This window comes from Schistocerca americana, chromosome X (assembly GCF_021461395.2).
Source record: "Schistocerca americana isolate TAMUIC-IGC-003095 chromosome X, iqSchAmer2.1, whole genome shotgun sequence".
Classification (NCBI taxonomy): domain Eukaryota; kingdom Metazoa; phylum Arthropoda; class Insecta; order Orthoptera; family Acrididae; genus Schistocerca; species Schistocerca americana.
This window is the reverse complement of record NC_060130.1, coordinates 933,107,728-933,336,040: the sequence shown is the minus strand read 5'-3', so window position 1 is coordinate 933,336,040 and position 228,313 is coordinate 933,107,728. Positions and strand designations below refer to the sequence as shown.

General features: G+C 41.2%; 2 protein-coding genes across 4 annotated transcripts; one reads left to right on the top strand and one right to left on the bottom strand.

Annotated features, from left to right (window-relative positions):
• Positions 1-70,454: 70,454 nt before the first annotated feature.
• On the bottom strand, positions 70,455-199,303 carry LOC124554906 (UBX domain-containing protein 4-like). Of its 2 annotated transcripts, none has more exons than XM_047128595.1 (10): positions 130,833-130,899; positions 126,189-126,317; positions 114,493-114,630; positions 110,835-110,902; positions 110,716-110,753; positions 106,916-107,098; positions 106,705-106,824; positions 103,421-103,529; positions 82,032-82,198; positions 70,455-71,170 (listed from the first exon to the last, which is right to left on the bottom strand). In XM_047128595.1, exons 1-10 carry the CDS (start codon positions 130,882-130,884, stop codon positions 71,044-71,046), a joined length of 1,131 nt encoding a protein of 376 aa, XP_046984551.1. In that variant the 5' UTR covers positions 130,885-130,899; the 3' UTR covers positions 70,455-71,043. The 2 variants fall into 2 exon arrangements, with proteins under 2 accessions (XP_046984551.1, XP_046984552.1); XM_047128596.1 differs by lacking the exon at positions 130,833-130,899 and adding an exon at positions 198,967-199,303 and having other exon boundaries at positions 70,457-71,170.
• A 5,740-nt stretch (positions 199,304-205,043) lies between these two features.
• On the top strand, positions 205,044-225,548 carry LOC124555589 (thioredoxin domain-containing protein 9 homolog). Of its 2 annotated transcripts, none has more exons than XM_047129553.1 (4): positions 205,044-205,134; positions 217,936-218,113; positions 222,350-222,551; positions 225,149-225,548. In XM_047129553.1, exons 2-4 carry the CDS (start codon positions 217,943-217,945, stop codon positions 225,412-225,414), a joined length of 639 nt encoding a protein of 212 aa, XP_046985509.1. In that variant the 5' UTR covers positions 205,044-205,134; positions 217,936-217,942; the 3' UTR covers positions 225,415-225,548. The 2 variants fall into 2 exon arrangements, with proteins under 2 accessions (XP_046985509.1, XP_046985508.1); XM_047129552.1 differs by lacking the exon at positions 205,044-205,134 and adding an exon at positions 211,229-211,391.
• Positions 225,549-228,313: the final 2,765 nt, after the last annotated feature.

Genomic DNA, 228,313 nt, shown 5'->3' with positions numbered 1-228,313 from the left:
GGATCCTGTAGCGCAGCTTCTCAGTATGCTGGAGCAGGATAGTGAGGTGTTAATGTCAGTGCTGGAAGCTATGCTTGATGGAGCTTCACAGTACTGGGCTCCTTCTTACGCACTATCCATTGATCATCGCCCAAGAGACTTGCCGCCATCAGTGCAAGAACAGCAGGCTAACCGTGCTGGTGGGGATGTCGTCGATGAGAAGATACCAACCACCAGTGCACCTCAACCTTTACTATTCACCTCGAGCTGTGTGTTAACAATTAGTGCTTCAAAGCATCTTCATGTAGGACTTGAAGTTCCACAATACAATAGCTTGTCACCTGTTTTAGCGCTGGAAAATGTGCTCAAAAATATTAAAGTGAAATTTTCTGACTACGAGTGGCATGAACTGTGTCATGTAAAAACACAGATCAAGAAACATATGACTACCGAATATTATCCATCCCAATCCTACCAGGGCATGTACTGCGGCACTCTAACTGTGAGTATTCTATCAGTGTATGATGATGCTACACTAAGAATTAAAAGTGCTGACGGTTATAGTATTTTCATGCTGCACTTGACTGTTAATAACTTGTTCAATGTAGACATGGGTGTAACTAGTACGGTAGAGAGACTAAATAGATGGTGTCCATATGTTTAAGCAGTATACAGTGATATCATTAACTGGTTTCACACATGCAGCAACCTCATAGAAGATATAGAATAAGGATGTACCACTCCTTCCTGACAGCATACGAGCGATAATTGTAGGCCCTTCCAATTGTGGTAAGACAAATGTCCTCATGGCTCTATTAACGCACGTAGACGGAGTCAACTTCGAGCACCTTTTCATCTTCTCCAAAACACTCTTTCAGCCCAAGTACCAGTTACTGAAGAAAATATTAGATGGAGTAGATGGTGTAACGTACAGAGCATTCAGTGAAAGCGATGACATCCCCCCACCTGAAGAGGCAAAGCCTAACACTGTCTTCATATTTGACGATGTCGCTGTTGAAAAGCAAGATCAAATCCGTAAATATTTCTGCTTTGACCGTCATATGGGTGTTGATGTATTTTATCTGACTCAGACGTATTCCAGGACCCCAAAACAGTTGATGAGGGATAACACCAACCTCATTATAGCATTCAAACAAGACACTCAATTTAAAGCACATTTACCATGCTCACAAAGGACCGACATGTCATAGAATGAATTTGTAAAGATATTTGCTGATTGTTGGAACCACTCACAATACGGGTTTCTCGTTATTGATAAAACTCGCAAACTGAATGATGGTAGGTATAGCCGGAACTTCCAAGACTTTCTCCATATATAAATGTGCAAAATAGCTTAGTGCGTCAGTTGACACTAAAGCATGGACAAATTTGCACACATGGTGCATGCTCAGTCTGTGAGGTTAGGTGTGCAGAGACAGAATGCTCGTATGTACGCTGATATCAAATTTAACAATCTTGAGGCGAGACTCATTAAGGTTGTAAGGGGATTAAAGGACACTCAGAAACTTCTTGCGATTAACCAAAACCGCATAGAGAACAGAATTAGCGCAACTGAGTGACAGATAGAAGCCGAGGCTGTTGTTATTGAAGAAGGTAGTGTGGGAAACAAGAAAAAGAACAACAACAAAGCATACATAAAACCTCGTGATATTCAGAGCTCTGATTATTATCCTTCGAGATGTCGACAAAGCATAAAGTCATTCAGGCGCGCAAAGCAGTTCGACATAAATTACGTTTGCTTAAGTTGGGACATATCAATCGTGAGCAAACACCAAAAGAAACTTTTAAACCTGCTACCGAATCTATCACCAAGATGGCTTCACATGATAATGATCCAATAGCAGAATTCACCAACCAGTATCCACCCGTTAAGATAGATAGAACATTTGGTGTCAGCAGGGAGAGACCGTACATGCTAAGCTCTCAAATTATAAGTTTATCCAATAGCACAATACGCATCGGGATACAGAGTTTAAAAGAGTGCCTGGCTTAATGAACCTAATCTTTCTAAGGCTATCAAAAAACTTAAAATACTCTGCCAATGATCGCAAAGTCTATCCTGAAATACTTCACTTGACTGATACGTATAAAAATCCTGACGGAACACTGAGAAAGCCGGAAAACTCAAAATACACGACCATTATACAACCTTTACTGAATGACCAACCTAAAAGCATCGGTGAGGGTGTAGACTTCCAGCATAAAGGAGTGAGCAATCAAGTCCCGCAGTATATATATTACCATGACCCAGATGAACTAACAGACAGACTTCGACTGTTGATGACTTCGGCTGCTGGGGTAATACAGCTCATTCGAATGAGGTTGTTTCGATAATCTCTGAGCTTTGAAAAAGAGGTATCATCAAATAAGTATGAAGACAGTAGTTTGAGAACTGCACAAGCCAGCATGCGAAACATACCCTCACAGGCATGTTATGTTATTAAAGGGCTGGATGACTTGTGACAAGCTGATCTTGTAGATATGAGTCAATATTCGCATGATAATAATTGATTCAAATACATTTTAATTGTTATTGATACATACTCTAAATTCGCATGGGCATTACCTGCAAAAACTAAAGCTGGTAGAGATGTTGCTTCGGTGTTTGAGCGTTTGCTGCAGACAGGAACGAATCGATGCCCAGACAATCTTCAAACTGATCACCGTGGTGTGTTTTGCAATGAACATTTGAAGACTGCTATGGGGCGGTACAGGATACATCACTACTCTACGTTTACCCACCTGATAGCTAGCATCGTGGAGCATTTGAACAGAACTGTCAAAGCTCAAATGCGGATGCGTTTTAATCTTCTGGGTTCGTATAAGTGGCTAGATATCCTCCCACAGATGATTGCACGGTATAATCGAACCAAACATAGTACAATATAAATGAGACTGATCAATTTTCGCAATAATTCATTCATGGACACAGTATTTAAAATGTTGGACCCTCGCAAACAGAGGTTCAATGTAGGCAACTTAGTACATGTTTCAAAACAGAAGACAGCGTTCGAGAAATTGTACTTACCAAACTGGTCCGCAGAGATATTCACAGTATCCAAAGTGCACAGAATGAACCCTAGGACATATATCTTAAAGGACGGCAAGGGTGAAGAAATTGCAGGATGCTTTTACACGGAGCAATTGCAAAAGAGTTCTGAACCAGATGTATTTCTCATCGAACGTGTGATAAGACATCGTGGGAATAGAGCGCTAGTTAAATGGTTAGGGTTTCCATCATCAGAAACAGTTGGATTGACACCGACAAGTTGGTATATAACAGGGAGCCTAGACCTCTATCTCCTCAGTAGTGTACCATGCACGATAGGAGGCACATCATAATAAGAGGTGGAGGTGGTGTTCTTGACAAATTGCCTCTTGAGTTACACATCCCTGGATATAACCTCTGTGGGCCTGGAATGAAGCTTCAGAAACGCCTGACACATGGTGATAAAGGTATTAACCTACCAGACAAAGCCTGCCTTGAGCACAACCTCGCATACATTGCAGATAAGGATCTCTCAGCATTCCACATCGCCGACCGAATATTGGCACATAAAGCCAAGCAAATAAAGCGAAGAAAAGATCTTGGAATAGGCCAACGCGTTGCTGCATTCATAGTTGATAAAACAATTCATGGAAAAATTAAGTTGGGCTTGGGGGGTGATGGATTTCAAACGAATTGTGAAAGCAGTGCGAACAGCTTTGAGGGCGAAGAACAATAAGACCAAGCCCGCTTGTTTGAAAAACTGTATTCTCACTTTGATGTGTGCGGCTAAACATGTGTTGAACGGTGGGACCAAGAAGAAGAACAAGACTTCAATTAAACCGCCTGGGGTCCTACCACTACCAAAGACTTCAGGTGGAATTATCTCGTTCCTCGTTTTAGCCCTTGCAGCCCTGTCCACTGTAGGTTCACTTACAGGCAGGGCCACAGCTGTCGCCAAAACAGTGAAAAATGTGCATAATGCACAGGCCCAACTAGTGGAAGCCAAAAGACATAATCGCACTGTGGAGGCAGTGGCTATCGGAAAAGGTCTCTACTTGAAACCATACAGGAAAGGACAAGATCTTTTCATAAATTAAAAAAAAGTCCGTTAGTTATCCTACCTGACCGAGCACTCACAAATAAAGATCTACTTAAAATTGTTAAAAAAAAAAACTTCACATTCCCGCATTCTGAGGGGTCTTTATGCGCGATACATTACCGAAGACCATGTGATGGAGTAATGAGTGCGGAATTGTAAAGTTAGATGTTGCTTGTGGTCCAGGGACCCACTGGGTGGCGTATGTTAAGAAAAGTGCAAATACAGTGCAGTATTTTGATTCATTCAGGGATTTACAGCCAACTGAAGAATTACAACGCTATTTCACCAGCAAAAGACCCATCTTCTACAATTTCCAGCGATATCAGGACTTTAACACATACCTGTGTGGGCATCTCTGCATCATGTTCCTCATCACAGCGACGGCAAACCCCCGGAATGCTCACTGTATTTAGACCGAGAAGTCCCAAATGTGCACTTTCTCCTATCCTCATCAGAGCAGGTGTGCAACATATAAAAGGGCTGTCATTGAACGGATGACCATCATTTGATGTTTAGATGCAATGTCATACACTCTGACTTTAAAAAAGCAAGGCTCAGTATTACGTGCAAATTACTTTCCACTGATTGATTGAAGTGCAGGGGTGTGGAGTATTGTGCTAATTGGTCTAGAGATGTGTAACAGCATTCCAGATATCACAAAGAGCAACAATAAACTTCATCTTGAAACTGACAGCCGGAAGGAGATTCTACAAATATAACCTGGTGCCTACGATATTGATGATTTAAACAAAGTCTTAAAACAGTCAGGAAAAGGTATTGAACTATGGGCAAACATTAATACCCTTAAACCTGAAATACAGACAGAGACTGCTGCGATTGTCTTTACACAGACAGGTTCAATAGGTCCACTGCTAGGTTTTGCATAGGGTTGTGTTTTGGTGAAGGATGTCAGTAAATTTTACCCATTGGATCAAGCTGTAGATATACTTCCAGTGAGCACAATCCACGTTGAGTGTAATATCGCCACAAACTCATACCTGAACGATAAGTTGATTCACTCAATGTACAGATTCTTTCCTACCGTCGGTACAGGGTATAAAATAGTTCAAGCCCCCCACAAACACTATATATCTCCCGGTGACAGTTCAGACATTGGATGACCTAGAACTGCATATTGTGGGCCAGAATAATCAGCTTGTTAACTTTAGAGGAGAAGAGATCATTGTATGCTTGCATCGAAGGCGAGATGGGAATAAGGTATAAAGCTAGCACACCGAGCTCACAACCCATCAGTGCATCACGGAAGGGCAAGGTGATAACACACCTTAATTATGAATTCCTCATTTCAGCAGGTTTAAAACCGCAGAATGACGTCGCTCAACATAACTCAGTCAGTAGAGTATGATGACCAAATTATACATCATGAATACAATTCACACACACCCTATGCTTCAAGCACATTTAACAAAAATGATGAAATTAGGATTGTTATCCAGCATCAGGAAGCAGCAACACTGCCTTGCAAGAGCTGCTTGTATCTGGACTGCACATTTAAGAAAGCTGACGGGGCTGCGGTAGTGCTCTCGAAGCTCACTCGAAATGCTGTATCATTTCTGTTTCAAGAAATATGTTATGAACTCAACGGAATTGAAATCAACCGCACACTCACTGTTGGTATTACGTCAACCCTTAAGATGTACGTTTCAGCCTCACACTCTGATTCGAACAACATGGAAAATGCTGGGTGGTTCATAGATGCACCAGATGGTGAGGGGGGACACAGCTGATTTACCGCACGCATGCCACTAAAAATGCTTATGGGTTATTTTGAGGATATGCAGCGAATAATTATCAATACTAAACAGGAACTTATTTTGGTGCAGAGTGCAAGTGATGTGAATTTATTCTGTCAAACAGCTGCAGAGAATGTTAAAATCAAGATTAATAGCATTGCATGGTAAATGCCTCACATCACCGTTGCTGACGAAGAGCGTTTGAAGCTCTTAAAAGTTCTGAATGCCGGCACTTACCTGTCACTAACCTCCCAATCATGGGAGCTTTTTGAATACCCAGTCCTACCTGCAGCATCCATACATACTTGGGCTATTAAAACATCAGTGCAGTTGGAAGCACCTCGATTCATCATACTCACATTTCAAACTCAAAGGTGTGGTAATGTATCGAAGGACTCAACTGAATTTGACCACTGCAAGTTAACTAATGCCAGAGTCTACTTGAATTCAGAATACTACCCATACGAGAATCTACATCTACAGTGGGACGGCAATGTATACAGTCTGGCATTTGACATGTATGCGAGATTCCGAGCATCTTACTACAAAGGTGTTGAAAATGAAGGATGCCTATTCAGTCCACAGAGTTTCAAGAAGCTAGCACCAATAATCGTGATTGACTGTTCAAAACAGAATGAGATAATTAAATCAGGGCCTGTAGATGTATGGATTGAATTTGAATCTTCAGCAAACTTCCCTGTTCAGACTTTGGCATATGCTCTCGTTCTGCATGATTGTCTTGCTAACTACTGCCCGCTCACGGGTGTAGTGCAGTGAGTTGTATAAATTAATAGACAGTCTGCTAACTCTAAGGCAGATCACGACGTTACCTCAAGGTGTGAGGATCGTAGCTGACATTCAAGGATTTTACTACAATGATCACAGGCGATTCATAATTAAAGACTGTTCATTAATAGCATTCCCACAAAGTGACGGAATAATAGGAACATTTGCATCAAGAGTTGAATCGCCGAAACCATTCAATGATGTCAAGTGCAATAAGACAGCAAGAAGCACGATGAGGTTAACAAGATTCTATCATGGAATTCACTGGGATGGCCCTGGCATCTCTTATAAAGATTTGGTGCAAGTGCTGTGAGTATTTGTTCACAAGGAGACAGTAATCTACACTAAAGGTGATGAGAAGATTATCTGGCTGCGTCCAGTCTTCAAGTATGCGGCTATTTGGAACCTGGAATACTACGATTGTCCACCTCTCCATCAACTTAAACAGCGAACATGTGAAGAAAAAGAAGAAAACAATGTTGTGTCTGCATGTGAAAATGTAAAATTACTTTTAAATTGGCTCATCAATAAATAAATAAATTTATTTGTGCATAAGAATTCATGCTGTTTTCTTTCTGTGATACCTACATCTGTAGAAGTAAGTTTATTGGTGGTACTGTGTGAGAAGCACATTCCACTGGAGCTGTCTGAGCCAGTTTACCTGCTTCCACCTCGCCTGCTCGGTGATGCATCTGCCGTTGAAAACGAGAGTTGTGGGGGCTGCTGTCTCAGATGTCTGTTGTTTAAAGTTATGGCCAGTGTGCATTGAGGGGCTGAAAGAGAGTGGCGGTGTCTGTTCGTGACCGGCAGACTAGGTCCAGCACAAGTCATTCAGAATTCATGTGTATCTTCAAAGCAGTGCACTGTGGTTGTATCCACGTTTTTTGCATACATTTATCATATCTTTTTTTAATAAAAAAAAAGAATGATCATGATTGAGCGTGAAATAATAAGAACATTGGATATAATTTTTCACAATAAAATAAGTGAATTTATTATCAAATTCAGAATTTTTTACAGTGTTTGTGAAATATCAGTACAATGATTCACTTTTTCACATTATACAATCTTACAGATATATTATTTCTTTTCACGTAAAAAATATGAAATTTCTGCAGATAGGTGTTTTTACATTATTTATAAGCATTGTGTCGAGATATGTATATATCACAGCTAAAGCAGAGGTATCATAAGCTAATTACGCTATCTTACAGCATACATAATAACGCTAGTGAAGTTCCAATGGAAAGACTTTTTTAACTATAGGCAGACGAATTTTTACTTCAAGTTAGTGGCTCTAAAACATTTTCCACTTCCACGACCAATTGAAAATACATTTCATTCAAGTAAGTTGGTCTAAACATTATTTTTCCACTACAACAATGAGGTGAACATACATTTGTCATTATAAACATTTTTTCCAATAGACATCTTCAACTTTTGTAGTCCTGTCTTCCTCAGTTGCAATAGACTGAACATATTATTAATAAATTTAATTGGTGGAACTCACATACTTAAAACTAGTTCTGACTGAATGGCTAGCAGCAGGTGAAACTTGCAAACTAAAATCCATAACAACTACTCAGATCGAAGCAGATATGAATTTTCCAAAATTGTATTTTCGTTACAAAAAGATACGGCCAAACTTTCAGGAAATATTCCACACACACAAAGAAAAAAAATATGTTATGTGGACATGTGTCTGGAAACGCTAACTTTCCATGTTAGAGCTCATTTTATTACTTCTCTTCCAATCACATTAATCATGGAATGGAAACACACAGCAACAGAGCGTACCAGCGTGACTTCAAACACTTTGTTACAGGAAATGTTCAAAATGTCCTCCGTTAGCGAGGATACATGCATCCACCCTCCGCCGCATGGAATCCCTGATGCACTGATGCAGCCCTGGAGAATGGCGTATTGTATCACAGCCGTCCACAATACGAGCACGAAGAGTCTCTACATTTGGTACCGGGGTTGCGTAGACAAGAGCTTTCAAATGCCCCCATAAATGAAAGTCAAGAGGGTTGAGGTCAGGAGAGCGTGAAGGCCATGGAATTGGTCCACCTCTACCAATCCATCGGTCACCAAATCTGTTGTTGAGAAGCGTACGAACACTTCGACTGAAATGTGCGGGAGCTCCATCGTGCATGAACCACATGTTGTGTTGTACTTGTAAAGGCACATGTTCTAGCAGCACAGGTAGAGTATCCCGTATAAAATCATGATAACGTGCTCCATTGAGCGTAGGTGGACGAAACTAAAATGAGCTCTAACCTGGAAAGTAAGCATTTCTGGACACATGTCCACATAACATCTTTTCTTTATTTTTGTGTGAGGAATGTTTCCTGAAAGTTTGGCCGTACCTTTTTGTAACACCCTGTATACATTAACTAGTAATACTCATTGAAAAATATATATAAAGACTTTTTTAATAGTTGTATTTTAGTTTTTTGTTTTTTTCTGTTTTTTTATTATTTTTTCTTTGGTAGAATAAATAATATTTATATTTACACACAGACACACTTAACTCAGGCTCGCACACATTTACACACTCATACACAGAAGCATGCACGCTGATACACACTACAAAACAGTCTTACCCAATATGAACACTATGATAAAAGGGTCATACTACTACTCCGCAGACTCTCTCTCTCTCTCTCTCTCTCTCTCTCTCTCTCTCTGAGTCCTCCACCTCTTCTTTTGCCACAAGTGAGTAGTGTGAGTATGGGCGAGTTTCAATGCCGCCATCACAGATGACTCATTTATCGTCAGGCAACAGACCGATTTTAAACTGCAGTACAGTGTAGACCTCATGCACTATTGAACGAATACTTGTTTGCCATACCACATGCGGTGGCTGCAGCTCAGCACTGCGAACACCACCATGTAGGCACTGCAAATAGTCTTAGATAGATAGGGCTCTCGAGGCCATTCACCATACTCCCTTAGCCTGTCTCTGAGTGGGACTTTCCAATGTGTGATATACATACTTTTTGACCGAAGACCTACAAACTCCACAATCGGAAATCCATTCACCTCATCTTTCATGAGACCATTAACCTTTTTGTTTTGTGGAACAATACCATAAGGATTATCGTCCACATAAGAAGACGTGTCGAATTCATTGCCATGGCACCTAATTATGTCATATGGATCGCAGTTCTTCACCCAGTAGATGAAGCTATCTGTATCCATATAAAGTAATTTAGGATCTGCGAAATGAGTTTTTGTGAACTGACAATGAAAGTGGTACATGTGGAATTTGGATAGGTCTAGTATCCACATCCCCACATAGATAGGTTTAGTAAACTTTACTGCAGTTTTCGCCATCTCCACAGCAACAAAGTTCTTATTGAAAATGGTGAACCTTTTAAAATTTGGCCTGGCACTGCATTTTATTACGCAATAACGCCCATCCTGTTGCTTTCTAATAAAAATTTCACGTTGTTCCCTGAAATTCTCCATAGTGTTACCGAAAATTGAATTACTCATTAATTTATAAAAATCTTTCTCAAAGTCACACGACACAGAAGTTCTCTGTCTCGTATTCAAATCAATATACTCCTCCAACCAGGGGGACTGCTTGAAGGAGATGGCCCGGGTGATTTTAACCAGCTCCATACCCAAGCTGAGGCATTGCTGGAGGTTATGATAATGAATAATGTACCTTTGCTTATCCCCCAGCATTGTCATCAGTACTGAGCGAGGTGGTGCAGTGGTTAGACACTGGACTCGCATTCGGGAGGACAACGGTTCAATCCTGCGTCCGGCCATCCTGATTTAGGTTTTCCGTGATTTCCCTAAATCACTCCAGGCAAATGCCGGGATGGTTCCTCTGAAAGGGCACGGCCGACTTCCTTCCCCATCCTTCCCTAATCCAATGAGACCGATGACCACGCTGTCTGGTCTCCTTCCCCAAGCAGCCAACCAATCAACCATTGTCATCAGTTTAGGTGTGGAGCCTCCTTGTGGAACTAATTGCTCTGGACACAGTGGCAAATCGGTATGCGCTTCATGCAAACTAATAGTGTATGGTAGTTCTGCCTCCACAACATACCCTACATTAGAATTGGCGGCCATACGCCCCCCCCCCCCCCCCCCCCCCCGCCGGTTTTTCCACCTAATCCCTTGCTTTCATCTTCGAACAGCCACCGAAACTCACCAATCGGCAGTGATTGCTGCATGGTGTGCCCGTATAATTTATTGATGTCTACATACATTATGTAACTTGAATCAAGGGATGCGTTGAACCTGTCACCCATCCAGGGATTATTTGCTTTCGCGTGTCTATGAATACATTGGCAAAGCCCCCATGGATCCCCCGCTCAAAGAAAAGAAACATGTCAGGATCGGTCAATAATTCGATAGTGCAGTTCGTTTTCTTGAGCATCGCGTCCCAAGACAACCCAGGTGCCGTGTAATAAAAGGCGGGGTCCAGATAATATGTGGTCATACACAGACCCCGGAACTTCTCAAAAACGTCCGCAAGCAAGTGCACGTTGTGTCCATGTAAAGCCGTGCGTACTCTCCTAAATTAGAAATACTGAATTCCCGCCAGACATTCACATCATGCTCATACTCTGCATTCACTATAGCGTCGCCTGTGAGGTTGCTGGAGAATGCAGTTATGTCGAGTAGCCTGGTTTCGTTGAGTTTGGCCATACTATCCACATACTCATATGGGAAAACCCCCTTCCTAGTCACAAGTTGTAACTTTTCCTTGTCGGAAAATGGAGCTTGAGTGATATGCATTTCCCCACGAGGTAGAGTCTCAACAAGTTTTTGTAGTGGTGCCTGCATAAAGCGTAGTGTATCGAGGAAGCGCAGCATAATTCTTGGCATCATTCATTTGGAGAATGAAATATACTTCTCGACGCTCTCAGGTAGGACACTCACCTGATCTTTCTCCAAACAGAAATCGGCCGAGTGCTCAACTAGAAAGTGAGCGTCATACCCACTTAAATTATGGAAGAAAACAGGTATGTATCTAGGTAACTGGTATGTCAAATTGCAAGCGTTGTGAGCTGCACCGCGGAATTTCCTCGTAAGATGGCAGTGATCCCTACGAGGAGTTTCCACTTTACTGTCTAATGGGAGCCCACAAATATGGCAATCAGTCGCTTTATTATACAAATCTTCATTCTCTTTCGATTTGGCCATGGGAACGTTGGCGCTGTACAGCATATCAACTTCTCCTGAAAGTTTTGCAAGCTCAGAGAGCAACCAAACTGAAGGATTAACCCCGACATAAGATGTGTATTGGTTAAGGTTGGAGTCATATGACGATACAGTTTGGTACACTGCCCCATATGGTACATGTTTCTCTATAAAGGTAATGTGTGAGGTCATTGGATCGCCTTCACAGCAGGTCACAGGAGCGAGGAGGCATTCAAAGTCAGTGTACACTACAAATAGACACCGCTCCTGGTGGTGAGCATTCCTAAACTGTATGATTTTGTTTTCCTCGGTATGCATGATAACACGTAGCGCATCCTTGGACATGCACCTCCACTAAATGCATAGCTAATAACTGTTCAGAGGAGAAATAATTGAGGCACCTTAAACAAATATGTTTTACATGACAATCAGTTGATAGTTGGGAGGAGAGGAGTCGGGACATGTCCTTGATCAAAACATAGTGATAATTATCACTTTCAGAAAAGAGAAGCATATTTACATGTAGCTCTCGCTCACCGGAAAATTTTGAGAAATGGAGGGGACTGACGACAGTATGCTTGTCTGGCTGATCTGACTTGCTTTTTTTCTTCTTCTCCAGGCCATAAACATGTACCGATATTCCGGTATTCTGTGCCTCAAATTTAGGTATGTCCTGGATTTTGACGGGGAATTCAATACCATCAAAGTTATGATATGTGCTAATATCACTGGCTTTGTAGCTGGTCGGACGATAACGGCAATCTCTTCTATCGCACTTTCTCTTGCAAGCCGGGATTGACCTTGCAAAACAAGCCTGATCTTTTCTATTTTGGACATTAATGCATGCCTGCTTATTAGCTATATCTTGAGGGACCTCAAAATAGCTAGACCCTCCATTTAACGGATCGTGGACATGTATATGGATGTCCAGGTGTAGAATTCGGCTGAGTGCCTTAGCTGAGCTGTTGACTTCCATCTCAGAAAACCAGCCCAATATGACACTCAAGGCGCATTTACAAAACCACTCGGTGATTGATGTGCTCTGCGTTATCACGCCATTATCTCCCCAAAGATAATGGATGCTGGTCTCTCCATCACCAGACTCAACTTTGGGGGGATGTGATAACTCAATGCATAGAACTGAACTGCATTTAATGGCGGGATAATGTGGGTTATTGACTACCTTGAGGAGCTGCATTTCCAGGACAGGGAGGCATGCATTTAGGAATCCAACAGGATCGCGGTACCCCCCTGCCAGGTTTTGGATCCTAGTGATCCAGATTTGCTTCTCAAAGGCGTCCGCAATCACCGAGCACTGCAACTGAGGTATGGTGTCACCGACCTGCTCTACTTGACTAAAAGGGTGGGTGAGAGAACTGCCACTAGCCACAGGATCATCATCACTAATACTACTGTTATAACTAGCTGAGGCGTGCTGTACCTCGCACGATGGAGGTGACGCACGCGGTGGCTGCTGTGAGGGGCTAACGGACGTGCCTCAGTGCAAGCAGCTGGGGACGGGCTCCATGACCTCGGCAGCGGCAGCTTCATGCGTGGCGACCAGTGGCACCATTACCGGGGAAGCGTGTCTCTGTGGGCTCTGCTGTCCGGATGGTTTAGCCACACCAGGTATACGCGCCACGCCGTGATGAGAGTCGACTGCTGTAGAGATAAAGTAAATATGTACATTGCCTACTGTGGTGAATTCTAACGATTACACACATGGTTATAAGGAGAGTGAGTAATTACCTTTTTGGCTCTGACTCCACGGCATGAACAATTCATCAGGGCAGTCTATGGCACCGTTGAGAAAATCATCAAAGCCATCATCCAATAAGTGTTTATAATGGACTAGAACAAGCAAAATATTTTATAAATGGAATTGCTAGAGAAAAAGACATAAGTATATTAATATTATTAAAGATAGGTAATTTTTTTAAAAACTTACAAGTAGGCTGTTGTTGTTCTAATTGTCACTGGATGGCTTCGATCTGTCTGTCGACAGCCATAAGGTCATCAATGGTGTTTCCTGTAACAGAATGAAATATAATTTTAGTTATTTTGAAAAGGATAGCTAGAGTGAAAGATGATTTATTTTTCGGTATACTCACGTCAGTGGCGGTGTTCTGGGGCATATGGAGCTGGGGGCTGAATCCAATTATGTAGGGGGCTACGTGGGGCAGCCCCCAGCTCTGCTTGCAACTCGAACTGCATTTGCCTTAAGTGATCTAGAAACAAAGAAAAAAAAAAAGTGATACGAAATAAGAAAACAAATTTTTAAATGGTTAATATAAATGAGGAGAAGATTAAAATTATACTCACAAGGCAATGCCGGCTGTGACTGGAGCACAGGAGCTTGTTGCACTCACAGCTCAATATACTCACAAGGCAATTCCGGCTGTGACTGGAGCACAGGAGCTTGTTGCACCCCAGGGCACTCCTCGCATTCCACGATCAAGACCGCGAGGTCCACTATAACAATGAGATACATATAATTAATAAGCAGAATATATATAAGATATACAGGAAAATGGATAATGAAAAATAGAAATTATTTACTTACTGGGTAATGGCGTATCGTGGACTTGAGGTCTCTTGGGTGTTGAGGGCATACTGCTGCTGCTGGAGCTAACACTCTTCATATTCGCAAATAACCACGAAAAAGCAACTGAAAACAAATAAACGATGCGGTGGAAAACGTACGAGTGAGAAAGATGACGAGGGGTAGTATCACGTGATCTTAGGATGAACGAATGGCTGTTGAGAATTTTGTGGGAGTGGTAATTGAGTTCACTAGTACCCCTAGTAGCTGAAAGGTGAACTAGTCAGTTGCTTCCAGGACATGGTTGAGAGCTGAACATTTTACAATTTATAAAATTATGGACAAATAAATGATATTTGGAATAGGGACTGGATGATTGTGAATTCAGGATTTGATATCATAATGTGTGTCTGTATATTAGGAGGTATTGTGTTAGGATGAATGATTTATTATTACAAAAAGTAATGTAAGTGTAATTGGAGGTTGATGGTATTAAGAATGGCGTTAGTAAGCGCTGTAGGACATGATTAAGAAAGTCCGGATATGAATATTGTTGTTTTTTTTTCCTTGGTAAAGAGAGAATTTTGTATGAATAATGAGAAGATTAAGTATTTTCAGGGATAATACAGAATTTGGGTGAGTTCTTATTTTCTGTAGATAGGGATTTGAGTTGGGAACTTTGCATTAGATTGACTTGTAGGTAGGAGGGCACTATATTGAGTGAGTTCTTTTTTATTTCTTTTGTAAATAGAGATTTGAGTTGAGAACTTTGTGTTGGATTAAATTGATGAGAGTGATGGCTCACGTATACAGGGTGTGTGTTTTTCAGGGCGATTTTGGATTAGGTGGTGGGCTCATGTGGATTGAATGATGAGAGTCGGGTGATTATTTAACTTAGCGAGGGGCCATGTGGTGAGCAAACTTGCTGTTGTACGGTCATGGAAGTTTCCAGTCTCAAGGAAACAACTTCGGTGCCAAAAGTGTGGCAGTGCATTATTTGTCCCACAAAGACACATGGTGGATCACGAACAGACCGACGGTTGTGTGACGTAGGGGGAGATTCCACTCTGGAGCAAACAAATTTCGGCATCAAACGTGTGGCAGTGCAGTCTTTGTCCAGTAGAGACATGTGGTTGATTGCGAACAGACAGGCGGTTGTGTGACGTCGGCATCGGCAGGTTCCAGTGTGTCCAGTGGGAGCGATCGCTGGTGCAGCGGCTAGCACGGGCTGGCCCCAGCTGACTGGCCGCTGGAGCACGCACTGCCAGTCCAGGGAGTGAGCAGCCGCCTCATGTGACAGCCGTCAGCAGCGGTCTGTGCGCTGGCCGGTGGCGACGATTTGAACTAATTCAGTTGGGGCCTAGACCTTGTGTATGCTGCTGTGATCTAAAAGATGTGCACTGAGTCTGTTGGTGAACAAGTGATGGCCATACTGATTGAAATAAAGACTTCAGTCCTTTTTCCCTGCAAAATCAAAGGATGTGAATTACGTTAATACAAATGCAATTGATTATTTGACGCAATTTTGATATGTTAGCAGTGAAAAAAACATAAGTGAGAGTCAAACTTCATAGGATGTGGAGTATTTAGTATGTGTGATAGATTATGGTGTTGGAATTTGAACTTGTAACAAATTTTTGTTACGGATGTAACGCAAATGGCTTTCTCACTGCGAAAATCGAACATCTTGAATAAATAATAAACAATAATAAATCATAATAAATAGAAGTACACGAATGAGAAGGTTTGGAAGGTAGAAGACGAGATACTGGCAGAAGTAAAGCTGTGAGGACCGGGCATGAGTCGTGCTTCGGTAGCTCAGATGGTAGAGCACTTGCCCGCGAAAGGCAAAGGTCCCGAGTTCGAGTCTCGGTCGGGCACACAGTTTTAATCTGCCAGGAAGTTTCAAATAGAAGTACAGTTTTTGAGACATTATCGTGTTGGAATTTGAACTTGGCGCAATTTTCTAGTGGTGGTAGACCGATAATAATAATAATAAATAATAAATAACATTAAATGAATAATAATAAAGTTCATTGTTTATCTGTGTTCTAGAAAAAATTGTAAGGATCTGGAATTCGGAGTTAAAAAATCACAAAATTGAACCAATAACTCTGGGAAGGAAAACAAATGGAATTCAAGTAAACTGCTTGGCTTTTGCGGATGATTTCGCAATACTTTCAGAAAACCTGACAGAAGCAGTTACTCAAATAAACATTCTGGAAAAATTAGCAAACAGAACTGGTCTCAAAATTTCAGCTGAAAAAACAAAATTCATGACAAATATAAAAAAATGCACCAAAATACATAGAAACACAAATAGGTAAAATAGAGCGAGCAAATAAATTTAAATATCTTGGAGAAACTATGCAACAGAATGGACTAGAAAAATCTGCAATAGATGTAAGAATTAACAAAATGGAAAGAGCATATGGTTTGACCAAAAATATTTACAACATGAAATGTATATCTAGAAAAACAAAACTAAAACACTACACCGCAGTGGTATGACCAGAACGTTTATATGGATCTGAATGCCTAAAGATGAACTATAAGATGCACAAACTAGAGATACCGGAAAGAAGGATTATTAGAAAAATAATGGCTGCAATGAAAACTGCAGATGGTTGGAAAATAAGAAGTAATGAGGAGATCTACAAAAATATATCTGAAGTAATGGCCAAACAAAGATTAACCTTTTTTGGACATCTCTACCGAATGGATGGAAATAGACTAACAAAACAAATACTCCTATATTTCTGGAAGAAGAAATCGGCAATAGCATGGATTACAGAAGTAACAAAAGATGTTGAAAGAAACAACATTAAAGAATCAGAAATAGCAGAAAGAAACCGATTTAAAAATAAAATACTAAATTTGGAAGGCTTTCAAAGTAGAAGAAATAAAAAATTGGGAACAACATGGACAGAAGAAAGGAAGAGACTTCATGGGGAGAAAATGAGAATACTGGAAAAAAAGGAAACAACAACAAAGGAAGGAGAGGAACTGAAGTTGTTAACATGATCCTAGTTGGTCAATACATTTGTGTAAAAAAAAAATTACAAATACGGTTTTGCATACATTATCATGTTGGAGAATGAAGTTTTCACTCTACAGCGGAGTGTGCACTGATATGAAACTTCCTGGCAGATTAAAACTGTGTGCTGGACCGAGACTCGAACTTGGGACCTTTGCCTTTCCCGGGCAAGTGCTCTACCAACTGAGCTACCCAAGCACGACTCATGCCCCGTCCTCACAGCTTTAATTCCACCAGTACCTCTTCTCTTACCTTCCAAACTTCACAGAAGCCCTCCTGCAAACCTTGCAGAACTAGCACTCCCGGAAGAAAAGATATTGCGGAGACATGGCTTAACCTGGGGGATGTTTCTAGAATGAAATTTTCACTATAAAGTGGAGTGTGCGCTGATATGAAATTTCCTGGCGGTTCGAGTCTCGGTCCAGCACACAGTTTTAATCCGCCAGGAAGTTTCATATCAGCGCACACTCCACTGTAGAGTGAAAATTTCGTTCTAGAAACATCCCCCAGGCTGTGGCTAAGCCATGTCTATACAATATCCTTTCTTCCAGGAGTGCTAGTTCTGCAAGGTTCGCAGGAGAGATTCTGTGAAGTTTGGAAGGTAGGAGAAGAGGTACTGACGGAATTAAAGCTGTGAGGATGGGGCGCGAGTCGTGCTTGGGTAGCTCAGTTGGTAGAGCACTTGCCCGTGAATGGCAAAGGTCCTGAGTTCGAGTCTTGGTCTGGCACACAGTTTTAATCTCCCAGGAAGTTTCATTATCATGTTGGAATTTGAATTTAGTGCCAATTTTTTCTGGAGGGTTAAGTTAGTGGGCATAGCCCAGTTGACCTATTTTCCCGCCAAAATTCAAATTTCCCACCATTTTTATGGGGGTTGGGTTAGTGGACATAGCCCAACTGACCTATTTTCCCGCCAAAATCCGCTATCTTGAATGATTTCATGCGCTGTTGCCAAGTCTACACGCCGCCATTTTGGATGACATCATCGCTGCCATCTTGAATAAATTTGGCAACAATGCAGTGCGCCCATACATAGCTTGTCCAACTACTCACATAATCATAACGCGCCTGTGCGTAGCATGAGAAATCTTGCGCCATAATTTAAGGATGAATTTAAAAATTAAAGTTGCTTTTCCAAATTTCGTCAACATATGCTTCAGTATATTAATGTTTAAATTGTTAAATCTCGAGAGTGTTTCCCTAAATACATGGTTTTAAATAAAAGAACAAGTAGCACTAAATAATAAAGCTACACTATTGGCCATTAAAATTGCTACACCATGAAGATGACGTGCTACAGACGTGAAATTTAACCTACAGGAAGAAGATACTGCAATATGCAAATGATTAGCTTTTCAGAGCATTCACACAAGTTTGGCGCTGGTGGCAACACCTACAACTTGCTGACACGAGGAAAGTTTGCAGCCGATTTCTAATACACAAACAGCAGTTGACCGGCGTTGCCTGGTGAAATGTTGTTGTGATGCCTCGTGTACGGAGGAGAAATGTGTACCATCACGTTTCCGACTTTGATAAAGGTTGAATTGTAGCCTATCGCGATTGCGGTTTATTGTATCGCAACATTGCTGCTCACGTTGGTCGAGATCCAATGACTGTTAGCAGGATATGGAATCGGTGGGTTCAGGACGGTAATACGGAATGCCGTGCTACATCCCAATGGCCCCGTATCACTAGCAGTCCAGATGATAGGCATCTTATCCCCATGGCTGTAATGGATCATGTGGCCACGTCTCGATCCCTGTGTCAACAGATGGGGACGTTTGCATGACAACCACCATCTGCGCGAACAGTTCGACGACGTTTGCAGCAGCATGGACTATCAGCTCGGAGACCACGGCTGCGGTTACCCTTGACACTGCATCACAGACAGGAGCACCTGTGATGGTGTACTCAACGACGAACCTGGGTGCACAAATGCCAAAACGTCATTTTTTCAGATGATTCCAGGTTCTGTTTACAGCATCATGATGGTCGCATCCGTGTTTAGCGACATCGCGGTGAACGCACATTGGAAGGGTGTATTCGTCATCGCCATACTGGCGTATCACTGGGCGTGATGGCATGGGGTGCCATTGGTTACACGTCTCAGTCACCTCTTGTTCGCATTGACGGGTCACCTCTTGTTCGCATTGACGGCACTTTGAACAGTGGACATTACATTTCAGATGTTTTACGACCTGTGGCTCTACCCTTTATTCGATCCCTGCGAAACCCTACGTTTCAGCAGGATAATGCATGACCGCACGTTGCAGGTCCTGTACGGGCATTTCTGGATACAGAAAATGTTCGACTGCTGCCCTGGCCAGCACATTCTCCAGATCTCCCACCAATTGAACACGTTTGGTCAATGGTGGCCGAGCAACTGGCTCGTCACAATACACCAGTCACTACTCTTGATGAACTGTGGTATCGTGTTGAAGCTGCATGGGCAGCTGTACCTGTACACACCATCCAAGCTCTGTTTGACTCAATGCCCAGGCGTATCAAGGCAATTATTACGGCCAGAGGTGGTTGTTCTGGGTACTGATTTCTCAGGATCTATGCACCCAAATTGGATGAAAATGTAATCACATGTCAGTTCTAGTATAATATATTTGTCCAATGAATACCCGTTTGTCATCTGCATTTCTTCTTGGTGTAGCAATTTTAATGGCCTGTAGTGTATAAACCCAAAAATCGGTCAGAAAGTGCAAATGTCTGTCAAAATTAACTATTAAAAATTTCAATTTGACCGGAACAAAATTTTGGTCAGAATCCACATTTTCAAGAAAAATTGAAGGCGCTAAATATTAGACTTAGACAGATGAAAATTGGTATGAAGCATCAGTTTGATATGAAAACCTTAACAACGGGACCTTATTAAGCTACCTCTAATAATTTTCAAGTAATTTACTGAAAACTAAATTTGGAACAAAAGCGTCCTTATTTGTAGTAAATTAACTATCAGTTATATTAATGATAGACAGTTCTGACTACAGCATTTGATTACATCTATTAAATAATGAAGATATAACAAGTTTCAAGACTTTGATGCAAATACCAGTCAATACAAGATCTCCTAAAGGTGTAGTTCAGAAGTCATGCTCTAAAAATTCTAGATGGCAAAGTTTAAATGCAGGGGAGCTAAAACTTTTCCTGTGATTAAACCCAGTTTAACTCCATTCATACAAAAATAACAAAGATTCTAAATTGATTCATGACAGAGTTATTAAATAATACATGTCCAAGAAAGCAGCCATTAGATGCTGCTACTTGGGCATAGAGCGGATGACGGTAGGTGTTCCCTCCGACCATCTGATGTGCCCATCTATAAATATGACCTGAGAGGCAGTGACTTCACTTCACACCCAGCTACCATACGGTCTGTGTCAGTCAAACACTAGCTTACATGCTGCCTTGGATGACATCACAGCCAGACTGCAACTAAACACATGTTTTCGGTGCAAACAGAAAATGAACTCGCAAGGACTGTACACCATTCTGGATCGCTTAGATTTCTTGGAAGTAACTGTTTGTGTGCCACTCGTAATGTTAACAAAAGCGCGTGGCAAATGGTGGCATTATTTTCAACTTTTGTGGCGAGCAATTAACCATATCGGAAGTCAGACTATTTAATGGGAATTTACCGCAGAGGTCACCTCTGAGCTGCTCATATTTCCGTTTGATAGAAACATTATTACTATCATCATCATCAGGCATATTATTATGTTGTGCATGTGAAAGTTTATCAAATATTAATATCAATTAGAATGCACAACTTTAATTTCTAATCATAGTTCCTATTCCTGTTGAAGTAAATAGAGTGTAGAAACATTTCTTTCAGTGAACAAAAGAAGAATGTGGACTTGCAGACTGGGAACTATGGTCAATATGTTCCCCATCATTTTCTGGTTGACCACAGAAATAGTTTTCAGGCTCTCGTAAACAGACGGCGCCGCCACCCCACAGCTAGCTACATCATTTCAGCCTAGCTCTTGTCATAACACCCCCAGCTGGAATGAGTATATATGCTCCCAGCTCATGCAGTCATCTAGCATAGTCTCTGCACCAGTCATCAGTTGGATTTGCAGCCAGACAGCTTCATCGAGCAGCACCAACTACTATGCAAAGAATGTCAACTAGCCGTGATGATTCCAGGTTTTGAACTGATGCCATTGAGATGAGGCATTTCACTGGGGGCCATCACCTCATACTGTAGCCAGCCTTCGAGGGACATGGGTTTACCACACCCCTGCCAGCTGTCTTAAGTCATGTGCAGCGTATAGCAGTCCAGCCACCAGCTCGTTATACTATGGAGCTGTCAGTCAATTTGCGTCAGCAACACCATCATCGCTGTCACCCACTGTTATGCTGTCCTGGCATTCCACTGCAAGCTACCCACCATCAGCCCTTGGACAACAGTCATCAACTTCCTGTAAAGAATCATCAGCTAATAAAGAATATTGATTCTTGACTCCGACCTTACCACGGTACCATATATCCAGTCACACATTTCCCTGCACACGCTACTTTGGAGTCAAGGTGGGCATTGACTAATAAAGAATATTGATTTTGAGCAAGCATTCTTGACACAGCTCCCCAAAAATGCCAACTGGAATTTTAATTCCCATCTTGTTTTGTCATTTGCCTCCTTAAATTCATTTTTTGGACTAATTAAGATTAACATACATGAGTACAATCTGCATTTTCATAAAAGAGAAAGGTTGGCCCTCAGTTTTAAAAGAATATAACAAAAGATCTAATTTTGTGCTTAGTTTTATGTATGTAACTGATTTTCTAATTTATTTCGACTACTCCTAGTTAATACTTTCATTTTAGGGAGGAATCAGTCGTTGTTTCGTAACTTAAATTCTATTTTTGATATATAAACAAATATAAATTTTGTAATAATTGTAAACATTTGGAAGATGAAATGCTAGTAATCTTAAAGCATTTATTTGGCTCTCTTTGAAAGCATGTTAGCAAAGCCAGCCCTTAATTAATTCCAAAGTAATTAACAGTTTTGTCCAAAGTAACTTTTGACATATTTAGTTAATTTAATGCGTTAAGTTTCAATAGTAATTTCTGTAAATTTAACTTTGAACAATGTGTAGTTTAAGTACCAATTATTGTGATGATATATAAGGGACCAATTTTTGCTGGTGAGACAGTCAGTCCACGTCTGAGTTTCAAACAAGTAACCTGTGCTGGTTAGAACAACAACAATGCTTCAAATTAACTGTGGAATAAGTGTTAAACAATTAGGCCAAGTGTAAAAACAGTGTCAGTATCTGCTCCATACGTATCTGATTATTCTTCAAGAACTGTGAACTTTGTGGTTAGATTTTACTGCTTGTAGATGTTCAACAGGAAACTATTGTAGCAGTATATGGATGTTCACCTGCAAACTATTAGTGAGGCTTATGGAAAGTTAAACAGTAGTTCACTGGCCATATAAATGTGTGTGTGTGTGTGTGGGGGGGGTTCTGAAAAGTGAAAGTAAAAGACAGTGAAATGCAACTGTGTATGTGTCGGCTACATTATTTACAGTAGTCAGTGTCGAAATAACCACCTCATTTTTCAGCCAGTACGTCAACACCGAGGACAACAAACAAAGAAATAAAAGCACGCAGAACCACTACAAAGTGGAGCTCAAAGTAACTGTGTATAGAAAGCATGGAAACTTTTTTTTCCCAGGGCACTTACAATTTGGAAATTTTCTGGAAGTGTGAGACAGAACAAAGTTTGCATATTGAGGGTAACAATGCAGGACTTTAAATAAATCAAATGTTTTCTTGTACTACTTGGAAACTTTTGATTCAAAATGTGTAATGACAGAGATGCGTCATCTACATAAAACTTTTTTTTTTGTTTTTTTTTAAGGCACATCAGATGACTTAAAATTAATGGAAACAGCAGCACACCACTTCACCACTTGAATGTGTCTGCCACATGATGCTTCAGTGTGCCACATGATACTTCAGTGTGCCACTTCAGTTGTGGCACAGACCATGAATAACATGTCTCCACCATGCCACTTATGTGTGAACTGCTTCATTTGTTTAACAAGAGTTTGCATGAAACAGCACCATGTCCCCACCATATGTCAGTGCCCTGCCATTGCTGTGTGAATTGGGCCCAAGTACTGTTAACTGCAGCAACACAGTGGCTTGGAACCTGAACTCCCATTTTCAGACTAAGTGTCTGTTATAAATATGCTTGCAAATGGCTGCACAGTGAGTTTTAGCAACATTCTGCCTTTTTATAAATGCGTATATTATTGGTGAAATACTATGTTCTTACATTTGGAATATTACCACAAAAGATAGAAAAGTTAAAAGGGCAAAGATACCATAATCAGAAACTTAAGTTTGTTTCACTGATAGCTGTATAGTTAACAAATGGAAAAATTATTGGTACAATTTTTCTTGAAAGTGAAATCTTCTGATTTGAGTAATTAAAAATGTAATATGTTATGTCAGTTACTGTATATATACAGTGTGGCTACAAAACTATGCCACTGAATATTGAAAAGAATTAAATTTTAAGACTGGAACATGAAAATTTTAAATATGAATAATGGAAATACAAAGTTCTTGAAAAAGTAAAATGTTTGTTCTAAAGTGGAAAATGAAGGCTTTTATATAAGCTAGGTCAGTCTTAAACAGTTTTTAACACCATTGAATTTTAAACATTCATGTGGTTTGCAGGCATAGTACATGGTGAATTTTTCTTCAAATAAAATACACTCCTGGAAATTGAAATAAGAACACCGTGAATTCATTGTCCCAGGAAGGGGAAACTTTATTGACACATTCCTGGGGTCAGATACATCACATGATCACACTGACAGAACCACAGGCACATAGACACAGGCAACAGAGCATGCACAATGTCGGCACTAGTACAGTGTATATCCACCTTTCGCAGCAATGCAGGCTGCTATTCTCCCATGGAGACGATCGTAGAGATGCTGGATGTAGTCCTGTGGAACGGCTTGCCACGCCATTTCCACCTGGCGCCTCAGTTGGACCAGCGTTCGTGCTGGACATGCAGACCGCGTGAGACGACGCTTCATCCAGTCCCAAACATGCTCAATGGGGGACAGATCCGGAGATCTTGCTGGCCAGGGTAGTTGACTTACACCTTCTAGAGCACGTTGGGTGGCACGGGATACATGCGGACGTGCATTGTCCTGTTGGAACAGCAAGTTCCCTTGCCGGTCTAGGAATGGTAGAACGATGGGTTCGATGACGGTTTGGATGTACCGTGCACTATTCAGTGTCCCCTCGACGATCACCAGTGGTGTACGGCCAGTGTAGGAGATCGCTCCCCACACCATGATGCCGGGTGTTGGCCCTGTGTGCCTCGGTCGTATGCAGTCCTGATTGTGGCGCTCACCTGCACGGCGCCAAACACGCATACGACCATCATTGGCACCAAGGCAGAAGCGATTCTCATCGCTGAAGACGACACGTCTCCATTCGTCCCTCCATTCACGCCTGTCGCGACACCACTGGAGGCGGGCTGCACGATATTGGGGCGTGAACGGAAGACGGCCTAACGGTGTGCGGGACCATAGCCCAGATTCATGGAGACGGTTGCGGATGGTCCTCGCCGATACCCCAGAAGCAACAGTGTCCCTAATTTGCTGGGAAGTGGCGGTGCGGTCCCCTACGGCACTGCGTAGGATCCTACGGTCTTGGCGTGCATCCGTGCGTCGCTGCGGTCCGGTCCCAGGTCGACAGGCACGTGCACCTTCCGCCGACCACTGGCGACAACATCGATGTACTGTGGAGACCTCATGCCCCACGTGTTGAGCAATTCGGCGGTACGTCCACCCGGCCTCCCGCATGCCCAATATACGCCCTCGCTCAAAGTCCGTCAACTGTACATACGGTTCACGTCCACGCTGTCGCGGCATGCTGCCAGTGTTAAAGACTGCGATGGAGCTCCGTATGCCACGGCAAACTGGCTGACACTGACGGCGGCGGTGCACAAATGCTGCGCAGCTAGCGCCATTCGACGGCCAACACCGCGGTTCCTGGTGTGTCCGCTGTGCCGTGCGTGTGATCATTGCTTGTACAGCCCTCTCGCAGTGTCCGGAGCAAGTATGGTGGGTCTGACACACCGGTGTCAATGTGTTCTTTTTTCCATTTCCAGGAGTGTATTTCCAGCAAGAACTAAATATACCACTGCCATCAGCAATAAGTAAATTGTGCAGTGGATAATGAAGTTTAATGATAAATTGCACACATAAGAATTTAGTTGTTCGTGTAAGCATGTTATATGCATTAGTAATGAACAAATATCAGAAAAAAATAATATTGGCATCAGGAGTGGTATATGAAGGAGTAGGATAATCCAACATTGCTCTGTTACGAGGTGTTCAGCATTTTCTATCTTGCTTCAGATGTTTCTGCAGAAGTTCAGATACATGAGTTTTTAATCTCTTCTACATGATTTCATTTAGTTTGCAAGTTAAACATCCGCCTGCCTATACATGCTAATGTGGGGTTTGCTCTTAGTGTTTTGCATTATCTTAACGAGAAACACTAATGGCAAATATGTAATGTCAGTGTTCACCAATATATTATGAGAGGTTTCTTCTATCATGTTGCACCATTGCCTTTCAAATTGGCATCCATAACCAGCTGCCAAGTGAGCAGAAAGCTGTCACTGCATTTCTCGACCAGAAGCTGAAAGGTGCCAAGCTGATATGACAGAAGTCTCCACCATGGCACTAAAGTGAGTGTCACATGATTAGCCTTGCTGCCTGCAGCCAGAGCTGAAAACTGTTGTTGAAGTATTATATGAAGTCCACACACTGTCCAAGCTTGACACTGCAATGCTTACACAGTTTAAACAGTCAAAAATTGTATTTTAACACAACAGGCCTAGTTGAATATCCACAAATACCTCCTGCTCCAGCTATAAAGTATCTGTCATTTCCACAGCTAGTGCTGACAAGTACTCCATGCCAGTCATCAGCCTGATGAGGTTCATCCTGCTTAACTACTGCTAGACATTGCCTCTCATAGCTGTGGGTCTATGGGCTGTGCCTTATTCTGATTATGTTGCCAGCAGACCTGGTTCATTCCAGCTGGAAGCCATTTGGTAGTTGATTTCAGGACACCTACATTGGGGTTCCTTGGTGTGCAGCCACACTCGAGTGCCTCCTGCTCTGGGCTCACCAACAAGCTGTTCACTAGTCGCACATTTGTGCCAACTGGCATGATCAGCTTACGTCAGAGTTTGTCCCAGATCTGACACAGGTCTGCACTCACAGGGGTGCTTACTTTGCACAAGTGCCGCTCGCTGCCTCCTGAGCTAAGCAACTTCTGTCACCCATTATTGACATGTGCTATGGGGACACTGACTGCAGTGAGACAATACCTTTGGCTGCTATACTGATTACAACCAACAAATTGTTGTTGTTCTGTCACTGCCTCTATGACCCCATGATCATGCTACAAGGTCAATAAATAAAACTTCCTGGCAGATCAAAACTATGTACTGGACCGAGACTAGAGCTTGGAACCTTAACCTTTCAAGGGCAAGTGCTCTACCACTGAGCTACCCAAGTACAACTCACAACCCATCTTCACACCTCACTTCTGCCAGTATCTTGCCTCCTGCCTTACAAACTTCACAGAAGCTCTCCTTTTTTCCAGGACTGCTTGCTCTGCAAGGTTCGCAGGAAAGGAGGAGAGGTACTAGCAGAACTGAAGCTGTGAAGATGAGATTTGAGTAGTGCTTGGGTAACTTGGTGGTAGAGCACTTGCATGTGAAAGGAAAAGATCTGAAGTTTGAGTCTTGGTCCAAAACAGTTTTAATCTGGCAGGAAGTTTCATATCAGTGCACACTCTGCTGCAAAGTGAAAATTTCATTCTGTAAGGTCAATAAACACTCAGCCCATCCTGTCCTCTAACATCATCAGCACAACAGGGCGAGTTAAGGAACTACCTTCCCCACTTGAGGTTCCCTCAAGTGTGATTGCTGGCAGATGAACTTAAAAGTGTAGTTTGTTATAACTGATGAGGAAATAGACGTGATTCAGATCAAGGTAGATGTACATACATGAGAGATAGGTGTTGAGTGCATAGTTCCTTTCAGTATTGATAAATTTGGGACCGAAGGTGTCAGTTTGTCTAAGGGATTATGGGTTGCGAATTTAGATGTTCTACACAAAAACAATCTAGACAAGTCAATTTTGGACCCTAGCCATGAGCAAGCCACCAGCAAAACAGCATTACATGAGAAAGTGAAGCATTTAGAAATAACAGAGAAAATAGCAATGAAGGAGTTACTATTAGAATTCAAGAACCTGCTCGATGCCCATGGTCTGTTAGCCCCAGTGATGCAACACACAGTCCAACTGGAATGAATGACCTGTATACCATAAGCGTATAGGGTGCCCCATGACCTACAACCAGTTATGGAGGAACTCATTAACCAACATTTATGTGACGGTATTGATAAAATTCTCTTTGGCTTCCAGCCACATCAAGTCATTTAAAATCCATGAGCTATGACTGAGTACTCCTTGGCCATTTTCAACTGGTGACTGATGTGTTGTTGCTGCTGCCATCCTTATATGGTGGCACTACCAAATATGATGTAACTGGTGTCTAGTCAAGAACCATATGAGGTGGTGATTTGTGTATATAGACCGAAGGGGTGTGTGAAAATCTGTACCGAGGCTTGGGAATCAAACCCGGGTCTCCTGCTAACTAGGCGGGTGCATTAGCCACTAAGCCATCTAGGCACAGAGGTTGACACACTGCACAGGTTACCCTCTCATGCCTCCTTCCTCAATCCAAATTCTCACTGCCGCTGCCAGGTAAGCGGTAATCAGTGGAGTTGTCTCAACCACTGTGCCAAGGTGCCTCAGTGGCTAACATACATGTCTAGTAAGCAGGAGTCTCGGGTTCGATCCCTGGCCTCAGTACAAATTTTCACTCACCGGTCCAGTATACATACATAAAATCATAACTGTATGAGACCAGTAAAGTCTCCGAAATTGTGTAATTTCATTTATACAAGGTAATGTTTTGCCCGCATGACTGCTGCATCCATTTCAACCTTTTGATGGCCAGAAGCTGTCCTTAATTGCAGACAACTACATTATTGAGGGTGTTTCCAGAAATTTTAATCTTGATCACTTCTTTTGATGATGCTATACCACAAACTATTTTTACTTTTAATAATAGATGTTTTGGTGAATGCAATTCGGTGTCCATTTCTCAGAGTACGATCTGCTACAGCCAATTTCTTGGTTTACTGTAGGCAAAAAATACCTCTCATGTTCATACGGTGCTGTTCAATAGTACACACAGCTGCCCAACAAAACTGTCCACATCAACATGGTATTCTGTAAATTCCTGGCATTCTGAGGCCTACATCATCTTTCACAGGTGTTGTGAGTTGTTGAATTTTTGCTGGATGCATGAAGATTGAATAGAATTCGTGCTTCTTTAGGAGCCAGCTAATCTTTCCTTTTACTGAGCTCCAAAACGGCATAAATGCAAGCTTCCTCTTGTCATCCATGGGGACCTTCTGCATTACATGTCTTCAGTGAAATGGCTTGCACAACTTGTTAGTTGTTGTAGCCCTGTAAAAACTCTTCATAAGTGGCTCAGTTCTTTCAGCAGGTTTTCTGAATCTGAAACATCCTCTGCTTGATACACAAAGGTCCTCAAAACAGAATTTTTCTGTGCTGGCTGATGGTAGCTGGTAATACACAGATACCAGTCCATGTGGATGATCTAATAGTAAACATTCAGTGAGACACCAATTTGTTTTTTGATAGACAAGGCTAATGCACCTGTCTAGTAAGCAGGAGTCTTGGGTTCGATCCCTAGCGTCAGTACAAATTTTCACTCACCAGTCCAGTATATACACATAAAATCATAACTGTACGAGACCAGTAAAGTCTCCAAAATTGTGTATTTTCATTTATACAAGGTAATGTTTTGACTGCATGACCTCTGCACCCATTTCAACCTTCCGATGGCCAGAAGCTGTCCTTAACTGCAGACCACTATCTTTATTGAGGATGTTTTCGTAAATTTTAATCTCAATCACTTCTTTCAATGATGCTATACCAGAAACTATAATGGCAAGGCAAATTTTCAAATTTTTAGAAAGGGGGTCCACACTAGATATATTCCATATATGATCCAACAGGGATTATTGTGAACCTGCAACAAGTAGGGGTGATCTGAGATGTAGAATGGTTTGAGCTGTGAGGTAAATGGTACAGTTTGTTATATTTCAGTATCAACATTCCATCTTCCAGCCACCAAGACAGGAGCTAAAACTTTACACACAACATATCATGTACTATACTGGCCAGCCAAACTTTAAGATATACTACATGCCCAAAACTTGACCTTCGTAAACAGTATCTTAGAACTCAATCTCCTTAACTCTCTGTCCAAGCTAATAGCAATGCAGAAGGGATGTATTATCACAGAGCAAATTCTTCAGCATGTGCAACACTATCACAGTGATTACCATCACCACCTCACACTAAAACAATTCTTGTTACCACACGAATAGCCCGAGGTTGTCACAATGGTGAGCTGGATTACACAATGTCTGAGCCTGGCAATACACCATTCCCATGTCTATCCAAGCAAAAATGATGTCCTGTTACAACAGAGTAGGTGGGACAGTCTGCTGGACCAACTGTTCTCTTGTTACAAGTGGGAAACACAAGTGGCTTATCACTAATGTAACATCATTTATCAAAGTCCCTGCTAGCAAACCCACACATGTGAAATGTTTTAAAAACAATAACATCACTCTCATTGGAACTCTCTAGAACAGCCAAAGCAGCTGAAATACACCTCACCAGAGCAACAGAAATCCAAGTACCATCAATTGGAAAAGACATCCTGCAACCCATAAAAATGCAAGGACCAGAAAGCAAAGTGGTCTGGGCAGTTCCTCTGACAGTTTTATTGTTTATTCTTGGGAACCAGATGTTGTTTCCAGACTATTGATTAATTAGTACACTACTCCTTTGATGGCATCTCAGTGAGCCCATTCAATGCTGTTGCCTGTGCTGCATCTTTGAGCTGACTGATAAGCTCCCAAAAAATGGGCCCCCTTATATAGCCTCATGCCACATCAGTGTGGAGTCACAGCTGGATGATGATTATTGTTGCCAGGCATCTTACAGCAGCAGATGTCCTGTAAAACTAGGGAGGTCTGCTGGAGGCCATTGGAATCATAAGCCATGGGGACTCAGCTGCTGAAGCTCACATTGCTCTCAGTTGCAAGCAATCAAGAAGATGCAACTCTGAGCTGCTACACAATCAAATCTGTGTGAGCTCACTGAGCTGACAGATCGGTGTTTTTAATTAAATCTTGGGAGAAGGTATGTGTGTCAGTTTTTGTTAATAGAGATAATATAACACAACAACACCAATTAACTTAAACTCTTTCCTTTCATCCAAACAAGTATACCTTCTGCTGGAACCTGGTGAGGTGTATTTTAGCAGCTTTGACTGGACTAGTGTTTCTATGAGAGAGAGGTTATTGTTTCAGTAAATCATGTTACACTAGCTATATACCAATTGTGTTGTCTACATGTAACAAGAGAGGAGTTGGTCCAGCAGAAGGTGTACATTTTTGTATGAAAGGACATAGCATAACAGACTATTTTAAATTAACTGGTGATATTGTGTTGTATTATCACTATTATAAACATTGATTCACCAACCTTCCCCCATGATTTAATTACAGTGAGCTTGCCCAAGTTTGCTTGCATAGTGGCTCAGAGCTGCATCTGCTCGATTACTTGCAACTCAGAGCAGCGTGATGCTTCAGCTAAGCATCGTCATTGCCCACAGACAGCACTCACATTTACTTCGTACCAGTTGTCGACCCGATGAGGGTCATCCTGCCAAATACTGCTAGAAGCTGCATCTGCTAGCTGCAGGTCTATGGGCTGTGCCTAGCCCTAATACTGCTGAGAGCTGAACTGGTGCCTTCTATATGGGGGCCATCTGCTAACTGACTTAGGCCTAATTGATGCCTAAGTCAGAGGGTCCTCGGTTTGCAGCTGCACTTGGCTGCCTCCTGCACAAGGCTCACCACCAAGAAGTAGGTTGGCCATGCATTTGCTCCAATCGGTGTGAGTAGGTTGGTTTAGAGATTGCTACCACGGTGTGCCTGCCACCTGCCCATGTCCAATGCAGCTGTACTGCCACTGGGATGCTGACATCACTTCAGTGCCACCGGCTGAGCTGAGCAACCACTGCCGACTGCCATCCTAGCCGACGTGTACCACCTTGGTGGTGAATGCAGTGAGACATCACTTTTGACTGCTGTATTGAGTATAATAAATAAATTGCTGCCTCTGTAACTCCACAATGGCTGACCACACGGTTCTATGTACCTGCTGTCCTGTCAACCATCCTGAAATATCATTGCGACCTGCTACAAGATCAGTGGACACCTTATTCACTCAGGTTCATTTCCGTTCACTCTAGTGTAAACCAGAATTTAGAACACAGAACTGAAATTGTATGGTTCCTGTGCATGATATTTACATGTAAAATCAATGAGCAAATGCTTGTGGTTCTTTATTGGTTCTTAGTCATAACTGATGAATTCACTCCCCTGAATTCAAAATACAATTCTATAAACTTTATTCAGCTTCCACAGAAAATATGAACATTTTTAGATCAGGACTTGTCCATCTCCTACCACAGACGCTTGGCATGGTGACTTCATTTACTAGCGATGCTCTCTCAGATCCAACTGAGCCTGACAATGGAAAGTCACTTGAGGTTGCTTGCAGTTGGGCAAATCTGCCTCAGAATTCACTGAATGAAATGTCATCTTGTGGTTGTTGATAGAAGTAAGGGTGTGATGCTGTCAGCACCTGGCGAGTCTGATTCTTACATGATCTGGGGTAGTATTTCAGCTTTTTTCCTTACTTTGAAATGAAAACTTCAGCAACAAGTACATCAAAATCATTCAACTTACATTCATTTTCTGATACACTTGCACCACTGTATACAGTAAGAAGATTCATACATATTTTATTTTCTGTTTTCTTTTTAATTTCAAAATAAGAATAATTTTATATCCAAAGTAACTGATTCCTTTAACATGCAAAATAGAAGCAAAGAAAAATTAGCAAGTTTCTTACTAAAGGTCATTTGTTGATTTCTCATGAGTGCTACATTTTTCAAGGAATTATTGTGTATCCAGTACTGACTTTACTAGCTGACTGCTGAATTACATCACACGTAACTGACATTTTATAATCAACGACTTACCAGATTTCTAAGACTATTTGAAAAGTGACACATTTTATCCACTTTTTTGCTACACTATGCTATATTGCTATATTGTGCCGAGTGTGCTTTTACAACAAGTTGATGCAATTTGTACTTAAATGTGGCACCTGTACTGGAAACAGACAACTTTCCAAAAAATTTAATGTAAGTGAATCAGGTAAAATCCAGTCATCTGTTCTATTTACGATACTCAGTTGCCCTACCCTCTCTCCATCTCTCCACCTTGTCCCTGTAGCTCCCACAAGTAGCACTGTTTCACTGTTCACTGTCCCCTTTGTGTGTGTGTGTGTGTGTGTGTGTGTGTGTGTGTGTGTGTGTATTTTCAGCCAAAGCCTTGTTGACTGAAACCTCACTTTCTGACACTCTTTTTTTTTTTTTTTTTTTCAAACTTCTTTTAAATAATTGAGACTTGGTTCATCAAACACTCTGACAGTACAAAATACTTATCAGCGTACATCATTATAGATCAAATATTTTCCACAATTAAGTATTTTCGCTGTATCTATTATTCTGACATGTTTTTCCCTCCAAAACTATTAGTTGTAATTAACATTTTTCTCATAACTATCAGATCCACAGTAATTGCATTACAAATTTTCAACATATTTCTTGATACAATTGATTCTTTGACATTAAAGAACATGACACACTTGAATTCAGAATAAAGTTCCCTAACATTGGCCACCTTACCCTACATCATCATCAACAAACTCTACACCTGTCATCGTCAAAAGCACCATCATAATCATATTATCTGCCATATCAACATTACCTCAATATCTCATGTAGACCCTACATCAACATAACAACAGTTCTTAACTTATCATCTCCATATTGCAAAAATTCTCTGAACATAGCTCAGCAACAATAATGACAGTTTCACAAAATACAGTCTTGCTAGGATGGATGATAGGAATACAGCCAATATATACTTGGTGATTCAGCAGGAATGTCACATAATTTGTGAGGTGATTATACGTGTGAAAATACACAAAAAGGCCTATGAACATGTTTCTATTTCTCGTTAGTTACAGAACTGGAGTGGGTTGAAGACTACACACATCCATGAATGAATGATTATGAAGACAAGGGTGACTATTACTCACCAAAATGCTGTGTAGGCACTGTGGAATACAAGAAGTGTTGAAGAAGCCCCCCCCACCCAACTCAATGCACTTGTCAGTGCGTAGGAGGGTGTGTTTCGTTGCACATCGATCATCATCCCTGCGGGCTTTAATGTGGGTAATAGCATTGGTGACACGAGGGACGAGTCCTTCATATATATCCAATTTCGTAGCATACACATTCCCCTTTAACCAGACCCATAAATAGAATTCTAATGGTGTTAGGTTGGGTGATCTGGTAAGCCAGTTAATGGGTTTGCCGTGGCTAATCCACCACTGAGGAAATGTGGTCATTCTGATATTGGGATACTTGACTGGTACAGTGAATCAGTAATCCATCATGTTGCATGTACATTTGCAATCACTGCTCTAGTGTCACATCTACCAAACGTGCAGATAGGTCTCCTATCAGGAAATGTGCATATTCTGTGGCTGTCACATAATTTGGCAGGAATGCAAGGCCTGTCACCAGGTCATCTATCAGATCCCACCAGACTTTCACTGAGAACCAAAGTTGGAAGAGTGTTTCCCTAATGTCAAGTGAGTTCTTCATTGCTTGTGGATGAGAATTGCAGGTGTTCATGATACCTTTGCATGTAAATGTAGCCTCATCTGTATATCTACATCTACATCTAGATTTATACTCTGCAAGCCACCCAACGGTGTGTGGCGGAGGGCACTTTATGTGCCACTGTCATTACCTCCCTTTTCTGTTCCAGTCGCGTATGGTTCGTGGGAAGAACGACTGCCAGAAAGCCTCCGTGCGTGCTCGAATCTCTCTAATTTTACATTCGGGGTCTCCTTGGCAGGTATAAGTAGGGGGAAGCAATATATTCGATACCTCATCCAGAAACGCATCCTCTCGAAACGTGGACAGCAAGCTACACCGTGATGCAGAGCGCCTCTCTTGCAGAGTCTGCCACTTGAGTTTGCTAAACATCTCCGTAACGCTATCACACTTACCAAATAACCCTGTGATGAAACGCACCGCTCTTCTTTGGATCTTCTCTATCTCCTCTGTCAACCCAATCTGGTACAGATCCCACACTGATGAGCAATACTCAAGTATAGGTCGAACGAGTGTTTTGTAAGTCACCTCCTTTGTTGACGGACTACATTTTCTAAGGACTCTCCCAATGAATCTCAACCTGGTACCCGCCTTACCAACAATTAATTTTATATGATCATTCCACTTCAAATCATTCTGCACGCATACTCCCAGATATTTTACAGAAGTAACTGCTACCAGTGTTTGTTCCGCTATCATATAATCATACAATAAAGGATCCTTCTTTCTATGTATTGGCAATACATTACATTTGTCTATGTTAAGGGTCAGTTACCACTCCCTGCACCAAGTGCCTATCCGCTGCAGATCTTCCTGCATTTCGCTACAATTTTCTAATGCTGCAACTTCTCTGTATACTACAGCATCATCCGCGAAAAGCCGCATGGAACTTCCGACACTATCTACTAGGTCATTTATATATATTGTGAAAAGCAATGGTCCCATAACACTCCCCTGTGGCACGCCAGAGGTTACTTTAACATCTGTAGACGTCTCTCCATTGAGAACAACATGCTGTGTTCTGTTTGCTAAAAACTCTTCAATCCAGCCACACAGCTGGTCTGATATTCCGTAGGCTCTTACTTCTTTATCAGGCGACAGTGGGGAACTGTATCGAACGCCTTCTGGAAGTCAAGGAAAATAGCATCTACCTGGGAGCCTGTATCGAATATTTTCTAGGTCTCATGAACAAATAAAGTGAGTTGGGTCTCACACGATTGCTGTTTCCAGAATCCATGTTGATTCCTACAGAGTAGATTCTGGGTTTCCAGGATTGACATGATACGCGAGCAGATAACATGTTCTAAAATTCTACTACAGATCGATGTCAGAGATATAGGTCTATAGTTTTGTGCATCTGCTCGACGACCCTTCTTGAAGACTGGGACTACCTGTGCTCTTTTCCAATCATTTGGAACCTTCTCTTCCTCTAGAGACTTGCGGTACACGGCTGTTAGAAGGGGGGCAAATTCTTTCGCGTACTCTGTGTAGAATCGAATTGGTATCCCGTCAGGTCCAGTGGACTTTCCTCTATTGAGTGATTCCAGTTGCTTTTCTATTCCTTGGACACTTATTTCGATGTCAGCCATTTTTTCGTTTGTGCGAGGATTTAGAGAAGGAACTGCAGTGCGGTCTTCCTCTGTGAAACAGCTTTGGAAAAAGGTGTTTAGTATTTCAGCTTTACGCGTGTCATCCTCTGTTTCAATGCCATCATCGTCCCGGAGTGTCTAGATATGCTGTTTCGAGCCATTTACTGATTTAACGTAAGACCAGAACTTCCTAGGATTTTCTGTCAAGTCGGTACATAGAATTTTACTTTCGAATTCACTGAACATTTCACACATAGCCCTCCTTATGCTAACATTGACATCATTTAGCTTCTATTTGTCTGAGAGGTTTTGGCTGCATTTAAACTTGCAGTGGAGCTCTCTTTGCTTTCACAGTAGTTTCCTAACTTTGTTGTTGAACCCCGGTGGGTTTTTCCCGTCCCTCACAGTTTTACTCAGAACGTACCTGTCTAAAACGCATTTTACGATTGCCTTGAACTTTTTCCATAAACACTCAACATTGTCAGTGTCGAACCAGAAATTTTCATTTTGATCTGTTAGGTAGTCTGAAATCTGCCTTCTATTACTCTTGCTAAACAGATAAACCTTCCTCCCTTTTTTTATATTCCTATTTACATCCATATTCAGGGATGCTGCAATGGCCTTATGATCACTGATTCCCTGATCTGCGCTTACAGAGTCGAAAAGTTCAGGTCTGTTTGTTATCAGTAGGTCCAAGATGTTATCTCCACGAGGCGGTTGTCTGTTCAATTGCTCGAGGTAATTTTCGGATAGTGTACTCAGTATAATGTCACTTGATGCTCTGTCCCTACCACCCGTCCTAAACATCTGAGTGTCCCAGTCTATATCTGGTAAATTGAAATCTCCACCTAAGACTATAACATGCTGAGAAAATTTATGTGAAATGTATTCCAGATTTTCTCTCAGTTGTTCGGCCACTAATGCTCTGAGTCGGGAGGTCGGTAAAAGGAGCCAATTATTAAGTTAGCTCGGTTGTTGAGTGTAACCTTCACCCATAATAATTTACAGGAACTATCCACTTCTATTTCACTACAGGATAAACTACTACTAATAGCGACAAACACTCCACCACCGGTTGCATGCAATCTATCCTTTCTAAACACCGTCTGTGCCTTTGTAAAAATTTCGGCAGAATTTATCTCTGGCATCAGCCAGCTTTCCATACCTATAACGATTTCAGCTTTGGTGCTTTCTATCAGTGCTTGAAGTTCTGGTACTTTACCACTACAGCTTCGACAGTTTACAATTACAATACTGATTGCTGCTTGGTCCCCGCATGTCCTAACTTTGCCCTGCACCCTTTGAGGCTGTTGCCCTTTCTGTACTTGCCCGAGGCCATCTAACCTAAAAAGCCGCACAGTCCACACCACACAACCCCTGCTACCCGTGTAGCCGCCTGCTGCATGTAGTGGACTCCTGACCTATCCAGTGGAATCCGAAACCCCACCACCCTATGGCGCAAGTCGAGGAATCTGCAGCCCACGTGGTCGCAGAACCATCTCAGCCTCTGATTCAGACCCTCCACTCTGCTCTGTACCAAAGGTCTGCAGTCAGTCCTGTTGACGATGCTGCAGATGGTGAGCTCTGCTTTCATCCCACTAGTGAGACTGGCAGTCTTCACCAAATCAGATAGCCGCCGGAAGCCAGAGAGGATTTCCTTCAATCCATAGTGACACACATTATTGGTGCCGACATGAGCGACCACCTGCAGGTGGGTGCACCCTGTACCCTTCATGGCATTCGGAAGGACCCTTTCCACATCTGGAATGACTCCCCCTGGTATGCGCACGGAATGCACATTGGTTTTCTTCCCCTCTCTTGCTACCATATCCCTAAGGGGCCCCATTACGCGCCTGACGTTGGAGCTCCCAACTACCATTAAGCCCAACTACCAGTGAGCCCACCCTCTGTGACCGCCCGGATCTTGCAGCCTGAGGGGAAACCTCTGGAACAGGACAAGCAGCCATGTCCAGCCAAAGATCAGTATCAGCCGGAGACAGAGCCTGAAACCAGTTTGTCAGACAAACTGGAGAGGCCTTCCGTTGAGCCCTCCAGAATGACATTCGCCCCCTGCCACACCTCGAGACGATCTCCCACTCTACCACGGGTGAGGGGTCAGCCTCAATGTGGTTTTCATGATGTCTCTGTTACAGTCAACCACTCACAAAATTTTTGTCTGCCTACAAAGTCACCTGGATGCAGATGTTGCACAGGCTGTACACGGAATGGGTACAAACCTTCGGAATGTAACATATGCCACACTTGTATTTGTGGAATATCGAGCTAATGGGTAATGCACCATGAACTGGTGGTAGGACTCCATTGTATCACTGCAACAATGTCTCTCCTTTCCTCAACTACTGGACAGCCTCACATTCTGATGTTACATGTGCACTGGGTAGTGTTCTGGATTCACATAATATTTTAAAAACACTCAGAAATACCCTGGCATAATGTTGGTGTATTCTGCAAGGGTTAAAGTATGTGGCATGTTGGTATGAACAGAAACAATGGACTTGCTCAGTTGAGCAACGCTCGAGAACAGCACGCGCGCGCGCGCACACACACACACACACACACACACACACACACACACACACACACACACACACACACACACACACACACACACAGCCTCATCACTGCTCTCTGATCCAACCCGTGATTGTCACAGTGCTACTGTCTGTTAGAGGACCCCCACACCTGTTGTAGGATGGATTAGTCAGCTGTGCCATCAGTATTCTGTCCACCACAGCACCTACACAGCATTTCTGTAAGTAATATTCACAGTTGTCTTCATATTCATTCATAGGTGTGTGTAGTCTTGAACCTGCTCTTTTTCTGTAATGATAAAAAATCCCACACGTTCATATGATTTTTTCGGTTTATTTTCACATGTAGAATTACCTCAGAAATTATGTGACATTCCTCTTGAATCACCTTCTATACCCTCGTGTGGGTATGGGGGTTAGAATAGGCCCGAGGTATTCCAGCCTGTCATAAGAGGCGACTAAAATGAGTCTCACACATTTCGGCCTTTGTGATGGTCCCCTGAAGGGTTTGACCTCCATATTTCAAAATTTGCCCAAAGAGCAGGCCAACTGGGGAAGGACGCCCTTACGTGGTGCGTCGCGTCCGTCACGCGCTGAGACCAATTGCATCCTTTGTTGATGTGGATCTGCACTTCTGCTCATTCCCCAAGTGTTGGGTGAGGTCACCCTCCTGCGTGCATATTTTTCCATCGACAGTTCAGTATCGTTTTCTACACTGACAATGATAATGGACTTATTTGCTTGGTTCCACCTGATATCCAGCATGGTAGCCAGTCCGTTGTGGTGGAGCCACCATGTACCCTGTTGGTTGTAGCCATCTGACCACAAAGTGATCACTCTGCTGATGTCTGCGACATTAATTCCTTGTGTATGCTGAGGGGTAGATGCCCATCCCCTTGTGGCATCGAGACCTCCGGCAATGGCCATCCTGCGAGGTGGCCTTTCTGGCAGCTGGGTGGCACCTGTGGAAAGGGCCCCTGGTTGGAGTGGGTAGCATCAGGGTGGATGACCCATAATGAAGTGTAGTACATCATCTCTTGCTGGTGTTCAAACACCAGTAGTCTCTAAGCATTCACAGGCTCAATTCAGTGCACAGAAGTATGACCCCAAATTGTTCCCCTCCCTAGCCACACTGTGGGAGGAACATCAGGCTAAGGATGGTGGCAGCTCTTATTCGCCCCGGTACCTTGTATGTTCGAGAGCTGATGGGGAACCTTTCATGACAATGAAGCCTCAGTTTTTTTGTTGAGCATTTAGAGGACAAGTTTGGAGAGGTGGAGGGCTTGTCCAAAATGAGATCTTGGTCAGTCTTGATCAAAACTGCATTCTCTGCCCAGTCACGGGCGTTACTCACTTGTGACAAGCTGGGGGATGTTGCTGTAACCATCACGCCCCATAAGAGCTTAAATATGGTCCAGGGTATCATATTTCACAGGAACCTTCTTTTGCAGTTGGACAATGAGCTGCGTGCCAATTTAGAGCAGCAAGGTGTACATTTCATTCAGTGTATCCACTGGAGTCCGAGGGCTAATCAGGCTGCCACCGGTGTCTTCGTCTTGGCCTTTGAGGGTGATACATTAACTGAGAAGGTCAAGGAGATCATCTACCACTGTGATGTAAAACCCTATGCCCCTCCCCCAACGTGGTGCTTTAAATGTTGGAAGTTTGGTCATATGTCTTCCCGCTGTACTTCCAGCATCACATGTCGAGATTGCGGACGTCTATCACATCGCAATACTCCATGTGCCCTGCCTCCCATCTGTGTCAACTGTGGAGAGCACCATTCACCTTGCTACTAGACTACAGAAATCTCCAGAAAGAAAGGTAAATCGTAGAATACAAGACCATGAACCAACTAACCTACACTGAGACTAAGAGGAAATTTGAACACCTACATCCTGTGTGTGTGACATCGTCTTACGCCGCCACTACAACAATTCTAGCCCCATCGGCTGCGCCAACCCCAGTCGCCTCTCAGAGCCAGAAGACTACACCTGCCCCCTTGATGGTGGAGGGCACTTCCCTCCCTGTTGCTCCTGCACCACCTACTTCAGGAGAAACACTCCCCCCCAACCATTGGGGACGTCTGTCCCCGGTCACAGGGCTTCACGCTCATCCTCAGTCCCAGAGACTGAATCAGTGAAGTCCTCCCAGCCTGGGAAACCCAAGGAACAGTGAGAGAAATCCCAAAAGAAGGTCTGCATCTGCGGATGAGGTGGAGAATCTGGCGTCCACTGAGGACCTAGATCTCGCCAGACCTTCAGACAAAATGGATATAGACTGCTCAGGCAAAAAGTTGGTGGCAGCAGGTGACCCTGAGGCGTAAACTGCCTCATTGAATGTTCCTTGCCTTCCCAGTCTCACGATGACATCATCCTCCAGTGGAATTGCAGCTGTTTTTTTTTCACCGCCTGGTTGAGCTATGGCAACTGTTAAGCTTTACACCTGCATTCTGCGTTGCCCTCCAGGAATCCTGGTTCTTAGCAATGTGGACCCCTGCCCTCCGCGGCTATAAGGGATACTACAGGAACCATAGTGACTGTAATCGAGTGTCAGATGGAGTTTGTGTTTATGTCCTAAACTCAGTCTGTAGTGAACCTGTTCCCCTTCAAACACCTCTTGAAACTGTGGCTGTCAGAATAAGGATGATGAAGGAAATAACTGTCTGCAATGTATATCTTCCTCCAGATGATGTAGCATCCCTGAATGTATTTACTGCACTGACTGATCAGCTCCCTAAACCTTTCCTACTTTTGGGAGATTTTAATGCCCATAACCCCTTGTGACAGCAAAGGACTTGGAAGAGCAGTTGAACGGAATGGATAGTGTCTTGAAAGGAGGATATAAGATGAACATCAACAAAAGCAAAATGAGGATAATGGAATGTAGTCAAATTAAGTTGGGTGATGATGAGGGAATTAGATTAGGAAATGAGGCACTTAAAGTAGTAAAGGAGTTTTGCTATTTGGGGAGCAAAATAACTGATGATGGTCGAAGTAGAGAGGATATAAAATGTAGACTGGCAATGGCAAGGAAAGCGTTTCAGAAGAAGAGAAATTTGTTAACATCGAGTATAGATTTAAGTGTCAGGAAGTCGTTTCTGAAAGTATTTGTATGGAAGTGAAACATGGACGATAAATAGTTTGCACAAGAAGAGAATAGAAGCTTTTGAAATGTGGTGCTCCAGAAGAATGCTGAAGATTAAATGGGTAGATCACATAACTAATGAGAAGGTATTGAATAGGATTGGGGAGAAGAGAAATTTGTGGCACAACTTGACTAGAAGAAGGGATAGGTTGGTAGGACATGTTCTGAGGCATCAAGGGATCACCAATTTAGTATTGGAGGGCAGTGTGGAGGGTAAAAATCGTACAGGGAGACCAAGAGATGAATACACTAAACAGATTCAGAAGGATGTAGGTTGCAGTAAGTACTGGGAGATGAAGAAGCTTGCACAGGATAGAGTAGCAGGGAGAACTGCATCAAACCAGTCTCAGGACTGAAGACCACAACAACAACAAACCCCTTGTGGTGTGGCACCATGCTTACTGGCAGAGGTGTCGAAACTTTACTGTCTCAGTTCAACCTCTGCCTCTTAAATTCTGGGGCCAGAGTTATCAATTTGTAGCCCAGGACTTCTCCCATCTATACACTGGAGAGTACATGACAACCTGTGCGGTAGTGACTACTTCCCCATCTTCCTGTCTCTGCCACGGTGTCAAGCCCACTCACATCTGCCTAGATGGGCTTTAAACAAGGCGGACTGGGAAACTTTCACCTCTGTGGTCACCGTTGAATCTGCCCCACATGGGAAAACTGATGTGATTGTTGAGCAGGTGGCTACAACAATTGTTTCTGTGGCAGAAAACACAATCTCTCACTCTTTAGGGTTCCCCCAGCGAAAACAACCCTTGGTGGTCGCCGGAAGTTGCTGAAGCAATTAAGGAACATCGGCGAACTCTACAGCGGCATAGGCGGCACCCTTCCCTGGAGCACCTCACAGCCTTTAAATGGCTCTGTGCCCGCATTCACCAACTTATCAAACGACGGAAGCAGGAGTTTTGGGAGAGATATGTCTCGACCACTGGGTGCTATACATCACCTTCCCAAGACCGGGCAAAGATCAAACGTGTCTTCGGGTACCAGAACCCATCATGTGTTCCTGGGGTTAACATAAATGGTGTGTTGTCTACCGATGCAAATGTGGTTGCTGAGCACTATGCTTGAGCCTCTTCATCGGAGAATTACCCCCCAGCCTTTGGCACTCTCAAACGGCAGCTGGAAGGGAAAGTCCTCTCCTTTACTACACGCAGTGAGTCCTATAACGCCACATTTACAGAGTGGGAGCTCCTCAGTGACCTTGCACACTGCCCCGACACAACTCCTCGACCTGATCTGATCCACAGTCAGATAATTAAACATCTCTCATCTGACTAAAAGTGACGTATTCTCATGATCTTCAACTGAATCTGGTGCTACGGCGTCTTTCCGCCGCAATGGCAGGAGAGTACCAGAGATCAAACCCGGTAAAAACCCACTTGATGTGGATAGCTATTGGCCCATCAGCCACACCAACATTCTTTGTAAGCTGCTGGAACATATGGTGTGTCGGCAGTTGAGTTGGGTCCTGGAGTAACATGGCCTACTGGCTCCATGTCACGGCAGCTTCTGCCAGGGTCACACTAAACTGATAATCTTGTGTCCCCCTAGTCTGCCATCCGAACAGCCTTTTCCAGATGCCAACACCTGGTTGCCATCTTCTTTGATTTCTGAAAAGCGTATGACACCACCTAGCGACATCATACCCTTGCCACATTATACGAGTGGGGTCTCTGAGGCCCACTCCTGATTTTTATCCAAAATTTCCTGTCGCTTCATACTTTCTGTGTCCAAGTTGATGCCTCCTATAGTTTCGCCCCACATATAGGAGAATGGGGTCCTGCAGGGATCTGTATTGAATGTCTCTCTATTTTTAGTGGCCATTAATGGTCTATCAGCAGCTGTAAGGCCGTCTGTCTCACCTTCTCTGTATGCAGACGACTTCTGTATTTCATACTGAAGTACTGGTGTTGCTGAGCAGCGCCTACAGGGAGCCACCCACAAGGCACAGTCATGGGCTCTAGCCCACAGTTTCCAGTTTTCAGTTGCAAAGTCGTGTGTCAGCACGGCATTGTACCATTCATCCAGAACCAGAACTTTACCTTTATGACAATCCACTCACTGTAGTGGAGACATATCGACTCTTACGACTGGTTTTCGATGCCCGACTGATTTGGCTTCCTCACCTTTGTCACCTTAAGCTGAAGTGCTGGCAGCATGTTAATACTGTCCACTGCCTGAGCAACACCAACTGGGGTGCAGATCGCTCTACGCTATTGCAGCTCTACAGAGCCCTTGTTAAATCCCGCCTCGATTATGGGAGTCTGGTTTATGGTTTGGTGGCGCCGTCAGCATTGCGTTTACTTGACCCAGTGCACCACTGTGGCGTTCCTCTAGTGACAGGAGCTTTTAGGACGAGTTCGGTGACCAGCATCCTTGTAGAAGCTGCAGTGCCTCCATTGCACATTAGGCGTGCACAACTGCTGGCCAGTTACATAGCAGACGTTCATAGTTCTCCTGCGCATCCGAATCACTGTCTCCTTTTCCCATCCATGGCAGTTCATCTCTCACATTGGCAGCCCAGGTCAGTGCTTCCAATTGCAGTTCAGGTCCCATCCCTTATTTCTGAACTGGAGTCCTTGCCTTTACCACCTATACGTGAGGTCCATTCACGTACACCTCCATGTTGCGCACCTGGACCTTTCACATGGCCCTAAGGACTCAGTTAACACTGCGGCTCTCTACTGAAGCTTCCTCTCTATTCTTAACAAGTACTGAGGCCACGAAGTGGTTTACACCAACGGTTTGATGGCTAATGCTCATGTCGGCTTCTCATATGTACATGGAGGACATATTGAACAGCATTCCTTGCCCGATCACTGAAGTGTTTTCACTGCCGAGCTGGTGGATGTATCTCATGCTCTTGAGCACACCCACTCATGCCCTGGAGAGGCGTGTCTTCTGTGTACTGACTCCTTGAGCAGCCTACAAGCTCTTGACCAGTGCTACCCTTATCATTCTTTGATAGTGACTATCCAGGAGTCCATCTATGCCCTGGAACGGTCCAGTCATTCAGTGGTGTTTGTCTGGACCCCAGGTTATATTGGAATCCCAGGCAACAAACTTACCAACAGGCTGGCCAAACAGGCTACGCGGAAACTGCTTATGGAGATCGGCTTCTCTGTAACTGACCACAAGCTTTTGCGGCTTTGGGAGACAAAATGGCATAACCTCAGCACACACAACAAACTGTGTGACATTAAGGAGACTACGAATGTGTGACAGTCCTCCCTGCAGGCCTATCGCAGGGACTCTGTGGTTCTCTGACGGCTCTGCATTGGCCACACTTGGGTGACACATGGCTAACTCCCGCACTCTGATGACCCACCTCAGTGTCGGTGCAGTGCCCGGCTGACAGTGGCCCTTATCTTGATGAGCTGTCCTTCTTTGGCTGCCCTGCGATGGACTCTTCAGTTACCTGATTTGTTGCCATTAATTTTAGCTGACAACACCTCATCGGCTAATTTAGTTTTACGTTTTATACGTGACGGTGGGTTTTACCATTCTATATAAGTTTTAGTGCATGTCCTTTGTCCCTTTGTGTTCTCCATTCTAATGTTTTCAGGGTGGATGTTTTAATGTGTCACAGAGTGGCTGGCTTTTCCTTTTTATTCTCATGGTCGGCCAGCCACGGTCATCTGCTCTCTTGTTTTTACCCTTTCTACCTGTTTCTTGCTTCTCTCTATGGCTTTATTTTCCTGTTTTGTCCATAGTAGTGTTGGTTGTCCTTCTGTCATTCTTATGGTTCTTCCTTTCTCTTGTGATTGTGCTGTATGTCTCCTTTCTTTTCTTCTTTCCCTTGTGTAATTATTTTACTGGGAACAAGGGACCGATGACCTCACAGTTTGGTCACTTCCCCCCCTTTTTTAAACCAACCAATCACCCTTTATATAATCAGCAATAAATAAACCAACAGCTGTATTTTTGTTTCTGATTAATCCAGAGACAACTGGTTCCAGCCACCTATGTTAACATAATGGCTGAGCGTCTATTACCAGACAAAATATCATGCAAAGGTTGAATCAATATTCACACCAACATATGTACCATCGCTATACTCTGATAAACACTATGTGAGTCACAACTATCCTTTTCATAACATTGTCTTATTCCATCCTGGATTTTCCATTGCTTGATTGAGCACAATTCAGATGATTTATGAGTGTATAACAGTTTTACATACACTGGTGCCAATACTGGTTTGCTTTTGCATGATATTTTGTCTGTCAATATATGCACAGTTTGACTCTGGAATAAATCAGAGATGAAAATACAGATGTTAGTATACCTATTGCTGGTTACACAAACAACAATAAGTCCAGTTAAAGTTTATCGCTTAACTTCTTCCCCAAAATATTATCAGTATTAATCAAGTTTACTCACAAGATTACTCCTGGCTTTCACTTACTGCAGTTTTCAAAACTTGCCTTCTCTATGTGGTCTGAAAAACAGTCTCCTTTCTTAAATGACACTCACTGGATAACGTAGCTGAGACAATACAAAAAAGTTGTTAATGTGCATTAAATATCACCTTAAAAGCATTTACTCATAACAAGATTCACAAGAAAGTTACAGTTTTCCCATAATAAGTATATATACAAATGCTGGCTGTAAATCTGCAATGTTTCCAAGTCTGACATAGATTCCACTAACCTTTTTTCCAGACAGGCAGGAACATTATCCCACAAATATAGTACAGCAGTTCCCCAAATGTGTCCATCATGTACAATCATTTCCATTTAACCAGACAGCACAGAAACTTGAAATACAAGAGACAACACTTTCCCAAAATATTTTCTTCAATGTTTCTCAAATATACTCAATTTTATCAAATAGACAGAATATTGACTCAAATAAAATTAAAGTTTTATCAATGTATTTTTCTATCAAACTAAAACAGGACAATGTGAAGTACATCATATGCAAACTCTTTAAGTAATATTTCCAGCCAAAAACCATAAACTGTGTATTCCATTTCCAATCAGCAAAGTATTTTTCAAACAGCAACAAAATTCGCTCACAGAGATATCTGAAGACCCAAACAGAATAGAAACGTACAGCACAGTAGAGCTTATTTCAAGCAAAAATATTTTTTGTCAAAAGCCCTAGAATATGTGTGTTCCCCTTTCAAACAAGAAAATTTTTATCATTGAAACATTAACATAAACAAGTTTTTCTATTACAGAAAAATAAATTGCTTAAGATTTTATATCATTGCAAAACTTTTTTTCAAATAGACCCAAAATTTCAAGTCAAAATTTTTCTATATTTCTAACTCTAAGACAAAGCAGTGATTAAACGTTTCATTCACAGACTGTGAGAGTACACTTAAGTTTTCATTAAATTATCTCAACATTTCCTACCATGTCATTTTGCGGCGCCATCAAAGTCATTAACAATAAGCACCAATAGGCAAAAGCATCCAGCAATCACAGTTCAGCATTAATCCTAGCATAATGTAAGCTGACATATTAAATAATTATTAAATGTTCAAACTGTGTAAGTTTATCATTAACAAATTTCAACATAAGAAGACAAGAAAATATTCATTACAAAAATACAATGAAAGTCTTTTGCATACCCTGTAAGAGACAAAATTTAGTTACATCATCGTTGTTTTTCTGAAACACATTATATGACTGGTGGTTTTTTCACTCTTTACAGTAATATATTCTGTGGCACCTTTTCCATTTCAATGTTCTACTTAAACACAATCCTACTGTGACATTTTCCATGCTGTTTCATCTTACATTTAATTTTTCTTTTAAGCCTACCAGCAAACCAAAACTGTATACTTTTTGAGCAACAACAAAAATAACTTTACTTTCGCAGGCTGCAATTATTCTTCCCTGCAATGCAACTGACAAATCATTTGTTAAACCAAAATTACTAAAGCTTTCATGAGAATCATACATTTTACATGAGTCAACATTATTTCCTGTAGTAACACAGTGTTATTTTGATTGTTTTTGAATGTTTCACAAAATTCTTTCTGTTTCTTCTCCCATCAATCACTGTGCATTTCATTACAAAATTTGTACAACTTAACCAACACAATATCATTTTCGCACAATATAGATGCTAAGCAGCTTTCCGTACTGGCAAGAGGACCACATGGCAATCAGATTTTTATATTTTTTATACTTATAGTATGCAAAGTTCAGAACTCAAATATCAGTCAGAAGAAGCAGTTCGATGTAACTTTCAAAAAATCTCAAGAAAATTAATTCGCTAAAGCAAGACCAGTTTTTCTCAACAGGCCATGCGGCTGTTTGGTAGAATGCTCACTTATGTGGCCCGGGTTCTATTCCTAGTCCTGGCAAAATTATAAAAACAGAGGTTTATGTTTCATGAACAGTCTCATGAAATGTAAAGTGCACAAGGAAGAAAAAGATTTCAATTTGTATTTTATTTTAAATTTAAAATTCTTTTATAAAAGATTATTAATTAAAAATTTATATTTGTAATGAAAACTTGATTTTTCTGAGTGATATGCATTAAAAATAAGAAGACATGCATTTTCATAGAATAGCAATTGGATGTCCTTTAACTGGCATATGTTGATGAATTGTATATTCAGATGATGCAATTATTCAAACTGGAAAAGAAAGAAAGAACTAACAAAATGTGATTCGAACCAATGATTATCACTTTTGACCACTACTGATTTGTTTCCATCTATATGTGTTTTAGGCTTCACAGAAATGTTGAAATGCTAATACAAAATTTATCTCTGTTTAAAAATTTACATCAGCCTAGAATCGAGCCCAAAACCCCTACATGGCAAGAAACATTCTACCACACAACTACATGTCCTGAAAAAAAAAAAAAAAAAAAAAAAAAAAAAAAAAAAAAAAAAAAAAAAAAAAAAAAAAAAAAGTTTTAAGCAGTGTAGTATTTGCTATTTGCGTTCTCAGCTTCGTGTACCATAAATATAAAAAATTACAAAAATGAATACTAATTTGTTACTGACAATTCTGATACCTCTGCTCTACTTTCTTCAATCACAAAATTGCCTTTCAAAATCAGAATATGAGTACCTTCTCCATCAACATTGACCACATCATGAAAAACTTGAACACTAGAACAGTGAAGTCTCTGACGCTCCTAAAATGGCAGAAAGGAGTCATTTTGAACCTGCATCAAATATTTTCATATTTGACTCAAACAAGTAATTTATATCAGAGTGTATTAATCCCTTTGTGTTTGTGAGTTACAAAATTTTTTATTTAGAACGATAATTAATACATTATATACCTATGTCAACAAAAAATGTTACTAATGTCCGTGGTAACAAGTTTCTGAAAGTGTAGACTTTCATATATTAACTATTTTTTAAATCCTCTTGACACATTTAGTATTTGTGGTTCACATTATACATGGATATATTCTATATATGGCTTTGATGTACATTTTGCTCAGGTCACTGGAATCTGCTAGATGCATTTTGCACAGGTGATTTCTGTTCTATGTGCAATTTTTCCACACACATCTTTGTGGTACTTTATACAGTTGACCCTCTTTTTGTTGCTTTTGCAGAGGCTGGTTTAACACTTCCACTTTCTACAGGATTTTCATCCTGTACCCTACTCTCTTGTCTGTTCTTCTTCCCTCATTTGATTCCTTCATTCACCAGCTGAAGTATAGCTCCTTTCTTTATATTTTCTTGCTTGTTACTCCAAGTCCAGGATGATTAGAAGACACATCGGCCATCTTACACAAATTTTGCAGTATATTTATGAGTCATTTGATCAATCATGTCCCCCCCCCCTCCACCCATACTTTGTTGTATTGTAGAATGTTATAGTTTCAGGTTTATTTTTTTCCTTATTGCTATTTCAGTGATTACTCTGAGTGGTTGTTTCTTTGCATGCATGTCCTCTTTTTCTGACATATGGGAAAGCACGATCTTTGTCACTATATCAGCAGCAATCCAAAACTTGAGACCATACTTTTTGGTTCACTGGGCCTGAACTGAGTGAAGCTGAATTCTTGTTTTGTGTTGTAATTGTTGCTCATTTATGGTTACTGTATTTTATGGACTATAAGACACACTTTTTTCTTGAAAAAATTGCCTCCAAAATTCAGGTGTGTCTTATACTTCAACTTAATATAAAAATGTCCTGTCTTTGATTTAAAAACGGCCATAAATTCGATTCTGTGAGAAATCTATCTCTATGTGGCAGCATTGGATTCAACAGGCAGCAGCAGTGCACCAATGCGACAAACATGAGTTGCACGGTTCACAAGCTTGCCAACACAGTTTCCCACCTGCCACGCCACCACGAACCCAAAACACTGTCTAGCCTATGATGCATCATTGCAGTCTATAGTGTCAGTGAATTAGAATTGAAAGTGATCATTTGCCGGCCGGAGTGGCTGTGCGGTTCTAGGTGCTACAGTCTGGAGCCGAGCGACCGCTGCGGTCGCAGGTTCGAATCCTGCCTCGGGCATGGATGTGTGTGATGTCCTTAGGTTAGTTAGGTTTAAGTAGTTTTAAGTTCTAGGGGACTGATGACCACAGAAGTTAAGTCCCATAGTGCTCAGAACCATTTGAACCATTTTTTTTGAAAGTGATCTTTGTTATCGGTAACAGTGTGATATTTTTGTTAGTAGTTAGTTTAGTAATGGAAAAAATTAAAAGGTATTCATATGACCTGGGCTATAAATGAAAAGTAATACCATATGCAGAAGAACATGGAAACAGAGCAGCTAAGCTGCATTTCACCCCTCCACCAACAGAAAGAACCATTCACAATTGGTGGGCTAGTAAAGAATTGAAAAAATGTGGAAGACTAAATATGCAAATAGAGGATGGAATGCAGAATGGCCAAAACTAGAAGATGGTACTAAAATGGATTCAAGGACACTATCAAAATTGCATTGGAATTAATATCAAAATGATTCCAATACATGCTTGTCAGCTAGTGCTACACTGGAACTTAACAGACTTTAAGTGTGGAGTTGGTTGGTACTACAGGTTTATGAAGCGTCATGGACCTAATTCAGAAAATGTCACAAGAGTATGAAGAGAGAATGTTATCTCTCCATCACTTTATTATTCAACATCGAAATAAAACAAGTGTGGAGTTACGCCAAATAGCGAACCTGGATGAAATTCGTCTGGAATTGGATGTGCCGAGTAACAGAACAGTTGCCATGAAATGTGCTAAAACTGTAACTATAAACACCAATGGACATGAAAACATGCACTACACTGTTGTCCTTTCATGTTGTGGTGATGGTACTAAACTTAATCCAATGATCGTTTCCAAGTGCAAAGCAATGTCAAAAGCTTCTGAAACACTGTCAGGTGGTGCTCATGTACATGACAAAGGTTGGATGGATGAGGCTGGTATGAAATTATGGATTAGCAGAGTGTGGGAGAGAAGGAAAGGTGCTTTATTGAAGATGAGTTCGCCAGTGCTAGATTAGTTTAGTAGTCATTTGAAACATTCAGTAAAAGAGAAATTGAGAAAGGGAAATTCAGAGATTGCTGTTATTTCAGGATGACTTACTTCACAATTAAAACCTCTTGATGTCCCCATAAATAAACCATTTAAAGTGTATATGAGAGAGGAATGGAACAAATAGATGATGGATGAAACCCAACATGGATTCACTCTGAAGGCAGCTTTAAAAGACCTACAGTCGAACAAGTGTGTGTCAGTGGATAAAACAGTTTCGATCTAGAGTGAGAGAAGAAATTATTGCTAAATCTCTCAAGAAGTATGGTATAAGTAACACTCTCAATGACAGTGAAGATCATCGTATATATGATGAGGACAATAATGATGATGATGATGATGATGATGAAGAGGAAAAAGAAGAAGAAGAAGAAGAAGAAGAAGAAAGCAGTTCAGATGATGATTTTCAGGGATTTTGAAGGTCAGTTGAGTTTTATAAACCAAGATTTTTTGCTGACTGGCTTTGCAATCTAATAACAAAAATTGTAAAAAATTTATTTAAAAAACCACTTAAAAATTAAGGTGCATCTTATAGTCCATAAGTAGAGGTCGGATAAGAAAAGTGCAATCTGCATCCGCAAGGTCCTAATCCGCAACCGCATCCGCAGCAATTAATCCGCATCCGCAAGTTCCTTATCCGCATATATTTAAGTTTTGAATGAGTAATTAATAGTAATAGACAGTAGTACTTAGAATTATGGTATGTAATGACATAGTTATTGTTAAGGCGCCATTTCTGCGACAACTTAACTACTTTTGACTTCTTAAATCACAGGAAATGCCCTATACCTACTCTAAAGCAGACCATTCCAAACAGGAAAGCATTGGCGCTCCGGAGCACACACAGTAGCGGCTTGGATGTCGTGAGATTGGAAACGCTATTTAAAAAAATAAAATTCAATGTAATAGTATTAAATGATGAAAATACGTGTATAGAAACAATGATATTTCGCTGCTCTTGTGCCAAGGCAGCTGAAAATGACGATGGTTTTAAACTGTTACTAGCCCCTTGCATCATTTACAGACAGTTTTTATGTACTCACTGCTTGGATGTGTCAAATTTTGAAGCCATTCATGTCAGCTGATGATTATATTATAGCTTACGCTTTCAGTCCTCGTTATTTCCAGGTGAAAATATTTACAGTATTAGGCCTACACTGCAAAACGCTGGCGCACCTGTGAAAAAGTTAAACAGCCAGCAATAATTGACGTTGTCTGGAAGAAATAACTCGTCTTCCGAAGAGTGACAACAAAATTAGTGGTTATAGAAATTAGGAGTCCATTTAGCTTTAGGTAAAAATACGATTGAAATCTTGAACCTCACCTTTTGGCTGATTTATCGAATTAGACCTAGCGATAAATGAAATGTCTGTTTCATTCTCAACCAAACAAAGTTTTTCATACTTTAAAACATCCTCAACATTGGTCTAAATTACTAAGACAAAATTTGCAGTAGATTTCGCAGTTAATACTTTCAATGTTAAACAATATTTTTTTTTTCAGTGTTTAATGGAACTGCAAACGATTTCAAGATGTCTATATAAAAACCACTGTCCCATAACTTCAAATGTTAGGCACTGTTCCCTGTTAAGCAATCCCGAGTTACAGTTAAAATGTTCAATTTTGTTACGAATTTCAGCCCTTATCTTTACTAATTGGCTGGAAAATTAAAAGACATTTTATTATTTTGGATGATTTGAATATTTTGTAAGTTTTCAATGTGATCAGAATAATCTTTCATGGGCTATCGCAGTCACAGCTTGTTGTTGGTCGTGAGCCGTAGTTTGAAGTCCCACTTGTAATTAATTACAAGAGCCGGCGTGCCACCGCTCCGGCAGGGCTGTTTCATTGTTCACAAAGAGCGACAATGCTCGGCGGCTGCAAATGTTACTGTAGTGCACGCTAAAATTTAGGTAGGCACTTATGAGATCATCATTACCTAGTTTAATAATATTGACGTGTTAACTGTTGAATGTTCTTGTTGCGAAGAGTAAAAACTTAAAATTGAGCTCTTTAATATGAAAATTACAACAAAACAAATTACTTGTTAAATATTTCCTTCTTTTACCTAATGCTACTTAAATGTTCTTGTTGGGAATAGTAAAAATACTAACAATATGCCGAGAAAATTCTTTACTATAAATATTAATATAAAAACTCACAGGCTTCAGATTAAATATTTTCATCTTCTGCTTGCTTCTGATTCAAATTCTGTAAAAGAAAGAATCAGATGAAAAAAAATTGTAACTAATTCAGATAAGCCCAAAAAATACAGTGAAGTAAGAGAAGCTGTACAAGTACCTTTTTACTTTGGAAGATTACTATGCAGGAACATGATGTCATCAATCGTCTGTGGCTTCAAAGACGTGCGTCGGTCCTGCATTATTTGTCCCGCAGTAGGGAAGCTTCTATTAGATGGCGCGCTGAACGCTGGAATGCAGTGCACGAAGTATGCGAGTTTGGAAAGACGCGGATAGACGTTTTCACGTCCATGCCACCAAGTTATCAGGTCGATGCCTTCCGAAAATTGGACTTTATCATTCGTATATCTGAGAATTTCATCTTACGCAAAGTCAAGATCTCTCGTCCATTCGTCTTCTGAGCAATCTTCAAATTCATTAAAAAGTACGTCAGACTTCTGTTTTTTTTTTTTTTTTTTTTTTTTTTTTTTTTTTTTTTTTTTTTTTTTTTTTCAGGAATTCCAGATGTTGTTTCCTCCTTATCTTTTAACTGTGGACAATTTCTCACAACATAATTTTTCGCTTCCTTTACAACTTCATCTTTTTCGGCACTGAAAAGAAATTTTAGGTTTTTATATTTTGGATTCAAGAACGTTGCATGTTTATGGGTTACTGTTATGTCCCATTTGCTGATTAAAATAGATCTGAGTGTACTCTTTAAATCTATCAGAAATGGGCTGTCACCATCATTTTTTTTTTTTCAAGGAAGGAGAGAAGTTTTAACTTCCACAACACACATAAATAAAGCGTAGGGGTTTTGGAGGCTTCGACATCACAAGAAGCTATTTTAAATGGTGTCAGAAAGGTTATTATATCTTCCAACATACTTTTGTCTATAGAATCAATCAAATTATCATGATTTTTCTCTGTCAAAATTGATAGAACTTCAAACCATTGTGAACTAATAGACTCAAACATATCCAATTTACTGTTCCATCGTGTGTCTGTATCTCCTTTCAATGACTTCTGAAGGCGATGCTGAAGACCAGATCTTTTAAAGAAAGTTGTGATAGCTCGACAGGAATTTATTAGTCGCTGCACGTCACTCTTCTCATCATTCGCGTCTCCTCGAGTTGTGTGCTCCAGCACAGTATTAAGAATGTGTGCTGAGCACGAGAGCCTCTTGTATTGCCGAAGTGCTGCCACAATATTTGGACCTCTATCCGTAATGAACACGATGTTATTCACAGCACTGAATAAATCTTACGACTGTAGTATCTTAATTAATTCAAGTTTAATGTTTTCTCCTGTTTTTTTAATCTCACTCTCAAAATTTCTGGTGCACAACACTCGATCCTCAAGTTTCACTTCTTCATAATTAACATAACGTGCAGTCACTCCCATATAGTTTATTTTACGGTACGAATCGACAGTTAGTGCTCCACCTATATCTCTGCATATATTCTTCACTTCTGCAGAGACAGTTTCACGCAGACGATCGGCCGTTTCCTTCAAATTTCTGGATATGGTGGTTGGATGAGGTAGCAGTTCCTTAGCACTCACTGCACCGTACTTGGCCCCCACATCAATAAGAAACTGTGCCGCCTCGAGAAACCCAGATCCACACGCAACTTCGAATGGTAAAATGTCTTTGGTGACAAGATTGATAAGTTTTTCTGTCGTGGCTGTCTTCTAATTTGGCGGAACTTCAGGAACTTTCACGTCTCTCTTGGTATTTAAATAAGTAATTATGCTACTTTGTCCATCCTCACACGAATGTTTTAGCAAGTTTGAAGTTCCACTTTTGTGTCCAGTGTAGGAATATACTTTTTTACATGCAAAACAAGCCACTATATCTTTTATCTTTTTGTTGCCATCAAATACGTATTCGAATTTTTTCCAAATTGGCGATTTCAATTTGTTTTCCTTCACTAACATTAAATCGCCTTTTTTCACCTTACACGAAATTGTATCCATCGATATGGTGTGCATTTGGAGAAAGAACTCTCACTGATATTTGCTACGATGCACGTTGTCACTCGGTCACTACAAAGCACTAACTGAAGGCAGCGGAAAATTGCAACGGGCACCTGTCTGGTGGAAAGTGGGCAGGTTTGCCACCCAGAGAGCACTTCACAGGCCACACAAAAGACACGGTTGTGGAAACAGATTAGGCGCAGGTCTCTTGGGTACGTCGGTTGCAGCCCAGGGGCCAAGGACAACAGACATCCGCTCTACCCGGGCCCTGCAAGATTCCGAGAATGTCAACGGACTTGAAGTTTCAACTAACATTGCAACATACGTACTGGGCAGATGCCTTGCTCATTATCCGCAGATGGCCCACGGATATCCGCGCCGGTCGCGATTTTATCCACCATGTAACAAATACCGCAGATATCCGCATCCGCGCAGACCTCTATCCATAGAGTATAGTATATTTTCTCTAAGGCAATAAGAACAAATACTATTTTCCATTAAATTTTCTGGTATATCAGATATGAGAGTGAATTTGTTGGTTGGCACACCTTCAGTTCAGGCTGATTTTTCATTGAATTAGGGAAATCTGAGAAGCACTTTAAATCTGTCCCTTGGCATAATGTATGTGATTAATATAGGCCCCCAAGAATGCAGCCAAAGGTCATCCACAAGCATACTTTTTGAACAAATGATTTCTTCACATATACACTGAAGCGCCAAAGATACTGGTACAGGCTTGTGTATTCAAATACAGAGATATGTAAACAGGCAGAATATGGTGCTGCGGTCAGCAATGCCTGTATAAGACAACAAGTATTTGGCTCAGTTGTTAGATTGGTTACTGCTTCTGCAATGGCAGGTTATCAAGATTTAAGTGAGTTAGAATGTGGTGTTATAGACAGCGCATGAGCAATGGGACACAGCATCTCCGAGGTAGTGATGAAGTGCGGATTTTCCCACACAACCATCTCACAAGTGTACCGTGAATATCCGCAATATGGTAAAACATCAAATCTCCAACATCGCTGTGGCCAGAAAAAGATCCTGCATGAACGGGACCAACAATGACCGAAGAGGATCATTCAATGTGACAGATGTGCAATGCTTCTGCAAATTGCTGTAGATTTCAATGCTGGGCCATCAACAAGCATCAGCGTGTTAACTATTCAATGAAACTTCATCGATATGGGCTTCAGGAGCTGAAGGCCCACTCGTGTACCCTTCATGACTGTACAACACAAAGCTTTACGCCCCACCTGGCCTGTCAACACCGACATTGGACTGCTGATGATTGCAAACATGTTGCTTGGCTGTACAAGTCTCATTTCAAGTTGTATCAAATGAATGGATGTGTACAGGTATGGAGAGAACATCATGAATCCATGGACCCCACATGTCAGCAAGGGACTGTTCAAGCTGATGGAGGCTCAGTAATGGTGTGGAGCGTATGCAGTTCGAGTGATATGGGACCCCTGATATATGACTCTGACAGGTGACACGTATGTAAGCATCTTGTCTGATCACCTGCATCCATTCGTGCCCATTGTGCAATCTGATGCACTTGGGCAATTCCAGCAGGACAATGCGACACACCACACATGCAGAATTGCTACAGAGTGGCTCCAGGAACACACTTCTGAGTTTAAACACTTCTGCTGGCCACCAAACTCCCCAGACACGAACATTATTGAGCATATCTGGGATGTCTCGCAATGTGCTGTTCAGAAGAGATATCCAACCCCTTGTACTTTTATGGTTATATTGACAGCCCTGCAGGAGTCATTGTGTGAGTTCCTTCCAGCACTGCTTCAGACATTAGTTGAGTCCACGCCACATCATGTTGTGGCACTTCTGCACGCTCACAGGTGCCCTGCACAATATTAAGCAGGTGTATTAATTTCTCTGGCTCTTCAGTGTCAGCTTCGGCTGTCAATTTCCCCAGTTCCTCAAGTGACACAGCCCAACAATTGTATTTTGGTATTTTTGGCCATTTTTTTCTGTGTATTTCTTCATGAGAAATAGCACTGCTTCATTAAAGATTGGACAGAAAGCTCTGATAACAGAGTTTTCTGCTCATTGGAAAGTGAAAGTAGTTGGACCTCCTCTCCCCTAGAATGTTTGCAGCCAACTTTCTTTCAGAAGATGAATAGTTGGCAATGTCCCACTCATTTCCATCCATAGCACCCATCTTGTTAGAGGCATTCAAATAGGCCTGCTGTGATGGGTGAGGTGAGAATTGACGTTGATCAGCATGTGAAAACTTCTCCACTAATTCCTCCTTATTCATAATGTATTTGTCTTAATCTTCATTTGTCTCTTGTACAAAATCATCTTCAACAGTGAATTCAGTTTCCAATTCAACATCAGAATTCTCTAAGAGACATAACATTTCTTTATAATTAAGCGCACACTGACAAGACATATTTTAAAAGGCCCTTAAAGGACAAAGAATATTTCCTGAATGACACAAAAAACAATTCTGAAAGATGGGAATGTGCACAAGCCAAGATGCACCGATGAGCAATAACAACTCTGCATGATTGCTGATTGTTGCCACTTCATTGTTGGATTATTTACCTATATGCGGAAGAGAAACTACAGCAGTGTCAGGGTGACCCGATCACAATCAAATGTATAACAAAGTAGGACTGATAAAATAGTACGTCACTTCTTCAACACATCTCCATTAACATGTAACTGATGTTAGACAAAGGTGATCAACGGTATGTACCTTGCAATACAAAGATATTAAAAGATATTGATGAATACATTCATAGAAAGTTATAATTTACTTTACAAATGTTTTCAAATTATCATAAAAAGTCACAGAAACAACAACAATAATAATAATTTCAAAAGGCTTTTCAAAATTTGGACAAATCTGTTTATCAGTTACACGTTACATCTTTTGTAATATTTATGTACAAGCAAAATAATACTCTACAGTTTAATAGCAATAAAACCACAGCTTTTTTATGATTTCTGAAGAATGTATGTGTACTGAGTAATCTATTTCTTTGAGTGTATCACAAAGTACAATATGTACTGAAAATAGGCCATTGTCAGTTTCATTACAAGGTTAATAATGTGCGCACTTCAATGAAAGTATGCACATCCAGGCAGAACACCTACATTAAATGTAAACTGGCAGGTAATGCTCACATTTTACAAAGCTGCTGTCATTTCAATATAACCCACACTTGATGCAGATGCATGTAAGAGTCTGATAATGGACTTAGAATAATTTCAGCAGGTATGCCAGAGGTTGAGTCTGAGTGACCCCAGACATACGCTGAAGTAAGTATAGTACCGAGTACCCTTATCAACAGCCAAGATCGACAGGCCACAACAGCTTATGCAATCACTAGTTTACAGAGAAATGCAGAGAACAGGTTAAAGAGGTGATGGGCCAGGAGGGTACAAAAGAAAGAAAGAAGCTGCTTTTCAGCTTTTTGACAAGATCCAGGTATAGTTTCTTTAATAAATTGTTACATTTAACCCTCCTGTGAAAGCCCTGAACAGTGAGTGTAGTAGGTGGCCTGGAGATAGCACAATAACAAGTGTTTTGTCTCGATACTCATTCCTCACGTCAAAGTTTCCTTTTGCACATAGTGCAGATCTACAATAAACTTTCTTGAAACTAAAAAACAGAATTAAATTGGATTCTAATATGTGCAGTAGTCTGGACCATGTGAGTCGAGTGTGTGAACAGGTTTTACATCAGGGCTGGAACAACGCATTATTGCAGGGAAGGGGGTCTGCGAGGCTTGCCTTGGCTGACCGCAGCTGCCCCTCATTCTGTCATCCAGAGTTGCACCTCCACTTCTTTAACACTTCTAGCATCACTCATTTCAAACCAATGCACAGATGCAACATGATGTATTGACCTTGAGTCACTGGCATTGTCTGTATTAAGGTCTGGTTTGTGGTGATAAGATAGAACAACTAAGAAGGAAACTGCCATAGAGGATTCTGTGAGCAAAATTAATAAGCCTTTAGAAAACGTAATTACAAGTAGTGAGAAAGATGCTGTAGAGGGTTGCATTAGAAGCAGCGAGCCATTAGGCGTCAGTGTGGGGGCCATTAGGTGTCAGTGTGGTCACATCGGGTCACAATAACAGACATGCAAGCAAACTGCAAGACAAGGATAGCTGAGCACAGCAGTAAACTGCACTTCATAGCGGTAACTGTGTAGGAAGTCACTCCAGCAGGGAAAGTCTTTTGTTATGGGCGACATGATTAGGTACTGGGTTTTAGTGAAACAACTGTGTACCAGCAGCATATTGTGAATTTTGAGGCAGGGGCATTTCTCACCACCGGCTACCAGCAGATTCACCACAACACCAGAGCTATGCCGGACAGTCAGATGACTGGGCACTGTCAGCAGCAGCCACGGGTTCGAGACTGGGCTGCACCTGCTGCCAGCACTAAGCCCTTAACGGGGCTTGATGCCACAGCTCCACCGCCCTGCCATTCGTGCCAGCTGCTGCCAATGCTGAGTTCCTAATGGGGCCTGGTGCCTCAGGGCCAGCTGCTCTCTGACTTGTGCCAGATGGCAGCAAGTCGAACTGCGCACACAGCTGTCTCCACGCACCACTGTGGGAACGTGTGTGGAGAGAGGGGTCGCCAGGGCTCCATGCAGCCGAGGGAAGTTGTGCACCGCTGATGTCAGTGGTTGCATCTGCCTTCCTGCCGTCGGCCTGCCGTCAGCATCGCAGGGCACCTGCTCGGCATCTAGGGCAGAAGCCACTACCCGTACTTCAGAACTGGCAGGGACAACAGAAGGAGAGGTGCGTCTGCCTCGCTGAGCAGTGACACATCGTGTACTAGAGTTAAATAAAGTCATTATTTACTGTCAACAGTGTTTCCATTGGGTTCTCCAGCCCACCACTCACCCCTCTGACTCTTCATCTGTAAATTTTTGTTGTTGTTTGTTGTTACTTTAGGGTGCAAAACAGCTAAGGTCAAAAGTGCCCACATCATAACTTAAAATGGTCAATTACCAAATGAATTTGAAGTTGGTAATACTCAGAGCCTAATCAAATGGAGTAGAGGGACCGCTAAAAATGATCACTTACCCTTTGAGGAGGTTGCTCGAATGGTTGAAAACTAAATTTCCTTTGCCATATTGCTAAGGCAAATAAAAAGTAAAATGTGACGTACAGCTCACACTGTATCCACTAAAATATCTGATAATTCAGGTGACAAACATACATTAAAACATAAATGATTATAAAATCGCCAATGGGTCAGAAAATGTTGCTCTGTCAATGGTTGCTTGCAGTAAGCACAGAGTGGTGCACAGTATTCACTTACCAAATGAGGGTGACTGAAATGACTGTGCCTAATACATAGCCTAGCTAAAAGTCCCTCCTTGCCATGAAAGGGGTGATAGGAATTTGTCCAAGCTGTTGGGAGATGTTTGGTTCAAATGGCTCTGAGCATTATAGGACTTAACATCTGAGGTCATCAGTCCCCTAGAACTTACAACTACTTAAACCTAACTAACCTAAAGACATCACACACTTCCATGCCCAAGGCAGGATTCGAACATGTGACTGCAGCGGTCGCGCAGTTCCAGACTGAAGTGCCTAGAACCGCTCAGCCACACCGACCGGCTGGGAGATGTTTAATTTCTTGGAGTTTGTTCCCACATAGAGAAGAACAGTGTTCATGTCAGAGTGCCACAATGTTCCTACCTGCAGCAACATAGAGGTCATCTGAAGGGACAGAATAGCTAAGAGACCTAGGTAGTCAGACTGCAGCCTTGGCATTTACATGAGTACTCTGCAAATCACACTTAAAGTGTCTGGCAGAGGGTTCATCGAACCACTTTCACAATAATTCTCTATTATTCCAATCTCGAACAGCATTCAGAAAAAATAAACACTTATATCTTTCTGTGTGAGCTCTGATTTTCCTTATTTTATTATGATGATCATTTCTCCTTAACCAGGTTGGCATCAACAAAGTATTTTCACATTCGGAGGAGAAACTTGGTGATTGGAATTTCGTGAGAAGATTCTGCTGTAAGGAAAAATGCTTTTGTTTTTATGATGTCCACCCCAAATCCTGTATCATGTCAGTGACACTATCTCACTTATGTCTTGATAATACAAAATGTGCTGCTCTTCTTTGAACATTCTTGATGCACTCTATTAATCCATTTCAGTAAGGATCCCACCCTCCACAGCAGGACTCCAAAAGAGGGCAGACAAGTGTAGTGTAGATAGTCTCTTTAGTAGATCTGTTGCATCTTCTAAGTGTTCTGCCAATAAACATAGTCTTTAGTTGTACTTTCCCACAACATTTTGTGTGTGTTCTTTCCAATTTAAGTTGTTTGTAATTGTATTTCCTAGGTATTTAGTTCAATCTATGGCCTTTAGGTACCCGAAGTTTAATGGATTCCTTTCAGCACTCATCTGGATGACTTCACACTTTTCATTATATAGGGCCAGTTGCCAATTTTGCATATACAGACATCTTTTCTAAATTGTTTTGCAATTTGTTTTGATCTTCTGATGACTTTAATAAACGGCAGCATCATCTGCAAACAACCCAAGATGGGCTGCTCAGATTGTCTTCTAAATCATTTATATACGGTGTTACAAAAATGTACTTTCAGGAAACATTTCTCACACACAAATAAAGAAAAGATGGTATGTGGACATGTGTCCGGAAATGCTTAATTTCCATGTTAGAGCTCATTTTAGTTTCGTCAGTATGTACTGTTGTACTTCATCGATTCACAACCAGTTGGCTCAATTGAAGGAAGGTAATGTTGACTTCGGTGCTTGTGTTGACATGAGCGCCGGCCGAAGTGGCCGTGCGGTTAAAGGCGCTGCAGTCTGGAACCGCAAGACCATTACGGTCGCAGGTTCGAATCCTGCCTCGGGCATGGATGTTTGTGATGTCCTTAGGTTAGTTAGGTTTAACTAGTTCTAAGTTCTAGGGGACTAATGACCTCAGAAGTTGAGTCCCATAGTGCTCAGAGCCATTTGAACCATTGTTGACATGTGACTCATTGCTCTACAGTACTAGCATCAATCACATCAGTACGTTGTACCAACAGGTTAGTGTTCATCACGAATGTGGTTTTGCAGTCAGTGCAGTGTTTAAAAATGCAGAGTTGGCAGATGCCCATTTGATGTATGGATTAGCACGGGGCAACAGCCGTGGCGCGGTACGTTTGTATCCAGACAGGTGTCCAGAACGAAGGTGTCCCGACAGGAAGACATTCGAAGCAATTGATCGGCGTCTTAGGGAGCATGGAACATTCCAGCCTATGACTCGCGACTGGGGAAGACCTAGATCGACGAGGACACCTGAAATGGACGAGGCAATTCTTCGTGCAGTTGACGATAACCCTAATGTCAGCGTCAGAGAAGTTGCTGCTGTACAAGGTAATGTTGACCACGTAACTGTATGGAGAGTGCTACGGGAGAACCAGTTGTTTCCGTACCATGTACAGCGTGTGCAGGCACTATCAGCAGCTGATTGGCCTCCACGGGTACACTTTTGCGAATGGTTCATCCAACAATGCGTCAATCTCCATTTCAGTGCAAATGTTCTCTTTACGGATGAGGCTTCGTACCAACGTGACCAAATTGTAAATTTTCACAATCAACATGTGTGGGCTGACGAGAATCCGCACGCAATTGTGCAATCACGTCATCAACACAGATTTTCTGTGAACGTTTGTGCAGGCATTATTGATGATGTCTCGATTGGGCCTCATGTTCTTCCACCTATGCTCAATGGAGTACGTTATCATGATTTCATACGGGATACTCTACCTGTGCTGCTAGAACATGTGCCTTTACAAGTACAACACATGTGGTTCATGCACGATGGAGCTCCTGCACATTTCAGTCGAAGTGTTCGTACGCTTTTCAACAACAGATTCGGTGACCGATGGATTGGTAGAGGCCGACCAATTCCATGGCCTCCACGCTCTCCTGACCTCAACCCTCTTGACTTTCATTTATGGGGGCATTTGAAAGCTCTTGTCTATGCAATCCCGGTACCAAATGTAGAGACTCTTCGTGCTCGTATTGTGGACGGCTGTGATACAATACGCCATTCTCCAGGGCTGCATCAGCGCATCAGGGATTCCATGCGATGGAGGGTGGATGCATGTATCCTCCCTAACGGAGGACATTTTGAACATTTCCTGTAACAAAGTGTTTGAAGTCACGCTGGTACGTTCTGTCGCTGTGTGTTTCCATTCCATGATTAATGTGATTTGAAGAGAAGTAATAAAATGAGCTCTAACATGGAAAGTAAGCGTTTCCGGACACATGTCCACATAACATATTTTCTTTCTTTGTGTGTGAGGAATGTTTCCTGAAAGTTTGGCCGTACCTTTTTGTAACACCCTGTATAGATATGAAAGAGCAGAGGACCTATAACACTACCCTGAGGAATGTCAGAAATCACTTCTGTTTTACTCGATGACTTTCCATCAATTACTATGAACTGTGACACCTCTGTCAGGAAATCATGAATCTAGTCACATAACTGAGACAATATTCCATATGCACACTATCTGACTGCAAACTGCTTGTGAGGTACAGTGTCAAAGGCCTTCTGGAAATCTAGAAATATGTACTCAACTTTAAATGTCTTCTCAATAGCACTCAACACTTACTGTGAGTAAAGAGCTAGTTGTGTTTCACAAGTATGATGTTTTCTAAATCTATGTTGATTGTGTGTAAATAGACCATTTTCGTCAAGGTAATTCATAATGTTAGAACACAATGCATGTTCCAAAATCCTGCTGCCTATCAACGTTAATGGTATGGGCCTGTAATTTAGTGCATTACTCCTACTGCCTTCCTTGAATGTTGGTGTGGCCTGTGCAGCTTTCTAGCCTTTCGCTACGGATCTTTCTTTTAGTGAGCAGTTGTATATCATTGATAAGTATGGAGCTATTGCATCAGCATACTCCGAAAGGAATCTAATTGGTATACAGTCTGGACTGGAAGACTTGCATTTATTAACTGATTTAAGCTGCTTCACTACTCAGAGGATATATACTTCTAAGTTACTCATGTTGGCAGCTGTCCTTGATTCAAATTTTGGAGTATTTACTTCATCTTATTTGGAGAACGAATTTCGGATGGCTGTGTTTAGTAATTTTGCTTTAGTACCACTGTCATCGATAGTATTTCCATAGCTATCGCACAAAAAAGGCATTGTTTGTGTCTTGCCACTAACATACTTTACATACAACAATAACCTCTTTGGAGTTTCTGCCAGGTTTAGAGACAAAGTTTCATTGTGGAAACAATTATAAGCATCTCACATTGAAACCCACACTAATTTCCGAGCTTCTGTAAAAGATCGCCAATCTCGGAGATTTTGCATTTGTTTGAATTTGGCATTCTTGTTTAATTGTTTCTGCAACAATGTTCTGAACTGTTTTGTGTACCATGGGGGATCAGCTGGCACCTCCATTCCCCATCACATTGATGTGACTGGGGACCCACACGAACATCATATCATTTCCATCATAAATGAGTGAGTGGTCTTAGAGACATCAGTGTTGACGAAGGTGCTGTCTCAATTTGTGTGCAAAGTTTGAGATACTTACAGTGACACGTCAAATTTAGAACAGTGTCCATGGGAAGGGAACCAAACCCCACATTAATGCAGACTCTTGCGTGAGACCAAGGCAGTGAAGGACTCTCACCCACTGGGAACGTGGCAGGTGACGTAAGTATACGGAAGCGAAATCCGGGAGGCAACAAATAAGTTGCACTTACCCCACGTAGGCAGTCAAGGGAGACATCAGAAAAGGACGTGTAGGATGGATGATTGGGCATAGAGGATGGACAGAAAATTTATCTGCCAAGGAGAAAATCACGCCGGTACAACAGTGGTAGTTTGGCAGCGTCTGCATAGAGGCTCATAACAGGGCTAGTGCAGAAACCTCCAGTGGGCAAGTGTAGTATACCTCGATGGTGGATTGTGTTGAGACGGCATAAAATAGATGGTCATGCAGATGAGTAAACAAGACACCCATACTCTATTTTTGATTGGACAATAAATTGGTATAAGTAGAGGAGGATTTTCCAATCCACTCTACATGAAGTACCATTTAAAACATGTAGGATATTTAGAGATCGGGTACAGTGTGCTGGCAGATATGATATGTGCGATGATGAACAGAATTTCCTGTCGAGCATGTACCCTAAGAATTTCATGATATCGACCAATGGAAGAGCAACAGGGCCGAGATGTAACGACGGTGCAAGAAACTCCTTATGCCGCCAGAAGTTCAGACAGATATTCTTCATTTGTCAAGACATAGTACTATTGACGGATTTGTTCGGAAAGTTCATGAGTGCACTTTCCAAATGTTAGACTATTTGTACATGAAAAAATCTGGAAAAGGAAACACTGAAAGAACATTTCAATGAATTTGTAACTGTGCTGAAAGCTCTGAGAAAACAATAGATTTACAGACTTAAATCACTTTGAATTTAATTTTAATAGCTTCTGGAGTGAATGCTGCTGTTGAAATTCTATTGAAACTCACTGATGTTTGGTGTAACCGCACAGTAATGAGGGTTTCACACAACAAGACATTTGAAAATCTTGTACAAGAGTTTTCCTTTTCAACAATCCCTGCAGTTGTTTAAAATAGCTGGCCAAGTCTGCAGTATCTTCGGAATGTGTGTGTGTGTGTGTGTTTTTTTTCCTTAAAGAAATTAATGAAAGCAAAGCTTAGGATTTAGTCTCATTGATGTTCACCTGAGTGGAGAAACACGTTTGATGACCAGTAGCTTCACTCCAAACGTAGAGAAGTTAACAAAAAGACATTACAAATTGTTGAATGATGTACGAAAATGTTTTTCTTTTTATCGAGTTGCAGACCTGGCCCAAACTTGGTGTTTCTGTGTAAGATCAAATGAAATATATAACAGAAGTTCTTTGCACAGTACTTTATGCATGTATTTATTAGTGACCATTAAATTAATGATGTACTACATTTCAAAACTGAGTGGACTACAACTATAGGCTACTGTCCACCTCCGATGAGTCAGAACAGCTGTTTCCCCATAGATGAGCTGTATCCACATTGCATGGTGACTGTCCTGTCCATGAGCTCTCATGCCCAGCCTGTTTTACACGACTAATGGCTGCAAGAGAGTTAATCAGTTCCCAGCGAGTGGTAATCATTTTCGAGCTCTTCAGTTTTACAATATATGGACATGGGTTGTAAACAGGTATTTTTTTGGACTGTAGAAAATGGACAGAATTTGGAATTTCAGCTTTTACTTTAGCATCTTTAATTTAATTGACAGAATAATCATAAAATTAAAACCATCTCTTCACTAGACCGAACACTGTTAGTCTCTCTGGAAATCTGCACAGCGTTTCACACTACAATGGTGAAGAAACAGTATCGCATAACTGACAGATTATCGATTTTTCATTTTGCAGTCAGTTTATATTCTTCACTCTCAGCACATCTACTCTTACTGCCAGAATGTCGATTTTTAAATTACCTACATATAAAATGAACTAAAACAATACTGCGTATATGAGAAAGCGAAAAAAAATAGATGGAAATACCATGTAAGTGCAAAAGAATTAAATACTGTGTAACTAGATTGTTTTGGATTTTGTAAACAATACAGTGTGAATTCAAAAGCATGTGCAACCACAGTACATTGTTATTGCTTAGTATGTATCTTCCAGTGTTCAAAAGTGGTTCCTTGGTTCTACCTACAGTTGATGAAAATGGACAGCATTTTAAAGATGATCTCTTTACTGAGGAAGAAATTGTTTCTCAGTTGAACTTAATGTATGAAAGCGGAGAATCCTTCTTGAGAGTGATTGACAGTGGTAAGAAAATTGTTTTGTTATTTACCTCATATTAACAGTAGTCTACTAAAACTCTAAAATTTAGTAGAGCTACAGCTGCTTTATTGTAATGCCACACTTTACTTATTGTGCACATTTAGTCCTTTCTGCTAAAGATGTTTTGAAAACCTATTTGATTATAGGTTCTCATGCAAATTCAGAACTAAAAACAGGCAAGAACAGTAGTAACAGTGAAGTTACATGCACAGAAGAATAATTAACTTTGTACATGTGGTTCACACTCACTTTTTCTGGGCCATCTAATGACACAGGTAGTTTTTATTGTGACCATTAGTGTTATTAACAATATTGTAATCATCATTATTATAAAGACATGAATTTGAAATTCAACTTTGGTCTTCTTAAGTTAATTTTTCAAATATTTGTTGTCTAGAAGCTTCACTGGCTGTATCTAAGAATGCTCAAAATGATAATTCAGGTAACTTATCAGAAGTTGACAGAAGCAAGGATGTTGAAAGTGGAGGCCAAGAATTTCGTGATGACTTAAGCAGTTACAGGAAAAGGAAATCTAAAGCCTGCCCTGAAGATGAAGAAAAATGCCAACAAAAAAACTCTGAGAATATGCGGACAAGTGTATATTGGATACAAAAGAAGCCGAAGTGGCAAAATTGCTCATAATAGTCCAAGAGAGCTACAAAAATTAGGTCTGATGTGTACTTTAAAGATGTTAGAAATCTGTTTGAAGGAAGTGTCATCAAATTTCTGCTGGTGGCAGGCAGGCAATTTTTAACACTTTCTGGGAAACAATGCCATGGGATCAGAGGAAGATTTACATAATCAATCTTGTGGACATAATTCCAACCAAACGTCCAGGGAAGATCGCTGGTGAATCCAGGAGAAAAGTCATGCTGGTTTATTATCTGAGAAATGATACAAAAAACATCAAGTATGCAAAAAAGTATTTCTCAATGCATTAAAGAATGGACAGTGAGATATTGGCTGGATAATTCCCCACATGGGATGAGACCTGATGCACAACTGTCTTGTTTCTGAATAAAACAAATGAAGAAGAAAGATGAGAAAAACTTAATAAAAGAATTCCTGGACTGTCTTCTGAAACTGCCATAAAATTACTGCTGGAAGTCGTCCTCCAAGCTGTATCTAGAGCCTACTGTACAAAGCAAATGACAGCTCCATGGATTCTACACCAAAAAGTGCAATAAGCAACAGGTTTCACCATTAAGTAGGGCCACCTTTAACTTGTTTTTTGAAGAGGGTAACCTTCGCTTATTTTCCCCCAAGAAAGGACAGTGTGACTAGAGTTGTAGTTACAGGCTTGAAAACTTTAGTGAAGACATCTGCAAGCAGTTCATAAAATGGAAAGAGCAGGTAAGGTTGCAGAAAGACCTAGATAAGACAGATGCACAGCACAAGCTCTGCACAGTCTACACCATGGGCTTACAGGTCGTGAAAGTAGCACCACTTTTACAGGCAAGTGCAGTTTGTTATAAAACAATATTGGTTGTCCACAACTTTATAATGAATAATTTAGGAAGTCATTACTGGTTCGATGAAATGCAAGGTGAACTGTTTACATCAGGTTTTGCCTTGTGTATTGTGGACACACAATCCAAAACAAATCCTGTCCCATTCATTTTGTTTTCTAACAGCTGCACATATCAGAACAGAAACATGAAATAATCAAACACACTCTTAAGATGATCCATTGATTCAGGAGTATTGACTACACCAAAGTTTTTGGAGAAAGGTCTTACTCAGATGGAATGTGACTCACTTCGCAGTTCCATAGAGTGCATGCTCAAAGGATGTGATGTTACACTTCCTAGCCAGGATGCCTTGATATCTAAAGACGTGAGGAGAAGAAAGCCATTACCTACATTACTCCTTTTTCACTAACTATACATGGAAAAGTTTGTGGCTGTATGACTCAATTAGGCCTGGAAGAGCTGCAAACAATGAGGCAAAAGTTATTTATCTGAGGGCAATACAGTTCAACGAAGTGTAGCATGAAATACCAAGATGTCCATGAAAAATTTCTGGAAAAGTTTGCTTCCTGAAACTATACAAAGAAACACTGAAAATCGGGAAAGCCAAATGGGATCATTTAACAATTTCAAGCCATTGTTCCTAAGGATTGTCATTGCTGTTATGACAATGTTCCTTACGAATGATCATCATCTTGGACGTTACTGTTCCAGGAGTGACAGTGAAGTGTAGTTCTTTGTTCAGCAGGTTTTTCTTGAAGAAATCTACAAACATTATCAGACCTATGTGAACTGTGTGTATATTTGAAGTTTTTCCACGAAGTCTTTCAATGAAGTCTTTACAAAACAGTGTCGTTACTGCGATTTCAGCACCAAAAACAACATAAAAGCAGTACGTTGTACAGTACACTGACAAATCAATACCTTGTAAGTAACATTCCTCTTCCATAAATAATGAGGGAATTACACATATCTGCTGTAATTAAGCTTTATAAAGAACATTTTGTTTCGCTTTTTGTTATGATCCATAATATCATTGTAGTGCAACAATGCAAATTTCATGTCCTTATGAAACATATTACATATTCTAGACAGTTCTTTGTCTCTTGTGAAAATTCATGGTTTATTACTCAAACAATATTGTTTCTTCACTGACGACTACGGTAACATTGCACAAGTTGCCAAACACATCTCTCGGCCACTTTCATCATGTGGTTGAAACTGCAATCACCAGTGTTACTGATAACATATTTTTGTTGTATTTACTGTATAGAACAACTTGAATTATAAGTGGCAAAAGTTTGGTTGCACATTTATTTTGAGAAAACAGGCACGGTGCGTGTGCATCTTCCCAGTTGACTATTCCCATAACGCTCAAAAAATTAAGGTGGTCAGAAATTTAAGTACCAGTTTAAAGAAGTCTGAATGAACATTACCAAACATCAAATTGAACATAGAGAAGCTGCTTCTGTAGAATAAATACATATGTCTGACATTTGAAAACATCAGATCACTCCTAAAGTAGTAGTTTTGGGAAAGGAAGAAATTGTTCACTGTTACAATCTAAACTTATCCATTGTAGACTCCATTGTATAATGTTTGATTTTAGTGCTCCAATGTGGGTGTAAAATTAAATAAATACTGTGTAGAAGGTGATTTAATTAGAGATAAGAAATTGCGTTCTGTGTAATGAAAAATATACTATGTACTGTATCGAGCTGTTATCAAACTTCACTAGTAAATGGCAAACGGCAAGATATTAAAGACATTATTTATTCAACAAATCAAAATAATATAACACACAAACATTTAATCTTCAAATGAGGCCTGTAAACCGCAGCCAATTTATAATTTTTATCACCATTCAACACTAAACAAATTTTAATATAACACATAATTATGAACATTTTTTGACATTCACTCTTTTAAAAAGCAAACAATAAGTGCACTGTATTAAAAAAACAACAACCTGATCATGAATATTTCATTTTCACAAGTAAAACATACAATCATTCTTAAATCCAAGATTGCTAAATGTTAACAGTAAAAACTTCAATAGATGCTTAACCAGCTCCAAGACAATACATTGATGTATTAAAAGTTCAATAAAACTTTAACAAAGTAACATTATGCCACAGCCAGTACAAATGGGAGCCATTTTTAAATGACTTATTGGTGTTCCCCAAAAGAGATCAAGTCTTAACTCTTCAAACAACAGTCCTGTGTTGGGACTATTTTTCAAATAGATTTGAAATGGCAGAAATATACTCTCAATCCACATTTAAATATCTTGAGATACTAACTGAAACTGCTTAAACTTTGCTTCATTCAGTCGTGTCACATACAACACACCAATAAATAGTGCAAAGCCATTTTTGTAATGGCAATGTTTCTTTATAGCTGTTGTGTGGAATTTCCATTGTATGTGGTTCTCCTTTTATCATCATCTTTTTCTTTGTCCCTCAAAGTGTGAACGTTGCTACGGTGCCGTGATCCAGAGGGTCCAGGTTGTGCATTTGCTCTGGAAAAGAACAATACAGGGACAATTAATTAGCAATCCGACTTTGAAATAACACAAAATGTGTGTGCATATATCTGGATCTTACATGAAGTCTCCTAATACACATTTTCATGTTTCAGAACTAGTCTCCAACATTAGACAGGGCATTAAGTTTATTTTCTCTTTTTTTCCTTTCATCTTTGCAATAATTACCTCAAATTTAAAATCATATTCTTTTCTGGTTCAGAATAATGTCAGGCACCACCAGCACTATTAGCATCAGTTTCTTGTAAATCAGACTTAAATAGCTTAATTTGGGAAGGAGAGGGGTGAGGCACTAGCAACTGTAGTAAACTGCTTTTACATACAAACAAATAAGTTGAAAATTTCACTATTAACTTATACAGGAATCCAAAACAGTGTTAGAGAAAGTCAAGCTACTGCCTTGAGCTGCCAATAAAATTTTTTTACTTACACAACCAGTTTCGGTCAATTGACCATCATCAGGTTCCTGTGCACCAATTAAAATAATACATAAGTAACATTACAGGCTTAAACTTTTATGAATCTGTTAACAGATGTAAATGTTCATGGCAACACATACGTAACAAAATGCCAAAAACATAAAAGCATTCATTCACAGTATTGTGTTGGTAAAATATGGGATCATTAATATCAGATGGTAAAACCATGAATTAGACACTGATAATAAAAGTATGCCTAAGACAGTGGTGTCACTGTACCAGCAATCATAATATAAATTACATCGTCAATCTATAAAAACTGTGCTACATAGTGCACCGATTCACATTATACACCATATAAAGCAAACAGCACAGCTGATCACTGTTTACTGGTACACCAAAAATGATCATCGATGTCTTACTACATCAATAGTGACTAGTATCTTATGATTACCAAGCTGTGTCGTCTGCTACAATAAGTACATGTAACAGTCATAACAGGTGTTCTGTATGTCACATCTAGCAGCAAATTCCACATATTACAATCGCAGTTGTGGTGACAGAAAACAATATACATAGAAGTAATGGCTTAGATGCACTCGTAGGCACAAGCATGAAACAAGCTACAGCCACATTTATATGTGAGCTGCTTCCATCATACAGTAGCTTTCGTGTGACAGGCCATACTGGTACATAAAATGGAAGCCTATCTGAATTGTCTAAATATATTACAGTATAACGGATTTAATATGCTGAGTTTCAGAGAAAAAATGGTTATATCAACATCTCAAATAACAAACTAAAGTGACAGTTGCATGTAATGCATGACTGAATGAAGATTTTTCCACATAGATATATATGCTGACATATTGTACGAAGTATACAGATAACAAAAGTTTACTAATTATTTATGTTAGAACAAATATCATTTAAACTCTTAAGTAGACAGGCTTAGTGCTAGAATGACCATGTCAACACAACGTCAGACACAGTAAGCATCTAAGCCTAAATTTGACTTGCATACAGTGAAGTAACACAGTGATACAAATACAGCAGCTATGTTTACAGACAATTAGAAAAAGAATAACAATACTGCAGAAATTTGACGAACACCAGAAACTATTTACAGATGTTCTAACATAAATAAAAACAAAGACATGGTATGCTTAATATAAATCACTGAACATACAATGTGGAAAAATAGTTGGATAATGTGATACTAAAGTAAAATTAAGACCAGATGTATTGATATCTTTATTAGATGCATTTTCAGGTAAGTTTCTTCATTTAAAACAGTACAGGTGTCTCTCTCTCTCTCTCTCACTCTGTCTGGAAATTTCCAGTTGTTCTAGAATATCCATATGGCGATCTTTGTAAATTCCATGTAATAATTGTAAACTGTCGTCTATATTAGAAACAGAATGGTTTTCATTTCTCAGGTGTAGAGAGAATGTGGACTGACAGTTCTCACTTTGGCAAATATGTTCCTTGTATCTGACACTTACTTTCTGTCCAGTCTGTCCTACATAAACTTTACCACAATCGATTCATCAATTCTATATACACCAGAGTGGTTTGTCTTACCGACACTGTTAACTATGTAACTCTTCAGGCTTTCCCAACGATCTAATGACATCTGGGATTGTCGGGTGTTCTGTCAGATATCAGTATCGTTCTTGCATGATACTTCAGTAACGTAGCTCTTAACTTTCATCAGGTGCGACCTGAGACTCTCAGGTTGCACCTGATGAAGATTACGAGCTACATTACCAAAATATCATGCAAGAATGATGATGTTATCCGGCAAAACACCCAACAACCCAAGGTGTAAACTATATTATTTCTGATAGTGTCATTGGTATACGAAGCTCCTGCGGCATTGGTATTATGAAAATTTTATTGGATACCTTCCCTATATGTGGAAATGTGAATTTTTTTTTTCACTTTTTCCTTTTCTTTTTCTCTCTACATTTATTATCATAGTTTCTTTTCATTTTAGGTTTATGTTAGGTTTCAGTTTCTTGTTAAATGATCTGTCTATTATGTCAGTAGTGTAACCATTACTTGTTGCCATATATTGTAATGTATCTAACTTATTTAGCCTCTTTTCCTCTGAAAAAGCTAGCCTAATTAATTGTTTAATCACTGCAGTGAAAAAGCTATGATGCCATCTGTGGTTGCTCCTTTGCAGAATATACTGAATTCATGTTTAACATTAAAATATGTCATTCTCACATGTAAAAAATTAATTCCATTGTTTTTCTCAAAAATTTTCCATCATAAATTTTAAGTTGTTATGCATGTTATTGAAATGTTAAGGAAATCATCAATTTATTTCATAATCCATTTGTGAGAATTATATTATCTTCTGCAGTATACTATCTTCTTTGCAACTTGTTATTGTACTTCATTTTCTAAATTATCTATAAATATATTGGCTAGTGCGTCTGCTTAGGCAACAACCCATCAATAAACCTTTATTTTGTTTACAAAGGTTGTTATCAAAAGAGAAATGATTATACAACAGTATAAGTTTCGGCAGTTTAATAAGTTCTACAATGTCAGCTTGACCTAGTTTTTTTATGTTTTAACAGAACTATGTTTACTGAGGTCTATTGTCTGATTTACATATACACTTATATAAAGGTTAATTACATCTAATGACATAAATGTTGCATTTCTTGGTGTGCTAATATTTCTAGTCGAAGTCGCCAATTCATTTTAATTTTTTATAGAAGAAATATTAGTGAAGGTCTAATGCTTATTAATAATGTTATTTAGCTTTTTACTAAGTGAATATCCAGGACTTCCTACATATTTAACAGCTGGATGAATCGGGTGGCCATCTTTATGTCCATTACACACTGTGTGTGTTTGTGTTGTGTGTTTTTGTGTGTGTGTGTGTGTGTGTGTGTGTGTGTGTGTGTGTGTGTGTGTGTGTGTGTGTGTGTTCAAATGGCTCTGAGCACTATAGAACTTAACATCTGAGGTCATCAGTCCCCTGGAACTTAGAACTACTTAAACCTAACTAACCTAAGGACATCACACACATGCATGCAGGATTCGAACCTGTGACCATAGCGTGTGTATATATCTATCTCTGCCATCACATATTATTCGTGCTGTACATTGGTGCAGTAGATAGAGTTTTGGGTTAGCATGCAGGAGGTCGAGGTTTCAATCCTGGGTTGGGGCGCATTTTTTTAATTTGCTAATTTCATTCTGACATTTCATACTGTAACACACACCATTTATTAGGTCACATGTATCCTAAAGTTATAACATTTTGTAATGCTGAACATAACAAATAAGTGGTTACACAAATAAGAAACAGACAGTTGAAACAAATGACCTTTTATAGGACAGAGTAACTACAAAGTAAATATCGATTTCGAGATGCTAAAGATGATAGCACAGTATAGTAACACAACGTCTACTTGTCGTTTATGCTGCATCTAATACGAGTGCTCAGATGTCGCACATTAGCAACCACTGGCAATAATAATGTCCATACGACCTCCACAACAGAATACGTTGTCCTCAGAACAACAGATGCTCAAAGCGGCCTATTTGCACGTCCAAACATTGCACAACCCGCTGGATCATACTGCAATGGACCCTTTGCAGCAAAGCTGTGTCCTCAATAACAAGAGCAGCATGAACACGCGCTACCAATTCTTCCACGTTCCTCGCTGGAGTAGAGTACACGTACTCAAAGGTGTCCCCACAAGAAGAAATACAGGGGATTTAGGTCAGGTAAATGTGGTGGCCACACAACTGGACCTCCACGTCCGAGCAATTTCCCTCTAAATGTGCTGTCCAAATACTGTCGCAGATTTAATTCCAGAGTATAGAGGTGCATCAAGTTGGAGCCATATCCTCTGCTGAACATGTTAACATCTTCCAGCACATCATGCAGATCGTTTGAGAGGTACGCATGATGGTTTTGTGCCGTCATCTGATCTGGTAGACCTTGCATACAGTATAAACACGCCATCAGTCGTGCACAGTCGTCCACCTAATGTCATGACACAGGAAGGTACCATACATGTGGTTGCAAAGTGTTGCAGGTGGGTGAGGTCTGGAGATTGGGACAGTGTTGGTACATGTGATTGGCTTTGCAATAGGGGCAAGTAGGGGGATTTTTCAGTCAGCAGTTAAATGATCATTGTAGTTGAGGCATTTGTGGCAATGGTAGGTTAGGGCTTGGTATCTGGAAGGCTCAATTTTGCGTTTGCAGTGATATATGAAGGCTCTATTCTGAACGAGGTATCTACGGCTGAGAGGTCTTTAGGAAAGACATGAATGAAGAATGTAGGACCAAGAATGTTGATGATCCGAAGGGCTTTTTGGATTTGGGAGTAAGGATTGGCATTCAGCTCCTGCTCATCTTTCCTCACTGTGATCTCAGGGTCCACCCCCTTGGTCACAACAGTACGAGTCGGTGGGCACTGTGGGAGTAGTAGTAGTAGTAGTAGTTGTTGTTGTTGTTTGGGTCATGGTGGGCTGAGTGGGAGCAGAGAGACATGTGGACAAGAGGTAATGGAATGGACTCGTTGAGTAGGTGGGTTTGCAAATCGGGATAAGAGTATTTGATGATTATGGAGTCTTTGCGGGATGTGAATTATGAAATGTTGTGGTTTGGAAGGTACTCTTTTATTTCGAGGGAAAATGTTTTAGGACTGAGGAATCTGACATCAGGAAATGATAGGATGAAGGAATATGCCAGAGGAGATGTGTGGGTGAGAGAGAGTTATAGGTTCTGGTGAGTGGGGCAGGTTGGGCGGCAACTGGGTATCACAGAGAAGGTGGGTATCTTTACTAGGTGGGTTGCAAGCATCATTGAAAAAAGGAGTGTTGGAGGATATTATGGGACAGGATTTTGTAAATTTTCTTATTTTCTTACATGGAGCTGTTGGGCTTGAAGCTGATGCAGATGTGGATGATGTGGCCACAGCTGCGGCATATGCTGTTGGTGCCGGTGCAGCTGTAGTAGGTGTGACTAATGCCTCTGCTTCTGGATCCAGATGTAATGACGATAGCAATGGAGCAGCAGTAGGCATTGATGACGCTGCAGCTGGTGCAGTTCTGCTATTGGTGACGAATGTGGCGATAGTGCCTCTGGTGGCAGCAGCGATGTTGGCAATGGCACCTTAGTACATGCTGCAGTGATGACATCTTCAAATTAGCTGTTAATTAAGTCTGTGGATGCAATGTGTAAGAGCGGGAAGGCAGATGGGGTCGTCCGAGTACTGGGGGAGAAGGATAAGAGCAGGAGGGGACAGTGAATAGAGGTCGTTTATGAGTATACAATTGTTTGATGAACTACTTTGCATTTTTATGTTTTGAACATTTTCCAGATTCAATTAGGTCACCCATTATTCTCAAAACCTTAAGAACTATAGTTATGTTCTGCAATGGAAGTTTTAGTGCAATCTAGTGCTACTTTTGTGTGTGCTATTAATGTTTCTGTGCTGGTTGCATTTAACTCTGACAATATTTTGTTTAGCCCCTTTTTCTAATAGTTCTGTTTCATGCTGCAGACCATGTAATTATTCCAGTACAGATATCAATATATCTTGTCTTAATTTTAATTAGTACCACATTACACATTTTTCTACACTATATGTTCAGTGATGATTTTTAAGTATTCATATGTCTTGTTTTTATTTACAACATCAGTAATTAGCAGCTGATGTCTGTTAAATAGTTGCAGAATTGTTTTTATTCTTTTTCTAAACATCTGTGCGTGTGAATTCCTAAGGGACCAAACTGATGAGGTCATTGGTTCCTAGACTTACACACTACTCCCCCATGCCCTAGGAAGGACTTAAACCTCCGGCAGGAGGGCCGCGCAATCTGTGACTTAGTGCCTCAAACCACGAAGCTACTCTGTGCGGCTAAACATCTGTAAAAATAGCTTCTGTATCTGCATATCTATATTGTCTCATTGTATACATTTACATCGACATCAATACTTTGCAAATCACATTTAAGTGCCTGGCAGAGCGTTCATTGAACCACCTTCACAATTCTCTATTATTCGAATTTTGCACAGCGCGCAGAAAAAATGAACACCTACATCTTTCTGAGCGAACTCTGATTTCCCTTATTTTATTATGGTGATCATTTCTCTCTATGTAGGTTGATGTCAACAAATTTTTGCATTCAGAGGAGAAAGTTGGTGACTGAAAGTTTGCAAGAACATTCTGTCACAACAAAAATTGCCTTTGTTTTAATTATGTCCACCCCAAACAACATATCATTTCAGTGACACCCTCACCCCTATTTCGCAATAATACAAAATGTACTACCTTTCTTTGAACCTTTTTGATGTCCTCCATCAGTCCTGTCTGCTAAGGATATCACACCACACAACTGTTTTCTAAAAGGGGACGGGAAAGCATAGTGTAGGCAGTCTTCTTAGTAGATCTGTTACATTTTCTAAGTGTCCAGCCAATAAAACACAGTCTTTGGTTAGCCTTCACCACAACATTTTCTATACGTTCCTTCCAATTTAAATTGTTTGTAATTGTAATTCCTAGGTATGTAGGTGAATTTATGGCCTTTAGATTTGACTGATTTATCGTGTAGGATGACCTCACACTTTTCGTTATTTAGGGTCAACTCTTAATTTTCACACCATACAGATGGCATTTCTAAACTGTTTTGCAATTTGTTTTGATCTTCTGATAACTTTACTAGTCGGTAAACGAGAGTGTCATCGGCAAACAACCTAAGACAGCTACTCAGATTGTCTCCAAAATCAGTTATACAGATACAGAAGAGCAAAGGGCCTATAACACTACACTGGGGAATGACAGAAATCACTTCTGTTTTTCTTGATGACTTTCCATCAGTTATCATGAACTGTGACCTCTCTGGCTGGAAATCATGAATCCAGTCACATAACAGAGTATATTCCATTAGCATGCAATTTCACTACAAACCGCTTGTATGGTACAGTGTCAAAAGCCTTCTAGAAATCCAGAAATATGGAATCAATTTGAAATCCCTTGTCAATAGTTCTCAACACTTCATGCTAATAAAGAGCTAGTTGTGTTTCACAAGAATTATGTTTTCTAAATCCGTGTTGACCGTGTGTCAATAGACCATTTTCTTCAAGGTAATTCATAATGTTTGAACACAATATATGTTCCAAAATCCTGCTGCATATTGACATTAATGACATGGGCTTTTAACTTAGTGGATTACTCTTACTACCCTTGTTGACTATTGGTGTGACCTATGCAACTTTCCAGTCTTTGGGTATGGATCAAGTCGAGCGAGTGGTTGTATACGATTATCAAGTATGGAGCTATTGTATCAGCATACTCTGAAAGGAATCTAAATGGTATACAATCTAGACTGGAAGATTTGCTTTGGTTAAGTAATTTAAGTTGTTTCACTACTACGAGGATATCTACTTCTACGTTACTCATGTTGGCAGCTGTTCTTGATTCAAATTCTAGAATATTTACTTCATCTTCTTTGGTGAAGGAATTTCAGAAGGCTGTGTTCAGTAACTCTGCTTCAGCAGCACTGTCTTCAATAGTATCTCCATTGCTAATGCGCAGAGAAAGCATTTATTGTGCCTTGCCTCTAGCATACTTCACGTACGACCTGAATCTCTTTGGATTTTCTGCCAGGTTTCAAGACAAAGTTTCATTGTGGGAACTATTATAAGCATCTTGCATTGAAGTCCATGCTAAATTTTGAGCTTCTGTAAAAGATTGCCAGTCTTGGAGATTTTGCATCCATTAAAATTTGGCATGCTTTTTCGTTGTTTCTGCACCGGTGTTCTGAACCATTTTGTGTACCAAGGAAGATCAGCTCCATTGTTTAACTTATGTAGTATAAATCTCTCAATTGCTGCCAATTTCAAGCCACATCTGGTCTACACTCAAATTGTTACTTTGGAAGAAGTGGAGATAGTGTCTAAGGAAGGCATCAAGTGAATTTTTATCTGCTTTTTTGAGTAGGTAAATTTTTCATTTATTTTTGGAGGATTTGGAAGTTACAATATTCATTTTCGCTACAACCACCCTGTGTTCACTAATTCCTTGTACCCATTTTGATGCTCGTTATTAGCTCAGGATTATTTGTCGCTATGAGGTCAAGCATGTTTTCACACCTGTTTACACTATTTTTGTGGGCTCATGAACTAACTGCTCAAAATAATTTTCAGATAATGCATTTAGCACAATTTCGGATGATGTTTTATGCGTACCTCCGGATTAAACATGTATTTTCGACAACATATCGGCGGTAAATTAAAGTCGCCACCAATTATAATTGTATGAGTTGGGTACATGTTTGAAATCAAACTCAAGTCTTCTTTCAACCTTTCAGCAACTGTATCACCTGAATTGGGAGGTCGGTAAAAAGGATCCAATTATTATTTTATCCCAGTTGCCACCAATGACCTCAGTCCATACTAACTCACAGGAACTATTTACTTCAATTTTGCGACAAGGTAAACTACTTCCAACAGCAACAAACACGCCACCACCAGCTGTGTTTAGCCTATCCTTTCAGAACACCATTAGGTTCTTTGCAAAAATTTTGGTTGAACTTATCTCCAGCTTTCAGTGCCTATAATGATTTGAGCATCAGTTCTATTAGCACTGGTACTTTCCAAACACAGCTACAACAATTTACAACTGTTATATTGTTGGCTCCTTTATCTACGTTCTCCCTGTGTTCAGACCACACCCTTTGTGACTGAAGCCCATTTAGTATTTTCCTGAGACCCTCTAACCTAAAAAACCACCCAGTCCACGCCACACAGCCCCTGCTACAAGTGTAGCCACCTCCTGCGTGTAGTGGCCTCCTGACCTATTCAGCAGAACCCGAAACCCAACCCCCCCCCCCCCCCCCCCCAAGGTGCAAGTCGTGGAATCTGCGCCCTACACGGTCACAGAACCGTCTGACCCTCTGATTCAGACCCACCAGTCGGCTCTCTACCCGAGATCTGCAATTGGTCAGCCCTGCTTTCAGCTGACAGCCTTTACCACTTCTGTTAGCTGCTCAAAACCAGAGAGAATCTCTTGCGATCCAAAGTGACACACATCATTGAGGGAAGGGGGAGACAGGAAAATACACTTGATGAGCAGTGCACACTAGGAAACACATTTCCTAGATATACGCCACCCCATTATTGATAGTTTCCTTTAAAGGCACTCCATAATTTTGTAGTTGTGTTCAGATATTAGTAACCATGTTCTTATCTTACAAGTAGCCCACACTGTGTCCATGACGTGCTACGGTATCTTTAGTTCTCTGTGTTCTAACTTCCACCTGCTCATGCTAGAGGACACAACTTTTGTTTGACCTGAACACACAGTCCACAGTAATTGTGTTTGAAATGCATTACACCTAAACAATTATTTTTAGATTTTCTTTGGAAAATCATGCAATTTAAAATTTTTAACATGTCCAAATATGATTCCTTTTAACGCCATGGCATGTCAATACATTTTAATGTATCAAAACGCAGAGTTTATATAATCATGACACATCTTTTTTTCTTATGATATTATTGGGTATACCACTTTTAAATTTACCCGACTTTTACTTTTGTAATCATTTGACTTTGCTTCACCACAGCTCAGCACAATGTAACCCACACTTTTCTTTTTTCTGAGTCTATACTGTACATGTGTAAACTTATATTTTTTCATATTCGAAATTCTTACATGCCTGTTATATAAAGTATTTAAATATTCATTATGAACATTACTTGGTTGTATTTACAATGTCAGTTTTAGATTCCACAAGGAAACATAAAAGCATATTCCAGTCTAAGACTAAAGTAAAGAACTTTTTAGCAGCTGGAGATGTTATTCATTAATTCTGGACAGAGCTGTGGAGCTCTCCAAACATGGAGAAACTAATCAAAGGGTATCATCATTTCCTGAATGTGTGTTATTTGATTCAGATTGTTTGGAGGGAAGTAGAACCTATTTATGTACATATTGATAGATAATAATGTATGACAATTCTAAGAACTGAAAAAAGCAGAGAGAAAAAGCAACAACCAAACAATCAAAAATAGAACACCATTGGCTTGATTGCCATTCTGACAGAAAAACAATCTATCCCATGAGAGACAAGTATGAGAAATAGTATTTCAGGCAGATAAAATCTGCAATAGGAGTATCCAGTTTCTCCCCTTTCTTTTTATGCATAATTACCTTCAATGCTTGTGTTTTCAGTATAAAAACATTTTTCCCTACTTTGAATTAAAATACTGCTGTAACAGAACAGACCAAAGTTCTATATATTACTTTAATAATATACATTAATTTTTATTTTCTTATATTACACTCAACCACACACCATTTTATAGTACTTAATTGTCTTTTGCATATTTTGTATCATTATAAATAATACACATAAAAATACACTAAACTTACAATCTGTCACTGGTATTTGTTTCAGGTTGTGAATTACCACCTGCAGTAAATGGAAAAAATCTGCTGATTCTGTTCCACATATACATTATCAGTGAGTAAGCCCAGCTACTGAAGTGTGCTGTATAACTCCGCAGTGACATGTTGTTACTCTCCTGTCGAGGATCTGCCTGCAACAGATATTTTTGTGCATATGTTTTAAAACTCTGACCAATTTCAATAACTAAAGTTAAATAATTCACTCAATTTGTAATTACACCAGTTTACGTATGGAGATGAGAAACATCATCACTGATTGAACTTAAAGGCAACGATATGTTTAATAAGTCAATACATATAACAATGCAGAATCTTTGAATAACTGGTACTGTCAACAAAAATGAACATTACTGAGCATCTGAATTATGAAATAGAATCCGTACAGGATAGACAATGAGTGCTCTTTTCACCATGGCAAATGGAATAATAGTGTGCGTCACGTGACTATACACTGGCTTTCTGCAAACTGTCAATGGACAAGATGTACAATACAGGTGCATTTGGTAGCAGTTACACAATGCAAAATATATTACTTCTCAGAAGTCACACACGCACTGGGATTTCATGTGGCACTGTGTCAATGATGTATCATGAGTATCTTGATAGAGAGAAAACTGCTAGTAGCACAATCAGCTACAATGGACAACAATGGGTGGATGAGCATCACTGTCAACTATTGCACAATGTAACAGCTGATAAATGGGCTTGTCAATTTAATGTTGAACAAAAATAATCAGTGAGAAGCCATACCATCCATAGCCACAACCTCACAACTGGGTATGGAGACCAGCAGACCACATCTGTATCTTTGCATACTACATTTCACACAGCACATAAAATTAGAACATAAAAAGTCAATTGATATAATGGACCATGGGACAAGTCACTATCTGCTGATGGCACGGTATGTGATGTAAGTATTCCCCCAGAGAAAGTGGATGGTATGCTTACATCAGACACAACTGGGGGCACTGAATATGTCTGCCATTGTCTCAGACTTATGGGTAATACAAGAATGTACTATTTGATTAGGTGCATCCATCTGTTTGCCCACAGCAGTCCCCAAATAATGCACGACCCCTCAATGTTCGAACTAATTCAGAGTGGTTTGATGACACTCTGTAATAATGGGTGATCAAGTGACCCAGTAGGTCGACCAATCTTACTCTTATCACGTATACTGATGAGGTCATCCAGCAAAGTGAGTGCACCTCGAAACTGTCTCCAACTAATCACCATGTGTTATTGGTAGCTGTGCAGTTGTGGATCAGGAGAACTTCCAACAGTGGGTGTGTCATGCAGACCATGAGTAAAGCTGTCATTAGAATAAAAGTAGGGACTACACATTGTTAGGTAGATGCATGTCAGTCAATTATACCTTATCCTATTGAGCAAATGGGGCTAGTAAGAGAAGTACACTATGTGACCAAAAGTATCCGGACACCTGGCTGAAAATGATTTACAAGTTCGTAGCGCCCTCCATCGGTGATGCTGGAATTCAATATGGTGTTGGCCCACCTTTAGCCTCCGCTCTCGCAGGCATTCGTTCAATCAGGTGCTGGAAGGTTTCTTGGGGAATGGCAGCCCATTCTTCACGGAGTGCTGCACTGAGGAGAGGTATCAGAGTTGGTGAGCGAGTGCTGACATGAAGTCGGCGTTCCAAAACATCCCAAAGGTGTTCTATAGGATTTAGGTCAGGACACTGTGCAGGCCAGTCCATTACAGGAATGTTATCATCATGTAACCACTCTGCCACAGGCCGTACATTATGAATAGGTGCATTATGAATAGGTGATCATGTTGAAAGATTTAATCGCCATCCCCTAATTGCTCTTCAATAGTGGGAAGCAAAATGGTGCTTAAAACATCAATGTAGGCCTGTGCTGTGATAGTGACATGCAAAACAACAAGGTGTGCAAGCTGCCTCCATGAGAAACACGACCACATCATAACACCGCAGCCTCCGAATTTTACTGTTGGCACTACACATGCTGGCAGATGACGTTCACTGGGCATTCGCCATACCCACACCCTGCCATCAGATCGCCACATTGTGTACCGTGATTCATGACTCCACACAACATTTTTCCACTGTCCAATCGTCTAATGTTTACGCTCCTTAGACCAGCGAGGCTTCATTTGGCATTTACCGGCGTGTTGTGTGGCTTATGAGCAGCTGCTCGATCATGAAATCCAAGTTTTCTCATCTCCCGCCTAACTGTCATAGTACTTGCAGTGTATCCTGATGCAGTTTGGAATTCCTGTGTGATGGTCTGGATAAATGTCTGCCTATTATACACGTTACGACCCTCTTCAACTGTCGGCGGTCTCTGTCAGTCAACAGACTAGGTCGGCCTGTATGCTTTTGTGCTGTACATGTCCCTTCATGTTTCCACTTCACTACCATATCGGAAACAGTAGACCTAGGGATGTTTAAGAGCGTGGAAATCTCACGTACAGATGTACGACAAGTGATACCCAATCACCTGACCACGTTCGAAGTCCGCAAGTTCCGCAGAGTGCCCCATTCTGCTCTCTCACAATGTCTAATGAATACTGAGGTCACTAATATGGAGTACCTGGCAGTAGGTCGCAGCACAATGCACCGAATATGAAAAACTTATGTTTTTGGGGATGACTGGATACTTTTGATCACATAGTGTAGGTAGGAACAACCAAACATTGGCACATGCACCAGTTAATGAGACTATACTCATTTAGTTGTCATTAGAAGATAACTGGCGTTGTGTATCCACTGAAAAGGGGCTGCAGTGGACAGTTGACTTATTTATTATGCATGAAAAAAAAAATATTTCAAAAAAGATGAGTATGCCAACATTTTATTATTGTAGAAATAAACTGAATGTCTGTCACTAAAGCTAGGGAGACACTACAGACAACGAAGGACTCTCACCCACCTGAACAGGAACAGATCTACTGTAGGGTGCGAAAGACGGCTACCACCTCTGCAGTGAAAACACTGCAGCCATCCAGCAATGAGCATTGTTCAGATCGATCCCCAAGAGTAAAAGCATAACCAACTCGACCAGCAACCATCGAACTGTCAGTATAGTCTATGTCATAGCTGTGAAATGCGGCAAGGATGGAAAGGAAGCATTGGGGGAGGGCCTCAGGAGGGACTGAGTCTTTCGGGCCTTGTGCCAAATCCAGCTGAAGGCATGGGCAAGGCACACACCATGGGGGTATACATAAATGGGCCCAGAAAAGAGGTGGGAGAGGAAAAAACTCAAGCCCAGAGAGAAGAGACCGGATGCGAACTGCAATCGTACACCCTGACCAGGGCCGCCGGTCTGGAAGATGGACGACTGAGTTGGGGAACAGGAGATGGTAATTTGGATGCCCGGACAAGCTACAAACATGTGCAGCATAAGCATCCGGCAGTCTTTGGTGCCGGATCCGCAACAGACCAAAGTTTGTCAATTAGTTACAGGTTAACATTCCTGTCATCTATGACACCACTAGAAACGGAGGACAAGTTGGGACTGAGGAAGGATGGTGAAGGAAATCTGCCATGCCCTTTTAAACAAACTATCCCAGCATTTGCCTTAAGTGATTTAGGGAAATCACAGGAAACTTAAATCTGAATATTTGTATGGGGACTCTGACTGCTGTCCTCCAAAATGTGAGTCCAATGTCTTGCCACTACACTAACTAGCTCAGTTACTTTCATTGGAACCCACTGAAGCAAAAAAATGCAAAAAAGGTAACACAGAATGCAACTAAAAATATAGTACATCAAAATAATGTAGATGTAACATTAACAACAAGGAAATCATATGGAGAAATACATTAAACCAACATTGCTTGTAAGCGGAGTGTATTTTCAGCATCAATGAGACAAGGTGCTCTTTTGCTTCATGACAAGTAGTAACCAGTAAATTGGTATCACACTGCCAAAATTTCTGTAGGAAAGGTTCTTCAAGCAAGTGTTTCCCAATACATTTTCCTTTACAATTCATTCAAGTACAACTAGTCAACAGCTGTATTACAACAACAATGCTGTTTAAAGTAAGTTCAACAGGTGACATGATGTTACAAGACTGCATAGTTATTTCCCAGAAATAGTATGTGACTAAACTTTGGTAGATATGGTAGTCTTACAATTAAGTGAACTAACTCTGGAAATTATTCTACTTCCTAATATAAGCAAATAATATCACATGAGCATATAACAAGAGCTTTTCCTGATTTTTAGTGTTTTAGAAGAATGAATGCCAAACGCATTTGGTAAAACGGAAATCCATCCCCCCCCCCCCCTTTTGTGGTTAAGGGACTAAACAGAGGGGGTCATCAGTCCCTCCGTCAAGGTGTAGTTCACCTGGAGTTAGTGACATCCATCAGAAATTTGATTGGATTAAGAAAGTATGAAGGCATTGGAACCAATAATGATGATTGCTGAGAAACAATTTAATGAGAAGTAAAAGTAGTACAGAGTTCACATATGAATGTAGGTGAGAGCACATGAGGGGTGTCACAGGGAACATCTGTAGTGAGAGAAAACCTGCCCACACATGGCCCTCCAGCAACTTGATTAAGTGTGAAAACAATTGTAGAGTAAAAAAATGCCTTCTGGGTAGGAGATTTGTAACAGTAAAAGTGAGATGGTATGCACATCAGGTGGACCAACAATGATAAAACAAGATGAGAGGAATATTGTCAGTAGGTCGGTGGTGCCAGGTGAGTGCCCTGTGACATAGCAAGATGGAACTATTCCATGTGTTATGACTTCAACTCCTGTTAATAACTACTTTACTTTATCTTTGCTAATTTATTAATTTTTGTAGGTTTTGTAAGTAGTGAACACGTGGTAGGTATTTAATAATTCAAATTGTCAACTAAACTATTTTCCACTTAGATTCATCATTCAAAGTAATGTTTTTGATGTACTGATTCAAATGTCGCACTTAGTTTTACTGTGGAATTAGTTGATTGGAAGATATATGTAACTGAAAAGCCTAGCACATGACACAGTAAGAATAACATATTGAGTTAATGTATACTTCTGGGTACAGTGACACCACCAGTTATAAAGACTGGTAGTTCAACTTCTACATAATGCATTTCAAATTTGTGAAAATAATTACTAAATACTTTATGAGATAATTATATTCCAATTTCAGAAATAGCTAGATTTCCATTGCATATTTTGCCTTTATGTTTGTTAGATTCTGAACTCTGACACTATACTTTTTTTACTGGCACAACTTTTATGAAAAAAATGACATACTTCACTAATTGATTGAGTCATTAATTAAGATTTTTGCTTCATTTACAATAATTTTCAACATGACACTTGTACTCATAAGAAAAGTATTCCCAATGTGGAGGAATTAAGTGGTTCCATAATTTTTTCTAAATTCCTTTATTACAACATTTTTCATAAACCAACTCTTTATCAATACTGAGAGTCCATTTTGAGTAGCAAAACTTAACCTAGCCTTTTTTCAAATAATTATGCAGTTTCCAAAATAACAGTCTGCCCATACAACAGTTCTTAAACAGTTGGACATCACTCCAGCTCGGCAGTCTGCACCCAGACCATATCGAACTAACAAGCATGTAACATCAATGTCAAATACGTTCCCAACATTTGCTGACGCAGTAGCTAAGCACAAGATGTTCACAAAAATTAGTGCTTCAGTATCTGTGAAAACTGAATAATGCTGATGTTTAAAAACTTGAAGCTATTTCTGTAACTGAAGTTGACGAATATCTTGAATGAAATTTTTGTGGTTTGTATGAGGCTTAGACTGCCATTGTCATTCAGTGGATTATTACAAAACAGAATGTGAACTGTAATGTTTGGTGTAGAAATGAACTGTGTTCTGTTCTGAACTTAAATATTTTGTTTAGTGACTTGTTAGATCTAGCACTAATTACTGGACAGTGTTTTATTAATTTCTGTTTCAATAATTTTCCACTTTATCTGAGTAGTTCTTCCACTGCACTCTAGGTTGTTTGTAAGTGCAGACCTGATTTTAGGCACTAATAAGTCCACAAATTAGAAAAACTGGTCACTGTCACAACAGTATAAATTTGAGGCTAATAATGTGTAAAAATAGTGCAACCTAAATTTTTGTGATAGGTACATTTTTTGAGCAAACACCATCAAATACTGAATATGATTTTCACTTAAAGACAACAGACTGATGTGCTACCTAGGAGGTGACAGAGACTACAGAACATCAGGTTGGTGGATTACACCCCGAGGCTCTGCATGCAACGTAGGCCATCCCTCCCGCAGCTGTCCCATTCTTGATCATTGTAGTTGAGCTATTCAGAGTGCTACCCCTAAATCGGGAAATATGGTACAGCAGAAAAAAGGCAGCTAACCACACCTAAAATAAATTAAAAGTGAAGAAAAGAGGGATGACCAAAGCAGCTGGAAAAGGAGGCTGCGTTATGAGACCGCCAGACCTAGCACGCAGCAGGAAACACCCCAACTCCAATCACCCAAACCCGCCCCAATTGTAGTTAAAAACGTTGTATCTGAGAACAGAAACCAGCTAAACGGTCCAGGAGTCATTCGCCAATAACAGAGACAAAGAATCCAGAAAACCTTGCTTAGCATGGAGAGCCAAGAGTGGGCACTCCACCAGACTGCGAGCTACTGGCAGTAAAACTCCACAGCCTAAACTTGGCAGTGTCTTATTACATCAAATGAAACCACAGGTTAATTTGGTATGATGGATGCAAAGGCAATGTTGGATGGTTGATTCCTTCTAGGAGGACGAACAGTACTTAGCAGTAATCTCTTAGACAGTGCACAGTTTATTACAGATGATGTTCTTTCTCTGAGTGACGAGAGGTCCTACTTGTGCCACAAACATACAACTCGGATTGTCAAAGTGAATGTTGGGCAAGTAATCACTTCTCTAGCCAAATATTCCTCAGCAGCAAATATTGTTCCTGATTGGCAAGAGACGTAGAAGCATATCCCGTCCTATCCATGGTTTTACAGCCGACTGTGTAAATGACTGTAGCACCCTCCTACTTCTGAAGAACTAAGAGGAGCAGATGCTGAAAGGTCACATGGGCAACTGAAACTTTAGGTCCTCAAATTGATCGGTCGTGGGGTCTGGTTATAACAAAGGGAAAAAGAGTGGAGGGTGTACAGGAAATCATGGTAAGCAAGTTCTAGGGAGGTTATGCAGAGGTCCCAGCAGATGATCTCGAAGTGTATTTCAACTGGTAATCCCATCTGAGTGCTGGTGTCATAGTGTTGAAGCCCCTTAGATGCAAAAAGAATTTGATAAATTGGATGATTAGGAAACAGTTGGCTGGTGAATTCATAAGTGAGCAAGTGCTGATACCATCAGAACTGAAGAGACAAGATCTGTAAACAGCCTCCTTGGTGAAATGAAGGACTAGTCCAGAAGATGTCAATGGCCAGTCTTACTTCACAATGATGGACTGGGTTCAACAGTTTCAAAGATGAAGGTGTCATTGAGCCATAAACTTGGCAACCACAGTCCAATCAGTACAAGACCAGGGTCTGGTATAATTGGAAGAGAGAAATGCAATCAGCAGCGAAGATGTGTGGGAAAGGAAGCAAAAAGCATTAAGCTTTCACATGCGGTTGATATTCAGTTGACAATTATGATGTTGCCAGGTCAAGTTTTTAACCAAAGATGAGTCCCAAAACTCAATACTGTCCAAGAACATCCAAGTACTGTGTACCCAAGGAGAGTTCAGGGTCAGGATGGACCATGGTACAACAGCAGAAATGCGCAACTCAATGTTTTCACAGGAGAGAACTGGAAGCCATGGGAAAGGGTACAAGCTGATGCTCTTTTCGATGGTACCTTGTAGCAGGCATTCAGCCAAGGCTACAGATTGGGAACTATAACAAATGTCAAAGACATCAATATACGGTGTGGGGATGGCCAGTGTCTGATGGGTGTCACTAGCCCACTGATGGTAATGAGAAATGGTGTAACACTCAGCATGAAGCCCTGAGGCAGTCCATTCTCTTGGAGCTGTGCGGGCTTGAGTGATGTACCAACACTAACCCCGAATAATTAGTGGGATAAAAACTGCCAAATAAAAATTGGTATAGAGCTTCATAAACCCCAATCATGGAGGGTAGTAAAATTTGGTGCTAAAATCTACTGTATGCCTTATAGAAGTAAAAAATAGGGTGGCAGCCTTTGATGGACATTGGTTTTCTGCAGGTTTTAAGAATCGTGACAATGATACTACACAAATAAAAAAAAAGTTTTGCATCACCTCGGTTCCAAGAGTTCCACAACCTGTACAGAAAATTGGAATAAAAATCAACATAACCATCATTTCTGCCCTTTTTATTGCTCATGAAAATCCCACATTGCATGCTGTACCACCATATAGCAAGACCTTCAGAGGTGGTGCTCCAGATTGCTGAACACACTGGTACTCCTAATACCCAGTAGCACGTCCTCTTGCATTGATGCATGCCTGTATTCGTCTTGGCCTACTATCCACAAGTTCATCAACGCACTGTTGGTCCAGACTGTCCCACTCCTCAATGGCGATTTGGCACAGATCCCTCAGAGTGGTTGGTGGGTCAAGTTGTCGATAAACAGCCCTTTTCAATCTATCCCAGGCACGTTTGATAGAGTTCATGTCTGGAGAACATGCTGGCCACTCTATTCGAGCGATGTCGTTATCCTGAAGGAAGTCATTCACAAGATGTGCACGATGGGGGCGCCAATTGTCATCCATGAAGATGAATGCCTTGCCCATATGCTACCGATATGGCTGCACTATTGGTCGGAGGATGCACTCGCTGGATAGAGGGTCTAAGGCATTCAGCCTGACCAGGTGGCCTCCAAACATATCTCCGACCATTGTCTGGTTGAAGGCATATGCCACACTCATCGGTAAAGAGAATGTGATGCCAATCCTGAGCAGTCCAATTGGGATGTTGTTGAGCCCTTGTGTACCATGCTGCACGGTGTCATGGTTGCAAAGACGGACCTCGCCATGGATGTCGGGAGTGAAGTTGCACATCATGCAGTCTATTGCGCACAGTTTGAGTCATAACATGACATCCTGTGGCTGTACGAAAAGCATTATTCAATATGGCAGCATAGCTGTCACGGTTCCTCTGAATCATAATCCGTAGGTAGTGGTCATCCACCGCAGTAGTAACCTTTTGGCGACCTGAGCAAGGCATGTCTTTGACAGTTCCTGTCTCTATCTCCTCCATGTGTGAACAACATCGCTTTGGTTCACTTTGACATGCCTGAGCACATCCCTCGTTGAGAGCCCTTCCTGGCACAAAGTAACAATGCAGACACGATTTAACTGCAGCATTGACTGTCTAGGCAGTGTTGAACTACAGACAACACGAGCCATGTACCTCCTTCCTGGTGGAATGACTGGAACTGATCGGCTGTGGGACCCCCTCCGTCTAATAGGCGCTGCTCTGCATGGTTGTTTACATCTTCGGGCGGGTTTAGTGACATCTCTGAACAGTCAAAGGGACTGTGTCTATGATACAATATCCATAGTCAACATTTATTTTCAGGAGTTCTGGGAACTGGGGTGATGCAAAACTTTTTTTGATGTGTGTATTTCACCATTACGAAGGGAAAGCACAGTTTAACCAAACCCTGTTGAAGACTCCGAATCTGGAGTCTTTGATTAATGCCCAGATGTTGTATCATCTGATTATGAATCTAATCAGAGCCTGGAGCCATTAACAGGTGACAAGAGACTAGCCTGAAGCAGTTCTTAGTCAGTGAAAGGTTTATTATATAACTTGGCACGGCCTGGGTGTGAGGGTGAAGGATAGGGAGATGTGTCTTCAGTTTGTTGTTCATGCATCCGAAAGGAGCTGGATAAGAAGAGGACACTGATGCTGTCGCAAACTGGGTCGTAAGGTGTTCAGCAACAACTGAAGCATCAGTACAAATACCACCATAAGGAAGAAGCCCTGAACAGTTGTTGATCTTTGGTAGCCAAGAAGTGTAAGGGGCCTGGCTCACACCTGGGATGAAGAAGCATACATTCCCAAGGAGGAGACGCTGTCTTCCCAGCATTCCCTCTTACTGCATTTAATTAGGTAGGAAGCCTCAGCATGAAGCTGCTGAAAAATGAGGGATGTCACCTGAGGTTTTGCAGGGCCCTTCAGCAATCCTGAATAGCTGCTGCAATGTCTTCGATCCACCATAGCACTGTATGGAGGTGGAGGGACCCTACAGAAATGGGAAAACAGTACCTCCCAAAACCTCATCGATGCAATCTAACAGAGAGTTGGTGAAAGTGACAGCAAAGGTATACAACTGCCAGTTGGTTCTTTGAAGAGTCCAACACAGTAACTGGTCTACCTGATGGTTACAATTAAGTGACAGGCTCACCACTGTCTCAAATATCATTATGTAGTGATCACTGTAGTAAACCCACAGGATTTGGGGGGGGGGGGGGGGAGATTATGGCCAATAGCTGAAAAGGTGACATGGGCAGCACTGAAGTGGCTAGGAGTACTCTCATTGAGGAAACACATATCAAGATCGAAAAGAAGCTCATCAATCAGAGGACTTCTACCAGACACGGTAATCCCCACAGGGTGTGGTGTGCACTGACATCCCCAAGTATGAGAAAAAGGGGGGGAGTTGTCGCATGAAGGTGATCATTTTACGGTAAGTAAATGCCCTGCATTGAGGTAAATAAATGTTTCACATGTTGACAGCTGGGGTTGTTTGCACTGCTTCCAACACAGTACAGACGGAAATCCACTTGCTGACAACACATATGTGAACCAATGTACAGACCCTTCCAGATGTTCTGATGGGTCAGTAGGGTTCCAAGAGAATGCATGGTATTCACAACTTTTGGCACTTGAGATTCTTATGAGGGCTTAATCAGTGGTGTAGGGACAGAAGAAGAGCAGGCCAGCCTGGGCACCTACACCCTGTGGCTCCTTCAGCCACTGGCTGGCATCAAGCCTGTGATCTGCCTACCGTCCCAACACTCGCTCTCTCTCTCTCTCTCTCTCTCTCTCTCTCTCTCTCTCTCTCTCTCTCTCTCATTAACTAAAGAATGTCACTGTCAAGGGAGTAACTACATCAAGTACTGCTGACGAGCTGGACACAGAAGTGACAAGCGACGATATCACTGAGAATATTTCTGCTTGACAACCAGTATGTTGTGTTCCACTGACATCCACACATCAGTGGCACCTTTTGTGATGATGCCAACAAGACAGGTACTGGACCAATGAGGAATGGGTTCTTTTTGGGTATAACCTCATATGGTTTGGAGCACCTAATATATCCAGGAACATTGTTGAACATGATTATTTTGGTAGTCCAGGTGTTACGGCACGGGGCAGCATAAGATACTATGGGTGCACTGACCTCCAAATCTTTGAACACGGTACAAACCCCGAACAACATTATTGTGAAAACTTTCCCACATGCATCTTTTCAGGGGTACATTCCTGACTGCATCGAACAGAGTGCACGTGGAGTAGTTCTTGAAACAAAAGGATATTCAATGAATAGACTCACCTGCTTGTTCCCTTGATTTAAATCCCATTGAGCACATGTGGGATTGGGTGGAGAGATGTACTGAAGGAAATCCACATGCAGCAACAACCACCCTGCAGTTGTCAACTGTGCTGTTAGGAAGATTGGAATGCCCTACCACTAGAACTCATTACCAAACTTAAGGCAGCACAAGAGCAGAATACGCATTGTCATCCACGGTGATCACACGCTCTATTAAAAATCTTGTTCCAGCTTTTGTAATGTCCGGGGAACTATTGTAAATCACTATGATTTCTGAGTAGTGATTGTCTTTGAATAAAAGTGTCATTTCTGTTCATCCCATTGTGTATTTAACTTACTTTCTGTACTATACTGCAGCAGCTCTTTCTGTGTATGGTAGCAGTTTTATTGATCTTTATTTCTTGACAGTGACAAATCTTGTGAAGGTTAAGAAATGTCCTGGCACATTAAAACTGTGTGCTGGACTGAGACTCAAACCCAGGACCTTTGCTTTTTGCGGGCAAGTGCTCTACCATCTGAGCTACCCAAGCATGACTCACGACCAGTCCTCACAGCTTCAATTCTGCCAGTACCTCGTCTCCTACCTTCCAAACTTCACAGAAGCTCTTCTGCGAACTATGCACAACTAGCACTCCTGGAAGAAAGGATATTGCGGAGACATGGCTTAGCCACAGCCTGGGGGACGTTTCCAGAATGAGATTTTAACTCTGCAGCAGAGTGTGCGCTGATATGAAACTTGTGAAGGTTACTTTCGTTCTTAAGTTTTGCACAACATTGTACAAAGAAGCAGTAATCTAATAAGAATAGTTATGGTTTTACTAAAAAGTATTTCATCATTCTCATATTTGTCTCATGTGAAAGACCACTGTAAATTTGTATCGTACTATCTGCAATCAAAGTTCTGAAAGTTGATGTCCTTACAGACTGGACATGGAACTTTTCTTTTTGCCTTGTATTATGTTCATGGATATCGAAGTTCTTATTTAAACACTGGAAAGCCGGGATAGCACACAAACACAAAAGGCCTGACTGTGACTATGTTTGAGGTGAGCAGCAATCTGTGGTTGTGGAGTACAGAAGAGGTGCGGGGTGGGGTGGGGTGGAGTGGGGTGCGGTGGTGGTGGTGGTGGTGGTGGTGGTGGCAGCGGAGCAGGGGGGGGGGGGGGGGGGGGGAGGAACAGCAAAGCAAGCTTGGGCAATGATGCTAGTGATGCCTGTGAGACATGCAAGGACAGCATAATCGGCTACTGCAGGGGGACAGCAAATTGGCGTGGAGAAGGAAACAGGACTATAAAAGTGAGCTGGCAGGATAGAAGGCACATGTAGGTATGGACTGGGAGAATCTGTGAAGCTGTTGTTGAAGTCAAGTGTATCATGTTAGGTGACATGCTCGGCAGCTAGGTGCTCCAGCTGTCTCATAGCTACAGTTTGGTGGTGGCCTTTCATTCAGAGAGACAGCTTGTTAGTGATCACATTCACATAGAATGCAGCGCAGTGGTTGGAGCTAAGTTGATGCACTACATAGCTGTTTCCACAGTTGGCACTGCCTTTGATGGGATAAGAGATGCCTGAGACAAGACCTGAACAGGTGGTAACAAGAGGATGTATGGGACAGGCCTTGCATCTAGGTCTATTGCAGGGATATAAGCCATGGGGCATGGGGTTGGGAACAGGGGTGGAGGAAGGATGTTGTGTAGGTTGGATGAATGGCAGAATACCATTGCGGGAGAGGTGGGGAGGATATGCCTCATTTCAGGACATGACGAGTAGTAGTCTAAACCCTTGTGGACAATGTGGCTCAGTTGCTACAGTTCTGGGTGGTACTAAGCCATGAAGGGGTGGTCCTCTGTGGCAGGTCAGCGGGTATGTGGGGGACCACAGGCCCTATTCCAGAAATCCAGTAGTATCTATGGTCCCTCCTCATATATTTAGGTCTGTATCATAATCCTCCCCTTAGTCTATCTTCCTCCTCACCCCCACTACTACTCACACTCCTATCTTCTAGATGCTTCCTAAAGAACACAAAACCCAATCACCCAGGATGTCACATTGTGGCTGGTTACTGTGCCCCCACAGAGAGAATCTCTGCCTTCATGGACCAACACTTGCAGAATATTACCAGTAACCTATCGATGTATATAAAAGACACTAATCATTTCCTCTATTGACTCTCCAAAGTTCCTGTTCCTTTAAGACCCAGTGTCCTGCTAGTTGCTGTTGATGCCACCTCCCTCTACATATCACCACCAATGCCCATGGGCTTGCTACTATTGAATACTACCTTTCCCAATGCCTGTCTGACCCCAAATCTAAAACCTACTTTCTAGTCACCATAAACAACTATATCCTCATACTTCTCCTTTGAAGGCATCGCCTACAAACAAATCTGTGATATAGCAAGGGGCACTTGCATGGCACCATCCTGTGCCAACCTATTCAGGGGCCATCTACAGGAATCCTTCATAACTATCCAGAATGCCACATCCCTCACCTGGTTCACATTCACTGATGACATCATGATCTAGAATGAGGGTGAGAGTGAGGACACACTGAATCACATTTCTCCAGAACCTATGCATCATTCATTTCACCTGGTCCTTCCCAGTTCAAGAAACTGCCATCCTTGACTTGGACGATGGGTTCAGAGCCTGTGTCATCTGGATTCTCCCCACCAACTTCAGTTTTTCTGAAGTGGAACGCTGGGAACTCCCCTTGCAACACACACTTCACTCCCATAGTCCTCGTGGCCTCAATCTTTGCTAGTCCCTGTCCTCCACCTGCCTCTATCCCCTTTCCTGATCCCACACCAGTACTAAATATGCCTTATACACTCCTGGAAATTGAAATAAGAACACCGTGAATTCATTGTCCCAGGAAGGGGAAACTTTATTGACACATTCCTGGGGTCAGATACATCACATGATCACACTGACAGAACCACAGGCACATAGACACAGGCAACAGAGCATGCACAATGTCGGCACTAGTACAGTGTATAGCCACCTTTCGCAGCAATGCAGGCTGCTATTCTCCCATGGAGACGATCGTAGAGATGCTGGATGTAGTCCTGTGGAACGGCTTGCCATGCCATTTCCACCTGCCGCCTCAGTTGGACCAGCGTTCGTGCTGGACGTGCAGACCGCGTGAGACGACGCTTCATCCAGTCCCAAACATGCTCAATGGGGGACAGATCCGGAGATCTTGCTGGCCAGGGTAGTTGACTTACACCTTCTAGAGCACGTTGGGTGGCACGGGATACATGCGGACGTGCATTGTCCTGTTGGAACAGCAAGTTCCCATGCCGGTCTAGGAATGGTAGAACGATGGGTTCGATGACGGTTTGGATGTACCGTGCACTATTCAGTGTCCCCTCGACGATCACCAGTGGTGTACGGCCAGTGTAGGAGATCGCTCCCCACACCATGATGCCGGGTGTTGGCCTGTGTGCCTCGGTCGTATGCAGTCCTGATTGTGGCGCTCACCTGCACGGCGCCAAACACGCATACGACCATCATTGGCACCAAGGCAGAAGCGACTCTCATCGCTGAAGACGACACGTCTCCATTCGTCCCTCCATTCACGCCTGTCGCGACACCACTGGAGGCGGGCTGCACGATGTTGGGGCGTGAGCGGAAGACGGCCTAACGGTGTGCGGGACCGTAGCCCAGCTTCATGGAGACGGTTGCGAATGGTCCTCGCCGATACCCCAGGAGCAACAGTGTCCCTAATTTGCTGGGAAGTGGCGGTGCGGTCCCCTACGGCACTGCGTAGGATCCTACGGTCTTGGCGTGCATCCGTGCGTCGCTGCGGTCCGGTCCCAGGTCGACGGGCACGTGCACCTTCCGCCGACCACTGGCGACAACATCGATGTACTGTGGAGACCTCACGCCCCACGTGTTGAGCAATTCGGCGGTACGTCCACCCGGCCTCCCGCATGCCCACTATACGCCCTCGCTCAAAGTCCGTCAACTGCACATACGGTTCACGTCCACGCTGTCGCGGCATGCTACCAGTGTTAAAGACTGCGATGGAGCTCCGTATGCCACGGCAAACTGGCTGACACTGACGGCGGCGGTGCACAAATGCTGCGCAGCTAGCGCCATTCGACGGCCAACACCGCGGTTCCTGGTGTGTCCGCTGTGCCGTGCGTGTGATCATTGCTTGTACAGCCCTCTCGCAGTGTCCGGAGCAAGTACGGTGGGTCTGACACACCGGTGTCAATGTGTTCTTTTTTCCATTTCCAGGAGTGTATTTGGCCAGCACACCTTCACCTTCCCTACATTTCTCCCATTTGCCACCTGCCCCCTCCCCACAGCACAACTGCACAATGCTGCACCTGGCAGCCCAATATCCCATCCCTGCATGCTATCACAGACAGCACTAGCATCTTCCTCCACGCCTACCCTACTATTCCTCCACCTCCCCACCCCACATCACTTCTGTAACCCCACTACCCACCCCACTGAGATTGCTGCTCACTTCAGATGCAGTCACAATCAGGACTTAGCACGATGAAAAAATGAAGATTAGGGTTTAATATCCCATCAACATTAAGGTCATTATAGATGGAGCAGAAGTTGGGATGTATCAATGAAGGGATAGGAAATTGTCTGTGCCCTCTCAAAGGAACCATCCCAGCATTTGCCAGGAGCGATTTAGGGAACTCACAGAAAACCTAAGTCTGGATGGTCTGACACTGATTTGAACCGTCGTCCTCCCAAATGCAAGTCTAGTGTGCTAACCGCTGTGCCACCTCACTTCGTTTAGCACCAGGATACAACAATGTGTGTGAAGAATGCATGTGACAGAGTTGTGTGTGTGTGTGTGTGTGTGTGTGTGTGTGTGTGTACACATTTGATGTAAGAATTAGTCTGATAGCTAAGTACTATTTAGCAGTCTTTAGTCAATGTGCCTGTCTGCCACTCAACACCTGTTCTATATCGTGAGGAGCAATCTATCTGTTTCATGTTGTTGAAGTTATTATTTATGTGCACTACAGACATAACAACATTAGCTAGCTTAAGGAAAAGGGAGGAAACATCTATTTTAATAAAGCTAATACAGCAATTTTACTTGTGCCCATTTTCATAAACAAACTGTGTGATTTGTGAGCCAATATAACTAACAACTGTTGCTGGAGAATGCTGTGGTCGCAAATCACAATGAGGGGCACATTTCACGTGATGCACCATCTCTTTTCTATGCATGCACCAACCACGTCAGAAACCACACCTGGCATACTTCACACTGAGAAATACGTCATATATATGACAATGGCTTTTGGGGAAATATTCATATAACTGTATTAGTTCTGAACCAATGGCATGTATTAAAGCACATCTACAACGGCTACGAACACAGAAACATACCATTCGTGTGTATCAATGAACTCATATTTACACTGGAGGAAATCAAAAAGAAAACAACAGAAAGAGCATTGAAACAGCAAACTCTATGATTACTGTTTTCTCCCACTAAAATAAATAACACATACATCCAGTTTAATATAATGTCAGTTATAATCACAGTGCCAAACAGTGATATTCAGATAGGAGTATTTGGTATGGCAAGCATGCTGTTGGTTATGAAGGAGGTAAAGAAAAGAGAAAAGAAAGAGTAAGAAAGGGGCAAGAACACAAAAATGTGGATGTCTGAATTTTTATGTAAGCATAAAATGCATGCAAGTAGCGCACTTACCACTGAATTGCAGCTTCAGCCTTGTTCCAAAAAATTTAAACACACAGCAATAGAAAACGTCCACTGCCTGAGCATAACAATTGAGGGGAACATTGCAAAGCAGACTAATAACTACCAAACAGCAATACCAGTTGAAGAAAGCTAGCACATATGCCCCAATTGTTATCAACAGGTGATAATTACACTAGTCTTAAGTACATGTTCGCATTTCACCCATTCCACATGCAACTGGAATAGAGGAGATGTATCTTCATGGGTTTGTCTCAGCACTTCAGTTGGTGTGGTGTGAATGGACTTTCAAATTTGCTGATATTGTGCTTTGAACAGGGTCACGCAACTTCTTATGCTAAGCTGCTTTGTCTTTATTTATAATTCTGAAGGAACATGGTTTCCTTCATTACTCTAACATGTGGGAGGTGTGGTAAAAATCCTTTCACTTGCTGGCCTGCAAGAAAACTAGTGCAACAGAGACTGAATATGAAACTCTGCCATTAGAAAAACTCTGATGATGCTCGACAGCTAAGGACACAAACCTGGAGAAGAAATGAAATCTTGTGGCGATGGTTAAAAGTGCGTGGCTCCTGGAAAGCAAGGAGGTCAGAGAGATATAGGTGATGGATGTGGGTGTTGGGTGCTGGAGAAAAGTGGTGGTACACTAGCTGATAGGAGCTTCTCTGGCTGCCAACATTTGATGAGTGCAGTTCATGATCTAGTTGCCGCCAGTGAAGGGAAACGAGGGGAACCACCACAGTTCCATCATGCAGCTGGAGATTCACAAATTTGCAAAGGAAAAATGGCCACACTCCCAGAAGTATTGGCCTGTTGTAATATCTTAGTCCTGTCATACTTTATGACATGTCCTGTGGTTAGGCCACACTGTGTGACAGCTGACACTGTCTGCTGTTACATACAGCCACACCTGGCCACCAACAGCCATGAATTGACAGCAAGTCATGGATATGTTCAATCATCTGTATTACCCATGGTTGGCAATAAGTTATTTTGCCAAAATATTGCACCATTTTGAATAGCTGAGAGCAGCTCAAAATGTGTTTTCCATCACTGTTGAACACTACAGAGGCTAATCTTAGTTCCACTGTTAGAGAATGTCAATGACATATGCTTGTGGATGATTATTTCTGACATATGATATCATTTCTCTTTTCTGATCCATTCCTCTAGAGCAGAGCTGAAGTCTGAGAGGTTCTTGAAGTCAAAAAAGGCAATAAACAGATAACAGTATGCACTAGATCTCTAACTTACTTCATTACTACCAAGACTAGCTGTTTAAAATATAAAAATTCCTGGCGGAAAACATGATTTTGAAGCACAGAGCACTAAATTTAATGATTTATTATTCTGTAAGAAAATTGGTACTAGAGAGAATTTCACATTGCAGCATTGCCCACAGAGCATGTAAACATATAATGGATATTGGCTGATATGTAATGTTTACTAATGTTAAACAGAGACTGATATGACCCTGTCTGCTGCAATATCTACAAACAGCAAAAAGTTGTAGATTTCAATTCAATCTTCCTGATCCACAGTCATGAGACTGAAACAAAACTGAATACTATCTTCCACATCAGACTAATGGCACTCAGAACAGATTACATCAAATATCTCACCACCAGAACTGAAGAACCACAATAATTGAACCACACACACATTGGACACCTAGGACTAACAGCACTGTACTACTAAGCATCAACATGTACAGTAAATTGCAGCTCATGTGGATTCTCTCATCATCAGAGCACCTGCATTAATGCAGCTTCCTGGCACATTAAAATTGAACCCTGAACAAACTCTGACTCTTTCTTTTTGCAAGCAATTCTTATAACAATTGAGCTGATTAGGCACAAATCATATAATTAATTTTTAAGTGTCTCAATACACATTATGCCAGATGTTGTTCTTGTTACTGTTGTTCACAGAGCAGTTTATGCAGCTCTCTACAGTACTCTATCCTGTGAAAGCCTCTTCCTTTCTACCCAACTCCTGCAATCTACATCAATTAGAACGGTCTTAGTGCAGTCAAATGTTTATCTCCCTCTACAATTTTTATCTTCTTCCCTTCCCCCTCCCCTCCCCACACAAATTTCCCTCCATCAACAAACTGACACTTTCTTGATGCCTCAGCATTTATACCATCAGCTGCTCCATTCTTTCAATTAAGTTGTTCTGTTAATTTCTTCTCCCCCAACCCTCCCAATTTGATTCAGTACCTACTGATTAGTTATCCAATCATCATATGGGTGTCTACGACCTTCTGGATCTTAAGGAATGATAAGAGGGAACTGAGTTTCACAATATATTTGTCTGCAGAATCCACGTTGCTTTGCATAAAGATCTTCATTCTTGAAAACTGCAATGACTGGCATCTTTTTCCAATCACTTGGAACTCTTCATTGCTTCAGAGAGCTAAAATAAACTACCACCAGAAAGCAAGCAAATACTTTTGCATAATTGTATGGAATCATATAGGTATCTCATCTGGTCCAGATGCCTTTCCTCTGTTGAGTGGCATTCTATTCTCAGTCACTTATCTTGGCAGCTGTGCAATGGTTGAGGAGAAATTGTTTAATTATCTTCCACAGTGAAACAAATATGGAAGACCAAGTTCAGTATTTCGGCCTTCTGCTGAACATCTTCCACTTTGTGGAATTATGATCACTGACCAATTGAATATGCGATTATGATTTGTTTATTTGCTGTATAAAAATCAAACATTCGTTATGATTTCTCCATCAGATTGGTACAGAAAATTATAATTTCTCATTATTGAACACATTTCCCATTGATCTCCTTATGCTGATTTTTATTTATCTACCTAAGCTTTTGCAAATCAACATGGCTTTGAATCTGCTTTAATGTATGATGAAGCTCCTTCTACTTTTGAAGCAATTTTCCAACACACATAGTGAACCACTCTGGGGGAAGTGGAGCTGTTTTTCCACCCCTCTAAACCTCGACTGGTACATACATTTAAGAAGTGTATCGCAAAGTTCTCCTGAATTTTATGCATTGGTGAACCACACCTTTGTTTCCAGAGAGGAACGTTTAATGTTGACTTCTCAGATAATATACGATCTGTTTCTTACCACATTTGCTAATCAAAAATACTTCCCCATATTTACTTACATTTTTACTCATATTTTCTAACATCTGCAGTCATCTCTAGTCCCTTAGAATTACTGAGATCCTTGGGAGAGCCAGCCATGACAAAACAATTCAATCTGATGTTACAGATATACGAGACTGGCAAAACACTCTTACGACTACAAGAAGGAAGTAATAATTTCAATTTGAAACCAGTAGAATCTGGCGTTGTGGCAGATCAGCTTAGGTTCTGGATAAATATTGGTATGACTTATCTTAAAAAGATAGGTTGAAGAAAAGCAAATGAGTTAGTTCCCCAATTAAATGCTCAAATTAAATTTTCAGAAAAGATACTCAGAACACCTTGTTACAAATCTCTGTCTCTGTCATCAGTTTCAGTCATGTGACACACTTATTCTATAGCCGGCAAGTTGAAACTTCCCTCTATTACACTAAAATTGTTAAAAAATTTACATTCTCAATGAATCCTTTTACAGTTCCTGAGGCAGGCAGTCCATAAAAGAATTCACTTCCGTACAAGAATCCACTACTGTTTCAGCTAGTAATCTGTTTCTACAACTATGTGGGCATTATAACCCTTTATAAGAGATACGGGGAAGGACATTACACATGGTCTCTCCTACAGTTAACTAATATCACATCAACAACTGTTCTCTTGAGTATGTTTGATAAACACGTCTGATTATCACTTTCTGTATGTCATTAATTGTCAGCCTCAGAAGGGGTTCCTCTAATGTAAAAAAAGACCCATAGGGATGTCACACATGATTTGCTACCTGAGTAGCTTCTTATTGTTTATAGTATATGTGTGAGCTATTGATGTGATTCCTGCTTCTCCAACTGACAATAGAAATCACAGAATTGTCTGCAGTTCTCCAGTTTGGAGCCAAGAGGAAGGCTTAAACCAGATGCTCAATCAGTTTTTAGTACTTCCATATGGAGGCTGCTCAATAACAGTTGACAAAAGTAACATAAGGTGGACTCATCTGATACATTGTAATAACTTATACTTACAGGTACTATCAACAAGACTGCATTAGGCCAAAGATCCAGTTCACCAAGATTTCTACTATAGTCTTCACTGACATAATGATGGCGTGGAAATGATGTTGCTAAGCCAAAACTGTCAAAGAAAGAAATAATGAGTATAGCTAAAGGTTTCAATTACTTTACAAATTAAAACTAGCAAATTACACACACACACACACACACACACACACACACACACACACACACACACACAGTGATACAAGCAAATATTGATGATTCATACTAAAATAAATGTATGACTAGTACAAAATATTAAGCATTTTTCTGGAAATTGCAGTTCACAGCTTTTTTCTTTTTTCTTTTTCTTTTTTTTTTTTCTTTCTTTAAGTTTCCATTTTTTTCTGTGCTATTAGTTTCAAGATTGTAGCCCCATTCTCAAAAAATACTTTTATCGGCCAACTCCAACAATAATGGAGATGATAATGAAAAAGCTTTATGGTGCAATGGGAATGCCAGTATGTCTTGGCACTAAATAAAATGAGATGAGGACAAGTTGTGGAGGTACTACATCTACATGTACATATACAGGGTGTTACAAAAAGGTACGGCCAAACTTTCAGGAAACATTCCTCACACACAAATAAAGAAAAGATGTTATGTGGACATGTGTCCGGAAACACTTATAATATCCATGTCAGAGCTCATTTTAGTTTCGTCAGTATGTACTGTACTTCCTCGATTCACCGCCAGTTGGCCCAATTGCAGGAAGGTAATGTTGACTTCGGTGCTTGTGTTGACATGCGACTCATTGCTCTACAGTACTAGCATCAAGCACATCAGTACGTAGCATCAACAGGTTAGTGTTCATCACGAACGTGGTTTTGCAGTCAGTGCAATGTTTACTAATGCGGAGTTGGCAGATGCCCATTTGATGTATGGATTAGCACGGGGCAATAGCCGTGGCACGGTACGTTTGTATCGAGACAGATTTCCAGAATGAAGGTGTCCCGACAGGAAGACGTTCGAAGCAATTGATCGGCGTCTTAGGGAGCATGGAACATTCCAGCCTATGACTCGTGACTGGGGAAGACCTAGAACGACGAGAACACCTGCAATGGACGAGGCAATTCTTCGTGCAGTTGACAATAACCCTAACGTCAGCGTCAGAGAAGTTGCTGCTGTACAAGGTAACGTTGACCACGTCACTGTATGAAGAGTGCTACGGGAGAACCAGTTGTTTCCGTACCATGTACAGCGTGTGCAGGCACTATCAGCAGCTGATTGGCCTCCACGGGTACACTTCTGCGAATGGTTCATCCAACTATGTGTTAATCCTCATTTCACTGCAAATGTTCTCTTTACGGATGAGGCTTCATTCCAACGTGATCAAATTGTAAATTTTCACAATCAACATGTGTGGGCTGACGAGAATCCGCACGCAATTGTGCAATCACGTCATCAACACAGATTTTCTGTGAACGTTTGGGCAGGCATTGTTGATGATGTCTCGATTGGGCCCCATGTTCTTCCACCTATGCTCAATGGAGGACGTTATCATGATTTCATACGGGATACTCTACCTGTGCTGCTAGAACATGTGCCTTTACAAGTACGACACATGTGGTTCATGCACGATGGAGCTCCTGCACATTTCAGTCAAAGTGTTCGTACACTTCTCAACAACAGATTCGATGACCGATGGATTGGTAGAGGTAGACCAAGTCCATGGCCTCCACGCTCTCCTGACCTCAATCCTCTTGACTTTCATTTATGTGGGCATTTAAAAGCTCTTGTCTACGCAACCCCGGTACCAAATGTAGAGACTCTTCGTGCTCGTATTGTGGACGGCTGTGATACAATACGCCATTCTCCAAGGCTGCATCAGCGCATCAGGGATTCCATGCGACGGAGTGTGGATGCACGTATCCTCTCTAATGGAGGACATTTCGAACATTTCCTGTAACAAAGTGTTTGAAGTCACGCTGGTACGTTCTATTGCTGTGTGTTTCCATTCCATGATTAATGTGATTTGAAGAGAAGTAATAAAATGAGCTCTAACATGGAAAGTAAGCGTTTCCAGACACATGTCCACATAACATATTTTCTTTCTTTGTGTGTGAGGAATGTTTCCTGAAAGTTTGGCCGTACCTTTTTGTAACACCCTGTATACTATTCCACACATGATTGCTCCCATCGTAACAGTGGAGGGCAATAAAGATAAGCTTAATTTTATGCTAAATTAAGCATTTTGCTATTGGTGTTACTACACTAGCTTCTCTCTGTTTTCACTTTCGTGTACAAGCACAAAACACAATACCATCAGTGTGGTGTAGATGTTAGCGTCACTGGCTGGCATGCTGCGAGTCGCCAGTTCAAACCCAACCAACAACAACTATTTGTTATTTCGTATTTATCATTTCTGGAAGGTTTTGAAATATTGTATGTTTCTAATGTTTGTAAATTCTGGAATATTCAATGCTTGTATAAATAACTGCACTCTCTGTGGAGAGCAGTTCCATTCTGGCTGTACTTTATTTTTCTTAATAAAATTGCTTTCAGTGGTACGTATTGTATTTCACTGATGACCCAGCTTTCATATTTGGACTCTAGTGTGATTATGATGTGACAGTAATAAGTCTTAATGGCTATTTATCCACAATTATATTATTTACAATGAGGGCTAACTGACAGTTCTTACACCAAGCACCACTCCTCTGCAAGTCTTCCTGCAATTCACTGAAGTTTTTTGGCATTGCAAATTTCCTATATACGCACAACAGCATCAGCCATGAACAGCTTCACAGAGCTTCCTATGCTAACCATTAGATCATACCATATACAGAAATTTTTTTATTGAGAGTATGTGCTACTGTATTTAGGAATGCATTCATAGTCTGCTATTTCTTGTGTGTATCAGTGGTTTCTTATGTTTTGTTTTTCAGTTATGTGCATGCATTTATGTTTCTCCGTTTGCTTAGTATACACTAGAATGTTTGTATTATTTGTGTGCTATGTTCTACGGGGCTGTGTGTGTGTGTGTGTGTGTGTGTGTGTGTGTGTGTGTGTGTGTGTGTGTGTGTGTGAGAGAGAGAGAGAGAGAGAGAGAGAGAGAGAGAGAGAGAGAGAGACTGACTTTAGTGATCTTAATTGATAGAAATTACTTACTTGAATTACACCCTACATGTAACTTATATTCCAATGATTGAAGAATACATGCTTTTTGAAAATAGTGAGCAACGTGTGAAAATTACTACCTGCCTAATGATTATTTTCCTATAGTTAAAATAAGCAGCTATATGAAATCTTACCCTTCAGATGAAAAATGTGCTGCTATGACTTCCCTCACTTCTGATAACAAACTGGAAGTTTTAAAAGTTTTAGTCACTGAGGAACCATCTGGGCAGCGGATCTGAAGTACTGTCAACTCCCTAATAATACAAAAAGAGGAGAAAATTCTCATTCACAAATGTAAATATTTATTTTAAAAAATAAATATAAATAAAAATAATACAAACGCACTTGGGCTGCCCTGGGATATTTTTCTTCCCAGACAATTCACTGGCCTGCATTTCCTTCTCCACACTGGCCTGCATTTCCTTCTCCACACTGGCCTGCATTTCCTTCTCCACACTGGCCTGCATTTCCTTCTCCACACTCGGCTGCCTTTCTTTATTCGTGCTGGGCTGTATTTGTTTCTCCAAGCTGGAAATTTTTGGTAACATAAAAAAACACAAAGAATAAAATATTAGCAAAAAACAAACAATGCACAAGCATTCTATAACTAAGCATTACAGACAGCTCAACAATTCATAGAAATTTCGCCAACATATACCAAATTAAAAACAGTACAATATCTCCAATTAGATACTAAAGACACACAAAATTAAGGTGTCACAGGGCAACTGAGTACTTAAGTAGGTAAATGGGAATTTTTGTGGTAATGCTCTCACTTTGTCAACATATATGGCCCACAGGAGGTACACTAAGCCACGAGCTCCTCAGAGGCCAACAACTGCTCAACATGTGGCTCTTTGCTCCCGACATGGCGACACCCTGCACCAGCTGCAGAGGTTCACTCCTGGTTAGTCTAGTAACACACCACTTGACACAGCACTGTCATCACTGCTGAGTTTATGAAACTAACTGTCTGTGCTGTTTCAACCCCTACCACCACCAGCACCTCCAACGACAATGGGTGGCTATACCAGCAGCCGATCCTGCCTCCACAAATTACTCTTTGTTCACAGTTCTGATACGACTCGTGACAGTACTCATACTTTAAGGATTGCCAGGACTCCTTGGTGGACCCTGCTCTCGGATTACAGCTATTTTGTTGCTTTGCATATCACTGGTGCAAGTCTTATGCTTTGACAATAAAAATAAGTGTTAACTGTTGCATGCTCTTCCTTAATTGTGTAGCAATCACTACACAGTTGGTGATAATTAGGTCGACCTCAGTACATGTACTATAAATCTCCATTCTACTAACAGTGCTATGGACAGTGAACTCATGTTCTATGAACAAGTACCATTAACAGTGTTTACTGTCATTCTACACTGAAGCGCCACAGAAACTGGTATAGGCATGTGTATTCAAATACAGAGATAAGTAAACAGGCAGAATATGGCACTGCATTTGGCAACATCTATATAAGACAACAAGTATCTGGCACAGTTGTTAGATTGGTTACTGCTGCTACAATGGCAGGTTATCAACATTTAAGTGAGTCTGAAGTGGTGTTATAGTTTGTGCACAAGCGATGGGGAACAGCATCTCTGAGGTAGCGATGAAGTGGGGATTTTCCCATACGACCATGTCATGAGTGTACTGTGAATATCAGGAAACCAGTAAAACATCAAAGCTCCAACATCGCTGCAGGTGGAAAAAGATCCTGCAAGAACGGGACCAATAACAATTGAAGAGAATCATTCATTGTGACAGAAGTGTAACCCTTCCACAAATTGCTGCAGATTTCAATGCTGGGCCATCAACAAGTGTCAGCTTGCGAACCATTTAATGAAACATCATCAATATGGGCTTTCAGAGTTGAAGGCCCACTCGTGTACCCTTGATTACTGCATGACACAAAGCTTTATGCCTTGCCTGGGCCTGTAAACACTGCCATTGGACTGTTGATGACTGGGAACATGTTGCCTGGTCGGACTAGTCTCATTTCAAATTCTATCAAGCAGATGGACGTGTACAGGTGTGGAGGCAACCTCATGAATCCAAGGACCCTGCATTTCAGCAGGGGAGTGTTCAAGATGGTGGAGGTTCTGTAATGGTGTGGGGCGTGTGCAGTTGGAGTGATACGGGACCCCTGATACGTATAGGTACAACTCTGACAGGTGACACACACGTATGCATCCTCTCTGATCACCTGCATCCATTCATGTCCATTGTGCATTCCAGCGGACTTGGGCAATTCCAGCAGGACAATGCAACATCCCCATCCATCCAGAATTGCTACAGATTGGCTCCAGAAACACTCTTCTGAGTTTGGACACTTCCGCTGGCCACCAAACTCCACAGGCATTAACATTATTGAGCATATCTGGACTGCCTTGCAATGTGCTGCTCAAAAGATATCTATACCTGTTCGTACTCTTACAGATTTGTAGACAGCCCTGCTGGATTCATGGGGTCCATTTCCTCCAGCACTACTTCAGACATCAGTCGAGTCCGTGACACATCATGTTGCAACACTCGTGCGTGCTCCTGGGGACCCTACACGATATTAGGCAGGTGCACCAGTTTTTTTGGCTCTTCAATTTAACAATAGTGTCTTTCATGCTATGATCATGGAAAAAATGGCCACTTCCTTGGAAGTCTGGGCACATCTCAGCAGTGTGTAAATCTTCTACATTTCGTTCATAGCAACAAAGTGAACAACCAATGGACATTAATATGACGCACTCTGCAATCGATGGAGAGCCAGTGACATTTCAAGTGGACACCAGTGCTGGCACATCTTTATTGAATATTAAAACTTACGTGCCACTAGGTTCCCTGCAACTTTCATTGACAAAAAAATCTTTTGGTAAATTACAGTAAGCAGATGATCCTCATTAACAGACAATTCACTGCAGAAGCTAAATATAAAAATGTGGTACAGCAGCTAACCTTCCTTGTGGTGGACAGGAGAAGAGCAGAAAATCTCTTTGGTTTGGATGCATTCAATGCTTTTGTGTTCAGTCACCAATGCAGTAAATTTAGTATCAAAACAAGTATCTTTTCAGGACCTGGACTCATTGTGCAATGAATTTAAGGACATTTTTTCACTGGGTCTCAGCAAAGCAAAAAACATCAGAGCATACATCAAACTAAAGCCTTCAGTGCGCCCTCAGGATGACACACAATCACTTTGTGCTAACAAATAAAAAATTATGTTAAGAATGACATGAACTACTCTGTTTCTTGGCTATAGTACATGTGAGAACTGGTTTCTGTAGCCAGAAAGCACATTGTAGCGTTTCCACATGGTGCTTCATACTACAAATCTTTTCTGATCCCGTCATATAATGGCATGCACTTAAAAAACTATCCATTGCATCTCACTTTATTTACCAAAGAAAAATTCAATAGAAATTTAAGGTACCTCTTTAGTTTTTCTCCCCTTTTTCTAGTGTCATGAATTCTGAAAATATTCAGATGTGTGGTTACACGAGAGAAATATTGCGGAAGACTTGTCTAAATTTGACCCTTGGAAACCATAATTTTGGAAAAGCTTTATATTTCATACACTTTTCACTAACAGAGAAACTAATTTTCTGTAACACAATTAACAAAGAAGAAATTAGGTCATAGTTTTAGCTAAAAAGAAATTCCAAATGCTACTTGATCTCCCTAGGGGAATTAGCGCACACAGACAACAAAAAAGGCAAGTAATGCATGATAGGAAAACATACAGTTATAAACATTCAAAAAACTTATTCGCCAGAAATAGGCATTCATTGCTAAATGACATCCACAACAATACTCCATTGCTTATTATAGTCATAATTTAAACAAGAATATTAAAGGCAGAAGAGAGTTACAGGAGCTAGGATGCAAAACTTGCAATCCTATATCACAAAAACAGAGAAAATGATAGAGAAATGAAGATTTTGCTACTGAGGGGCTCAAGGTTACTATGACTTCATAATATCGATTTCATAAATTAGTAGTGACATCGCCTTGCAGGAACAACACGCAAAGGTTAACATCTTCAAGATGAAAGTGGAGTAAAGAAAAATATGCAACAGTTAACTGTGGTTGTGAACTATAGGAATTTCAAACAATAACATAATTAAAGGATTTTGTATGACAAAGTCCTCACCTCTCAAGCGGACTTGCAGACCCACTTGCCACTGGTACCTAAAAAGAAAGGATTTTAAAATCGTTCGAAAGTGTTTAAATAAATTATAATGAGACAGTTACTATGTTAAGTGTTCATACCTCTTCACTGTCTGAATTACCTAGCATGAGGTATCTCACGAACTCTTCTGAAGGGTAACCAAACTCACCTGCAATGCAGGAAGTCCAAAAAGTTGTAAGCAGATAGTTATGAACACAAGCATTTGAAACATTCTGCATATTTTTTTTTTTCATTTTCAAATCTTACAAATAAGCAAAAAATATTCCACATTTACACAATTAAATCATCCAAACAGAATTACTATAATTAAAGATGGGAAGCAAAACACACACAAGTGTGTATACAAATTGAAAACATACAAAATATTGCTGTGATGTGAATAGTGTAAGTGGTGCAAAATGGAGTAGTAAAAGGTATGATTTTTACCAGTAAGTTATCCTTCAATTCAAGAAACAATGGAAACAGTAGAATAACATGTTAGGCTGCAAAAATTCAACGAAAAATATGGACTATGGTATAAGGGGTTGCAAATTGGCATAATTCAATGTGGAAACTAAAGCAATCAGGCATTTTCACAGATAAAACATAGCCAGAGAAAGAAGTTATCAAAAATCCTGGGGAAAGTTGGGGTTCTCTCTCATATTTCAGTAAATATCCTCATCATGCCGGTCAACTGAACTACAATGATATATGTAACAAGAAGAGAAGGTGACAATACCCACCTGACATAATAGTCAGACAAGCATTCCATATCAGTACAGATATTGTTGCAAACACCTATCACACTACAATTATCCATTTCTTACAGATGAAAGACATCGTGGATCAATCATCACAGAAGTGAGTGACCTGACTTTGTGATGGTCAACAGAATACTTCAACATTATCTGCCACTGATACAAGGTTTATTTATGAAGTAATGTCACTGAGGCCATAAAAACTAATTTATTGATCAGAACAGTAAAATGAATCAAAATTCTTCAAATTAGGGGTCCCTCCTGCACCTGTGCATTGTTCTGCAGCGAAATTTCCACATATTGTAGGCATCCTGGAAAGCCTGGATTGCAATGTCCTTTATGACACATGTAGCAGCAACTTTCACATTGACAATGGTCTTTAAACAGCATCCTTTCAAGGGTGTCTTGAGCCAGGAAAACAAAACAGATTTTGCTGGAGTTAGGTCAGGTCTGTGCAGAGCACTGGGGCAATGTTGCCATATAATCTCTGAACACACAATCTGTCACCAAGAAGGCAGCATGGCTTGGTGTATTCTCTTGATAGAGTGTCTGGGAACTGCCAACACTCATTCTACTGTCTGTGTTCAAAACTTCACGCACACAAGCTATACGGTCTTCACCTTTTGACGCTGAAGAGTGTTCAGAGCGAATTTTGTTACTGACATCATCTCAGCATTCAAAAAAATGTGCTCACAAAACACCTGCATTTTGACAAGTATTCATTTCCAACTGTCTGCTCAATTATTGGACACTTTTCAGCAGCTGCCTTCCCAAGTTTCATGCAGAATTTGATCTTGTATCGTTGTTCCAGTGAACAGCGCACTGTGCCCGGAATCAGACTGCATAGGGGCACATCTGGACGCTCCAGGTGCTTGCAGGAAACAGGGGCGCGTTGTGTTAGGAAGCCAACAACCCACAGCATACCTCAAACAAATAGGATAATTAAAATATAATTGGTGACATTATCTTCAACAAAAACACTGTATGTGCTCCACCTTTTTTTTTTTTTTAAAAAATAATCAGTGTTTCATCTTTTTGTTTTTGTCCTTGTACACAACATGTGGATCAACATGTGCCAATTTTCAAGGACGCATTTTCACTGTGATTTCTGATGGGACAAGGCTCTAACAGTGTGTTAGTGCACATGCACACCTACTTGTACAATCTCAAATGAATTATTTCATTGAAAATGAAGCTATAACACCTTTAAAACAGCATGCAAATAAATATATTTGGTAGCAGCATGACAATTTTTTTTTCTTTTATACAACAAAGATCATAGCTATGGGTCCAGTGCATTCACCCCTAATGTGGCAAACAGCTCAAATTAAAAGAGTGTGCAGTGGATAATTCAGTAACAATTCATAAATGATTGTCATGTGTGATATAAAACAAATAAGAAAATATGATAAAGCTAAAGCAGTCTGACCAAATATCGGAATTCGGTACTGAAGGTACTGGCGAGGGATACCAGCTCAGTTACTATAAGCAGATAACAGCCATAACATAAACAACTGTAATGTGACTATGGTTTCAGAAAGTTACACCAAAAAAGGGTCTATCCTTACCAGAGATTTTTCCCACATTACATCACAATTCAGTCTCCCTCTGCAGCATATTGTCATCATTCTTACGACCAACCTCCTCCCTTTCCCCTTGGTTTCCATAAATCATTACATCACATCTATCACAGGCACAAATACAGTGAAACCCCACTTTTACACTTTTCAAGGGACTTAAAAAAAAAAAAAAAAAAAAAAAAAATTATGTAAAATGCGAGAAAATGTAAAATGTGGGAAATAACATTTTAAACTGTAGAAAGTTAGATATAGGATTCCCCCTTGCATTTTCGCACATTATGTATGATATACGTACATAACAGGCTCAAAAGATGTGTCAGGGACTTTTTTATTATCTAATAAAAGTTTATTGTCTAATAAAAACCACTGATGTAACTGGAACTGATAACTGTCTGGGAAGTGGAAACGCTTGACTTAATTTCAAATATCATAATCTATGTTTTTGGCAAGCGTGCAGCTGTCAGTCATTACTTAAATAATGAAATACAGCAGTAGTTACGTATTTTTCCATGCTTAATGATGTGTTTCGAGAATTCTTTCTCATTGTCAAGTGCAAATATGTACACAAGTACTTTGTGTGGTGTTCGAATGTGTTATTCTGCCTCTCATTCACCATAGTCGTCTTTTTGAAGTTATCAGGTACTGCGCCTCCTCAATTATGTAGAAAACCACACAAATCCAAACTATCACTCACACTGTTCGTGTAACATCACAAAAAATAATACGATAATACTGCACTTGACAATGAGAATAAATTCACGAAACACGTTTTGTTCAGCATGAAAAAATACGTGACCAGCATTGTGTTTAAACTAAAAACATTTGAGCAACACACAGTGAATGATGGTGTCAACTAGCGCTACAAGAGGACAAATACCGAAACACGCTAAATATGATTCGACAAAAGTGTCACGATGATCACAACAATCACGAAATTGCATTTGCATAATAGAGAGTTTGGAAATGATTGTGAACGGTCATGATATCTTTATTCGAACAAACTTAGTTACTCCCATCAGCCATCGCGCCAAGTAGTGCTTGGCAGCAGGGGGAGATACGGCACAAATTGTTCCAACTTTTACACATTTACCAGCTCAAATCCACTGAGTAGAGTGCCAAGTTGTCAAGAAACTTAACCATGTAATATTTGCAAGCACCAGTCGTCAGCCAACATGACAGCATAATATTTTTTTTTTTTCTCTCAACGAATATTGTTTCGTAATGCGTAAATCATGGGAAATTTATAAATATGTTGACACAAATTCAGGGGCAAACTAACATTGTGGACATAGCAAATTTAACAGGAGCAATAAAAACAAACACACACACACACACACACACACACACACACACACAGAGAGAGAGAGAGAGAGAGAGAGAGAGAATTCAGTTCCTCTTAGCACAAGTGTGCAGCGACTTACGAAGTTCTGCATCTGGAACACTGTTGATTCCTAATATTTCCTCAACAACCTCTTCAATATTCCCATGGCCTTTCCAGCGAATAACAGCAGCGCCTCTTCTCGAAACAAATGTCACCGTATTCAGTGGTGTTGGTCCATCTTGCAAATAGTTAAAGTGATTTATAAATTACAGATGTAGCTTTATAATTCTAGTAAATTTCTATGAAACCGTGTAAAATTCTGTTTGATGATGAAACTATTAGTAGATTCTGATCATTATTCAAGCTCCTTAACAAAAATGCAACATGCAATCATTTTTAGATAGCTGTCTGAACTATATGTTTTCTAGAAATAAATAGAGAGACAAATATCATGTAGTGATATAATATTTTTAAGTGGACTTTGGTCCAGATATAAATTGATTTGAGGTACGTGAATGAACTCTGTACAGAAGTAAATTTCCTGAATGAGTCTGCAGCTGTGGATATTTTGTGAATGATGCCATCGACATCACTTGATATATTTCTATTTTTATAACACCGTTTTGGCTTCTGTCATCAGATTGAAACTTAGAACTTGGAAAGCAATGCTTAGTGTCAGTATTAGTAGGCAGGGGTTTTACTAATACTGACACTGAACATTGTTTTATAAGTTCCGAGTTTTGATCTGATGACAGCAGCAGCCAAGCTGACGTATATAAATAAATATATATACACTGATGGGAAAAAATCGCAACACCAGAAAATAATTAATGTAGAGGAATGAAATTTCTGGAATATATTAGTCTAGGTAACATATGTAAGTGATTAATATTGCAACTTCACAGGTTAATGTAAGCATAAGATAAGCCATATCAAATGTGAAACGCCAGTACATTAATAACTGGTGTAGCTGCTAGAATGTTGAATGCAAGCATGCAAACATGCACGCATTTTTTTGTACGGTTGCCAGATGTCAGTCTGTGGGCTGGAGTTCCACGAATATGGCACTTGGTCAGTCAATACAAGGACGGTTAATATCGCTTGTGGACAGCACTGGAGTTGTCATCCAACGATGTCCCACACGTGCTCGACTGGAGACAGATCGGTGATCGAGCACGCCAAGGTAAAACGTTGACACTCGGTACAGCATGCTCGGTACATCAGCAGTATTCCAGAATGAGATTTTTGGAAGGTAGGAGATGAGATACTGGCAGAAGTAAAGCTGTGAGGACCGGGCGCGAGTCGTGCTTCTGTAGCTCAGACGGTAGAGCACTGGCCCGCGAAAGGCAAAGGTCCTGAGTTCGAGTCTCGGTCGGGCACACAGTTTTAATCTGCCAGGAAGTTTCACATCAGCAGTAAGTGGATCTGCATTATCTTGTTGGAAAACACCCCCTGGAACGCAGTTCATTACCAGTCAGGGTGCATGGGATAACTACGAGAGTGCTCCTGCTGTCATACGATATTGCACCCCGGACTGTAACTCCAGGTATAGGTCCAGTGTGTCTATATGCAGACAGATTGGTTGCAGGCCCTCAACTGGCCTCCTCCTAACCAACATATGCCTGTCACTGGCACCGAGGCAGACCCCACTTTCATCAGAAGAACACGACAGACCTCCACCCTGCCATCCAATGAGCTCTTACTTGACATCACTGAAGTCGCAAATGGTGGTGGTTTGGGGTCAATGGAATGTACACTATAGGATGTTTGGCTTGGAGTTGTCCTTGAAGTAACCAATTTGCAACAGTTCATTGTGTCACTGTGGTTCCAGCTGGTGCTCAAATGGCTGCTACAGACACAGTATGATGTGCAAGAACTATACACCGAACATGATAGTCTTCCCTCTATGTAGCGCCATATAGCCATCCAGAGCCCGGTCTTCTTGCCACCATACATTCTCCCGACCACCACTGCGAGCAATCGTGTACTGTGGCTACATTCCTGCAAAGTCTTTCTACAATATCGAAGAAGGAACTCCAGCTTTTCATAGCCCTACTACACAACCTCATTTAAACTCAGTGACATGTCGGTAATGGCATCTTTGTTGCCTTAAAGGCATTCTCGACTAGTATCGACACACCGTGTCCAATTTCAGAGGTAACTAATGCTCACAACAGTTAAGCGTGTATTTAAAGCAAACCTGACTGGCATCCTCACAGTGGTGCTACTAGTACAACTCTGATGTGATCGGGACGAAATTTGAATAGACATCGTCTATCAGATGTAGAAATGTGCCCAACAAGTTTCATTTATGTCGCACAACTCCTTCTCGGTACTGCGACCTTTTCCCCCCGCCAGATCTAGATGACTTTTTGCACAAAAAGAACCATGTGCAACACACACAATCATTTATTGTAGGATGAACAGAGTTGACATGTTCCAGACACCAAGCTGAGTAACAAAGGAACAAATCATTATTATATTGCATCCTGTAAATGATTAAGTTATTAAAGGTGGAGCACACATTCATATGGGACCAGGATGAAGGCAGGAGCTCTGATGCAGAATTTTCTGTCCCAATTGCAGAGCCACGACATTTGTCTCGAGTGTCTGAGGGGTGCTTGAAAACCTGTATCCAGATGGTCAGAGAGAAATTTGAGCCACACTCTCTTAAATAAGACATGCTATTCAACTGAGGTATAACAATATACAAGATTCAAGGTATCATAAAGGAAAATCCTTCTACACGTATATTCTACAGCCATTGTAGAGTGGTCATCAACGGGTATATGTCCTATCAATAAGATCAGTTTTTTTGTCTCACTATTAAAAAAAAAAAAAAAAAAAAAAGGATTAAGTCTATATGTCAAGGAACACAGCCTAATTTCATTTATCTTAGTCTGAAGACCTCCCATACAAGATGTATGATGGAGGATCCAGAATTTGCACACAGTCTTTCTTGACTACATGTTATCTAAATTTGAATGTTACTTTAGTTTCTGCTGAACATTTGCTATCCAATATAACCTACTGGGTTCTATTAGTCAAAAATTAATCTAGCCAATTATATATTCCTGAAGAAACTCTATACAATAATATTTCAGGTACCACTCAGCACTGTGGTGCAAAGTCCAATGCCTTCTCAAATCTAAAATGAAGGATGGTTGGTTGGTTGGTTGGTTGGTGGAGGGACCAAACTACACAGTCATCAGTCCCTCCGACCTGAGATTAACTAAAACCGATAAAATCCCACAGTTAAAGAGGGAACTACAACATCCATAAAATGATAAACTATTGACAGGGAAGGAAGGAAAAGGACAGAAGATGAGGTGAGGGGAAGAAAATGACTAATGACAGGGGCATGAACGAAGAAGCACAGGAGACAAGAGAGATGCTCAGGACATAACAGACCCCATGAGGAAAGGAGTGGGATGGCAGAGGGCTGGAGTGAACCACCAAGCCCAGTTGAAGCCAATCCAGTCAGGGTGAAGGCGGGAGCATGAAAGCCTGCCATCCCCTCCACTCACCGATAAGTTGGAAGGGCCCCTCCCTTAAACAAAGCAATAAAAAAAACCCATTACGAATAAAATGCAAAACGAGATCCGCCACTCAGGCATCGTCAGCCGACACCAGGAGTAGCAATTCTGGAAAGCTAAATGTCCGTCGTAGGGGGGCTAAGTTGGGGCAGTCCAATAAGATGTGAGCCACAGTCAACATCGATCCACAACGACAGAGAGGGGGGTTCCTCACGACAGAGGAGATAACCACGAGTCAAAAAAGTATGGCCGATGTGGAGCTGGCAGAGGTAGACAGAGGCCTTATGAGAGGCCCATAAGGAGGACCACCATGGAGTTGTAGAATCCTTAATTGCCCTGAGCTTGTTTGGTGAAGAAAGAGTGCTCCATTCTGCATCCCAATGCCGAGCAAAGGTCTATTTCTGGAATGCCAATAGCGAGAGATGGCCTGGTAGTAGCTAATTTAACCAGTTGATCGGAAAGTTCATTGCCAGGAATCCCAACATGGCCTGGGGTCCAAATGGAAACCACCGAGCATCCACGTTGAGCGAGGAGAGAAAGGGAGTCCTGGATAGCAATGACCAATGGGTGGCGAAGGAAGCATTGGCTGATAGCATGCAAAACACTCCACGAGTCACTACAGATAGTGAAGGATAGTCCTGAGCAGGAGCGGATACGGTCCAGTGTGCGCAAGATGGCTACCAATTCTGCAGTAAAAACACTACAGCCATCTGGCAAGGAGCGAAGTTCCGTGCATCGCGCATATGTGTAAGCAAAACCAGTGCGGCCAGCAACCATGGAGCCATCAGTACAGATCACTTCTGAACCCTGAAAGGAACTGAGGAGACAGGAGAACTGGTGGTGAAGAGTCATTGGAGGGACAGAATCCTTTGAATCGATTGGGAGATCAAGACAGAGTTGCTGCCGAGAGACGCACCATGGAGGGGTACGTGCGTGAGCGGAGAAGAGACGTGGTAAAGGCAATTGCTGGAGCTCAGTAAAGAGCTACTGAATGCGGACAGCCATGGTAAGCCCACATTGTGGCCGCTGCTGTGGCAGGGTGATCTCCATGTCTGGATAAAGGAGACCATAATTAGGGTGCTTTGGGGTGCAGCAAATGCGGAGCGCATAGGATATCAGCTGTTGCCGGCACAAAACTCGCAGTGGTGGAATCCCCGCCTCTGCGAGAAGGCTAAGTACGGGGCTAGTCCGGAAGGCACCAGTCGCAAGTCGGACCCCACAGCGGTGGATGGGGTCTAGTATCTGCATTGTCGAAGGTGACGCAAAACCATAGACAGGACTTCCATAGTCTAAACGAGACTGTACCAACGCTTGATGCAATCACAGGACAACAGAGTGGTCTGCACTCCAGGTGGTATTGCACAGACACCTAAGAACATTGAGATGGGACCAGCATGTCCTCTTCAGCTGGCGAAGGTGAGGGAGCCACGTCAATCAGGCATTGAAGACCAGACCCAAGAAGCGATGGGTGTCCACCACCTCGAAGGGCTGGCCGACAGATTGCCCCCTGTAGACGGCGTTCTGCAGCGTCCATTACGGAGGAGGCGAGGTCGACACAAAAATCGTCAGCATACAAAGAGGGGGACACTGTCGGCCCAAAAGCTGTCACTAGACCATTAATGGCTATGAGAAAAAGAGGGATGCTCAGCACGGAACCCTGTGGAACCCCATTTTCTTGCCAATGGGGAGAGCTGTATGAGGAGCCAACCTGGACCCAAAAAGATCGATAAGAAAGAAAATTACAGTTAAAAATGTGCAGAGCACCATGAAGGCCCCATTCGTGAAGGGTGGTGAGGATGTGGTGGCACCAGCTGGTGTCATAGGCTTTATGCAGATCAAAGAAGACTACAAGGAGGTATTACCGATGGGCAAAAGCCGACCGGATAGCAGACTCTAGGTGCACCAAGTTATCCATCATAGAGCGGCCACAGCGAAAACCGCTTTGAGTTGATGACAAAAGGTCACGGGATTCAAGGATCCAAAACAGCCGCCAACTCACCATGCATTCAAGGAGCTTGTAGAGGGCATTAGTAAGGCTAATTGGACGGTAGCTATCCAACTGAAGAGGCGGCTTCCCTGGCTTCAACACCGGAACAACAATGCTTTCCTGCCACTGGGTAGGAAATACTCCCTCACCCCACAGACAGTTGAAGAGGGTCAATATACAATGGTGGCCAGTCACCAGAAGTGTTGGAGCATTTGGTTATGTATCCGATCTGGTCCAGGAGCCGTATCAGGACAAAGGGCGAGGGCACTGGCAAATTCCCACTCGCTAAATGGGGCATTATATGGTTCTGAGTAGCGAGAAACAAAAGACAAAGGCAGTCGTTCTGAATGCTCTTTTAGGAGAAGGAACGTGGGCGGATACTGAGCCGATGCCCAAGCTTGAGCAAAGTGTTGAGCAAAATTTTCTGCCACAAAGTCCGGATTGGTAATGACAATACCATGTACAGAAATTCCCACAACCCCAGTGGGAGGATGGTGGCCAAAAATTCGCCGGAGTTTCATCCAGACTTGTGAAGAGGGGATGTGGGGTCCTATGGCAGCTACATATCGTTCCCAGCAAATCCGTTTCTGAAATTTGATTAGGTAGCGGGCCCGGGCACGGAGTCGTTTAAAGACCAGAAGAAGAGCAGCAGAAGGGTGCCGCTTGAAGTGTTGAAGAGCACGGCAGTGGTCGTTTATGGCTGCAGCAATTTCCGGAGTCCACCAAGGAACCATCTTCCCGTAGGGGGAACCTGAAGAAGGGATTACTGAAACAGCTGCTGAAAGGATGGAGGCAGTCAATGACTGAGTAGATTCATCAACACTGTCGTGTGGCAATACAGGGGGGTGGGAGCAGAGGAGAAGGCACCCCAATCAGCCTTAGATAGGGCCCACCTCAGAAGGTGACAGAGCGAGAGACACTGAAGAATGGTCAAAACAATCGGGTAATGGACGTTGTCACGTAAGTCATCGTGGACGCCCCACTCAATGGCGGGAAGAATGCTGGGACTGCAGATGGAGAGGTCAATGGTTGAGAAAGTGCCGTGTACCACACTAGAGGTCAAGCCCTGCCAGAACAGCTTCAACTGTCCTGCCCAGGGCAGTAGTCGCATGACTACTCCAAAGAGGGTTGTGGGCATTAAAGTCCCCTAATAACCGGAAGGGAGAAGGGAGTTGTTGAAGAAGGGTGGTGAGGGCATGCGATGTGGGCGACCTGTTAGGTGGAAGGTAAAGATTACAGATTGTGATTGGAGTGGCCAGATGGACCCCGACAGCAATGGCTTCCAGAATAGTATGGTGGGGAACCCATTTACTAACAATGTCCTTGTGGACCAAGGCGCAAACACCACCAGAAGCCCACGAAGGGGCCAATTCGGTTCTGAATGAAAGCATGGAACCCACGAAGGGTCGGTGAGTAAGAATTGACAAAATGGGTCTCCTGGAGCGCAATACAAGTGGCAGAGCAGAAGGAAAGAAGGGGCTGCAACTCTGGAAGGTGACACAAATATCCATTACAATTCCACTGGAAGATTCTCAAGCCGGAGTCCAAAGTGGAAGTGATTGGACCGGAGGCGGTCACGCCACCGAGTCGGTATCCATCATCGATAAGGATGGGGTAATATCCATATAGGTGGGGTCAGACTCTGTTGGTTCATTGGCTGTAGGAGGGGAAGGCAGCACCTCAGGGGGTACCAGAGGGGCCTTACCCTTGTTCCTGCGTTTCTGGTACTTCTCTTGGGAAGGAAGAGAAGGGCAGTCTTCAGCGAGGGCAGGCACGGAATTACACCGGGCAATCTTGGTGCCCACCGTCTGCGATTCACGCTGCGAATGTGGAGCAGTAGATCGCCTTTCAGGGGGGTGTCAGGAAGAGGTGTCCTGGGAGGGAGCTCCAGTACCAGCGGCCGCCAAAGGAGGGCAACACTTCTCCGGCAGGGGAGGCGGAGCAGCACCCGAAGGGGTGGGTATGGGTACTGAAGGTGAGGGGGAGTGGGAGGGGGGGGGAGGAGGAGGAGGAAGAGGAGTTAGTTCAAGGCATGGGGCAAATGGGGTGGGGCTGGGAAGAGGAGGGGGTAGGAGGGTGAAATGGACATAATTGAAGGAAAAGTAGAGGCCATAGACGGGCTGGAGCCGGTCATATTTTTGACAAGCCTCAGTGTAGATGAGCCGATCTAAGGTTTTGTACTCTTGAATCCTTCTTTCTTTCAGAAACACCAGGCATGTAGGCAAGCGTGGAGAATGATGTCCATTACAATTTACACACATTAGCGGAGGAGCACAGGCACTCCCCTCATGGAGGGGGCACCTGCAGTCACCACAGAGGGGATCAGTGGTGCAGCGGGAAGACATGTGTCCAGACCTTAAGCACTCAAAACATCTCATCAGTGGTGGAATATAAGGTTTTACATCACACTGATACACTATTACCTTGACCTTCTCTGGGAGGACATCCCCCTCAAAGACCATGGTAAAGGCGCCCATAGCGATGCGATTGTTTGGAGGGCCTCGCTGCACATGGCGGATAAAATGAACCCCTTGCTGCTGGAGGTTAGCACAGAGGTCCTCAGGGAAAATAATGCCATGTACTGAGTTCAAAGATTGGTGGGGCGTGACGGAGACTGGGACGTCACAGAGATGGTCACAAGCACACAGGGTGTGAGATTGGGCAGCAGAAGATGTCTTGATGAGCAAAGCACCGGACCACATTTTACTCATCAATTCAACTTCACCATACTTATCTTCAATCGTCTCCACGAAAAGCAAAGGCTTTGTCGTGGCAAAACTACTGCCATCCGTCCTGTTACAAACCAGGTACTGACGGAAAGGTTTCAACCCAAGCTGGCGAGCTTGCCCACTCCTCCCACGGGGTGGCCAGGGAGGGGAAGGCCGAAGGATCAGAAGAAAGAGTGTCACGTTTGCTACCACTCTTAGAGACGGCCACAGAATGGCCAGGATGGTGAAGCTTTTGTCACTTCATGCGCAAGGTGCCCGCCCTAGTACCACCCACTCTGATCAGGGGCTCACCCCGTGGGTGCCACCCAGCCGCAGCAAGGGCCGTCTGGCACAGGGGCCATTGCCGGGAGTTCTGGTACCCCAAAACAATGAGCATCGACTCCTGGGCATACACGAGGCGTTAACAGCTCAGGTACTAGCAGTGTGATCCCCGTGGTTTCAGAGGGCTCAGCTAAGTGGGTACTTAACAGGCCCGCCACATGGACTGGCTACCGTGCTGGTGACCTAGCAGGAGTGGGGCTAGGGTGCCAAGGGAAAGGGGAGGGGAGGGGGAGAGGATCCTGCACCATGAAAGCTTGTTAGGGAGTTCATCCCCAAATGGCTCACATTGAACGGAAAATTTTTGGAAATGGAGGTCAAACCCCAAGGGGACCAAAAATGCTGAAAAGGAAGATGAAAACAGCAAACTAAACAATAGCTCAGACCAAAACAAAGCCAGGACGATAACCAGGTCGACATAAAGAAGTCCACTAAGAGGGAAAAGAGGGGGCAGGGTCAAAGGAGCAAGGAGAGGGAGGAAGAGGAACAGGGATGGTAATGCAGTCTTCAAAGGAAAGGAAAGGAGGCTGCAATAGCTCGGGGCCCCGTGCGCGCCACACATGTACCCACAAAAGGACTGTGGGCCCCCTGGGGGGCTAAAATGAAGGACACAAACAGTTTTATCAAATACCACCACTGTCCTAGTTCTACCCAAATAACATCATTCTGCCTCACTGGCTGCTGCTGGATACATTAGATATCTAATTTTTTTCCCCACATTTTCTGCTATGAAGACTTCTCAAATATTAGTATAGTATAATCTATTAAAATGAATGAATATACTTTGATTCGAGTCCTAGCACTTATCAAACAATATAATCATCAAAATAAGGGATTGGTCAGACTTCACAGTTTGCCAACTTGTCATGTCTGTAATTGCAAAGTTCACTCAACAATGTTTTTACGACTGTGCAATTGGAAGAGTGCTTGGAACTAACCCAAGTATGCCTACTTCAATAGATTATATTGGCTTTACAGATGAAACTGCACAGCAATGAAAATAAAGAAACATTTTAATCCATCCAGTGGCAGCCAATGTGGTACAATGCTAACATTTCGGCAATTTGTAGTGGCTGTGTATCCTTCTGGAACCTAAATTTCTTAGCATTTCTGGTCAACTTTTTGCCTCTCCCATCTCTGCTGTAACACTGTTGCAGTTGTTAATCCCCTCCTCTCAGATAACAGTCTTTATGTAGCCAGAAGGTATGAAATATTTCCCTTGCAAGTGGGCTGTTGGACTAACTGCTTAAAGTAGTGAAAAATAATGTGTTAAATATTACTTTGAATGACTGTATGTTCTCACCACTGTTAAGATAGACATAATTTTTCCAGCTGGCACAAGGCAAAATAAAGTGGCCCGTAATACTACACATTAAGATTTGTGAGAGTGTTGGCATGGTAGACATCTCATTTGATAAGTGCACATCACCTGGAAGTAAGTACTGCTTATAAATATGATTAGTGTACAGAGGGAGCTAAATTTTTTAATACCAGAACAAAAACATTTAAGAGCGGTCATTTCAAAACCAAATGTGGAAAAACTGAGACCTAATACAAAGGTTTTTGCCATTATTATGATGTGACTACACAAAATGTACTGACACAAGAACCACCCAGGAACAAAACTGATTAGCAGCAGAAATGACAGAAATTAGCATGCAAATATTTGTTCTTGCACTGGAATATGCCTCCTTGTACCATAGTCCCTAGATCAAGAGCCATGTAATTTAATATGTCTCATACACTGACAAGCCAGAACATTATGATCACTGACCTACTATTAATATAAACCCATCCAGGCGATAGCAGCATCATCTAGTGGGCAATGACTGCTACCCAGACACATATACAGTGCATGTAGTATCAGTGAGGGTGCTGTCTGAGCGTAGAATGAGGAAGGTGCGGGACCTATCCGAGTTTGACGAAGAGCCAATTGTGATGGCCTGGAGGCTCGGCATGAGCATTTCAGAAACTGCATGACTTTTCGGGTGTTCGAGGAGAGCTGTGGTGAGTGTCTTTAACATGTGGTGAAACCAAACCCAGACAGTGTAGGGGTTGGGCGTCCACCCCTCATTACAGATGTCGGACGTTGTAGGCTGGGTAGACTGGTAAAACAGGACAGGTAGTGAACTGTGGCAGAATTAACATCAGACTTTAATGATGGGCAGAGTACAAGTGTATCTGAACACACAGTGCACTGGAAACACTTAAAAATGGGCCTACACAGCCAATGACCCCATTCATGTGCCAATGTTAACGCCGCAGCATCAGCAACTACGACAGAAATGGGAACATGACCATTGGCACTGGATGTTGGTACAGTGGCAGAGCACTGCAAGATCTGGTGACTCCTGATACCTTCATCATCATGCCGATAGGAAGGTGCCAATCCATCATCTTCCAGGGTAACAGCTTCCTGACTCCTGAAATGTGAGATGGACACAAGCTGCTGGCACCTCCATTATACTCTGGGGAACATTCACATGGGAATCCATAGGTTTGGTGGAGCTTGTGCAAGGTACCATGACAGCCAAGGAGTATCATACATTGGCTGCAAATCACATACACCCCTTCATGACCATTGTGTTTCCCAACAACAGTGGCAATTTTCAACAAGATAATGCACCACATCACAAGGCTAGGAGTGTGATGGAGTGGTCTGATGAACACAGTGGCAAGTTCTAATTGATATGCTGGGTCCCCAACTTGCCAGATCTGAACCTGACTGAACAAATTTGGGATGTGATTGAATGTGGAATCAGAGCCAATCACTCCCCTCCCTGGAATTTAGAGGAATTAGGTGACTTATGTGGAGATGCAGTGCCAACTCCCTCCGGCAACCTACCAAGATCTCGTTGCTTCCATGCTGTGACATGTTGCCACTATTAGTCATGCCAAAGCTGGACATACTGGCTATTAGATAGGTGGTCATTATGTTCTGGCTGATCAGTGTATATAATTGTAAAATGGTTTGGATAGAAGCAATAAAAATATTGAATTTTGCTGGACCAAATGCAATCAGGTTGAGACTATATTGTGATATCATCATCATCATCATCATCCAACAACAACAACACAAATTCTTATTTCATTCTTCATCAGTATTAAACTGCATCCCATGTATACAGAAAATTAAACCATATAACAAGAGGTGGGTGTGCAATGTCATATAAGAACACTATAAACTTAAAAATACTATAAAATTTAAGTAAAATGTAAAGGATACAGACATCTTCAAACTGTAAATGTAATTCACTGTGATACAGTGTTGACATTACTACTATATTTTTATCTCTCAAAGTGCTTGACCAAGATTCCAGGACTGCAGCTATTTTTCTTCCGGCTCCATCACCACCTGAAATTAGACAGATTAGTGGTTAACAAGTGACAATAGAGCCATGCAATACAGTTAGTTTGAAACATATAACTTGCAATGCAATAATGGGTGTAGCAGAACTGATGGTCAATAATTCACACATGGGAAGTACAGGTTAAAAGTAGCTAAAAAAACTCCAAGAAATATGGGTCTACAAATCAACTGCTGTTGAGATACAACACATTTTCTATTCCAGAATGAGATTTTCACTCTGCAGCGGAGTGTGCGCTGATATGAAACTTCCTGGCAGATTAAAACTGTGTGCCCGACCGAGACTCAAACTCGGGACCTTTGCCTTTCGCGGGCAAGTTTGGAAGGTAGGAGACGAGATACTGGCAGAAGTAAAGCTGTGAGTACCGGGCGTGAGTCGTGCTTCGGTAGCTCAGATGGTAGAGCACTTGCCCGCGAAAGGCAAAGGTCCCGAGTTCAAGTCTCGGTCGGGCACACAGTTTTAATCTGCCAGGAAGTTTCACATTTTCTATCGCAGTTCATCAGTGTCTAGGAAAACATGGCATCTCTAAATGTTCAAGTAGGCATTCGGTATGTTGTCCATGTGTCTGAATGCAACATTGAACTCATCTCTGAAATGAGTTGCGAACTCTCTCAGGCGGTCCTGGGAAATTCTGTAAATGCTGGATGGCTGCTTCAATCCACAAACGCAATTCCTCAAGAGAGTTGATCTTGGTAGCATAGACCTGGCTTTTGACATGACCCTACACACATAAATCCATGGGATTTAAATTTGGAGACCTTGGACACCATGGCACAGGCTCTCCTCTACCTATCCAATGTTGACCATACATCCGAGTACTCATAAGTGAGAATGTGCTGGAGCACTGTCATGCATGAACCACATGTTCAGGCATTGGTTCAGTGGGACATCATCATGTACATCAGGTGTCATGATACATGTGTTGCATTAGGACTGAAATGCCCCAAATGTGGCCATTATGATAGTTAAAAATACCGTCACATATAAATCCAGCCTCATCTGTGAACAGATTACTGCTTACAAACAGGGGATTCAGGGTACACTGTTGTTGCACCCATTGGCAGAAATTCTCTCTAGGAGGTAAGTCTGCAATGTTGGGGCTTGCTCTCACTGGAGATGATCTAGATAGAGTACTCGCTGATGTAAAATCTGCCACATACTGCTATGGCTCAGGACACGCTCTGGGGTAGCAATCCTCTGGTTGAAGTATTCCGATGTTCGTGTACAATGCGCAACACCCTTTCCTCAACATTGGGCATTATGGATCTGGGTCGACCTTCCTGTACATGGTATGCAAAATTCCCCGTTTCTCTAAGATTGTGATGTAACCAGCTAAATATACACCTGCAGAGAGGAAAAGCTCCTTCATACATTTGTGCAGCCTCAAGGACACTGCCATTCACTTTGCCATACATGAAGTGGATGTCAGTGTACTCTTCATTGGTGCCTTCATGTTCGTAAGTCACTATGATGCCAGTATGGCACAATGCACAGAGGGGGAAAGGGAAGTGGTGGTGTGTGTAAACAAAAAGATAGTATATCCCAAACCTTGAGATACCAACATAAATACCACGTTATCCAGAGGCATTAAAGTTGTTTCCAAATCAAATTAATGGGATATCTTGGCAATGGTTGGTTTGCGGACCATGTTTATTGGAGATTTTTAGCTACTTTTGGCTTGTACTTTCCAAGTGTGAACTATTGACCATCACTTCTGAAGTTTCCTGTATAACCAGATCATTCAAACTGGCAGGGAGAAAGTATGTTAGGAAGCACAAAGGTCGACTGCCAACCACAGTTATTAAAATTTTTATCAATAGAATGAAGTATTGAAACTGTGTTCAATTAACATGCCCATCATTATCTATATTTGAACTTCAGCACTCTATGACTATGAAGGATAAATTAATTACCACAGAGAAATTATACCCGAGGACCTAAAGAGAAAGAAAATGATACCAAAAGCCCATGACATCGACAGACTACGACCAGTGAAAACTGGCAGAATAATCTGGTGAGAATGGTGACAAACTGCAAAGAATAGTGAGTGACAGCAAGACTTGTGACACACACTTTAATCAAAGCTCCACCTTTCATGGGTCTGTATGGTGGGGTGTGAAGGTTCTATAGACAAGGATTATTTGTGTGCATAACATAACAGGAACGTAAGTCAGCAATTTTGTCAAACTCAGAATTCACTGACGGAACAGAATAAGCTAAATGTGTTGCCTGCATGCAAGCTCAATGATCTACCTAGAGAAGCTGAGAAGGTATGAACAGTTACATACAGTTGTATGGGCAGTTGATATGATCATCTTGCAAAACTCGTACAGATGCATAACCAGGATGTAGAGGAACTGGAGGAAAAAAATGGATGAAAAGAGCTAAGGAAAGTACAAGCTGCAATATGGTAACAAACATTAAAAATGAAGACATCCCATGTCAGATAATAAGAATACAGAAGTGTAGCATAATAAAGGAGACAACTAATACCACAATTAAACACTCAAAACTGTACATATGAAGGCTGAATTAATCCATATGAAAATATGCCTAATACAATACAGAGATGAAGTCCACAGCTCTAATAGGTACAATAATGCAACACATCAGCAGTTCAGAACAATGAATAAACATTGTGCAGCAGTACAACCATTTCAGCAATCCATGCCACCATGGCCCTGTCATATGTCTCCCTTCCCACTCTGCCAGAAAACCACCTCAGAAACTCTGTTAATATACATTCACATTAGGGTGGCTCTTATCTATCATTTTTTTAAAGTGTTTGATCAGTTTTCTTAAGCTACCACCACAACTGATTCTATTCCACATAAAAATAAACTGTGTGAAATTTAGGCTCAGTAAGATAGTAAAAATAGGCACCTCTGCACTTTCACTTTGAAAATCCATAAAAAAAAAGAAAATCAAATTTTTTGACAACAAATTCGTTCATTACTAAACGTAGGCAGCTCATTTACTTTAGTCTCTCTAACTAAAAGGCCAGTGACCTTGAGCCTGGTGGAGACTGAACAGAGTGAACTGAGCTGTTCCTTAAGAACTATGGTCCTTTTCGAGAGGAGGCAGCAGCTGCAGAAAGTATTATATCTTCATCTCATTTACAGGAGAAAATGTAGTTGCTCAAGCAATTACTTGTATGAAATAACTGGAAGCTTACTGCCATCTGCATTAATTATTTTCATTTGAAATTTGGAAGTGTGTGAATTAACTGTGTCAAAATATTTCTCCGAGTATCTTTCCATGTTGCAGGAGCTACACATCATGCAAAGTTGATGACAAACGCTGTTAATTGCTCATTACCTCCCATGATGAATTTAAAGTGTCACAGGTTCTGTGGCTCCTTTGCAACCAAAGCACCATGTTTGAATTTCAGCAGTCCTTCAAAACTTTATTAATGTCGGTCAACTGTGAAATCTCTCACATTGCTTTACAAAAACTGAAATACCATCAATGGTATCTGTCTCCTCAGTCTACTGCCTTGGTATTCCTTACCTAATTTCATAAATGAAAATAGCCAATACAGTGAATTGTGAGATCAAACTAACAGATGGAAGTATTAGAAAATGTTCACACAAGAATCAATCAAATCACAGAAATTATCAATAATAGGACTGAACAGTTACTTCCTATTGAAGACGATTATTTTTTTACTTTTTTGACTCATCTGATGGGTTTTTTAAGACAGTTGCTTCACAATGGTACATAAATGAAGTTTTCATCACTGGCTGACACCTAGTTAATAAACTGAAAGTTGGAAATGTTCTGTCAGAGAGGCATCAAGCTCATGCAGGACTAAAATAAAAAAAACAAGAAACACGTTTCAGATTGTAGCCGAGTATTGCCTTAAATTTTCAGGACACAAAAGAGACTATATAAAAAAATGAATTTTTAAAAGAAAATATGGTTTCCTCACATCATTTCCCTAAGAAATGTTGTACACAGTACTGTCTATAGTTTGTACTGCAAAATTTTATACCATGATATTAATATTACATTTGAACATAATAAAGTTATAAAAATCAAATACTTCTATACAGTATTTTTGGATAAAAAATAAACAACAAGATTTTTTTAGCGAATTTAGGGGCTAAGTGGTACCCCTTTTCCTACTGTGCCCAAATTGCAAACAACATTTTTTTTTTTTTTTTTTTTGTAATAGAACCAAAATAAGAGTAGCACAGATAAAATTTCAGGTCTGGAAAATAAGGGCCACCGTAATCCACACTGTTATTCTGTTCTAATATCCCCATTCTACTATGTATCACACACTATTTACACTGCCTGCAAAAGAGGGAGGATGCTGGTGCCAGATTCCTACCCCATTCCCTTGCTGTCTGCCTCTCCCCCTTTCTACCACACTTAGACCACTTCACTCTATAGAAAGATGAATCTGTCATCTGCACACAACGATATCTTCAACATAAAAGTTTAGGCTGGAATCATGACAAGCTAGATTTTAATTTAAAATATGTGTGGATACTTGCCTAACCAGTTACATTGGAGAACAAATACTGCAACATAATCAGTTTCCTGCATTTGTTTATGTGAATTCCACTCTCCACGTGATGTCACCATCAACAGAAGTTGGAATTCCAAGAGATGTCACCCAACCACTGACAAGCTTGAACACCATCATAAAAGAAGACAGTCATCTCCTCATGGTGTTAATCTTTGAAAGCTTGAGTTTAACTATCATTTGATGTGGTCTGAACACCAAGAAAATTTTATACAAGGATACCATCACAAAATACTTCAGCATCATATACTGCCTCAGACTGCATTACACATTAGCCAGAGTGATACACACACACACACACACACACACACACACACACTCACTCACTACAAGGATATGGACACCATCAAACACACTCCACAGGTACCTTGGGGAGGATCCAAAAAGTAATAAGATGAATGTCTGAGCATAAGCACCATAAGATTATGGCTTCTTTTTGAGAGGCTTGGAGTGATGTTACCACTCCTTAGTATTCTTTGAATGCTTGCAGTTTGATGGGGTTTGTGGTAGTTTGTCATCTCTCTTGCCATGACTTCATAACACGGTGTTGCAAATGTGCCCTTAAGTCAGTGCCCAAAGTTCCCAGATATAACCATTGTTTTGGCTCCTTAGCCAGCCTGTCATTGAGTCCACTGCCTGGTGGGCCCATGTCACTGAGTGTCTAAAGGAAAGTTGTAGAGGTTCCAGCACTGTGTGTGTCTTAAGAGTCGATTATGGATATTAAGAAATCAGTATCTTTGGTGAGTAATATAGTTGTATTGCCTGCAGTCCACTCAGGGACTGCATGTGAGAAAGTCCTGGGTTGGAAGAGTTCTGATGTGTTTTAGATCTCTAGATACATAGCAGTGAGATCTGTCATGTATATGCTGCATGTATTTGGTAGTGAGTGTTGCTCATGGCTGCCCATGTTCATCTAGGCATAGCCAACATGACTGTTGACCTGTCTTTGTGCACAATTTCAAATTCCAACACATGAATAATCATGAAGGATGATGTAGAATATGCATGGGTTGTTGGTGGCATTATGGTTTCCCTTGAAACCATACGAAATTCATACTACTGGCCAGAGGACATACCACACAGGAGATCATGATGTGGTTTGGTTACACGGCATGCTGATAAATTTGATGAATGAAACAATAAGTTAACTGGTACCAATCAAGAGGTCATCAAAGCTGCATGTCAGCAGGTCTGCCTGTTCAGAGATGATTCACAAGTTGTTGCACACTTCGAGGTTGGAAAAGAATAGGATAACAAGGTTGTTCAGACCTCTGGTTTATCGTGATTGCATAACTGACAGTAGTTGCCAGCAGTTGTTAGATGACCACTTCTACATGGAGACTGTCAACTGCATTTGCACAAGAGGCTCCAATTGCTAGTCTTACTCCATCACTATTGTGTACAGGGTCAAATAACTGATGTATATATGGTGATGCTAACCCGTAAGACATGCATCCAAAGTCCATTCCATTCCCCTGGAGGTGTTGCTGAGGCAATAGAGCATTAGGTTTCCTCATCAAGTTCGTCTTTAGTTGGCATGGTAACTTGTCAGTGTGTTGTCAGATCTAAATAGTGGAATTCTTCAACTATTTGTAGCAGATGATCTCCTAAGTTAGGCACAGGGTGGGGCTGTACAAACCTGAGTCTACAGAAATGTATTACACATGATTTTGCTTATGAGGAATGATACACATGATCATTAGCCCAGTCATGCAACTTCTGTATGGCATTCCATAGTGTGCAATGATGTAGAGCTGCAATATAAGCAGTAATAATCAACGCAATATCTGAGAGACTTTCAGTTACATCACAAAGAGGGTAGCACACAGTAGTTAAAACATTCCAGAGAACGGGGTCCCACAGTCATCAGTATTAAGGGTTGTACCCAGTTGGATCCAAAACAGTCTACGAGATAAAAAGTTTTCACTGGAAAAAATTGGCAGGCAGCCCCAGAAACCACACTTACGAAGTGTGGATAAAATGCTGAAGAACCACGTTGTGTCATACACATTTCGTAGGTCAAAGAATACAGTGATCAGTTGTCAGGCTGTGTTAAGGCACCATGGATCACAAATTCTTGGGACAGATGGTCAGTAGTGGACAGGGTTTTTTGGAAACAATAATGGAATTGAGAAAGCAGCTCATCAGATTTCAAACACCAACAGTCATTTACTAAACACTCTTCCCAATAATTAACCTGAGCTGACTGTCAGAAAAATTGGTCTGTAATTATCTACGTTTGCTGCTTCTTTTCGTGGTTTCAAGATGGAGACCAATGAGAAGCAATTATCCTCCTCCTATATTCAATTAAAAATCTCTAGCATACTTTTATTACTGCTATTACTGATGTACTGCAGTTCTTGATTACGTATTTTGTCAGGCCATAAGAGAGTATCCCAACATAAAACAAATGTGCTATCCCTTTCATTTACAGAGACGTTAGAAGTTGGTAGGTATCGAGAGAGGAAGAATAAATTGCTGCGCTCTGCCAGGTGTTAGTGATTTGCAAAGGCAGTACAGTAACTGCTACGCACAGACACTCCAGCAGTGTGCTGCTTGAGGTTTTGCTATATGTGAGGCCATGGGGTTGGTACTAAAGTCTCTATTAACAGATATGCTAGAGATTCTTGTTGGCAAAGAACAACCACAAATGTGGCAGAATTTAGCCTATATTAAAGAGAATAGGGTATGAACCCTCATAGAAGACACACATTGTTTCCAACATTTATTTTAACATTTTTTAAATTACAAACTGTGATCTCAACTGGACTCATTTAAATAAAATGAAGTCATCCACTGACAGATGGTGTTTATGATGTTGAATATTTCCTCTATGTTCTGTAATGCCTTAAGCTACTTCTTCAGAGCACCATGGTAAAGGTCTCCATTGGGGAGGGCCCAAAGATAAGTGGATTGTTGCATCCGCAGTGCGCACCATAGTAGCAGTAGCATCTCATACCACATCATCGATTGCTTCCTCCTGCTCAATGTCAGTCAGCACCTTAAAGGTGTAGACCTGTCAGTCAGTGGTTCTAAGAAACTAGCACAGTACAAATTAATTATTTCTTTGGTCTGGTAGGGATACTATAATTGGGAGACTGTCACTCTCACAGAGGTATTCGTGAACATCTTACTGGGTTGCAGTGGTAAGTATTTGACTGCAAACTGGGATATCTACTGTTGAGCAAGTACCATGGGCAATGGTAAAATATGTTGCAGGTCGTATGTTTAGCAAGCAGAGTTCATACAGAGAGTAGTCTTTCTTGCAGTTGCCCTCTACTGTTCGTAGTGGTGCTACCCCATTAATGTTTCTGAACACTAAAATCCCATAACAACATAACAGGTGGGGGTAATTGTTGTTCCACAAGCTTACCTTCTCTTGGTAAGAGATTTGAGAGCTGGGGGATCTTGGTACTGTTACTGTCATAAGTTACAGAGGTCTGCTAGGTGCCAATACTGACTATTCCATTTCCACTGAAGTAATGTTAAAAAAAGGGAGTTGAAGACAATGAGGAAGAAAAGGCATGTAGGTCATTTTACTGGTTGTTTCTATACTTCCTGTGAGGATTGTGTAAAACATATGGGCTTATCTGCTTTCAAGGAGGGTTTGGATCTGATGTAGTGCCAGATCAGACTCTTGTTTTTCTTTTCTTTTTCTTTCTTTTTCAGTTTCTAATTCTGAAGATGATGACAACTGGGCCATTCTGTGACCAACACCTGAAGCTTTTTCTATTACTGTCAGCTAGCATTGGGCCACAGACCTGCTCTCTTTTGGAAGGGTACCTCAGTTGGTGCCCCCTATGTACTGACGTCAGAGGACGTTGAGATTTCTCCAGCTGCACCTGTGAGGAGGCATCTGTTGTTGCCATGCATTTGGAAGTTGAAGTAGTTGGTATCTTCAACTGGGGATGAGTAGTCTGACTTATTATACGGCTACGGCCACTAAGAGAAGATATAGGTAAACACTGGCCACTTTTTCGGATGGGAGATTAGATATGGTGTTTGCAAACTTAATTGTTATGTTGAACGGATGGAGCTGTTCACATTTAATTCTCATCATGAAGAAGGATAGTCACTGAATGTTTTATACTCATATTTTCCTTCCTTCCTTGAGTACAGAGCAAGTTGGTGAACAGGAGAATGCTGTCCTGCACAATTAACACTCTTGGGTATATCTTTGTGCAGTGCTCTTCCACAATTGCCACAAGCAGATTCAGCAGTGGATCAGGAGGACATGTGTCCAAAATGCAAGCACTGAAAACATTTCATAGTCGGAGGAACCTAAGGTTAAATATCATATCTGCATAGTGTTACCTTAACCTTTTGGAGTAGGATGGTTCCTTCAAAAGTAGGTATAAAAGCACCCATATCTATCTGATTGTCCTTTGGAGCTCTCTGGATACAATACACAAAATCGACAACTACTCATTTTACGTTGGCACATTATTTGTCATCACTCTGAATCTCTATGGAATATGATGTCTTAAATCATACTGAGGCTTTTATGTGGACTGATAGTGACTGGGCCCCAGTTTATCATTACTTCTGCAAACCTATCCTTCATGTTTTCCGCAAAGTATAACTGGCCGCTGTGCCATAATTACTTCTGAATTATAGCTGCTAGCTCCATCTGCTAAGACGGCAGGGTCAGTAGGGTCATTTGTTTCCACAAGTTTGATATATTTCATTTGGGGGCCATCTACCGTATTTACTCGAATCTAAGCCGCACCTAAAAATGAGACTCTAAATCAAGAGAAAAAAAAAAATTCCGGAATCTAAGCCGCACCTGAAATTTGAGACTCTAAATTCATGGGGAGAGAAAAGTTTTAGGACGCACCTCCAAATCGAAAGAAAGTTGGTCCGTTGTAATATGAGACAATTTAGGTCGAATGAATGACGATACAGCTACAGTAGTTTGGTTCGAGTCGTAAGCTTACCAGGTAGCCATTGCTATGCGGGTGTTTCATATGTATTTATACGGGTACCCTTCCTTTTTCACGTGCTTCGTCTGGTTTGTATTGACTGCTTATTTTTCTTTGATCTGATAAGTGCCGTTCTCTTTGTTATAGGTGTTTACGTCACTCTAAGCCGAAAATGCATTATTGTACTGTGTCATGCATTGTTTGTCGCATTTTCGCATTTTGATAATGAGTGTTTATGACCTGTCGCCGCTCGCGGCATGTCTTGCTTTTGTACGCGCTACCTCCGCCTTAAAAAAAAAAAGAGGAGGAATCGTCTCATTAGCGAAACAATGGCAAGAGACTTATTTGTTGTTACTTACACTACTGCTTTCTTTGATAATAATCAACAAGAACCAAATAATAGACTGCGTGTGATAGAAGATGATGTGAAGGAGAGTTTAGCAAAATTTTTCTTCGTTTGAAAATCTTTGCAGACGCCTCTTTAGTACATCACATTCTGCACAGAAATTAGAGTCATCTTAGATTTAAAAATCTAGTCAGTTGTCGTGCTTCATTTCTGACTGTATCACTATTCGGCGTAAGAATAATATGAATATAAACATGGCATGATATGTATATTTTTCCGCGTTTGCTGTTGTCTCACTCTAGTTTCGTAGTTTATTAGGCAGACAGGATTTAAATGAGATACCAGCAAACATGAAAGAATACATGGCGAAATGTTTATATTCGTATTATTCTGATGGTGAAGAGAATACTGCATGTGATTCACAATTCATAAAAGTTCCTCTTAGCAACCATCTCTTGTCACAAGTAGGAAAAAATTCAGAACGTAGAGTTGGCCATATTGACAAACATCCCAAACAGTCTTGCCAGTCGTATTTTCGTAGTACATTGAAAGGCTGCTACATTCAAAGATGAACAATACGGCATTTGTATTTACTTCGTTGGATAATGTATGAAAATGCAGAGGTCGAAACTCGGGGCGGAGAAAAAAAATCTTGTCTTCCACCTTAATTTATTTACTGACGCAGAGGTTTTGGCGCCAGTATTTATCTTTGTGCCTGCAAAGCATGCCTCTGTAGCGCTACATATATTTGACGGCAGAAGTTAATTGTGGCAGCACATACCAACATTTTACAGAACTTCCGGTTACTTTGCACTCGATTCTAAGCCGCAGGCGGTTTTTTGGATTACCAAAACTGGAAAAAAGTGCGGCTTAGATTTGAGTAAATACGGTACTCTGATGGCACTCTCTCTGACAAGAGGCTCTCCTCATGCATGCAAACCACTTTCAGCAATGGTCACCTGGCACAATGGTCATGGCCTGGAGTCCTGGGGGCCCAGGAAAGAGAGGCAGCACCTGTTCCAAAGCTTCCACAGGTAGTTTACTGATCAGACATCAGTAGTACACACTCTGCACTGCCAAGGGCGCATAACAACCTCCATGTCAGGCTGGCAACCTTGTTGGATTTATGGTGCATATTTTAGTTCACATGGTTAAGGTGTGCAAAATACCTTCATCCAATATGGACAGCGTGTCTTTCTCAGGTGGCCTATACTGCTGTACAATTTAGAAAAAAAGGGAAGGGTAAAATCCTGAAGAGCCGAAAAACCGTATATTATACGAGCAATACCTTATGGTAGTTATGACAGAATTAAATTAAAAGAAAGTGCTAATCACAGTTATGTTGTCAACATGAGAGCCTGCCTGAAGGGAATACCACCTTAGTTGCATCTTACGACATGTAGGAGTTACCACGAGCCTATTCTAACCTAGGCCTCGCAAGGGAGTGTTTACAGGACAGTCATAGTTTAGGCAGATGCCAGACAGATTCATTGGTAGAATCCTCAGGATCCTCCATCAACACTGTAGCAAGCAGCTTACAAAACACACATTCAACCAATACTTAAATACTGCTCATCAGTCTGGATTCTGTACCAGGTAGAGGAAATAGAGAAGAGCCAATAAATATCTGCATGTTTTGTTACAGGTTCATTTAGTAAGTACAAAAGCCTCATGGACATCTTCAGCCAACAATAGTGGCAGACCTTGCAAGAGAGGTGTTCTGAAACAGGGTATAGTCTACTGTTAAAGTTCTGAAAATTTATGTTTCTTGAAGAGTCAAACAGTGTATTACTTCCTTCGGTGTATACCTCACCAAAAGAGCATGAAGATAAAATCAGAGGGATTGAAGCCCATGCAGAGGCTTACCAGCAACCATTCTCTGTCGAACCATATATGACTGGAACAGGAAAAGGGGGAAATGACACTTATACACAAGGTACTCTTCGCCACACACTGTAATAAGGCGGCTGGCATAATAAGGTGGCTGGCAGAGTATAGATGTAGGTGTAGACTTGCCATACAGAAATGGAACTAGTTGGGGGGGGGGGGGGGGGAGTGTGTTTGTGGGGTAAGGGACTAATCAGTGAGGACAAATGCAACAGTTAGCATAGATCCTTGTAGAATGCCATTCTCTTGGATCCATTTATGCACCAATTATAACAGAAAACTGACAAAACAAATCAGTAATGATCTTCAAAAGCCTCTGTCATAGAGGGTGAGCAAAATGTGACAGCATCAAGCAGCGTTGTACTCCTTACATAGGTCAAAAAAGACTGCAATGACATGTCGAAGTTCAGAAAAAGCATATCTGATTGCCGTTTCTAAACTAACTAGATAGTCAGTTGTTGATCATACCTCCCGGGAGACACACTGATAGGGGGCCAAAAAGCTCCATGACTCAAGAACCCAGCATAATCATCAGGCTAGCATTATTTCAAGCAATTTTCACAGTACATTGGTAAGGCTCTAATCGGTTGGTAGCTGTTCATGAATATTAGGTTCTTGTCCGACTTAAAGATTGGGATGATGATGATACAATCTCATCACTGGGAAACGAAAACACCTGAGCAAATACTATTGAAGACCCTGAGTAGGTGGACCCTTTGAGTAACATTTATATGTTGGATCACCTGGCGATGAATTTCACCAGGGCCTGAGACTGTATCATGTGATGATTCCAGAGCCTGAAGCAGGTTTATTGATAGGTTCATTATGAAGTTCCGTATGATTCGGGAGGGGGGGGGGGGGAGGAGGGATAGGAAGATTTCTTCAACTTATCATTTATGAAAGAAGAGAAAAGGTACTGCTGGCAGCTTGGAATACTAAGGAGCTTGGCCAACGCCTGCAACGAAGTGGCACACGTTCCCAAGGCAATGTACTGCTCCCAGCATTCCATCTTACCAGATTTAATTTGGCAGTGAGTCTCAGTGCAAAGCAGCTTAAAAGTGAGGAGGATGATGTGTGAAGAATGTTGCTAGAGACATTTTAGGACCCTTCAGCAATCCTGAACCACTGTTGCAAATGTCTTTACTCTGCCATGGCACTGGTCACCGGTGCAGGGGCACAGTAGAAAGGGGAACAGCAGCTCCAGCACAGCAGCACATGTAATCTCGTCTACGATGTCTCCCGTAACCTCGACCAAATCTGACGGGGAAGGGGGGGGGGGGGGGGGCGCAAATGTGACTGTGACAGCAGAGGTGTACAACCTGCCAGGTGGCTCTTTGAAGAGCCCAAAATGGTAACTGATCCATCAGGTGCACACAGGGGAGTGAGAAGATGACCAAAATGTAGCCTCTGTCACAAAGATTGTTGTGTTGCGAGGACTGGAGTGGTGCAACAAAACTGGGGAATTAGATCTTAACATTGACAGCTGAAAACGTGACATGGTGGCACTGAAGTGGGTAGGAATACTGTAATTAAGGAGACATTGCTCAGGATCAGAAAGCAGCTGGTCAATCAGAAGGCCACTACCAGACAAAGTGGTATTTACCCTCAGGGGATGGTGCACAATGAAATCCTCAAGTAGGTGAAAAGGGAAGGTGGAGGGAGTTTGTGAATTAAGGTGGTCACTTCAAGATAAGTATATCCCCTGCCAGGAGGTAAATAAATGCTACATATGGAGATTGCTGGGGAAGTTTTGCACTCGTACAGCTATTGCTTCCAACATGGTACAGAGGGGTATCCACTCACTGATGATATCTGGACGAAACAATGCACAGCAAACTTGAAGAGTTGGGGAACAGTCATCAGTGAACTGAGTGTGTTTGAGAGCTATACAAATCACAGATCAAGATGACATTAGCTGTAGTTCTGGCAGGTGACATTAATATCCACTGCAATTCCACTGGAGGTTGGGACTGTCCAGGTTAGACACAAAGCAGAAAGGGAGAACAGGTCATGCCCCGGGATCACTGTCACCAGTGGTGGTGGAAAACACCAAATAACATCAGTTCAGAGTTCGAAAGCATCGGGGGATCTGGTGCGCCTGGGGTCACTGGAGTAGCCTTACCCTGAGATTTCTTCTTCTTCTTCTTCTCTTTCATAACTTTTGTCGGTAGTGATCCCTCTAAGGGCTTGTCTGCTGTGGGTGTAGGAACAGAAGAAGAGCAGGTAGCCCTGGGACCCACAGCTTAACGCTGCTTCAGTCCTGGCTGGTAATGGGCCTTTTATCCGAGGTGTTTGGAGAGGGAGCTCTTTCACCGATGGACACTGGAGGATGAAGCTGCTTCTCCATTTGGGTGTGAGTATGAGCCTTCCACTGATGGTATGACAGCAACCATCAGATGGGAGGCCTATCACCCCTGGTCAGGTTTATTTGTGTTGAAGGAGTAAATATGCCAGATACTACTGATTACCTGGCCACAGTGGTGGCAAAAGTCAGTATCATTGAGGCTGGATACCAATGATGATATTTTTTCTGAGCTTCAAAATGTGAGAGACAATCTGTGATCTTCAGTTCCTACATTCTGCATTTGTTGAGGTAGTCAGCACACTTTGGGGATTGGGCAGGGTGGCATCCCCACATCTGACACAGGTAAGTGGCGATGCAGTGAAGCATGAAATGGCTGGCCATAGTCTCCACAAATCAGATCGTATGTACACTAGACAGAGGTTGCCCAGAGCACTGGCATGTAAAGCATCACATTGGGGAGTGGTGGGTGGGTGTATGGGGGGGGGGGGGGGTGTAGGAAGTACAGCTCCCAGCTCCACATAAGAGCAGTAACACAATTTTGACCTCTCCTGGAAGCAAATCATCCCTAAAATGAATGAATGAATGATAAATGTGTCAGTGTCTAATTTATTGTTTTGTTCATAACAATTAGCACTAAACTGCTATCTATTGTAAGATACTGCTGGGACAAACAGGACACTGTTTCACGATGGCAAATGCTATGATGCCACTTACTCCAAGCAAGAGCTTTCACAACAGGCACCATCTGGCCACAGCAAAGGCCACCTGGCAGAATGGCTGTGTCTGGCATCTTGGTCCCCTAAAATGGATAGGCATCTACTCTTCAGCATGAACAGTTGGAACTGTTGGTTGTGAAACAGAGTAAAGTAACTTGGACGGGCGGGCATCTGATACAGTGATCACATAGTTTGCATAGAGCTATTTGTGTCTGATCCTCAGTGGGGGGATACCATCTTCCACCAGGATATTGTCTGTGAGGGCTGTAAGGGAGACTTGAGTTGCCAACCATCACTGTGGTGGACAGATCTAACAAGTACTGTACTGATGGTGCTGCTGACCCATAGGCAACACATCCATAGTCCAGGTGGGATAAAATCAAAGCTTTGTAGAACTGCAGAAATGTGTAGTCTGCTCTACGGAAGGTGTTGCAGAGAAATCTGAGTGTATTAAGTTTCCTCATGCAATGTGCCTTTAGCTGGCATACATCTGGTAACCTTATTAACTTATCAAACAAAAGATCAAAAATTTGAAATTTTGAACAACTTCAAGTAACTGGTTACCAAGGCAAAGTTTTGGGTGAGGAAGCACAGCACTGAGTTGACAAAAGTGAATGACACAAGTTTTCATGGAAGAAAATTGATACCCATGATTCAGGGCGCAGTTTTGCACTTTCTGTGTGGCTCCCCAAAGTTAGCACTCTGTGGGGGCATATTGACAGAGTTGTGATTCAAGAAAAGAGTGTCCACACACAAGACAGGGAGACTGGGTCCCATGGCAGTTGCTATGACACTGATTACAAAGTAACAGCGAGTTATGCTTCTCTAGTAGGAAGAAGGATGGGGGCAGCTTTTCCTTTACATATTGGTCAGTGAGACTTGAACTTATGCCAACCTGGAACAGTGGGAGGGATAGGAAATTCTGTATAACGATGGGTAAGCAAACTCAGAAACCCAACTCGTGCAGTGTGGACAGGATGTGATAATATCAGATGATATTGTATGCCTTCTGCAGATCCAAGAACATGGCGACCAGTTATCGGTTATGTGGAAACACATTGCACACTTCAGGTTTCAGGCACATCCGTTGGTCTGGACTGATCACCTGAGAGCTGCATTCAAATTTCCATAATTATTTTTTTTATTTTTTATTTCTTTCCCCCCTGGCTTCCAGGCATCAACACAGCCATCAGTTTAAATTTGTGTCTTATTTCCTGATTTCAGGATAGAAATAATTCTCTCCCACCTATGAGAGGGAGATTTACCTTCTTTTCAAATATGATTAAAAACCCTGAGGGTGTGTTTTATGTTGTCGTTGATAAAGTATTCAAGCATTTCATTGTTGATTTTGTTAGGTTCATGGGCTGTGTCTTGACACTCTGCTACGACACTGTGGAGCTTCCATTCACTAAATTGAACATTGTATGATTAGAGGCCTTGCACAAGGAAGGCTAAGGAGTTTCACTCCACCAGCTTTTATGGTTCATGAACAGTGACATTTATCAGTAACCAAGGGATCAGTACAGACGTCAACGTTGAAGGAGATGCAAGGAACTACTGTGGACGGCTGTAGGCTGCAAATGGAGTGGAGTTTAGTTCATACTTGCAATGAGAGGGTGTGCCTCACACAGATGATATATACTGTTCCCAACACCCCCACTTTCTCCTTTTTAATAAAAACTATGCTTTCACTGACATCCCTTGAATCTTTTTCAATGTCCCATAGAAGGATGGTGCTTGTGTTACTGCAGTGGCCTCCTACACTCTCTGATAGTCACATTTATTTCTTATGACCACCATGGCATTGATTTCCAGTGGGGAGGGCCTGAGGACTAGGATATCGCTGCTTCCACAGCATGTATAATTGTGTCAATAGGATCTTGTAGAACTCCTTTGATATCCTTCTTTTCATTGGCTTCAAAAGTTGCTTTCAAAGTGAAAGCTTCACAGTTGGCTTTCCAAAGCAGCCAGTGTAGTGCATATGCCATTGTCACTGGTTTGAGAAAGAAGAGAGTGATAGGAAAATGGTCACTGTTACGGAAGTCCCCATGGATGTTCAGTTGCATCAAGGGTGAGATGCTCAGATTGCAGATTGTAATGTCTGTGGCCTATTATGTCTTGTAGGCTGAACTGAAATGTGTTGTAACTTCACTGTTAAGTAGGCATACTTCTTTTTCTGCTGCACAGAGAAAGTCAACACTGAAGTTCTCTAGTAGGAAGAAGGATGGGGGCAGCTGTTCCGCTAGGTCCACCAGCCCGTTATATGGCATGCATCTGTGTGGAAGGCAGGTAGATATTACGGACTGTTTCTCTGATATGTGAAATGGACTGGCCAGCTTCCAATATAGTGATGGTTGGTTGGTTTAAAGGGGGGGGGGGGGAGAAGGGACCATACTATGAGGTCACTGGTCCCTAGTTCCTAATAAAACAATACCATAAGTGTGATAATGAAAGAGATGAGATGTATAAAACAAAACGGAAAGAAAGGAAAAACCACAAGAATGAAGGAAAGGCAACGAACACTAAAAGGAACAAAGGAGGACAAGAAAACAACAGAGACGCTGGAAACAGAAGAGAGTAAAACATGAAAGCTGATTACAGTGGTTGACTGACCACGAGAATAAAAAGGAGAAGCCAGCCACTGTGCACTGTACACAGAGGGACAAAAGACATGCACTAAAATTTAGATCAAATGATAAAACCAACCCTCACGAATAAAACGAAGAACTAAATCAGCCAATGAGGCATTGTCAGATAAAATGAGCGGCAATGAGTCTGGTAAACCAAGATTTTGTCGCTGGGCAGTCAAAGTGGGACAGTGCACCAGAATATGGGCCACTGTCAACCGGGCTCCGCACCGAGACTGGGGCCGGTCTTCACAGCGCAAGAGGTAACCATGGGTCGCCCAAGTGTGGCCAATGTGGAACCCCCAGAGGACACTTGATTCCCTGCAAGAGGCCCACATGGAAGACTTCCACACATTCATAGTGTCCTTAGTGACACACAGTTTGTGGTGTGTACTGTTATGCCATTCCATCTCCTAAAGCCAAAAAACCCTACGGAGTAGGTCAGAATGCAGGTCAGGTTCGGAGATGCCCATCTTCAGAAGTGGTTTCCGTGTAGCCTGTTTGGCCAGCCTGTCGGCAAGTTTGTTGCCTGGGATGCCGACGTGTCCTCGGGTCCATACGAACACCACTGAACGACGGGATGGACGCTACCAAACGATGGCGTGGGTAGCATTGGTTGACAGCTTGTAGGCTGCTCAAGGAGTCAGTGTGCAGAAGAAACGATTCCTTGGGGCATGAATGGATATACTGAAGAGTATGAGATATGGCCACCAGCTCTGCTGTGAATACACTGCAGCCATTGCGCAAGGAATGCTGTTCAATATGTCCTCCATGGACATATGCAAAGCCAACGTGAGCATCAGCCATCAAGCCATCGGTGTAAACCACTTCATAGCCTTGGTACTTGTCAAGAACCGAGAGGAGGTGGCAGCAGAGAGCCACAGGTCTAACTGAGTACTTAGAGTCATGTGAAAGGTCCACCATGGAGGTGTACGTGAATGGACCTCAAGTACAGGTGGTAAAGGCAAGGACTCCACTTAGAAAGAAAGGATCGGACACAAACTGCAACTGGAAGCCCTGAACTGGGCCGGCAATGTGGAAGATGAACCACCGTGGGTGGAAAAAGGAGACAGTGACTCTGATGCGCAGGAGAACTATGAACATGTACTATATAACTGGCCAGCAGTTGTGCACACCTAACCTGCAATGGAGACACTCCAGCTTCCACAAGAACGCTGATCGCCGGACTCATCCTAATAGCTCCTGTCAATAGGCGAACACCACAGTGGTGCACTGGGTCGATTAAACGCAACGCTGAGGGTGCCGCCGAACCATAAACCAGACACCTATCATCAAGGCAGGATTGAACAAGGGCTCTGCAAAGCTGCAGCAGTGTAGAGCGATCTGCACCCCAGTTGGTGTTTCTCAGGCAGCAGAGGGTATTGAGATGCTGCCAGCACTTTCGCTTAAACTGACGAAGGTCACGAAGCCAAGTCAGTCGGGCGTTGAAAACCAGTCCTAAGAATCAATATGTCTCCAATAGAGTGAGTGGATCATCATTAAGGTAAAGTTCTGATTCTGGATGAATGGTACGACGCCGACAGAAGTGCATAACACATGAAATTGCGGCTGAAAACTGGAACCATGGGATAGAGCCCATGACTGCACCCTGTGGATGGCTGCTCAGCAAACACCAGTACTGGTGGAGCAGTATGAAATGCAGAAGCCATCTGTATACAGAGAAGGTGAGATGGACGGCCCTACAGCTGTTGCTAGACCACTAATGGCCACTAAAAATAGAGAGATACTCAATACGGAGACCTGCGCGACCTCATTCTCTGGATATGGGGGGACTATGGGAAGCACCAACTTGAACATGGAAAGTACGAAGCGACAGGAAATCCTGGATAAAAGTAAAGAGTGGGCCTCAGTGGTCCCACTCGTATACTGTGGCAAGGATATGACATCACCAGGTTGTGTCATACGCTTTTCGTACATCAAAAAAGACGGCAAAAGGGTGTTGGCGTCTGGAAAATGCTGCTCCGATGGTAGACTCTAGGGACACAAGATTAATAGTGGTAGAGCGACCCTGGAGGAAGCTGCCCCGACATGGAGCCAGTAGGCCACATGACTCCAGGACCCGACCCAACCCAACTGTTGACTCGCCATACGTTCCAGCAGCTTACAAAAAATGTTGGTGAGGGTGATGGGCTTATAACTATCCACATCAAACGGGTTTTTACCGGGTTTGAGCACCAGAATAATGGTACCCTCCCACCACTGCGATGGAAAGATGCCATCACACCAGATCCGGTTGAAAATGACAAGGATATGTCGCTTGTAGTCAGATGAGAGATGTTTAATCATCTGGCTATGGATCCGATCAGGCCCAGGAGCTGTGTCAGGGCGATGCGCATGGGCACTGAGGAGCTCCCATTCAGTAAATTGGGCATTATAAGATTCATTGTGGCGTGTAATAAACGAGGGGACTTTCCCTTCCAGCTGCCGTTTGAGAGTGCGAAAGGCTGGGATGTAATTCTCCAACGCAGAGACTCCAGCATAGTGTTCAGCAATCGCGGTCGTGTTGGTGGATAACAGGCCATTTATGTTAACACCAGGTACCCGAAAACACGTTTGATCTTTGCCCAGACTTGGGAAGGTGACGTATGGCACACAATGGTCGAGACATCTCTCTCCCAACACTCCTGCTTCCGTCATTTGGTAAGTTGGTGAACGTGAGCACGGATTCATTTAAAGGCTATGAGATGCTTCAGGCAAGGCTGCCCCTTATGCCGCTGTAGAGTTTTTCGACGCTCCTTTAATTGCCTCAGCGACTTTCGGCAACCACCGAGCCGAGGGATGTCTTTCGCTGAGGGCACCCAAAAGAGTGAGGGATCGTGTTTTCTGCCACAGAAACGATTGTTGTAATCACCTGCTCAACCATCAAATCAATGTTCCCGTGTGGGGGAGATTCAACAGTGACAGCAGAGGTGAAAGTTTCTCAGTCTGCCTTGTTTAAAGCCCATCTGGGGAGGCGTCTGTGGACTTGATGCCAAGGCACTGACAGGAAGATGGGGAAGTGGTCACTGCCACACAGGTCATCATGTACTCTCCAGTGGATACATGGGAGAAGTCCTTGGCTGCAAATTGTTAAATCAATGGCCAAGTAAATACCATGAGCCACACTGAAATGTGTGGTGGCCCCAGCATTTAAGAGGCAGAGGTCAAACTGCGACAGTAAAGTTTCAGCATCTCTGCCTCAGCCACTAAGCACGGTGCCACCCCGCAAGGGGTTATGGGCATTAAAATCCCACAAAAGCAGGAAAGGTTTAGGGAGTTCATCAATCAGTGCAGATAATACATTCAGGGATACTACACCATCTGGAGCAAGATATACATTGCAGACAGTTATTTCCTGTGTCACACTTATTCTGACAGCCACAGTTTCATGAGGGGTTTGAAGGGGCACAGGTTCACTACATACTGTGTTTAGTACATAAAAGTAAACTCCACCTGACACACATTACAGTCGCTACAGTTCCTGTAGTATCCCTTATAGCCACGGAGGGCAGTGGTCCGCATTGCTGGGAACTAGGTTTCCTGGAGGGCAATGCAGAAAGCAGGTGTAAAGCTTAACAGTTGCCATAGCTCAACCAGGTAGTGGAAAAAACCGCTGAAATTCCACTGGAGGATGACATCATCGTGAGACTGGGAAGGCACTGAACATTCAATGAGGCAGTTTACACCTCAGGGTCACCTGCTGCCACCAACTTCTTGCCTGAGCAGTCAATATCCATTGTCTGAGGGTTCGACGAGATCTAAGTTCTCTGTGAACGCCAGAATCTCCACCTCATCCACAGACGCAGAGCTTGGAGGTAGCGATGGTGTGGGTGCCACCGCAATTCCCTTGGTCTTGGTAACCTTCTTTTTGGCTTTCTCTTACTGTTCCTTGGGTTTCCCTGGCTGGGAGGACTTCATTGATTCAGTCTCCGCGACTGAGGATGAGCATGAAGCCCTGCGACCAGCTCCTTTTGGGCTCTTCTGCCACTGGCTGGCGTCGTCTTTCCCACTAGCAGAAACCTGGGAATCGAGTGACCCAAGGGACCCCTTCATAGCAAGAGCAGCCGAAGAAGTTTTACACTTCTCCAGCTTAGAAGTGGGGACGGATGTCCCCGATGTTGAGGGGTGTTGCTCCTGAAGTAGGCGGTGCAGGAGCAACAGGGAGGGAAGTGCCCCCCCACCATCAAGGGAACAGGTGTAGTCTTCTGGCTCTGAGAGGTCACTGGGGTTGGCAGAGATGATGGTGCTAGAACTGTTGTAGTGGCAGTGTAGGACGATGTCAGGCATTCAAATTTCCTCTTAGCCTCAGTGTAGGTCGGTCGGTCCAGGGTCTTGTACTCCATGATTTTCCTTTCTTTCAGGAGAATCCTGCAGTCTGGCGAGCAGGGTGAATGGTGATCTCCACAGATGACACAGATAGGAGGTGGGGCACATGGAGTATTGCGCATCCGCTATCTCGACATGTGACGCTGGAAGTACAGCGTGAAGACATATGACCAAAATTCTAACATTTAAAGAAACGCATTGGGAGATGGATATAGGGTTTTACATCACAGTGGTAAACCATCATCTTGACCTTCTCGAAGGCCAAGATGAAGGCACTGGTGGCGACTTGATTATCCCTCGAACCCCAGAGGACACGCCTAACGAAATGTACACCTCACTGTTCCAAACTGGTGCACAGCTCATCTTCGGATTGCAAAAGAAGGTCCCTGTCAAATATGATACCCTGGATCATATTTAAGCTCTTATGAGGCGTGATGGTTATAGAAACATCCTCCAGCTTGTCACAAGCGAGTAACGCCCATGACTGGACAGAGGATGGAGTTTTGATCGAGACTGACCAACATCTCATTTTGGACAAGCCCTCCACCTCCCCAAACTTGTCTTCTAAATACTCAACAAAAACACTGAGGCTTCATTGTCATGAAAGATTCCCCATCATCTCTCTAACATACTAGGTACCAGGGCTAATAAGAGCCACTGCCATCCTTAGCCTGACGTTCCTCCCACGGTGTGGCCTGGGAGGGGAACGATTTGGGATCGTACTTCTGTGCATTGAATTGACCCTGTGAACACTTACAGACTGCTGGTGTTCGACCACCAGCAAGAGATGATGTACTATGCTTCATCATGGGTCATCCACCCTGATGCCACCCACTCCGACCAGGGGCCCTCCCCACAGGTGCCACCCAGCCACAGCAATGGCCAGCTGGCAGGATGGCCATTGCTGGGAGTCCTGATGCCCCAGGGGAATGGGCATCTACCCCTTGGAATACGTGGGGAGTTAACGGCACAGGCATCATCAGAGCGATCCCTGTGTGGTCAGGGGGCTACAACCAACAGGGTACATGGCAGTCCCACCACAGCGGACTGGCTACCATGCTGGATATCAGGTGCAACCAAGCAAACAAGTCCATTATCATCGGCAGTGTAGGAAATGATACTGCACAGTTGATGGAAAAATATGCCCCCAGGGGGGTGACCTCGACCAACAGTTGGAGAATGAGCAGAGGTGCAGATCCACGTTGACGAAGGATGCGATAGGTCTCTGTGCACGATGGACACAATGCACCATGTGCGGCGCCCTTCCCCAATTGGCTTGCTCTTCGGGTAAATTTTGAAAAATGGAGGTCAAACCCTACAGGGAACCATCAAATTCCACCTGCTCACTTAAAGTGTCTCACTGTATGAGAGTGTAAGTTCCTCCAGATGCCCTACTAGTATTAATGTGATTTTTACTGTAACAATTGCACATTTTTAATTTTTAACGTTAGGGTGTTGAGTTTCTGAGAACTATGCTTCCTGAATTGACAAACTGACTGCAAAGTAGCCATCAGTTGACGGAGTACAGCCAGGTAGTGATGGCAGCTATTACAATTTCATTCCAAGACATCAGATTGGGATCTGAGAAAGCTGTGAAGGGGAAACCGCACTATGAATTATTTTGCTGTTGATTCATGCTCCACTGAGGTGGGGAGAACAGGTAAACCAGAACAGGTAAAGCAGAATCTGGTTTCACATTCAATTTCCTTTTTGTCCCTGTGAGGTTTCACTTTATGCGAGGATTTTCCTGTCTTGACGTCTGCGATAGAAGATGACCACTCTTTTTTATAACCCGCAGCCTGTGGCTCTTTCAGCCATTGGTTGGTGTTAAGACTGCTGGTTTGTTTCACTCTGGAAGGGGGCCACCTTGGCAGGTGTCCTCTCCCCTGCTGATGATGGAGGAGACCGAGGTGTCTCCTGTTGCATTGGTGGGGTGGTTACCACTGGTGCTGTGGGTTTGAGGGTCAAGAGAGCTCATATCATCTCTCTTGACTAAAAACAAGCTTTGAAATGTGGCTAGTGACAGTTGGTTTTTGAGACCTCACTGTCATAGTGTTAGGTGAGGATTTTACCACAATGTTTGCAAAATTTGATGTCATGTCAATTGGGTGGAGTAGTTTGAGTTTTTTGATGATGATTATTATGATGATTTGAGGTGATGGGCGCGCAACATCGACGTCATCAGTGCCCTGGCGAAAACTCAGCATGCCACTCTCATGGGTGGGGATGGAGGCTGTCCCCACATGCAGGGCACTTGATAAATCATTAAAGTCTGCCACCCTTTCCCACCAAATTAGGGATGAGCCCTGACACTTCACAAAATTTCACCACTCTTGTAACACAGAAATCAGTATTGGCAAGGATGGTCGGTCGATCTCTGTTGTGACTGAGGGCTGCCCTGATATCAGTACATAGGACACACATTGCAAAAATATGCTGAGAACTGAAAATGGCACACCACAAACTGCACAGAGTGGTGGATCCTCCCACCAGAGGAGGAAGCCATGTGTTAAAAGGACTATGTCTAATGTGCAGCCTGGTAAGCAAAACCTCCTTCCAGCAGTGAGGCTGACATTAAGTCCGCCATGCCTGTGTGGACAATTTGAGTGGCTGCACTCTGTTTTCTGTCACCTGCAACCATTCAGTCTCCCACTGATGCATAATGTGTCTGTCAGAACATGAGATGATGGCATGCAATGGGATGGGACACTGACAGACATCATCATCCCAACATGCTTCCTTGGCTACTTTATCGGCCATGTCATTTCCCTGTAACCCGATGGGGCAACATACCCAGCAAAATACCACCTCCTTGCCATGGTGTTGGAGCCGCTGTAAGTAGTCATGGATGAGCTCAGTCAACTGGTCTACTGGATACATTTGGTGAAATGCTTGTAGTGCACTAAGTGAGTCAGAACAGACAAGAAACCTTGTACGCTGATGTTTGTGAATCCTCTCCAGTGCCACTGTAAAGCCATACAACTCCAAATCATAGTTTGTAAATTATTCCGGAAGACGCACTTTGAAAACCCTATTCAAGGAAAACAGAGGAACAACCAAGTAAACTCTCTTGCTGGGGACCATCTATACAAACAACGATAAAAGTGTGGTATATATTTAAAATGGAAGAAAATGAAGTTGTAAAAACGTCATCTGGAGTAAAAGTTTTCTTGTACCGTGTCACGCTTTAAGATCACTTTGGGCCTCTCAAGACACCAAGGCAGCAACACATTCCATCCCTGGCTGTGTATTTGGAGGTCTGATAGATCCAGATCCTCGAAATAGTCAGTAGGATATATCCCAAATGGCTTGGTTGCATAGGGCCGATTCCTGAGCAGCCGTTCAAACTTGGGTTGGACCACTGCACTAAATGCCAATGCCCGAGGAGACACTGCAATTTTCAGTGCCTGTTGAGCCAAAATGATATGTCACTGAATCCAGAGTGGAGGTTGGCCAGCCTCTGCACATAGACTCTGAACTGGGCTGATTCGAAAGGCTCCAGTCGATATCAGAATGCCCTCATGATGAACAATGTTTAACATTTGAGGTAGGAAATATGGACTGATCCATAGACCACAGTGCCATAATCTAAATGTGATTGAATAAATAACCTATAAAACTGCAGGAGGCAGGACCTATCAGCTCCCCATGCTTTTCCACTAAGGCACTTCAAAAAATTCAATGACTGGAAGCCCTTTGTCCATAGCATATTCGGAAGTGGGAGCCAATTTAATTTTGAGTCAAATAATAAACCCAAAAGTGAACAGTTTTCTGGAAACGTAAAATACTGTTTTCCATTGTGAGCAATGGTTGGTTAGACCTTCGATGACCACTGTTAAAATTGACACATGTAGTCTTCTCTGGCGAGAACTGAAAACCAGTTGTACTGGCCCAGGTTTCTGGCCTCCTAATGGTCAGCTGTATCTGCCTCGTCGTCATTGTAAGATCCGAGGAAGAGTAGAAGACCCGCGAAGTCACCCACAAACAAAGAGCATTTGACAGGGCTCCCAACTGTGGAGGAAATGCCACTGATACCAATGGCAATCAATGTGACACTGAGTATACTGCCTTGGGGGACCCCATTCTCTTGAACATAGCGTGCAGACAAGGCATCACCAATGCAATATCAGAAACGCCAGTCCTCGAGAAAGGATTGGATAAGAAGTGGCAGACGTCCACGTAGTCGCCATTCATGGAGTTGGCAAAGGATGTTGTATCTCCAAGTAGTGTCATATGCTTTTTTGAGGCCCAAAAAACTCACAAACCAAATGGTTTTGGCGCAAGAAGGAATCCTGTATTGCCGCCTCCAGTAGAATTAAGTTGTCAAGGGTGTAATGGTAGCACCTGAAACCACACTGGGACCGGCTCAGATGACCTCAGGATTCGAGCAGCCAGACGAGGTGGTGGTTGACCATGCATTCAAGAGTCTTATCCACACAACTGGTCAGCAATACATTCCGGTAGTAATTGTTAGGGGTGCTATGGTCCTCGTCTGGTTTCCACAATGGAATTAATATTGCCTCCTTCAAAGTCGTGTGGTACTGACCATCAAACTAGATCTGATTGAAACAAGAGAGGAGCTGTTCTTTCAATTCAGGACACAGATGGTGAAGCATGACATAATGAATCTCATCACGTCCTAGAGCAGTGTGTCTGGCCACAGACGGAGCTGATTCCAGTTCCCACATGGAGAATGGAAGGTTGTAGATTTCTTCATTATGTGAGAAGAAATGGAGCTTCCTCATCTCCGCAGTCCTACCAAACACCTGAAATACAGGAGATTATCTGGATGACACAATGACCGTAAAAAAGCGTTCAGCTACCATATGGAGATGTGTACTGCCCTTGTCTGAAATCTGCCTCATTGATTCTCGAACTTGTGCTGTGGAAGTGGACCGATTAATGGAAGTCACAAATTCCTTTCAGGAATCCCTCTTCTGTTGTTTTATTAATCGCCTAACATGTGCTCTTGTAGATCTGAAGGCGTGAAGGTTTCCTGTAGTTGTACGGTGTTTGAAGATCCACAGAGTTGTTCGTTTCACTCTGATTGCCATGCGACTGTCGTCATTCCGCAAACGTATAGACTGTCCATCATTCCACCAACATACAGGCTGTCATGTGAGGTGGTTACCAGACAGGGGGATGGATTCTGCGGCAGCCCGTTGGCTCTCACAAGTGATATGGGACACCACCTCTTGTGCACAATCCTTTTACTCAAAAATAGCCTGTTGACTGTACTGCAACCAACTTGCCCTTAAAATCGTCCATCTTCGTGGTCTCCTGTTGACCACTGTCAGCAGATGGACAAACACTGGGAAGTGGTGACTAGAATGTAAATCTGTAGCCATGTCCCACTTAATTGAGTCTGCAATAGCTTGGGAGGAAAAACAAAGATCAGTGGCTGAAAAAGACCCTGCAGCTGTGAGAAAAGTGTGTCATCTGACTCGAATTCAAAAGGCAGATATTCTCAGAATGGACGACTCGCTTGATCATTTGACCCCTGAAGCAAGAGCTAGCCGAGCCCCACAGCACATTATTTGCAGTTAAGTCCCCCACAAGGAGGACTGAACACAGGAGTGCTGAGAAGAGTTCTGTCAGTGCGTCTGCATCCAAAGTATCATGAGGTGGAAGATATAAAGAATACACTGGGATTTTAAATGGTGCTAGAACTTCCATGGCAACTGCCTGTATGGCCGCAGTAAGAGAGACAAGAGAGGAGTAGCATCTGTCATCAATGAAAACAGCCACTCCATCTTTAGCCCTTTCTCCAGTAATATCGTCCTCCCTGCAGGAGATGGGGGGAGTAACCCCATAATGCAGGTGTGTCTGTGACTTTAAAATGAGTTTCTTGTAAGCAGGTGCAAAATGGGTTCTCCTGGACGAGGACCTGAAATTCCACTGCAACACAGATGTCCCTGTGGCAGCCATTGATTACCAATGGTTGGCCTCGTCTTTCTCCCTCAGAGGTGGTGATTTACACAGGAGGTCACGGAGGACGTTAGGCAGTTCCTAGCACTCTGGTTCCTCCAATTGGAAGTCCATATCCTCAAGAGCGTAGTTCCCATCTGACTAGGAGAGACTACACTGACCCAAAGGTTTAACTGCCACTTTCTTTGACTCTGAACGAAATTTTGAAGGATGCTTTTCCGTACTTAAGGGAGAAGTTGGTTGCTTGGGTTGAGGGGATGGCTTAGTAGACTTCTGATGGTGGGCAGTGGTACGTGGCTTTGATGGTAATTCCATCACCGATGACTTCCCAATGATTTCTGGCTCAAGAGTAGCATTTTCCCCCACAGGTAAACCGACAAGTGCATGTGCTCATACTTGAATCTGTGGCCTGGATTTGTGTGGAGGTATCACACTTGGAAATTAGCTTTATAAGGGCCATTGCAAAAAAGTATCAAAAACCAGAGGTTGCTTTGAAATCTTTTTTTAGCTTCTTAGCTTCTCGTGTCTTTCAGCTCCTGAATTTTCCTTTCCTCGTTGTAAACCGCACACTTCCTACTCCATAACGGGTGATCGCCAGAGCAGTTTATACATTTCAGAGGAAGTGTATAAGAATTGCCCGATTCATGAGTTGAGCCTCCTCAATTTCCACACACAGCCCTCCCATTACATCCCACAATGGTATAGCCAAATCTTTGATATCTGAAGCATCACATTGGGTTAGCAAGAAATGGGTGAGCCTTAATATAGACATAGCCTGCAAGGATGTCTTCAGGTAATTCTGGAGTACTAAATGTTAGGATAAATGATGTAGATTCTCCCAACATGCCATTGACTCTCTTCATACAGTTCTTCACTTCCGTGATGCCCATATTTTTCCATTCTTCACATAACTCTGCGGGGTTCATCTCTATTATATCACAGCAGGTAACCATGCCTTTACTAAAGTTAAGGGGTTATGCAACTCAGCCTCGACTCGACAGTCACCTAAGGCCTTACATCCCAGAAGTTTAGATACTTGTTTTGAATTAGCAGTTTCAACAAGAAGTGTTCCATTACAAAGTCCTTTGACACTTTTTAGGGATCCAGCAATACCCTCCAATGCCTTGTGAATATAGAAAGGGGAGACCTTCTCAAAGGTTCCCCCAGTTCTCTTGATTACAATAAACATGTTATTGCACAATAATGTCCTATTACTATGATTCGGAGACTTCTCCTCTGGAGGACTGACCAACAGAACTCTCTTTGATGAGTGGGAGTTAGTACTACCTGACGGTACATCCATCCCGTCGGCAATAGTAGTTTGATGAAACCATTCCATAGGGATCCCATGAGATGCTAGTGAAACAAATGTCAACCCAGGCAGAGCCATACAGCCTGAGCAAGTCTTCTACACCTTGGGGGAGGGGGGGGGGGGGGGGGGAGGGTAGCAGCAGGTGCCCCAGAAGTTGCCCGCTAGAACTTTTTTTTTAAATCTCAACAGCCTTTCACCTCATCAGCAGGTAGCATGCACACTTTGAGGGTTTTTTTTTTTTCTGTGTACCTTCCTCACGGTCAAGGCGGTGAAACCAAAGCCCCCATTCTCCCAAACACACCAAATTCCACAGCCGCACTGCATGGTGGTCACTGAAGCATGCCCAGAGATTATGGTGACAGAGGAGTGGTATTCTGGGCAGTTGACACATGTAGGGTGTTCAGAATTACAGGTTGTTGGCAAGGTCTGCTTCATGCATTGTCCTTATCCATGCTCCACAGGTATGTTCAGCAGGAGAGAATATGTACAAAACCTCAGGCACCTACACTATCTCATAGGTTCAGGAAGATAGGGTTTTACATCCCATCCAAAAGCCATGACCTTCCCATCTCAGGTAAGATGTTTCCATCGAATTTCAGGATGAAAACTCCAGGTCCACTCTATTATCCTTAGGTCTTCTCTGAATGTGAAGAACAAAATGTACTCTGCGGCACTTGAGAGTAGCTTCTTTGCCTGTCTGTAATGTTAGGTCCCAATGGAAGATGAGACCTTGAATCTTGTTGAGAAATTGTAACCGGTATATCCCAAAGCATGTCATCAGCCTGAAGTGTCTGTGATGGGTTAGCATTAAAGTTTTCTTCAACAGACATCCATTTATCATTTTCTATATTGCAGCAACTTTTCCAAAAACTTCCTCAATATTTTCAGTGAAACACAATGGTTTAGTTGTTGTGAAAGATTCTCCATCAGTTCTGGAGCATACCACGACCTGGGTGAACTGTCTACCTCCCTTACTTTTTGTCCAACTTTCATCCTATGGCTTGATTAAAAATGGAAACACCATGCAATTGTAAGCATCTGCATTGAAATCTTGTTACATATCTGCTGAGATCACTGAGCTGGCACCAGTATAGATGCGTTTGATCTGTTTTATTGGGGATCAGCTACCTTGATGCCAGTTACTCTAATCAGAGGTTCGCCCCAAGGGGGCTACCCTACCATAACAAAGACAGCATGTCCATTGCCCAGAGCCCTGGTGCTCTGACTCAGGCAGGCACCATCTCCTTGGCAAACATGTGGAATGTGCAACTCCGGTATCGGCAGTGCGATACCTGCATTGTCATGGGGTACAAACGTGCTGGTGCATGATGATCACCCTGTGACAGATTGGCTGATGTGCTGGAATTTGGGTGTGAACATAAATCCACTAAGAGTAGGTGTATGGGATCACAGCACACGGTGAATAAATAATGCATCTTGTCAGGCTCCATTCCCCAAACAGCTCACACTGATGTGAAATTTAGAGAAGGGGAAGTGAAATCTTAAAAAGGGACCACAAATAATTAAGCCAAAAGGCTGAGGGAAAGGTTATGGTCTGAGCTAATACTGACAGCTGTCCTAATAGTAGCCGAGTCATCAATATAAAGCTTGACAATATATAACACTCCTTGAGTTACCTTTTATGAGGCAGGCTCTACTGCAGGTCCATTCTAGCTCAACACTGCAGGGAGCAGTAGGAGAAAGAGGGCAGATAAAGAGTTTGCAGATTAAGGTGACTCCCTCAAGGTGCGTAACTGCTCTATTTGGTGCAAATGTAAACTGTAATCGCTGGGGTTATACACACTCACATTGCTATCATTTCCTAGTTTATCACAAGGGAGTAATGGTCTGGATTGTATACAGGTCATCATTTTAAGACAGAAACACTTCGTAGTTTACTGAGTGAAGAGATTTATCCACATACATTTTCAGTACCACACAAAAAACATGGGCTTAGTAGATAGGGAGAAACCTCCACCAGTCTGGGATGAAACTAAAAATTGAAGGACAGTTTCTGCAGTTTGCTTCATTTTGTTTTCCCACTATAGCATTGCAAAAAGAGCTAAATTTCTTGGGATCATAACAGTCATCAGTGAAGCATTCAGGTCTATCTGAAGAGACTGCTGCAGCCTCACAACCAAATCTGATTACTTTAATCTTTCCACCATGCTTGATATTTGCCATGACCATCCGTACCCCTGTCAAGGTCACTCTCCACAGGTGCCACTCAGTCAAAGCAATGGTCAGCTTAGTTTGGCTGAACATCCATGAGCACACCATAAGCAATAATGCCAAGAAAACCTGAGATTACACCAAAGCAATTATTGGTCAATCATCCTTTTGAGCAGTCTGCACATTCCATTATTGAGACAGATCGGTCTGTAGTTGTAGATCCTACCCATGAAACCAGGAGGACAACTTCTCTGTACACCCCTTGTGAAATACATGTAGGAGGAGACAATATATTGAGCAACTCTTCCAGGACCATATGCTCTCAGAATTTTAACAGTAAACCAACCGTGATTCACAATGAATCTCTTGTAGCGTATGTCACTCGAGTTGGATGAATATCTTCATGACACTTTCACACTTGCTAAACAAACATGACAAAATGTGATGCTCTTCTTTGGATATTCTCCACTTCCTGCATGAACATTATTTGGTAAGGGCAATATTGAAGTATCAGTCATTGCGAAGGTTTCTTTGTTAGTGGACCACACTTCCCGATGATTCTTCCAATGAATGCCATTTGCCTTTCCTATAATTAGTTTTTTGTGGCCATTCCACTTCAAATTGTTCTGTACACATGCTACCAGGTATTTACCAAATTTAACTTGTCCAGTGGTTCTTCTGCAATTTGGTAATGAAACAACAGCTGGTCTTTCCATCTGTTTTTGCACAACACATTACATTTGTTTATGTTGTAGGTCAACAACCAATTCCTAAACATCGTGTCAATCCTCTGCAGGTCTTCCCACATTATACTATAATTTTCTAGTGTTGCGACTTCTCTATATACAAAAGCATCACCTGTGAACAGCTTCATGCAGCTTCCAGTGCTATCCATTAGGTTATTTACAGGGTTATCAGATATAACTGAACAGATTTCACAGATTTTCTGTAGCTATATTATTTGACATATTATCATAGGGCTCTGCACACAAAAAGAAAAACTTTAAATTTTTTTAATATATTACAAGTGCTCTATATGAGACACTATATGAGACTCCCACTGATTCTGCTGATACCACATCAATAATCAAGTTCTTCCCACATTCAGCATAATGAGTTTCTATCAATCTGTACAAAAGCACTGTTAATGCGAGCACACACTTCTAGTAGGTTAGTTCATAGAGGTGACCCAAACACTGGATCTTTCTCACAACCCCACAGAATCAAATCGCATGGGTTTATGTCAGGATAGTGTGGAGGCCATGACATGAATTGATGATCATCAACCCCACCATGACTGATCCATCAGTTTCTCAATTTCTGTTCAGGAATTCATGAATGCCATCATGGAAGTGGGGTGGAACACCACCCTGTTGGTAGATGAAGTCCACACTATTAGTCTCCAGTTGTGGCATGATCCAATTTTCCACCATGTCCAGATGCACATGTCCTGTAATGGTCTTCCTACAGAAGAAAAAACTTCAAACTGTGAGACTATAAAGACCACATTAACTTTTTGAATCTCAAATGTGCTACACGATAGTGTGGGGATTCTCTATGCTCCAGATTCACACATTGTGCCTGTTCACTGTGCCATTCACCGAAAATGTTGCTTCATCACTGAAATGAGTTTTTCATGAAAAACCGTCCTCTTCCATAAACTGTTGCAACTGTGCCAAAAATTCAAAACGTCTGACTTTGTCACCAGGAGTCAGCGCTTGCAGCAATTGCAAGTGGTAAGGCTTCAGCTTCAGTTGTTTCCATACGATTTTCCAAATGGTCACTCGTGGTATGTTCAGCTTTCTGCTTGCTCTGTTCATCAAATTCTATGGGCTAAGTGTGAAACTTGCCCACACGAGGTCAATTGTTTCTTCACTCACTGCATCTCAACCTGTTGATTTGTCCTTGCAGAGGTATCCTGAAGCTTTAAACTGTGCATACCATTGCTAAATGGAACTGGCAGTTGGTGGTTCTTTGTTGAACTTCATTCTGAAGTGTCATTGCAATCTTACAGCAAACTGTGAATGCATTTCAAGCACAACGTATGCTTTTTTACGTCCATACTCCGCAATCCACCCGACGGTGTGTGGCGGAGGGTACCTTGAGTACCTCTATCGGTTCTCCCTTCTATTCCAGTCTCGTATTGTTCATGGAAAGAAGGATTGTCGGTATGCCTCTGTGTGGGCTCTAATCTCTCTGATTTTATCTTGATGGTCTCTTTGCGAGATATACGTAGGAGGGAGCAATATACTGCTTGACTCCTCAGTGAACATATGTTCTTGAAACTTCAACAAAACCCATACCGAGCTACTGAGCGTCTCTCCTGCAGAGTCTTCCACTGGAGTTTATCTGTCATCTCCGTAACGCTTTCGCGATTACTAAATGATCCTGTAACGAAGCATGCTGCTCTCCGTTGGATCTTCTCTATCTCTTCTATCAACCCTATCTGGTACGGATACCGGAACCGTTCGCCATCTTGCCTAACTGCTCACAGCTGTGTGCTTGTCGCAGGAATCTGAAGTGCGGCTGCAACAATACAAAACTTTTTGAGTTTTATGACAATATGTCAATTAATGTAGTTACAGTCAATTTAAGACATTGTTTCAATCATTTATAATAGCCCTGTCTATATGTTGTGAAACATAATGATCCTGTAACACTCCCCTGAAGTGCACTCAAAGTTACTTTTACATCTGAAGATATCTTTCTGTTAAAAATAGCATGCTGTTTCATAAAGCTCGGTTGGTTGATTGGTTTTGGGGTTTGATGGGGGTAAAACATCGAGGTCATCAGTCCCCAGTTAAAAACAGACATACTTGTAAAAGACCTATACAGTAAAAGTGTAATCTCTGCACCCAGAGGGAGGGAACACCAAGGGTTACAGAGCTAAAATGAACACCGCAGTAACACAAAATAGAGGACACTTAAAAGGAGCAGAGCAAATAGTTGACTAGAGTAAAACAGACTATAGTGGTTGATGGATCAGGTAAAAGGTCAACCACTCAACTACGAACGAAGAACCTCCAGCTGGAAAGCGTTGATAGAGGTACCAACACAACTTGTTACCATAAAAAACACTATTTTGGTATCCATGTCACAACTAAAAGTTGCTGGAGTGGGTGTAGCCTGAGAAATCATGCGAGAGCACCCACACTAGAGCGAGTGATAAAACCGAGCTGCACAGATAAAACGTAAGACTGAGTCAGCTATAGACGCATCGTCACCGAGAATTAAAGGAAGTGCAGCTGGTAAATTAAAGGACTGCCGCAAGGGGGCAGTCCATCAGAAGATGGACCACTGTCAGCCCTGCATCACAGCGACACTTGGGCGGGTTCTCACAACGAAGGAGATAGCTGTGGGTCAACCGCGTATGCCCAATTCGGAGACGACTTTACCATGCGGAGCTTATTTGGCGTGTTCAAGACAGACCATTCAGAGCTCCAGACATTGCAGATCCTGCAATGTAGGGCTGACCGGAGGTCTCTTTCCATGAGACCAAGCTCCAGGGATGGCGAAGTGGTGGCCTGCTTGGCCAACCGATCGACACGTTCGTTTCCTGGAATGCCGATGTGGCCCGGGGTCCACACAAACATCGCTGAACGACCACACTCAGTGAGAGCAGAATCAGCATCTTGAATGCCGCGCATCAAAAGGTCCCGAGAGAAACACTGGTCGAGTGCTTGCAATCCACTCAGGGAGTCACTGCATATGACAAAAGACTCCCCAGGGCAGGAGGAAAGGTGAGCGAGTGCACAATAAAGAGCAACCAGCTCTGCAGTGAAAACACTGCTCCCACAAGGCAGAGAATGCTGCTCAACGTAGTCGCCGTGGATGAAAGCAAACCCAGTGCGTCCATCGACCACAGAACCATCGGTGTAGACCACATCTGCATCGCGAAACGAGGCAAGAAGAGCCAGGAATTGTTGACGAAGACTGGCAGGTGGAACAGAGGACTTGGAGTCGCACGACAAATCCAAGCAAAGGCGCAAGCGAGGGAGGGACCAAGGAGGGGTAGAAGAAGAGGGCTGGAAGGATGTAGGAAGGGGAAAGGACTCTAGTGACGAGAGAAGGGAACGAACGCGGACCGCGATCGGGAGACCTGACCTAGGCCGCCGTCGTGGGGACGGCAGTGTAGAAGATGGAAAAAAAAGAGCCTGCGGTTTGGGTGGTGGGGCGAGGCATGGACGCAGGCGATGTACGACGCAAGCAACTGTTGTCAGAGGAATCATAGGGGAGGGATTCGAACTTCTACAAGAAGGCTAGTCACCAGACTAGTGCGTAAGGCACCTGTCGCCAGTCTGATGCCACAACGGAGAATCGGGTTGAGGATCTGCAACATTGAATGTGCTGCAGAGTCGTACACCACGCTCCCGTAGTCGCGACGGGACTGGACTAAGGCCTCGTAGGGCTGTAGGAGGGTTGTTCGTGCAGCCCCCCCCCCCCCCCCAAATGGTGTGGCTGAGGCAGCGAAGGATGTTGAGGTGCCGCCAGCACCGTTGTTTAAGCTCGCAAAGATGAGGTGTCCCATTGAGCTGAGCATCAAATAGCATGTCAAGGAAGCGATGCGTCTCCTCAATACGAAGGAGTTCATTGGCAAGGTAGAGCTCTGGATGTAGGTGGACCGTTCGACGATGACAGAAGTGCATCACTCGGGTCTTAGAGGCTGAGAACTGAAAACCATGGTTGGATGCCCAAAAATGTGCCTTACGGATAGCTCCCTGCAGCCACCGTTCAGCGACGCTGATGCTTGGGGAACTGTAATAAAGACAAAAGTCATCGGCATATAGAGAGGAACAGACAGATGAGCCCACCGCAGCCGTAAGAACATTAATCGCCACCAAAAAGAGGGGAACACTGAGAACCGAGCCCTGTGGGACACTATTCTCCTGAATATGAGCAGAGCTAAAAGTGTGCCAACTCTAGCCCGAAAGGAGCGATTGGAGAGAAAATTCCGTAGAAAAATCTGAAGTGGACCCGGTAATGCCCATTTGTGCAGCGTACCGAGGATATGATGGTGCCAGGTGGTATCATACGCCTTCCAAAGATCAAAGAAAACAGCAACTAGATGTTCTCGCTGAGTAAAAGCTATACGAATAGCCGACTCTAGCGAGACTAAATTGTCGATCGCTGAGCGGCTCTGACGGAAGCCCCCCCTATTGCTGGGCTAGGAGGCCCCGAGCTTCAAGGATCCATCCACATGAGCCGCCGACTCACCATCCGTTCCAGGAGTTTGCACATAACGTTGGTAAGGCTGATAGGGCGATAGCTATCAACCAGCAGCGGATCTGCACCAGGTTTCAGCACTGGGATGGTAATGCTATCCTGCCAACGAGTTGGGAAAACTCCCTCCGTCCAGATGCGGTTATACAGGGCGAGTAATTCATCCTGACAGTGCGCTGAGAGATGGCGAAGAAACTGGTTGTGAATTCGGTCTGGACCTGGAGAGGTATCGGGGCAAGCTGTAAGGGCACAATTGAACTCCCATTCACTAAACGGGGCGTTGTATTGTTCCCAGCGGTGCGTGCAAAACGACAACTGCGTATGCACAGCCTGCTCTTTAATGGCACGGAATTCTGAGCTGTAGCCTGCTGTCGCGGAAATACGAGCGAAGTACTGTGCCGGATGTTCGGAGATGCCAACTGGATCAGTACAAAGTGTACCCCGAAGAGAAAGGCAAGGGACAGACGCATGAAGGCAAAAGCCAAAAATGCGCCGAACCCGCAACCACACCTGAGATGGGGAGGTGCGAGAACCTATGGTGGCAACATATTGTTCCCAGCAGTCCTATTTGCTCTGCTGGATTAACCGCTGAGCCCGGGCCCGCAGCCGTTTAAAGGCAACCAGATTCTCTAGGGAAGGATGACGCCAGTTTCGTTGCAGGGCTCGCCGGCGGTCCCGGATAGCTTCTGCAATCTCTGGTGTCCACCAAGGGACTGACTTACGCCTTAGGGTAATTTAAGAGCAGGGGACAGTTGCCTTGGCAGCAGAAACAATGGCCATAGTGACCTCATCCACTGCCAAATGAATATCACCAGGAAGCAGAGAAATGGTGATAGTAGCTGAGGAGTAGGCTGCCCAATCAGCTCCACAAAGAGACCATTGTGGCAGCTGGTCAGGGGGTTGGGAGTGAAGAAGAGAAACCAGAATAGGAAAGTGGTCGCTACCACAGAGGTTGTCGTGGACCCTCCAACTGAGGTATGGAAGAAGACCTGGGCTACTAAGAGAGAGGTCAATGGCCGAGTATGTGCCATGAGTCAAGCTAAAATACACTCCTGGAAATTGAAATAAGAACACCGTGAATTCATTGTCCCAGGAAGGGGAAACTTTATTGACACATTCCTGGGGTCAGATACATCACATGATCACACTGACAGAACCACAGGCACATAGACACAGGCAACAGAGCATGCACAATGTCGGCACTAGTACAGTGTAAATCCACCTTTCGCAGCAATGCAGGCTGCTATTCTCCCATGGAGACGATCGTAGAGATGCTGGATGTAGTCCTGTGGAACGGCTTGCCATGCCATTTCCACCTGGCGCCTCAGTTGGACCAGCGTTCGTGCTGGACGTGCAGACCGTGTGAGACGACGCTTCATCCAGTCCCAAACATGCTCAATGGGGGACAGATCCGGAGATCTTGCTGGCCAGGGTAGTTGACTTACACCTTCTAGAGCACGTTGGGTGGCACAGGATACATGCGGACGTGCATTGTCCTGTTGGAACAGCAAGTTCCCTTGCCGGTCTAGGAATGGTAGAACGATGGGTTCGATGACGGTTTGGATGTACCGTGCACTATTCAGTGTCCCCTCGAAGATCACCAGTGGTGTACGGCCAGTGTAGGAGATCGCTCCCCACACCATGATGCCGGGTGTTGGCCCTATGTGTCTCGGTCGTATGCAGTCCTGATTGTGGCGCTCACCTGCACGGCGCCAAACACGCATACGACCATCATTGGCACCAAGGCAGAAGCGACTCTCATCGCTGAAGACGACACGTCTCCATTCGTCCCTCCATTCACGCCTGTCGCGACACCACTGGAGGCAGGCTGCACGATGTTGGGGCGTGAGCGGAAGACGGCCTAACGGTGTGCGGGACCGTAGCCCAGCTTCATGGAGACGGTTGCGGATGGTCCTCGCCCATACCCCAGGAGCAACAGTGTCCCTAATTTGCTGGGAAGTGGCGGTGCGGTCCCCTACGGCACTGTGTAGGATCCTACGGTCATGGCGTGCATCCGTGCGTTGCTGCAGTCCGGTCCCAGGTCGACGGGCACGTGCACCTTCCGCCAACCACTGGCGACAACATCGATGTACTGTGGAGACCTCACGCCCCACGTGTTGAGCAATTCGGCGGTACGTCCACCCGGCCTCCCGCATGCCCACTATACGCCCTCGCTCAAAGTCCGTCAACTGCACATACGGTTCACGTCCACGCTGTCGCGGCATGCTACCAGTGTTAAAGACTGCGATGGAGCTCCGTATGCCACGGCAAACTGGCTGACACTGACGGCGGCGGTGCACAAATGCTGCGCAGCTAGCGCCATTCAACGGCCAACACCGCGGTTCCTGGTGTGTCCGCTGTGCCGTGCGTGTGATCATTGCTTGTACAGCCCTCTCGCAGTGTCCGGAGCAGGTATGGTGGGTCTGACACACCGGTGTCAATGTGTTCTTTTTTCCATTTCCAGGAGTGTATGTGGGAGCACCAGTGTTAAGGAGGCAAATGTCCTGCTGTGCCAAGAGAGCCTCAACGTTCCTACCCTGGCCTGAATTTTGGAGGCAATTTTTCAAAGAAAAAAAATGGGTCTTATAGTCCCTAAATTAGGATAGACAGTTCTGATGATGTACCAACAGTGGAAAGTTCAGCAACAGATCTTGGTCAGAATTGTGTGTTGGGTCGCATGGCCTCTGCCAGGCAATTTCCAGCCACACTCCTTGGTGTGAGACATCCAGCACAGCTGGCTGGCTGACCATGGAATCCAGGGAAAACAGCATGCCATCGCCAATTCACTGCCACCTGTGCTAACCATGATGATCCTTCCTTAACATTCACTGAATATGTTCTAGCTGGCCTATGCTGTTGCCGCACTTCGTCAGTGTGCTGCCTCAGTAGCATGTAAGACCTTAATGCATGACCACCACCTCTGTGGGTCAATTCCAGGCTCCTGTATCTGCTCCACAGTTTAGAAATTATGTGAAATTTATGTGCATCTGCCTCAACATAAATGACTATATAAATGACTATAATTATGGTTCTAATCCAGGTAGAGCAATGAAACTTGTAACACTGAAAAGCTAATGAGATGAGCTCGACATTGATATGCAACATGGTGGGTTCCTAAGAATTTTCTTATTCAAGATCACTGACCTCAACTATCTCGAAATACCCCACCTTCAATTTATATATATCAAGTTGGCACACCAAAGGCATCATGACAAAAAAATTATTTCATTTACATCACTACAATAACAAAATGCAGTAAGCAGCTATGTATCTTTCTTTTCCAGAACAGCAGACAATAGCAGTTACTATTATTCTGACAAATTGGTGAACATTTCTTGCTGTGAACAGTCAATCAGAGAAAATTTTATTTGAACCAAACATCATTAGCTTGTTTTATGGATGTGGTCCATTTACTCAAACTGTAGTATACAGATGCTGTGTAGTAGTATTTAGTAATAATTTGTAAGAAATGGATTTAAAGTCAAAATTATACTGTTGCAATCCATTTAAAGAAGAAGGGCATGAAATAGTACATAAGAATTTGAGGAATGGTCAGCAGTGAATGGTAAATGAGTGTCCTAATGTATTTTTAGGTGTAAAAATTTGCAGCAAATGTAGAAACCATATACCACAAAACTCGTCAACCTCTGCAGGTGTTGCCTCATCTGTGTTATACACTTCAGGAGGAGATTTTCAGTGAAGGCGAAACAGCATCAGACATGGCACTGGATTCTTTAAATACTAGCCTTCAGTATTTAGGTGAATCTCCTGTCAAGAAAAATAGGCATCAGCAGGAGAAAAAGTACCCAAGCAAAAACTAAGAAAGGTTGCCTCACTGTTGGAGCAAACCCATGTGGCACAACTGCAAAAAGTGTGAAATAATGGAGAAAGAGAAATCATAGCTCAGCTGAAAGGTAATTTTCACAATACACAACTGTACGTGTGACAAAACTCATATTTTGACAGTACAGAACTTCCAAAGAGATGGAGGATAAGAAAAACCATGAAAGACTTTTCCACTTCAGATTACATGGTACGAAGAGCAAAACATTCATCTGCAGAATGAGGTACATTAGTGACCTCAAATCCAAAGCCAGGTAAGACACTGTGTGAAAAAATACTTGACTTTTACTGTGATCAGGATGTGAGCTGTGAGAATCCAGGAAAAACAGAGGGCGTGTCTGTGAAAGAAAATGGAATTGGGGTGCATAAGGCAAAGCAGTGTTTCACAATCTTAAGGGTTTGTATACATATTTCAAAGATGCATACCAAGATGTAAATACTGAATTCTCAAAACTCTCCGAATCACAGCCAAAGCACTGTGTTCTTGCCTATATCAGTATAACACATGCTGTTTGTATGTGTGTGTCACACCAGAATTTTAAGTTGATAGTGGAAGGGTGTAACCTGAAAGAACAAAGTGTGAAGAACACACACAATCATCATACAAGCACTGTGTAGCATTTGTTGCATACAATCCTACATGCCCAGCATTTCTTAGGCGCATGTCCCTAATATCCAAGTTTGACAAGCCTGACTGATTGACTGTTTGGTACAACTGTATTGATGAAATTACATATAAGTGTTGGTTAACTACAGGAGGGGTAATTCTAGAGACTATAACAAAATTAACAGATAATTTCATTGATGTGTTTACATCGAGTTCACAAGAGCTCCTACCTCACTCATGCATCTCCCAAAAGCAGTCACAGACTTTTAAAATCACTAAATAAGAACTGAAAGTACATGAATATCTTGTTGTGTGTGATCTTGTAGAGAATCACTCCATCATTCAGGGTGAAGTACAGGAATTTCACTAGAATAATTCACAGGTTACAACTCACCCGTTTGAAGCTTACTGCAGAGACAAAAATACTAGTGAAATACACCGTGTATCATATGTGGGAATATTTGACAGCATGATGCAGAGAGAGAGAGAGAGAGAGAGAGAGAGAGAGAGAGAGAGAGAGAGAGAGAGAGAGAGAGAGAGAGAGAGAGTGTTTTCTTTCCAGCACAATTTCGTCAAGTTTTTAAAATGTTACTTTCTAATTCCAAAGCATTTAGCTTAGTACAAATTACTCATTAAATAAGTGTATTAGTACGTTTTTTAACCTTACTATTAAAGATATCACGTTTCTTTATGTATTAGACTAGGAAACATGAAAAGATCATAAGATCAGGTTGTAGTCATATATTTGTTTACATTCTGGCACACTTAAGAGGATCCCATTTGACCTTTCTGAGTTTCCTTCCAACAATTTAAGCAGTGTGTGTGTTCATTATTAAGTTCATAGCTCCGGAAAGCAGCGTAACTTTTAAGGGGTAGTTTGTTCATGTACAGTTTCCATACATTAAAGTTACAGCAAAAGTTACATTCTATTGTGATTAAGTTGATCAACATATATTGTTGTTAAGTGAGTGCTGAGTTCTTGTTGAAAGCACAAATAATCACCTACTACTGAAGTGTTAAAGCATATGCCTAATTTTTGTGGTTTATAAATAATGTAAACTTGTGTAGTGTGAAGTGTATTAAGTGATTTAATTCATTTTTTTAAGTGTGTAATATGTGTTGCAATCTGTGGTAAGTGTGGATGTTGCCTTAGGATAGTCAAAGGGGGAGTGGTATGTGTAGACTGAGGGTTGGAATTTTGCTTGGGCAACTGTAGTGGCAAACTGAATGGGGAACTCAACGAGGCTCTCCCATTGAACTGTAGGTTCTGTAAAATAATAATAATAAAAAAATAAAAAATAAATAAAGAAAAATTGAGCTAGATAGTTTGAAGGGGGGAAAATATCTTGGGAACTGGTAAAAAGGGAACATCTCTTCAACTTCATCTACGTTTGAGCTCATAGTACCAAATAAATTTGACTTGTTACCTGAAGGAGAGGAAAAGCCTCATCCAGCTGAAAGTCACAGTAGGGTGTAGCAGATGTCTAGCAAAGAAACTGTGCAGGTCAGCACCAAAAGAGAATAGGAAGAAAAGGTTCTTGCTGCTAGGTAGCAGGCATGGGTGGGGTGGGGTCAGATGGTACAGGACAAATTAGAAACAAGGTAACAGGTCATAAGTATTGTGAAGTCAAGTGCTAGCTTTAGCCAGGTGAGAGTGGTCATGGAGAACCTGTGCAAAGGTTTTGGCAAAGAGAATGAGGTTATTGTAGAGCGTGGAGCAGGGAATGGGGCAGGGAAGAGCTTGGCCAAGAACAGCAATTACAGCATTAGGGATGACCTGGATGAAATAGGAGTACTGATTACACGTAAAAATGTGAGTTTTGTGGAGGTCCTGGAGTGCTATGACCAGCCACTGCTGTAAACACTGAGTTGGGCAGGCTGCTGCTGACTGAAATGAAATGAACTCTCACATGAGTACAGTGCCTATTGCTACAACTAGGAGATGGGGACATAATAAACATGGCCTACACCTGAATAGGAGAGGGAAAGATAGGATGGTTGAGCTTCTTGCAGATAATATACAGGGGTGGGTGGGAGGGGATGCTTCTACAACAAAAAGCAAGATCCCTGTTGTTACTGGTGTCAGAGATGTCTTTTTTAGGTTACAATCAGGATTCAAGCAGCCTCTTTTGAAATAAGTCAAAATAACAGAAGAGCCCCACAAAATGTTTAACAATGCACAGAAAAGTAAGGTTGGGTTATTTTGTCAAAATATTAGAGGATTGAGTAATAAGGTATAAGAGCTGCTTGTCTATTTGGAAAATTTAGAGAGCTCTGAAAAGATAGACATCCTGTACCCATCTGCGGACACCAGCTCTCTCATGCATAACTACAATGAGAAAAGGAGTTGTTACATATATTGAGACAGAACACAAGTTCAAACACATTGAGACAGGCAGATTTTCTAGTGATCAGCACATAAGAGTGTGTGCTTTTGAATTAATACTGAAAAATAGTTCACTTTGTAGTGACTTCAATGGAGATTTGATAAAGGATTCTGATAGGAAAAATGATGTGGAAACCTTATTTGGATTCTACAATTTGATCTCAGTAATTAATTTTCCAATGCTGGTGGATAAAGACAGTAGGACACTGATGACATTTTTCTTGGTGAAGCTCAAAGCAAGAAAATAACTATTTATCCAGCAGTAAATGCTCTCTCTGATCATGATGCACTGTTCGTTAGGATACATAACACAGTGCTGTACAGTATGGATACCCCTCAGTGGAAATTAGTTAGAGTAATTAATGACTCCAGGACAAATGTTTATAAGAATAGCTTACAAAGGATGACCTTTGATGAAATTTATAATGAACCAAATTGAATCTATTCCATGATAAATTCATATTATTATTAAAAAATATCTTTCTGCATAAGCTAATCAGAAAGGACATTAAACAGTCATGTAAAAAGCAAGGATCGCTAGAGGGATTAATGTATTTTGTGGAAGGAAAATGGAAATGTATCTGTTGGCAAGAACAAGTAGATATCCTGCAATAGCTGAAAAATCCAGAAACTACTCAAAATTACTAAGAAAGGTTATTTTAAAAAGATCAGGGGATATGCACTTCTCATAACTCAGAAATCTGAGGACAGACTTCAGGCTATATGGAATGTAGTGAACAGAGACAGGACAACCAGCCACAAACGAGACCACATCACTATTGACCTGATGGGAGGGCTATAAATGATGAATCACAGGTAGAAAATCCATTTAATAATCATTTCTTAAGAACTATAGAAAGCGTAGGGACAAACTGTTCAAAAGAAAAATCACAGCAGGATGTTGAAAAATGACTCTCATAAAATTCAATCATATGGATGTTTCACCAACTTCTCATTACAAATTAAGAAAATTATATATTCTCTCAGAATAAATGCTCATCCGGTTTTAGTGGTGTTTCTGATAAAGTACTACAAAGTTTTTTTCCCATGTAATGAGCCCAGTCCTATCTGAAATACGCAATGCATCGCTAACTAAAGGCAGTTTTCCAGAAAATCTGAAATATCCCGTTTTCAAGCCCCCCTTTAAGAAATGTGATACGAGAAATGTCAATAACTAACTGATCTGTTTCACTGCTGACATCATTTTACAAAGGCTATCTAATTGACAGTAATGCGAAGGTGCAGACTCCTGAAAAATCTGTGCACAATACTGGCTTAACTAGCTTAGGAGTATCTCCTGCAAAGCTGCATTCAGTCGCTCAGCATAGTCGGTATGCAGCAGCCAAACGAAAATTGGAATCAGCAGCTGAGACTCTGAAAACTAAAATTTCACACAGATATCAAGTTGAGCTGGCTGCTGATGCAAGCACTATCCCTGCCAGTGATTTAACAGAACTGGAAGAAAAGGCAAAACATCATGATGAACTCATGAACAAAATCAAATGAAAATTGAATATGCAAATAAACGTGAAAAAATTCAGTTACTTACTCTTGTGCCGCCAACTTGGTCTCGATAGAAAGTCAGTTCACAATTTCAGGTTTCTGAATATTTGGTACAACAAGCAAGAGCTCTTTTAATGGAGACGAGTATTTAACCAATGGCTGAGCAGAAAAGAGGAAAGACATTGCCACATGATACAGTGCAAAAAATAGAGTTTTTATTTGGATGACGAAAAAACAAGAATAATACCTGGGAAAAAAGACAAAAGTGAGCACCAGCAAAAATACTTATGAACAAAAGCATCTTGTTTTAAGTAATTTAACTGAACTATATTCTCTCTATTAAAAGAAGTATCCTGAAGACAAAGTAGGATTCTCAAAATCTGCTTCTCTTTGACCAAAACAGTATATACTTGCAGGAGCATCAGAAACACATACCGTATGTGAGTGCATTTGACACCAAAACATTAAATTGCTTCTAAATTCCATTTCTATTAAAGAGACATACCAAGATCTAATTAAAATAATAACATGTGATATAAGTAACTGAGCCTGTATGCTTTGTCTATGTGAAAAATGCCCCACCAGTTCATTGCTTCAAACCCACTTAGAAAATGAAATAGAAGACTATTATCCTGAGGAGATCGTTCAGTACAGTCAATGGATATCAACTGATAACATGCCACCTGGGCGGTCGAATAGGGGGCCGATGTTGTTTCCACTGACTTTACATGTTCAAATCACTTCTCTATCAGAATTCTGAGAGATACCAACTAAGAAAATTGAAAAACTTACTCCACACTCTTATTTCTCAATCACATTCTGATTATCTGAAAATGAAGAATGAAACATTTTATGACCGGTCAGTGTTAATTTTAATGGATTTCAGTGAAAATCTCAATTTTGTTGCTCAAGATGAAGTACAGGGGTACCATTGGAAAAATTGCAGCTGCACTCTTCACACTGTACATACACAGGGTGTCCCTCCCACTCAAACCTCCCTGATTTCAAGGACCCAGGAGAGGAAAAAACCACAGCAGATATGACAATGAAAAATGCACTATATTGTAGAGCCTCTCAAAGAATTTATATTCCCACATCAGAAGTGCCAAGTACTGTCACCCCAGAGTGCTGCATGGTCGCATGACGTGAAAATTGTGACTCCGCAGCAGCGCACGCATGCAGTAGTGTGATTTGCAGAAATAAAATCACCTATTACTGTGCAAAGAAATTATCGTCGTGTGTATGAATGTGATCCACCTGATGTGAAAACAATTAAGGAATGGTATAGGAAATTTCTGGCAACAGGAAGTGTTCTGAAACATTCTGGCAGTGCACGTTATGGAGTATCAGAAGAGACAGTGGAGTACATCAGACAAACGTTTCTCAGAAGCTCATGCAAGTCAATTCATCAAGCATCTAGGCAACTTGAGATACCTCGATCTACATTGCATCATGTAGTTCACCAGTGTCTTCGTATGTGAGCTTACAAAGTGCAAATTCTGCAACATCAGATGTCAAACGACAAACCACGCCGACAACAATTTGCTGCGGATAAGCTGCATCATATTGATATGAATGCCAGCTTCCTGGAAAGATGTTTATTCTCAGATGAAGCAACCTTTCATTTATCAGGAAGGGTTAATACGCATAGTGTTCAGATTTGGGGTTTGCAAAATCCTCACGTTGTCACTGAACATGTTCGTGATAGCCCTTAACTAAACATCTGGTGCGGGCTAACGCACAACAGAATTGTTGGACCATTCTTTGTGGAACAAATAGTGAATGGGTCAGTGTATCCGGACATGTTGGAGCAGTTCGTGTACTCTCAGATACAAGACTTGCAACCTAACATCATTTTTCAACAAGATAGAGCTCTGCCGCATTGGTCAATGGCTGTTCGCAAGTTCCTGGATAGGAAATTTCCCAATCGTTGGATTGTAAGCGGAGGACCCATTGCCTGGCCACCACGTTCACCCAACATTACACTGCTTCATTTCTTCATTGGGGATTCGTGAAGGACTGCATGTATGCGACCAAAAGTGGACGATATTCCTATGTTGCGACATCATATCACTAATGCAATTGCAACAATAACGGAGGAAATGTTACAAAAAAAACTTGGCAAGAAATTGAATATAGACTCGATATTCTCATTGCTACAAATGGTTCCATGTAAGGCTGTATTGATGATAAATGAATAAATTCTTTGAGATGCTCTACAATGTGGTACATTTTTCATTGTCATATCTACTGTGTTTTTTTTTCTCCTGGTCTTTGAAATCAGAGGTTTGAGTAGGACACCCTGTATATTACAAAAATTACAAACAGTTGCATGCAAAAGGAATTTATATTGTTTCTGATGATCTAGAACATGATATTGCCTTGGTGTACCAGACTCAGAAGACTATTGAATTTTTTACGTGTGAATTTCCAGAAATTCATCTTGAGTATGTCAAATATTTCACTGATGGTTGTGCTGCACAATATAAAAATTGTAAGAATTTCAGAAATAGCTGCTACCATGAACACAACTTCAAAATAAAGTGCAGTTGGTCCTTTTTTGCTACCAGCCATGGCAAATATCCCTGTGATGGTATTGATGGCACTGTTAAGACTTGTTACAAAAACAAGTTCGCAAAGAGTTTATAAAGATCAAATACTTACAGCTTCACAGGTGTTTGAATTCTGTCACAAGAATCTACAAGGCATTTCAGTACTCTGTTTCAAAAGATGAAATGATACAAGTCAGACATTATCTTTCTCAGCACTTCACAAGTGCAAAACCAATTCCTGGAACACGATCTATGCATCACATTGTACTAATATCATTAACCAAGATTGGAGCAAAAGGCTGAGCTGTGATACGGATTTTAGTATCGTGCACGATTTTTCAGTTGCACTTTTGCCACTACTGCCAGAATGCACTGTGCAGCCCAACTGCTACGTTGCATGTGCTTATGACTCTTCTTGGTATTTGGGAATTGTTGAAAAGGTGAATTGTGAAGAAGGAGATGTTACAGTAAGGTTCATGCATCCTCATCCTCATGGACCATACCCATCCTCCTATTGGCCTGATGATGATGTTTGTGATGTTTCTATGTTTCTTTCTCTCATTTTCTGTGTGAAGTTGATATCACCACAGCAACAGGCCGTACTTATTCTCTGAGCAAAGAGTCCTCAAAGTTGGTGGAAGAAAAGTTGTTCTCATGCAGAAAAATATTATCTAAGCATCAAATTGTCTCGTCACATGTGTAGTTCCGAATCAACTTGAATGCACCAGCATTTCGTGCAGTGTTGACAATACTGGCCTTTGACAAAATGCTTAAATGTTATACACAAAATGCTATGTATTTTTACATTGAGTTAATTTGGTTATGGCAGAGGAAAGAAAGTGTTAATATGTAATGTACAAGTTGCCCTATATTTTATAATGTGTAATTTTGTTTCATATATTGCAATTTTTGTTCAATTTGGACATTGATATGTGTACCTATGTTGTTGAAAGCATTTTAGAATTGTCCAATTAAATTTTTGTAAATTAATTTTACTGTTTATAGAAAAAAATATTTTGGAAAACACTGAAAAAATTAGAAAGTGATATATATCCCCAGGGCCATTCATTTCTCAAAACTGATTTTTTGTGTGATGGAACTTTATTATTTGTAGATCACTTTCTAATTTTTTTCAGTGTTTTCCAGTGTGTGTGTGTGTGTGTGTGTGTGTGTGTGTGTGTGTGTGTGTGTGTGTGTGTGTGTGCGGGGGAGGGGGGGGGGGGAATTGTTGAAAATATTTTTTTTTCTAATTTAACAATAAAATTACATAAAATTGATTCACAAAAATTTAATTGGATAATTGTAACACATTTTCAGAAACTACATGTCTGAAAGGATATTCAGGGAAAAAATTGTCAGCATACCATTTTGTGTGTAAAAACTGTAGCAAATTTTTACAGTTTGATTTGAAGTAACGCACTGCATCAAACTTCCAGCAACTGCTACCAACAGAATGTATATAAAGCAATAAAAATTGGCAAGAGTTCATAATATTAGATGCAAAAGCAGTACACAAAATCTCAGTTCACAACTAGATAATGTGTGTCATGGCTTGGATGACTTTACATGGAATGACCGAACAATGACAGTATCTGAACAAGGTGAAGCCTTTCATGGTGCAGATGATGCAGATTTTGCATCAGTAGATGAAAAATTAAATACCCTGAATCAGTCAACTACAGAGGTAGGTGTTAGTCCTGTTAGAAACAGTGGTCAGTTAAGTTGAGTCATAAGCTCATCAAGAAAGTGCAGAGAAATTACTTAAGCTATTAAGCTAATAAATTACTAAAGCTATGGATGAATACACTACAGTAAAACTGACCACATTCTTCAAAGCAGAAAGTCCATCTTTAGAAGAAAATGAACCAAAGCACTCTTGCCAGGAATTTTCACAAATATAAAGTCAGCTGTTGAATGCTGTGCATCCTACAGCGAAAAGAAAACAATTTTGAACCATGTCCCCTCAGCATCAATGTACATGGCAGACAAATCAAGAAATGTGAGGTCTGCAAAAGGAGTCTTTGGAAGACAAGTTCCCTATTATGGTCATCCTGTAGAAGCAGATTTAGTGCAGTCATTTTATCGGGAAGATAAATGGGACTGTTTTCACCAGAGTGCCAACAAAAAAGACATTATAACTGTAACAGTTGAAGGTAAAAAAGTTGTCAAAGTGAAGAGTTACATGACTTGCAGTATTAAAGAAACTTTTGCAATTTATAAGAGCAACTATACAACTTCACATGTTGGAAGATCAAAATTTTATGCACTATGACCTAAGTGGGTAGTTCCACACCCACCTAGAGATGTCTGTTTTTGTGTGTACTGCACGAATTTTGAACTTTCGTGTGGTAACTTTGAAGAACTTACAGGAGCATGTGACATATGACACCTTGGTTGGGTGTGTGAAGTCATTAGTAGTCTATGACGTAAGGGGTCATTCCATATCAAATCACCCAATGAATAAATTTTACACCCACCTCCTTAGATTTTCATGAAATTTGGCTCAAATGGTTCTAATACCATCCTGACAACACCTGCAAATTTTTTTTGCTGTATCTCTTAGTTTTTTTTTTAATTTTTAAATTTTTTATGTTTTGCGTTTTCCAAACCTTCGGAAATAGTAAATTTAATTTGTATTCAAAACTTTAAAATTGCTTATCTTAAAAACTCTTTTAGATAACATCATGAATTTTTGCAGCAAGCTTATTTATTATACATATTTGAAGATAAAAATGATACTATTAAAATATATTAATATTTTCTATGAAAAAATATATATGTATTTTTTTAACGGATGTTTTGTTTTATAAGAATTGCAATATCTGGAGTCTCAGACCTGATAGAATGCTCAAATTTGTTTTAATTTACTCTTAAACATATGTTGTTGTTGTAGTTGTTGTTGTTGTTGTCTTCAGTCCTGAGACTTGTTTGATGCAGCTCTCCATGCTACTCTATCCTGTACAAGCCTCTTCATCTCCCAGTACCTACCGCAACCTACATCCTTCTGAATCTGCTTAGCGTATTCATCTCTTGGTCTCCCTCTACGATTTTTACCCTCCACGCTGCCCTCCAATATTAAGTTGGTGATCCCTTGATGCCTCAGAACATGTCCTACCAACCGATCCCTTCTTCTAGTCAAGTTGTGCCACAAACTTCTCTTCTCCCCAATCCTATTCAATACTTCCTCATTAGTTATGTGATCTACCCATCTAATCTTCAGCATTCTTCCGTAGCACCACATTTCAAAAGCTTCTATTCTCTTCTTGTCCAAACTATTTATCATCCATGTTTCACTTCCATACATGGCTACACTCCATACAAATACTTTCAGAAACAACTTCCTGACACTTAAATCTATACTCGATGTTAACAAATTTCTCTTCTTCAGAAACGCTTTCCTTGACATTGAGAGTCTACATTTTATATCCCCTCTACTTTGACCATCATCAGTCATTTTGCTTCCCAAATAGCTAAACTCCTTTACTACTTTAAGTGTCTCACTTCACTTCATAATCTAATTCCCTCAGCATCACCCGACTTGATTCGACTACATTCCATTACCTCGTTTTGCTTCTGTTGAAGTTCATCTTATATCCTCCTTTCAAGACACTATCCATTCCGTTCAACTGCTCTTCCAAGTCCTCTGCTGTCTCTGACAGAATTACGTCATCGGCGAACCTCAAAGTTTTTATTTCTTCTCCATGGATTTTCATACCTACTCCGAATTTTTCTTTTGTTTCCTTCACTGCTTGCTCAATATACAGATTGAATAACATCGGGGATAGGCTACAGCCCTGTCTCACTCCCTTCCCAACCACTGCTTCCCTTTCATGTCCCTTGACTCATAACTGCCATCTGGTTTCCGTACAAATTGTAAATAGCCTTTCGCTCCCTGTATTTTACCCCTGCCACCTTCAGAATTTGAATGTGAGTATTCCAGTCAACATTGTCAAAAGCTTTCTCTAAGTCTACAAATGCTAGAAACGTAGGTTTGCCCTTCCTTAATCTAGCTTCTAAGATGAGTTGTAGGGTCAGTATTGCCTCTCGTGTTCCAACATTTCTACGGAATCCAAACTGATCTTCCCCGAGGTCGGCTTCTACTAGTTTTTCCATTCTTCTGTAAAGAATTCGCGTTAGTATTTTGCAGCTGTGACTTATTAAACTGATAGTTCGGTAATTTTCACATCTGTCAACACCTGCTTTCTTTGGGATTGGAATTATTATATTCTTCTTGAAGTCTGAGGGTATTTCGCCTGTTTCATACATCTTGCTCACCAGATGGTAGAGTTTTGTCAGGACTGGCTCTCCCAAGGCCGTCAGTAGTTCCAATGGAATGTTGTCTACTCCAGGGGTCTTATTTCGACTCGGCTACTTGATAAAACAAAAATAATGATGGCTTTTTAACATGTTTATTAATTATAGTAGATTACATTAGAATTATGCACAAAGATAGTGTACTTACGACACTTATGTATAACCCAACTGATTGCTTGAAACATTGAATTTTTTTGAGTAATTTTGTCTTTTTAATAAACATTAATGCTGATTCAAATTGTTTTTCCACTTCATCCAAGAGCTTTCAGTTCTTTTGATACAGTCTTTTTTGAAATAATACATTCTTCCAGTGCCGCTTGATTGAGGTGCGTCTACTACACCGACTATGTGCTCCGAAGGCACTACGCAAGAATCTTCTCTTTCAGGCCAATAAAATGATGCAGCTGGTCCTGAAGGATGTAGAAATAGAATTTCTGCATCTTCTTCATCATTGAATATTGTTTTTACCAGTCCAAAATACCAGTTACCATCATAATTTGCAGCCACATAGCTATTTATGGATGGTTCAACACGAACCCAATCAGAAGAAGAATGGTAAGAAAAGACTAAGGAGGGTTTTTACGCTATCTATAGTTGTCCTAATTTCAAGGTTGTTTGTTGGAAGTGGTTTGAAGTTATGAAAACTTCTTGTTCCAGGAATGGTTCGGGTTGCTGAAAAATGTTTTTCTAGTTTAAACCGTAGCAAATCAGCTTCTTTTCTGTCAATGAAGTGAAAATGAATGTTTTCAATATTTTTTTCACAAAACTTGTACACATCGATTGCTGTCATTATTTGTTCTTCGTCTGAAAGCTGTAGACTGGCTTTCCTTAAAATTCTTTTAATAGTTCCTCCTAGGCCATCACAAATGACTTCCCATGACTTGTTGCAAAAAAAGAGTGTTGGGCCTTCAGATTAAAGTCTCTCAAGTGTTCGGTCAAATTTTTGAAACTGTTTCTATTTTTGTACTGCCCAGCACAACCATCTAAAGTAGTGAACTGAGTCAATGTCAGTATGATGTAATGACAGCCACTTTGTAATTTCTTTTTGTACAAAGCTTACACAACCAGTGTCATGTTCTTGGTCATCACTAATAAAACAGTGGTTGAAAACAAAAACTTTGTTTTCCTCATTTCTTAGAAAAACTCCAACTGGGTGTAGAGTACAACCACCTCTATTCCAGTGGTAACTTTGGATCTCATTTTGTATAACAAAGGAATAATTTTCACTGAAATCCATCACAATAATTGCTGTTTTGGGTGGTGGGTCTTTTTTCAATCTTTTAAAGGCTGCTGATTGGGATTTTGCTATAAACGAGTGCGGGGTGAGCTTTTCCAATGACCTAACCAATAAAGAAATGTAGTCTTCAACACTGATAGACTGTGTGATCACTTCTGCCCTGTCTGTGTTAACCCACTGACTGATTACAATTTCTTCTTCTAAATCATAATCTTCACTTAGTTTTTCAGTTAAGTACTCAGTTAGTGCAGTATTTGCAGGACAGCTGTCGTAATGATGTAGCATGCAGTTTTGGTTTTCCGTGTTGCACACAAGCACCTTAATTAGGTCTTTATAAGATTCTTCAATTTTCACAGCATCCAGTAATAGTTTAACATTCTGGTGGATACTGCATACACATACAGTGTGTGCGTGCCTGCAGCACCAGCAAGGATACACCATTTAGATCTCAAGAAACAAAATTTTGAAAATCCTACTTCTACCTCGGGATTCTCCCATTTGAAAGAATAATAGTGTTCTCTCAAGTTACACAAAATGAGTCTTTTTTGCATGTACACATTTTATTGAACACTTACTTTGTCTTTTGTTCCAGGTAGCACTCTGGAACTTTCATCCTTTTCATAAAAATCTGTTACAGGTCTTACTGTATTTTCAGAAAGAGTTTTACCTTTTTTTGGACCAGGAGTTTCCAAAATACACTTTTCAGATTTTAGCTTTCTAGCTTGTCGCACCATGTACTCACTTACATTAAATTCTTTCATCACTTTATTTCGACTCCAAGAATCTGGATTTTTCTAGACCTCCCAACAGATGAAATCTTCTCTTTCATAAGAAATCATTACATCAAAATCCTTTGCTTTCTCAACCACACTTGTATCTTCGTCATCATCAGAACTTGGTGCATCATATTTTAATGCTTTTGAAACCGCCTTTTTTGCAGTCTTTTCAATACTGCTAACCTTCCTTTTAAAATAAGACCCTTTACTTTGTTCTGACAAGCCATGAAGCTTTATCGGTGTTAAACCTAAATTATCAAGAGCAATGTTTGTTTGTACAAGGGATTCATTTCTGGATTCCAATGATTCTAATTCAACCATGACTTCATCATCTGTTTCACTTTCATTGACTTCAACTCTTAATTTTTCCTCACAAAAGTTACGGCATGTTGAGCAAAGCTTTTGTCCAGGTTTTATGTGAATATTTTTTGTCAGTAATTGTTTAGAAAGATCCAAGCCTACACTTCTCAATGATTTTTTGATGGGCTTTTTGTGTTTTTTTAGTGGGTCTACACATGCTGTTTGATACTTTTCAAAAACATTTAAAAGTAGTAGCTGTGGTGTGAACATATATTCTTAACTTCACACAGATTAATTCCAGATCGTAAGTGAATCAAATCTTTTTCTTCCTCACTCAATTCAAATACCGGTTGTAACTTTTCTGAAGGTGTGTAGGTTGTTTGGAAACAGTCAGATTTTTTAAATAACCCTACGCTACAGGTTTGAATATCTGACATACTGATTTCACTTTTGGTCTGATTACTGTTCTGGTTACTTTTATAGGATATTGGAAAAGAATCTCTGTAAACTAAGTAACAGTACTTACTGAAAGTTCGAATAAACATAATAAAATACTATCCAAGCACTATTTAACACTGTAATAATTTTTTACTTCAAAACAGAGGAGTAACAAAACAAAATCCAAGCGTACATTGTTACTCCAAGAAGACAAAAACTTATTTTCGGTGTCTAAGTCACTTGGTACTTTTTATTTTTAAAATATAATTAATATTATTTTAAAAATTAGATAACTATTAAACAGGTTAAAAAGCCAACATAATTTTTCTTTATCTGATAGCCTATACAATTAAGAGTATTTTAAAACAAATTTGAGCTTTCTATCAGGTCTGAGACTCTAGATATTGCAGCTTTTGTACAACTAAACATCCGTTAGCTAAAAAAAATAAAATAAAAAACTTGTAAATTTTTTTTCATTTGGAACATTTTAATATATCTTTATGGTAATTTTTTTAACATTTAGATATAATACACAAACTTATTCCAAAATTTCATACTGATATCTTGAGTATTCTTTAATATACAAATTTTTTTAGTTGTGAGGACACGTTTTAAAGTTACGATTTCCAAATGCTGAAACAACGCCAAATCTAAAAACTTTAAAAATTTACTAAAAAAAAACTAGAAGAGATAGAGCAAAAAAAATTTACAAGTGCTTTCAGGGTGATAAAAGAAGTAATTGTACCAAGTTTCATCAAAATCTGACATGGTTGGTGTCAAAGCCTGGGTGACTTGACATAGAATGACCCTAAAGCGAGATACTTGTTTGTTTCAAGAATGCGGTGACTGCCCTGGAAAGGGACGGCTGTCTTTACAGACACTTGGCATGCAACACGTAGCAGATAACTCTGCAGAAATTACATACGCAAAATGGGAGGAAAATAAACTAATTAAGAAAACTGTTACCTTTGACAGTTACATTGATGAACTTGGTAAATGGCCAGTGAAAGCAGTAACACACCAGCATCTGAAGAAATTGCAACAACAACACATTGCAGAAGTGAAAGTGTGTGTACAGGCTGATGAACTATGTTTAGTGCTTCACTGTGATTTTGCTGAGAACTGACCTGTAATTCTCCCACAAGAAATACAAGGGTATCATTGGAGTAATGACCAGGTTTCAATTTTTACAGGACTGATATATTTTTCAAAAAAGACCACAAGTGTTGCAGTTATAAGTGATGACACAGGACATGACTCAGCACATGCTTTGCTAGCAAAGTGCAAAATTCTTCAACTGCAAACAAGGGCAGAGAAGATCATCATTAGTTCTGATGGTGCTCCTAGTCATTTTAAAAATCGTTACCTGCTGTTTGATTTGAGTAAGTCGCTTGTGCCAACTGACTGGGTATATAGTGCTACTGGTCACGGGAAGGGGCCTTGTGATGGTGTAGGAGATCTGCTGAAGCACCATGCTACAAAACATAATCTTTTTGGACCAAATACAGCAGTGATTCAGAATTCTGAGGATTTTATGAGAGTCATGAAATCTTACACATCCACAGTCCTCATTCCAAAGAGGAAATCTAAAAATTCCATGAGCAGAAAAAAGAATGATCCAAACAAACTTCTCCTATGAAAGGAATTCAGAAGACACATTTTTGGACTCAAAGTGATGGGCAAACACATACTGCATACACTTTAAAGAGCAAGAAAGAAGAAATTTCGTTTGTTCGGCCAACACCTCAGAAACAGCAGGATAATATTCAGATTCACAACCTGAGAAGGGGGATGTTTGTGACCTGTGTATGACTGTGACTGGTGGATTTCAGAGATTATAGACACCAGTTATGAGTTAAGCGAAATTGTAGTGTACTTTATACTACCACATGGACCAGCTTCGATATAGGTTTCCAGCTGAAGGACAGTAACAATGCCAACACTGCTCACTTCCTCTTTATAATGTTTTGAAGATTGCAAGTGCTCCAGTTGGTATTGGTTCAACAGGAAGGCATCACTCTATATCAAAGGAAGATACTGAAGCAGTGAAACACATTTTTAGTTCATTGACTGGCTAATTTCAGTACAACACAGGGTGCACAGAAGTTCTATAAATTGAATTGAAGGTCTTTGGACCTTTCACATACATTTTGGAAACATTTAAAATGGTTGAAAAATGAGTCTCTTACTCATCTTTCAAAACTAAAATTATGTTAAATAAGGCTAGGTTTTGATTTTTATAAGCATGTTATGTGATAATAAAACAGGTTTCAGATATGGCAAAAATTTCAATTGTTTATAAAACCTGTCAACTTAAAAGTGGAAGCTCTGCTTTTCATGGAATGTGGAACTTTATGGTACTAATCAACAGAAAAAAAATCAAAATTTTATGGATTGGAAAAAAAAAACCTGTTAATTATAAAAAAAGATCAGAACGCTATAGTAAAAGAACTTTGACAGATAAGACTAAATGGAGGATTTCTGTGCACTCAAAGTAATTATCTTTCAAATTAAATAAAACCAACAAAATATCTAGAACTGTTCCAGAGATGCAGCATTTTAAAATTTTTCCAAAATTCGCACCTTTAAAACTGTACGCGTAGTGTCATCTTTGGAGGGCTGTATCTTTGAGCAGAAACTTTTTTGGAGAAAACAACAAAAATACATGTTCCTTACTTACTCCTTCATTTTAACATATGGCTAAATTCAGTAACATCAGAGACTATGAAGGTAAGATTTTTTTCCTAGCCTGCCTGAATTGATAAGGACTATGTCCATTTGATATTGCATTTATAACCCTGTCTCCACCTGACCAGAAGTCCTGTTCCTCCTGCCACCAAATTTCACTAGTTTCCACTACATCTAACTTCAACCTAACCATTTCCCTTTTTAAATTTCCTAACGTACCTACCCAACTAAGGGATCCAATACTGCAGTCCCATCCACAGAACGCCAGTTTTGATTCGCCTCATGACGGCATCCTCTTGAGCAGTTCCCGCCCAAAGATCCCAATGCAGGACTATTCCACCTCCAGAATATCCACTCAAGAGGATACCATAATCATTTGATCATACAGTAGAGGTGTATCTCATTGGAAAAAATTACAGCTGAAGTTTCCCCTTGCTTTCAGCATTCATAATACCACCACAGCTATGCTACTTTGGCTGATGCCACATGGCCAACCATCCAGAGGAGTTTTGAGATAATCAAGGTCAAAGGCTAAGGTTAATGAGTGGAATGAGAAAAATCTTAAAAACCTGCCATGTAGTATATCAATTTAAAGGTCTACTCATTAGCTTTTCAATGATAGTCTTAGAGTCATTGCTATATCTGGATTACAATCAAAATTATAGATATTTCTGTTGAGACAGATGCATGTACATTTCACACAATTTTTGAACTTAACTGACCTATAACTTTCTTTACCTCTACAAACTGGTAGTTTTCATTTCTCTTATCTGAATCACTGAATGCACCAAATTTGCAAGAGATCTGTTATGGTCATGTTGAAAATGTTACTTTTATGCATACGACTAACATCTAATTACCCTGGTACTGATATACCATTGGCAGTTATATGAGGGGGGGGGGGGGGGGGGGGAAGGAGGAGGAGGAGGAGGAGGAGGAGATTAGTGTTTTAATGTCCCATTGACAACCAGGTCATTAGAGACGGAGCTATCTCGGGAAAGATCTCACATACAATACAGGTTTAAGAGCCCTCCAGAGATCTACAATAGTAGATACATGGGTTGACATCCCCAGAGTACCAAGAATTTGTTGTGGTAATTTTTATACTTTTCACTTTTGTGCTGCACTTCTTCGGCCTAATTTTAGCAGTTCACCAGGTATAGGAAAGCCGATTATGAATTCTAAACTTCCTATGATACCACTATCGGTTCTGAAGGCTGAAATGGGTATCAAAAGTGGGGATTCATTACGTCACGTGCTGCACTATTGTGGCATTACCTTACACAGGATTGATGACTTTACATAATTCGAAAGCACCGCATAATGGGCCCGAGATACTGAATTCATGTGAGCTGGTGTTACAAGCTATAGCACCATCACTACACCACAAACAAAGGTATCTTGAGTAAAACTAACGTGATAGCAAAAAATCTACCCTGGATAAGTGTAGCATGACACAAGCAAAGATGAGATCAAGATTGTGAGAATGGCAGAACTCAGGAAACTATAATACCAAGAGGAAGTGACTCAAGTGTTAACTGTGTGATGAGTGAGGATTATATTACAGTAATACATGTAGAAGCTAGAAAAGCACCTGTGGCAAGAAAATACATCAGTTATTATCGCAGATCCTATGAGGCACTATAAGGTGAAGGTTTTCCATTGAAGTAAGGGGTTTTGGATATAAGACATCCCAGCCACAGAGGAAACAGTGAGATGCAAATCATACCAGCTTCAACTGATGGAAAGAAACATATTTATTTGAGTAAATGAGATTTTCTGTGGTTATTCGAATATGATGAGAAGTTGATGGATTTTATCTTTATGAGGCAATCCGATGGTTTTCTATAAATTAGTCATTGTTATCTTATGGTTGGTTAAAACTAGGTAAAATGGGTAGGGTCACTACCATAGATTCTTCATGTACATAATCTAATGTCTGTATCCTTCTACACAACTGAATACTTATGGAAACTTGTGAACAGCTACAGATTTCATGATTGCAGATGTCAAAGAACCTAAGCAACCTTATCCCTAAGAGCATGTACTGGCACTGCTGTAACTGCAAGGCAGTTTGGCAGTAATGCCAAGAATTTCAATGTTGCATAGACTAGTGTCAACTAGTGATATCGCATTAGCTAACTTAGTGTCCATTTCTAGCACACGTACATTGTCTCCGGAATCACATCGTGACAAGAACTCTACGCACTCTTGAGAGAATTTTGATTTATAATTGACACACACTAATGTAACAGAAGGGGGCGAGGGGGGGCAGATGCTAGCATCTACACAGCTAACCTTTGTCAGAGCAGCACCACACTAAATAATACTGCAATGCTGAGGAATTTTAGGACAAAGTGATTCACTTACAATCTCGAAGGCACACGGCTGGCAACACACCCTATCTGATAACTGCTTCCAGTGTTAATTCGACATGTAGCAAGACTCCTGTAACCACACATCAATGCAACATTTAGTAAATCGCCTGCACATGATGTCATCGTCACCAGACAGCAAAAGAAATTGGCATGGGGCACTACAAATAGGCAGGGTAGATGGTCTAGCGAAGAGTTTGATGACAGAAATCAGTGGGCCTGTGTGTTAGGTCACACATCCTCTGCCAGGCAGCCACTGACTGTTCCTTGGAGTCCGAGGTTTGATGTCACTGGGCTGTCCACTGAAACCAGTGAATATGGTGAGCCATTACCCAATTGCTGCCAGCTGAGTTCTCTGCTAGCCGTGGTACTCCTGTCTACACAGTTGCTACATACACATTAACTGGCTAACTCTACTTTCACACTTCATCAGAATGCTACATAACCAGTGTGCGTGGCCTTCAGGCAAGAACCCCTCTGCAAAACCCGTACTAAGACACTGTGGATCGACACCAGGCTGCACACACCAAACTTGAAAGCATTTCTGTATCTGCTCCATCTTGATGTAATAGTTTTTTTGAACTCCATCGATCTTGTTGTAGTTACCCTCACCTTCGATGGAATCTTCTCTCCCTCAGCCCCTGACCAAACTCACAATACACAGACAGGAGAGCAGTCACACAATCCTGACAGACTGAAGCAATGATCCTCCACTTCAAAATAACAGGTAGCTACAACTGCAGCTCTAAAGGTGTGATATAGAGAAATATGGTGACTTCGTCACCACTGTTTCTGGCATAGTTTTTAATGGTCCTGCCACATATCTTAATGCCTTTTTAACTAGATGGAGTCATTCATATTTCATTCTAGTGATATTGCATGCAATTAAGTGTTGTGTATTCTCCTCCCTCTCTTTCCCCTGCTCACTCACTCTCTCACTCTCTCTCTTTATGTGAGGAAGGTCAGAAAATGAGAGGAGTGTTGTCCCAAGTACATCACACACAGTCTCCTCCCACCAAATCAACCAACCGACATCACACACAAGTGGGAGAATACATGCCCACATTTTAAGCAACTGAAACAACACCTCACGGGTGGAGGAACATAGCGTTTAATCATCACACAGGTATACCATTACCTTAAACTGCCACTATGTACTGTATTATCCTTCAGTCCTCCCTGGATTCGACGAACAATGTCAAAATCCTACTGCTCTAAGTTAGTGAGTAGTTCCTTGTCAGTTTGTAGTGTCAGATACTTATGAAATAAGAGCCCCTGAGTCGAGTTCAACATTTTCTGATGATTTATTGAGATTGGTAGATCTCCAAGCATGTACCATGATTGAAGTGTCTCCCACTGAGTGGGGGTTTGGGTCCCGATCAATACCGACAAGTTTCTCAGCTTCTTTAACTGTGATTTCGACAACCTTATTGTTGACGTATACTCTTAGTGGTTTCAAAGCTATGAAGTGTTCGCCAATACTCCTTGAGTGCACTATGTACTCGGCAAATTCATTAGTTTGACTACTCTTCATGTGACCCGATTCCTATGGTTTCAATAAGGACAGAAACACCACAGGATTATAAGTTCCTGCATTAAAATAGTTATTCCTCTTAATGAGGCAGCCACTTCAGCATGGCAATCATGGTGTAACATTTTTATCTTGTACACTGTACATCATCTATCATGATGCCACTCACTTCTATCAGAGGTTCTCCCCATGGCCACTACCTCACCACAGCAATACCTACAAGAGACAGTGTTGTCTCCAGTTCTATTCTGATACTCCTCTTGGCTGGAGTGCGGTCTAGTTGGTGGAGGTACTTTGCTGCTCAATGCGAACAATCCCCAGTTTCCTCCAACCTCCTGGACAGTCAGCCTGTGTCCCTACATGAAACTCTACAAGGTTTGATTTCAGCCACAATGCACTGTTCACTTGAACAATGGTACACAATCAAATTGTGTGTGAAATTTATGATGTCCATTGCCTAACCATTCTAAATGGTTGAGCAGGGTCATAAGAATGAACGTCCATCAAAATGACAAGTGTTTCAGTGGCAAAAAATGCTTTTGGAAGGCTCAAAAGAAGCCGGGGGGGGGGGGGGGGGGGGGGGGGAATAAATAAAAAAAAAAAGGGGGGGATTTGTGTATGTGTCAGACCATACAGCAATAGTTCCTGGAAGTTCCACAAAAACAATACACACAGTCACACTACATTTTTGTTGAGGGTTTATCAACTCAAAAATGACCTGGAAACCCTGCCCCGGCGTGCTATAGTCACAATCTCACTCCAGCAGATTTTTTTTTCTTTACCTGGCTCAAGACATCTTTGAACGGTCATATCTAGACCATTGACAAGACGAAGCCCGCTGTTATGCATAAACTCAAAGAGAGTGCAACCCACGCCTTGCAGAATGTATGTAATGCTTGGAAATCTAACTGGCAAAAAACATATTGACACAGGAGGGCCTATTTTGAAAAATTTTGATACACTGCACTGTTCTGACCAATAAATTAGTTTTTTTGGACTTAGTGACATCACTTTCTGGACAAACCTTTTACCTGCCATATTAGCCATTGCCCAGATTTCCCAGTGCCCTGGGTTTACCAGGCAGCTACTCCGTGGCATACAAGAGTTGTTTACAACCTGGATATCAGCTGTGTGATCCCAACAGGTACTACAGACACACAGAAAAACCATTAGCTATGATAGTGGATGTTGGGCGATGATGTTAATCCTTTCGACAGAAGGGTTGGTTGGCTTTTATGCTCAGTGGATACAATTTGTGCTACATAAAGTGAGCATTCTCATACAGCTCAAACTTCTGTGAAATTTGGAAAATGTGGAGGTCAAACTCTGTGGCAAGCAAACATTAAAATCAAATACTTTGAGAGTGTTCTCGGGTAAGAGACTTTTCAGGGGTTATCCTGATGGACATTAAGTCACCACCATGGATGCTAACCAAGTGTCTCCAGTTCAGTGCCTTTTGTGAAAGGAAAGTTTCACCATGTGTATGTTCTAACTCGAATTCCACTTGTTGACAGTGGCCTACAAGAAAAGAAGGAATGTTGGAATGGTTCCAAGTCCCACGCTAGGCAAGCACGTTCAGGAAATTGTTGTGAAAGGGTGGAGGGGGGGGGGGGGGGGGTTGCCACCGAAAGCCGTTAGTTAGTTAGTTGGAGGTCAAAAATGTGACCTAAATTTCTTTGGGCTTTGTGAGCGATCTTTTGATAAGAGTCTGCTACAATAGCAGAAAGAGGTCCTCACATGTTCAATAACATTGTCAAACTGTCAATATATTGACCATTTGAGAGCAAATATTGATGTATTGTCAACATTATTGGACCTCAAAATATTCTCAGTTTCTCAACAAAAAGTGAGGTCAAGTACGGATGGTTTGAAAACATTTTCCATTCAGAAGTTGACAGGGCTTCATAAATCAGCCACACAGCATTAGTGTGTACAATTTACATTTTCAATTCACCTTTGTGCATATCATACGTCATCTCAGATTCAAATTTTCAACTGTAATATGCTTATGCAAGGGTAATCATTGTATACCCTATTTTACGATGGTCAATGGACAATTCACTATGACACTGCTTACTTCATAAATTTGGAAAATAGAACAGACTGGTGAACTACACAGCAGTTTCTAAAAGTGTTTCCACTTCAAATGCATTATATATCTGCAGTAACTAGTAAGAGGTCGGTGAAATTCATGTCAATTTCATGAAATTATCACAAAAGGTAAAAAAAGTTTGATGTTAATTACATTAACACATCCTTGCCAGGCAGATATAATTGCTTCACAGTCTTCCATATGATTTTACAACTTACAGAATTATACTTCAAGTATTTGAATGACCTGCCTGTTGGTAGAAATCTCTATGCCACTCCAAACACGTCAACGGCAATCTGTCCCCGATTAACTCACTTTCTTCCGCATTTTTTTATGTATTGACATTAATAATTTGTCTTATAATGCAGGACTGATCCAAAAATAATTTATGAAATTTTTTGCGCATGGTTCTTATTTTAGTCAGTAACTTAATGTGTGATAAGTAGCTCCTTTCTTTCAGCCATCTTCTAGCCAGTTTCCTCTTTTTCATTGTTTTGTGTTGTTACAGCTAATATAATTGTGGTACACACTTTCTTTATGCTGTTCGGCATCTTCCTCTCGGAAAATCACGTTAACAATTGACAGCATTGACAACAATATTGAGAGTGTGTGGGTTCCTTCAATATACTGATTGTCTGACAAACTAGTATTGTCAATAAATACTGAATGTGTGCAGGCCCCTTAGGCTTCTCTTTGGACAGTAAAAGATATTTCAATCAACATATCCCTAAAGCCCTACTGTTTGTTTTACATTTATTGTGCTGTAGGCACTGTTTCTTTAGAAATTTCTTTACAGATAATGTAGAGCTATACCTTAGAGAGTCCCCCCAATCATGAACTGTTCTACTAGATACATATCTATCCTGTGTTTACTCAACTATTCTCCTATATCTGACTGTAATTGATCCTGTCCAGACATATATGATTGATGTTGATTAATGAGATAGAACGCTACCACCTCTTTATACACTTCCTGAATATTTAAATCATTCTACTAAACGTAATTGTCAACTGTATTTCATTGAACATTGTTGCTATAACTGCTTCATAGTCACAGGCATCAGTTTCAATTTGGACATCCTGAAAGACATCAAGCCTATTTATTCCCATCACATATAATTCCATCATGAACTATCTACTCTAAGTCCTTTTCAGATAAAGTATTTAGTATTGTCTTGCCATGCCACCATCTAGTATTATGTAAGCAGGGTAGCTTTTTATTCATGCTTCGAACGCTGGGACTTCATTATGAATGCTTGAGCATTTTATCACTAAGATTTTCATAGTCTCATCTATGCTGGGCATTTACTCTGATCTTTTTATACACTACTGGCCATTAAAATTGCTACACCAAGAAGAAATGCAGATGATAAATGGGTATTCATTGGACAAATATATTATACTAGAGCTGACATGTGATTACATTTTCACGGAATTTAGGTGCACAGATCCTGAGGAATCAGTACACAGAACAACCACCTCTGGCCGTAATAATGGCCTTGATAAGCCTGGGCATTGAATCAAACAGAGCTTGGATGGCGTGTACAGGTACAGCTGCCCATGCAGCTTCAACACAATACCACAGTTCATCAAGAGTAGTGACTGATGTATTGTGACGAGCCAGTTGCTCAGCCACCATTGACCAGACGTTTTCAATTGGTGAGAGATCTGGAGTATATGCTGGCCAGGGTAGCAGTCGAACATTTTCTGTATCTAGAAAGGCCCGTACAGGACCTGCAACATGCAGTCGTGCATTATCCTGCTGAAATGTAGGGTTTCACAGGGATCGACTGAAGGGTAGAGCCACAGGTCTTAACACATCTGAAATGTAATGTCCACTGTTCAAAGTGCCATCAATGCGAACAAGAGGTGATCGAGACATGTAACCAATGGCACTCCATACCATCACGCCCAGTGATACGCCAGTATGGTGATGATGAATACACGCTTCCAAAGTGCGTTCACCACAATGTTGCCAAACACGGATGCCACCATCATGATGCTGTAAATAGAACCTGCATCCATCTGAAAAAATGACGTTTTGCCATTCGTGCACCCACGTTCGTCGTTGAGTACACCATCGCAGGCGCTCCTGTCTGTGACGCAGCATCAAGGGTAACTGCAGCCATGGTCTCCGAGCTGATAGACAATGCTGCTGCAAACATCGTCAAACTGTTCGTGCAGATGGTTATTGTCTTGCAAATGTCCCCATCTGTTGACTCAGGGATAGACACGTGGCTGCACGATCCGTTACAGCCATGCGGATAAGATGCCTGTCATCTCGACTGCTAGCGATACGAGGCCATTGGGATCCAGCACGGCATTCCGTATTATCCTCCTGAACCCACCGATTCCATATTCTGCTAACAGTCATTGGATCTCGACCAACATGAGCAGCAATGTCGCGATACGATAAACCACAATTGCGATAGGCTACACTCTGACCTTTATCAAAGTCGGAAACATGACCGTACGCACTTCTCCTCCTTAAACGAGGCGTCACAACGTTTGACCAGCCAATGCCTGTCAACTGCTGTTTGTGTATGAGAAATCGGTTGGAAACTTTCCTCATGTCAGCAGGTTGTAGGTGTCGCCACCGGCGCCAACCATGTGTGAATGCTCTGAAAAGCTAATCATTTGCATATGACAGCATCTTCTTCCTGTCAGTTAAATTTCGCGTCTGTAGCATGTCATCTTCGTGGTGTAGCAATTTTAATTGCCAGTAGTGTTATATTTTGGGGTCTCCTGCAGCTGTCATTATTTGAACTGGATGGCGAGTTCCCTAATCTAAACAACTCTTATGTGCAGCTCACCCCCAGTAGCTATTTGTGTAGCAGCCAGTGAAGTACAGTTCACCTGAGCTCCTTGGGGGACGAGAGCTACACTTTTTAATTCTACAATACAAGCCTAGGCAATGACAGTCTAGCTTTTTAGAGAACCTTTGAAGCCTCTGGACGAGCCTGCCTCTTTGTCTAAGATATAGAGAGCCATGGTCAGTACTGGAGACAATGCTTCAGATTGTGATCGTCACTGAAATTCCATGAGGGAAGCTGGCCTTTTCCACCTTCTCTGCTATTCCCTGGAATAACTCTCACATACGACTTCTGAGCCCAGTTGACAGGTAACATTTTTCCAATGTAGGCAATCACCTGCAGCTGGGTACAACCTGTTCCCTCAGTGGTTGGAATAACAGCCTCTTCAATATGCTGAACGAGACACCATGGAATACACAGGGATTGCCCAATGTGAAGCTTTTGTTGTTATGTTTGCAAACATTTGGAATGTTGACATTTAAGAGACCATTACCCATTTTCATTTGCTTCCCCAGAAAAGACACAGCAGGCTTCCCAACTAGTGAAGTGTGCCACACTGGCTTGGTTTTTATTTCAGTTCAAGAGCACCTCAAATTTGCTCATAGTGCCCTTGGTTCTCCCTGGTGTCTGCCTCCTTTGTTCAGGGCCTTTAGACCTCCAACTGACATGTTAGTCACAGTCCTGTCGACAGGTAGTGACAGGTCCTTTATTTCCTGGAGAGGAGACAGTACCAATGAGAGAGGGCAACACTTAAGGTATCTCTTGTGTGTCTCGTATGTGAAACTCATTTTAGTGTGCATGTTTATCTGTATTCTACTAAATTGTTAGAATGTCATGTTACTTATTTACTTCAAAACTGGCATAAAAAGACAAATGTAAGAAACATTCAGTGTCAAGATTTCATCCAGACAAATCTAGTATATCCTCAATGCTCTCCTACCACTATTTGAAGTCATTAACTGACAGTAATAAAATACACTGATAGAAAAAAAGGACCGGCAACAAGAAGGAGCTGTGTAACAAATGGAAGTTGGTAGGTGTGTTTCTACATCTGACAGCAGTCAATGTCCCTTCAAATTTTGCACCAGTCGCATAAGAGTAGTGCCACTATGTGGATGCAAATAATCAGGTTTGGTTTAATTACACACTGTGACTGTCATTAGCATTGGACATAGTGAGTTGATGTTAGTCACGAATGTCTTTAAGGCTACAGAGACTCCATTATCAGCATCTCACTCAGTTTGAATGACATTGTGAAATAGGGCTACGAGAAGCTGGATGTTCCTTCTGCGACATTGTAGAAAGACTTGACATTAATATAGCCATTGTACATGATTGCTGGCAGCAGTGATCACAATAATGTACTGGTCTTCAGACAGCCATGTAGTACTACCAAGAGGTTTGGCATACGGCTCTGGCACATTGTACTGCATTCAGAGCAGCAATCTGTGCAGCAGTTGGCACCACAGTGACAGAACGAAGCGTTATAAATTGGTTACTTCAAGGGGAGCCCCGAGCCCGACACCCTGTAGCGTGCATTCCACTAACCTCAAGCCATCTCCATATATGAATTCAGTGGTATCAAGCGAGAACTCATTTGAGGGGAGGGTAGAGGTCTGATGAGTTTTCTGATGAAAGATAGTTCTCCTTTAGTGCCAGTGATGGCCAAGTTGGTTAGGAGTCCGGTTCAGGGCCTGCAACCAAGCTACCTGTGTGCTAGACACACTGGACCTACACCTGGAGTTATGGTCTGGGGTGCGATTTCTTATGACAGCAGGAGAACTCTTGTGGTTATACCATGACTGCAAATTTGTACGTCAATCTGGTGATTTGACCAGCTGTGCTTCCATTCATGAACAGCATTCCAGGCAGAGTTTTCCAATAGGATAATGCTCACCCACAAATCACTGTTGCAACCCAAAATGCTCTACAGTGTGTTGACATGTTGCCTTCACCTGCTAAATCACCAGATCAGTCTGCAATCGAGCACATATCATCATTGGATGACAACCTGAGTGTCATCTACAAACAGCATTAACCATCCCTGCATTGACAAACAAACTACAACAGGCATGGAACTCCATCCCACAAACTGACATCTGGCCCCTGTAGAACATAATGCACACATTTCTGTATGCTTAATTTCAACATTCTGGTGGTTACACCAGTTATAAGAGGACCATTATTTCACATTTGCAATGGCTTATCTCGTGCTTACATTAATCTGTGATCTTTTGGAACTCTGTGGATGTCAACCCACATTTCTATTATTGTAGATCCCTGGAGGGATCTTAAATCTATACTGTATGCAAGATCTTTCCCGAGATAACTGCATCTCTAATCACTGGGTTGTCAACGGGACATCAAACACTAATCTCCTTCTGCGCCTCCTTCTCCTAGATAACTGACAATGGTACATCAGCACCAAAGTAACTAGATGTTAGTCGTACGCATAAAAGTAACATTATCAACATGACCATCTCGGATCTCTTTCAGATTTGGTGCATTCAGTGACCCAGATAAGAGGAATGAAAACTAACAATTTGTAGAGGTAAAGGAAGTTACAGGTCAGCAGAGTTCAATAACTGTGTAAAATTTACGTGCATCTGTAACAACTACAATTGTGGTTGTAATCCAAATATAGTACTGAATAAATTAATATGCTACATACCAGGTTTCTAAGATTTTTTCTCATTCCAGTCTCTGACATTAGCCTTTGACCTTGATTATCTCAAAACACCCCCACCTACATTTTTTTAATGTATTGTATTGCTCCAGTAAGTTACTGTAATAGGAACTTTAATCACTTAAATACATTACATAGACAAATGTATTCCTGCAATTTCATTACTCTACAGTAATCATTTTTTTGGTGTTGCAATTTCTCCCACCAGTGTAGTTTACTGTATAGATCAAATAGCACACAGCCTATCTTCAGCATTGACACCTGTGAATGAACTGTTTTCAGGCCATTCATTTATTATCTTGGAAACACATTTTGAGTTGTTGCTGATTGCAACATAATTCTGAACAAGTAGCACAAGTGATATTCAAATATAAAACAACACACTGAATAGTGAAGCTACTGCATTATGAATACCAAGACAAGCAAGAAATTTATCATAGTGGGCCAGCTTCAAAGTTGCAGTTGTTTAGAATAGGGTAAAGTGTCCTAAATATGATACAAAATCACAAAACGTTTTCATTTTTTAAATAAAAAGAGTACCTGCAAGTAAAAAAAATTATATGAAAGACAATGTTAGCTGCTTTAAAATGGCACTGTGTTTAATTCTTTAGAGCTGCAAATCTAAAAAAAAAAAATTAATAAAACTATCATTTTTTTTTACCGAAAATCTTAAATATGATATGACTGGTTCAAAATATGATGCACATGAGATATTCCTAAGTACAATGAAGATAGGAGATTGTGGTCTTAAAAATGAGATAGAGCACACAAAAAAAATGATTCTTATGTATAACTGGGAGTTTTCTTTCACAGATTTTTTAAGGATATGTATGGCATGAAATGAACGTCGGTGTCAACTACAAAAACTTCTTTATTTGTTTCTTCTATTTTCGACATTAGTAAGTTAAGCTACAATGAGTAGAAACTGTTTACAATTATACTTGATATATTGACACTGATACAAAAGTAACAAATGCACAAAAGAAAATCACTGTCTTTTTTTCCATGAACATCAACAGGTCCATTAAACATGAAACAGATTCCTCGTCTGATATTTCCAAAACCAGCAGAAACATGAGGAATTGGCAATTTCCCTATCACATCACTCTTATTAAAGAGAAATGTCTTTCTCATTTAATTTAAAAACTGTTTTGTCCTTGTCTACAGACTCTAGAGCCATAACTTCAAGATAATTTTCTAATATTTTTTGAATGGTGCACACATACCTATAGCTGTAAGAATCTCTCTGCCCTCCTTGAAATTTAGCCAAAATATAATCTCCTTCAGCTACATGTGCTGGATTAGTCATTACAACAGGATCTGGTGTGGGTTCTTCTAACAGATCGACATTATCAAGGCTGTCATCACTCTTCAAAGAGATGTCGGAATCTGAATCAGTCTTCTTACGCCAACTCTTTTGTGTATTTGCAGTAGTTTTGACTGTAGGCATAACTTTCCTAGTCTTCTGCTTTTGGCTTAGGCCTAATCCTTTGTTGTTTGGAGGCTTTTCTTTTTCAGCAATGAGTTTGCTGTATTCTTCTGAAGTTATTACTTGTGACATTGGGTTGATGTGACTACGCGTGGTCACAGGTTACTCTGTTTTTTTTTTTTTTTTAAGGAGTAAATTTTCAAAACTTGCTGATGATTCAGTGCTGCAAACAGGGGTTACACTAATTTTTTCAGAACCACTAGCTTCAACTTCACTGCCATCAGAGCAAGACAGCAGGGTGTTCTCTTCCGAAATGCTGAGCTCTGGCTCACTGCTATATGTGGATTTGTTCAGGTCAGTTTTGTTTTGGATATTATATCTGTGTAATTTTTCAGGCTCCAGTCGATGAACAGGATACCGTGACCTGTCAAAGAGGAAGATTTCTGTGTTCTTGAAGCCCGATATCATGTTTTTAGGTTTCAAAGCATCTGGCCATACTTTCCACATAAGATCCACAAATTCTGATTTAGATGGTTTTCTCTGATTGCTTTTTTGCCACTGAATCAACTCAGTATTCCAAGTGTCTTTAAAATAAAAGGCTTGAAGGAACACTTGTCTAAAGATTGCAGCTGGTCAGTTGTATGTGGGGGCAGCTTCACGATTGCAATTCTCACATTCCTTGCTTTTTCAATTACTGTGGGATCTAAATGACTAAGGTGACCATCCAACCGTAGAAGTAAAGGTCTCTCTTTTACAGTGTCACAGAAATGACTGAAGTAGCGCAAAGAGATTGATGATGCCATGAAACCATTAACAGCAGTTGAATAAAATGTGCCAGATAAATCACGTGCTCCCTTCCAGGAGCTCCATAGCTGCACTCCCTCAAAAATGATAAGTGGTGGAAGAGCCCTGCCAGCAGCTGACACACAAGCAAGCACTGATGTATTGTCTTTTCCAGAACCGTGAATATCCCGGAAAAACTTCTGACCAATACCTCCAACAGCTCGTACCCTGGAAGGATCAGCTGAAAAGTACGTCTCATCCAAATTCCATATACTGGCTGGTTTATCTTTGATGCCCAGCTCTTCCATTATTGCTTCTAATTTACCATAGAAATCACAAATAATAAAAGTATCACTTGTAGCTTTTCTACGATTCATTTCAAGAGCTTCCGGCTTCTTCAGTGTTAATGAATTTCATGAACAGAAATGTCTAAACCACTTTGCACCAGGTTTTCCAACTTTAAAACGAGTGGTCAAACCATTTTGTTCCACAAAGTCTTGAACAACCACCAACACTTCAGTTCTTGTCATTGGAAATCCCCATTTAGCAAGTGTCTTTAAGTGATTATCTAGTTGTTTCTTGATCTGCTGCCAAGTCGGTTTTCCTACCTCGCACACCTGAGTGAGTACCATGTACCCTTCTGCACAGGAACCTTTTTATATTTCAATGCTACCTACTGGAGTGAAGCTCCATCTTTTACCTCTTTTATGGCTGAAGAAATATATTCTTTACTATATGACCTTTCTTTTGTCTTATATGCAGGTGCCATACTGTTCCTGTCATGACCCAAAATATTCCAATTTAATATTATATAATATTGGCATAAAATAAATTTAAGAACAGTTAGAGCCTAGTCTAGACGAAACCTATACTTAGCCCTACCTGTATTAGATACCTGAGAGGAATAGCAATACGCCACTAACTCAAAACTGTAGCACAGTCTATATCCTCTGCTGCTGCTTTTGCTGCACTAATGTCAACAATAGCATGAAATAAAACACAACTGCTACATAATTGTCCTAACAACAATAGCAAGAAATACAGCACAACAACTGCTGCATTATTGCCAATTGCAGCAAGTAACACACATCTCAGTGACCAGAACGGCATGATTAAAAAAACAGAGTGTACCACTTTTAGGAAACTGCTGTATCATATTTTGGAACTGAAGCGTATCATATTTAGGGATAATACTGACTGTTTATTAATTAACTCCATATGATAAATGTGAAGGTAATGAATAATCCAACAGACAGAGCACATCTTTCTGTCTATGTAATCCAAATTTGGTGGGTACAGGATCAATACTTCCAAGATTGTGGCAAATGTTGTAGAAATGTGTGCGCATTTATTTTCGATGTGAAAAATGGTGACTGAGTAAATTATTTTTTACATCACTGCTGAGTTTATAGTGGAAAAAACAAATTATGACTGGCCATTCCCAACTGGGTGTACCATTTTTTTGGAAATTTTTTGCTGTATCAATTTTAGGACACCTTACTTAATAAACTGGTTACAAGCAAAGTAGTTTAAACATGAATAAACATTTCCCAGCTGTATGTATGTTCATGCTGAGACGATATGTATGTACAAATAAGTGAAGAGACTCTTCAAAAATATTTTGTTTTAAATATTTAAATAAACTTTGTCGCGAGTAATGTTTCCTTACTGTGTAATTTGGTCACTACACAAATTTTGTCACAAATCTTCATACAACGGTTGGAGACGAAAGTTTTATCAAATAGTCGGCTAACAGTTACATTAAGGCACCAGCTGACATTGGGTTCTTTCTCCAGACTCACAAATCTTAGGAGTAGTTCAGCCAAAATGTCAAATTCGCTTTCCATTGATGTATCACAGTATCTGTAGTTAACTAACAATATTCACCATCAAACTGACGTTGCATACTGTGGAACTGATCATGTTGCTACAAGTAGTATCAAGTAACAGGCAAACAAGTAAATATGCTCTCCGTAAACAAAACTTACCGTCAACGAAGAACATAAGCCACGAGTTCTCAGATCTAAACGAAGACAGTGCAGTAACAACCCCATCACCTAATATCGGCTGCATTCTTCTACAGCTGTCTCGAAAACAGACGCCGCGACTTTCTCACAGATTGCTACGAAACACCGTATTACCACAACATTGCCCCATAGACAACAACCCGCAAAACAACAGCACAATATTGCACAGTGGTGGACTGGTGGGGATTGTAAAGGCAGTGATGAAATCTAAATGGAATGTTTATATTTTATGAAGTTGCCAATACCGTTAATAGTTATAGAATATAGTTCATTACTGATAACATGATGTAATATCTTTAAATTTTTTTTGTTTATTCTTTGGTAGCAAAGATGTGATGATTCTGGGATAGCTGCTAAGTAAAGTCAATAAAGAAGTCTTGAAGCAGGCCAAGTGGCGTATGTTCTTGGTGAATTAAAATTAGACTAAATATCGTCAAGCAACATCTTTTGGGAACTGGCGTAAATATTACGTCACAGCAGTTATATTTGGTGACAGCTAGCTAAGGCGTGGCACGTGTTCAACCACGTGACGGCCGTTTCCAGGGCGCGTGTGGCCATCGTCAAGTTCCTCCACTGTCGCAGCCTTCACGAATGGCATCGGTGGCCGCAATGCTCGGCTGTTGAGATTTGTGTTGTCCCTGGACAGCCGCATCCGGCCCCTTCTGTTGTTCCTCAAGCGCCGGGCTTACAGCATAGACCTGACGCCGGTAGCAAGGAACTCGCCGAAACCGGAGCTGACGTCCCATGCTCTTGCTATTGTCACTTTCACGTTCCTACAGACGGTGAAGCCTCCCATAAAGGATATGAAGGAAGCTGCGGACTACAGCCTCAAGGTTGCAGGTTGGGAAACCGCATTTTGCAACGACAGCGAACAATTCCACATCACAGATCCCCACGACAGGCGGTCTCTCCGCGAACTGCTGCTGGGCTTCCTGCAGTGCTTCCAGCGGATGTACTGGCAGAAGCTGGCGGCATCTCCGCTGGATGGAGCGTTTGTGCCAAGCCAGTCGGTGCCACGCATCGTGCCTACGAAATCTGCAGCAGTGGTGGTTCTCGACCCGTTCAACCTGAGTCGAAACCTGACCGTGAACGTCAGTGACGTGGCACTGTGTCGACTCTGCGCGACTTGTACGTTGACAGAGAGGGAGATGACTTCTCGCTGATGGCAGGTGCAGCACCAGTGACTTCTAATTTTTTTTGGTAAAGCCGAGCACCAAAGCAACTTGTGACTGTGTTCAAAATGGCTCAAATGGCTCTGAGCACTATGGGACTTAACTTCTGAGGTCATCGGGCCCCTAGAACTTAGAACTACTTAAACCTAACTAACCTAAGGACATCACACACGTCCATGCCCGAGGCAGGATTCGAACCTGCGACCGTAGCGGTCGCGGGGTTCCAGACTGTAGCGCCTAGAACCGTTCGGCCACTTTGGCCGGCTGTGATTGTGTGATACTTCATTTGTCATCCAGCTACAGTAGCATATAATCTACCATAACCACTTCTGGTTTTGCACATAAGATGTAAAGCAGCATATGGTATTGAAACATATACTCATGATAACATATTAGTTTATTTAAAGAAGATTTCTTGATGCACATAAGTGTCTATTGTGATTTTGCTAATTGCATTAGTAGAGCTTAAATTATGGCAGTATTCAGCCCTAAAAAGTTTGGGCAAAGAACCACAAAATTGCAGTATGAAGTTTGTGCATATGACAGTGAAGACGACAAAGAAAATGTATAATATGTTTTGTTGACTTAGGACATGCACAAAAAAAAAAGTTTAACGATATTACATCATGTTATCAGTAATGAAATATAACTATTAACGGTCTTGGCAACTTCATAAAACATAAAAATTCCATTTAGATTTCATCACTGTTGCCTTTACAGGATAACTGCATACTACCAGTCATCTGATATCAGCAAAGACATACACTGCAAAGAAGGAGGTTTAATTTCTTTGCCACCAAGGTGATCTTTACAAGTTTACTTTCACATTAAGAACGGTACCGGGGAAGCGTGGAGTGTCTCATGCCAGTAAAACGCCTGGCTGCATTGCATTTCGGATCGGGAAGCGATATCGCGTGACTAGCTGCTTTGCACGGCTGGCTGCAACGACAGATGAACAACTGACACAGATTTCCACGCTCGAGTGGTGTAGCATGCGTGTACTTTTCCTCATTTTGGTCCCTCAGTTAATTACATGTTTTGAGGTGCATATAGTGGGTCTTTTCAAAGTTGAAAGACAGTGAATTAGCTTTAAACTATTTATTAATGTCAGTGAAAATTTGATTAGTAACTATTTCTAAATGTATACTTGACTTGCTACTTATTTCAGTGTTTGTATCATCTGCAAACAAAACAAAGTTAGCATCTGGCAATGTAACAAACGTGAGGTCATTATGTACACAAGAAAAAACAAAGGACTCAAGACGCAACCTTGAGGAATACCACATGTAATTAATTCCCGATCAGATAAAGCCTGACTGTTTACTACACAGGCATTTCGCAACGACACCCTTTGTTTCCTGTTAGTTGGATAAGACCCAAACCATTTCTCAGCACTGTTGGTGACACCATAATATTCTAATTTACTTAAGAGAATGCTGTGCTTCACACAGTCAAAGGCTTTTTACGGGTCACAGAAAATGCCAATAGCCTCTAATTTATTATCTAATGAATTAAGTACATTCTCACTGTAAATGTAAATAGCTTTCTCTTTATCAGCACCCTTAAGAAAGCCAAACTGTGACTTGGACAATATATTATTTGCAGTCAGGTGCTTAAGGACACACTTGAACACAACCTTTTCAAATATTTTTGAGAAATGCGGCAAAAGTGAAATTGGTCGATAGTTTGATGGTATCTCCTTACTACATTTCTTGTAAAAAGGCTTAACTTCAGCATATTTTAGCCAGTCTGGAAATGTTCTGCTGACAAGAGATTGATTACACGAATAACTTAAGATAGAACTCAACTCGCATGAGCTCGCTTTGATTAACTTTGTTGCAATTTTGTCATACCCACTAGAATACTTAGATTTTAAAAGTGTGCATTATTCAGGAACACACATTTTCAATAACTTTTCAGCAACCATAAATAGCTTAACAGCCAATGAAAAGTCAGTTTAAGAAAAGCATAAAGGATTTATTGGTGGCCAACTCCTTCTACTCCATTGATGAATTTCTGAGTAGAACCAACTGATTTGTGTATATATAGGGTGAGTCACCTAACATTATCGCTGGATATATTTCGTAAACCACATCAAATACTGACGAATCGATTCCACAGACCGAACATGAGGAGAGGGGCTAGTGTAATTGGTTAATACAAACCATAAAAAAAGCACGGAAGTATGTTTTTTAACACAAACATACGTTTTTTAAAATGGAACCACGTTAGTTTTGTTAGCACATCTGAACATATAAACAAATACGTAATCAGTGCTGTTTGTTGCATTGTCAAATGTTAATTACATCCGGAGATATTGTAACCTAAAGTTGACGCTTGAGTACCACTCCTCCGCTGTTCGATCGTGTGTATCGGAGAGCACCGAATTACGTAGGGATCCAAAGGGAACGGTGATGGACCTTAGGTACAGAAGAGACTGGAACAGCACATTACATCCACATGCTAATACCTTTTTATTGGTCTTTTTCACTGACGCACATGTACATTACCATGAGGGGTGAGGTACACGTATACACATGGTTTCCGTTTTCAATTACGGAGTGGAATAGAGTTTGTCCCGACATGTCAGGCCAATAGACGTTCAATGTGGTGGCCATCATTTGCTGCACACAACTGCAATCTCTGGCGTAATTAATGTCGTACACGCCGCAGTACATCTGGTGTGATGTCGCCGCAGGCTGCCACAATACGTTGTTTCATATCCTCTGGGGTTGTAGGCACATCACGGTACACATTCTCCTTTAACGTACCCCACAGAAAGAAGTCCAGAGGTGTAAGATCAGGAGAAGGGGCTGGCCAATTTATGCGTCCTCCACGTCCTATGAAACGCCCATCGAACATCCTGTCAAGGGTCAGCCTAGTGTTAATTGCGGAATGTGCGGGTGCACCATCATGCTGATACCACATACGTCGACGCATTTCCAGTGGGACATTTTCGAGCAACGTTAGCAGATCATTCTGTAGAAACGCGGTATATGTTGCACCTGTTTGGGCCCCTGCAATGAAGTGAGGACCAATGAGGTGGTCGCCAATGATTCCGCACCATACATTTACAGTCCACGGTCGCTGTCGCTCTACCTGTCTGAGCCAGTGAGGATTGTCCACGGATGAGTAATGCATGTTCCATAGATTCACTGCCCCGTGGTTTGTGAAACCCGCTTCATCGGTAAACAGGTAGAACTGCAACGCATTCTCTGTTAATGCCCATTGACAGAATTGCACTCGATGATTAAAATCATCACCATGTAATTGCTGATGTAGCGACACATGAAACGGGTGAAAGCGGTGACGATGCAGTATGCGCATGACACTACTTTGACTCAGTCCACCGGCTCTCGCAATGTCCCGTGTACTCATGTGTGGGTTCATGGCAACAGCAGCTAACACACCAACTGCACCCGCTTCTCCTGTGACGGGCCTGTTCGGACCCGTTTGTGTGCTACGACCATACCTGTTGCATACAGTTGGCGGTAGATGTTATGCAATGTGTGGCACGTTGGATGCTCTCTGTCCGGGTACCGTTCTGCATACACCCTGCAGGCTTCAGCTGCATTTCGTCGACACTCGCCATAGATGAGTATCATCTCCGCCTTATCAGAGTTCGAATACACCATGGTCACAGTTCCTACAACACTACACTGTCACAGACGTCTGGTAACACGGTGTTCTACAGTTGGTCTGCGTGCGGAGATGAATGCAGAATAACAATAGCAGCAAGCGCTACATGCGGACACTGCGACAGCTAGACGAAACCACAACACTGCACTACAGCCACACTCGTAAACACGGTCGTCATCGTAAACATGTCCCTGCAGATGCTGCTCGCCAACCGTGGCCCGTGCTTGTTACAACACGCAACTGAACGTCAGAAGTTTCAAGTGTCAACTTTAGGTTACAATATCTCCGGATGTAATTAACATTTTACAATGCAACAAACAGCACTGATTACGTATTTGTTTATATGTTCAGATGTGCTAACAAAACTAACGTGGTTCCATTTTAAAAAACGTAGGTTTGTGTTAAAAAACATACCTCCGTGCATTTTTGTATGGTTTGTATTAAACAATTACACTAGCCCCTCACCTCACGTCCGGTCTGTGGAATCGATTCCTCAGTATTTGATGTGGCTTACGAAATATATCCAGCGGTAACATTAGGTGACTCACCCTGTATATATATATATATATATATATATATATATATATATATATATATATATATATATGCACCATTTCAGTGCTGTAATGTGTTCATTGTAATTAAGTACCGGTATTGTAGTAGTTGTATTATATGTTTACTACCTTGTAATTTTTTTAATTTTAAATTCAGTGCATTAATGTGATCTCAGTAAGTGAGTGTTTCTAAAATGATTCTTTCATATAGTGTTCATTAAAAAAATGACGATCATTCCACTTGGGACCTGTGGAAAGTACATTAGCTTATTTGTTTCAGTTGTAAATATTTGTCATATATTACTGTTTTTTTGGCATGTTCTACATCCTGGAGTACCTCCTCATTACGGATCGATTGGAATGAAAGTAAATCTAATCAAATCTAGTCCATTGCTGCCAAAGCCAGCAACCTAGAAGTTGTTGTATCATAATTGCGCAGTGAAGATAAATGTTGGAAGTTGTGTTGGCAATGCCAATCGATGATTACGCCAGTATTCACTCTCTCATGTCTCCCCTCTCTGCAATGGCCTATGTTTACTGTACCACCGCCCAACAAGACTTTAGCGACAGCGAAACACAGTTCCCCATTCAGTTATAGACGTCGCATTAACTTTGAGTGCAAAGACAATACTCACATCGCCTTCAGTAGTGAAAGACGTCTGTAGTGGTAACTTCTGTGAATTACGTCACTTCCCGCGTTTTGCTGTCGCTGAACGTTTGCCCAGCACGTGCAGTGTGAACCATATCAAGAACGCAGAATCGAGGTAAGTCTTACAAAGAAAAAAGGTAAATTCAGGGAAGTTTTAGCATTGATCTTATAGATTTTTCACAGGGGCTACGAATGTATAGCGTACAATCATGAAAAACGTGAAATCAGGGAACATAAAATTCTTTACTGTAGTGATTCCATGTGTTGCTGATTTTGTTTGGACATTGAGATAACAACATAGAGAAAGTGACAGATATGTAATTTTACTTTGCTTCAGACCTTTGGGAACTGTGAAATATAGTTGCCAAACAAAAGGACTGAGAACTGTTCCAGAATGGATGTGTACACTTTTTCATGAAATGCTGAAAATTGCACAAGTTTGAGAGAGCTGTGGAATGAAACTTGGTGGATGGTAGATGCTGACCACAATATGGGGTGAGCCTCCAATCCCATTTTTACCTCTCAAGCACAGGTTTGCAGTCCCTCAACGATTGCCTTCAAGAGTTAGGACAGTCTCCTGTAAATACGAAAAAGATAGCATCTAAGAAATATTCTACAGGAAAGAGGAAAAGAATCGATTCTGCTATGAAAAGAAATCTGTTTGGCTACACAGAGCTTTCTGACAGTGACAATGAGGTGTATAAAATGCATTTTTAAACCATCTGAAGACCAACTTCACAAACTTAAGCAGCAGAGAAAAGAAAATCATGATTTTAACATGCCTACTTAAATTATGGAGTGTAAGAAAGATAATGCAGGAGTTCAGAACCCCAAACTACATGGTTCGGCAAGCAAGTCAGCTCTTACAGAACAGAGGACTTTGGAAAATCCAGATCAAAAATGTCTGCCAGTAGAAACTGTCCACACCATTTGGTTGTTCTATGAGAGAGACGACATAAGCAGAGCCATGCCTGGAGTAAAGGATTGTGTTTCAATGAAGGACAGCGGCGGTCAGAAAATTAAACTTCCAGAAAGACTTGTTCTTTGTAATTTAAAAGAGGTAATCTGAGTGTTTACAGAAAATTTTCCTATAAAGCCTGATAGCTTTTCCAAGTTTGCAGAGTTGAGGCCTCTGTGGTACGCAAATGGTGTGTGTATGTGCCATTCACCAAAATTTGAAACTTATGACTGAAAATATAAGATTGAACTCAGTAACAAGGGAGAAATACAGGCATATAAACAATGTTTTGTAAAGGCTCTCTGGAATCCACCATCAATAGATTGCCAGTTGAGAGACTGTAATTCATGTCCTGGCAATAAGGAAATCTAGATCATACTCCAGAAGGCATTTGAAGATAAGCTGATTGACAATATCACCTTCCGACAGTATATTTCTGTGGGCAGATGTAAATTGAAGACATTACAAAAATCAGTTCAGATTCATCACTTTATTTTGCAATAAGCTGTATATGTTGTTCTGTCATGACTTTATTGGAGAACAACAAAGTTCATTTATGAAACACACCAGATAGAGCTTACAAGATTCACAGTTTGTTGTGTACTGCGATTTTGAAGAGAACTACTCATTTTTGTTGCAGGATGATGTCCAGACCTATCATTGGACAAGTCAGCGAGGCATGGTTCACCCATTTTTTGTGTACTACGAAGGAGAAATAGTAACAGATCATCTCAGTTATGTTGTTATTTCACACTGTCTTGAATATAACACTGCAGTTATGTACTGCTGCAAGAAAAAGCTCATTGTATTCGTGAGAAAACACTTGGAACCTAAAAAATATTACATTTCTGATGGTGCTGCTGCTCAGTATAAAAACAAGAAAACTTTTTAAATCTATTTTTTCATCAAGTGTTTCAGCGACAGCTCATGGAAAGGGGCTTGTGATGGAGTTGGTGGACCCACCAACTCCATCACAAGCCCCTTTCCATGAGCTGTCGCTGAAACACTCAATTCAGTCTTTCTGCCAAAATGTGTGATGAAAAAATAGATTTAAAAAGATTTCTTGTTTTTATACTGAGCAGCAGCACCATCAGAAATGTAATATTTTTTAGGTTCCAAGTGTTTTCTCACGAATACAATGAGCTTTTTCTTGCAGCAGTACATAACTGCAGTGTTATATTCAAGACAGTGTGAAATAACAACATAACTGAGATGATCTGTTACTATTTCTCCTTCGTAGTACACAAAAAATGGGTGAACCATGCCTCGCTGACTTGTCCAATGATAGGTCTGGACATCATCCTGCAACAAAAATGAGTAGTTCTCTGCAAAACCGCAGTACACAACAAACTGTGAATCTTGTAAGCTCTATCTGGTGTGTTTCATAAATGAACTTTGTTGTTCTCCAATAAAGTCATGACAGAACAACATATACAGCTTATTGCAAAATAAAGTGATGAATCTGAACTGATTTTTGTAATGTCTTCAATTTACATCATTTACAGAGGTTCACAGCATGAGGAAGTTTGCAACATCCACATGGCAGTCAAATTCTTACAGCTTAGCGGCTTTTCAATTGGGCAATGGAAAATATCTCTGGAGTACATTTCACATTTGTAAGTCAGGATGAATACAGAGAGAGCCACATTTCTAAACAGTCGCTTCAGCACTGCATTAACAATTCCAGGGACTCAAATGTTTCATGCATTCACTCCTGTAGTTTCAGAGACCACTAAACCTGAAGAAACCCTGTCCTTGACATGTATAGATGGATACAGAATTACAGTGTATAACAACAAGTGGAGGCTTGCATACATTTTGGGGAAGATGAAGAAGATGAACTGAAGATTACATTTCTTCATCCACATGATCCATCTCCCTCTTGTGTATACCCGTAGAAGCCAGATGTCATGAGGATTTGTGTGGTGGATGTTTTATGTAAGGTGATCCCAGTGACTACAACAGGCCGAATAGACACCTTGCCTGAAAATGACATGGACAAAACCAACAAAGCTTTTACAGTTAATTACCATGTGTAAGTTGATACACAGCTGTTCACAAATGTGATGTAAGAAATTTTTTAAAAATTAATTTGAAATTTTTCAGCATATGATGCCATGATCATCCCAAAATGAAACTTTCAGAGTTGTGAGAGTATGGTGCAACAAAATTTTATTATTTTTTTAAAATGTTAAAAATATGGCTTTTTTAGGAGATTAAAATTTATTAAAATTAAGAAAATTATTTTTACACTCCATCATGTTACATACCAAATGAAAGCCCATCTAAAGAGCTTTAAAAGTGACACATTTTCCAGGTCTGTATCTCATCTTGTTAATGGGAAAATGAAATTTATTACTCCAGGTTGTAGTAACTTTTGACAAAAATTTGAAAATTCAAGGCTTGTTAAATTTTTAATTAAATCACGAAAAAGAATTTTATGGTTTTCATTCATAACAATGTAGGGACACTAGGTATACCTAGTTGCACCAGAATCTGAGGACGTAAAACTTAATCAGTGTGTTGATTTGACATGGAATATCTAGTGACCCTATTGAGATACAGTGATGCAAAGAAGCAAAGCATGCAATACAGTGAACTAACCAATTTGCCCTCTTCTACATTTCTATTCCCCTAGGGTATGTAGATTTGTGTGCTCTGTTTCTTTATCCCCACACCAGTATTCTTCGTGGTTGAGTGTCATCAGTAAATTGTTAACCTGGCTATCTACAAGATTTTCATCTATGTAAAACATATCAAATGATGTCTTAAAGAATGTGACTCATATTTGATACCATGTCAATTAGGATGCAGTTTGTTAGGAACAACAACAAAAAAGTGTATGCAAGCTATGTCGATTTGGGCAACATTGTGAATATATATGCAGAAGAACTGGCTACTGAAGCTAAGTTTTTTTCAGATAGTGTCATACACTGAAAAGTTTAAGTGCCCAATTGCATATTTCTTTGTGAATAAACTGTCATCAGATAGATGACTGAAATGTGAGAGGTTTTATACTGAAACTGTTTTCTGTAGGTATTATTATGAGGTCAGTGACGTGTGATGGAGTTGCTGTCACCAATCAGACACTGAAGTACCTTCAGTGCTCACTGAATATGGAAAATTTTGCCCCTTACTTCAAGTATCTTGCCAATTACAGTAATGTTCATGCAATTCTTGTCCATGCCATATGCTGAAATTAGTTCATAACATTTAGCTGGAAAGAAAATTATTAACTGTGAAGCTGGAGATGTGAAGTGGGACTTTGTTTTGAAGTTACTTTATCTGCTACAGTGTGAATCCTTAAAATTTGCCAATTCACTCTCTGGTTCACATGTGAATTTCTATAATAAGAAAATGAATGTCTTTTTAGCATCCCAGACAATGAGCTCCAGTGCTGGTACTGCCATTGAATTTCTAGAGTGTTCCCAGCACCCAGATTGTCAGGACGCCTCTGACACTGTAAAATTCAGCAGAATTATTGAACAACTGTCTGATATGTGCAACTCTGGGAATGTTGATGCTACATGCTTTAAGCAATAATTAAGAACTGAAAACGTAAATTATAGGACTGAATTTCTTTGTCAAGCAGAAAGCTTCATTCAAATATTAAGGACTGATGGTGTGTGTGCATTAGTACATCCATGAAAAACATTTGTGCTGAGAGTTATGATGTGCATAAATGGTTTTAGAAGCCTTTCTTGGGAGTTTCTGTTTTGGTGTAGCGAACCTCTAAAGTATTTTTTAACATACAAACTTTCACAAGATCATCTAGAACTGTTTTCTTCTTGCATCAGATCTAGGTTTCGTTGGAACATTAAACCCACCACAATTCAGTTCCAGTCTGCTCTGAGAACAATGTTCTTCAAGAACAATGTTACTGCAAGTGACATGAGTAATGTAGATGACATTGAGAACTCTTTCAGTGTTCATGCTTTCATGTGCCATAAGAAGCAAAATGATGAGTTCGCTGATGATAGTGAAGATACTAGTTTCTTTGAGACTCTTGATTCAACCAGGAGAATATTATTTATTATGTATCAGGATATGTTGTGAGAAAGATTATGCAAATGTTAAGATGTGATGAGTGCAACAAATTTATTACTGACCCCTACATGTGCCCAAATGATCACACTGCAAGACTCCTGTGGCAAATCGAGCTGCCTTTACCATGAAGGTTGATGGAGGTGGTTTGCTTCACCCATCTGCAGCAGTGATGAAAATAGTGCAGCATACAGAAAAATGCTTTCCTTCTGCTCTAGTGAGATTTACCTTAAACTCAAAACCATTTTTATGACACGCTTATAAATTCTGTTTGTTGTTTCTTTGCTGAACAACCCAATGCATTTGGCAAAGCGTGTACACTAGTTTCTGTCATAGACTGTGAAGACAAGCACGAATCACAGTTAATACGACGTATTACTACTGTGGACTTTCAGATTAGATTAAAGGCGCCCGCGCACTCTCGTGAGGCCTTTGCATGAAATGTGTTATTGTGTGAAAGTTCGCCCCATATCCAATGTAATTATGATAAGAAATTCTTCATATCAATGTTTTGATCATTTTGTATTGCTATATAATTTCGTCATTCAGGAAATAAAATGCGAAAAGTGAAAGCAAAAAAAAAAAAAAAATCTGTTGCATATAGGTAAGATTTTCGAGAAGCATAATTTCTCAACAAGCTTAGCGGCAGCGTGGAAATTACGTATGTAAACACAGCAGAATACTTGCAAAATTAGTCTGGTAGGGAAAGGTTAGTAGGTAAAAGCAATAGCTAACAGTGAACTATAAGCTAAACACACCGAACGTCAAATAATGTACATGAATGATAATTGCATTTTTTCTATGCAGCAGAAAAATTTTGCACCTTGCCCCGTAACGTGGTGAGTGTAAAGTCACGCGTTACAGCTTTGTTTCGTGTAGTAGTCTTTGCAGGTTAGTTTTGAGCTCACTGGCCCTGCCACCAGTTCCGACATCAAAGGTCTTAGTATCACAGATATGTCAACCATAAAACAAACATCACAAAAATAATAAGTATTACAATTTTTCTGGATACCACTGCGAGAAGAGTGTATTATTAAGGGAATTAAAATGTCTATCGTGAAAATGTGAATTGCAAATATCGCCATCAAGAAAAAACAAAAATAAAATTGAAACAAAATTGTGATCCATATTATCTCAACTCTCGGCTGCTTTGGAAGGGGAAGGGGGGGGGCGGGGGGCTGAATGGGCGGGACTTGTTCCAGATTGAAGGCTGTCGTTTCCTGCCGTCTTGACGTCATAACAGCACTGCGCTGGCTGTCAGTGTGGTTGTGGTGGGTTGTGGGCGGGTTGGTTGAGTTGTTGGGGATACTATATACGGCGAATCGAAGCTGTAGTAAAGGTTTTGTTGGTATATGAATTATTTGTCGAACGTAAGTTGAAACTAATTTGATGTATTTATGCTTGTAATTGTATTGAAGTTATCAGTTGTTATGTTGTAATATACTTTATAGTTTCTAAGCCCCATTTTTGCTAAAATGTGAGAACACCATATATGGAGTGGTACTGCAATTTATTAGTAGTATTTATGAGGTTGTAAAAAAAATAGTTTTTGTGATAGTTCCTGGTGTTTCTCTGTAATTTGCATTGTTAGAGCGTAGGTATAGAAGAGTTCACTGGCGCTTGGTGATGGTTGGTTTGTTTTACTGTCATTGTGGTAAACTGATTATTTTGCGTGTGTATGTGTATTACTGCACTGGCTTATACAGTGAAACTGACGGTGAATGTAGAATCATTGTCACTGACCGACAGAAACGATAAAGTACTCCACATAATTAACATAAAAGCTGCACGACGTTTTATAACCAATAACAACTCTTCGTTCAGTGAGGCGTTGTGTATGTTGTGTCGAATTGTATCCGAGGCGTTAACTTTAGGACCTTAAAATATAGGGAAAGAATTAGTCTAGTTGGTTTGACACTTCTCAGCCAGTGTCACTTGCTTCCAGTATTATGAGCCGTAACTTTTTTACTCATTTCCATGAAATTGTGTGAAAACTAGTTGCTTTGTATTCTCTCACAAAAGCATTTGTGCAATTTCTAACCTGATCTGTAATGTTAGATTTTTATGAAAGTTCGAGCTGCAAATGAAGTTGCGATGTTATATATTAAGGATGAGATAGAAGGGGGTGGGTGCTGCACATGATCATCATTTTCGTGCGTGCGTGCGCGCGTGTGTGTGTGTGTGTGTGTGTAACTGAATTGGTATTTTTGCCCAAAAGCTTTGGGTAGCGTGGTTTGTGACTAAAAATATGCTTTATTCTCAGCAGTCTTAAGACCGAACATTTACTTAGTCTTTCGGTCAGTAGTTCAAAGGGTATTCCTCTCATATTAAATAATCATCAGATTGTACTTGTAATAACTTTGTGCAATGTGTTTCCTGAATCCGTTCCACAACAGTTACATCATTTTATTTCCATCTTTTTATCTGTATTATTTTCTTCTAATTTACCTCTACACATGTGTTCGTAAAACATTTTTGTTTCTTACATTGTTGCACAGATATTGTTGTAAATCAGCTTCATTGTATCCTTTACATCTAAACCTGTAATATGCAAACCAGTATGAAGGGCAGGGTTGCTCGTAACTTAGCAGTTTTGTGCCAGTAAACCACATGTATGAAGTATATGGTAGACAGTACTTTGCATTGTACTACATTTGGTTTGTTCCTAATCCATTTGCGTGTGGGCTACAGGAAGAATTATTGCTTAAATGCATAATTATTAGTCTCATTTTTAGGTTTTTCAGCATTTCCATGACGCTCTTTGCAAGTCGATCAAACTTGCTCCGTGCAAATCAGTCAGACCTGACTATTGGTGCCGCCCATTACCCTATTTTGTGTGTATTCCACAAACTTCAGTAATATTAGAGGATGACAGGCCCAAATATTTTTTGAGCAGTCTCCGAAGGAGGCCTACTGTGCATTGCTCCAGTATCCAAGTGAACCAAAATGTACCACCTGCTTTACCTGTGACAGAAACTGCGATCAGTCTCTCATATTGCAACAAATTGCTGCACCAACACATTTGTCATGGGATACTACCATAGCTGGGCACAAGGCCATTAATCTGTCAATTGTTAAGTAACAAAGTTAACTTTTAGAGTAATGGATTAACTTTTAAGTTAATTTTAAAAAGTTTTAAGTCTATGTAACTTCTGTTAACCTTCCCTGAATCTGTTAATCATTAGTCAGGTACTTACTATTTGACAAAATCGGGGTCCATTCAAGAAAAACCCAAAAGAAAAATCAGTCTTGGGCATTGAGATATTAACAGTGGAGTATCAGTAATCCAGTTAAAAGAATACATATAGTTTACTGTTGCAAGTTAATGATCTTGTAAAGTTACGCTTTAATGTTTAACAAACTTTACTTTTTTGGTAATATATTAACAATTAGCATAGTTAACTTTTTGATTAAAGTTGCCCAGCTATGGATACTACTGCTCTGCATTTTGTAAAGTGCAAAGTTTTACATTTCTACATGTTGAAATTAAGTGCCAGTTGCTGCACTACCTTGCAATCTTATTGACGTCTGACTATATTTGTGCAGCATTTTGCAAGCAGCAATTCACTGCAGATAATTGCATCATCTGCAAAAAGCTGTAGGTGGTCTTAGCAAGTAGTAGTACACACTGAGGTGACAAGTCACAGGATAGTGTTATGCACGTATACAGATGGTGGTAGTATCACATATGCAGGGTATAAAAGGGCAATGCGTTGGCAGAGCTGTCATGTGATGGGAATCATTATTGCATTCAATATTCAGAGATCCCACGTCACGAGTGTGCTGAAAATATCAAATATCAAGCATTACCTCTCATCAAAGGCAACTCAGGATCCACGGCCTTCACTTAACGGCAGAGAGCAGGCGCATTTGCATTGAGTTGTCGGTGCTAACAGACAAGCAAGACTGAAATAACCACAGAAATCAATGTGGGATGAGCAATGACTGTATCTGTTATGTCAGTGCAGTGAGGTTTGGTGTTAGTGGGCTATGGCAGCAGATGACTGATGGGAGTGACTTTTCTAACAGCACAACACCATCTGCAGTGTCACTTGTGGCTGTATCATTTGGACTCTATAGATGACTGTAAACTGTGGGCTAGTCGGATGAGTTCACAATTTCAGTTGGTAAGAGCTGATTGTAGGGTTAAAGTGTGGCGAAAGATCCCATGAAACCATGGACTCAGGTTGTCAACAAGACACTGTGAAAGCTGCTGGTGGCTCTTAGAATGGTGTGGGCTGTGTTTACGTGGAATGGACTGGGTCCTCTGATCTGTCTGAACTGATGATCAACTGGAAGTGGTTATGTTAGGCAACTTGAGGAACATCTGCAGCCATTCGTGGACTTCATGTTCCCGAACAATGATGTACTGTGTCGGCAGGTCATAATTGTTTACAATTGGTCTGAAGAACGTTGTGGATAATTCGAGCGAATGATTTGGCCACCCATGGAACATAATTGAGAGGTCAGTTCGTGCAAAGAATCCTGCATCGGCAACATTTGTGCTAGGCTATAGAGGCAGCATGGCTCAATATTTCTGCAAGGGATTTCAGATGACTTGTTGAGTCCATCTCATATAAAGTTGCTGCGCTACATTGGGCAAAATGAGGTCCAACTTGATATTAGGAGGTATTTCATTACTTTCATCACCTTAGTGTAAAGTTTTAATTAAAACTTTAAAAAACTGAGCAGGTTGTCATGAAACTTTTTGTGATAATGTTATTCTTTTTCTACATATCCACCCATTAGTGCTACAAGTTTTTCCCAATCATGAATGACTGGCCTAGACTTTAGTTGTTGAACTCTGCTTTCTGGCTATTTAGGAAAAGTTCCAACTCAAAAATCACCTTGCTGCTCTAAACATACCTGCCGTGTGATTTTTTTTTTTTTTTTTTTTTTTTTGTCTGAGGAAAGAGGAATTCACTAGGTACCATGTCAAGAAAATAAAAGGCGATTCAAAATTTAATAACCCAAAAAGCAGTACCTGTAGCTGTATCTTGTGCAGTATGAGCTGTTACATTGTCATGGAGCAAAAATACCACCTTGGATATCATACTACAGTGCTTAATCTTGATAGCCTTCTATGACTTTGTCAGGATATTTCAGTAATACACTCCTGTGTAGGTTTGTCACATACGAGCAGTACATTATTGCAATACCAGAAAATGATCAGCATCTGCTTGCCCAATGATGGCAGCGATGAATCGTCCCATTTCCACTGTTTGCTTTGGCCCTTTCTTGGGGTCATAGAGATACACCCAGAACTTGTCCACGGTTATTAGGCGGCTAAAGATGTTGTCTTAATTGGTCTGATACAGCTGCTACGTTTCAGCTGCTGCCACAGTTTGGCAGATGTTTTAAGTGGATGTGAGCAGTTGCAAAACCTGGTGGGTGGTGGTACTTGTCAAGTTTAAGATATTGTGCAAGATGTTGAAGATTGATGTGTGACTGATTTTCACTTTTTCCACTATTGCTTCAATTGATATGCTGACATTAGAGCTCCAGGGCCATCACTTCTCTTGAAATTCCTAGTGATTCACAGAGAAATGATCTACCATGTTTGTTATTCAATTTGTCTGATGGACTAGAAGTGTCTTTGCTACCTAATTGCTGTCATATGATGGTGCATTGTTGTCTCACACTTCCACCAGCTCAGTATAAATTGATGCATCATATGCAGAAAATGAATTACTGTACCGTACTACACTTATTAGTGGGCTGCACCATTTTGTTTTGGTTCATGTAGTGCCATGCTAAGGCACTGTCACATGGGGATTCCAGTGTGTACCAGGACTGCAGACATGTAATTGCAAATGAACAAATCAATAATAATCCTTTATTTTTTGGGGTGATAATTAAAACTTTAGGATTGTGCCATCATAATATTGTCAGCCAATTCATTAATGCAAAACAGGAACAGCTAAAGTCCCAACCCACTTTTCTGTGGCAAGCCTGAAGTTAATGCTACATCTGTTGTCAACTGTCTGTGCAAGGTAACTTGGTGCATTCTCCCAAACTGGCAATCCTCAATGGAATCAGAAATTTCATTTGATAATAATCCATATGATCGCACTTTCATTAATATGTGTTGTTGTGGTACCGAGTCAAAATGGTGTGGAAGAAAAAGGCTAGTATTTTCGGAAATGCTGATTCTGCTGCTAGTCAGGCTAATACACTAATGGGTATACAATAACTGAATTGTCCTGTATTCTGAAACGTAATTTGTATTTATCTGTTACCTGCCTGAAAGACAAAAACTGTAGTTGGTGAAACTACATGCATACCAGTTTGCTATAATTTCAGAAAATACAAATCCTGGTCTATCATATGTAGAAAAATCTAGGAACCAGTCATAGTTCTCATTTGTTGTGTCCTAGAACATTAGAGTGTTCCTGAAAGGAAGTCCAAAGATGGCTGTGTCAGTAATGTTTTTCCTGAGGCACTTTTCGGTACTCACATGTATTTCTTCAGAAGTTAGATAACTTTCCATTCACGAATCTTTAAATTATTTTTATAATCTAGGATAAATATCAATGAGATTGGTCTTTAGTTTTATTTTCTTATGTACCACATTTTATATGATGTGGTTTTGCTGTTGATGGTTAAATGTTTGTTGAGAATATTCATACACTGAATGATATCAGTGTAGTCACTGTTTGAACATTGATTATCTTCTCTTGATTTCCATTAGGAGCATAGTATGTTTTACTTTTCAGTTAATTTTTAATTTTTGTTTTAGCCACTGGGTGTTACTTTCATTTTGTGGGATTTGCACATTATTTGACTTACATTTATTTTTGGTAGTATTTTGTGCAATATGTATAGCTGAAGAAAATGGATCAATGTATTGTTCTAATAATTTTGGGACACCTTTTCCCAATTTACTTTTTTAGTATGCAAGTCCTGATGTTGCATTCATTGATTTTTGTTACACGGTAGTTATTGGTCATACAATCATTTAATATAAAGCACCATTTCATGTTCAAATTTGTCTTATGATCTGAAAAAAACCAGTGTCTGTTGCACAAGTGTCAGGCATTTTTCACAGATGATTTGTATGGTTGATTGTTTTTACTCCCTTGTCTGTATTTGATACTCTTATAATGTGGGTGATGATTGAGAAATAGTTGATCTCTCTTGGTAATTACAGTTTTGAAATTCATATTGACGTAACCAAGCACAAATACACGTTTTGAAGTTGATTTTAAATAATGCACATTTTACAGGAGCAGCTTATCTGTAATTGTTACAATACATGTTAATGTTTCCTGCAACTGGTGGCCAGCAGTGACTTGTCTTTGAAATCTACCATTTTCGCTACTTTAACCTTGTAAATTTCAGTACAGCTATCTTAAAGGATCTAAAATTCTATTTGTCTCTTAATATTTAGTAATTTTTTGAAGCTCAGTGCTAAAAGGATCTCCAGGCTTAACCCTAGCAATGCCAATGTGGATACTTATTGCCCATCTTTTGAAAATGATATAATGTAGTCATGTGCTTTATATTTTAAAAGTTTGAAAAAATTGTTTTTAATGAATTATTCTACCAGGTTCCATAATTGTTTTAAATTTTTCAGTTCAACATAACACAAAAATTTGAGTCTTAGTAGCAGATGTGTCTTCCCTCAGCAATTGTCATATTCAGTATTGTCAGATTCAGGAAATTACTTCCACATCAGTATATCTTTAAAAGTCAACAATTAACAAAATGTTTTTATTAATAAAAAAATCTGCTGCTCATAATGCCACACTCCTCCCATTTGCATTTGTAGGAAAGATTATCAAAAGTGCATTGGCAGTGCTATAGTTAGTCTTGTTCAAACCTTGTTTATTTGTTGGTGGTGCTGTTGGTGCTATAAAAATAATTTGAATTGTTATGTTGAAAAAGTTGATAATGTCTTTATTTGTTGTATAGAAACAACATGGATCCAGTTCAGTCTAATTTGGCTAGCACAGTTCTTAAAGTTGCTGAAGAAATTGAGGGAAAGTTGGATGAAGAACTAAAGGAGTTGGAAGATATTGACAAACTCCGTGAGAGGCGTTTAAAGGAGCTGAAGGAGAGAGCACAACTCGAAAAAGAGTGGACAGCCTTGGTAATGTATATTATTTATTTACATATTTATGAACTTCTTCTCCAGATAATTTGTTAATGATAGCAGCTTACATTTCTCATAAAATATGCACACCTTGTTCAGTAAGTACTTATGTTAGGAATGATGACACCATTTTTTCCAAACAATTCATTTCTTACTGTCCTTTTAGAGATATTCATTGTCCCAATGCCCCAGCCACTTTTAACGTGTCCAAAAAGTGGGAATTGTCAAGCAAGCTCCTTAAAATATTCCTCTGTCTTGACAGTGTCCATATCATTTGAGTAGAGTTACGTACCTATGAGCCATTTCTTCATGTGAAAACAAGAAATCACCAAAGCAAGGTTGAGTGAAGGCAATAGCAAGGCAAAACTATTAATGAGAACATCATTTTTGAGAAGGCGAGAATGATTTTTGTCTACCTCGTTAAGAAGATGCTCTGATCATTAGTGGCTAAAGTAATGTTTAATGGAAGCCATAGGTGGTTCAGAAGCTTAAGAGAGTCTCACACTGGTATTCTGTGCCAATGCAAGCGGCAATTTGACAACTAAACCTTTGCTTGTTTGCCATTCAGAAACTCCACGAGCTGTAGAGAATTGTGAAGTCCAGAAGAGGAGGTTAAATGTGATGTGTAGGTCCAACAACAAGGCTTGGGTGACTCGTGATCTTTTTTATGATTGGATCGATGAAGTATTTAGTCCTTTGGATAATGCTCTTGGCCATTCTCCAGGCCTAAAAGACCAACTCCTTGAAGAATTTCAATTCCTCAAGATCCAGTTTCTGCCTCCCAACACCACTCCGTTACTCCAGCCTGTAGGCCAGCAGATTATTTCTAACTTTAAGAAGCTCTACACTAAAGCACTTTCTGAGCATTGCTTTGAGTTGACTGAAGCTACAATTGCACTCAGAGTTTTATAAATATCAGTTCAACATTGTTGCCTGTATCAGGATGATTGAAAAGGTGTGGGAAGGGGTTACCAAGAAAACTATCACTTCTTCTTGGAAGAAGCTTTGGCCGTAGTGCATTGTCGACTGTGACTGAGGCATTTGAGTCAATACCTGTGGAGCCTGTAGTCAAAGAGACTGTGTCTTTGGCCAAGGACATGGGACTAGAAGTTAACTATGATGATGAGCTTGTGGGAGATCATAGCCAAGAAATGACCACGAAAGAGCTTATGTATTTGCAGTGTGTTTCATAGCAGGAAGTTGTAGAAGGAAATTCTTTGGAGGAGGAGGAGGTGAAAACAAAGCAGCAATCTTCTGGTGCAATAAGAGAAGTGCTGAAAATGTGGGAATTCGTTGCATCGTGCACTGAAAATTGTCACCCCAAATAAAGCAGTGGCTATGCATCCTACAAATTTGACAATAATGCTGTGTCGCATTTTCGTCAAGTGTTGAAGTGTCGGCAGAAACAAATGACTATAGTTAGCTTCCTATTAAAAAAGAATTGGCTATGTATTATGAATAATGAAGTACATAATACTGTATGAATAATTTTATTTGAATAAATGGCATGAATAAGAGATAAAGCTTTAGTACTTTCCCTGCGTGGAATGGATTATTGTATTTTACATTAATTTATATGGGATAAATTGTTTAGCTTAACAAGTGTTATGCACTAAGAGCAACATTCTGGAACAAATTATGCTCGCTATGTGAGGTTTCACTGTATTGACATTTTACAGACATGAATTAAGGCTTTCCTGAAGAATTATTTAGTTTTGTATTACTGTATGTATCTTTCACAATTTTTGTCAGTAAATTGTATTCATCATCTTCTCTGTGCCCACAGAATAAGGGCTCGATGAAATCATAGATTAGTCTAACTCTCACCAATCAGCCAATGATCCCAAAATGCTGGCTGAAAAGTCATTTGGTTAAAACCCAGATAAACAAATCATTTACTTATGTCTTTGTTATGTGCTTGTATTCCGTTTGTGACAGAATTAAACAGAATTCCCATTTGTGTTGATTATCCAAATGGCTCCCTCCTCTCTAATTTCTAAGCTCAACATGACACAATGATGATGTCATTGCCTGGTAAACTCTTTGGTTAGCTGTGCTATGGATAGAAAGTTAATCATCTGACAGAAGATTAGTCAGCCCATTCCCCCCTATAAAAGAGCACAGTGGTTACTTTGCAGTGATGTAGATGGTGCAGAAGTGGCACTAAATTATTGTTGATCCTTTGATGATGATGATGATGATGATGATGATGATGAAGTCATGGGGGTTAAGTGAGGTTTATGTGCAGCTTGTGTATATGTGAGTCAGTTGTATGAAGCAAGCATAGTAAGGTGGATGGGTGTGAAGAAGTGACAGAACAGTAGGAAGGAGGTAGTGTGTGGACGTGCCCATCACCACACTGAGTGAAGTTACCCAAATTGTTTGTTTGTCATTTCTGGCGGTCCAACGTGTCTGCATGGAATGGTTTACCAATCACAGCCATGTAACATGTCTTAAGAAATGTAGCTATAAAAGTGTGTCTGGCAGGAACAGGAGATGAGACCCATGCCTTGTCAGTGAAAAGTTTCACACCTATTGGGAATTGTTGGTGTCAGCGAAAGTAAGTCCACCTCATCTAGTTAGTGAGCAAATATTGTGAAGGGAGTTACATGTAGTGGGTATTTGGAAATCTGTATCTCTCAAAAGTCCATTGCCCATAGTGGCACATCAAGCTGTATCTGGTCTAAATACAGAAGAGTACAGGAGCTGGCTGGAGGTGTGTAATGTACTCCAACAGATCAAAATTTTGTATCTTTTCAAATGATGAAAGGCAGTGAATGCACTGATATGCCAATGAGATGTTTAAGCTGCAATGGTATAGTTCAGGGCAGAGGTGGCTCTGTGATCTTCTGGGATGTTTTTCATACTGTGATGTGGACCCACTCATTCAGATCATCATGAGCATCGGGTATTATTTCAACATTATTGGTGACCAAGTGTTGCCTTTTTTCATCACAATGAATATGGTATTGGACATGACTGTCTTCAGAGATGATGTCAGCATTGTTGACTAGGCATGCGTACATTCTGGGTTTGATGGACATTCAGGCACTATCTCACAACTAACTCGGTCTGCAAAATCACGTGATCTTAATCTCACGTGGGACAGCAGGTGGAACATAGCAATCAACATCCCTGCAGTTTGGTAGCTCTGTGGCAGGCTATTCAAATGGTTCCCAATGGGGCACAGGCACCTACGAACATCCTTCAGCTTGTCTGGGCTGGCACAGGTACTACAGGCTACCCATAAGGTAGCCCTGTTGCATACATTCTGTGCATACCTTCTTGGCAACCCCTGTCCATGAGTGCTTGGTCAGGGTAATATGATGGTATTTACTCTGACAGTACTGCATGATTGCTACACAACAGCTGTTTGGCTACTGCTATCTGCGGGTGCCTTGCTGTCCACGGGCAGGTACTTGAGCTGCAACAGCCTGCTCTATGGGATCTATTTGTCAATGAGTAGCTTCAGCTTGATTCAGCATAGCTGAAGAAACTTGTGGACTCTCTTCCACACCAAACTGAGGCCATTATCAAAGCTAGAGGTATTAGTCTGATGTCTTTTTGGTGGTGATAAGTTTTTTGTCCAGTGTACATATTTTAGTAGGCATGCCATGTCATCAGATCCATTTAAAATTTGTGGCTTGTAATTGGATTAGAGTTCATCAATAAATTTTCCATCCAGTATTGACACTTGCTATACATTTGTCATTAGGGAGGCCATAGGCAGGAACTAAAACATTAAAAATTAAATGGAAAGTGTGTTGTTGATTGTCAGTATTCATATAATACCTCTGTGGAATTTGTGATGCAATACTTGTGCCAGTTTCTTTTCTAATGAAAGATGTTTTTCATAAAGTCTGAGAACAGCAAACTGTCTGCAATAGGCACCATATCTATGGAAATGCTTTGGTCCAACCTAGCATTTATAGTAATATTGGTTAGTAATTGTTCTTCCAAATTATCTTATGTGAAAAAGCTGCAAAAACTGTGCTACTTAAATTTTGGAAATTTGATGTATCTGATTGTGTTTAACCATTCTGTTTTCATCTGAAAATCTGTATGACCAACTGTTGATTCTTAGATTGGCTCAGACTATTCTATTTGGTTCATGGATATGTCTGAAATAATATGAAGAGTGTCTTTTGCATTATTTAAAGATCTGCGACTGTCTTGCATGTTAAGATTTGTATGATGTGTGTGTGTAATTCCCAAATAACTCTCTCCTTTCAGGGTCATGGGCAGTATGATGAGCTGTCAGATGAGAAGGAATTTTTTAATGCAACCAAGAAATCAAAAAATGTTGTTTGTCATTTTTTTAGAAGTGAAATGTTCCTTTCTAAAGTAATTCATTACCATATGAGGGTACTGTGCAAGCGACATCTCGAAGCAAAATTCTGTAGAATTGATGCTGCAAGGTGCAAGTTTCTTATTGGTGAGTAACTTCTTGAAATGACATCTTCAAAATCTGGCAGCAGGTTTATTGTACATGCTTTTGCAGAAATCACTAGTAAAAATATGTAAGTTATGAATGCAATGCACTTAACCATTTAATGACTGTGTTTTTAACTGCACTACCTTAGATAGTAGTCCAAATAGTAAATTTTCATGAACCCATCTTAAGGCTGGTAATCATAGTTCTGTGGTAACCTGTATTGGTTAGTTTACCACACTCATCCCACTTAAATCCTAAAGAACATTTCCCTATCTGATTCACTGTTTACATGCAGTGCTGCTTGAATTTTATTATTTCCATCTCTCTTGTGTAAGCAAACTGATATGCCATTAACACAATAAATAAAACCAGTGATGAATTTGATGACGCATTCCGAAATCATGTGTGTCAGAAACCCAAAACCCATAGTGTTTCATTATGCACTCACATGTATTTGTCATTATGATACTGGTACACAGTAGCTATTAAAACTGTGAGATATTGTGAGGGTTGACTGTGGCATATATATATATAATTTTTGTTTGACTGGACAGTTAATTTTCAGGGATGATTGGAAAAATCATAGAGTGATTGTGTATAATAAAACATGATACTGTATGTAACTTGCAATTGGTTTACAGTTTGAAACACAACAAAGCCTTGCATTTGTCACCAGTAAGTCAGATAATGCACCAGTAATTCATTTTCATCTTCTTTGAGCTGCACGAGAAAGGAAACTAGTTTGCTTGACCATTTGGACATCATACATGGTGTGCAGATCACTTAACTTTTCTATTAGATTGAAGAAGACATTATTACTTTCCTTCACTTTTCAGAATTTACATTCAACTACTTTATTCCTTGGTTATTTGTTGGGGAGGGGAGGGGGGCGGAGGGAGGGAGGGATAGAGAGAGAGAGATATATGCAGCCCCCTGTTTTACTCTTTGTTGGTGGTAAGAGGCATCCATTATGTCATTATTTTACTGTATCATTAGAAATTTGGTGTGAAGTATTTCTCTTTTATAAATATGTTACTATAAATTCACACAGTCTCTGCAAGGTTATTTGTAATGGGGGATGGAATATAGATCGTGGCATTAGTTGCAGAGGCTCGAATTGGCGAAACTCTTGTAGTTTTGACTGTTGTATTTGGAGCAAGGTTGTGAAATTAAGTAAAAAGATTGACACAGAATGTAGCCTGCCCATACAAAAAGTTTTGAGTGTTAAGAAATACTATTATCTTAAATTGCTTCTGGCATCACATTAAAATAATGCATTCTGTGCAGTTTCCATCACTGATACACCATTTTGTTGCACTTCTCTCTGGGTTTGTCTATTTTAATGCTTCCAATTAGCAAAAATTTCTGTACACAGTTACTCATTCACTTTAATGGATCGTTGACTCATACTCTCTTCTCAAAACCTTTAAATAGTCATCAGAATAACTTAACAGAATACTAAGCCCCTGCCCGTCACTTGTGAACAGTCGGAAAGCAGAACAATATGGCTTGTCAAACTTTGTTTGTTTTACTCAGTGAGGTTAATTAGTGGAAAATTCTCCTTGGGAAAAGCTGTTAGTTTTACTTTGTTTGTTTTACTCAGTGAGGTTAATTAGTGGAAAATTCTCCTTGGGAAAAGCTGTTAGTTTACAAATACAATTTCAAATTTACAAAAACATTTGGTTAACACACTATATTTTCTGTTTACCGTTTGATATTGAGATTTACAGAAGTTATTGTAACAGTGTATTATATCACAGACTTTACATCAAATTACAAAAATGCATATTACTCATTCTTGCACGTAGACACAAAGTCCTGTTATAAGGTGTAAATCATTTATACCATTTGTGGTCTGTGGGAGGTGGCCAAGCTTCTTGTCTACATTCTGGACAACAGTGGCACACACAGGAGCAGCTGTTGTTGATTAAACAGCAGCTGTAGTACAACCGAAGACCAAAGTTTTGCCCACAATGTCAGCTAGGATCATAGGGAAGCCATCAATAGAAACTACTGATTTGAACAAGGACACTACTCTACAGATATTGTAGTGCGATGAGGTATAGCCTGTAATGACTATATCTTTCTGTTGTTTCTTCAGGGCACCATGAATAGTGCAGGATGTATTCACATCATAATGCAGTCCATTATCTTGGTTTTGATACAGTACCAGGAAAGTTAATTCATCCAGAAGGATGATGGCTGTTGACATACTCCTTGCTTTGTCAAAGATGTTGATCTACTGACCATCACAATCATGTAGGATGACATCTGATCAAGCCTGCATTACATGCATCATTTCTTTTCTTGAATGCTTGGGAACTGAAGTGGAAGTACGATTGAGACACTAAATTACTGAAATTGTCATGAGCGGTGTGTGTGTGTGTGTGTGTGTGTGTGTGTGTGTGTGTGTGTGTGTGAACGAGTAATTATGCACATTTACAGTGTATATTTATATGTATATAGAATACACAAATTTAACTACTGTGTTACCATTAATTTGGAACATTCAAATTTCATTTGATGCTAGTGTAATAGACATTCTTGTTGCTGTAAGTATTCCATGATTTTCTAACAAAGTTGCTTTAATTTTACAGAAAGGCTTAATCTGAAGTCTTTTCCAACTATCTTGTGTGTAGTGGAAAGTCAGGTGAGGAGCCGTGTCGTCAACTTTCAGGAGATGAGGCAATGCGAAGACCATTGTACCAACGCTCTGGAGTGGCACATTGCTAAGTCAGGTGTATTACTATATAGTGGTGACCTTAATACACCTCCAGAAACAAGTCACTCAAAAAAGAAACTGAAAGCTGTTCGTGGTATCAGAGGCGGAAGTGATGATGATTCAGAAGATTCAGACTATTAGTTTGAAGAACTTTGACAAATAATGTTGAAGAAATAACAAATTAACTGCAGACTTACTGATTACTACTGATTATTACTGATTACATTATTATACCATTTAAAATTTTTATAATAAATCATTAAAATGTTGGTCAATTTGTGTAACTAACTTCTCACTAACGTCAGTTCTTTAGTTGGATGAGAATTAACGGGAATGACACTCAGAAATATTTATCCTAAACTGTGTGTGTGTGTGTGTGTGTGTGTGTGTGTGTGTGTGTGTGTGTGTAAATTTTATTGCAATCGACAATCATGAAATTTGTTGAGTGAAAGGAAATAAGTTTTCCCATGATTACCATTTGCAGCTACTCTAGCGTGACACTAGGGACACAAGTGTTAACTCAATTTTCATTTTAGATGGCACTGATAGGTGATAAAGGATGTAGTTTGAAGAGAGTAAAGTTCCCATAAATATTTTATTCCAACGAAAGTACTGACTACTGCCCCATCCTTCTGTTAATGAGTAGATTAATTTGGCAGTTATGTCTGCTTATATTTAGAATTTAGTTTTCTCCTGCACTTTAGAGCATTGCAATTTGTTTCATCATGACATGCAGAAGTGTTGAACATTGTGTATGCTCTGAATTTTAGAATTGATATACACAAATCTTTGCATCAGTTGATTTTTTCAGAACTTATTTTTAACACATTATATTGTAACGACATATTTGGGCTTTATTCTGTGTAGATTATTTATGTACCCATAGTTTTTACTAATACTGAAGCTAGGATTTTGTTATCGTACTAGTATTTGGGTGTTTTAATGACCGAAGTTCTTGCCAACCCGACTCTTCCCTTTGATCATTCGATGTTTTATAGTTGGCTTTTAACAATTTCAGTTGTATAACAGATGTCAGAGATGGGTTCAGGAAACCGCTACCAGGTTGAGAAAAGGGTCTGGTACACACAAATTAAATGTAGCAGTGTACTAAGAAAGAAATGTTCATTATTCATTTATGACAGGTTGTATAAACCTATTGATCTTAATAAACACAAAAATGAACTGGGATAAAGCAGAATTCTGAAATCTGCATTGTATAAACATTAATCTTGGATTATTTTCCCATTAACTAGAATCAACTTTGTTGCTTGACGCTTTCCCATTGGACTAGTTGTAAATATGTTTCTCTGGCCGGATGTCAAATGCACTCATGAAATTTCCACAATATTTTATTGGCACAACTGACTGACATCTTCAGGGTGTGGCAAACAGACTGCTGAGGCTGTGACCAAAGTCTCCTATTTATGCCAGCCTAAGAAGAAACTAGGAAGGCAAGAATGTGCCAGATTCATCGACCAATAGTACAGACATCATGATTGGTAGTGAGAGAGAAAGCTACTGCACCTTTCGGATGATGAACCAACAGCTTTGATGCATGTGCAAAGGCTGTCAATCATCCTGTGTGCTGCCATTGGCTACCCCAGTGCCCTCTGTTGGTAGCTGCTTGCCAATATGTGTGTCCACGCTGGTGTGTGCCCATCCTTTCCGATGTCATCCGAATATCTGTCATCCCCACAGCGTCATCCACTTTAACACTTGTAATATGGCTATTGCTGGATCCTGTGCTGTGCTAAGTTTGTATCCTGTGCCCATATTCAGATGATTGGTTGAGCTGTGCATTTCCTCTGCTTCTTTAATAATGCTGGTGGTGGTGGTACAAAGATGTTGAGAAAATGTTTGTGTTTTTGTAGTCCATACTGTGCCCTGAGCTGAAACATGCTCAGCCAGTGCAGATTTTAGCTGGTGCACACGTGTGTGTGTGTGTGTGTGTGTGTGTGTGTGTGTGTGTGTGTGTGTGTGGGGGGGGGGGGGTTGTCCCAGCTACAGGAGTCTGATAGATGATAGATACCAATCCTTCTTAAACCACCATTATATTTCACTGAACCTAAAAGAGCTCATAGTTTCATTGGCATATGGAAGATGCATTTAACTTTGTTTCTTGAGTAATCTTCATCTTTTCGATGAATCATGCTGACGTACGACAAGACAACCATTCCTCTTTATTCTTCTTTCTTACAGCTCCTCGTTTTGTGTAACACATGTTGGGTGTAAGGTATGGCGAATCTCCCGTTTAGAATATCCATTCTGTAAAAATATATGGAGGTGGTGCAGCTTATCAGATCAGCTGTCTGAATCTGGTAAGACTCGTGCTCTGTGGGCCAGTTTCCAAAGTACGCCACTTAATTGTGAAGGACGGTGACAGCTGATGGCCTGTAAGTATATGGCTTTGTGTGTTGGTTTATGTACACATGACTGAAGGTGCCTTTTCTTACCGAGCAAGGAGGCACAGTGGTAGCACACTGGATTCACATTTTGAAGAAAGACAGTTCAAACACATGTCCAGCCATCCTGATATGTTTTCCATCATTACCTTAAATTGCTTAAGGCAAATGCTGGGATGGTTCCTTCGAAAGGGCACAGCTGATTGCCTTCCCGATCCTTCCCTAATTTGAGCTTGTACTCCATCTCTGATGACCTCGTTGTCAACAGAACGTTAAACACTAATCCCCTCCTCCTTCCTCCTTTCTCCACATGAGATGAGCACTGTTTATACAATGACCAGTTCTTTGAACAGACTGTGTTGTAGTGGGTAGTTCTTTGTCACGTACTGTGGCAAGTCTTTTTATGGAAGGTTTCAAGGAGAGTGTGCACCAGTCATTGGAGGTGAAACCTACATGCTTTCAGCGTTTTGTGGATGGCAATCTTGTAATCTGGCTCACAGCATTGCATACTGTATAATAGGATTCAGTTTTGCAACAACCAAATTCTCTGCATTTGAACATAAATTTTATGCTGGAGAAAAATGGCAAACTTCTGTTGCTGGACGTGCTAGTGCAGAGAAGAGAGGATGGCAGTTTGG

What these genes read in the sequence shown, in the direction of transcription:
- LOC124554906 (XM_047128596.1), bottom strand. Translation starts at nt 199,051, where the DNA reads ATGCAGCCGATATTAGGTGATGGGGTTGTTACTGCACTGTCTTCGTTT. An exon ending in GCACATTTTTCATCTGAAGG is followed by an intron (nt 103,530 to 106,704) that starts GTAAGATTTCAT and finishes TTTCTTTGACAG; the next exon opens with TTTTGGCTTAGCAACATCAT. An exon ending in CAGTCTTGTTGATAGTACCT is followed by an intron (nt 82,199 to 103,420) that starts GTAAGTATAAGT and finishes TATCTGTTGCAG; the next exon opens with GCAGATCCTCGACAGGAGAG.
- LOC124555589 (XM_047129553.1), top strand. Translation starts at nt 217,943, where the DNA reads ATGGATCCAGTTCAGTCTAATTTGGCTAGCACAGTTCTTAAAGTTGCT. An exon ending in AAAAAGAGTGGACAGCCTTG is followed by an intron (nt 218,114 to 222,349) that starts GTAATGTATATT and finishes CTCTCCTTTCAG; the next exon opens with GGTCATGGGCAGTATGATGA. An exon ending in AAGGTGCAAGTTTCTTATTG is followed by an intron (nt 222,552 to 225,148) that starts GTGAGTAACTTC and finishes TTAATTTTACAG; the next exon opens with AAAGGCTTAATCTGAAGTCT.